A 288,358-nucleotide genomic window follows, 5' to 3' on the forward strand; every position below is an offset into this window, starting at 1 on the left:
TATTTGGTCTTTGTCCTATTTCTAGCACAGATATCCTAAAGCCCTTAGGATTTCCTAAGTGATAAGAGCAATTAAGTGTCTTTTTTGAAAATTCCAGTGTAGCGGTGCCTGGGTGGCTTAGTCGGTTAGGCCTCCGACTTGGACTCAGGTCATGATCTCGAGGTCCATGAGTTTGAGCCCTGCTTCAGGCTCTGTGCTGACAGCTCAGAGCTAGGAGCCTGCTTAAGATTCTCTTTTTCTCTCCTTTCTCTCTCTCTCCCCACCCTTCCCCCACTCATGTTCTGTCTCAACAATAAATAAACATCTAAAAATTTTTTTTTTTAATTCCAGTGTAGTTAATAGTGCTGTACTAGTTTCAGGTATACAATATAGTGATTCGGCAGTTCTGTGTAGTACTCCGTGCTCAAGATAAGTGTACTCTTAATCCTTTTCATCTATTTCACCCCCACCTACCCACCTCTCCTCAGGAAACCAGCTATTCTCTAAAGTTAAAAGTGTTTTTGGTTTGTCTCTAATAAAGGTGTCTTGGTATTCATAACAAACTCCTTTCAAACACACCTGATTTGATGTTAATGAGGTGACTTTGTGAACGTATCTCATAGGGGATAGTTGCCAGGGGAACTAAATACATGATTAGAGGGTTGACCATTCATTCCCATTGCCCTGACTCTCAGGAAGAGGAGGAGGCTACAGGTTAAATCAATAGGTAATGGCCAATGATTTAATCAATTATGCCTTCATAATTAAGCCTTTATAAAAACCCAGAAGGATGAGGTTTGGAGAGCTTCATTCTTGGCGACATGGAGATGAGGTGAGTGGTATGCCTGGAGAACATGATAGCTCCTTGCTCCCTTCCACGTACCTTGTCTTCTGCATTTCTTCCAGCTGGATGTTCTGAGTTAATTGTGTGGCGGATGGAAACCCCACACATTGAAGGTAGGGTCAAGGATAGTCAAAATCGCTTTTGAAATTATTATTTTTTTAAGAAATGACATTGACAACTGAGATAAATGGGGGATTAGGTGAAGAGAAGTGAAATTAGAATATAGCAACAAATGTGCAAAGGATCAGCAAGGTTCTAGGGTAGACATTTGATATAGTGGACAGGAGAAGAGTAAAAAGGTAGTTGGGGAAACAGGTGTCTAAGACATGAAACTTGGGGCAGCTGGGTGGCTCAGTCAGTTAAGCATCTGACTCTTGATATCAGTGTTGTGACTTAAAGCCCCATGCTGGGCTCTGTGTTGGGCGTGAGATCTACTTAAAAACAAAAAACAACAACAACAAAAAAAAACCCTGAAACTCTGTTTTCAAGGTAGTTAACTAGTATAAGAAGTCAAACTTAGAAATAATGTAGTTGGGGTGCATGAATGGCTTAGCTCAGTTAAGCATCAAAGTTTTGATCTCAGCTCGAGTCGATCTCAGGGTTGTGAGTTTAAACACTGCATTGGGTTCCATGGGCATGGAGCCTACTTAATGCAGCTGTTGCTAGCTTCTGTGAGAAATACAAGACCCCACTTGGGAAGGGTCCAAAGGCTTTTACCCTAGGGAAAAGCTAATATGCTAGCCTGTTACAGTTTTGTTTTGTGGCAGCAGACATGAGATTCCTGGGTCAAAGAGAAATTTATTATTCAAGGCAAAAGCAGTGGCCAGAGCTTCATTTATCAGTTCCCCCTGCCTCCCAAGTCCCACTGGGGTGATGGAGTCAGACAGAGATGGATGTCTGTGCACGCAGTAGGTTGTGTTACAGGAAAGGATACTAAGTTTGGGAGATTTGCTTTTATAGGAAATGGAAGCAAGCCTGCTCTTTGGGAAAGCATTACCTCAGCTCTGAAGATCCGTCACCCCAAACAACCCTGAGAAATGACCTGGATAAAAAGCAATCAATACCTTGTATTTTTGGCATGCCCAGCAAGAATTTGCAAGGACATTCAGGCCCATGGCAGAGTGTTCCTCCCAACAGTATGCTGGGTTCATGGGATGGTGGGGGAGGATAGGTAAATTCCAATACAAGGCTTGAAGAAAGGCATCAAGAAGGTGATGTTTAAGCTGTGTTTTCTTAAGAGGGGTAAATGTGCATCAAACAGGCACAGGGAGAAGAAAGGGTATTTCAGCCTGAGACCTAGCCAAAACACAGGTGTGGAAATTTGATAAGGGCTTGGTATATTCAGAAGATTTACTAGGGTCTCATCATAGCTGGAGCTTACAGGACCAGGTATGAGGAAGGGGGTGGGGGGAGCAGTGGCCCACTGACAGGGCTAGAAAGAGAACCATCTTGTTTACCTTGGTAAAGAGTCTGACTGTCCTCCTGCAGGCAATGAGGGACCACTGAAGGGGGTCTTAAGCAAGAGAATGTTATGGTTAATCTGGTTTATGTTTTAGAATGGTCACTCTAGATTACCAGCTAAAAATGGTGTCTTGAACACTGCCTTCTGCATTTGCTTCCTCTTAAGCCCCTTTGAAAATGATATTAAAGGGATTTAAGAGTCCTAAACTCTTAAGGATTAGAGGAAAAGATAAAATTCTGGAATCAAAAGCAAATGGTTCAGCTGATTTGGAAAAGTTGAATTTATATATATTTTGAGAGAGAGAGTGCATGTGGGTTGGGGTGGAGAAAGCATCCCAAACAGGCTCTGAGCTGTCAGTATGGAGCCCTACACAGGGCTCTATCCCATAAACTGTGAGATCATGACCTGAGCCAAAATCAAGATCAGACATGTAACCAACGGAACCACCCAGGAGCCCCTGGAAAAAGCTAAATTCTGAATCAGCAGAGAACAAAGGTAATAAACAATCCTATTTATATCACAGAACCCCTTAAAAACCTGAGAAGTTGGCTTCTGGAAAAAGGGCTGACAAGGGTAACTAAAAGGATTGGAAGGTCATTTAGGAATGAGTTATATCCTTATGCCGCTACTCATCACCCCTGCAGCTTAATTCTGAAGTCTTTTATTCATGAAAGAGTAAAACAATATTTTTGTGTTAGAGGATACCTGAAACAATTAAGTAAAAAAATTTATACTCAATTCTGAGACACATCCCTCCACCCCCACATACACCACAGCCCTTCTCTCAACTTGATTTTCAACGAACTTGTCCCACAGACTCTGTTTCCAATTGCTTTTAAATGTCCCACTTTTAAATATGTGCAGATAAGTCACAATTACCAGACACCCCAGGAAGCCTCTAACATGAAAGATAGTGTCTGAAATCAACTAAAGAAGAAAAAAGCATATCCTACAGGGGGAAAAACAAAAAAAGCTACCATTAATATCAGAGTTGAAAGATGATAATGAATAAAACCGACATCACTCAAGCAGCAATTCATAGTTGGAGCCAAGCAAGACTGGAAAAGCTTTAGGGAAAAGCTGACCAAGAAGACCTGAACTAAGGTAGCAGTAGTGGAAATGAAGATAAGAACAATTTTTAAATGCAGATTGTAGGTCCCTCTGTAGAAAACTAATTCAGAACCTCTGGGGATAGAGGTCCAGGAATCTGTAATCTGTTTAACATCACCACAGCAGCTAGACTTTGAGATTAGGGACTGGAGACATAGGGTCTAATTGGGTATGGGGGGGGGGGTGTCTAGATTTCTTTACTGGCTGGGTGGATGATGGTGTCATTCTCAAATACAGAAACAAGTTTGGGAATACCCCCTTCCTCCTAAAAAAAAAAAAAAAAAAAAAAGATAGTTTGAGTAGCCTGTGGTATGTCTGGGTGAAAGTATCAATAAGCAGGTGGAGCTATCCCTTGCTTGGATTACTGCTAGTTTCTTACCACTGGCCCTTAAGGACACAGGGTGTCCCATGATTTTTCATGTATGGTTGTCCATGCTGGGCTGTTTTCTCAGTCCTTCAGCACACACACACCCCAAAACAACAACAACAAACTCAGCTATTGCAGAGAGTAGCTTAAAAATAGCATTCTTGTCTTTGACACTTGTAATAATTTATGTCTCTAATGGTAACTTGGAAACCAATTATTATTTAGGCATGTAGCTTTGGTCACTCTCTCCCACTCAGACCTGTTTTATTTCTTGCTCCTATTAGTGAAAAATTTTTTTAGTCATCGTTTAAAACCTGTCTCTTCCAATTATGTCTGTCTCAGCCTAATTATGACAGGGACCTCCTTTGCAGGCTTTGTTGCAGGAGTCACAATCTTCCCAAACGCTACCGCAGATTTCCAGACAATATAGAATGGATTAAGTCTTTTCTTTTTAATTTAACGTTTGTTTATTTTTGAGAGAGACAGAGTGTGAGCAGGGGAGGGGCAGCCAGAGAGGGAGACACAGAATCCAAAGCAGGCTCCAGGCTCTGTGTTGTCAGCACAGAGCCCCACGAGGGGCTCAAACTCACAAGCCGTGAGATCATGACCTAAACCGAAGTCGGCCGCTTAACCGACTGAGCCACCCAGGCGGATTAAGTCCACTTTCTATTGCACTTCACAACTATTTCATCTTCCTTTACATCAACCCTAGGCAATATCTTTCTCTCCACTTTGTGGAAAAGGAGACACCGTCTCTGAATTAAAGTACTTTGCCCGAGTTTCTTGGTATAGCTCCACACTGGTCAGCTCCAACGTCTTTGAAAATCTTGCCCAAAACCCAGCGCGACCAAAACAGGTGCCTGAGCTGACAGCATTAGGCAAAAAGGCTGCCAGCTCTACTCCCAGGTTGGCCCAGCCCTCTCGGGAGGGGGCGGGGCAGTGAGACACTACCTGCTCCGGGTAGCTCCAGCTGACGTCATTGCAACAGCGACGCAGAAGATTTACGCGACAGCCTGCGCCTCTTAGATCCCAGCGGTCATTGCGGCCAGCAGGCTTTACGGCTTGGGTGTGGCTGCTCTTTCACATATGTGTGGTGAGGTCTCCGGTTCAGCTTGTTGGAGGGTCAGGTTGCGCTCAGACCTCTGCCCCAACCCTCAGGCCAGGCCTTCTAAGTGAGTCTCGCAGGAGGTGGTGTCCAGCGGGGACTTGTGTGGGAGAAGTGAAGTAAGGTGAGGCCTGGCGCTGCCTGTGCACAGATTGTTGAACTTCAGGACCACTGCTTTGCTTCGGATGTGAGTCAGTGGCATCTGGCAGGTTGATGTGCAGACTAAAGTGACCTGTGTGATCTCTTCCTGAGTTGCCCAGCTTCGGACCTTCTGCCCCTTCTTTAGAAGAAAATAAGTGTGCCCCACCTCCTTACTAGGTTTGGAAGCTATAAAGTGCATTGTTATTCAATGTAGTTGTGTAATGGAAATTAAGAAGCCCATGGATGGGGAGGGGGGAAGTTTCTAGATTATTTAACTGTCTTTAAGATAACTAATAACCTAGAGAGAGACCTCTGGAGCACGACAGTTTGTTGACAGTCTTAAGACCTTTGAAGACTAAATAGCAGCATCTGCTGTAAATGAAGTAGGGAATATCTTTAACTTCATGGTTCCATTACATGTGAATCTGCTAAACTTACTTGCTTCTCCCCCCCCCCCCCCCCCTTATAAGGGCTCAGAAATGTTTGGGTGTATAAAAGTATATAGTGTTCTTATATTTATTTGTTTATTCATTCATGTATTTTTTATTTTTTTTAAAAATGTTTATTCTTTGAGAGAAAGAACAAGCAGGGGAGGGGCAGAGAGAAAGGGAGACAGAATCCCAAGACCCTGGCTGTCAGCTCAGAGCTCAGTATGGGGCTCAGACTCATCAACCCAACCGGGAGATCATGACCTGAGCCGAAACCAGAACTAGGATGCTCAGTGAGCCACCCAGATACCCCTCTTTTTTTTTTTTTTTTTTTTTAAGTATAGTATTCTTTATTGGAGAGGATATTTATTTTATGATTCAGTTAATGAAAATGAAAACCTTGGAGAGTAGATTTTGCCTTAAGTGTGTAGCAACCCCTGGGAAACTGACAGTTAAAAGTAGAAAAACCTATTAATTGTATAGAGAGGTGTGGTAGCCTTGTAATTTGTCATAAAAATGGTGTATCTTCAGTTACCTTTATAATCTTGCCCCTTAACTTTGAAGTCAAGTATTTTGGAGTATAAAAATTAATCAGAATGTCCTCATGGAAAATTAAGTGCTATAATTGCTTTTGCATTAAAAAATGCAATTTTGGGGACACCTGGGTGGCTCAGGTGGTTAAGCATCTGACCTCAGCTCAGGTCATGATCTCACAGTTCATGAATTCAAGCCCGCATCGGGCTCTATGCTGACAGGTCCGAACCTGGAGCCTGTTTCAGATTCTGTGTTTCCTTCTCTCTTTGGCCTTCTCTCTCTCTCTCTCTCTCTCTCTCTCTCTCTCTCTCTCTCTCTCTCTTTCTTTCTCTTTCTTTCTCTTTCTCTCTCTTTCTCTCAAAAAAAATAGACATTAGAAAAATGCATTTTTTTGGCACATACACATAAGATTTTTATGAAAATGCCTTAGTATAATATAGGCAATTTGTTATTCACAGTGGGAGAGAGTAGCAGAAGGTATCCTTCTGTACTGACTATACCTTGTCAGGGATAAACTCATTTGGCATGATTAATGGATAGTATGGACAGTCATCTTTATATAATGATAATTTGTGTGCATGAGGAAGAGCTTAAAATTTTAATCTTGTATATTACAAAAGAAAATATTTATAGAAATGCTTACTAAAAATACTGTAAATACCAAAGATCTTTTATTTTTAAACTTTATATTTAGAAATCATAGCATTTTCAAACCTTATGGGTCTCAATAGTTACTGGTTCATTTTGCTCTTTTTTGTTCTCTAATTCACATCAATTAAATGACATGGGTGAAAGTTAATTTTATTTTTTATTTCTTTAAAAAAAATTTTTTTATGTTTATTTGCTTTTTGAGAGAAAGAGAGACAGAGTCGTGAGCAGGGGAGGGACAGAGAGAGGGAGACACAGAATCCGAAGCAGTCTCCAGGCTCTGAGCTGTCAGCACAGAGCCCGATGCAGGGCTTGAACTCACAGACTGAGAGATCATGACCTGAGCTGAAGTCGGACGCTTAACCGACTGAGCCACCCAGGCACCCCTTATTTTTTATTTCTTTTTTTATTAAAAAAAATTTTTTTAACATTTATTTTGTAGAGAAAGAGAGCGTGAGCAAGAGAGGGGCAAAGAGAGGGAGACACAGAATCGGAAACAGGCTCCAGGCTTTGAGCTGTCACCACAGAGCCCAACGTGGTGCTTGAACCCACGAGTGTTAAGATCATGATCTGAACTAAATTCGGCCGCCTAACCGACTGAGCGCCCCCCAAGAGCCCCTTTATTTCTTTTTTTAATTAAAAATTTTTATGTTTGTTTATTTATTTATTTATTTTGGAGAGAGAATAACAGAGTGCAAGTCGGGGAGGGACAGAGAAAGAGGGAGACACAGGATCTGAAGCAGGCTCCAGGCTCTGAGTTGCCAGCACAGAGCCCAACGTGGGGCTCAAACTCACGAACCAGGAAATCATAACCTGAGATGTAGTCAGATGCTTAATTGATGGAGCCACCCAGGCTCCTCTATTTTTATTTCTTCAAAGTTTATTTTAAGAGGGAGAGAATCCCAAGCAACCACATTGTCAGTACAGAGCCCTACAAGGGGCTCAGTCCCATAACTGAGATCATGACCTGAGCTGGAATCAAGAGTCAGATGCTTTACTAATTGAGCCACTCAGACAACCTGGTTAATTTTATTTTGAATTAGTAATGAAATCAGTTCAAATAAATATGAACAAATAAACTTGAATAATTAAAATAGGCTACTGGGTAAATCTCATTTGCTTTTGAAATATGGAAAAGAGTTCACAGAAGAGAAAAAAATCACCTTGCCTTTCAAGGAAATACTAGTAATTGTTTCTTTTAAATCACTGATCCCTAAAGGGTTTTTTTGTTTGTTGGTTTGTTTTGTTTTGTTTTGATGAATTACTATTTCTACTCTGGGGTGCCTGCATGGCTCAGTCAGTTAAGCATCCAACTTTGGCTCAGGTCATGATCTCCAGTTCATGAGTTTCAACCCCACATCAGACTCTGCTGTTAGCACAGAGCCTGCTTTAGATCATCTGTCCCCCTCTTTCTTTGACCCTCCCCTGCTCGTGCATGTGTGTGCACGCGTGGGTTCCCTTGCTCCCTCTCAAAAATAAACATTAAAAAAAAAACAAAACTAGAGGATAAAGAGCTTATTCAACAATTACAAAAGGGACTTGATGTGACCTCTGAAGTCTTATATAATATCATAGTTTATATACAGTGGACTAAAATTGGATCGATTTAGATAGATTTTCCTTTTTTCTATCAAAGGTTGACTTTGCTTTCACCTAAGTTCAGTTTCTAAAAGTATAGTTTATTTGTATTAATCTCTTCAAAGACATTTTGCAGGATTTTAACTACTTTATCTTAATCTGGGATGGAAACCAAAGAAAAAATGAAAAGAAAATTAAGCATGTAGTGCTTTAAATTGTTTTTTTTTTCCTTAATGTTTATTTATTCTTGAGAGAGAGAGACTGAGCATTAGTGGGGGAAGGGCAGAGAGAGAGGGAGAGACAGAATCCAAAACAGGCTCCAGCTCTGATCTGTCAGCACCAAGTCCGGCACGGGGCTTGAACCCATGAACCGTGAGATTATGACCTGAGCCGAAGTTGGACACTTAACTGAGCCACCCAGACACCCCTAAAGTGGGTTTTATTGGTTAATTTTTTATATGCATTTTTTACATTGTGGTAAGTTGAGAGAGAATTCTACATTTCTACCTGTTTCATTCTCATCTGTGTATACCACTCCTCTCCCAAATTTTCTTCCAGCTCAGACCTAGTGTTAGGTTGATAGTATCAAATTAATTTTCAACTCCTTGTTCTCAACATAGATACTTCCTAAATTCAGAGATTAATTATGTTTTTGATATAGTTGTTTTTGTGAGGAATGATTTGTACTGAAGTTTCTCTCTCCCTTTTTCACCCTGCCATGTTCCCTAAAACTCCCTATCCCCATAATATTTCTGTATATAGGTGGAGTTCTCTGCTACCAATGAGGCTTCAATAAACCAGTGAAATGACTCTTCAGGAATTGGTACATCGGGCTGCCTCCATTTATTCAGATAAAATAGCTGTATGTTTTGATGAGTGTAACAACCAGCCTCCAGTTTATTACACCTATAAGTCTGTGGTTCATGCTGCTTCAGAATTATCAAATTTTCTACTATTACACTGTGACTTTCAAGGAATTCGGGAAGTTGGTCTCTACTGCCATCCTGGTATTAACTTACCCTCTTGGATTTTAGGGTAATTATTTTAATGCTGAATTTTTAGTTTTCTAACCTAATTTTTAATTCTTTAATACATAGAGTGTTGTATCTTACATAAAAATACAATAGTATACAGAATAGTGTTGCTTGGTCAGTTTTAGAGAGGCTAAAGAAGTTTGTATTTCCCAACAATTATTTTTAATCATTTAATTGATCTGAGTTTATTTAGGAGACAAGAAATTTTCATTAATAGAATATTTAAGTATCTCCAAAATATAAGGGCTTCATTTGTCTACCAAAAGAAAATGGTCATAAATTCGTTATATCAAAGCAAACAAGTATTTCAGAAATAACATGACCATTTTTTCTCCTGAGACTGAAGTTTAGGTACTCAAAGTATTCAGTAAATGAATGAATAAGTGAAGTTTTGGATGTTGGTCATAAAAAAATGAGCTATGGACTGCGGACACTAATTATTATTTGCAAAATGTTCATCATTAAGTTGTTATAGAATATTATCCTTATATAGTGATTTCTGTACTAGGGTTCTACAGTAAATAAAAGCTATTAAAGAAGTAGAAAAGTTGATGCTCATCCCATAATATGTGTGTTAGTAGATTAATGTATAAATGTAAAGCAAAAAAAGTTAAAATTTGGCTTCCATTCAATCATTGAAAAAATTTTATTGAAAATTTACTCTGTGCAAAAATCCATTGTCCCCAAAGTATACCTGAAAGTACTTTTTTTAGATTTTATTTTTAAGTAATCTCTACACCCAGTTTGGGGTTTGATTTCCCACAACCCCAGTATCAAGAGTCTTGTGCTCTACTGACTGAGCCAGACAAGCACCCTTACCTCAGAGTATTTTTGGTTAAAACAACTAACTGATTTTGGATCTTAAAGTGATAAAAATTTAATGGTGGATATTCTGCCTTAAAAACAAAATAGAAATAACTATAAGCAACGATGTGTCAACAAAAACATTGGCATTTCTGATATGTCGTTGGTAAAGTACATAGGGAAATAGAAATACTTAAAGATGATTTTCAACAGATCTTCTATGCTGAAGAAATGCTATTCTATACTCTTTATTTAGAATTCTCCAAGTCCCTGCTGCTTATGCTCCTATTGATCCAGATGCACCACCAGCGTTGTCAACTCATTTTATGAAAAAATGTAATCTAAGTTATATTCTTGTTGACAAACAGCAAATTAATGTAAGTGTGTGTATTTAAATTTGTGTGTGTGTTTATCTTTCAATTGAAGGGTGTGTGTGTACATTTCTACGTTTCCTAAATGTAGACATTTGGGTTGGATAATTGTTGTGAGGAGTGTCCTGTACATTATAGGTTATTTGAACAGCCTCCCTGGTTTCCACCCACTAAATGCCAGTAGCACTGCCTCGACCCCACCCCATCCCAGTTGTGACAATGAAAATTGTCTCCAGAAATGGCCAGATGTCTCCTGGAGGTACAATTCACCTCCTACACTCTATTGAGAAACACTGCCCTATAGCATGAAGGCTATATGCCCTAGACATATAATTACTGTGCATTATTTTGAATTTCCTTTCTCTTTCCAAAGTTGTTTCTAGGAAAATTTTATAATGAAACCTTTTTTAAAATTTTATTTATTTTTGAGAGGGAGAGGGAAACAGGTACAGAGGGAGGGAGAGAGAGAATCCCAAGCAGGCCTTGAGCTGTCAGCGCAGACCCCAACATGGGGCTTGAACTCACAAACTGAGATTATGACCTGAGCCGAAATCACGAGTTGGATGCTCAACTGACTGAGCCACCCAGGTGCCCCAAAACCATATCTTTGTATATTTGTAGCAATTTGTAGTGATCAACAACATTAAAGAACAATAACCAGGCTTAGATTTTGAAAAAGAGATTGGCACTTAGAGTTTTCCAGAGAGGTCTAGTCTATTTATTTTTTTAAAATGCCCATTTATTTTGAGAACACAAGCCGGGGAGGGGCAGAGAGAGGGAGAAAGAGAATCCCAAGCAGGCTGTATGCAGCCAGCACAGAGGTGGACATGGGGCTTGATCTCACAATCGAGTGAGATCATGACCTGAGCCGAAATCAAGAGTTGGACGCTTAACCAACAGAGCCAGTCAGGCACTTCCTAAATTTATTTTTTAATTTTTAAGTGACTGCCAACCAAATATGTAGCCAAGAGACATTGCTTTATGGGCAAGAGTTGGTTATTACATGTTCAGGAAGATCCAGCCCATGTTTCATTATTTCTTCATAAAATATTGTTTTACCAAAGAGGAGAAAAGAGCATTATAGAACATATATTCAGTTTAGCCTGTTTTTACCCATTTCCTAGCTGAACCAATTTGTATTTGAGGATAACTTAAATGCGTTCCACTTATGTATCTATATGTCTGTGCATCTCTGAATATATAATGAAAAATATCAAAAGCTTGAGATGCATGGAAGAATTCCTAGAGAATCACGAGTATTAGAATAAAGACTCTAGAAGGAGACAACTAAAGTATAATTGGTGAATGTTTTCTAAATAAACATTAATGTGTAGTCAAAAGTTTTCTCAGATTGTTTATTTGTTTGTTTGCTTTTTTAATGTTTGTTTATTTTTGCGAGAACACCAGAAAGCTGGAGAGGGGCAAAGAGAGGGACAGAGGATCCAAAGCAGGCTCCATGCTGATAGCAGAGAGCCCACTGTGGGGCTTGAACTCATGAACCGCGAGGTTATGACCTGAGCTAAAGTTGGACACTTAACCAACTGAGCCACCCAGGTGACCCTGGTTATTTCTTTGTTGATGTAATAAACAAAGCTAAAATGGGAATGTGACATTCGTTTTTCTTGACAGCCTTGGTGAAGGTTTTATAAAAGAGGTGGTTGAATTTGAGAATTGTCAGTATTGCGTGTTTTTTTTTTTTTTTTTTAATTTTTTTTAACGTTTATTTATTTTTGAGACAGAGAGAGACAGAGCATGAACGGGGGAGGGTCAGAGAGAGAGGGAGACACAGAATCTGAAACAGGCTCCAGGCTCTGAGCAGTCAGCACAGAGCCCGACGCGGGGCTCGAACTCACATACCGCGAGATCGTGACCTGAGCCGAAGTCGGATGCTTAACCAACTGAACCACCCAGGCGCCCCTTGCGTGTTCTTTATAACTGCTTATATAAGGAGTTGGTCATATAGAAAACACCATAGGAAGTTCCTTGCTTCCCCTTCCATTACTTTGATGATGGTATAAGTGTTCCTCCTTGACACATGAGCAATCAGGATGTACTTACTGAACCCAGCATCCACTAGAATAGTAGTTCTCAGCTGGAGATCATTTTGCCTCCCAGGAGACATTTGGCAATGTCCACAGTTATTTTTTATTATGCTGACAGTGCGGTGCTCCTGGCATCTAGTGGGTAGAGGCCATAGATGCTGCTAAAAATCCTATAAAGCACAAGATAACCTACAAAGATTTATCTGGTGCAAAATGTCAGTAGTGTTGAGATTGAGAAACCATACACTAAAGACAAGTTTTTTGGGAGGGCATCAGTATGTGAAAGAAGCCCAAGACCTGATTCCAGCTGCTTATAACGTATAATTGACCTTTGGACAACATGGTTTGAACTGCGCAGGTCCACTTACATGCGATGGTTTTTTTTGTTTTGTTTTTTTTAATACAGTACAGTACACCATTGTAAATGTATTTTCTCATGATTTTCTTTTTTAGCATTGGTACAATACATTTTAATATAGTCCATATTCAGATTTCCATATTTACCTCCAAAAAATCCTTTTAGCTTTTTTGGGGGAGGGGTACAAAATCCAGTCAAATATCATATAATACATCCCTTTCTCACACCTCCTTAGTATCCTTTCATCTAGAACAGCTCTCCTACCTTTTTCAAAAATATTTCACATCTTTCAGAAATCAGAGTTATTGAGGTATAATGTACATAGAGTAAAAATCACCTAGTTTATGTGTACATTTTAATGAGTTTTGGCAAATATAAACAGTTATGAAAACACCTCTTCAATAATGATATGTTTTCCTTATTTCAAAATCCTTGTGTCCCTTTTCAGTCAGTCCCAAGTACATTTTTTACATTTCCTCTTTTTTGAAACTATTTTAAAGGCTTTTGTGATGCCATGGCTGGTCTAGTTTTCCTCCCAGATCTCCTCAGTCACTTTAGCCAGCTTCTCTTCCTCTGTGAGGACAGGAAACTTGTTTGTAACAGTTTGTCACTTAGGATCATATCCTCAACACCTAGAACAATACCTGGTGTAGGAAACACTGCAAAGTGAGGCACTTTGAACTATGCTCATTTATGTAATGTTTAGTTTCCAGCTAAATATTACCTTCATTTTCTAAATGACCATAAAGCTGAACAAAGTATAATTGGTACCATTTACAAAACCACTATATAACAAAGCCAGGATTTAAATACATTGGGTAAAATATGTTCTGATTAATTATATTTCAGTATTAAAAATTGTTTTTAATGTGCATAGAGTTGATACAAAATGTTACATTGGTTTCAGGTGTGCAACGTGATCGAGCGTCTCTATACATTATGCTAAGGTCGCTATAAGTGTAGCTACCAACTCACTGTACGGTGTGATTATGGTATCACTGACTATATTCCCTATGCTGTACCTTTTATTCCCTATTATCTCAGTATTTACAGACAGATGTGTGAATATTGAAAATAATTGCGATTACAGAATTTAAGATTTTTAGAGCCCTTTATTCTTAGGGTATAAGGTTATGCACATTCACTAAGAGCTGTATAATGTAATACTTATGTAACATTTTGAATTTGAAAAGCACTTGTTGAACTGCAGAATAAGTAAGGCAAATGTTATTTGGTCATTACTTTGTAGTCACTTGAGAGATTTTATGAGTTTAATTCTTTTTTTTAATTGAAGTATAGTTGGCATCCAATGTTAGTTTCAAGTGTACAACGTAGTGGTTCAAGTTTATATGTTATCTTCATTGTAAGTGTAGCTACCATCTGTTGCCATATAATGGTATTACAATGTTATTGACTATATTCCCTATGCTGTACCTTTTATCCCCATAACTTATTCCGTAACTGGAAGCCTGTATCTCCTTTTCACCCATTTTCACCCATTTTCACCCACCCTTCTCCCCCTATGGCAACCACATTTGTTCTTTGTATTTATGGGTCTGTTTGTGTTTTTTGTTTTTGTTCTTTAGATTACACATATAAATGAAATCATGGTATATTTCTCTCTTGTTTCATTTAGCATAATTCCCTTGAAGTCTGTGTTGTAAATGGCAAGATCTCCTTTTTATGGCTGAATAATATTCATGTGTGTGTATGTGTACATTATAGCATCTTTATCCATTTATTTATTGGACACTTGGTTGCTTCCATATCTTGGCTGCTGTAAATAGCCCTGCAATGCACATAGGAATGCATATATCTTCTTGTATTATGTTTTCATTTTCTTTGGGTAAATGCCCAGTAGTGGAGTTACTGGATCATATGGTATCCTTTTTTTTTTTTTTTTTTTAATGTTTATTTATCTTGAGAAGGAGAAAGAGAATCCCAAGCAGTCTCTGCACTATCAGCACAGCACCCGATGCAGGGTTTGATCTCATGAACTGTGAGATCATGATCTGAGCTGAGATCAAGATTCAGATGCTTAACCGACTGAGAGCCACCCAGGTTCCCCTCATATGGTAGTTCTAATTTTAAGTTTTTGAGGAGCCTCCATCCAGTTTACCACAGTGGCTGCACCAATTTACATCCTCACCAATATTTGTTATTTCTTGTCTTTTTGATTCTACTCATTTTGACAAATGTGAGGTAGTATCTCATATTTTTGATTTGCATTTCCCTGATTAGTGACGTTGAATGTCTTTCATGTGCCTGTTGGCCATCTAGATGTCGTCTTTGGAAAATATCTATTCAGGTTCTCTGCCTATTTTTTTTTTAATTTTATTTTTAATTTTTTTAAATTTACATCCAAATTAGTTAGCATATAGTGCAACAATGATTTCAGGAGTAGACTCCTTAATGCCCCTTACCCATTTAGCCCATCCCCCTTCCCGCAACCCCTCCAGTAACCCTCAGTTTGTTCTCCATATTTATGAGTCTCTTCTGTTTTGTCCCCCTCCTGTTTTTATATTATTTTTGTTTCCATTCCCTTATGTTCATATGTTTTGTCTCTTAAAGTCCTTACATGAGTGAAGTCATACGATTTTTGTCTTTCTCTAATTTCACTTAGCATAATACCCTCCAGTTCCATCCGCGTAGTTGCAAATGGCAAGCTTTCATTCATTTTGATTGCCGAGTAATACTCCATTGTGTATATATACACATCTTCTTTATCCATTCATCCATCGGTGGACATTTGGGCTCTTTCCATATTTTGGCTATTGTTGATAGGGCTGCTATAAACATGGGGGTGCATGTGTCCCTTCCAAACGGCACACCTGTATCCCGTGGATAAATGCCTGGTAGTGCAATTGCTGGGTTGTAGCGGGTAGTTCTATTTTTAGTTTTTGAGGAACCTCCATACTGTTTTCCAGAGTGGCTGCACCAGCTTGCATTCCCACATCTGCCTATTTTTTTAATGGGATTATTTGTTTTGGTTTTGGTTTATTTATTTATTTTTTGATGTTGAATTGTAAAAGCTCTTCATATATTTTGGATATTAACCATTTATCAGATACATCATTTGGAAGTATTTTCTCCCATTTAGTAGGTTGCCCTTTTATTGATGGCTTTCACCTTTTATTGATGGCTTACTTCTCTGTGCAAAATCTTTTTATTTTGCTGAAGTCCCAATAATTTGCTTTTGTTTCCCTTGCTTGAGGAGACATATCTAGAAAAATGTTGCTAAGGCTGATGTTAAAGAGATTATGGTCTGTTTTTTTCTAAGAGTTTTATGGTTTTGGTTTCACATTTAGGTCTTTAATACACCGTGGGTTTATTTTTGTGTGTAGTATATGAGAGGGGCCCATTTACAGTCTTTTGCACGTAGCTGTCCAGTTTTCCCAGCACCATTTATTGAAGAGACTCTTTTCCTAATTGCATATTCTCGCCTCTTGTGTCATAGATTAATTGACCATATAAGCATGGGTTTATTTCTGGGCTCTCTGTCCTGTTGTTCTATGTGTCTGTTTCTGTGCCAGTACCATACTGCTTTGATTACTACAGCTTTGTATTATGTTTTGAAACTGGGATTGTGATACCTCACCCTCTGTTCTTTCTTAAGATTGCTTTGGCTATTTGGGGTCTTTTGTGGTTCCATACAAATTTTAGGATTATTTGTTCTAGTTCAGTGAAAAATGCTTCTGGTATTTTGATGGGATTATATTGAATCTAGATTGCTTTGCACAATATGGACATCTTAACAATATTCTTCCAGTCTATGGCCATGAAATATCTGTTCATTTGTGTTGTCTTCACTTTTTTTCATCAGTGTTTTTTTTATATTTTCACAGTACTCTTCTTTTAGCCTCTTGGTTAAATTCATTCTAGATATTTTATTACTTTTGGTGTAATTGTAAATGGAATTATTTTCTTAATTTCTCTTTCCTTGCTAGAATATAGGAATGCAACAGGTTTCTGTATATTAATTTTGTATCCTGCAACTTTATGGAATTCATTTATTTTTTTTAAGTTTTATTTACTTTTTTTTATTTACTTTTTTTGTAATGTTTCTTTTTGAGAGGCAGAGACAGATAGTGAGTGGGGGAGGGCCAGAGAGAGAGGGAGACACAGAAATCTGAAGTAGACTCCAGGTTCTGAGCTGTGAGCACAGAGCCTGACGTGGGGCTCAAACTTGTGAACCATGAGATCATGACCTGAGCCAAAGTTGTACGCTTAACCTACTGAGCCACCCAGGCGCCCCTAAAGTTTATTTACTTTTGAGAGAGTGTGTGTGTGCGCACACACACATACAGACACGCGCATGCGCACGCCACAGGTGTGTGCATGTGCAAGTAAGGGAGAGGCAGAGAGAGGGAGACACAGGATCCAAAGCAGGCTCTCTGCTGACAGAACCCACAAACCGTGAGATCATGACCTGAGCCCAAGTCAGATGCTTAACAGACTGGGCCACCCAGGCACCCTCATTTATTACTTTTAATAGTTTTTGATGAAATCTTTAGGGTTTTCTATTAGTATGATGTCATCTGCAAATAGTAACAGTTTAATTTTTTTCTTACCAATTTGGATGTCTTTCCTCCCACCCCCAAACCCTTTATTGCTGTGGCTAGAACTTCCAGTAAGTACCATTTGAATAAAAGTGGGTGGACATCCTTGTCTTATTTCTGATCTTAGAGGAGAAGCTCTGTTTTCACCATTGAATAGGATGTTAGCTGTGGATTTTTCATATATGGCCTTTTATTATGGTGAGGCTTGTTCCTTGTCTTTGTTGCAAGTTTTTATCATGAATGATACTGAGTTTTGTCAGATGCTTTTTCTGCATCAATTAAGAGGATGTGATTTTTTTATTCATTTTGTTATTGTGAATTACATTGACTTGTGAATATTGGACCATTTTTGCAACTTTGGAATAAATCACATTTGACTGTAGTGAATGATCCTTTTGATGTTTTGTTGAATGAGGTTTGCTAGTATCTTATTGAGCGTTTTTGTATCCATGTTCATCAGGGAAATTGGCCTGCAGTTTTCTTTTTTTGTAGCGTCTTTTAAAAAAATATTCTTTTGCATTTAGTGTTTGTTTGTTTATTTTAAAGTTTATTTATTTTGAGAGGGGTGGGGGCAAAGAGACAGAGAGAGAATCCCAAGCCGGCTCCACACTCTCAGCATGGAGCCCGATGTAGGGCTTAAAGCCACAAACCATGAGATCATAACCTGAGCCAAAATCAAGAGTCAGATGATTCACAGACTGAGCCACCCAGGTGCCCCTGTTTATTTATTTTTAAGGTTTCTTTATTTTGAGAGAGAACATGTACATGATCAGGGGAGGGGCAAGATAGAGAATCCCAAGCAGGCTGTGTGTTGTCAGTGCAGCCTGATTCAGGTATCGATCTCACAAATCCTGAGATCATGACCTGAACCAAAATCAAGAGTTGGATGCTTAATCCACTGAGCCATACAAGCACCTGTATTTATTTCTTTTTAAGTAGACTCGATGCCCATGGTGGAGATTGAAATCATGATCTTGAGATCAAGAGTCCTCTATGTTCTACCAACTGTGCCAACCAGGCACCCCAGGTGTTAACTCCTCTTTAAATGCCTCATATAATTCACCTGTGAGTCCACCTGGTCCTAGACTTTTTGTTTGAGAGTTTTTGGATTACCAATGCAATTTTGTTACTAGTGATTGGTCTATTCTGACTTTCTATTTCTTCCTGATTTAGTTTTGGAAGATTGTATGTTTCTAGGAATTTATTTCTACTAGGTTATTCTATTTGTTGGCATATAATTTTTCATAGTAGTCTCATAATCCTTTTTATTACTGTGATATTTGTTGTTAATTTATTTTATTTGGGTCCTCCTTTTTTGATGAGTCTGGCTAAAGGTTTATCAACTTTCTTTATCTTTTCAAAGAACTGGCTTTGGTTTCATTGATCTTTTCTATTGCTTCTTAGTCTATTTCATTTATTTCTGCTTTGATCTTACCATATCCTTCTACTCACCTTGGGTTTTGTTCTTTTTCTTTGAGGTAATCCAGTATCACTAAATTCTCTTAGAACTGCTTTTGGTGTATCCCAGCTTTGGACTATTATTTTCATTTGTCTTCATGTAATTTTTGATTTCCTTTTTAATATCTTTGTTGACCCATTGGTTGTTCAGTAGCATGTTTAGCTTGTGCGTGTTTGTGTTTTTCCAGGTTTTTTTCTTAATTTCTAGTTTCATATCATTGTGATTAAAAAAAAAAAGATGCCTGTTAGGATTTAAATCTTCTTAAATTATTGAGACTCGATTTTTGTGGCCTAATGTGATCTATCCTAGAGAATGTTCCATGTGTACTTGAAAGGAGTGAGGAATGTATATTCTATTTGATGGAATGTTCTGTATATATTTAGGCCCATCTGGTATAATGTGTTCAAAGTCACGGTTTCCTAATTTTCTGTCTGAACAATCTATCTAGTGATGTAAGGTGTTAAAGTCCCCACTATTGGGGCTCCTGGGTGGCTCATTGGTTAAACATCTGCCTCTTGATTTCAGCTCAGGTTATGATCCCACAGTTTGTGGGATTGAGCCCTGCATCAGGGCTATCAGTGCAGAGTCTGCTTGGGACTCTCTCTCTGTCTCTGCCCTTCCCCTTACTCATGTTTGCTCTCTCTCAAAAATTTTTTTCTACAAAGTCCCCACTATTGTAAGTTTCTCCCTTTGTTAATTTTGCTTTATGTCTTAAATACTGTAGGTGCTACAGTATTGGGTACATAGATCTTTATAATAGTTATATGCTTTTGTTGTATTGATCTTCTTATTCTGTAATGCCCTTCTTTTTCTCTTATTACAGGCTTTGTTTTAAAGTCATTTTGTCTGGGGGCACCTGGGTGGCTTAGACGGTTAAGTGTCTGACTTCAGCTCAGGTCACAATCTCAAATGTTTGTGGGTTTGAGCCTGGCATCAGGCTCTATCCTGACAGCTCAGAGCCCGGAGCCTGCTTTGGATTCTGTGTCTCCCTGTCTGTCTGTCCCTCCCCTGCTGGCTCATGCTCTCTCTCTCAAAAATAAATAAACATTAAAAATAAATGAATAAATAGTCTTTTTGTCTGATAATAAGTATTGCTACCCTGGCTTTTTTTTTTTTTTTCTTTCTTTTTTTTCTTATGGAATATCTTTTTCCATTCTTTCAATCTGTACATATATTTAGGTCTGAAGGGAGTCTCTTATAGGCAACATATAGATGGGTCTTTTTTTTAAATCCATTCCATTGTTCTATGTCTTTTGATTAGAGCATATTTAGACCATTTGCATTTCAAGTAATAGGTATGTACTTAATGCCATTTTGTTGTTTTCTGATTGTTTTTATAGTTCTTTGCTATTCCCTCTCCTGATCTCTTTCCTTGTGATTGTTGATTTTATTTGTGTTATTCTTGGCTTTTTATGTTTGTTTGTTTTTTTTTGTATATATTGTAGATTTGTGGTTACCATGAGGTTTATAGATAACATCCTAAGTATGTAGCAGTCTGTATTAAGTTGGTTACTTAAGGTTAAACATATTCTAAGAGAACTACTTCTTTATTCTCCCTTTACATTTTATTTATATGTTGTCATATTTTACATCTCTTTATTGATAATTTTCTTCTAATTATGGCCTCTTCTTTTCCTCTTAAATAAGTATCATTAATATTTTTTATAAAGCTGGTTCAGTGGTGAACTTTTTTAACTTTTGCTTGGGGAATTCTTTATCCTTCAATTTTTTTTTTTTTTTTTAAGTTAGAGAGTGTGAGCATGAATAGGGGAGGGGCAGAGCAAGAATTCCAAACAGGCTCTGCAGTATCAGTGCTAGAGCCTGATATAGGGCTTGAACTCACAAACCATGAGGTCATGACCTGATGAGCTGAAGTTAAGAGTCTGATGCTTAACTGACTGATCCACCTAGGTGCCATTATCTTTCCTTCAATTCTGAATGGTAACCATGCTGGGTAGGCTATTTTTGATTGTAGGCTTTTTCTTTTCAGCTCTTTGAATACATCATGCTAATCCTTTCTGACCTGTAAAGTTTCTGCTGAAAAATCAGCTGATAGCCTTATTGGTTTCCCTTGTATGTAACTTTTTGCTTCTTGCCACTTTAAAATTCTCTGTGTTTTGTGCCTGAGTGGCTTAGTCAGTTAACTATCTGTCTTTGGCTCAGGTTATGAGCTCGTGAGTTTGAGCCTCACATCAGACTCTCTGCTGTCAGCACAGAGCGTGCTTTGGATCCTCTGTCTCCCTCTCTCTCTGCCCCTCCTCCTCCCTTCCCCTGCCCTCTCAAATATTAAAAAGAATTTTAGGGGCACTTGGGTGGCTCAGTCAGTTAAATGTCTGACTCTTGGTTTTGGCTCAGGTCATGATCTCACAGTTCGTGAGTTTGAGCCCCGCATCGGGCTTTGCATTGACAGCACGGAGCCTGCTTTGGATTCTGTCTCCCTCTCTCTCTGCCACTTCCCCACCCACACTGTCTCTATCTCTCTCAAAATAAATAAATTTTAAAATCTTAAAAAAAAATGTTTTTACACAATAAAATTCTTTCTGTATCTTTTAAATTTTGGCTTTTTTTTATTAAAAAAAATTTTTTTTAAATATTTATTTTTGAGACAGAGAGAGACAGAGCATGAACGGGGGAGGGTCAGAGAGAGGGAGACACAGAATCTGAAACAGGCTCCAGGCTCTGAGCTGTCAGCACAGAGCCTGACGCAGGGCTCGAACTCACGGACCGCGAGATCATGACCCGAGCCGAAGTCGGCTGCTTAACCGACTGAGCCACCCTGGCGCCCCTAACCTTTGACATTTTAATTTGTTATGGTGTGGACCTTCTTGGGTTCACCTTGTTTGGAACTGTCTATGCTTCCTAAACCTGGATATCTTTTTTCTTTTCCAGGTTAGGGAATCTTCCATACAGTTTTCTTAACATCTTTTATCTAACAACTTACATCATTCTAAGAAAACCATATATAGTACGTGTAGCATTCAGAGTATATATTAATTATGTCATCAAGAAGGTTTCTGGTCAACTGTAGGCTATTAGTAAAGTTTGGGAAGGGGGGTCAGAGTCATTCATGGATTTTAGGGTTGGTGGCTCCATAACCCATGTGTTGTTCAAGGGTCAACTGTGGTTGGAGAGAAAAGTTATCATAATCTTAAACCTGTAAGTTCCACATAATGTGTTCATACCCTAAGAGAAATAAATGTAACCTAGTAGAGATAAGAAAAGTTTAATGGCAAAAGATGGTTTTGAACTAAGTCTTAAAAATATGTATTATAGGTCCTTAATTTTTTTAATATTACAGGCCATACCACACCTGACCCCTAATACACACACCACAAACAAATAAAACCCTATAGTCTCCTGCATTGTACCCTTGTTCTCATTTCTTTCTTATTTTTCTCTCATTTATAGTGATTTCTTTAATGTGAAAACTTATGTTTCATTAAACTTCTTTTTATAAATCCTAAAACATATATTCAAAGGAACCTCCCTTTTAGCATGTAAAAGTTGAATTTAATATATTTTTATCCAAATTAAGTAAATCTGTATTAATCTGTCTCCATCTACCAAATATCTGAGTCAGAAACTTAGCACTCTTCTTAGGCTCACTCTGTATTCAGGAAGTTACCCAGCCCTATTGATTCTTGTTCACGGGCCCTTTCTGTCTGCTCTTGTTGCAACAGACTAGTTCAGGCCCAAATCACGTACCTCAATTGTTGCAAAAGGTTCATTAGAAAACCCTCACTTACCAAAAGTCTAACTTCTCAGTCTATCCTTGCCACCTTCAATTGAGTCTCATTGCTTATAAGTTAAGGTCTAAACCCCTTAGTATTGAGTATACAAATTTATTAAGGATAGCCTCTCCTCTCCTATTAACAATACTATATACCTAGTTCTTCAACTTACTGGAATTATTAAAGTTCTCCACGACACTAGCTTTATTGGGTCATATACTCTGCATTAGCTGTTTGCCCAATAAAGTACCCCTCTTTACTTGGACAAAAGCTACTTATAACATAAATATTACATATGATGAAGCAATCTCAGACCTTCCAGGCAGAGTTAAGATCAATCTCCTCTGTTCCTATTAACATTTCAAGCATATTCATGGTCAGGTACCACATTGCCCTGCAGTTGGATGTTTTTATGTCTGTTTATTTTGAAGGTGACTTTGAAAGTAAGGACAGCACTTTATTCTTGCAAGTTTTTAATTTATTTTTTAATCCCTAGTTATATAGCAAGTACTCAAAACAATGTTGAATGAGTGAATATTTCATATTACTTATATGTAAAAAAGTCATTTAACACTAATATTGTGAACTTTGTTCCCCCATGTAACAGAAATTCAAATCTTCCTATGAAACATTATTGAATTACGATGCACTTACAGAACATACTGACTTAGTACTCTTCAGGCTTCACTGGGAAAATGTTGCAGTCAGTTTGATGCTAAATGACAGAAAACAGAAATATGAAGAAGGAAAAATGACAAACAGCACAAATTCTGAGAACAATGAAGAAAAGTCAGAAGAGCACATGGATGTGAGGCTAAACCATTGCTTAGCCTATGTTCTCCATACATCAGGCACTACGGGGATACCTAAGATTGTCAGAGTCCCTCATGCATGTATATTGCCAAACATCCAACATTTTCGGTGAGTTCTGTCCTTTGAATCCTTCTTCAAAACTTGTATTTTAAGGGGAAATACTTTTTTAAGTGAACTCTACCCCTGACGTGGGGCTCCAACTCATGACCCCAAGATCAAGATTTGCATGCTCTACTGACTGAGCCAGCCAGGTACCCCAAGGAATAATTTTTTTAATATACATTCTTTATAACTCTTGTTCCTAAATTGATAGTCATAAGTAGTTGGCCCTCTTGTTTTGGCTATATCTGAACTTTAGTTCTCTGCAGGCTGGGGCTTCACCTCTCTGATCCAGACCTGGAGCCGGACAGAGAGCAAATAAATGATATGCTTGGGAGCTTTGCTTCTTAATTATTAAGAAGAAGGAAGTGTGTTCCTGGCAGAGGTACAGCAGAAGAATGGGGGAAAGGAGTTTGGCTTGCAAGAGTGTTATCAGGGCAGAGAGGAGGAAAGAGTGGGAGGGCAGGAGCCATGTGACTTGAGGCAGGAGGCTGGTATGCCCTGTTGAAGAATTTTGAACTTAATCCAATAGATATAAAAATATTTCCATTTCATTAAGTTCATTCCTGTAGCATTGTAGACTTTGGTTTGCTCTTGTGGTCAGGAGATGAGAAATCTCTATGAAGTTGATTCTCAACTTGACAAGAAAGAAGGAAATACAAGAGGAAGGGAACCAAAGGGGAGTAATCTTAGGAAATCAAAAGAGGAAACAGAAACAAATATAGAAATAGAAACTTGGTGAGACAAGTATATATTTTTATGTCATTGTAAGTTATATATAATTTAAAAATTTCTAACTACATTTTAAAAGTACAAAGAAATAAAAAATTTAACAAATATTTAATTCAGTATATCTAAAATATTATTTCAGTATGTAATCAAAATGAAAATTAGTGAAGTATTGTATGCTTTTATGCTTATCTTAAATCTAGCTTGTATTTTACACTTCCACATCTCAATATGGATTAGCCACATTTTTAGTGTTCAAAAGGCACATGTTTCTAGCGACTATCATTGGATGGTGCAGGTCTAGAAAAAGGGAGTGGTGAAATGATGCAGAGAGGTGTCTTGTAATTGACAATCTAGTCTTTAGTGACTTTATTTCTGAGGGCCCAAGACTGAGGACAGATTACATTAGGCTGTGCTAAGGGAATGAGAGATAAGGAAATGGAGATAAGAAAGTAAAGTGTTCATTTCTAGAAGCTAGTTTTAATGGGAAAGAAAGAATTCTGGGCAGGTGCAGATTTATTTTTGAGATGGGAGACATTTATGGGCTTATGGTAGAGAATTGGTAGGAAGAGTTGGTTTGAAAAATCAAGAGATAGTATTGTAAAGGAGTAAGATACCTTGAGATGGAAGGGTAAGGAATGTTCGGAAGCTGATGGATTGGAACTTTCAGATGAAAGGCAAAGCAATACATTAAGAGTATGAGAGGTGAGGTGGGGTGGAGATGCAGGAGAATTGAAAAGAGTGAAGCAGATTTGGAATCTGGTGGAGGTGGAAGAGGCACTGGGCCAGTAGAGGCAGGAATTGTATGTAAAGTGGGAGCAAGTATTTGCTAGTAAGGAGTAAGGGGCTGATTTCAAATATATGAATTTCTAGGGGCCCTCGGGAAGCTCAGTCGTTTGGGCGCCTGGCTTCGGCTCAGGTCATCATCTTGCCGTTTGTGAGTTTGAGCCTCACATCAGACTCTCTGCTGTCAGCACAGAGCCTGCTTTGGTTCCTCTGTCCCCCTCTCTCTCTGCCCTTCCCTTGTTTGTTCTCTCTCTCTCAAAAATAGATAAACATTAAAAAAAATAATAAAGTATGTGAATTTCTCAATTGCTATTTATGCTTGAACTTAATGAAATCTATTTACCTGTTAAAAATCCCTTTTTGGTTTACTTTCAGGGCCATAAAAGTCACTTGTAGGAGAGATTTATAGTAGGTTCATTCTTGGTTTCCTTCCTGGGAATAAAAGCTACTCCAAAGAAGGAATTTGTGGCAACTTCATTTCCCAAAAGTTTCACAATTAGTGAGATAAGGAAAGGTCTAACAAGGCTTCTTTCTGCATCTGTTAAATCCAAAATGTCTTCAGCCTAAAGTAATCTTCATATCAACTATGGGGTTCTGAGTGAGTCCCCACAATATCATATTTGAAGATATTGTGAAATTAAGGTAATCCCTGCTTTTTAGACAGTGAGTTTTGTGTGTTTAGAATGAAGCAATGCCATAGGCTCACCACTGATTATCTATGCTCTGTAATATCCTAACTATATATATTCTGCTCTTTGTTCAGCTACTGAGAGAAAAATATCAAATAGTAGGAAAAGGGAATCAGAGGTCTCTATTAAATATATAAGTAGGATAGAAGGAGTCAAGATTCTACCAGAAGAGCAGAACTAGGAGGATATATCAGGGAGTTACTATAAGAAATTGGCTTATGTTTGTGGGGTCTGGCTAAGCAAGACTGAGTCTATAGTGTAAACAGAAAGGGATGATCGTGAGCAGGTTGGAAACCCATAGGCATGTGCTTTTTTTCCACAGGCAAGTCAGGAAAGAAGATCCTAGGGGAGGGGAGAGTAATTGTAGACCCAGATGTTGAGTCTTTTTTACAGAAGTCCTCAACACTCTTTTAAAAGTCTTCCAGTTCAGTAAATCGAGCCAACCTGGGATAAATCTCCCTTTTGATTAAAGTCAGCTAACCAGAGACTCTGTATCTACAAAATCCCCTCACAGCAGCACCTAGTTTAGTGTTTAATGAAATAACAGGGAGGTATGTGTGCCACTAAATGGCACCCACCTCCCTTCTGTACTCCAGCTCTTGAGAGAATATCCCTTGTTTTGTACCCTAATGGAAAACCTACTAGAAAGGAAATTCTAGGGACTGTGGTTCAATCCAGCCATACTGACACATCAGAAAGTCATCACAGATGATAAAATATGTCATAGTAAGAAATGGATATTGTTTTAAATGGCTTTTAATCCTTATATTTATAAAGAGTTATAGGATTAATAGTACCATTTTGGTTAATCTGAGAAAAGAATAAAAATCTGACCAACATCCAGAAACTTAATGGTCATAAATCAATTTTTAGGATATGTGTTTACCAAATGTTAGACATTTCATATAACTGCATTCTGTTTTGCTTTAGGCTACTTTTCGAGATCACACAAGAAGATGTTTTGTTTCTGGCCTCACCTCTGACCTTTGATCCCTCCGTTGTGGAAATATTTGTTGCTCTATCCAGTGGTGCCTGTCTGCTTATTGTACCAGCTTCTGTCAAAGTGCTTCCATCAAAGTTAGCTGCCGTTCTCTTTTCACATCACAGCGTAACTATTTTGCAGGTACATTTTAGGAGCAAATGAAATGTTTTGTTTTCTATTTAGCATTTTATTTTATTTAAAAAATTTTTTTAGTGTTTATTTTTGAGAGAAAGAGAGACAGAGCACGAGTTGGGGAGGGGTAGAGGGAGACGGGGACACAGAATCCGAAGCAGGCTTCAGGCTCTCCAACCGAGCTGTCAGCACAGAGCCCTATGCAAGACTCCCAACTCACAAACTGTGAGATAGTGACCTGAGCTGAAGTCGGACACTTAAACGACCGAGCCACCCAGGCACCCCTATTATTTAATATTTAATATTATTTAATATTTTGTATTCCTGTAGGTTGTTTTTTACAGTGGACTAATGATAATCTAGTTAGATTATTAAGGGTTGTCTTCTGATGATATCATCTAATTTACTTGAGAATGGGAGAAAAAAATCAGTTAATTCTGCCTAGAAAATTATTTCACTGTGCATTTGGCATAGTAATAACTAGAGGAAGTTGACCTTCACTCAAATCTGTTGGGATACACTTGCCTCTCCTGCCTTAAACTTCAGCTTTCAGTAGAAAATACAAACTTTAAGTTTTAATTAGGTAGGAATTTACATTTTCTGACTTTTTATATCAGTATATTTTACATTAACTATGGAAACAAATACTTTGTCATCTTTAAAGATTTTAAAATGTATATCAAAGTAGGTGACTGGTATACAAGCCTTAAGATAATTACATTGCAAATGGTTAAAGATACTAGAGAGAATTAGCAAAATTGTATGTGTATCATGATAAACTAAAAATATCAGTTTATATTTAGTGTAAGAGACTCGAGGATGTTAAATTTCTGCCCTAAAGGCAAAATTTGATGTTGACTTTGTTTTTAGGCAATGTTTTTCATCCTTAAAAAAATATTATATGTTTACAAATATATATAAAATGAATATAATAATGTGGCTTGCTGGGTATATCAATTGCATATAAATTCTCATCTATGGTGAATCATTCTGTCAGTCTGGGCAGGACTTTAACTTATTTTTCTATAAAATTCAAGGAGCATAATTTTTAGGAAACCTTTTCAAAATACCTTAATAGATTTGAGAGAGAGAGTCATTAAATGGAAGGAGATTTTCCTTCTATGTCAAGTCTATGAGTTTTATCTCTTTAAATCCAATACCCTTTAGCACAGTTTCAGTTAAATTCACTTTGGCAGTGGTTTTAACCTTTTTGGGGTCATGAGTCCTTGTGAGAAACTGATACACATTTATTAACTATGATTCCAGAACACGGCAAGTTGTGCATATATTCATGGTGATTTTATTTAACTCACAAGACTTAATTTGGGGTATTATCAGCAGATCAAATTTGAGTTTGAGTAAGGAAGAGAAGTACACAAGCTGACAGGATGTCCTTTCCTTTGTATAAGGCATGTCCTGTCTTGTTAGAAGGCGGAGGAGGAGGAACTGTAAAGTATCCTCCAAACTGTGAAGGGACTTTGAGAGCAAGAAATGAAGCCGGCAACTCCACACAGTTTACATACGTGCAGTTTATGCACGGTAACATAGTGACAGGGAGGACTGGCTGAATGATGATGCAGAGATGTGCAGCTGTTCTCCGCCAAGACAGGACCTTAGTCTATAGATTTTATAGACCAAAGATGTATAGGGGACAGCACTGTAGTAAGATCAAAGGGTCTACATGTACCTAATTGGCAGCTAATCTTTACTTAGATCTTGTGGCACCATCTGTGCCTGAAGAAGGGGAGAGAGACTAGGTTATTTTGAACACATTTATGGACGGCCAAAGCAAACTTCTCCCTCCCCCCTCAATCCTGACTTTGGCAGACATTTCTAAGGTACAGATATTAATCTCCAGAGGGTACACAATACAAAGCCCCAAGGGAGGTCATCTAGCCAACATGAACGAGATGGAGTGCTACAGATGGATTCGGTGTCGTCAGCTCTCTTGCATGTCTCATAGTGAATTTTAGCTTTGTTGTTAGGGTTCATCTTTTCCTTCCAAATCAGATTTCTCATCAAATGATATATAAGTCATCAAGGATTTTTGCTTATGTGTGTAATGTATATTATATACTTTAAAAAGAGCATCCTGTATAGATTTTATTTACGAATAATCTTACCTAAAAAACTAATTTAATTTGTTTTTACTGTTTGTTTATTCTTGAGAGAGAAAAAGAGAGGGCGAGAGAGAGAGAGAGAGAGCAAGAGCGCGCATGAGCAGGGGAAGGACAGAGAGAGGGAGACATAGAATCCGAAGCAGGCTCCAGGCTCTGAGCTGTCTGTAGCACAGAGTCTGACACGGGGCTCAAACCCATGAACTGCAAGACCTGAGCCAAAGTTGGACTCTTAATCAACTGAGCCACCCAAACACCCCATAAAGTTTTAAAAATTTAAAGTGGAATATCTTGATTTATTGTGGGGGAGAAAGACCCCAAAGTGAAATAGACTTAGCTTTTGAGGTAGTTAAACACTTATTTTGTTTCAGGTATAAGGACCTTTTGGAAAGAAAGTTCCACTTTTTGGTGTTTTACAAACCTAAAATATGTTTGAACTTTTTTTTTGTTTTTTTTTTTGCACATACTCTGGATAACAAGTTATATTAAACTTGATGCACTTTAAAAGTGAAACCATTTAATTAGAGCAAAATCTTAGGTTGCTAGCCACCAAAATGTCAGCTTAAGTGTTTTGTTTTTGAGAGAGAGGGCATGTGCATGGGGGAGGGAGGAGCAGAGAGAGAGGGAGACCTTCTCAAGCAGGCTCCACACCCAGCTCGGAGCCCAATTTGGGGCTCAATCTCCCGACTGTGAGATCATGACCTGAGCCGAAATCAAGAGTTGGATGCTTGACAGACTGAGCCACTTAGGCACCCTGTGTTTTTCATTTTTATGAGAATTTTACCTTAGAAATTTTGCAAGGAACCTTAACATCCCCTGTTTTTTCTGTTATTTCCTATTTCTGTGTGCCTAGAATGATTTGGTAACAAAGTACGTATATTGACTAGTATTTTGCCGCTAAATTTATCATTTCAGTTTGAGTATCTGAAAAGTGTTACTATGCTTTATCTTGCTGAGTATTCATAGCTGTGCATTTATTTATAGAGTTCAAAGTTTAAGTTATTTTTAGCACCGGAAATGAAGGCCAGAACATTTCAGTTTGACAAGAGATTTTCCTTATCGTAAAACTTGGTAGAACAGTTAATTTGGTTGAGGATGCCTTATAAATAGGGTGGCCATTATAATTTATTACCCCAAACCCTGAATGTTGAGAGTGAATGGAGGTGCTAAATTCCTAGACAAGAATCTGGAACAATAAGTTCATATTGGGATGTAGGGTCATTCTGTTACTTAAATATTTTGACAAACCAAGACTTTAAGTCATCTTTTTGAATTAAAATTCAAGTTGTCCATTAATGCTGCATCTTTTACTGAAAGAAACCATTTAAAAATCTTGATTCACATGGAAATTTTCTGTGGTCAAGTAAAGAGATTGGTAGATCCTCTCCCCAAAAAGCAACTAGAAAGCTGGACAAAATTAACAAAAGCAACTACTCCAACACTTTAGAAATCAACCAGAGGCATACAATGATCTGAAAATTGTTTGTTTTTAAACTTTTTAATTTTGGATAAAAATAATGGGAATTTGTGGCATTCTAGACTGAGCTGCTCTTCCTGCCAGCCCCAGCTCAGTCAAAACAGACTTTTCTGTCAGGGCCCACTGTTTATAAGGGAGTTTATTCAATTTGGAATGGTAGGTTATATCCATGCCCAACAGCACTGTCTGTGAAAATGATGAAGTAGGCCAGCAAAGAGGGCAAAAACTTCAATAGTCTGAGGTTGTGGTGGAGCGGAGGGCAAGCACATTCTGGCTAAGGCTGCACTTGTGAGTCAGAGACCAGAGAGCCCAAACAGATTCTTGGCTGACCTTCAGGTTGTGTGCATATACGTTAGAGACCCAAAAGGGCCCATGGAAAATAAAAGCTTGGTTAAGCTTGAAAATGGCCTAAACTTTGAGCTCATCTATCCACACAGATCCATCTCTGTGGACAGTTTGTCCAGTCATTGCTTGACTACTGAGCTATGTACACACAAGGATGACCCATAGGAAGTAAGATATAAAATTGAAAATAAGACTATATATGTAAAACTGAGCAATGACATTAGTGGCCACACATCACTGGAAAGACAGACTACAGATTTAGCCCAGGCTAGTTACTAACAAACAAGCAAACAAAAACAAGAAACAAAACATTTCATAATGATAAAATGGTCAGTACCTTAGGAGCTACATTGGTTAAATCAAGAAGATGTAACAATTATAAATGTATATCCCCCTAAAACTAGAAGTTCCAAATACATAAAGCAAAACTAGACAGAAATGAGAACTAGATAACCCAATGGTTCAAAATTTTAATACCTCATTTTTAACAACTGAATGAAAAACTAGAAATCAGAACATATAAGACTCGAACAAAATTATCAACCAAATCGCATTTATAGAACAGTCCATCCAGTAAATGCAGAATACATTCTTTTCAAGCACATTGATCATATTCTCAACCACAAAACCAGTTTCAGTAAATTTAAAATGTGAGCAAGTGGGATGTATCCCAGGAATGCACATTTGGCTTAACATCTAAAAATCCACTGATAAGGGCACCCAGGTTGCTCAAGTGTCCAACTCTTGATTTTGGCTAGGGTCATGATTTCATGGTTCATGAGTTTGAGCTTCACATCAGGCTCTGTGTTGACAGTGCAGAACCTGCTTGGATTCTCTTTCTCCCTCTCTCTGCCCCCCCCTCCACATTTGCTGTCTCTCTTTCTCTCTCTCTCTCTCTTCCCCTCATGCCCTCCCTCCCTCAAAAATAAATAAAAATCCATTGATAATATACACTACATAAATAAGAGCATGTAATTACCTCAACAGATGAAGGAAAAGTATTTGGCAAAATCTAACACTTGGGATTAAAAAAAAAAAAAAAAACCTCTAGGAATTAAAGAACTTCCCCAACATGATGAAGGGCATCTATAAAAAAAAAAAAAAAAAAAAAAAAATCTACAGCTAATATCCTATTTGGTGAAAGACTGCATGATTTTGCCCTAAGATTGGAAATAAAACAAGGATGTTTGCTTTTGTCACTTCTCGTGAACATTATTCTGATTCTAGACAGTGCAGTAAAGAAAAAAAAAAAAACAACATTATTGGTAGAAGTTAAAGAGTTAAAGAGACATTTCATGTTTATGGATTAAAGTCTCAATAGTGTCAAGATTAAATTAAACATGGTTCCTATCAAAATCCTAGTAGACTTTTTTTGGTAGAAATTGACAAATTGATCCTAAATTTTATATGGAAATACAAATGCTAGTCCTGATCTATGCAATGAGTACCACTCAGCAATGAAAAGTCCCATGGTCTGAGTGATTATTCCTCCCTCCCCATTCATTTGTTAAAATTCTAATGTATGCTGTGATAGTATTAGGAGGTGAGGCCCTTAGGAGTGCTTAGGTCCTGAGGATGGAGTCCTCATGAGTGGGATTAGTGCTCTTGGAAAAGAGACCCCATGGACCTCCCAAGACTCTTCCACCATGTGAATATCCAACAAGTTGGGAGAGGGCTTTTACCAGAGCCCAGTCATGGTGGCATCCTGATCTTGGACTTCTAGGCTTCAGAACTATCAGAAGTGAATTTCTATTGTTTGTAACCTACCTAGTCTGTGGCACTTTGTTATATCAGTCTGAACTGGGACAAAAAGTGAATTGATACATGCAATATAAGCACATCACAAAGTATTTATATGGAATGAAATAAGTCAGGTCAAAATAGAATTTATGTTGTGTGATTCCATTTTTTTTTGAAGATTTTTTTAAAATTTTCTTTTAATGTTTTTATTTTTGAGAGACAGAGACAGAATGCAAGGTGGGGAGGGGGCAGAGAGAGGAGACACAGAATCTGAAGCAGGCTCCAGGCTCTGAGCTGTCAGCACAGAGCCCCATGCGGGGCTCTAACTCATGAACTGTGAGATCATGACCTGAGTCGAAGTCGGACGCTTAACTGACTGAGCCACCCAGGCACCCCTGTGTGATTCCATTTTTGTAAAATTCTAGAAAATACCAGCTGATCATTAGGAAATAGATCAGTGGTTGTCTGGAGTTAGGGGTCCAGTTGAAGGGAAGAATTATAATGGTAAGTAGGTAATTTTAGGGCTGAAGAATATATTCATTTTTTAGATTATAGTAATAGTTTCACTGACATATCCATATATCTTATCTCAATTTATATTGTATGCTTTAAATATGTATAGTTTATTGTATGTCTGTTATATCTCAATAAAAGTGTTTTTAAAAATCTTTATTCATATTGTTTTGTTTTAGGAACATTTTTTTAACCTTTTATATATTTTTCTACAGAGAGTGGGAAAGGAAATGTGAATTGATTTTATATATTTTGTCCTTTTTATTTTTTTATTTATTTAAAAAAAAATTTTTTTTAAACATTTATTTATTTTTGAGACAGAGAGAGACAGAGCATGAACAGGGGAGGGGCAGAGAGAGAGGGAGACACAGAATCCGAAACAGGCCCCAGGCTCCGAGCTGTCAGCACAGACTCGGACTCACAGACCGTAAGATCATGACCTGAGCCGAAGTCGGACGCTTAACCGACCAAGCCACCCAGGCGCCCCTATTTTGTCCTTTCTAATCTTTAAACCGTTTTGTCTAGATTACCTAATTAAACATAACTAATATTTTTCTCAAGTTTTTTTTCTCAAGAGAAATTGATAGCGCATTAAGAAGATAATGTTGCCTGAGTAGTTTTCCAAAATGATTTACAGTTTAATAAACAGCCTTAATTTTCATGTAGGTGTCCAGTATTAAGCTTTGAACTAATTATTACAGTATTTACTTTTTTAAAAAGAAGTGAAAAGAAATAAATTATCTTTAATGTGTTCACAGGCAACACCAACATTGCTTCGAAGATTTGGATCTCAGCTTATCAAGTCAACTGTTTTATCAGCCAGTACTTCTCTTCGAGTATTAGCCCTCGGTGGTGAAGCATTTCCATCATTGGCTGTTCTCAAAAGCTGGAGAGGAGTAGGCAATAAAACACAAATATTTAATATTTATGGTATCACAGAGGTATCAAGTTGGGCAACTTTTTACAAGATTCCAGAGAAGTTTCTTAACTCTACTTTGAAGTAAGGGCTTCAATTACTAAATAGGTTAGAGAGAAACTGTATTTTTCCAGTATCTTAACACTAATAATGTTTTTGGTAGGCACTGGGGTAGTAATTTTAGAAATACTATTTTATCTAGAATTTTACACTGGGGATCCAGAACCTTTCTTATAACTAGTGCTGCAGATCCTGCTAGAACTTTTTGTAACTAAACAGCAATAAATAACCTATGATAACCTTTCCACCTAATCTTTTCCTTTTGGCAGTCTTTGAATTCTAACATAACCAAAACCTTATTTTTCTTTATTTGGTACAATGTGATTTAAATACACTGAAAAATATTCTGTTCAAATGAAAATTTTAAATATGGTTTGGGTTGTTGTGTTTTTATAGATGTGAATTGCCTGTACCACTGGGATTTCCACTGCTTGGAACAGTAGTTGAAGTCAGAGATACTAATGGTTTCACAATTCAAGAAGGCAATGGCCAAGTATTTTTAGGTTGTTTTACATTTATTGACTGGGAATAATTTTTTTTTAGGAAAAAAATCTGATAACTTTATTCTTCCACCAATATGTCTTATGTCCCGTATTCTTTTCAGTGATGATAATTTTTAATCTCATTCTCACAGTCATGAAACATTTAATATTATCATAATTTCAGATAACAATGTCTGATACTCTTAGGGAAGATATAAAAGTAATTTAGAAACTGTAATTTGGACGTTTATAGCCAAAATTCTTTTTAAGCAGTATTCTAAGAATTTTTTTAATCACATGTATATTTTTAGAAATTTTGTTTTGTCTCTTATTTTGCTGAGGTTATTGTTAATTAATTTTATCAGGTGATGTTTAAAAGTGTGCTGCCTGTGTAAATATTCAAAATGTGAAACTCAGTAACGGCTTTTGAAGATGTTCTTGATTTGATGGTTTTTAATATATCTCCCATGGATTTTTTTTTTTTTTTATTACACTGGTGTTTATATCTTGTGAAGGTGGCAAAAACAGAGTGTGTTTTCTTGATGATGAAATGATAGTACCGCTTGGCACAATGCGAGCCACGGGAGATTTGGTGATGGTGAAAGATGGAGAGATGTTTTTCCTGGGACGAAAGGACAGTCAGATCAAACGATATGGCAAACGTCTTAACATTGAATTTGTGCAACAAGTAAGACTATTTAAATATTAAATATCTACTAACATATGTAGGTATTAAAGGTAGCCACCACCAATTTTCTGTACTGGGGTTCTCTATTAGTATTATTTAAACCTAAGATTTTTGTATTAATAATGAATTGCAATAAAAGATATGACTAATTCAGTGTGGCCCTTCAGCATAAAGAGATGGTTGTTTTTTAAATAAGTGACAGAGTGAATTTTAACAACTGAAAATAATGGTTTACTTTGCTCTGGGAGCTATTATTTTGAAAAACATTAAGAACCCAGTGTGCTGGCTACAGTAACAGTAATAATCAATTTTTTAAAAATCTCTAGCTATTTTACAGTTTAATTTGTGTTGATTTCAGACATAAGAAGTTTGAGCATTTAGGAAGTTTGCTTTTAAATGTCCTCTGACAAATTGGGATAATCTCTCTCACAGGTTGCTGAAGGACTTCAGCAAGTAGAGTCCTGTGCAGTTACATGGTATAATCAGGAAAAATTAATTCTGTTCATGGTGTCCAAAAATGATGTAGTAAAGGAATACATCTTTAAAGAACTGCAGGAACATCTTCCAAGCCATGCCATCCCGGATGAACTTGTGTTGATTGATTCTCTACCATTTACATCTCATGGTAAAATCATTTGAAGCAGATGTGTTTCAGCGCCAAGTGAATACTAATTGTATTCATAACTAGTTTAAAGGCTTCTTAATTCTTATTCTAAGTAATACTGGCATATGTTGAGGTAGACCCTCTGTTAAGTACTTTGTATAATTAACCCACTTTATTTATCTCTAGAAAATCCTGGGAGTAGGTTGTATTATTCCCATTTACAGATAAGGAAAATAAGGCTTAAAGAGGTTAAGTAATTTTGACAAAATTATATTGCTGGTTAGTGGTAGAATTGAAATTGTAAGACTGATTTCAGAACATATGCTCCTAATGACCACATTGCCTTTCCAATTTTATCTTTATCTAATATTTACATCAAAACGCAGTAATTGCTCAGTTGGTAGGACCATTTCTTTAACTCTTTAAGATAAACACTAGCTCCTCCTTTCTTCTTTTCTTATCTGTTACCTACTACATTTTTTGTAGCATGGGACTGCTTTCTTTAGAACTGATTTTCCTATCACAAACTATTCTATAGGAATTCTAACTTTTACAGTGAAAAATGTATGTATTCTTCTTATAACTAATGAAGATAGTAGAAAGGGTTTGTGCTGAAATTTTAAAATTATTTCTCTTTTAAGGCAAAATTGATGTTTCTGAGTTAAACAAGATATATTTAAACTATATAAACTTGAAGTCTGAGTGTAAACTCAATGGAAAAGAGGAACTTTGGGAAAAATTACAGCATTTGTGGAAGGTACAACTTTTTAATTTTTTTTAATGTTTATTTTTTAATTTTCTTTAATGTTTATTTATTTTTGAGAGACAGAGACAGCATAAGCAGGGGAGGGGCAGAGAGAGAGGGAGACACAGAATTGGAAGCAGGCTCCAGGCTCTGAGCTGTCAGCACAGAGCCTGACACGAGGCTCAAACTCATGAGCTGTGTGATCATGACCTGAGCCGAAATTGGCCATTTAACCTACTGAGCCACCCAGGCACCCCTTAAATGTTTATTTTTGAGAGAGTGCACGTGCTTATGCGTGAATGCGCTTGAACAGGAGAGGGGCAGAGAGAGAGAGGGAGACAGAGGATCCAAAGGGGCTCCATGCAGAGAGCCTGATGCGGGGCTTGAACTCACGAACTATGAGATCATAACCTGAGCTAAAGTCAGATGCTTAACCAACTGAGCTACCCATGCTCCCCATGGTTCAATTTTTAAGATACAAATTTGTTTTTCTGAAGAGGTCATGTTATATTTTTTGGGAATGTTAGCATCCTAGTAAGTGTGATAAACTTTTCTAAGAATTATTATTAATGCCCAAATGTTAAGTAATATACTTTTGTTTATTCAATTTATATTAAATTAAGAGTTCTCTAGGTTAATATCAAGCCTCCCTCGCCATAAAGAAATTTATTGGAAGTGAGGTAGACACAAAGGCACAGGAAGACAAGATCTATCTTGACATAACTTTTCCCTAATGGGGCAGTGGGAGTGCAGTGCTTGTCAGAGTTGAGAAAATGGCCAAATCTTGGTATAGTACAATCTGTGGCATAAGGACTTATATCCTTATTCTGGAAGAACTAGCAGTAACAACACATATGTTTCTGCTTAATGGAATTTGTATATACAGATCTTCCTCAACTTATGATGGAGTTACATGGTGATAAACCTAGTGTAGGTTGAAATTTTCCTAAGTCAAAATGCATTTAATACACCTACCGAACATCATAGCTTAGTCTAGCCTACCTTAAGTGTGCTCAGAACACTTACATTAGCCTACAAGTGGACAACATCTGACACAAAGCCCTGTGTATAATAAATTGTTGAATATCTTACATGTAAGTTATTGAATACTATACTGAAAGTGAAAAACAGAATAGTTGTGTGGGTACAGAATAGTTCTAAGCATATCAGTTGTTTTGTGATCACATGGCTGACTGGAAGCTGTGGCTCTTAGCTGCTGCCCAGCATCATGAGATAATGCATGTCGCTTGACTGGGAAAAGATCAGAATTTGAAGTACAGTTTCCCTTGAATGTAATTAATTGTTTTTGCATCATTGTAAAGTTAAGATATCTTAAATCATTGTAAGTTGGGGGTTCTGTGTGTGTGTGTGTGTGTGTGTGTGTGTGTGTGTGTGAAACAATTTAAATTTATTTTGAAATATATGTGTATATGTATATATATGTATATATGTGTATATATATGTATATACATATATATTACATTACAATTTAAATTTATTTTGAAAGATATGTATATATATGTATATATGTATATACATATATTTATATATATTACAACCATAGGTCAGTACAGTTTTTCTTACAAATGTGGAGTTTTCTGAAGGGTTCTGAAAAGAGGATATAATTATATAGTTTTGTTTGAAAATAAAGGATATTCTGATAAAACTCTTATCTGCTTCATTTTTAGATTCTTAGAAAATAATTTCAATTTATATGAAGCAAATGAAGACAAAGATTGTTCCCATATTATATAAATATTAGATATTAGTATCTTGTGGACTTTATAATTAATAAGTCATGTTTTTATAATTCTAGGCCCTATTTTATGGGTGGGGAAATCACTCTAAAGGGAAATATAATTTGCAGTTTTATAGTGAGTTTGTGATAAAATTGGTGGCATGGTGATGGTTCCCTTTACTATAAAGAAAATAATTTTAAAATTTAATTATTAAAAATATTTGTTTTGTGTGTCTTTTGTTCATATCATTAATGTAAGTACTATCCTTTATATATTACCTATAAATTGGTTGAATGTTTTGGTTTTAGGTCTTTACCACATTTCTCCCTTTTCTCCTCTATAGTCTATTCTGAGTCTCTCAGAACATCCTTTGAAGGTTCCTGATGAGTCACTCTTCCTAAATAGTGGTGGAGATTCCTTAAAGTCCATACGGCTCCTCAATGAGATTGAAAAACTAGTTGGCACATCAATACCTGGGCTTCTGGAAATTATTCTTAGCAGTTCCATTTTAGAGATTTACAATCACGTCCTTCAAACGGTGTTTCCAGATGAAGATCTGCTGTATAGCAAGAATTATGCCATGAAAAGAAAATTCAGCGATATTAATCAAGAGGAAATCAGTGGAAAATCTTTATCTCAGAAATCTGTCCTGACTTTAAGTTGTGACAATGAGCTAGCTGCTTTTATTGCAGTGAGCAGAGGGAGTCAGATTTTGTCTCTGAATTCGGAGTTTTTAACTAAGTTAGGACTTGGCTCTTCAGCCCGTTCTTCCGATTTAATTTCACAGACTAACATTCAGAATGTGACAAGCCTAAATCCTTCAGCTCTTACTGGGAAGTCAAAAGATCCATCCTGTGTTGCAGAAGTTTCTCACGAGGGAACATCTGTGATAGAAGCCAAGAAAATGGAGCTTCATGTGAGGTGGAGGACGGACACAGGCAAATGTGTGGATGCTTCCCCTCTGGTTGTCATCTCCACTCCTGCTAAGCCCTCTGTAACTGTGTACATTGGCTCCCATTCCCACAGAATGATGGCAGTTGACCTTTACTCTGGGAAGGTGAAATGGGAACAGATTTTGGGAGGTCGAATTGAATCCTCAGCATGTGTATCTAAGTGTGGAAACTTTATTGTAGTGGGTAAGTTTCCATATGATAATGCTAGTAGGAGCAAGTTAAATTTAAAAATCTATGTATGGTAGCTTTGGTTGTTGTCAATTATGGTTACCCACATGCTAATTCACAGTGTGGGTCTTGGGTCATAGTCTCTGGATTTGAACCTAGCTCTAAAACTGCTATCAGCTTTGTGAACTTTGACAAGTTGCTGGACCTTTTAGGACCTTAGTGTTCTTATGACCTTTAGGACTTAGTGTTCTTAGTTTTATAATAAATAAAACCCGTTGCATCATAAATTGTCCCCAAACTTAATGGTTTAGGGTAGCAAATATCTCACAGTTTCTGAGGTCAGGAATTTAGGAGTAGCTTAGCTGGGAGTCCTGGCTCAGGGTTTCCCATGTGGCTGCAGCCATCTGAAGGCTTGACTGGGCTGAAAAATCTTCCAAGACAGCTATCTCATACTGCTGCTGGCAGAAGGCTTCAGTTCTTGGCCGGTTCGTGGCAGGAAGCTTCTGTTCTTGTCACATGGACCTCTCTGTAGGCTGCTTGAGTGCTCTCACAACCTGGCAGCTGACTTCCCTCAGACTGAGTGGGGGAGGGGGGCCGGTGGGGAGGGGCGGAGCAAGGCAGTACTTTTAGGACCTCGTTTCCAAAGTTGCATACCATCATTTTTGCTTGTGTTCATTAGAAGCACATCATTAAGCCTGGCCTATACTCAAGGGGAGGGGAATTTAGGCTCCATCTCTTGAAAGTAAAAGTGTCAGAGAATTTGTGGACAGATTTTAAAACCACTACAATCATCATAGAGCTTTTGTTTGTTTTTATTTTAATTCCAGTGTGGCTAACACAGTGTTATATTAGTTTCAGGTGTACAATAGAGTAATTCAACAATTTTATATGTTACTTAGTATTCGTCATAAGTGTACACTTAATCCCCATCCCCTATTTTACCCATCCCCCCACCCAGCTCCCCTCTGGTGACCATCAGTTTGTTCTCTCTAGTTAAGTATCTGTTTCTTGGTTTGTCTCTTTTTTCCAGTTTGCTCATTTGTTTTGCTTCTTAAATTCCACATACATCATAGAGCTTTTGAGAGGATTGAGATAATTGCTTATAAATCCTTTAGTACATTGCTAGGTACAGACTGAGGGCTCATTAAATGTTGTTAGCTACTAGCTGCTAATCATTTTCATTAAAGTATAGGTGACTTTTACTTTACTAAATATGGGGTCCAGGTGTAATGCCTCTCCTTGACTACCATTGTCTTTACTCCCCCTACTACATTAAGTTTTACTTTATATGCTTGTGGAATCTTGTGCTGAGTGCTTAGGAATATGCCTCCCTACTTGTGCTATCCTAGCTAGGATCTACTTGAATCTGAGTTTGATCCTTCCCTTTTGCCCACATACATTTTGAAAATATGCTACCGGGAACTTTCAGTTATATATGTGAATGAGCATGAATAATTTCCATCCATGAAAGTCAGCTTGTTGAAGTTACTGTTTGCATCCCAAGTTTCTAGACTCAAAGCCTGGGACACATGGGGGTCTAGACATTTTTAAATTAAGATCTAATTTATATACAGGAAAACTTGCCCTCTTTAGTTTACAGTTCTATGTTTTGACAAATGTGTACTGTCATGTAACCACTACCAAATGAAGAGTTCATTACTCAAAAGGTCTGTGTCATTTGTAGGCTTCCCTTCCCCTACCCCTAACCCCAGGCAACCACTGATCTGTTTTCTGTCCCACTAGTTTTACATTTTCTAATTTTTGCTTTTGAGTCTGGATTCTCCTACTTAGCATGTGTTTGAGATTCATCCTTATTATTGAATGTATCCAGTTTCTTTTTATTGCTGAATATTCTGTTGTCTGGACAAATCATACTCTATTCACATTTGGGTTGTTTCCAGTTTTTCACAATTACAAATAAGACTGATATAAGCATTTGTAAGCAGGATATTGTATGAATATAAGTTTTTAATTTCACTTGGGTCAGTACCTAGGAGGGGGAGATTATGCAGTAAGTATAGCTTTAACTTTGTAAGAAATTGCCAAAATATTTTCCTGGTGACTGAGCCATTTTGCCTTCCCACCACCAGTGTATGAGAGGTCCAGCTGTTCCACATCCGTGCTAGTACTTGGTATTGTCAGTTTGAAAATCTTTTTATTTTAGCCAGTCAGATTGTTATGGTGTAGTATTTCATTATGGCTTTATTTTTTATTTTAGAGAGAGTGAGCAGGGGAGAGGGGCAGAGGGAGAGAGAGAGAGCATCTTAAGGAGGCTCCATGCTCAGTGCAGAATCAGATGTGGGGCTCAATCCCATGACTCTGGGATCATGACTTGAGCTGCAATCAAAAGTCAGACATTCATTATGGTTTTTTGTTTCTTTGTTTAGATTGTTAAGTTTATTTATTTTGAGAGAGAGGGAGAGGGAGAGAGGGAATCCCAAGCAGGCTTCACATTGACAGTGCACAGCTCGAACCCACAAACTGTGAGATCATGACCTGAGCCAAAGTCAGACACTTAACTGAGTTAAAACTGTGGTTTTAATTTGCATTTCCCTAGTGACTAATGACGTATTTTTTATGAATTTATTTGCCATCTGTATATCTTTTATGACTTTTCAGATTTTTTGCCCATGTTTTAAGCTGCTATATTTGTTTTCTTGTTGGGATCTGAGAATATTATGTATTCTGGATACAAGCCCCTTATCTATAAGTGTTTTGCATGTTTTCTCCTAGGCTGTGGCTTTTTTTTTTCTTTCTTTCATTAACATAATGTCTTTTGAAGAGAAGTTCTTAATTTTAATGAAGTCCAGTTTATCATTTATTTTCTTTTCTGGATCATGCTTTTGGTGTCCTAGCCAAGAACGTTTTGCCTAACCCAAGGTCACAAAGATTTTCTTCTGGAAATGAACTGAAGGAAATTTTTCATTACCCAACTGAGTCCTGGGGTACTTCACTGTGTAGGACATTTTTCTTCACCATAACTAAGAAGGCCACTTTCTTGCTACTAAGTAGTAACTGCTAGAAAGAAAACAGCACTGCAGTTACTCTGGAATTGGGCCTCAAATGAGCAGCAGTGGTTATATGGATAGGCAGAGTCACGTAAAGAGTGGTGGACCAGTGCCCAAAATCAGCTTACCCTGATTTACATCCACTGCAGGGAACATGAGTGATCTTCACTCTGTAGGTTTTGACCACGCCTACTGTCACCTGAGTTATTCTGGCTACACCAAGTCAGGAACTCCTGCCCTAGCTTCTCACCTGTTGTAGCAGTTTGGGAAAAGCAGTCTGCTATAGTAGTTAAGTACATAGGCTCTGAAGCTGGACTTCTTAGATTCAAATCCTGGCTCACCCACATGTCAGCTGAGTAGTTTTACCCTAGTAAAACTGTCTGTGCTTCCTTTTGTCATCTGTAAACTGCAGATATAACACTTCACAAGGTAAAAGCTCAATAAATGTTAGCTATTGTTAATGTTAGCATTTCTTGAACACCTGTGCACTGGGTATTCATATTATCTTTTTAAAAAATATTTTATTTATTTATCTTGAGAAAGAAAGAGCAAGTGGAGGAGAGGCAGAGATGGAGAGAGAAAGGATCCCAAGCAGGCTGTGCATCATCAGCACAGAGCCCAATATGGGGCCCAATGAAGAGCCCGACACTCACGAACCATGAGATCATGACCTGAGCCAAAATCAAGAGTTGGATGCTCAACCAACTAAGCCATGCAGGCACCCTTTAATCCATGTTATCTTAATTATTACAATAACACTGGAGTAGATGTGTCCACATGCAGGAAAAAATCTGAGGCTCAGCGATGCTGGGTAATTTGCCCAATGATGGCCATGAAGAGATTTGATTCCAGGTCTGTCAAAATCTCTCTTCTGCACTGTGCTTCATTGTTTTCTCAGTAGTGAAGCACTTTATGGTACTTTAAAAACAAAATGAGGTATACCTACTAGTAGGTATTTTTACAAGTGATTTCTGTTTGGTTTTCTGCTTTACATTGCTGAAGTTTAAACCTGAGCTGAACATAGTAGTACACATAAAGAGCATCAAATATAAATAAATGGTCATGGTTTAGGCTAAAGAATTATTCTCTGGTGATGTATCTAAATCTCTTTTGTATTTTGTTTCCCAACAGGCTGTTATAATGGGTTAGTTTATGTTCTGAAAAGTAATAGTGGAGAAGAATACTGGATGTTTACTACCAAGGATGCTGTCAAAAGCTCAGCAACCATGGATCCAACCACAGGACTCCTTTACATTGGATCTCATGACCAGCATGCATATGCTTTAGATATTTATGTGAGAAACCTCATCAGTTTCTTATAAGCTTAGAAGAGTAGGACACTGTCAAGTGCTCTTGACTAAAGCGGGGCCGGTATTCACTCTTCCCCTAAGTTTAGCATTGCGGTCTGGGAAGAATGAGTTAATTAACAGTCTTAGTATCTTAAGACATTTTTAACATCCTTACCAGATTTTCACAAATAAATTTGTTACTCAGAGTTTTTAAATCTAAAGAGCTTAGAATTACCATCTTGACAATATAAAGAATCACAAAGGGAAAAATATCAATAAGACCTGATAAGTTGGGGAAAACCATTTGAAGCAAATGTGACAGAGTTAAGATTCATTTATAAGAATAAATGGAAGAACAAACACAAATTATAAACACCCAGATAGAAAAATAAACAAGGAATATAAACATAAAAGACCCCAAAGAAGAAGTGTCTAGTAAATGTATTTAAATGTTTCCTATCTTTAGTAATCAAAGGATTGAAAATTTAAACTACATGATAGATAACCAGATAGTATTAGACCAGAATATGTTAAATGCTGGTGAGGGGTGGGGGGTGCACTGTAACTAGTGAAGTCTCTGAAGAAAACAGTTGGGCCACAGCTAACTTTCATATCCTTTGATTCAGTAAAATTCTTCTTCTAGGATTCTATCCTGCCAAAGTAATCAGAAACATGGACAGTTATGTGCACCGAGATGTCTATTACTAGGTTTTGTTTATGATACCATGAAATTAGTTTGAAACAAGTTTCAGTGATAAGGTAGAGAAATAATTTTATGTTCAGATGAGATATTATGCATTAAAGTAATAGAGTTTTACCAAGTAAATGAGCTAAATTAGATGCCAGTATATATTCAGAATGATCTCAACTATATTAAACTATTGTATGTCCCAAAAAGATCAAAAGGGAAAATGCTGAAATATTTACAGTGGTTCTCTCTGGGTGGTCTTTGTAATCTTTATACTAACTTGAATCTCTACAGTGAGACTGTATTACTTTTATACTAAGAATAAAAATTTACATTAATTAAATAGAGGTGATATGAGAAATCAGATATGTAGATTTGTTAACCACCAGCAGAAACCAATTAATTTGTTTTCTTATTTGCAGAAAAAGAAGTGTGTTTGGAAGTTAAAATGTGGAGGAACTGTCTTTTCATCCCCTTGTTTGAGCCTGATACCACATCATTTATATGTGGCTACACTGGGAGGCCTGTTACTGGCTATAAATCCTGTAGGCATAAAATAACATATATTGATTTTATTATTTGTCTTGAATGTTTTATTTTTGCTTTGAATTCTGAAAAATTGAAGTATTTAAAAAAAATTTTAAATTTATTAATTTGAGAGAGAGACCGTGTGAGTGGGGGAGGGGCAGAGAGAGGGAGACCAAGAATCCCTATCAGGCTCCACACTGCCAGTGCAGAGCCCAGTGCGGAGCCCGAACCCATGAAACCGTGAGATGTTGACTTGAGCCAAAACCAAGAGTCAGATGCTTAACTGACTGAGCCACCCAGGTGCCCCCTAAAGTAGTTTTTAATTAACTATAGTCCAGCTTTCACTGGACCAGAACTCCTTAAAAATGATTGATATGAAGATAGAAGTTCTATGTATGTCTTTGATCTGTTTTTTTAAATTGGTAGAATTTTCTCAGTCATATTAAAACTTAGAATAGTTTAAGGATAGATCTTATGTTCTAATTATATCCTGGTTTTATTGTACGTTTTTATTTCACCTCTTATAAAGAGCACTGATTAATTTTATAGCTGTGTATATGTATGCTAGCTTCATTTATGATATCAGCATGTCATTATAGCACTTTCTGATGTTTATAGCTTTGCCCCTGGGAGATTTTATGAGTTTGTTTCATAAAGGGTAATTGATTAGTAATATAATTTAAATGCTGTGAATTGCTTTTGCTCATGGCAGGCCACTGGGAACACAGTTTGGAAACATTCCTGTGGAAAACCACTCTTTTCTTCTCCACGGTGTTGCCTACAGTATATTTGTATTGGGTGTGTAGATGGAAATTTACTCTGCTTTACTCACTTTGGAGAACAGGTAAAAAATTTCTGGTTCCATTTTACATTATCTTTCTCAAAGTCGTAATAGTTGGTGACAACTGAAGTAAAATTGTAAACATCACTTAAGTCATTGTATTGAAAACTAGTTTGATTTTAATTGTCAAGCCACAGGTTTCTTAATTTTGGAATGAGAGTATAGTAGATTGAAAAGATTCAAACACTGTTTTATTTGTGCCCTCCCCCAATTTTTTTTAAAGTTTATTTATTTTGACAGAGAAAGTGGGGTAGGGAGGGAGAGAAAGAATGCTAAGCAGGTTCTGTGCTGGTAGCACAGAGCTGGATGCAGGGCTCGAACTTATGAACCTGACCTGATCATGAGCTGAGATACAGTTAGACACTTAACCAACTGAGCCATCCAGGCACCCTGCCCTCCCCCAATTTTAAAAACTTGACCAGTTTTGGGGCGTCTGGGTGGCTCAGTCAGTTGAGCGTCCGACTTTGGCTCAGGTCATGATCTTATGGTTCATGAGTTCGAGCGCCCTGTTGGGCTCTGTGCTGACAGCTCAGAGTCTGGTACCTGCCTTGGATTCTCTCTCTCTCTCTGTCCCTCCCCCACTCATGCTTTGTCTATCAAAAATAAACATTAAACAAACAAAAACTTTACCAGTTTTTAGGCAATTTTATTATAATTTCTATTGAGGTTTTGAACATTTATTTATTTATTTTGAGAGAGAAAGAGAGAGCATGAATGGGTTAAGGGCAGACAGAGAGAGATGGAATCCCAGGCAGGCTCCGTGCTGCCAGCACAGAGCCTGATGTGGGGCTCGAACTCACAAAACTGAAATCATGACCTGAGCCGAAATCAAGAATCTCACACATTTAACCGACTGAGCCACCGCGGCACCTCAAGGTTTGAACATTTAAAGATGCCCCTGCTTTTTCTATGAAAACCAAAATAGGTGGCATAACCCAAATTGCATTGTATGAAGTGCCATCTTCAACTTCATGACTGGCAGGGTAGGCTTCTTCTGCATTACATTAGGTCTTTTTTTGGGGGGGGGGGGGGGAGGATAATCTCCACTTCTTTATCCGCAAGTGACTATCACTGGTGGCCCAACTGCTGCTGTAGGTTTGATGTTGGGGACTATTTGTATACTTGAGAGAGTGCTAACTCCACCCTGAGTTAGCCCAGTGGTGGCCAGTGTTGCTCTGGTGCTTTTTATTCTACTTTCACTCTGCCTGGCCTGGCAGTTCCTTGATGTGGGACAATTACTTTGTGATGAGATCTTTTGTGATGTTCACTTAATATTTTTCCTTACAAAATAGTTTGAACATATTCTCACCTTTAGATTCCTAAGAAGTAAGAAGAGGCAAGTACTGTTACTCCTATTTTTTTGGGTGAACCATAGATGAAAATGATTTTTCCAAGTGAGGGACAGAATTAAGATTACAAATCCTGTTTCATGAAGATGCCCACTGTTCTCATTTTGTTTGCTTTTTATTCTGCTTTTACTGTAAACAGTACCTTAGACTTGTGCCTTTTCCTTCTTTTCTTCAAAATATTGGCCGACAGGTTTGTCTGTGGTACCTTTAAAATAAGTAGAGAGTATATATCTACAGGCAGACACACAACTCATGGCTTTTTGTTTAAACCTTTAATTTGAATTATTGCACATAAATTTTCCTTTTCAGTCACTTCCATCTCCTTACATTAGGAGAATAGAAGAAGATCTAGTTTTTAATAAGATACATTGAAAACTGAGTGTAGTTATATCTTTGAACTTAGTGTCTCTGAACATAATAGTAATAGCTTGCTCTTGAATGGGGTTCAAATTAGTTTTATTTCATCATATTCTGCATAGCAGTGACTCATGTAGTATGAACACTCCAGTGTATTTTGTTCTAGATTTTACCACTGGGAATAGAGGTATAATTTGAGAATGCTACTTTTCAGAAAAAGCCATTATTTCCTCTCTCTGTGTGTAGTAACCATTTAATAGCTTACATTTCTATTAAGAATTTCCTAAAGCTTTACACGACAATTGTTGAACTTAGATGAATTATTTTTGCCTTTCTTGTCCTTCAGGTTTGGCAGTTCTCTACCAGTGAACCAATCTTTTCATCCCCATGTACCTCAGCATCAGAGCAAGAAATATTTTTTGGTTCCCATGATTGCTTTATCTACTGTTGTAATATGAAAGGTCACCTCCAGTGGAAATTTGAAACTACTTCCCAGGTGTATGCGACACCGTTTGCTTTCTGTTACCAAGATTGTAGCAATGAAATGTTGCTGGCAGCAGCATCTACTGATGGGAAACTGTGGATCTTGGAATCTAAGAGTGGACGATTGCAAAGTGTGTATGAACTTCCTGGACAAGTCTTTTCTTCTCCTGTGGTCTGGGAATCAATGCTTCTCATTGGATGTAGAAATAATTATGTTTATTGTCTGGATTTGCTGGGTGGACATCAAATATAATCAAGTACAGTCCTTATTCGATTATCTGAGATATCTGAAAATATTTTATCGTTACAGAACATTTGGATTAGTCTTATTTTATACTAAAGATTATTTTTGCTTAAGAAACTTGTCTATGACACTTTATTGGAGAATGATCATATTTTACTTCCTATAGCGGAACAAATGCTTTTAAAAGGAATTATAGAACAAAAACATCAATTTATTTAGTAGCACTCTTTGAATTAGGCTATGGATATTTTACTTTGGGCTTTTTTCTTTTTTTATAGACTTCTGTGAAAAAGAAGATCAGAGTTTACTTGGTGGGTTAAAAACTCAGTCCATGATGTAATACACCATTTACTTATTTACAGTGAGATCTATTAACGAAAGGTTTTCAGAGGTAGGATGTTTTTTATTAAATTAGGTTCCTTATTTAGTATGTTTAAGTGAACAAAATACCAGTATTGAACTATATCTATGTATATATTTATCTGTCTTCCTATAATAGTTTCTTTGATTTATCCTCTTTTTTCCATTTTTGACATACAAATCTTGATGAATATTTTTGTGTATTTCTCAATTTATTAGATTTTGTGATTGTATGTCCTTTTTTCACTGGCTTGGAGGTAGGAAACACAACAAAAACCAGGAAAGAAAAAACTCTATGTACTTTTAAGTGTCCTGATTCTCTTAATGTGTATGGTTTGGGGCTGGACCTGCTTCTCCAGTGCCATAGACCTTTGCTTATACCTGCATTTGCTTGGTATGAAGTTGCCCCTGGTAAATTATAGCTCCTCCTGGGAGCCAGGCCCTGTATGCGGTCTCCTCTTGCACCTGGGCTTGGTCCATGATTTGCTTTAACCAATAGAATGCAGTGGAGGTGACACTAATGTCACTTCTGAGCCCAAGATTTAAGAAGGGCTGGGCACTTCTGCTCTCATGGGATCCCAGAGCTGCCACATGAGAAGTCTGGCAGCTAGACGGAGAGGCCATGTCGTGAGGGAATGGCCCTGACGTTTACTAAGAAAACCAAGGAAGCCAGAGAACCAAGGACAGGTGAAGCCCTACACATGTGGCCCCCAGCATTCCAGCCAGCCCCCAGCTATTCAGGCCATTCTGGTGCCAGACATTTAATTTCTCACCCATAGAATCCTGAGAAATAATAAAATGGCAGTTGTTTTAAGCCACTAAGTTTTAGGGTAGTATGTTAGAGTAGGGAGTTTTAGGTGGTAGCAGCAGGGATCACTGGAGCAGAAGTTACGTCATCTTCTTTTCCATGTCACTTAAATTACTCAGATGAAAAAATGTCTCAATTTTCCTTGAAATTTCACGATATAATAGCTCAGGTAATAAAGCAGCTTTTTTTTTGCTATGGTACTATGAATTTAGCCACTAGTGGTAGTAATAAGAACTATTTAGGGCATATTACATCCCAGACACTTGTGCTCAGGCACTTAATAAAGTAACAAAAATGTATCCTGTTGTTCACCTTCCCTTTTCTACAGTCAACTGTGGTATCATTTAACTGGTCCATTTATTCATCAGTAAAGTCTCAAATATCAGACATGCCAGAGTCCTTGGCTGCAAGCTATAGAAGTCAACTTAGGCTATTTTAAGCAGAAAAGAATTTTTAAAAAGAATATTGAATAGCTTGGAGATTTGCAACAAGGGCTAGAGCTATACAGCCAGGAACAATGAATGCCTGAAATCAGCATGACTGTGGCCTGGAGAAGACACAGCTGCTGTTCTTGAACCTCTAAATGCTCAGACCACTAATGCAGGATACACAGTTACCCACCACTGTAAGACTTCCTCATTGATTTCAACTGGGAGACAAATTCAGAGTCTCTTCCAATTTTAAGTGAAACAGGTTCCATGCCCCTGGTAGAGTACAAGAGCACATATCAGGCATTTCATCTTTGGTGGTGGGAGGTGAGTGCAAGACCCATGAGTTGGGAGATTTCCCCAAACCTAGAGTGGGGATTGAGGTACAGACTGGTCAAAAAGAACAACATCTCTTCTGCCAAGTTTTAGATCAGTGCTTCTTAAATCTTTTTTTTTTTTTTTTTTTTTGAGAGTGAGAGACATAGAGGGAGACAGAATCTCACAAGGGACAGAGAGAGTGTGGAGCTCAAAGTGGGGTTCAAACTCACGAACCATGAGATCATGACCTGAGCCAAAGTTGGATACTTAACCAACTGTACCACCCAGATGCCCCCAGTGCTTCTTAAATCTTAATGTATTAACCACCTGAAGCTCTTGTTAGAGTGAAATGCACGTTAACAGTTGAGAGGGCTGAAAGTGTGTTTTGCTGGGCCATAATGGAACCTGAGGCAAAAAGAAAAACCAGCAATACTGATCCTGTCTTTATTTAAAATTTTGATAATTGTTCATGTTGGAATTTGTGTGAATTTTTATTTTATTAAGTAATCTCTAGGCCCAGTGTAGGGCTTGAGCCTACAACCCTGAGATCAAGAGTCACATGTTCTACTGACTGAGCCAGCCAGGCACCCCAAGTACTAATATATATTATATATATATAGTACATATATATAATATACATTATATATAGTACCTATATATAATATACATTATATATAACATATAATGTATATATATTGTATATATATAATGCATATATTTGTATATAATTGTATATATATAATGTATATTATATATAGACATACATACTATATATACTATATATATAATACTGTATGAAAATAGTATTTTTCTTGATTACATAGTTTGTGGCACCCAAGATGAATGCCTCACATCACTCACTTGGCCCTAGTGCAGGCCTGTGAGTCAGTAGGTCTGGCCTGGGACCCTAAGCTGCCTTTCAGAAGGTCTCAGCTCTCTCAGCTCCAGCCACTGTTGCTGTTCTGGGGCCCATGTGTTGTGTAAGGAGGCTGTAAGATTGTTTTGTCTGGGATGCCAATCATTCAATTCCAATTTAGGATGGAGATAAACATTTTATTTGCCCCTACTCATTACTTATCTCTAAAACAACCTTGTAAAAAATGTAAGGTAGCACATAAAATGCCTTGAAATTTTTCTTTCTCAACAAAAGCTATATGAGCTTGCTTATAGTCATTGAAAATAGTAAAAACTTCAACTTGAAAAGGAAATTCCATCAGTGCTGAAGATCTTGTATGTATTTTTTATTGAAAGATCTCTTTCCTTCAGTAATGGACATTTTACATTAAAACTTTATACAACCAAAAATCTCAAAATAATATTAAAATCACACTATTTTTCATTGTTGTCTCTACTTAATTTTATTATTGGTTAAAAATATTGCAAGACACTGTAACTAATGTTTCTGCTTTAAAATAAGCAATTAAACTAAATGTCACAAGAAGAGACAATGAATACATACTATAATTTGCTGATAACTGGCTAAAATGATAATAGTAATTAACGTGTAAGAAACAATTGCACTTGAAAAATTAAAAAAGTAAACAAAAACTCTCTATATATGCTTATGAACAGAGTTAATCTGTTAACCTTGCCAAGAGAAGTATGTGTTTCAAGTTTAAAAAAAAATTTAACATAGCAATCATTGATTTAAAAAAAAAAAACCTGTTTTTGTTTTGAATTTCCCCCATAGTTTGTTAATCAGAAAAGACTGCAGCACAACTAAAGCAAAATAACACTTCATTGGTATTTAGTGCAATTTGGAGTCATTTTACATGAAATATTAAACATGTACCCTTCAGGAAGTGGTTGAAAGTAAGTGCTCTGACTGTCCCTTTCCCCAGTGTACTCTTAACTTCTAAAGACTTTCATAGGAGCTTTGTGACTAAGGCGTTTCTCCTATGTGGTATGTGAGCCAGTAGAGAGTTGACTCTTCTAAGTATTCTTCTTCAGTGATCTGATTTCTTCCCCCTGTTCTCCACCCTTACTGTGGTATTATCCAAAGCTGGCAGGATGAAAGACAAAGTTTGGAAGAATTACTGTAGCACTAGAATACCAGGGCTCTAGGTGGAAAGACTGCCATTCAAAAGGGTGTTATGTTAGTAATGAAATCACTGAAAACTAACAAATGCCTACATGTTTGATTTAGAAATGAACATCAGTGTGGAAAACATGCATTGGAATATTAATTGCTTCCCGCAGGAATAAAAAAAATTCAAGTTACACTGATTCTTAACAGTCTGATCCAGTATATATATTAAATCCGACTTGCAAGAGTACAACTATCCGCTTGACCACACTTGCCAGTTGCTACCATGAGGTTGAGCCATCATTTCCAGAAGATGCCTTCTATATGGTAAATGACAGAATAATAACAGCACATTGCATGTTGAGGGAACTCAGCATGATGGATACTGATAAAATGTGGTTTTGTAGGAGAGGAAAAAGGAATGTGATTCCCCTTGCACTGAGTGAAGGATGTGTACTTGTATTGTGGAGTCAGAATCTTAAGAAAAGTTGAATATGCCGGCACCATGAAATAGAAAGTGTGGGTTTGCTGGTATGTCTATGCTTCATGCTTGCCATGTCCCTTTGGACCACATGTGTGGAGCAACAAGGCCACTTTAGACTCTGAGATGTTTTTTAAAGGTAGCAAGGTGAATGCTCAAAATTATAAATGCTCTTGAACATTTGACTCTAAATATGAATCATTCAATTACGGTAAAGAAAGAAACTTTCCATAGGAAGTCCTTAGTACAAAGGCTCCAAATCTTGGCTTCCTGTCAATTTTCCCTAAAGACCTAAGGGAATATTCAGAGACATGTAATGTCAGTAGCCTCTCCTATCTTGTAATAAATGGCTGGTTTGGGGGATGGGTTATTTTTCCTCTCTCACTTTTGCTTCTTGGGGTGAAATGAGCCTCCCTTTCAGAGTTTTAAAAGCTAGATTACACTGGAAGCAGTTTACCCCAAGGTTCTCAACCTTTGGGATGTATCAGAATTCGTCTGAAGAGTTTTGCCAGAATAGACAGTCCTGGCCCATCCTCAAAGGATCTAATTTGGTAGGTAGGACTGGGATGGAGCCAGGACATCTTAAGTACCACTGCACTAGATGGGGATTCTCAGAGATGGAAAGAGAATATGTTGCTTCCTTTCTTCATGATGGTAAATAAAAATGTTGCCTAGGAGCCAACTGGGCCAAATGTTTAATATGTTCTTAAGGGAGTCCTGGTGTGGCAGGACCTGTAGAATAGCAGTGTGGTGGACATGTGCATGTTACAGTTTCAGACCAGGGAGAATTCAGAAAAGCAGACACGGAAAGAGGTGGCAGCCAGACTGTTAACTTACGATACCTAGTTACTCACTGCATTCAGGAGAATGGGCATTATTGTTTCTATCTATATGATCCTCTCTTTTACCATTACTGTAGAAAAGCAAAGAAACCACCAAACAAATGGTAGGGTAAACTGGAGTAGAGAATCACAAACCATTACAAATATTGGCAAAAGGACATGTTGTTCTAAATGGTGTGTGGGTGTGTTATGTGTGGCGCGCTGTAGAATGGGCATGGTAGGCTCTCGTAAGAAGTTCTTAGTTTGGAGATTTTGCTTTGTGTGGTCCCTCGGATGGAATTTTCTCTTGAGAACGAGGAGGAGCTCAAGGCACCAGGACCTAGGATTGTGCAAATACACTCTTTACAAGGAACGCCACCAGTTCCGTTTCTAAACAATTATTTTAGAGCCTATAAAACATGCTGCTTTTCCCTAGCTTGGTTTCTTTACCTCATATAAAAAATAAATAACAAGGGCAAGAGAAGAGCCAATAACTGGCAACAGGAGTGGGTTAAGAGTCACTCTACTTAATGATCTGTGGACAGTCGCTCCAGGCCTTGGCTTTCCTTTTGGCCAACGCCAGCCAAGCTGGTTCTGTTGACACGGGGGCAGCGTCTGGGGTTGAGAACCTCTTGGTGACTTCTTTGACCAGCGGTGCAGGGGGAGCTGAATCCGAAATCTCCACTGAATCGTGTTTAGAAGGAAAAGGATAAGAATAAAAGTCAGAACCACATTTTGATGTATCAGAAGGGTAAGATTTCAGGGCCGGCCAACATGGTGGAAAAGTAGGGGGATCCATACTTCCCATGTCTCTCAAACAGAGAGTCTAGAAGGAAAAGAGACAGGAGTCTAACAAGGAGACACTGGGACAACCTGACGGGCTGTAGGTGGGTGATTGTGAACTGGGGGAGATAAAACGGGCCGTGTAGGCATGGAGAGGAAGGATCCTCTTCTGCAGAGAGACAAAGGGAAGAGAAAGAGTGGCTGGGGAAGTGTAGGACTGTATCTAGACAAGAGAAAAACCTCCGACCAGGATGGAGAGGGATCCCATCTCTAACTCTGGGGCCTTCGTACTGGGGCCGGCTGCCCTGTTTGTGCACCTGGGGAGGAGGGGAGCCACCCCCGGGTTTGGGAGCAGGTCAGGGACGCAGTCCACAGTAGGAGAAAGCAGTCCTCTCCCTGAAGTACTGTGGCACAGGACAAAACCAGCCTGGACAACATAGGCGCTTCCCCAGGGCTGGGGCGCATGGAGCGGGAGTTTAAATCCCAGCAAGTACCAGGGCTTGGAAGTTGGCAGAGCGAGACAGACCTCCTCATCTGTGCCCACAGCACAGCAAGGACGGCGCAGTGACTTGGGACACCGGTCAGTGGAGAAGAGGCTGGGAGGTCGCCATTTTTCTCCCCACCACGACCAAGGTGGGGCCTCAGGGATGGGTCCCTGGGGCCCACAGTGGAGGTGGGACCCGCCTACACCAAACCACGCCCCTTCATGCCAGGTAACTGCATGTCTACTGGAGTGGGATAGATGCTGAGGAACCAGATGGCCCCCTCCTCCAGACTAGTGCTGCTGCATTGCCTGGATTAATTCTAGGACAATTCTTGTTATTTAGATATATTCTTCCTTCCTTTTCTCCTTATCTATTCCCTCCTCTAGACTGGGTACTCTGGCTGTTGGTTTGTTTTAGCAGACATATTTAATCCATTCTCTTGATACATGTTCTACACCACCTCCTTTCCTTTCTCTCTCTGGAATAATCAAGCCTATAGTTTCTCTAGATAACTTTATCTTCATTTCTTTTTCTCTGCCTCCTCCTTTATTTTCCTTGCTCTCTCTCTGAATTAAGCTATTTAGTCTCTCTGCCTGGTCAATGTTTATTTTTTCCTTTACCCTGCCCCTGTCATTTCTCTCTTTGTATGTGCTCTTCCATCAGCACCACCTCCACCCTGTTCTTTACTTGTAGCTGGTGTTTCTGGTTTTTTGCTTTTTGATTGTTTTTGTTTGTTTCATTTGTGTGATTGCGTGTTTTTCTTTCCTGTTTATCTGTTTTCCTTTCCACAGCTACTTCAAGGAACAAATCAAAGCACACCTGGTGGAGGGTCCAAAACATCACTACAAGTAGGGAAATAAAATAACCAAAGTTACAACAACAGAGAGCAAGTAACTCTCCAAAACACACCTCCTGAAGGGCCAGGCCCTGGACAGTGTATGACCTCCTCTTTAATAAAGCAGTGCTCACAGGTGCAGAGCACATAACAAGCTTTTAAAAACTCATAAAAACTCATTTTCATAGATAGAAAACTAGCCAAAATGACGAAACGGAAGAATTCTCCTCAAATTCCAGGAAGGAGTGGCCACTAAAGAATTGATCAAAACAGATATAAGCAATATAAATGAACAAGAATTTAGAAAAATAGTCATAAGATTAATCACTGGGCTTGAAAAAGGCATAGAAGACAGCAGAGAATCTACTGATGCAGAGATCAAGGAACTAAAACATAGTCATGATGAATTGAAAAATGCTATAAATGAGGTGCAAAATGGAAGCGGTCACAGCATGGATTGAAGAGGCAGAGGGGAGAAGAGGTGAATTAGAAGATAACATGGAAAAAGAGGAAGCTGGGGCGCCTGGGTGGCGCAGTCGGTTAAGCGTCCGACTTCAGCCAGGTCACGATCTCGCGGTCCGTGAGTTCGAGCCCCGCGTCAGGCTCTGGGCTGATGGCTCGGAGCCTGGAGCCTGTTTCCGATTCTGTGTCTCCCTCTCTCTCTGCCCCTCCCCCGTTCATGCTCTGTCTCTCTCTGTCCCAAAAATAAATAAAAAACGTTGAAAAAAAAAAAAAATTTAAAAAAAAAAAAAAAAAGAAAAAGAGGAAGCTAAGAGATTAAAAAAAAAAGCCCAGGATCACCAGGGGAGAATTAGAGAACTAAATGATTCAATCAAATGGAACAATATCCATATCATAGGAGTTCCAGAAGAAGAAGAGAGAGAAAGAAAGGGGCTGAAGGTGTACTTGAACAGATCAGAGCTGAGAACTTTCCCAATCCAGGGAAGGAAACAGACCTTGAAATCCAAGAGGCACAGAGAACTCCCTTCAGACGTAACTTGAATCAATTTACTGCACGACGTATCATAATGAAACTGGCAAAATACAAGGATAAAGAGAAAATTCTGAAAGCAGCTAGGGATAAACAGGTCTTAACATACAAAGGTAGACACATAAGGGTAGTAGCAGACCTATCTACTGGAACTTGGCAGACCAGAAAGGAATGGCAGGAGATCTTCAATGTGATGAACAGGAAAAATATGCAACCAGTAATCCTTTATCCAGCAAGCCTGTCATTCAGAATAGAAGGAGAGATAAAGGTCTTCCCAAACAAACAAAAACTGAAGGAATTCATCCATCACAACTAAAGCAGCTCTACAAGAGATCCTAAGGGGGATTCTGTGAGTGAAATGTTACAAGGACCACAAAGTACCAGAGACATCACTACAACCATGAAACCTACAGATAACACAATGACTCTAAACCCCTATCTTTCAATAATAACACTGAATGTAAATGGACTAAATGCTCCAATCAAAAGACAGAGGGTATCAGAATGGATTAAAAAATAAGACCCATCTATTTCCTGTCTACAAGAGACCCATTTTAGACCTGAGGACACCTTCAGATTGAAAGTGAGGGGTTGGAGAACTATCTATCATGTACTGGAAGTCAAAAGAAAGCTGGAAAAGCCATACTTATTTCAGAAAAACTAGACTTTAAAGGCTGCAACAAGAGATGAAGAATGGCATTATATAATAATTATGGGGTCTATCCAGCAGGAAGAGCTAACAATTACAAATATCTATGCACTGAATTCGGGAACACCCCAATACATAAAACAATCACAAACATAAGTAATCTTACTGGTAAGAATGTGGTAATTGTAGGGGACTTTAATACTCCACTTATAACAATGGACAGATCATCTAGACAGAAAATCAGTAAAGAAACAATGGCCCTGAATGAAACACTGGACCAGATGGACTTGACAGATATACTTAGAACTCTACATCCTGAAGCAGCAGAATATACTTTCTTCTTGAGTGCACATGGAACATTCTCTAAGCTAGATCACATTCTGGGTTACAAAACAGCCCTCAATAAATATAAAAGAATTGAGATCATACCATTCACACTTCCAGATCACAATGCTATGAAAATTGAAATCAACCACAGGAAAAAGTCTGGAAAATCTCCAAAAGCATGGAGGTTAAAGAACATCCTACTAAAGAACGAATGGGTCAGCCAGGCAGTTAGAGAAAAAATACATGGAAACAAATGAAAACGAAAGCACAACAATCCAAACCCTTTGGGATGCAGCAAAGGCAGTCCTAAGAGGAAAATGGCCTATCTCAAGAAACAAGAAAAATCCCAAATACAAAATCTAACTGCACACCTAAAGGAACTAGAAGCAGAACAGCAAAGACACCTCAAACCCAACAGAAGAAGAGAAATAATAAAGATCAGAGCAGAAATAAACAATATAGAATCTAAAAAAACTGCAGAGCAGATCAATGAAACCAAGAGTTGGTTTTTTGAAAAAATAAAATTGATAAACCTCTAGCTAGGCTTCTCAAAAAGAAAAGGGAGATGACCCAAACAGATAAAATCATGAATGAAAATGGATGTATTACAACCAATGCCTCAGAAATACAAGCAATTTATCAAGGAATACTATGAAAAATTGTATGCCAGGAAACTGGACAAACGGGAAGAAATAGAAAATTTGAACAGACCCATAACTAGTGAAGAAACTGAATCAGTTATCAAAAATCTCCCAACGAATAGAGTCCTGGACTAGTTGGTTTCCCTGGGGAATTCTACCATACATTCAACACAGAGTTGATACCTATCCTCAAGCTGTTCCAAAAAATAGAAATGGAAGGAAAACTTCGGGACTCATACTATGAAGCCAGCATTACTTTGATTCCCAAACCAGACAGAAACCCAGCAAAAAAAGAGAACTACAGGCCAATATCCCTGCTGAATATGGATGCAAAAATTCTCAACAAGATACTAGCAAGTCAAATTCAACAGTATATAAAAAGAATTATTCACTATGATCAAGTGGAATTCATTCCTGGGATGCAGGGCTGGTTCAATATTCGCAAATCAATCAATGTGATACATCACATTAATAGAAGAAAGGAAAAGAACCATATGATCCTGTCAATAGATGCAGAAAAAGCATTTGGCAAAATACAGCATCCTTTCTTAATCAAAACCGTCAAAGTCAAGATAGAAGGAACATACTTAAACATCATAAAAGCAATTTATGAAAAGCCCACAGCTAATATCATCCTCAATAGGGAAAAACTGAGAGCTTTCCCCCTGAGATCAGGAACATGACAGGGATGTCCACTCTCACTGCTGTTGTTTAACATAGTGTTGGAAGTGCGAGCATCAGCAATCAGACAACAAAATGAAATAAAAGGCATCAGAATTGGCAAAGAAGAGGGCGCCTGGGTGGCTCAGTCAATTAAATGTCCAACTTTGGCTCAGGTCATGATCTCATGGTCTGTGAGTTCAAGCCCTGTGTTGGGCTCTGTGCTGACAGCTCAGAGCCTGGAGCCTGCTTCAGATTCTGTGTCTCCCCTCTCTCTGTCCCTTCCCCACTCACACTCTGTCTCTCTCCCTCTCTCAAAGATAAACATTAAAAAAAAATTAAAAAGAAAATTGGCAAAGAAGAAGTCAAACTGTCACTTTTCGCAGATGACATTATACTCTACATGGAAAACCCAATAGACTCCACCCAAAAGTCTGCTAGAAGGGATACATGAATTCAGCAAAATCGCAGGGTACAAAATCAATGTATCGAAATCTTGCATTTTTATACACCAATAATGAAGCAACAGAAAGAGAAATAAAGAAACTGATCCCATTTACAATTGCACCAAGAACCATAAAATACCTCGGAATAAACCTAACCAAAGATGTAAAAGATCTGTATGCTGAAAACTATAGAAAGTTTATGAAGGAAATTGAAGAAGTCACAAAGAATTGGAAAAACATTCCATGCTCATGGGTTGGAAGAATAAATATTATTAAAATGTTAATACTACCAAAAGCAATCTACACATTCAATGCAATCCCAATCAAAATTGCACCAGCATTCTTCTCAAAGCTAGAACAAACAATCCCAAAATTTGTATGGAACCACAAAGACCCTGAATAGCCAAAGTAACACTGAAGAAGAAAACCAAAGTGGGAGGCATCACAATCCCAGACTTTAGCCTCTACTACAAAACTGTAATCATCAAGACTGTATGGTCATTGGCACAAAAACAGACAGACCAATGGAATAGAATAGAGAACCCAGAATTGGACCCACAAATGTATGGCCAACTAATCTTTGACAAAGCAGGAAAGAACATCCAGTGGAAAAAAGAAAGTCTCTTTAACAAATGGTGCTGGGAGTTCTGGACAGCAACATGCAGAAGAATGAAACTAGACCACTTTCTTACAGCATACATAAAAATAAACTCCAAATGGATGAAAGACCTGAATGTGAGACAGGAAACCATCAAAACCCTAGAGGAGAAAGCAGGCAACAAACTCTTTGACCTCAGCTACAACAACTTCATGCTCGACGTGTATCCAAAGGCAAGGGAATTAAAACAAAAATGAACTATTGGGACCTCATCAAGATAAAAAGTTTCTGCACTGCAAAGGAAACATTCAACAAAACTAAAAGGCAACCAACGAAATGGGAAAAGATATTTACAAATGACATATTGGATAAAGGGCTAGTATCTAAAATCAATACAGAACTCACCAAACTCCACACCCAAAAAACAAATAATCCAGTGAAGAAATGAAAGACATGAATAGACAGTTCTCCAAATAAGACATCTAGATGGCCAACAGACACATGAAATGATGCTCAACGTCACTCATCATCAGGGAAGTAAAAATCAAAGCCACGCTGAGATACCACCTCATGCCAGTCAGAGCAGCTAAAATGAACAAATCAGGAAAACACAGATGCCGGCAAGGATGTGGAGAAACGGGAACCCTCTTGCACTGCTAATGGATTCATGCAAACTGGTGCAGCCGCTCTGGAAAACAGTGTGGAGGTTCCTCAAAAAATTAAAAATAGAACTACCCTATGACCCAGCAATAGCACTGCTAGGAATTTAACCAAGGGATACAGGAGTGCTGATGTATAGGGGCACTTGTACCCCAATGTTTATAGCAGCACTTTCAACAATAGCCAAATTATGGAAAGAGCCTAAATATCCATCAGCTGATGAATGGATAAAGAAACTGTGTTTATGTACACAATGGAATACTACGTGGCAATGAGAAAGAACGAAATCTAGCCATCTGAAGCAACATGGATGGAACTGGAGGGTATTATGCTAAGTGAAATAAGTCAGAGAAAGATACCATATGTTTTCACTCATACGTGGATCTTGAGAAACTTAACAGAAGACCATGGGGGAGGGGAAGGGGGAAAAGTTACAAACAGAGAGGGAGGGAGGCAAACCATAAGAGACTCTTAAAAACTGAGAATAAACTGAGGGTTGGTGGAGGAGAGGGGCAAGTGGGTGATGGGCATTGACAAGGGATGAGCTCATTGTTGGGATGAGCACTGGGTGTTGTATGGAAACCAATTTGACAATAAATTATATTAAAAAAAAAAGTAAAAGATTCAGAAAGGAAAACCCAGTGAAACACTGGGCATCTTTAGTGAGAACAATTAGGGGAAGAAAGTGGGTGATCATAACTATTACATACAGAATTAGAATATGGTTGGTTTTAATTTCACAGTTTCTAGAAGCCCTTAGGCTTTTTGTGCACAGCTCTGCCTACATGATAATAAGAAATAAAAGGTAAATGTTGTCATTCTAGCTATACAACCAGTCAATTCCATGAAGAAAAAGATCAAACCAGCAGTTTGAACTTATCAAACTGGTGAGGTCAGAAGCTCCCCTCTGTACCAAGCTCGCGCTGGGGGCCTCCCCTCCCTGCCGGCTCTCTAGACTTTCAGGCTGGCCTCACAATTCCAACACTTGTTTTATCAGATCTTAGAGACCTCCTAAGGTGAGGGATCTTGGCTTCTCTCTGAGTCCTATTTACTGCCCGTGGCAATGGCCTACACAGAATGAGAACTCTACAAATACTGACTGAAAAGACAAATACAAAAATAAAGGTTTGCTTTATTGAGCTGTAGCCACTCTGAACTGCATTAACTCTTTAGAGCGTCCAAGAAGTCTGTCAGAGAAAGGTATGTGATCTCTGACTCTGGAACTTTATTTTGAAAGAATGATCTTGGTGGCACACCCGTTTGTTTAGAACCTTCAATTCTTGGGTGTCAGATCAAATGAAATTATGCCCATGGAGGTTATTGAGAAATTATACGGTGCTCCAAAGTGGTTTTCAAATATAAAGGCTTTTTCTCTCCTCACCAAAATATTAAGTATAGCGTTAGTGGTTGAGACCTCTTTCCATTTCCATACCCAAGCTGGCAGGTAACAAAGGCATTACAAAGCCTAGATCTGGGGGGTGGGTGCCCTCTAGGGAACAGGGTTGCTCAGAAGGGAAAACAGGCCCTGTTAACCCCTGGGAGGAAGCTTGTTCCCATTCATATCCCTCCTTCAAGTGATTTGTAACAAGGTAACAGTTGGAAACATGACCAATCATTTTAATAGAATAAAGAATTTTTTTAAATGTGTATCTTTTATATGTCATGAATAGGAAACACTGCTGTTAATTAATGTGGTCAGAAACTTGCTATCTGAGTCCCCATCAGTGAGCAGAGACCTTCCCACTTTGCCTGGAGCATCTGAGCCCCGTGGGTCACTGATTCAGAGAAGCAGCTTCCAGTTCCAGCTAGGTGCAGAGCCCCAAGCAGGGGTTTTCAGATTTAGCCTCCACAAATTTAAGTTTATTGTGTCAAAGGAAACTGGACCCTGAGTGCACTTTTCAGCTCAGGTTTGATGTGAACCCCTTTACATACAACCCTGCGCTGCTCTGAGCCTGTCAAAACCCCACATCGCTTAAATTTTACCTAAACTTCACCCTTTTCCCCCCAAATCCTCTGATAATCTTGCCTCTTCCTTTCTTTAGGTGGTTCTTCTGGTACATGGTCTCCCTTACAGGAGAGCAAGTTAGCAAACCTCATTTTGTTGGGGCTACAGGCAGCGGGGTGTCGGAGAGGGAGGGCTTGTTTGATGTCCAGGAATTTAGGGAGCCAGGTGACACCACACTGGTAGCTTGAAACTGGCCACAGTGGGAGGATTTACCCCATGAAAACTCAAGTACTAAAATCAGAGGTCTCCCCAGTCCCTGAAGGGTGACCGTTAACCATTTACCACCATACCACTGGTGGTGGGGAGCTGCTGGTGGTCTTTACCAGAAGTGCTTTCTCAAAGCTGACCTCTGGGGCTGTGGAGAGCCTCGCACGCTGTGCCCGTTCCCAAACTCAAGGATGTAAAGTGGCTGTGAGAAGACAAGCCTGTCACTGCAGTTACACGGAATCCGACCTGCTCTCCCTACCTGTCACAGATGTGGGAAGAGTGTTGGCCTTTTTCAGCTGTTCCCTGCGCTCAAGCCTGGACGCTGCAGTCTCCGGCTTCTTCTCCTCCAGCTGTGGGCTGTGCTTGTGCAAGGAGCCCGCTCTGCTGATACTGCTGCTTCCAGGCTGCAGGATGACACCAACCTGGGTGGGCAGAGAGTCAGGGCAAGTGTGTGTTCAACCTCAGGACATGGAAAGACTGACCGTGCAAGGCCTTGGGGGGGCTTCTGCCTGCCAGCCCCCAACCTCTGCCTCTGAAGGAGAAACGGGACTGCACTTGGGAGCAATGTGTGGCCAACCATGACGCCAGCCATGGAGCAGCTCAAGACAAAGGTCCCAAAAGAGGGAAAGCCACTTTTGTAGGAGTCCCAGTGAACAGACTATAAAATCAGGGCCACAGAGCAAGACTCCTGATTCTTCTCCCAACTCACTGCTCAAATCCATTCACTTTCCTATTTCTCACATAACTGCAGTGTGTGTGGATCACTGCTAATAATCACGGACTCTACCAAATCAGGTTAACCTGAGAGCACAAGGAAACCAAACAAAATTACTACTTGAAAACACTTCCCTGGTTTAATGGTTGTCAATTTATTTACTGCTCTACCCTAAGCATTCACCACTCCCAGCTAGCTTTTTTTTTTTTTAAACCCTTGTGACCTACCTAAAAGACAGCCAAACTTGAGAAGGAAAAGTTAAAGCTGAAGACCAGGCTACTCACGTTCTCTCTGGAGAGCTTTTCTGCCTGTTTGGCCTCCCTGGCTTGCTTCCTCTCCTCTCGAGTAGCTTGCTGCTCCCGAAACCCCTTCTGTTTCTGCAGTGCTAAAGTTATCCACAGTGGCTGCGCAGTTTCAACCTTCTCTGCAAGTTTGGAGCCATCTAACGAGTGCCTGCTCTGAAGAACAGGCTTTTCTGGGGACAAAAAAAGACTGCTGTTACGATTTATATGATGTATCTGGGGGCATCTGGCTGGCTCAGTTGGTAGAGCTGTGGCTCACGATCTCGGAGTCATGACTTCGAGCCCCACATTGGGCGCAGAAATTAAACTTTAAAAAAAATTAAAAAGCAGTATACATTTGGTCTTCATGCCCATTTCTAGAACACAGTAAAACCCTTGGAATTTCCTAAGTGATGAGAGCATAAGGTGTCCCTCATTCCATTAATGAGATGACTTTGGGACCATCCTTAAGGCTGGGGGCTGGTTGCCAGAGGAGCCAACCATGTGATCAGGTTTGAATCTTTCGTTCCCACCCCCCAACCTCTGGGGAGGGGAGCAGGACTAGAGGCTGATTTCAATTGCCAATGGCTGATGAGTTAATTGGTCATGCATATATAGTGAAACCTCCATAAAAACCCAAAAGGACAGGGTTCAGGGAGTTTCCAGCTGGTGAACACATGGAGATTTGTGGGGAGAGGTGTCCTTTGAGGGCATGCAAGCTCCATGCCCCTTCCCCATACCCTGTCCTTATGGATCATTTCCATCTGGCTGTTCCTGAATTACACACTTTTATAATAAACTTGTTATCTAATAAGTAAAATGTTTCCCTGAGTTCTGTGAGGCACTCTTCCAAATTAACTGAACCCAAGGAGGGGGTCGTGGGAATCTCCGATTTAAGTTGGTCAGAAGCATAGGTGATGACCTGGATGTGGGAATGGCATCTGAAGTGGGGACAGTCTTGTGGGAGGGGTAGACAGCATCAGAACTGATATGAATGATATGAAATGTAAGAAAGCCAGCTAGTATCTGAGGACGGTCTGATAGTGTGGAGACCTGCCCACCCCCTCCCCACCCCCCACTCCCCACCTCACTGGAATAGTGATCAGAACTGGTAAAGGCAAGGGTACCTGGGTGGCTCAGTCGGTTGAGCATCCAACTTCGGCTCAGGTCATGATCTCGTGGTTCATGAGTTCAAGCCCCACATTGGGCTCACTGCTGTCAGTCTGTCAGCACACAGCCCGCTTCAGATCCTCTGTCCCCCTCTCCCTACCCCTACCCTGCTTGCGGTCTCCCAAAAAATAAATATTAAAAAAAAAACTGGTAAAGGCAAAGGGAGGTTCACAGTGAAACTGCTCACTTACCTTGATCCTTCACCCCTTAGAACTAGTGACATGAAATATTCAACTGTCCTTACCTAACACAAACTCTGCACTGATGCCCGAGGGACTTCTCTGGGTGGAGAGGTAATATTTCTTATCAACAGAAAAATAGAAGTCTTTCCCTTCCCTCAAAATGGGACTAGAAATACAATCTCCAGTGTCAGAAAATCTCAAGCCTACAGGGGACCCAGGCTGCTATTTGATTTATTATTATTTACTGCTTTATTTAACCCCTTCCCAAACATCCTACCCAGTGTATGAAAGAGGTAAAAAGGGTGCTGCTCTATCTATCCCGTGAGACTGCTGAGGGCAGTGGGGCTCTGAGGAATGCAGTAGGAAACTGTGATTTTGGTCCAATGCTCTCTTTTGACAGAGTGAGTATGAGGGGCCACAGCAATCCAGTGCGGTGCCCCAGGTCACCCAGCGGCTAGTGCACAGGCTGAAGTTTGAGCCTAGGACTTCTGACTTCCAGTCTGAGCTTTTCCTGTGGTTGACTGTCTTGCCTATGCAATGGGGTAAACACACTTCACAGGTGGCTGGAATCAGAGGTTGAGTAACTGGACTCTTAAATTGAGCAGCCCTGGGCTTGACCTTGTGTGACCTTACAAAAGCTACTTAGCTTCTCTAAGGTCTTCTAATCCATAAAGTGGAGATGACAATGGCACATGCCTCATCAGACTGCCGTGAAGATTAAGAGATCCTGGGTATCATACTAACCAGACAGTTGGCAGATAGGAACCACTCTACAAAAGTGACCTGTTCTTACTATTTATGTCTATGAGAATCATCCCCTTCTTTTCCTCACGTAAAAATTAAGCCCTTTTATAGATAACCATTCCAGCAATGAGTCCTTTACTACCTCAAATGAAAAGGGCTCACTATAGACCTGTTCTTTGGAAATTCACTACAAGTTTACACATTGATGATCCAGGACCTTACCAACCAGGGCTCCCATCGATTTGACTTTTTATTGAGGAGAAAGAACCAAAGTAAAATCAAATTAAGAATTCAAGCACAAAAAGGAGGCAGATTCTGCTTTTCTATACCTTTAGACCTATAATACTCTACAAAGAGAATTCCTATTTACAATGAGTCTTGGTCATTATGCTCTCCCTAATCATCAAATAAAGTTTCAGCTATGATCTAACACAGTAAAGAAAAGTGACACATTTCAGAAGTATTAAAAAAAAAACCCTGAAAGGTATTTTTAGTTAATTGTTAGTTAACAAAACAAAAACAAAAATAAAAAATACAAATACACTAGACCCTTGAACAACATGGGTTTGAATTGGCCAAGTCTACTTACACACGGGTTTTTTTTGTTTGTTTTGTTTTGAGAGAGAGAGAGCGAGCGAGCATGCGAGTGGGTGAGACGGGCAGAGGGAGAAAGAGAAACTTAAGCATGCTCCATGCCCAACGAGGAGCCCAACGTGGGACTCAATCCCATGTGATCCCAGAATTACGACTTGAGCTGAAATCAAGAATTGGTCACTCAACCCACTGAGCCACCCAGGCTCCCCTATGCAGCTTTTGTTTTGTTTTGTTTTTACAAATACAGTACAGTACTGTAAATGTATTTTCTCTTCCTTATGGTCTTCTTAATAAGATTTTCTTTTCTCTAGCTTACTTTATTGTAAGAATACAGTATTTAGCATATATAACATACAAAATATGAGTTACTCGACTATATTATCAGGAAGGCTTCCACTAGGCTATTACTAGTTAAGTTCTGGGGGAGTCAAAGGGATTTTGACTACACAGGAAGGTAGCACCCCTGACCCCCATGATGTTCAAGGGTTGACTCTATTCACCACTTCAAGCATTCTGCTTAACTGAGAGGCTTTACACACAGGAAATAATTTAAGTTTTGTTCTACTCCAGGGCAGTGTAACACCTGTTTGGAAAATGTCTGAAACCAAACTGCCAAGATCCAAATGATTTCCATTTAAAGTTATTATGTAGGGGCTATTATGTATCAGTTGGTTAAGCATATAACTTTGGCTGAGGTCATGATCTCACAGTTCGTGAGTTCAAGCCCCATGTCAGGGTCTGTGCTGACAGCTCAGAGCCTGGAGCCTGCTTCAGATTCTGTGTCTCCCTCTCTCTCTGCCACTCCCCTGCTTGCTCGTGCTCTCTCTCTCTCTCTCAAAAATAAATAAACATTAAAAAAAATTTAAAGCTATTATGTAAAAGGGAATCCTACACTAAACATTCCACCTGAACTTGCCTGGAAAGGTCATTAAAACAACTGGCCAGTTTCCTGCCAACAATTCTGACCAGCATTTTATCACAAGGGTCAAAGTACCTTTAAAGTAGAATTGCCTACTTTTTTTTTTATTTGAAAAGATAAATCGTTAGCCAGATTTTTATTTCCTTAGAACTGTGGTTTGAATAGCACATCCTGGAGTTATGACCAGACTTTAGAAAGGCTGTAACACAATATATGTAAAGGGCCTAACAGGTCTGGACTGTAGCTGGGGATCAATAAACAGAAAATGTTTTAGGATGTTAAAATGTGGCTCCTGTCTGAATTTCAGCCCAGGATGCCCAAAGGTCTTCAACAAATAATGGCACCAATTCCCACATCCTGAAGTAAAAGTTCTAGATCACTTACTTGGGGCAGGCCCACGAAGTGGCCAAACAGCTACCACAGGGTCATAGAAAAATCAGAGTTGAAGTGGAAGAAGCCAAGGTAAAATATCTGTTTAAACCTATTCTCTCACATTCTAAACCCAGCGGACAAGGGGAACCACAGCCCACTCCAATTCCCTCCTTCAGGTTCTGGGGACATGAACCAGTGCATCCTGCCCTTATAGGGTTTTAACCACTGCTCCCAAAGGTCAGTTCTGGGAGAAAGGGCCACTTAATATCTGTTCCACCCGCCACAAGGAGGTGGGAATTTTGGAATGAGATGACATCTGCAATAGAAGTGCTAGAGGGCAAGCACAGGAGGACACAGGAGGGTTATCACAGCGGAGTTATGTCCACTGTTGTTTCAGTGACCTTTACCTTAAATGTATATGATGCTCCAGGTGTTTTAGCTAATAACAGCACTACAGGGTCACAATTAACAAATAAAGTTGGAGGTCCAGGCTTAATATTTTTATTCTGATGGGGTGTTCAGTCAAACATGTTTGGCCAGCTTGGCCTAGAGTGAGCAGGAAGACCCCAGTGGTCTTTAGACAGCACCCACGGGCATGTGGTCTTTGCTTTCATGCTGCTTTTCTACCAAGTAAAGAAAAATTCAATTAGCAGAGCCTGACAGCCCAGAATCTGGATACTGGGGAAGAAAACAGGGGCACTGCCAGTTTTGGGTAGAAAATTATAATGATCAAAAGGGCTTCCCTAAGAGAAAGAAGCACAGCAGAGAGCTATTTCTTCCGGGAGAAGATAAGGAGAGTGAGAGAGTCCTCCAGACAGTGAGAGGGACTTGGATGATCATAAAAGCTACTGACACAAAGGCTAATGTCAAAACTGAAAATGGGGGTTCCAATTCAGGATGGTGACATAGGAGGGTCCTGCACCCCTCCCCTCCCATGGACACAATCGATATGCAGCTATATATGGAACAATTCCCTTTTAAAAAAAAATCCAAAAACCAGCTGAACAACTATGCAATGGGTGAATGAGAAAAACTCCACACAGAAGGAGGTTGGAGAGGGTGAGACACAATTTCACCATAAACCCACCCCCTGTACAGCAATCCATAACTCCGAGGGAACTCACAACTGTCAGCTTCTCCTTGAGGAACAAAAGGTTTGGATTCCACACCTGGGGCCCCAACTTTTAAGACTTTCACCAGAGGGACGGGCCCCCAGACACCTAGCTCTGAAAGTCAATGGGGATTGCAAACATGAGTCCCACAAGGCTTTAGGGAACTAAGGGTCAGCTTAAATTAATTAATTTATTTTTCTGAGAGAGATAGCAAGCCGGGAAGGGGGAGAGAGAGAAAGGGTGACAGAGAATCCCAAGCAGGTTCCATGCTGTCAGTGCAGAGCCCGATGCAATTGCATGTTTTCCAAGCTGCTGCATAGTTATTCCTAAACCAACTTATTTGAAAGATGACAATTTATTATACTGAACTATCCATTTTCATTCACTGCACTAAATTGCAATTAAAAAAAATTTTTTTTAATTTATTTTGAGAGAGAGAAAGAGAGGGAGGGGCAAAGGAGAAGGAGAGAGAGAATGATGAAAATGGGCTCCTCAGCAGGACAAACAGAAACCACTAGGGAGAAATGGTCCGGAAGCGTGATCTACATGCTGGTCTAAGGCGTGGTTAAAAAGGACAATAAGGTCTTCCATAAGGCAAGTAACCAAACCACTATTGCTCAGGAAACAGCTCTTTTCTCCGCAAAAATCACCCTAAATCTAAACAATTAAACACAAGAGAAGGCTTGCAGCATTTCCTAATAAACCTCAGGGGAGAGTTTCTCTGATACATGCAAGTAACTTCCTGGAATATGACCCAAACTTTACTTCAACAAAACAGAAAAGAAAAAGAATTAGATGAAGGTTCTCAGGGACCCCAAAGCCAATCCAAGTGATCACTGAACTGTCCCAAACCTATAGTCTGAAGAAACACGAGGGGCAGCCTTGAGTGAGGGCAGCTCTAAGATTTCTTTTTAAAAGGCTTCACAGTGGTAAGCCGCATCTGCACAGCATTTTGCATAAAACTGAGCCAAAGTCAATCATTCACACAGAAGCTCCCAAGGCCCATGCTGCTGCTGAAAGTCCCCTAACCTCCCACCTTAGTGCCTTTACTGCCCAGAGCTAGAACGCAGACTAGTCTAGAAAACCCCAGTCTTATCATCACTGTGAGGCTCCTTCATAAGGATTAAGGGCTTCTTTGTTAATTAGGACTGTATTTCAATGTCCGTTGTCAACTGAAAGTGTGTTAGTCTAAGTGTCAGCACCTGGAACTTATTACTTCTGTAAGTATCATTAACAGTATGAGCTGCAGGAAGGTAGCACAGTCAGCATTTCCAAAATTCTAAAGGAGCAGAAAAAGAAAAGGGCCTCAATATGACTTATGACAGAGAAGGGACGTGCTCCCACACTAGCCCTGCTTCCAGCTCCGGGCAGTTGTGGCTTCTGCCAGGACACAGACAAGCTGGACAGAGGCAGGGGGCACCTACCCATACCTACCTTTCCTCCCGGCCTCAGGGGTTTGGGAAGGCTTTTCTGGCCGAGCAGCAGACAGGGCCGAGGAACCAAGTTTCCTCTCTGTTTCTACAACTTCCTCCTCATCCCTCTTGTGTGCCTTCCTTTTCTCTGGGGGTGGCGGTGACCGCGGCCAGAGGTCCCTGCTCTCCTGACCCTCCTTGCATGGCTCGCCAGGCTCCGGGTCTGGCTTCCCTGCCCGGCGGGCCAGCAGCTCTACCAGGTAGGGCCTGCTCAGTTTGGAGAGTGGGGAGGAGGGGGGAGTCTGACCGGCAGGCTTGGGAGCCAGGGCTGGCTTCTGTACCAATGGCATTTTGTTTGCCACCTTGTCGTGCTCTGCAACTGGCTGAGGCCCCAGCTGGGCTGCAGGAGAAGAGTGTACTCTTTCAGCAGAGTTCTTCCAGGTGGACAGGGCTTGCTTCCTCTCAGGGGTTAGGGACAGGCCATGCTTGAGGGCCACACCCTCTGTCTCTTTCTCTCCTTTTGTGCTTCCTGGTACAGGTGGCCCACCATCAGCACTGTCCCCGGTGCTGCTGTGCCTTTTCTTCTTCTTTTGTTCTGTCTGTTGGTCACAGTGGAAGCGCAAGGAGTAGTTGGTCCTTCTCAATTTTATCCCAAACGGTGAGGCTTTTTCCTCTTGACCAGGCGTTGCGGGGTCTGCCTTTCCTATACCACTGATGGTCTCACTGTCCAAAATGATCATGGGCTCTGCATGGGCCACTGCTTTCTGTAGAGGGTAAGGAGGGCTTGGAACAAGGAAAGATGGGAGGTCTTTGGCAAATTTGCATCCCTCTGTGCTGTCTGCTGGCTCCAGTTTCTCTGTACCCTTTGGGTGCTCATAAGTAGCCAGGGGCTGGGGAGCTGACCCATCATTGGGTCCCAGCACAGGTCTTTTTCTAATGCTCTCTGCTTCTGTGTTAGGTTTGGAGGTCTCGGTGCCACCATCTGAGAATTTCTGCCAAGCAGGCATAATAGAGAATTTTGCATTTACTGGGGGGATCCTCCGGAGGTTCCCGCGGGAATCACAACGGCCCCTGGGAGTGTGCTCATCACCTGGCCGAGACTGGTCTCTATCAACGCGCTGCTCACTCTCTGTGTTCTTCAGAATTCTGGACCGAATGGAAGCCCATTCGGCTAGTGCAGCCACACTGCTTGGAGACTCCTGGGGGGGCCTGGCCTTCCCGCTCCCTGACCGGGGGTCGACAGATGCTCGGGGTGGGTTCTCCAGGGCAGGGACATCCACGTGCTTCTTTTCTTCTGACAAGCCCAGGAGAGACTTGCATGCTGTGTCCTTGATCTGGCTCAGGTTAACGGCCGGGCCACAGAGCTGTGCTCCCGTGACCAGAATGGCTGTGTGGGGGACACTCAGGGAGGAGGGCAAGGCATGGGAGGCTGGGCTGGCTCTGGGGGTCTTCGGCTCCTGGGGGGCAGAGGCAAGTCCCGCGTCCTTCAGGGGCGTCACTGGGCTCAGATTGACTTTGGGGAAGAGAATCTGCTTCCCTCCGGATGACACCTGGAAAGTATAGGGCCTCGGTGTGGTCTGCCTCTCATCCACTTCCCGCCACCGAAGTTCCTCCACCTTCCTGTCTTTTTCTGGAGCGGCAGCTTCCTTCTTTTCCCCGGCAGCCAGCGTCTCTTCTACCTTCGCCTCTTGTTTCCGGGGAGGCTGCATGTTAGCTTCTTGTCTCTTTTCCTGACGTGCACGACGACCATGCCCGGGAAAATCCCCGCCTTGTGCCTGCTGCTCTCCGCATGGCTCAGCCTCCTGGCTCTGCTTCTCGCAAATCCTTGACTCCTCAGAGTGTTCTCTTTGCTTCTCGGGTTGCAGGTGCTCTCGTTTGCCTGATTTCTCTGCAAAGTCCACCTGAACTGGGCTCCTTGAGCTCCTTTCCACGTCCAGTGGCTGCCACCTCTCCTCTTGCACACTCGCTGCTTCTCGACCTTCCGCTTCCTGCTGCCTCTGCGCCTCCACTTCCTCCCGCTTTCCCTGTTCTGCCCTTCTCTCTGCTGCTGCCTCCTCCTCCCATCGCTGCTCCTCCTGCAGGCGCTGCTCCTCCTGCAGGCGAAGCTTCTCCTCTCGTTGCCGCTGCTCCTCCTCCTGCTGCCTCTTCTCCTCTCGTTCTCGATGCTCCTCCTCTTCCCGCCTCCGCTGCTGCTGCTCCTCCAGCCGCCTCTGCTCCTCCTCCAGACTCTGCTGTTCCTCCTGCAGCCGCAGCTCCTCCTCCCTTTGCCGCTGCTGCTCCTCCTCCTCCCTTTGTTGCTGCTCTTCGGCCTCCAACTGCTTCTGTTCCTCCAGCTCCTTCAACTCTCTTTCCTCTTGTTCTTCCTGCTGCTTCTTGGCCTCCTGCCCGCTCCACACCGCCTGCTCTTCCTGCTGTGTGCGTGGCGGCTGCTCTTGGGCCTCCAGGTGCCTTCCTTCCTCTTGTTCTCTCCGCTCTTGGCCTTGGACACCTTGCCGTTCCAGTCTCTGCCTCTCCTCTTGGTGCTGCCTCTTTTCTGCCTCCAGCTGTAGTTCTGCCTCGTCTCCCTCCTCGTCCTCGCCTACCTCCTCCAAGAGCTCTTGCCTTCTGTTCTCTTCCCAAAGCCTCCTCTCCAGGGCCTGGAGTCTCTGCTCTTCCAGACGTCTCCTCTCGGCTGCTTCAGCCTTTTGCCGTTTGCACTTGGCCTCAAGTTCTAGCCAGTATTCTTCTTGGCATCTCTTCTCTTCTTCAGAGTCCAGCAGCTCTGGCTCCTCCTCATGCCAAATTGGTCTGCCTTCTCCAGGGTGTCCGTTCTGGTCCAGGGACAGCTGACCCGGAAGGCTACCTTGTTCATGCAGTCGATCCTAACATTGGTAAGGACAAAATAATTAGCCTTTTCCTTTTGCACAGGCAACCATTACCCACCCTATTCACAATGTCGGTGACCCTCTTAATCTCAAGAGAAAGTACAGTTGTTCCTAAGTATAGACATAGGTACACCCAGGCCAGCACAGCAAGAGTAAATTGTGAGAGTGGAGGAAAACATATCACCTTCATGCTTACTCCACGGCCCTTTTATTGGTCATTCTCAAATGCCTTTTGCTTAATACAAATGAATAAAAAGAGAAAAACCAATAGCCCAGCCTTAGAAAGATGAGAAAAAATGAGAGCTGATGTCCCCTGAAATTTGTGACGTCAAAGTCCACACCAGTCAAACTGAAGAACCTTTGGCAGAGCCACGGTAGGAGAGCTGGCAAAGCAAATGCAAGGTGTCTAGAGCCCCTCAAAAGGCAGCCCCTCACTCTGAGGCCCACCTGCCCCAGGCAGGCAACAAGTTAGAAAGGGCCAGTAGATGGGCCTGCTTCCCCCTGTTCATTGCAACACACCAGGTCCCTGATGGGAGACACTTAGTTGCTTCTACGGGCCCCTCACACCACCACCCCCCCCCCCCCCAACCCAGGTAGAATCAGTGCCCGCAAGCAAGGGCATCTGCCTGGTCAGCTGGGATGGGCGCTACATACCCTGGCAAGTCGCCTGTGTTTCTTTGACACCCTCTGGTTTTTTGGCTTAACGGACAGTTTGTGCTTGGCAGCACTGTTGTCCAGACGCGCGATGGCCAGGGGGATGGCATCTAGGTTGACACTTTCGATGGTTCCAGCAGAAGAGAAGTGCCTTTTTGGCCGCGATGGTTTAACTGGAGCCACCTGTAGAGGAGATTAAACTACAGAGTCAGTCCAGATCAGAACACTGTCGGGGGGGGTCCTGGAATGGCAGCACTTGCTGAGGCCTGCACCTTGCCAGGCCTGGACTGGCCCAGGGGCTGCTGTGAACAGAGGCACTGGGACAGAGAGATGAGAACCGCTTTTGTCATCAAAAAACAGGACGTTGACTATTTGTTCTGCCAATGATTTTTGCATTAACTCAAAACAGTCATTTAACCTTTCAGGGAATGATTTTCCTACTCTGAATAATATGGGGGGGGGTCAGATTAGATGAGGGGGGTTGACAAAACATAGCCAGGAGGCCCAATCCTGCCCACAGCCTGTTTTGGTAAATAAAGTTTTATCAGCACACAGCCACACCCCTTGTCCATGGTCTTTAGCGCTTTTGTGCTACAAAGGAAGAGCAGAACAAAGGAGGGTATCCAGGTTGGACCTTATGGCCACAAAGCCTAAAATAAAGCATGGTTTGCTGAGCCCTGGACTAGCTCATCTCTATACTAAGGACTCTATAAGACACTTGCAAACGTCCCTCAGCCTCTACCTGAGACCCTCTGAAGTAGGGAAAGTGTCTTTTTCATCTTTTCAGTTCCCTTTCTGCCCAAGCAGCAAATCTCATTTAGCAAGTGCTCAGTAAATATTTTTTGGAGGAATGAAGGAACAAAAAAGTATAACAGCTATGCCTAGGGCATGAAATTGCTACCTGCTAAAATGTTTTAGCACAATCATTCCAAAGCCACAGAACACAGAGTTGAGTGGCAAAAAAAGGATGGGCAGAACTGTGCCCCCCCTGGGGGAAAGGGAAGGTCCTCACGGCACGACTGCAGCGCTGTAATGCAGATGGCACGCACTTAGGAGCCACCACCTCAGACAAACTGTACACCCGCAGATCAGCCTCAACCCAGGGGCCACACATCTGTAACTATTGAGCTTTTAAAGGCAAGCAGCAAGGTGAGGGCTCACAGCCATACCACGTCAACGTGCAGCAGAGGGCGCTCACGGCCCCATCTGCGGGTCTGGTGCCAGCAGCTCAGGCACAGAGGCATGAACAGAGGCCAGGGTTTATGTGTTGGCATTCATGTTGTAAGTGCAGAGCCAGTGGGGTTTAGCTGGCAGCTTTGCTTTTTGCAATTACCTTCCATATTTATGCACAAAAGACAAAGGACCAAGCCAGCTCAAGAGCAAGATGGATGCTCAGTAAATAATAACTTAGGATAAGGAGCACAGTAGTAAGGAAAAATAATTCCAGCCTTTGGGCTCCTGGCTTTCATTTATTTATGGTTATCTTTATAATAGGTATCAAATTCTGAACTGTGGTTGAGAAGAGACAAATCAAACATTTATTTCCATCCCCTACTAGATGCGTGAATAAAAGGAATTAGAGCCAAATGTGGTAGATTGAAGACACAGATAAGCACTTGAAGCTGAGACTTAAATGCAAGGTTTCATTTCTACTCATTTCAGCTGGGCTTCTTCATTGTCTGGGTGGTGGCACTGTCTTGAGCCATCCCCTTCAGAAGACTCAGGGACATACTCTGCTCACTGTGCCAGTCCCTGGAAGGACCCTTGAGTCCCTATGCAAGTGAAGAGTGCTCACAGGAGTGGACCGGCCTCTACTGGAGGGGTGCACACGGTCTCCACAGGGTTCCCTGGACTCCTGCAGGCAGAGTCCCAGGTTTCAACAGGACACAGAAAAGTTAAAAAAACAAAAATACATACAAGTAGAAAAATGCTAAGGTCTTTTTGCTTTTGCATGTCTAAGCATTTTTTCCTTTTTTAATTTCAGAGAGAGAGAGAGAGAGAAAGTGCAAGTAGGGACGGGGCGGGGGGGGGGGGGGGGGGGGGGGAGGGAGGGAGAGAGAATCTCAAGCAGTCTCCATGCTCAGCATGAAACCTGGCGCAGGGCTGAGCCCAGGACCCTGACCTGGATCCTGACCTGAGCTGAAATCTGCATTAAGATACTCAACTGACTGAGCTACCCAGGTGCCCCTTATTTTGCATTTCCAAATAGAAGGAGACTTTTTTCCTTACAGACTTGGGTACCTTCAGGTGTTCTGGAATGTCTTTTTCAATGGCTTAACAGTGTCTTGAAGTACCTGGTACATTTAGGAAACCAACGTGTAAGTGTTCAAATATGTACGTGCTGGGAGGTGGCTATTTTTTCAGAACAGGGTTCAGTTCCAGCAGGTGCGCTGCCATGGAAACAGACACTCTATATCTACCACTGGTTATGTTTTGAAGGAATTTAAAGTAATAGATGAAGGCGGCATTTATGAATGGAAAAAATGAGACAGCGGATTGAAAAAAAAAGGGGGGGGGAGAGGATGGAAATGGAAGTTCAAGTAAAGAAGCTAAATATGTAATTTCAAATTATATTACCTTCTCTTCCATCTCACTTCTGGCTCCAGGCAGATTCGGAGGACTCAGAGAACTTGGCGTATCACTGGGCTGGAACCGAAAAGAGAGCACTCAAGTCAAACGCCAGAACAGGAAGTTCTGGGCAGATAACCAGATGCGGGCTGTGCCTGGAAAAGGCCGCAGCTGGCTTTGCAGAGCCGGCAGAAGTCACAGTGGGGACTTTGCTAATGTCCAGACAAGGACTCCTGAGGCACAGAATTTGTGCTTTCCTCCTTTCCTGAGTTCAACACATTTCCATGTGAGCAGTGTCTAACCTCAGTCCCTGATGTGCTTCCCCACGGCTGAGAGAGTCCAGGTGCCGCCCTCTAGCCACCCCACCTGGGAAGCGGGGCTGTGTCACACACCTGGCCTCCGACCTCAGAGCGGTGGGCTATGCTCACTGCCTTCCACCCCCTTTGTCTGCCGGACCTCTCACCTCTATGCCAGACCTCTTCCCTGTGAGAAAAAACAAAGGCCCTACGAATTCTGTGCGCAAAAGGCTGGGCTGAGAAGGTGGATGACCAGAGGCAAAAACGAAAAAAACAAACAAAAAAACCCCTCAGGACAGAAGAAGAAAAAGGCTGAAGATCCCCAGCCCAGTCACCTCACCTGCCCTGGGAATGCCCACACTACATCACCTGCACCTTTCTGATGGCCCAATATACCTTCCACTTTGTGTGGCCAATATTTACACAGCTTCATCGTTCCTTCCAGAGCAATAATAGCTTGTCCTGCCTCAGCCCATTTTCTGCACCACACTTAGAAGCATCTTTGGAAAACAAAAATCAGATTATGTCACTGTCCTGCTTAAAATACTCAGAGGTTTCTAGTACTCTCAGAGTAGAATTATCCCTTTCCCGTGCTCTGTACATTCTGGCCTCCCTACCTCGCTCTATCTTCCCTTTGCCCCCCATCACGGTCCAGCCAACAACACTGACCTGCTTTCTCATGGGACACCCTCAGTCCTATCCTGGGCCTCTGGACTTGCTCTTCCCTCCATCTAGAACACAGCTCCCATAGCCAGGTTTGTCATGGCTGCTCTGACCTCCTTACCTAAAAAGTGACCTCTCCCCCTCCACGTTACTCACTTTTCCACCACTCTGTTTTACTTCCCGTGAAGCATTTTTCTTGATCCAAAGTTATTATACTGTAACATTTACTAAATAAGTAAGTTATTATCTTTATACATATCTGTTGACTTGCCATCTGACTCTCATTAAAATGTGACTATGCAGGGGTACCTGGGTGGCTCAGTCGGTTAAGCGCCTGACTTTGGCTCAGGTCATGATCTCACGGTTTGTGAGTTTGAGCCCCATGTTGGCCTCTGTGAGGACAGCTCAGAGCCTGGAGCCTGCTTCGGATTCTGTGTCTCCCTCTGTCTCTGCTCATACTTTGTCTCTCTCTCTCTCAAAAATAAAAAATTTAAAAAAAGGCAAACCATGCAGAGGCACCCCTAATCTATAGCTGGGGTAGCACTTGCCGAACGAATGGTCCTCCTCCTCCCTCAGGCCATGGTCTGTTGCATGTATTAGACCATCAGTAACAGTAAGGACATTTGCCTCAGTCCTGGGGCAATCCCTGCATTAAGGCTGACAGCCATTGCTGCCGCTCGCACCAAGAGATTGGAGAGAGTGGTTTTGGACCTCGCGGTCTCCACTTTACCCAGCACACCACCTGACACCTGCTTGTGTGGGAACCAGGAGTCATGAGGACCAGGCAGAGGTGGGCAACAGCGGGGGACCAGCCTGTTCTATCCTTCTTCACTTTGCTCTGTTAATCACTTCTCCTTCTTACTGCCCTATGACATATTAGCTGATAACAAGCATGACTTCTGGGGCCACGTCCATTTTAAAAACATCCAGGGTAAGTCCAGGCACCTTGGTAGGCAGAGCACAAAGAATGCTTTCTGCCAAGACTGGAAGACTCTGCAGAGAGCTCCCTGCTCCAGCTACTGGTGGGGCATTTCCTCCTTCCCCACCAGACGCCTGAGGGGGGTCCCTTCTGCTGCTGGAAGGACTCTCATTCCAGGATATGTTCATGGTGTCTCTTTCCAAGTGTCAAAAGACCAAATTTAAATAAGACAATGCTGGACCAATATGACTTTCTTTCCTCATTAAGTAGACTTCAATGGCCAGTTTGATATGTCCTGTCTTGTTAAGAACCTATTTCTTTCTTGTTTTCCTTTAAATTAGTCCAATTTGACAAGTAATTATTCAGTGCTACTAAGTAAACACTAGCTATGTCCTAGGGAGACAGAGATGTGTAAGATCCAGTTTGTCCTCAAGGAACTCAACATTTAGAGATGGAGAGAAAACAATTATGTGGAAAGACACAGATGAGTATGAATGTGTGAGAGGCACTAAGGACACACAGCAAAGACACACAGGAGATAGCACAGCCTGGGGGTAAGGCCGGGTAAGGCTTCCCAGAAGAGGTGGGCCAACCTGAGTCTTGAAGAACAAGTGGAAGACACTGTGAAGAGTGCATGCAAAGGGCATGTCTCCTCTTCCTCTCCCTCCTCCAAGTGGCCCTCACTGCAGATCATGGCACCTGACCAGGAAGTGCCCTCCAGCCCTGGGCGACTCATCAGGAAAGCTTCTCTTGCATACTCCTTCCTTCCACTGCAGACCCAAGAGTTATTGGACGCCCCTGTTCACTGACTGATGTCCTCCCCACACGTATTAGCAAGAAGTCATTCCCAGGAGGAGCCTTACTTTGTTCTCCGTGTCTGACAGGATGATGTCCTCCTGAGTCACAATTTCCATGGGACTGGTCAGGAATAGATTCTCTTCTAAGCTAACCTCGCCACTGTCCGCCTTCTTCATGGGAATGGCATTGGGTGGTGGCTGCCCAAACTTGATGTTTTTGCTCAACTGTCGCTGGAGAAAAACAAAAGAAAGACGTTCTGAAGCAGTGAAGCAGTTCACAATAACCGCAACCAGAGGCCCCGCAACCAGAGGCCCCAGCATATCTAGTAGGCATTGAGGCATATTCTGTGCACAACGTTTCTAGACTAAATACCATGCCAGTAAGCCATGATGCAGTCCTGTAATAAGTGAATTTGTTTTCCAGTTTCTTTTCTTTTCCTTTCCCACCTTCAAGCCATGAGCTTTTTCATCCAGCCACCTCTTTCTTGGAGATATCAACATTATCCAGGGGGTAGAGAGGCCATATTTCTGAACCAAAAGTTGGGATATATGTTATGACAAAAATTTTTTGATTAACCTATAAATTTCTTTTAAAAAGTCTCTTAAGAGTATAAAAATTGTATAGAATATAGTTACGTGAAATGCAGGAACCAGTGGGGAAAATCAAGACTCTTGTGGTCACTGTAATGAGGGAACCCTCCAGCCTCTCTTGGACACATTCCTGTTGAATATTTATGCTTCATCCACCTTCCTCATCAGGCCTTCACTTGAACATCATGTTCTGGTCACAGTGGGCACCAGGGTGAAGAAGGCCCCAATGCTGGCAAGTCTTTCCATGATCAATGCCAAAGTCATGGGAGTCACAGGAACAGTCTGTCCTGCCACTAGGACTTCTTTTTGCCTTGCTGCAGCTATGCTCTGTGAACTACAGGGCAGAAAGTGCCCAGTGGGGAAAGAACAGAGAAGTAGCCAGAAGGAAAAGGGCCAAGGAAGGATTTGTTACTGGTGGCAGGTAGCTAGAAGTGTGTGTGTGTGTGTGTGTGTGTGTGTGTGTGTGTGTGTGTGTGTGTGTGTGTTTGGGGCAGGGGGTGGGGGTGGGGAACAGGTGATAGAAATGAGGACGACAAATAGTATTTAGAATTAAAGAAAAGCCAGATTAGAAAAGAAATATATTCCCTGAAGAAAAAAATATATAAATATAATAGTTTAAGAAAGGGCAAAATATTTAATGAGCTGCAGCAGAAAACAATGAATGACATTCCAGAAGAAGAAAGGGCATGCCGTGGCCACCTGAGAGACTACTAAATTTAATATACTATAGAAACTCTTGCCTTGATCTATAGCAGGTTTCTGAACCTCAGCGTTACTGACATTGTAGGCCAGATGATTTTTTTGTGTGTGGGGAGCTCATCCTGTGCACTGTAAAATGTTTAGCAGCACCTTGGCCTCTGGGACACCAGATGCCAGTAGCAATCCCTTCCCTGTCAAGACATCCAAAAATGTATCCTGAAGTTGCCAATGTCCCCTGGGGGTGGGTAAAATTGCCTCCGGATGAGAGCTACTGCTCTACATCTTAGGTACTTGGGCTTCATAGTCCTGTCATGCCTCAAAAAGGAAGGAAGGAAGGAAGGAAGGAAGGAAGGAAGGAAGGAAGGAAGGAAGGAAGGAAGGAAGGAAGGAAGGAAAGAAAGGAAGGAAGGAAAAAATGCATTATTTGATATTTATCTTTAATTTGGCTAATATTTAATCCCATAGAGCTGCCAAGAGCAATAGCAATCACATAGTTCAGACCCCTCATTTTACAAAAAATGTCAGAGATCCAGTGGGGAGAGGTGACTGGCCCAAGCTTATGGAAAGAATGAGTGGCCCCAAAGGGATTTGAATCCAGGTCTCCTAAAACCATATTCAGTGTTATTTGCATTGCACTCCACAGGTTCTCACAAATTTGACATCAACACTTCTTTCTTATAGGGGCAGAAATAAAGAGATGATGCAGCATTCTTAATACCTTGCTGAAGTTCCCTGGCAGGGGAATCCCATGAGGGAAATGCCTGTTTCCCCTCTGAACTCAAGGGTACCAAATCCACCCACTCGTGCCCAGCTCCCCCTCAGCCTTGCATGGTGGACGGTGAGGTTGCAGAGACATGGAAGAGGTGAGCCCCAGACTCCCCTCCCCACACCCCCAGGGCACCCCGGCATGCCAAGTCAGGAGCACAGAAAGACAGAGGACTTGTATTTGATCTGCCGGTATTTCAGCCTGAGCCTGGATCCCCGGGCACCACAGAGAAGGAGCACACACCAAAAGCCCGAGTTCAGCCACTGAAGAACAGCTGAGCAGCCTAATAGGGTTTTGGGGAGGAGAAGGCTAAAAAAGGGTGTCTTCTCAAAACAAGTTTAGCAGGAAGCAGCAGTTAGTATCTACTCTCTAAGCAGATCAATAAGCAGGCACGGTTAGAGCAGCCGATGGAGTTAGACAAGAGGACACGGAGTAACAAAGTCACAGGCCCAGCTTACTCTGCTCATCTGTGGGTGAGGGATAGGGACCTGGTGATATGGTTCCTGCGTCCTAGTGAAAGCTTCAGCAGGAGTTCCCTCTGGGATTCCCAGCCCAGCCTTTGCTTTACCAGTTATCCCTTCTCTAGGAGTGCTGGCCAGGAGCTAGAAAGTGTTCTTTTAGTGTTCTTTTAGTGCTGGCCAGGAGCTAGAAAGTGTTCCCCTTAGACTGAGACTTCCTGTTGTCAGGGTCTGCCATCTTTCAATGCTCCTGAACGACTAAGATGAGGGTATTTCTTCTGGTTATAATAGAAAGAACAATTGTTTAATGAGCTCCCAAGGAGAACCTGGCGTAACAGTCTAATGCCAGTTAGTTAGGATTTTTTTGCCACCATCACCAAAAAAGAATATGCTGATATTTTTCTTCAAAAGGGCACTTTAAAAAATACTGATGTTGGTCCACCCTGACGCTTATGAGACAAACAACCATATGACAAAATGTAACTGCAGTCTTGATGGAAATAAATTCCAAAGATGGGATGGCTATTGTGGTAACCAGTGAAAAAGCTAAGAGGAAATGGAAAAATGAAATAGATGGAAAGAGAGCAGGAGAAATAGGGTACAGAGGACAAAGCTGGGAAATGGAGGGAATGATGTTGAGAAATGAAGTAGAGAATGAAATACAAGAGGCAAGAGGAAGGTGCAGGCACAGAGGAATCGCATCAGGAGAGGGGTGTGGGCCTGGCTGCAGACACAAGAGCTGAGAGTGGCGAGGAAGGGAGGGAAGAAAAGAGGGAGGGAGGCAATGAGAATGTGTGTGTGTATGAAAGGGATGATTTATGTCACAGATATGTTCATCCTGGCAAAAGAAACACAATGCTGTTGCCTTTGAGAATAACAATGTGCATTTCTGTGAAGCCGCTGATTTAAAATCCTTCTAGAAAAAATAAATTCAGACTGTAGCTGGGAGCTTAGGGGGATGGAGAAGGGGAGGACCCAAGTCATCAAAGAAATACTGGCTACATTTAGGGACGGGGCTGTAGCCTCTCTGTCCAGACAAAGGACTGTTTCACAGACACCCCTGTAGCTGTCAGGGATGAGACCATAGGACAAGACCAGGGTAGGACTTCGGGTCCAAGGCCATGGAGATCGATCCTCAGGTTCTCAAGGCCAAGACTCCTGCACCTGCGTGTTTCCCTTCCCTGCAGTTCCTGCTCCAAATGCTTCCTTCAGGGGACTCAAAGGAGACAGGTGTCGAGACACTGTGTGATTTATTGACAATTAAAAGGTGACTGCTAAAACCTATTTGGCAATCTCAAGTGTCATGTGACTGGACTATAAGGATCACTGTGACTTTTTTGTGACTTTAACTCTGCCCACTATTCAGACATTGTCATGAGAGGAACTTTGATAGAAGCAGTCACTGAAAACCAGACTGTGCAGATGGAGGTTGCCCTTATAAACTACTACCACTCCCTCCACCTTTTTCTAACACCCACGGGCTCTTTATATACACTACAATTACAACCAGAGAGAAGAGAACACTGTGCCTATCCTAACATCCATGCTGCTTGTGGCTGTGAATGGGGTTACTGTTAGGACTGGAATGTGAGCTGAAAGGGACTATATTTTATTCATTCAAATTGAGCCATTTTGTTGTAATATGGAATGCCAAAGAATGATGTTATAGGAATGCACATCCATATTTATGAGGCTTTTTCCTATGGTGTGGAAATTCCAAGCACATCATATTCTGCAGCTCTCACACTGCCAGTATTTAGATTCCCCCAGATTTTTCACAGCTATCCTCAGACCGTGTCTGTGAGAACAAAGCAGAGGAAGAATTAAGTTGCTGTCTCCTTGAGTGAACTACAGATACACCCATAGTTAAAATGAATTTTTAAAAAGAGGCAAAAGACATCTGCTCTACGCAGAAGTGGCTAGACCGGGTATTTATTCTTTGTGTCCTTGACAGCTGCATAAGGTGTCAAAATCCTCAAACATATGACACTTGGGCATTTTTTAAGTGAAATCCAGCTTAGCAGGAGACAGCAGCTACTTAAAATGGAGGCTTTCCCTCCTGAGCTAAATAAATGGTCTGTGGATTAACAGAGTTATTGGCATTTTCTGACAAAGGTGTGGTATAATTCTAAAAATCACCTGCAGGCTTAGACTAGGATGTTCCTGCCCAAGTTTTATCATCGGTTGTTACACTTCACAGCCTGGTCTGATCTGAAATAAACAGGCACCTCCCTGATCCATGCTCTGGGCAGCTGTAAAGAACATCAAGGTCATTGCAGTCCAAATGCAACGAAGTGTGAAGCTTACCAAACCACTCCATGCTATAGCAGGTAAGCAGTGATTTCGCATAGATGGCAGATTTTAAGAACTGGAGGAGCCAGATCATCCAGCATAGTCATCCCCTTATTTTTCAGATGGGGAAAATGAGAGTCAGAGAGGTTAAATGACTTCACTGCAGGCCACACAGCCAGGTGGTGGTGGAGGCTTGGCACAGGCTTTTTTTTTTTCACCCACTAGCCATGAGACAACTGACATTTATGTGTAGGATCTTCAAAAAGGGCACCATTGTTGTTTTTGTCCCTATAACTGTCCTGTATATTAGAATTTGTTCTCCCTAGAAACATGTACTATTTTTATACTAAAAAAAAAAAAGTAATTTTTCTATTAAAGGTTCAATCATTTGTCACAGAAATTTTGGCAGGTGATAGATTCATTCAGAATAGATTTATTCAGAAAAGTGCAGGCTGATTTATGCTGCATTCAGTCCTGCTGTACTCAACAGAGAGATACAAACTGCCAAGAGCAACACCGGAGCAACAGCAGCCTAGCTGGGATGACCACATGTGGACACTAGAGGGCAACCTTTCCAAACACAGTCAGTGTAGGCACGGTTGTTTCCAAGGGCCAGGAAGTTTCCTAGGCCAGAGAAAAATGTTTTTTGCTTTTTGTTTTTCTAAATGGCATTCCAAGAGAAATATCATTTTAAAAGAATGTCTTAATAATGGTGGCTAATCAGCTTGCCAGGACATCTACTGTCAAATAGGTGTTATCCATAACTTTTTTCTCTGTTTTTCATAAACATACATACATACACAAAGACAATTTCAGACATAAAAAACATACATGCCTCTGACATAACTAAACACCCTCATTCCATGCTGGAGTCTAAGAGGGGGAGGTCTTTTATGCTGCTGACTAAGCATCAATACCAGCATAACGTTGTCATGGAAAAATGCAAAGCATTCATGCAAGTTAATAAAGTCAACTACTATTTCTATGACTTACCAGGAACATACTGCTTAGTCGACTGAAAAATAAAGCACAGTCTTTTGGGGGTGATACAATTAAATCTTATGTTACTCCAAAAATCACATTTTCTATGATAATGGCCCCCCATTTCCCTCCTCAAAGAGCAAAGCGTCTTTTAAAAAAATATGTAACAATTGAGCTGTAGGGCAAACTGTGAATCTATACAGCAGAAGCAAAATTAGGCAGACCTCATAGGAGCAGATATTGTCCAAAGGAGATCACTCCGATTAGTTATTCTGCTTTACTCACAGTTTTCTTCCTGTTGTTAAAAGAACTGTTGCTTCAGGGAAGTTGGTTGTTTTACATTTTAATTGTGAGATCCAATTATTTAAACTTGTGCCTTACAGTGTTAATAGTAATAAGAGGCACTCACACATTTTTTTATTGAGTTTCAGTAGTGCAGAATTGCATACATTTTATAACTCCAAATCCATTCCTGGAGTGGCAACGGCATGTGGTGTGATGTTAGAACAGACATCATTTAAGACAACACACTATTATCAAATTTTTAAAGGACTCCTCGCAAGCCCTTATCAAGTACACCTGTTTCATGGACTGAACGCTGTAAGTCACTCCTCTTGGAAAGGGGATATTATGAGCCAGGGGTTCAGAACTTCTTAAGAATAATATTCCAGGAATCAAAAGACTTCAAGAAGGAAAGGTGAGGGGGGGTAGCGTCAAGGTTTTCTTTGGCAATTACTATCCCTTTCTCTTCTCCAACCTGTGCGAAGTGACAGCTTCCTTTTTCTTCTCAGGCTATAAAACATGCAGCAGCATAGCCAGCAAGAACTAAAGACGGAACCTGGTTAGGAAATGCTAGAATCTGAAGGAAGCGCCTAGGTTAGCTCTGAGGGCAAGATGATGGCCTTGGGCAGTGGTTGGCAGTAGGTATAAAGATCTAGGCAAGTCTGGGTGTGGTTCTAGGGTGTGGACTATTTCCCCATCTGCCATATGCTATATTCAGCTGAGTGTGTGTGGATATGTAACCAAACACAGGTCACAAAATGCATACCTAATGTTCAGTAGAAACAAAAACATTTCAAGAAAATAGAAAATTTCCTTTGAGTATAATGCTTCATTGTATCGGCAGCTATTCAAGTCAGCTGTTCCTTTTTTTTTTTCTCTTTCATTCATTTATACATTTGTTATTATTGTAGACTTACAGACAGATGGAAACCAGCAAACCCGGAGTCCCCCGTTCATAATCTGGATCGCCTCCAGGCCTTCCCATCTCAAAGAAGTGCTTGCTTAGGCGCATCTGTCGGGGGAGTGAATGCTACCAAGCTATCAGGCAAACCTGCATGGTCAGATCCCGGGTGTCTTTGCTCCCCTTGCTTTTTCTGGATTTCTCATGATCTCAATCACATTTAGTGAATAATTATTTTATTATTTTTTAATTATTAAGGAGTTGCCACCTGAGTCCATTTTGTGTAGAAAAAGTTGCTGGGCTCTGCAGTGTGAACAGGAGGGAGGTTTAAGAGCTTCCTGGCATTCTTCCAAGATACAGTAGCTCAGGGCGAGCCAGATTTACAGATAGAGCAAATAACAGAGTCTCACCATTCACTGTCCAAGGATGGATACCTGCTGTGCATGCCCTCAGCTCACAGTCAACCCTGTGCTCAGGATTATGGCCAAGATTTAATGGTTGCTTTTCCAACTCTCCCCTCCCTCCATGTCCTACAGCTGATCTTGGGTACCTGTCCTCATGATATGAACTTAAAAGTGAAGGAACAGCTTGAGAGAAAAGGAGAGGGGATGTTATGCAGGTGGGTACAATGGTGACAATATACCTCTCACAGGTGGATGGAAGGTTTCCTGAGAACAGAATCAGGTTTGAGAAAGCAAAAATTCTCACCAGAAGCTCCTCTGGATCTCCCGATCCATTATTCAAGGCCACTCTGGGGATTCTCCCACTTCCCACCATAGCTGGGGCCCCTCCTATGGCTCTGACTTTCCAATCTCAAGCTGTCTTACCTGAAGAGTTTTGACTTTGCCCAGGATGTTGTCCTGTGACATTGCTTGAACTGTCTGCTCACTTTCTGCTCCCCCATCAGGGATAAAAATACTGTCATGGGAAAAGGCCCGGGTTCCCATAGAATAGTTGAAGGACCTGGAATGCAAATCATGTGCTTCGTTTTATTAGGATGATAATATTTCTTTTAGCAATTCAATTTCCTGTTCCTCCTCATTTAGAGGACTCCACCCACAACCTGTCTTATTCAGAAAGCACTTCCAGCATTGTGTCCTGTTCTGCTAAGGGTCAGCCAAGTAGCTTGGGTAGACGAAAGGGTCTCACAGAAATAAGGGAGCATGTGTCCAACACAATATTTTAGAGCCACTCAGGGAGAGAACTCAAAGACAGATATCTACTTGCATAGGACCCAGGACATAAGGCACTGCAGGAATTTTAACTGGAGGAGCCTATGTCCCGGTGAGCTGTCACTATCAGTTTTCCCCCAGTAAGTCCTATCAACCAGCACTTTTTAAGTAACGTGCAGATCTAGAAGTTAGAGGCAAGAGATTCCTTTTTTTGGACTACAATCAAACTGTTAGAAAGATACATACATCTAAAACTAAGACTTGACAAAGATTAGAACTGCTCGTAGGGACTACACGTATAGTCTCTAGGGCTAGACTCTTTACGAGAAAGGTGTCTTAGGGCAATTTTGATGACCTTCATGGACTGTGAGCAGCTTATAAGTGGTAGGTATCCAACGATAAATGCTTTTCAGTTAAAGGGTTACACTTTAACAAGTCCAGACTTCCCAGGCAGAATCACACACTCTCTGTAAGGCAAGGCAGGTACATTTCCATGATTCCAGGCCCATGGGCAGACTCCCCCTTTCCCTCCTCAGGAAGGGGTCCCACCTGGAGGTGTTATCAGTGACCAAGTGCCAGCACTGGGGGAAAGGCGCCTCCAGCTGGTGCTCTTAAACTGAATTACAGAAATGGAGCAGGCAGGGTCCTGACCAAATCTAGACTGAACTGGGAAGACTGGGTACCAAATTGTATCTTCTAATTTGCCAGATTACAGGCAGCATGGTAAAAAAGCATATGAGGTTTAGAAACAGAAGACTTGGGTGTAAGCCTCCTGGCTGTGTGATCTTTGTCAAGAATAAGAACAAGAACAAGAACAAGAATAAGAATAAAGAATAAGAATAAAAATAATAGCCAAGATCAACCCTCACCTTAGTGAAAAACTGTGCCAAGAGCTTTGCTTTCATTATTTCAACACCAATCCCTTGTTACAGATGAAACTCAGGGGGTAAATCATCTTATCTAAAGTCGTCCAAACAGAAGTAGTAGAGGAAATGAATTCAGAGCTACTGAGTATAGTCCTTCACCAGCCAGCTAAATGTCTTAAAGCAGTGGAAGGTCTCAGCATCTTCCCTCCCATAAGTGAAATGGGGTGTGGGTGGGCCAGTGGGAGAGGAAGACAGGATGCAAATGACACGTGGGCTGGAATAGGGGAGGATTAGAGATGTTAAACAGCCAAAAGAATTGGTAAGCTTTCAGCCAAATAACACCACATACTGTAAAGCAGGAATCCACTCTATAAAATATGAGGCACTGTTTAGGATATGAATATGGAAAGAATTAAATAGATCATTATTTCCCTGTCTTCAGAGACTCTGTGACCTGTGTTACAAAATGAACATCCAGGTTTACCTAAAGAAGCTACGAAATAAACTTTTCATTTAAAGAATCAAATCTTTTAATATTCTATCTAAATGTCTCTCTCAGATCCCTGGCTATGACTCAGGTGAGAGAAGAGGTAACTGACTTCATTTCTATTTAGTGTATTTGCAGATGGCTTATATTTATATATGCATGCTTTCAGACACTCTTACAAAACATCTATACACAAGTCCATTTTAGAAGCTTCATAAATGTTTACTAATGACCAACAGTTGTGTGGCCAATGTTACCTTGGTGTTAGGCCAAGTCCCATTCCAGTTTCTAAGTCAACCCTGACTGAATCATGAACTTCATCTCCTCGATCCCATTGTTTTTCCAAGTAGGCTGAGCAGTGACACTCTCCTACTTTCTGTGTTGCCCCAAATGTTCCTTGTTGCCAACCATGCTTTAATGTCCACCCATTCCCCACTTTCAGATAATCATACTGAAAAACGGAAAATGAACAGTAACAACAGCAGTAGTAGTAATTACAGAAAGAGAGGTAGTCACAATGGTAATATTAATACTGGCTAAATTTTATCAAGCCCTTCTTGCTATGTCCCTTGCATGTGTGCTAACCTCTTTAGTAGAACATCTAAGTCCTTTTTTTTTTTATTTATTTATTTTGAGAGAGAGAGAGAGAGAATGAGCATGAGTGGGGGAGGGGGAGAGAGAGAGAGAGAGAGAGAGAGAATTCCAAGCAGGCTCTGCACTGTTAGCACAGAGCCTGACGCAGGGCTCAAACTCACGAACCATGAGATCATGACCTGAGCCAAAATCAAGAGTCAGGCACTTAACGTACTGAGCCACCCAGGCACCCCTAAGTCCTTTTATTATGTAATATTTAAGCCTTATGTGGTGGGCACTATTATTAAGCCTATTTACAGATGAGGAAACTAAGGCTTGAAGATAGGGGGTGATTTGCTATAAATTAAGTGACTATGTATATCTGGATCTGTTTCTGGCCTGGTTTCCCTTGGTCTACTTATCTATTTTTATAGCAATAATCCCACACTGTCTTAATTACTATAGCCTTTTAATGAGTCTTGGAATCTAGTAGTTTAAGTTCTCTAGCTTTTTTTTTCCTCAAGATGGCTATTCTTATCTCTGCATTTCTACACAAATTTACACACACACACAGAGTCCAAAACACTCCTAGAATTACTTTCATGATGTCATTAGATCTACAGATAAATTTTGGGATAACTAACGTCTTTATAATATTTGATCTTTTAATCCCTGAACATCAGATACCCCTTTGTTTAGATCCCTCTTACTTTCTCTTAATAATGTTTTGTAGTTTTGTGTGTAGAAATCTTATACATATTGATAGATTTATTCCTACATATTTGATGTTTCTGAATTGACTATAAATGGTGTATATAGGTTAACATTTTTATTTTCTAATGGTTTACTGGTATAATATTAAAATATAATTAGTCTTTGTATATTGTTCTTAAAGCTAAATTTATTAATTATAATAATATGACTTGATTCTTTTGGGTTTTCTATGAATACAAGCAGGTTGCCTGTGACAAAAGGCAGTTTTATTTCATTATTACTTTTTAAAGTTTATTTATTTATTTTGAAGGAGTGAGCATGTGAGTGTGACCAGGGTAGAGTCAGAAAACCAGGGAGAGAGAGAATCCCAAACAGGCCCCACACTCAGCACAGAGCCCAACATGGGGCTCCATCCCATGACTATGAGACTATGACCCACGCAGAAACCAAGACTCAGATGCCCAACTGACTGAGCCACCCAGGTGGAAGGATTTTAAATCCATCCTTCTTTTTTTCCTTCCTTCTTTCTTGCCTTCCCTCTCTCCCTACCCCCCCACCTTCCTTCCTCCCTGCCTTTCTTTTTTTTTTTTTGTCACAGTGAATTAGCTAGAACTTCACACAAAGTTGAACAGAAGTTGTGATGGTGGACTTTGACATGTTCTCAAACTAAGCAAAAACGTATTCAATATTTTACCATTAAGTTATGCTGTTACCTATAAAATTTTTGTAAGTTATATTACTGCTTCTTTGAAAAGACAGGCAGTCTATCATCTTTTTTATTTTAAATTTATTTACATTCAAGTTAGTTAATATACAGTATAGTATTGGTTTCAGGAGTAGAACCCAGTGATTCATCACTTACATATAATACCCAGTGCTCATCTCAACAAGTGCCCTCCTTAATTCCCATCACCCATTTAACCCATCCCCCCCACCTACGTCTCCTCTAGAAACCCCAGTTTGTTCTCTGTATTTAAGAGTCTCTTATGGTTTGCTTCCCTCTCTGTTTTTATCTTATTTTTACTTCCCTTCCCCTATGTTTATCTATTGTGTTTTGTTAATTCAACATATGAGTGAAATCATATGCTATTTGTCTTACTCTGCCTGACTTATTTCACTTAGTATAATACACTCTAGTTTCATTCACATTGTTGCAAATGGCAAGATTTCATTCTTTTTGATCGCTGAGTATCATTCCACTGTATATATATACCACATGATCTTTATCCATTCATCAGTCAATGGACATTTGGGCTCTTTCATAATTTGGCAATTGTTGATAATGTTGCTATAGACATTGGGGTGCATGTGCCCTTTGAAATCAGCATTTTTGTATCATTTGTATAAAAGCCTAGTGGTGCAACTGCTGGGTTGTAAGGTAGTTGAAGACAGTAAGGTACTGGCACAAAAACAGACACATGGATCAATGGAACAGAACAGAGAACCCAGAAATGGGCCCACAAATGTATGGCCAACTAATCTTCAACAAAGCAGGAAAGAGTATCCAATGGAAAAAAGTCTCTTTAGCAAATGGTGCTGAGAAAACTGGACAGCGACATGCAGAAGAATGAAGCTGGACCACTTTCTCACACCATACAAAAAATAAATTCAAAATGGATGAAAGACCTAAATGTGAAACAGGAAACCATCAAAATCCTAGAGGAGAAAACAGGCAACAACCTCTTTGGCCTCAGCTGCAGCAGCTTCTTACTAGACAGGTCTCTGGATGCAAGGGAAACAAAAGCAAAAATGAACTATTGGGACCTCATCAAGATAAAAAGCTTCTGCACTGCAAGGCAATGGATGGAATGGGAGAAGATATTTACAAATGACATATCAGATAAAGGGTTAGTATCCAAAATCTATAAAGAACTTATCAAACTCAACACCCCAAAAAACAAATAATTCAGTGAAGAAATGGGCAGAAGACATGAGTAGACACTTGTCCAAAGAAGACATCCAGATGGCTAACAGACACACGAAAAGATGTTCAACATCACTCATCATCAGAGAAAGACAAATCAAAGCCACAAAGAGATGCCACTTATCAGAATGGCTAAAACTGACAACTCAGGCAACAACAGATGTTGGCGAGGATGTGGAGAGAGGGAACACTTTTGCCCTGTTGATGGGAATGCAAACTGGTACAGCCACTCTGGAAAACAGTATGGAGGTTCCTCAAAAAATATCATCTTTTATTTATAGCTGATACTAAGGTTTTTCCCTTTGCCTTGGTTGATAGCAGTTTTACTCTGCTGTGGGCAGGTATGGATTTCCTCTACTTTATCCAGCTGGGGATATATAGTAATTTCTTAAACCTGTTGCTTGGTGTCTTTCATCACTTTTGGAAAATTCTAAGCCACTATTCCTTCAAATATTGCTTCTACTCCCTTTTTCCTTTATTTCCCCACCCCCCGATTTCTCTAACGTTAGAATGCTTCCCTATGAGCCATATGCCCTTATGCTATTTTCTGTACCTGTCATTCTTTTTACTCAATATGATTCAGTCTGGATTTTTCTACAGAACTTGCCTTCAGGTCATTAATTCTCTCTCTGTGTCAAATCTGTTAAAATTACCTATTGAGTGCTTAATTTCAGTAGCATTTTTCACATCTAGATTTCCATTTGATTCTTTTTAATGGATTCTAGTTGTCTGGTAAAATTCTCTATCTTGTCAATTATTCAACTGAATATATTAATCACAATTATTTAAGTATCTCTATCTGAATCTTCAATATCTTTATCACCTGTGGGTCTACTTCTATTATTTTGTTTTCCTCATAGTCTGATTCTCAGCTGCCTGGTAATTTTTTGATTGAATTCTACATATCATGAATGAAACATTGTAGAGGCTGGGTTCTCTCTTTCCAGAGAGGTTTCACCCACTCCTTCAGCCATCGGCAGAGGAGCAGACCACCTGAATCCAATCAGGGACTGAGCTGATCATGGCTAGGAAGCAACCTTTGTAAGGCTCAGACTACTTCTGCTTTTCCCCACTTCTAGGGTATAGGCCTCCTGTTGTCCCAACTGACAGCCTGGATTGCTTCCTAAGGTCCCCCTCCTTGCTAGTCCCTAAATCCCAATTTTCATCTTTCCAACACCACAGAATGTCTGCCTTACCTTTCAGCCTCTATTTCTGTTCAGCTTTATCAACAAATTTGTCAAAAGGAAAACTGTTGCCCAGATTTAGATTCATTCTTCTGAGTTTCTCTTCCCTTGAGCATTTCAGCCCCTTAAGTCCTGGCTATCTTGGCAGCCTCAAACTCCAATTATTGTATTCCAGGCTCCAGGAGATTGCCTACAGCTCTGTTGCCTTCTCTTCCTCTTGCCAGTCACCCTCCAGCTTCTTGGTCTCTTGCTCTCTCCCAACAGTCAATGCTCACAGGAGAGAAGCAATATGCAGAAAGTTGGGCTCATCTCAGTGGGCTTCCATTCTCTCCAGGAACTCATTGTTCAAGTCTGGTGCACTAGAAGCAATATGATGTCTTCAAACAGATGTCTTTGTTTTAATATTCTATCTGTATTTCTTGTTGTTCTTGGTGGGAGTTCTGATTTGCTACAAGCTACTTCATCACAGCCAGAAGTAGAAATGATTAAATAACTTTTTGATATTAAATTTCTACATTTGTCAGAACCTACTTATTTATATGGCCTTTACTCTTGAGGGGATTACTTTTCAAAGTGACCAAAAATATTTCTACCTTTTTCTTCTTATATCTGGTTTTTGTCCTATTGTAAAGCTCTGAGAAGAAACAGTGGAGGAGAATGGTACCTGGTTTATTTAGTTACATGGATGAACACTCTCTTCTAAATATTTGTTTACATAATGCAAATCAACATTAAATCCTTGGTAATCTGTATAATTCAAAATCTTTGGTAAACATGGTTACCAGTTCTGGCTCCAAACAACTCTACAATATAGATTATTTCCTTTTGTCTGAAGGGGAAGCTGAGACAAAGAGTAGGTAAAAACCCTGCCCAAAGTTCCAGAATTTGAGGCAGGGCTGGAATTCAAACTGAATACACCACGTGTGGAGATCTCAGCTTGAAACTATGTTCTTATGAACAAAGAGCTTGGTAGAATCATTGTCCTTAACAGCTGGGAAATAGGAATTACATGATTGGGAGGTAGTGGGGCAATTTAATACAAATTGTACCTTAGCAGAGTTCATCTGGACTTCTTTATTCTTGACATTTAAAGATCTTTCACAATTGATTTCAAAGCAGGCCAGTCCTCCCCCTTTCTTTTATTATGAGTGAGCCTAGAGGCAGGGGCCTCAAAGCTGCAACTTTCCTTCAGGCTTTATGTTCTCAAATGGAAAAAAAGGGGCTTCCTGTGTGGGAACCTTCTCTTCAGATGTTGAGAACACAGAGCAGCCTCTTGATCATGAGAAGAGATGTATAAAGACCTCTAAAATCCCCCAGATTTTTAACTTCTAACTGAAGGATTGTCAATACATTAAACAGTCATTTAAATTTAAACAAGATCTGAAGTCAAATGCAAAGCACATGTACTAAAAGCAAACTCTAGTAGGAGAGGAAGAGACACCCACTTGGGAAATTCATAACAACACTGGTCCCTGAGGAATAGTCTTCATTAGTTCAGGGAAGAATCATAACCACACCTTAGAAGGGTTGGAAAAATGGTCCCTTTGGACTTGGAGGTCCAGGCAGCAGAAGTTCCTGGGCCCTATGGACAAAAAGCATGGCTGAGATGTCATAACTCTCATTTCTGTATCTGTCCTGGCTTTGTTGCTGTTGTCACTGATGTAATTGTTATTGGTGAAGAGGTTCAGATTTCAAACATCTAATCAGAGGCATCCAGTCAGCCCATAGACATCAGCTTTTGGTCTTTCCCTTCAACTCTTCAACTCCTATGTTACCTTTTCAAAGGCACAGATGATAGAATGACCTGCTCTACTCTTCTGGTTTTAACAACCACTTTAAAAAACTGTCTACGTGTCTCCAATACTACATGCTCTTCTCTCTCTATGTCTCTAGCCACATAGTGGAGCCGGCTACCTGGCTGTCCCACTGTCTACAAACTCAACATCATCAGTGAAACCAAAGTCATCAGTGTTTCCCACAAAACCTACATCTTTCCTATTTCTTTGTTACTGTCATCCCTCAGGCTCCGTGATGTATGATTTTACGAGAGGTCAGGTCCAGGTTAGGGGAGAGCTATAGGGCACTGGACATTAATAAATAACATCATCTGTCCTTTCAGTTCAGAATTCCTTCAAAAACAATGTGGAAATCAAGGAGTAGGACTAAAGACCCCAAGCTGCAAGACCCACTCCAAGCCTGCACTCCATTCTGCCTGCCCACGCTCCTCTCCTGCTGTGCTCGGAGGCACAGGTCGCTGCTTGCCACATCTCCAGTGCATCTCTACAAGGAAGCTAGCAGCTGGAGGGGGAGCTGCTAGTCTGGGGCACCGTCCACTGTGACAGATGGCAGTCCTCGTACAGCCAACAGTCCAGGCTCAAAGGGCCTTCTGTGATGATGGAGTCCATGACAACAGGAGCCGAGGTCCCAGAAGGCGAGAGAGAGAGAGACTTGATCAAGACAGAACCGAAACCAGAACTCAGGCTCCTGAGTCACAGCTGACAGAGCTTTCCATTTTAACTCTCCATGTTTGTAGATATTTGGATTTCTTTGGGAACAAAGACACTATGTGAATAGCTGCCAGCCTGCGTTAAGAATGTAGTGTTAAGAGACTCTCAGTTCACCCACGACTGCAAATCTTATATAAAAGAAGGTGAACCAGTTTTACTGCTTAAATACCAACTCTGTCAACACCAAATGAGATCCCAGCATCCATGAATTTTTTTTGTATTTACATAATATTGACTGAGATTTTTTTTGTTATAGTAAAATATACTTAAAATCTATTATTTTAGCCAGTTTTAAATGTACAGTTCAGTGGCATTAAGTACATTCACAAGAACCCATCTAGAACTTTTCATCATCCCAAACTGAAACTCTATACCCATTCAACAATAACTATCCATCTCCCCCCTTCCCCTAGCCCCTGATAACCATTATCCTCCTTTCTATGTCTACGAATTTGACTATTCCAGGTACCTCCTATAAGTGGAATCATACAACATTTGTCCTTTTGTGTCTGGCTTATTTCACTTAGCATAATATCTTCAAGGTTTATCCATGTAGCATGTGTCAGAATTTCATTTTTTTTTTTTTAGAATTTCATCATTGTTGAAGGCTGAATAATATTCTACTACATCTAGAATATATCACATTTCGTTTACCCATTCATCTGTGGATAAACATTTTGTTTCAACTTTTTGGCCAATGTGACTTAATGCTGCTATGATCAGTGGTATTAATCAAGATTTTTTAAAAAAATTTATTTATTTTGAGAGAGACAGCGATAGTGTGAGTGGGGGAGGGGCAGAGAGAGAGAGGGAGAGAGAGGATCCCAAGCAGGCTCCTCACTGTCAGCGCAGAGCTCAACATGGAGCTCAGACTCACCAAATTGTGAGATCATGATCTGAGCCAAAATCAAGAGTTGGACACTCAATCAACTGAGCTACCAAGGCACCCCTTAAAATTTTAAAAAATGTATGAATACCGTATCATGACTCATAACTATGTGTAGACATGGCTGAAAGATAAGTAGGTATGCCCTATGTCCTCATTTCACACTGAAGATTTGACATTTACATCACTTTCATATCCCCTACCCAAATGAAAGTCACTCTCTGTAAAGATTAGTATAGACTTTACAGGACAAAAAAAGGAAAAAAAAAGGAGGAAGAGAAGAGGGAGGAAGAAGAGAGAACTTCTTGATATTTGACTAAAATCATGGGAAATTTGGAGGTGAAATGCTTGAAAAGCTAATAGTGGTATCTGAGTCACAGAGCAACAGTCCCTAGGGTTCAGCCCAGGAGGTTGAAACACCATGAACAAGACTATTGACTGAAGACGAGAGGATTCTAATAGGTTGAGTCAATTCTACAAGAAGGTGTGATTATTAGCACTGAGACAAACTTGGAGTGGCTTAGGGGGTCTTGTTCTATCTACATCTTATTATATTAAAGACCTTTGATCTAAGTCATTATGGATTTGGAAGGAGAGGAAGAAAGACACTGCTGTTCCTCCCCAACTCCACCTCTTTCTCTTTCATTTACCCAGAGTCAGCTGTACTGACTGTCATAATTCTACCTAGAAGCTCTAAAGGGCATTGAAGATGAAATAATATAGTACTCTTGGGTGCACTTGGCAGCACACTGACCAAAATGTAGGGCTGTTTTGAAGGGCCCATTTCTGTGCTTGAAGTTGTAAAAGATTTCAGAAAACTCAGCTGAGGTCTGAATGCGTTATAACCCCACTCTGCTGTAATACACAGAATTGGGTTATTATGCTAGTAACCATACCAAAAACAATATAAAGTTCACACACTTAACCTCTGCCCAGGAGAAGCTTTATTTTTATTATTTTTAATTTTAAAACTACTTGAGATTCTAAAATCACTGCAAATGTGGTATGAAGAACTTTTGTTTTCCTGGACCTCTGGAGGCAAGTGTCTAGCACGGTGCTCTCATCCCCAACCCAGGTGGACAATGGAGGCTCAAAGGCTTTGTTCTTGGACATGTAAAAAGACGTGTTAGGGAGACCTCAGAAGCAAGTGGAAGAACCTCTAAGGGCAGTTTAAGGGCCAATGAGTGTCTAATTGTCACTGTTACCCTGGTTTGACCTCCAGCCTGTTGTAATATGATTGACATCTATAAATGGTCTCCAACTGAAGTCCTCTGCAATTCACTTCCTCCCAAACCCTGCACTAACTTTAAAGTAGTTAATTTGCCAGCTCAGAAACTTCCAGTGGTTCTCTTTTGCTAAAATCTTATGAGATGAAGCTGCTACGTTACTGGCCCACAAAGCTCTGCATGACAGGGCTCCAAACTTCTCTGGCTCTATGATGGAGGGCATGTAGTGGAGGGAGTTTGTGCTCAGACTCCATGTGTGAGTCTGCCTACCACTGAAACCCGGTTCTACCCCTTACCAGCTGTGTGGCCTTCGGCAAGTCACTAAATCTCTACGTGTCTCAGTTTCCCTATCTGTAAATGGGGATGATAACAGGACCACCCTCACGAAGCTACTGTTAGGACTAAATGAGTTATAGTATGTAAAGCACTGAGAACAGTGTAAGCATTTACATAAGTGTTACCCATTACTATCATATGTTACCCTACTTCCAGCATCCTGTAAGACAAACCACTCGGTTCCCCAAATACCCTCTCTGGGTTCTATCATTGCATAGGCTCTTCCTCTCCATGGACTGCCCAATGCCAATCTCTTGGTTCAGGCCCTACTCATCCTTCAAGGTCCAGCTCAAATCTTATCAACGCCCCCCACCCCCCAATACACACAGCCTCTCCTGCTTCCTGGAAGAAAGGCCTGTGCACACATCTCTTACTGTTTTATGTTATGGTTCCTATAATCATGCCTTAAATAAGAGAGAAAATAAAAGTGCTGTGCATATTATAAAGTGCTACACAAATATGATTCCAGCACTAATGGGATCATTTTATCTCCACTACAGTACTTGGAGCTGCATGAGGGCAGGGATCACATCTGTTACCTTTGTTTCTCCCACAGTGCTTCATACAATATAATATGTGAGTAAAGTTTTTCAATGGAAGAGTGAATGACTAATACTGTAGAATAGTTAATCAGATGGGTTTTCCATGGAAAGGTCACCGAGGGAATGGAGAGCCTGAGGCAAATGTGTTGATGGGGGGGTGGGGAGGGGAGGAAATATTTTCAGACCATGTGCATTTTTCAGGTATGGCAGGCCTGTGCCGGAGGCCATTGTGGGAGACTCTAAGAAGCCAGCTGGTGGGCAAGTCAGGAGGATGTTCAGCATCTTTAAAGGTTTCTTCTGGGGACTTCTTTTTAATTCAAACCAGGGAAGTGTTCCAGGCTTTGCTTCCTACCTTCTGTGTCACACCCTCCCCCCACCCCTCACCTAGTTTTCCTGGTTTCATTCTGTGTCTTGACACAGAAATTAACCTTGTCATGCTCAACCAAAAGAAAATTTACTTAGAAGAACAATGGGGGATCAAAGAACAAAGGAAACTGGGACCAAAGCTTGGAAAAAGACAGGAGTTAGAACTGTAGCGGTTTGGGCATCGGGAACCACAGCGGCTGCCATGCCACAGGAAGAGCTTGGTTACGGGCTGCCACCATAGTTGTGTCTCTTCCATCCTTGAGCACCTGCCAAGTCCAAGCCCAGGAGAGAAAGTCCAACTGGCTGTGGGGGGGTGGGGGGGTCACATGCTCATGCCAGGCTGCAGTTGGGGGAAAGTGGAGGATCTGGCCCTTTTGGCTTCTGTCATAGAGGCAGATACTGTGTCCTATTAGAGGTATACACAGAAAGGCAAACTTGGTAACATGGGGAAAAAAATAGGCAAAAACTGTTGGGAAGAGAAACTAGATGCTGACAGTTAAGTACCAAAAACAACCACCACACCGTATTTCTCATTCTGTATCTTGATTCTCCTTTCCAACCTAGCCCACCTGGATGGATAACTTTTCTGAAAAGCACTATGGTGTTTTGATTCTGCTTCTCTTGCAAGAGGCTGACTTTTCTTTCTTGGTGGCGTGTGCTGTGCCTGAGAGCCAAGGATGCCATTCCCCATGCTACTGGGATGCCCAAGCCCAGGTCCAGGGCCCTGTGCCCATGCTTATTGGCAGAAGCAGTAGAGATCAGACACAGGGTACATGACGGGACTGTGGCCTGGAACTCAGGGCACCAGAAGCAGAGTCACAGTAGAAAGAGAAGGTGAGAAGGAAAGCAAAACAAAGTTAGCCCTGTAGTCATGCCATTCCATCCCTCACCCATATGCACTTAGTGCTGAGGATCCTGAACAGGAGTCAGGAAGGGTCACCTCCATTTTAAGTTCTGTTGACTGGAACTACTGTCTGTAGCAGGGTCTGGTGTGGAAGGAACAAAAAAAAGTGAGGGAGAGTATCATGGAGGAGGCATTTCTGGGAAAGCTCTTCTCATTCACAAAACATGACAGAAGACAGGGAAGATCCCCTTTCTGTCTCCTGCCTTTGTTGCCTGCATATAACAGGTGACACCTGACAGCCATTTGGGGGCTATGAAGGGACAAACCTGGGGACAAGAGACTACTCCCTGAGGAAGAGCAAAAAAAGAACCAGACCAGTTCTTGATGCCTTTGCTGAGTTACTTCATTAATGGACTTTGAAACTTGACAAGTCCTCCAGACTTTCAGGTACATCAGGTACTATATTTCATTACTGTTGAAGATACTAGTTGTGTTAGAAATAATCCTAACCTGATACAGCCTTCTAGCCACTACTTTACACACCAGGCACATTCTAAGATGCCACTGACATCATCTAACCTTGGAGTATGAGCCTACAGAGGGAAATTCTCCCCACACACAAAAGGAGAGGGCTTTCTGCAGCTGTACAGTTAACACATGTCTTGGGCCAGCCCTCCTATTCCTATCCTTTGTCTTTTTTGGACAAGCATCATGTAATTTGGGACCACAGATATTGGGTAATTACCATAGCAATGATTAGAGATTCACTTCAGGAATAAGGAAATATAATTATAGTCTCATTGCAGCTTGTTTCCATGACAACAGGGGCATTTGCAATTGATCAGCAGTTTTCTTCTAAACAGATCCGTGAGTCTCATTCAAATGAAATGCTAAAGAGCAATTAAGTATCCTCATCGAACAAACTAGAGTTGCTGGAAGAGACTGGAGTCAATATATTTTGTGTGGCATCATGGAAGCTCATCCCAGACTTCGGTATTCTATGAAAATATATGGTACCCAATAGGCTATGGAGCCTAATTATTACAACAGAAACAGGACAGTTCAAAAAAATTCAAGGAAGAGGAGGGAATTTTGGGATCTTAAATGCACGCACTCTTAGAACTAGAAATCAAAGATCACTTACTCCAGTCCCTAAGCTTAGTCCTGTGTCTCCATCACATAGGATGAGCAATTGTCTAACCTGCCGGGAGAATTCTGCAAGGACTCCACGAGTTTGCATGCTGTCTGTTCCACTCCTCAGTTGCTCCACCTGGACAAAGATCTTTTTATAAACCTCTCTACTCATCATCTGAATCAACTGAGTTTTGGTCTATGCTCTGGAAATAGAAAACTAGTATCCACATCCTCTTTATATCAGTAATAACATTACCCTGCATTTGTAAAGTGCTATTTTATAGCAGGTAGTGTAATGTCACATGCATTTTTTTGGTCCTCATAATAAGTGGGGAAAGAGCGTGGAGAGAGCATATCCATTTAACAGATGAAGGGCCTGGCTTGGGTCAGATCACACAGCTCACGAGTGAAAGCAACTGCATGCACAAGAGACTCTGGCTCCTGATCTGTTGCTCTCCCACACAGTGTATCATCAACCTTCATCCCCTCTAAACTTACTCAGTCCAGCTCCATTAGTTTTCCTGCTTAGTCCCTAAATTTCATTGAGTGGTTTTGTACATCTTTTCTAGTCCCAATTCAATCAGCACATCGCAGGTTCCTATGGGTAGAGGATAAATGATCAAGTAGTCTAAGTCTTTTCTGACTTGACCTTCTGAAAAGCAGGAAGGCCAAGTGATCCAAGGTACAACATGGGTAATCAGGGAGCCTGAACTCTACTGTCATTTCACTGGTGACATGTCTCACTATGCTGTCACCATGTACAGTGATACTCTGTACCATGGTGGGAAACTGAAGGATGAATCAGCTAAACGTTGACTTGTACAGTGGGAAGAGTCGGTATGGCAAAAAAGAGCAGTATTTGTACATTTAGTAAATGAATAATTTGAATGCCTGCTATGGCCCAGGCACAATTCTAAAGCCTGGAAATACAATGGGTACCCTACAGGCCTACCTTTGTGGGAAGGTAAAGGAAACTGAGAACAATGGCAGGGAGGCCTGATCTAGGCTAAGGGGGTCAGAGTAAGCTTATTCCCTGAGGAAGGCACATTTGTGCAGAAAAGTGAAGGATAAAGAGGAATTAGCGTGCTTATAAGAGTGCGTGCTTACACCCTCAAGCAAGTGGAGATAGGGTGGGGTTGTTCAAGAGGAAAGGATTACCACATGCAAAATCAGCTGACTGGAATTCTAATCACATCTCTAACATGAACAGCACTGTACTGTGATCTCTTTAAGCCTCAGTGTCCCCATTTCTAAAGTGAAGGTATTGGATCAGGACTAAAAAATTACCTTAGATTTTAACACCGTGTGCGTGTGCGTGTGCGTGTGTGTGTGTGTCTACTGAATAAGGGTATCATATAAGTAGAGAGTAGGATTGATATCTCCTTTTGTGTGTATGTGTGAGCAGGGCTGCATGGGGTCAACCATAGACAATTTTTTCTTCTCTTTATAGTCCAGAGGTCTTTTTTAAAAAAACATCTATCATCCCATGAATTCATACAAACAGATTCCAGCAGCTCAGGCTCCTCTCCACTGGCTCTAACAAAGTGTGCTTCTCTGGGTGGAGCAGGCTGGCACCTGAATCCAAGTATCTTTCTCTTTCACTTCCTTTTTCTGATCATTTTCCCCTCACATGTTTCTAGGAGCTATCTTGGTTCTTAGGGTGCTTAATATGCTCAACATACATACATGAATTCTCCTGGCAAGAATCTTGTCCAACAGGACCTACAGCATTCTGGGTAATATTATAGACCCTTCCAGTTTTGTCATAGTAACATCTGTGGGGCATTTCCTTTTGATAGTGCCCAAATCCCTTGATGTCTATAATAACACTTTTCTTATAGATTCACATGTATGTGGCCAAATAACAACTCTATGTTTCCTAAAAGGCACAGGCAACTATTTTTAAACAGGCAGTCTCAGACATAACCTGTATTTTTTCTCTCATGTCCTCTCTCCCTTCAAGCTGAACACCTCCCTCAATGCAGGGGCTCAACACCCTCAAGCAAATGTGTGCAGCTGCTTCTCCTTCCAAGCCAGCCTGCTCTAGCCTGCAGTGATGTCCTACTTCATAATTATCCCTTTCTGTTCCGCTCCAAATTTCTACCTCCTATTTTAGGGATTTAGGAGAGGAGAATAAGCCCTGAATCTCTCCTGCCTATACAAACTTATCACCTCAGCCAGGTAGGACTTCAACAATGCCACATTCACTACTTTAAAAAAATACATTTACTGAGATATAATTCACATACCCTAAAATTTCATTCATTCAAAGGGTACATTTCAATGATTTTTAGTATATTCAAAGAATTGGGCTACTATCATCACCACCTAAGTTTAGTTTTTATCATCCCAAAAAGAAACCATGCTCATTAACAGTCACCTGCCACCCTACCCCATGCCTGGCAACCACAAATCTTTCTGTCTCAATGAATTTGCCTATTTGAGACATTCATATAAATATAATCATACACTAGGTGGTATTTTCTAACTTCCTTCTTTCACTTAGCATAGTGTTTTCAAAGTTTATCCATGTCATACCATGTATCAGTATTTCAAATATTCCATTGCATGGATATATAACACATTGTATTGATCCATCCTTTTTTTTCAAAGTAGGCTCCACACCCAACATGGTACTTGAACTCACAACCCCAAGATCAAAAGTCACGTACTCTACTGACTAAGCCAGACAGGCACCCCTATCCATTCATTTTTTGATGGACTTTTGGACTGTTTCAACGTTTTGACTACTATGAATAATGCTGTTATGAACATTTGTGTACAGGTTTTTGTGCAGACATGTGTTTTCATTTCTCTTGGGTTATATACCTGGGATTGGAACTGCTGGGTCATATAGTAACTCTATGATTAACATTTTGATGAACCATTAAACTATGGCTATACCATTTTACATTACCATCAACTCTGTATTAGGGTCTAAATTTCTCTACGTTCTCACCAACACATGTTATTGTCTTTATTTATTTATTTATTTATTTATTTATTTATTTATTTATAGCCTTCCTAATGGTTGTGAAGTTCTATGTTATTGTGGTTTTGATTTGCATTTCCCTGATAACTAATGATGTTAAGCAAGTATGTTTTCATAATGAACCTTGTAATATTTTCTTTGGAGACATGTCTATTCAAGTAATTTATCCATTAAAAATTTTTTTGGTCATCTTATTACTGAGTTATAAGAGTTCTTTACCTATTCTGAATATAACTCCCTTATCAGATGTATGGTTTGCAAATGTTTTCTTCCATTCTGTGAATTGTCTTTTCATTTTCTTCATGGTATTGTTTGTAATGCAAAAGTTAATTTTGATGAAGTCCAATTTACCAATTTTTTCTTTTGTCACCTGTGCTTTTGGCACCTAAGAAATTATTATCTAACCATGAAGGTATATTCCTTTGTTTTTATCTAAGAATTTGACAGTTTTTTAAAAATTTTTATTTATTTTTTTAATGTTTATTCATCTTTGAGAGAGACAGACAGAGCATGAGTGGGGCAGGAGCAGAGAGAGAGAGGGAGACACAGAATCCAAAGCAGGCTCCAGGCTCTGAGCTGTCAGTACAGAGCCCGATGTGGGGCTTGAACCCACGAACCGTGAGGTCATGACCTGAGCCGAAGTCGGAAGCTCAACCGACTGAGCCACCCAGGCGCCCCAAGAATTTTACAGTTTTAACTTTTACATTTAGGTCTGTAATCCATTTTGAATTGGCTTGTGAATGGTGTAAGAAGGGAGTCCAGGGTGACTGGGTGGCATCTGACTTCAGCTCAGGTCATGATCTTGCAATTAGTGGGTTCGAGCCCTGCATCGAGCTCTGTGCCCACAGCTTGGAGCCTGGAGCCTGCTTCAGATTCTGTGTCTCACTCTCTCTCTGCCCCTCCCCCACTCACTCTCTATCTCTCAAAAATGAATAAACATTTAAAAAAATTTAAAAAAAAAGAAAAGAGTCCAAATTCATTCTTTGGCATATTGTTATTCAACTGTCCCAGCACCATTTGTAGAAAAAGACTATTCTTTACCCATTGAATTGCTTGGCACACATAGTGACAATCAGTTGACTACAAATGTGAGGGTTTATATTTGTACTCTCATTTAAATTCCATTAATCTACATCTATCCTTATGCCAGTACCACACTATTTAGGTTACTGTAGCTTTGTAGTAAATTTTTTTTGAATTTTTAAATTTTATTTAAATCTAAGTTACCATATAGTGCAATAATGATTTCAGGAGTAGAATTTAGTGATTCATCATTTACATATAACACCCAGTGCTCATCCCAACAAGTGCCCTCCTTCATGCCCATCATCCATTTAGCCCATCCTCCACCCACCTCCCCTCCAGCAACCTCAGTTTGTTCTCTGTATTAAAGAGTCTCTTATGGTTTGTCTCCCTCTATGTTTTTATCTTATTTTTCCTTCCCTTCCCCTATGTTCATCTGTTGTGTTTCTTAAATTCCACATGAGTGAAATCATGTGATATTTGTCTTTCTCTGACTTATCCTGCTTATTAGCATAACGCACTCTAGTTCCATCCATGTTGTTGCAAGTGGCAAAGTTTCATTCTTTTCGATCGCCAAGTAATATTCCAGTGTGTATACACACACACACACACACACACACACACACACACACACACACACACCATATCTTCTTTATCCGCTCATCAGTCGATGGATATTTGGGGTGCTTTATAGTAAGTTTTAAACTCGAGAAATGTGAGCCCTCCAAGACTATTTTGCTTATTCTGGATCCCTTGCATTCCCATATGAATTTTAGGACCTGCTTGCCAATTTCTGCAAAAAAAAGTCAGCTGGGAATTTGACAGGAATTGTACTGAATCTGTAGATCAATTCGGGGGCTATTGACATCTTAACAATATTAAGTTTTCCAACCAATGAATGGTGATACCTTTCCATCTATTTAGATCTTTTTAAATTCTTTCAATGGTATGTTATCCTTTTTTCAGTGTACAAGTCTTTTGTTTATTTTTTATTTTATTTTTAATGTTTATTTATTCTTGAGAGAAAGAGAGAGAGAATGAGGGAGGGTAGGGTGGGGGGGGGGAGACAGAGGATCCAAAGCAGGCTCTGCACTGTCAGCACAGAGCCTGGTGCAGGGATCGAACTCACGAACCGTGAGATCATGACCTGAGCTGAAGTCAGACATTTGACCAAGTGAGCCACCCAGGTGTCCCTATTTATTTATTTATTTATTTATTTATTTTATTTTATTTTATTTTTTAAGTTTATTTCCTTTATAGTAATCTCTACACCCAGTGTGGGGTTCAAACTCATAACCCTGAGATCAAGAGTTGCATGCTCTTCTGACTGAGCTAGCCAGGCACCCTTGTATTTCTTTTATTAAATTTATTCCTAAGTATTTTATTTCTTTTGATGCTATTGTAAATGGAATTGTTTTCCTAGTTTCAGATTGTTCATTGCCAGCATACTGAGATACAAAAACTTCAATCTTATATCCCGCAGCCTTGTTTAATTTTGTGGATTCCTTGGGCTTTTTTATATATAAGATCATGGCATCTGCAAATAGTTTTGCTTCTTCCTTTCCAAGATCAATACCTTTTATTTATTTTTCTTGCCTAATTGCCCTAGCTATAATTTATAGTACAGTATTAAAAGCATATCCTTGTCTTGTTCCTGATCTTAATGGGAAACACAACCATTCTTTCACCATTGAGAATGGTATGAGTTGTGATATTTTTGGAGATGTCCTTCCTCAAGTTAAAGAAGTTCCCTTTTAGTTCTAGTTTTAAGAGTTTTTATCATAGTGTGTTGGATTTTGTCAAATGTTTTTTCTGCATCTATTGAGATGATCATGTGGTCTTTGTCCTTAATTTTATTAATATGGTATATTATATTGATTGATTTTGTATGATTAACTAACCTTGCACTTTTGGGATAAATCCTGCTTGATTATGGTGTATTATCCTTTTTGTATGCTGTTGGATTCAGTATTTTGTTGTTGAGGATTTTTATTTCTATATTCATAAGGGAAATTGGTCTGTAGTTTTCTTTTTTGTGATGGTTATGCCAGCTGTGGTATTAGGGTAACACTGGCCACATACAGTGACTTGGAAAGTTCCCTCCTATTCTATTTGCCACATTCATTCTTGCATGTAAGTCTGCTCATGCCATTCCAGATCTGAAAGGTTTATGCCTTGCCCATCAGCCATTCTGTGTCCTGCCCATCATCTGGAGCCAGTCCAAGGCCTCCTCATGCCTGAACCCTTTTTTGACTGCTATAGTCCCAGAGCGAGCCCGCCCTCATGGAAGCTCCTTTGGTTCTCAATGTGCCTACAGCTGGCACTTACTATAAGGAGCTGTAGCTGAGATAATATAGTAAGTGCTGGGTGTGAGGTAGAAACTGGAAGCAGGACAAGTGGGGAGGAATCCTAGGAGCAGCAGAGCCTCAGTAAGGCAGCAAAGGCAGGAAGACACCTGAGCCCGGTGACCCAGGACTAGTAGAATTCAGGGCCATGTGACTCGCTCCCTGGTAAGGCTACAGCTTCTTCAGAGTTAGAATGGGTGGTTAAGAATGCCCTCTTTCCTGCTTAATTACTGGCTCAGCAACTTACCAGCAAGTCACTCTCCAGCCTTAGTTTTCTTCCCTTTGAAGTGGGGATAGTGTGAGGAACAAGACAAGAATGTCCATGCTCACCACTTTTATTCCACATAGTACTGAAAGTCCCAGCCAGAGCAATTAGGCAAGAAAAAGAAAGAAAAGGCATTCAAATTAGAAAAGAAGAAGTAAAACTGTCACTATTTGTGGACAGGACTTTATATATGGAAAACCCTAAAGATTTCACCAAAAAACTGTTAGAACAAATAAATGAATTCAGTAAAGTTGCAGGATACAAAATCAATACACCAAAATCTGTTGCATCTTTATATACTAACAATGAACTATCAAAAAGAGAATTAAGAAAACAATCCCATTTACAATTGCATTAAAAACATAGCCAGGAATAAGTTTAACCAAGGGGGTGAAAGACCTGTACACTGAAAATTGTAACATATTGATAAAAGAAACTGAAGAAGACACAAATGGAAAGATATTCTGTGCTCACTAATTGAAAGGACTGTTAAAATGTTGTTAAAATGTCTATGGGGCGCCTGGGTGGCGCAGTCGGTTAAGCGTCCGACTTCAGCCAGGTCACGATCTCGCGGTCCGTGAGTTCGAGCTCCGCGTCAGGCTCTGGGCTGATGGCTCGGAGCCTGGAGCCTGTTTCCAATTCTGTGTCTCCCTCTCTCTCTGCCCCTCCCCCGTTCATGCTCTGTCTCTCTCTGTCCCAAAAATAAATAAAAAACGTTGAAAAAAAAAAAATGTCTATACTACCCAAACCTACAGATTCAATGCAATGCTTATCAAAATTCCAACGGCATTTTTCACAGAAATAGAACAAACATTCCTAAAAGTTGTATGGAGCCACAAAAGAGACTGAAGAGCCAAAGCAATCCTGAGAAACAAGAACAAAATTGGAGGTAACACAAACCCTGATTTCAAACTACACTATAAAGCTACAGTAATCAAAACATGGAATGTTTTGGAATATATGGAACCAGCATAAAAAAGAGACATAGTGACCAATAGTACAGAATATAAAGCCCAGAAATAAACACCTACATAAATGGTCACTTAATTTATAACAAATGAGGCAAGAATATACAGTAGGGGAAGGACAGTTTCTTCAATAAATGGTGCAGGGAAAACTGGACAGCCATGTGCAATGGCTGAAATAAGACCACTATCTTACACCATGTACAAAAATAATTTAAAATGGATTCAACACTTGAGTGGAAGACCTGAAACCATAAAACTAGAAGAAAACATTGGCAATAAGCTCGCTGACATCAGTCTTGGTGATTATTTTTTAGATCTGACTCCAAAGGCAAGGGCAACAAAAGCAAAAATAAACAAGCAGGACTATATCAAACTAAAAAGCTTCTGCACAGCAAAGGAAACCATCAAAAATACGAAAAGCCATCCTCCTAATTGGGAGAAGATATTTGCAAATCATATATCTGAAAAAGGGTTAATATCCAAAATATATAAAGAATTCATACAACCCAATAACAAAAAACACTCTGATGAAAAAATGGGAAGAGGATCAGAACATTTTTCCAAAAAAGACATAAAGATGGCCATGAGGCACATTAAAAAATGCTCACCAACACTAATCAGGGAAATGCAAATGAAAACCACAATGAGGTATCACCTCACACATGTTACAATGGCCATCACCAAAAAGACAAGAAAAAACAAGTGTTGGCAGGGATTTAGAGGCAAGGGACCCTTGTGCACTGTTGGCCAAAATATAAATTGGTGTAGCCACTATGGAAAACAGTATGGAGGTTCCTGAAAAATTTAAAAATAGAACTACCATGTAACCTAGCAATTCCACTACTGGCATTTATCTGAAGAAAACAAAAACACTAATTTGAAAACATATATGCACCCCTTGTTCACTGCTACATTATTTACACAAGGCAAGATATGGAAACAACCTAAGTGTCCACCAATGGATGAATAAAGAAGATGTTACACACACACACACACATACACACACACACACACACGCTGGAATACCACTCAGTCATAAAAAAGAATGAAATCTTGCCATTTGTGATATATGGATAAACCTTGAGGACATTATGCTAAGTCAGACAGAGAAAGGCAAATACTGTATGATCCCACTTACAAGTGGAATCTAAAAACTAAAACAAGTGAACATGTAAAACAAAACTAATAAATACAGAAATAGACTGATGGTTGCCAGAGGGGAGGAGGTTGAACAGTTGGTGAAATGGGTGAAGGGGGTCAAGAGATACAAATTTCCAGTTATAAAATAAATCATGGCAATGTAATACACAGCATGGTGACTACAGTTAATAATACTATCATTTTTACTGTATATATTGTTCTATATATTGTATCGTATATATTATTTATATCATATATTTGATCTTAAAATCTTAAAACTCTTTAAAGTTCTCATCACAAGAAAAAATTTTTTTATACCTTTGTATGGTGACAGATGGTAACCAGACTTATTTTGCAGTATATATAAATACTGAATCATTATGTTGTACATCTGAAACTAATATGATATATGTCAATTATATCTCAATTTTTGAAAATAAGAAATGGGGATAATAATGTCAACCTCGGAGTGTGTGAACATTATATGAGTTCAACTATGCAAAACCACATTGCATTAAGTTCAATAAGTGGTAGCTTTAATATATGCCATTGGATATTCTCTGTGAAAAAAAGGTTTGTGGTTAAAGGAGTCTTGGAAATGTTCCATAATACATCCCCCTTCTCAGAAATTCCCAGGGCACATTAGCATAGTAAAAGCTCTGAAAAGTCCTATGTAAAGGATCCTATTTGTTTTGGCCCAGAATTTCCCCAACTTATTTTTTTTTCTTTTTTTGCCAAGCTGACCCTCTCCCCCTTTTTAAATTTAACACATTTTGGGAAACACAATTTTAGTTGCATTTAATTAATAAAGGAAGTCACATTAAATTGTTAAAAACTGAACTTGTTTTACTATTTTGCTTTCCCCACAGGCATGTATAATTTAAAAGCAGTAGCCTAGGAGAAATAAAGGCTTCTAACCTAGAGAAAGAACAGTATGCGTTAAAAGCCCAAAGGAAATGAGAAATTTCAGGCAGAAGGAGCAGATCAATAATGAGCTATTTTTGGCCATGGAGACATTTCTAGAATTACAGATTCTTGGAGTTTGACAGCATGTTAAAGTTCAACTCCTTTAAATTCCCACCCAGTGCAGAATTTCCCCTTCATCAGTCCAAACTCCTTCTGGCACATACCCAGCCTCCCCAGTTTTAGGCAGCCCTAGTATTTAGGAAATTCTCCCTCACACTGGGCTGAAATCTGCCTCCTTGGAACCTCCACCCAAGACCATGCTAACAGAATTTTGAGTTTTGTGTTTTAGTGAGAGCTGGAGATAGCAAATAAAATGCACAGAAATTCTGTGAATCATTACACAATCTAAAGTAACGTGATTATTGAGCAGTAAACTGAAAATAAAAATTATAGGAAATATATTATACTTCCATTAAAAAAAAGAAGTGTTGGAAACAACATCTTTAATTTTCTCCATCTGTAAATAGGGCAAATATTCAGAAATTCAGCTATACTGTAAGCAATGAATGTAGTATTTACTTTGCGGGTGGAATTATTTTGCAACTGTCAATTTTTGAGAAGAAAAGGGGAATGTGTATTTTAAATAATTCCTGTTTTCTTGTCTTTTTAATTTAAAAAATAGTTAAAGAGACATTTTTAAAAATTCTTCATCCAAAGCTTCTCTCTCCCGATTCCTTTATTATAAAAACAAGTGCTAAATAATTAAAATATAGTGTATGTCTCATAAATATTGGTTTATTAACAAAAACCAATAATAAGAACAGGTGGCATTACCTTTATTTTATAGAAGTGCAGGTGTCTGAATCAATATGAAATTCCAAGGCTTTGTATAACTTAAAATCTAAGGAAAACTCCAAGGGGTAGACGGAATAGAACTTAAATGGGGAGAGAACCACCAGGATCCAGGCTCTTCTAAGTGTCTAAAATCATTCAGTAAGAAATCAGGGACTTGGCAAAACCATAAAAAAGGACAGCCTGTGTTTTCACAGAACAGTCCTTCTAAAGGAGAACCTTCTAGACTCAACCTCATTTTGCATTAAACTACTAGTTGGTCACATTTTAGTATCTGTTACCACATTCTGATACTGTGAGGCAGAAACAGTTCACATTCCAATTTTCCACTGTAGAAACTGAAGTAAAATCAAAACATTTATACTGAACAATACTCAAGCATATCTTAGTACATAATGACATCCCAACCACTGGATGGGCTTAGTGCTACCTGTGTTCTCCTTCCAGTGAAATAATTTCCTATAGTTAAATTTGATAGTATTCTTACTAAAGATAATGGAAGACAAATAACAGGCCTGTTGAGGAAGAGAGTCAATATCAGTTAGGACCCAGTAATGCTGTCACCGAGCACTGCAAAGCTTTATGTGCCACTGCTTGCCTAAGGATTCTGCATGTAAGTTGTGCTCAACTGGAGTGTCTATTAGAATTTACTTACTGACATACATCACACAGGATGTTTTCGTTCTTGTCCTTGAATTACAGTAAAAATATCACAGATTACCTCATCTATTCCTTCCACATGTATTATGGCAAGTTGTGCCGTGCCAGGCATTCATAGGAAACAGTTTTTGAGTACCTAATACGAGGCTGAATAAAACCCGGTCCCTGACTTCATGGAACTGGCAGTCAAATGAGACAGACAAGCAAATCAACAATTTCCATAGAAAGTGACAAGTTCTTTGCTGGAGCCAGGTGCGTGATGCTAGGGGAATGCCGGCAAGGGCAAACAAATCAGATCAGGGAGTGGGAAAAGGCTTCTCAGAGGAGCTGACTTCTAAGCTGTCAGTAGCAGAGTTTAATCATCTCTGACTCTAACTTCAATTCCCAGCACTCAGGTGAGAAACTACTTCCTGACCCTGCTTTTCTGAGTTCTTGACACAGTCATGGTCAGATTTAGTACCTGTGCTCTAAGAAGCAAAGGGGGGTGAGGGCGGGGAAGAAGAAGAAGGAGGGAGAGAAAGAGAAAGGGGAGGGGCAAGGAGAGGTGGGGGAAAGATGTAGAGAGAAACATAGAAAACAAAGAGCAGAAGCCAAAGCTCTATGACTTACAGACTCCAGAAGTCGCTAGAGATTGCCAGAGGTAGAAAGGGTGACCACTTTGTGCCTGAGCAGTCTATGTTCTCAACATGGATGTACAATCTAATCTGTAACCACCCTGTCTCTTCGTCTAGCAACAGGGCATGGGAATGCAGTCTCCTCCTATCCAGATTAGCTTACTGAGCCAAACCAGCGGGGTGCTGCCTCTATCACCAGTGAAGGCAGCAAAATGAAGGCACAGATCCCTGTGCTTTCCCAGAAAATGAGGCCAGACTCGTTGCCAATTCCCCATGGTGACATCTCCACACAGAATGCACAAAGTACCCCAAGCCTTCCATCTTCCCAGAGATGCAACACATCTGTGACTCCACCCTTGCCTCCTTTGGGATCCCATTCCCCACCCTGGAACTCTGCTAAAATCTGGGGGAGAAAAAGTATGAATTATTACCTTAGATTGTCTTCCAGGGTCTCCTCATCTGAAGAGAAGGTCCCATTGCTGACACTCTGGGGAGAGTGACTCTTACTCCCTGCTGACGCCTCCTGGGACAACAAAGTGTCTTTCTTTTTCCTTTTACCAAACAACTTCTTAAAAGGCTGGAATTTACCTCCTTTCTTCTTGTCTGTGGATTACAAGATGAACACACACTGCAGTTTGACAGGGCTGCACTTCTGAGCCTGAGAGCAAATTACAACTGAGCTGCCTCTGGCCAAGGGAGAAGGGGCAAAGGGCAGCCATCAGAGTGAATGAGCGACCAAGCCCTGTGCCAGGAATGACATGGCCAGCCCCAGTCCGGGCACAGTCAGGCAGAGGCAAGCCAAGGGCACAGTAAGTCTCCTGTCACCGGGCTCCCAAGAAGCACCTGGGATGACACAGAGGGGTTCCGAGGCTCACAGTGGCCTCAGAGCACCCCTTTGCACATGCCACACAACAGTGGTGCCTGCTCTCTTTAATAGGCAGATGGCCAGGGGCTCCTGGGAGGCTCAGTGGGTTAAGCATCTAACTCTTGATCAGGTGGTGATCTCATGGCCATGAGATCAAGCTCCAAGTCAGGCTCCACACTGAGCAAGGAGCCTGCTTGGGATTCTCTCTCTCTCTCTCTCTCTCTCTCTCTCTCTCTCTGCCCCTCCCCACTCGTTCTAAAAATTAAAAAATAAAAAATAATTAAAAACAAAAAACAAGCAGGTGGCCAGTGCCCTTCTCCACAGAAGCAGCTGAGAACACATGTTAAGTCAGACGGATGCTCAAAAAATTTCATACACCTTTATATATATAACTTTCTATTTATGTGTGTGTATCTACACACACACACACACACATTCTCCACTGAGAATCACCCTGTTTTAGCCTTTGTTAGAGACAGAAAATAACTGCTAACTCTTGGCATCAGCTTTGCCCCAATTCCCTCCATCCCTATATATTTCCAATTTATTTCTCCCGTCTCCTCTCAGAATCTACTATGAAGAGCCCCAAAGGAGTTGCTATGAACATCTTTCCATATATTACTTCATTCAGTCAGGACCCAGGCTCAGTGCCAGCATTACTGACAGATATTTTAGGTAATACCTTTCAAGTTCTGCTCCTTCAATTACAAATTCATCCATTATCACTCCACTCCCACCTCAGGAAAAAAAGTGTGTATCACCCATACCAGAAGAAGCATCTTCTCAGATCCTTCCTTTTCTTTAAGAAGCTTAAAGAGCCACTTACTCAGGGTCAGACAATCTTTTTTTAAGTTACTTAACCCTTTTTATGCATCACTGCTTTAAGAACTTTCTAAATATTAATTCAGCTAATCCTCACAATGACACTATGAGGTAGATATTATTAACATCCCCATTTTATAGGTGAGGAGTCTGAGGCACAGAGAGATGAAATAACTTGTCAACATCATGGGAAATATATCTTAAGTTGGAGTCAGGAGCTCTGAGGGAAAAGAAAATACAAAAGCTCACAATGTGTATTAAGAAATACCTGCACAAAACACACAGGTATGAGTCCCCATCTGAATATTAGAGCCCCCAGACCTCTTCGGGCCATAGTCTACAGAGAAATCTGGGCAAAAAACGAGGTTAAAGATGTGCAAGGTAAGGTAACCATCTCATTTCCTCTGGTGATCTTCAGTTCTGATCTTTCTGAAAGAAAGTCTGAAGTGAGGAAAAAGTGGCTTAAACCACTTTGCCTTAAGCTGTAAGACACTGAGATAGAATAGTTACCAATCACAAAAGGACAACAGTCTGGGATCCTTAATATAGGTGCAAATGCCTTCAAACTTCAGTGGTCCCTGAAATAACAATATCACGTTTAAAAGGAAAGGAGACTTGTTATATCAGATGACTCCCTACATAAGGCTTTGCGGTAAGCTTATAGTCCTCAAAAAGGAATTTAGTTTTTTTCACTGTGTATTATTTAAAAGACAAGAAAGTGTGTATAATATAATTGAGATCATAACGCTTAAAAATGGTAAAAACAAACAGAACAAACTGGAGGGTTTGATTTCAGAATGTTTGTATGTTTTCAGTGGTTATCAATTCAGGAGTATGAGCCAGAGATTTTCATGACACCTGCTTCTGGCTCCCATCAATGGATACTTTTAAAACATTATAGGGGTGCCTGGGTGGCTCAGTCAGTTGAGCGTTCGACTTCGGCTCAGGTCATGATCTCGTGGTTTGTGGGTTTGAGTCCCGTGTCCAGCTCAGTGCTGACAGCTCAGAGCCTGAAGCCTGCTTCAGATTCTGTCTCCCTCTCTTTCTCCCCCTCCCCTGCTTGAACTCTGTCTCTATCTCTCAAAAATGAATAAACATTAAAAAAAAATTTTAAACATTATAATCAGTAGCAATTTTTGAAGACCACCAAAGAACATCAAGCAAATGTTAAAAGAGATGACCTTATATGAGTCAATTAAGAAATGTAAATTTAAAAAATTCTGAAAGATGCTACAGGTATCATTATATAACTGGACTGATAAAATAAATGAATGTTTTCTCTACGACTGTCCAAAGCTCAAAATATGTAAATGACACCTAATTTCTAGATTTGGCAGCATTATTATAAATGGTCAAGTAGTAATTTGTGCTATATTCCACTTATTTCTGAGATGAAACTCTTCCTTTTTCCTTGTATACTGACTGCCTTTTTCCCACTACAGAAATATCTAACCCCTAGTTCTCTAATCAGAAATATGCTAGGGGTGCCTGGCTAGCACCCCCAGGGGTGGCTTAGTCAGTTAAGCTTCCAACTCTTGATTTCAGCTTAGGTCATGATCTCTCCCAGCACTGGGCTCTGCACTGGGTGTGTAGCCTGCTTAAGATTCTCTCTCTCCCTTTCCCTCTGCTCCTCCCCTGCTCACGTTCTCTCTCTCTCTCTCAAAAAAGAAAGAAAGAAAGAAAGAAAGAAAGAAAGAAAGAAAGAAAGAAAGAAAGAAAGAAAAGGAAAAAATATTCTAAAACACCATAGCAAATTCTAAAAGTATCAGTTATTACACCATTACCCCCAGTCTGGACCCACAAATCTAGCTTTTAAACTAAATAGAGAACATCAGGTTATGTCAGAATTTATGGACAGGGGAAAAAAATCATCACTTGCTCTAAAGTCAAGGTAGGTTTGGTGGTGTTTAGCTGAGCTGGAACCAAATTAACCACAATGGAAGACAAATTAAATTACAGTTTCTTAGAATAACAACAGGTTAGTTGTGTATTTAACTAATGGGTGTATTTAACTAACTAGTTGTGTATTTAATTAATTGCTCTATACCAGCCAAAAAGGATTATATGGTCCTTTGTATTGCTTCATGCCCGAATGGTGGCAGCCACCATATAAAATTGGTCTGCACTGGTCATATTGTTGGGGAAGATAGGAAGTGAAATGAATCTGGAAGGAGCTGAATACAAAGTCAAGGACAGGACAAAGAAAGCCTTGGGGAGGACACCAGGATACGGAAACCTTAGCTGGGAGAACCTGGTGGACTTCTTGCAAGCACAGAATGGCCTCCTTTAGGCGATCTGTCTGTAGAGCTGGCCCCATTTGAGGACTGCTTGTGAACCAGGCACTCTGGCACTCTGTACTGCACATTATATGGGCATTCACTTGGCATGAGTACACACATATTATCCTGAAAGATGTGTCAAAGTCCAAATGTCAATGCACTTCTCAAGAGTTACTCAGGAAAAGCTGTTTTGGCAATGCCTTAGTTATTATCACGAAGGTAAGAGAACAGTAAAACCTACTTGAACTATCCATCCAACAACCAGTCCTTCTTACAACAGGAAAAAGAGACCGTAAGTCCTAAGAACACCAATCTCTCTTTGGAAGAGGAATCAGAACACAGAAGCTCACAAGTATGCTCCAAAGTCTTAGTGTTTGGTCACATCTCAGTTATAAAAAATAAATTGCCTCCTCATTTCCAAACTACATCTCCTGTCATAAATATCTTTACATCTGAAATAAAATTTAAATATTTGTTTTTATGGTTATTTTACTATTGATTGGGGCAATTAATTAATTTTCCAGAATTAATTTTATGAAAAGATTCAGGAATGACATTTAGATCCACCCTCTATTCAGATAGCAAACCATAACTAAGCAACATTAATAGGAAATGAAGTTTTATAAATCAGAGAGGCAGTTAGACTTACTTGGTTCCCCACCTGACTCTCAAAGTCTGGTATAAGATCTCTCACATGAATAAAGCAAGTAGCTAAATTTTATGAAACATTTGCAATTCTATTGCACAACAACCATTATGAAAACCTGAGCATATGTCTATAAATACCCACTAAATAAACTATTTTATGATCAGTTTATGATTTGGGGGTTGCACTGTCTCCACAGACTCAACTGGATTAAGTGTGTGGTCATTACCAGCAGCTATTTTCTTCACAGATAACACCAACTCTTCCTGTGACTATTTTTGTACCGATGGGGGTCTAAAAGATCAAAGCAATTTTAACGATGTAGCAAAACAGAACACTTCTGCAATGCTAATGTGAAGTATTCCAAAATACAACTGCCATACTTTAGAAGTATATATAGTTCAGCAAAGTATTCTCCAACATTAGCATATTTAAGACAGCATTTTAGAATTTTATAACATAAATTTACTTTTGTTGGGGGGTTAGGACAGTGGGAGAAGAAGGGAAAGAGAAGGAAGAAATGTTCTTCCCACTAAACTTGTTTTATTACTGGTTACAGCTCTAGTTAGGGGTTAAATGTGTGGGCCCCAGAGACAAGAGTATTTGGCTCGAATCCTGACCCCATTTCTTACTAGCTATGAAACATCTGCTTACCAGCCTCTCTGGAAATTTACCATTTTAAGTTCTAAGACTGAATTTATAGTAGAAAAGGCAGTGGGTGCCATATTTTCTTAATATTTCTGCAATTTTCTGTTGCAATTTTTCACATGAAAGAACCTATATATGCATATAGACTGCTTCAGGAATGACAGTAATTTTTCATTCTTTAAGTACTGAACTGAATTAATTTATTTTCATCATCTAATAATTACTTTAGGGATTTTTTTCATTTAAAAGAGTGCACATTATCCATTATTTCATAGATATAATTACATGCCATTTGATGGCTGCAGCATCATAATTGCTAGTTTATATAGAAGCTTCTAAAAATTAAAAATCCCTAGGCAAGTCAAGCAAATCTGATTCATTTTCCATTTGTCATAAGGATGCAAATCTTATATTTTCATTTCTAAACCTAAAATAATGAAAGCATACAATTTATCTGCATTGGATTTATATGATACACTTCCCGAGGAGAAAAAGAATTAAAAAAAATTTTTTTAGAGGGAGAGAGTGCACAAACAGGGGAGAGGGGCACAGGGAGAGAGAGACAGAATCTCAAGTAGGCACCACGCTTAGCATGGGGGCTCAATTCTACAACCCTGGAATCATGACCTGAGCCGAAATCAAGAGTTGGACACTCAACAGACTGAGCTACTCAGGCACCCCCAGAATTTTTTTTTTATCATACTCCATTTTAAGCATCATAAATGTCTTGGTCTGGGGTTTCTCAGAATGTGCTCTATGGTTGGTGCCAGCTTCTTGTTCAAAGACCACTACATTTGAGAATGCAGGTAAAATAAAGTTAAATATGTTTCTTTACTGTGAAGCTTTTCAGAGTCTTTAATATGCTGATATCATTATTGCTTTCCAAAAGAGCAGAGAATATGCAGTGCTTCCCAAAGCTGACTTTCTGGTCTCTGTCATGACAAGTGCTCCTCTGAACATACCCTGGGAATCACTTGTCTTCATTATTTCTTTCAAAAATATTTTAATTTACTTTTACGTAATCTCTACATGTGGGACCTTGAACTTACAACCGGAGATCAAGAGTCACATGCTCTACTGACTGAGCCAGCCAGGTGCCCCTCTTTCAAAAATCTTTTATTTTCTTTAGGTACCATATATTTGATACACAAACCTCCCCTACACTCCAGAGTACACTGCTCAGTAAACTCAAGTGAGTTGACTGAAACATTCTGGTTAAATAAACCTAATGTTTTAGGTAAAGTTCTGATTTCAAGCATGTAGGCAAATAGTGTACATTAGGACACAGTACGCAGCAACTGTCTGAATCCTATAATTTTACTAATTTAAGGGGAATTTCACAAAATTTTTCTTAGCTCTGGAACATGAGGATGCTTTTGAGAAGAAACTATTCTGTTAAAAAAGATGACCAGAAGTACAGTGATACACAAGCACTTGGTGGCTATCACATTTTTACCAGATCCAGTAATCCCAACACATTTCAACTAAGACTAAGGAGTCGGTGGCATGTCAGGCAGGAGTGCTCTCCAGTGCCACATCATGAGAAGACTGAGGACTAAGATTCTACTTCCAGAGAGGAGGGAAGGTTATCATGCTGGCTGTCAAGTCAGGAGGGAAGAAGGAAGAGTTGTCTCCTTTTCTGGGGAAACACAGAGAGAGGCAGACATTTGCTGTTATGCCGATTCAGAATATGAAGAGACAGGATCAATAATACTTTTAGAAGAGGGCAGGGGTGCCTGGAACAAAGGTGAGAGGCCCAGGGATGGTAGTGACTGTGGCTTTTTCAAGTCAGGGGTCACAGGCAGAGAAGGCAGTGACCAGCCTGTATCAGGAAGTATCAGGTCCTGGACACTTAGGTGGATGGGCTATGGCATATGTTGTGGAACTCTGAGCCAGGACTAAAGTTTGGAATTTTTGTTTCCTCAGCAAGAAATGTCATCTTCTTCCTTCTCAACATGATGAAATTCTATTCATCCTTCAAGACCTACATCCTTGAAGCTTTTCCCAAGTCACCAAGCCCAGTGATAATTGACCACAGCTTCCTCTGGCTTCTGTGTGCTTTCCTCATACATCTTTTGAGCCACACCATATATTACAAGTTGAACTGTGTCCCCTCAAAATTCATATGTTAAAGTCCTAAACCCCAAGTGCCTCAGAATATGTATTTGGAGACAGAGTCTTTTTTTAAAATGTTTATTTTTGAGAGAGAGAGAGAGAGAGAGAGAGAGAGAGAGAGAGAGAGAGAGAGAACACAAGCAGGGGAGGAGTAGTGAAAGAAGAATACACAGAATCTAAAGCAGGCTCCAGGCTCCAACTTGTCAGCACAGAGCCTGATGCAGGGCTCGAACTCACAAACTGTGAGATCATGACCTGAGCCAAAGTCAGATACTTAACCAACTGAGCCACCCAGATGCCCCAGAGACAGAGTACCTTTAAAGAGGTAATTAAGGTAAAAAGAGGTCATTAGGTGGGCTCTAATCCAATATGACTGGGGTCCTTATAAAGAGAGATCAGGACACAGAAACATATAGAGGGAAGGCCATGTGAGGACACAAGGTGAAGACGGCCATTTACAAGCCAAGGAAAGAAGCCTAAACAAACAGCAATGACACCTTGATCTTAGACTGCTAGCCCCCAGAATCAAGAAAATAAACTGTAGTTTAAGTCACCCATTCTGTAGCACTTGGCTATGCAGCCCTAGCAAACACCACGTTGTATGATATTAAAGTAGTCACTGGGGATCTTCTGTGACTCTGCTTTCACGCCTTCACACATGGACTTCTTCTATCTGGAACACCTTTCTGCCTTTGCCTAGAGAACTCCTAACTGTTCCTTCAAACACATTCCAGGCGTTATGTTCCCCGGAAAGACGTCCTTGAACACTCCAGCCAGAAAGAAGTCCTCTGTTCTCCATTTGTGCATGTACAGACATCTACTCTAACAACACAGCATGCTTTAGCTCTTAGACTGCAAGTTCCCTGGGTATGGGGAACTACACCTTGTTTATTCTTCATCTATAGCACCCATCGTCATGCCTGACACAAAGCACTCAATAATACACTCTACTGTTCCCTATCCCCTTAGGGGCAGATGTGTTTTAGAAATCAGAATTTTTCAGGGGCGCCTGGGTGGCTTGGTCGGTTAAGCGTCCGACTTTGGCTCAGGTCATGATCTCACGGTCCGTGAGTTCGAGCCCCACGTCGGGCTCTGTGCTGACTGCTCAGAGCCTGGAGCCTGTTTCAGATTCTGTGTCTCCCTCTCTCTCTGCCCCTCTCCTGTTCATGCTCTGTCTCTCTCTGTCTCAAAAATAAATAAAAACGTTAAAAAAAATTAAAAAAAAAAGACATCAGAATTTTTCAGATTGTATAAAGGTACATTTAGACCCCAGTGGGGTCTGTGACAGCATTTTATAACCAAATGCAGTATTTCTGGAAAACATCTATAGTCACCTTGTTTTGTTAATAAACAAATCTATGCCAAACTTCCAAAGAACTTTTGAGATTTTGAGAATACAGATAAAGGATGGTGATCTCTTTATGTAGTACAGTCAGTCCTGTAATCACACTTTTTTGGCAATGCATATGTGTTCCAATGACTGATCTATGCTATCTCCTCACCCAGAAACACTAGGTGAATAGAGAATATCGTGCCCAGTTGAAGTGAGGTGTGTAGCAAAATGCATACTCACATACACCTCAAATATCTACCAGTTACCCCAGATCGCCACCAGTGTTGGGAGATACACTCATACACATGTGGTATTTCAGCTTTCTGTCCAGTTTTGTATAACCTCCCTTCCTCTACCTCACAATAGCTCACAAGCTGCAGTCCTTCCAATGCACCAGTCCACAGGCAAACTTCAGATCTTTCCCAAGGTAAAGTGCCATATTTATTGTGGTGTTTATATATTTCATTACCATTAACACGTACAACATTTTATTATTTTTATTAGGTTCCTATTCTTTTAAAATATGTCACTGATAAATCTTTTTTGTATTGTGTTAATATCCCATTTTTCCCATTAGACTTGGTTTTGGTTTTATGATTTTGCATAGCATGTTGATTTTCTGCAATGTTTTTGGCACATTACAGCACACTGACTGTAAATACTAAAACAAAACCTACTGAACTATTTCTGTACTTAATCCAGGTCTAGGCAAGGATCTATCAGTTAAAATGACAATGACAATCCCAGGTTACTGGGACCTGCTATTTCTCAAAACTACATCATTTTTAATTTTTCTGTTTTTCCCATTGGTCTATCTCAGAACTCCCTTTTACACATCTTACAACAATTCACAAGCAAAACCAAATAATATTTAGAAATAGTAACAGAGGCAGATATGATTTCTAATGTGAAGTTTCGGTGTCTGGCCACATTTCTCCCACATGCTAGAAGATGTGTGGGTGCTGGTTCTTTTCACTGCCAAATGTTTCCACTTGAGTTTCAGAAGGTATTGTGAGTAAAAAAAATCAGACTGACTTTGAGTAGAAAATATTGGCAGGGGGAGCTTCCTGCTAGATTACCCTGCATATTTAGTGCAGTAGGACAAAAGCTTTTTAGGGACATCTGAGGCTATCTTGATCAGGGTTTAAGCAGTGAAACAGAACCAGTAGGAGATAGAGGCAGAAGTACACATGCACACGCGTGCGCACGTGTGTGTGTAAGAGATACTAAAGGATTAACTGCAAGGAATTGGCTTCCACCAGGTGGTGGCTGGCTAAGTCAGTCTGAAATCCACAGGGCAGGTCCTCAGGAAGGGCAGACTGGAGCTCATGAGCACAGACTGAAGCTGCTTTTCACAGATGGAATTTCTTCTCTCACGGAAACCCCAGCCCTATTTTTAAGGCCTTACAATTTATTGATTCAGGCCCACATAGATTATCTTGAATAATTTCCCTTACTTAAAGTCAATGAATTATGGACTTTCATTACATCTACAAAATACCATCAGAGCAACAGTTCAATTAAACATTATTTATGTTTGATTAAATAACTGGGGACTACAGCCTAGTCAAGCTGACACATCAAAATGATCATCAGACTCCATCCTTTGTCAACCTGGCACTCATATACATCTCCTTAAGCCATACTTAATCTCCAAATAAAGTCAATAACAAAGTCATACTTCCACTAACATGATACAAATAACCCACATACATTAGAAAACATACTGACCCATTCCCTAGAAGAGGATGCAAAGTCCTTGAGTAATATGCACACTTCTATAACTTACATACCGAAGTATAACCTTATTATTAATATATCTTACATTATGGAGAGGAGAGGGAAGAAAACAAACATATTTGGTTAATACATATATACAACCATATTCATTAAAAAGTAAGGAAGAAATACCCATAACTATGAGTCCTTGTTTTAGCAACTGGTCATGTGGTCATAGCTTTCTTTATACGTATATTTACATGAATATGTGTACGTAGCCTTTATATGTATACGTAATCTCTGTAGCTATCTTATTCCACTAGGCATTCCACATTCCTTTCATCCTTGACAAGGACCTCAGCTGGCTGTGGTTCTTTGCCTGGTGAGGTGACATAAACCTACATACCTGAAGAACCCAAGCCATTAGCTGTCCTGAACTGGGTTGCTGTAGTTTCCTATTACTCCACAGGACCTGGGAGTACTAGGAGATGCCATTAAAGATCTCCTATATTCCACACATGCTCTTCCTTACCTCTATTGATAGTAGCAGCCCAATTTTCCCTTGGTAGTCAGGCTCAATCACTCTGGCCAGTACAGTTATCCCTTTCTCTACTTGTTTACTGACAGACATGAGGAGCTCCAAAGGCTGGGTGACAGTCTCAACTACCAGTTCAATGGAATCACTGTTGTGTCTCCTTATGGAAACATTCCTCCCACTGGAACTAAGAACTCCAGACAAGCATAATCCAATGTCAAGGGGATGGAAAGCAAAATTTTTCCTAGCAGGTTACTAGGGGTAAAAATGACCATTTCTAATTCTAGCCCTTTATTCCTGGGCCTGTGAAGCCTGGCTATGAGAGAAACAGTCCCATATATTGGATACTGACTTATACCGCATCTTAGAGGACACAGTCCCAGCCCTAGTATTACCACCTAGCTGGCACTGTAACTGAGTCTTCTAAAGGCCATCCCACCATTCTACCAAGCCAGCTGCTTCAGAATGATGGGAATGTGGTGAGACCAGTGAATTCCATGAGCATAGGCTTATCAAGGTTCTTGATCAGAAGTGATGTCTGTGTTGGGGTGTCTGGATGGCTCAGTCAGTTAAGTGTCTGGCTCTTGATTTCAGTTCAGGTCATGATCTCATGATTTGTGAGATGGAGTCCTGTGTGGGGCTGTGCCTGGTAGCACAGAGGCTGCCTGGGATTCTCTCTCTCTCTCTCTTTCTCTCTCTCCCCCTCCCCTGCTCATACTCTCTCTCTAAAAATAAATAAATAAATATTAAAAAGGAAAAAAAAAGAAATGATGTCTGTGTCAAATACCATTACAGCAGATAAGGTATTCCATAAGTCCACAGATGACAGTTTTGGCAGAAGCACTGCATGCAAAAAAGGCAAATCTGTATCCAGAGTGTCTGTTCTAGTGAGAACAAAGTGCTGCTCCTTCCATGATGAAAGTGGTCCAGTATAATTAATGTGTACTAGGTAGTAGCTGTTTACCCCAGGGCATGGTGTCATATTGGGAACTCAGTGTTGGTCTCTGTTGGCCTTGGCTGGTGGAGTCAGTGTTGCTGAGCTCATGTATAACTTGCATCCCTGCCACTATTGTATTCACAGTCCAGTTGACAAGTAGATGGGGAAAGAGGCTGATAGGTATCCACAGAATGTGTTATTCTATGCACTTGATTATGAAAATCCTTCTGAGGCCATCCTTTAGTTAACACTCACATGGACACGAATATCCTGAAATCCTGTGCCCGTTCAGAGAGCTCTATCCACATAGCTCTTTACAGACCTCTTTGTCACCAATTTTCCAATCATATTCTTTCCAAGTCCCCAACCATCTAACCCATTAGTTACTACCTACGAACTGTTACAGACTTATACTTCTGGTCATTCTTCCTTAAAAGCAAAAAGAACAATCAGAAGCACTGATGGAAGTTCTGTCCACTTAGAGGATTTCCCTTCACTGCTGTCCTTTGGGGCTGTCCCAGAAAGGGGCTATAGCATTACAGCTTTTGAGTGGTACTTCAATATCATGCAAAACCACCCATAAACCAGGCCTAAATTTTCTCTTCCTCAGCTAACTGGTCATAAGGATCTCCCCATGAGGCCACAGGCACAGAATGGAAGAGAGAGATATTGTAGCAGGAATGGGGACCATGAGTAATTAGGCCACTTTTTCATGTAACTTACTTGTGCCTTCTGGGTCTGTTCGAACCTGATCTGCATATACTAAACTTCCTTTTGATAACGGAATACTGTGCACACCCAGCTTTATGGCTTGGTGGTTAGACAACACCCAGTTCATGATGGGCAGCTCAGGTCACATGGTAACTTGGTGGTGCACGGTGGGTGAAGTGTTCAGTGTCTACTAAGCCAAAAGCTGCCTAACATTAGCAAGCCAAAAGCTGTTTCTCAAAGATACATAGTTATCTGCAGAAGATAGCAGGGTTTTGCTCCAAAATCCTGAGTATTTGCTATGATTTACCCACAGGGCCTGACAACGGCTCCAAACAGTATCCCTCTCTGTCAGTGACACTCAAACACCACCGGATCTGCTGTATCAAATGGCCCAAATGGCAGAGCAGTTTGCAGGGCAGCTTGTACCTGTTACAGAACCTTCTCGTGTTCTGGGCATTACTCAAAATTAGCAGATTTCCAGTCATTCGGTAAATGGGCCAGAGTAGCACACACAAAAGAGGAATATGCTGCCTCCAAAATCCACAGAGGCCTCCCACGTGTTGGCTTCTTTCTGGTGGTAGGATGGGCCAGATGCAACAACTTCTCCTTCTTCACCTTAGAAGAAATATCACAACATGCTCCAGGCCACTAGACCCCTAGACATTTTACTAATGTAAAAGTCCTGGAATTTCAATGGGATTTATTTCCCATTCTCTGGCATGAAAATGTCTTACCACTATGTCTAGTGTAACTTATACCTCCTGCTCACCAGGTCCCATCACTATGTTTGCAAACTTTTAGTCTTTGTGATATTACATGTCAGTTATTTCTTTGAAAAACAAGCTGATTTTTAAAAGATTTAGTACCTCAGTTTGGTACTCTTGAACTAATAACAATTTTAAAGTCTGGGTGTCTTTACATCAATACCTTCATTAAACTGAGAGCTGGGTGGCACTGATGAACCAGAAATAAGTCCTGAAGAATGGCATATTTGTTGAGTAGAGGACATTTAGTAACTTGGGTGGCTCTGACTGGTTTAACTAGAAATAGGCTAAGTGGTTAGATAGCTAGAAATCATGACAAAAATTGTCATAATTATTGATAATACAGAGACTCAATAAAGGTTAGTGAAATAATTATGTAGTTACAGATTTCAGTATGATTTGATTCACTAATAATTTTTTTAGACCTAGGAGCGGTACAATCTTAGTTCCTGTTGGATAGAACTAAATTTGGGGTCAAATTCTCAAACTATGCCTAAACACATAAAAGTTCTTAGAGATAAAGAAGTCACTAGTTCTATTATGTGAACATCAGTTCTTAATATATTTAGCTGAAATTCTTGACGGCACCAGTGGCAAGCAGATGAAGGTTGACACTAACGTGTCTTAGATCCATCAGGCAAAGTGCTTATTGCTTGTGTAGATGACCTATGGAAAACAGACCCTAGTGGGAGCAGGAATGAAACCGTGAGTGTTCAGATGGAACAGAAATAAGAACTCCGCAGTCTTCTGTGCCTATCTATGGGTAGAGCTACCCTGATACCATTTCTGAGAACAGGGAAAAACAACAACAACAACAACAACAACAACAACAACAACAACAAAACCACTGTTTGCAAAGATTAAAAAAAAAAATTCTAGCCTATCTCAGGATTCCAAATTATGTCAGACAGTCCTGTCAGGCTATTCTTTCTTGGTCTGAACACCATTCTCTTGTGCCTGATACTAAGCTTGTTTCTTTTGCACCTTATTCTGTTCTCACTGGCGAGCACTAGACAGGGTTGACACAGTTCCTTCAGGATCACTGTCCTCCCCCCGGTTTCTCATTCCCAGAATAAATCTTGGACAACAACTCAGACAGGTAACAGATTTACTCTGGAACTGTACTATTCTAGGTAGAAATACAGTAACAACAAAAATACAACCACTATATCAGTTTTGTAGAACCTTTCCATTAACTCGTGCACTAGACACTGGTGGAATAAATGGCAATCCAATTCTGAGATTCTAAGGGTCAGTGATTTAAATTTCCACCTGTATTTTGGATGTGATACCTCTCTGACTAATAACCACTGGGTCTGTGTGATACGGGAGTAGCTGTCCTTTGTCCTTTCATGGTTGGGAATCACTTTTCCAAGGGTAATCTAAGTTCTGTAGTGACAGGTGTCTTAGAAATGCAGATATCTACCACACAACTCACTCTCCAAAGTCACTTCAAGGAGTCACAGGAGCTCCGTAACTAACATCAGGAAATCTTGCAAAAGTTGCTATTAAACCACAAATATTGTGGCTAAATGTGGCCTTCTGGGCAAATATTGCTACTTCTTGTTTGTTTGTCTGTTCCGGTATCACCAAGTCCAACAGTAGCTACAACTATCACATTTTTGTTTACTGCTTCTTAGCAACAAGGAGAAATGCTCTTCATTTCAAGAGGTTGTGTGAATATGGGGAAATGGGCCTTAGAGTCTTAAAGATCTGGGTTTATTTAGTCACCTTTGCCATTTGCTAGTTTCTTGGGACCTCAATTTCCACATCTATAACATGAGGTGATTAAACTATATACCATCTAAGGTTCCTAATTCTAAAATTCTATGACCTGTTTCCGTAAAAAGCAAGGCAAGTTTAGAAAATATTCTAGTTCATAAAACTTGTAACTCTTTTCATAAATTATCTATTAATTATATTCATTATGTTTTTTCTACTCCTAGTTTGTCTGCAAATGATGTTGGTTTTGTCACCACAATGTCTACTTAGCAAAATCAAGGATCTCTGGGGCTTAGGAGAGGCAATAACATAATCTGAAAGTTGGTAAGAGAATCAAATCATTCTGTCTCTTTGTGTCAGGATCCATGTCCCTATTCCTAGGAATGACAACGCTCATGGAGAAGGAACCTGGAATTTACATCCCCAATCCCTATCACCTCTTGCCATCCTCATTGTCTGACTCAGTGAAGTTTTCTAAAAAAGATAACTAATGTATGAGCCTCAAATCTGAGCAGAATGCGGTCTGAATTTCTTGGTGTCTTGTATACTCAGGAATATATGCCCCACCTGGACTCTTACTCCACCTAATAACCCTACACATTTATATCCTGTCTACAAAACTCAGCCCATCTATGGAGAAGCAACACTATTCTGTTCAACACAAGTCAGTGTTATCTATGCAAGAGCTCTGTCTTCAATTGTGTTTAGTGCAGATCCAAGACGATGATTGATGAACAAATATTTACTTCAGTCCTACTGTGTACAAAGCACTGAACTAGCCCTGACATATTACAGGAATTCCTGAGTTCATGACACCTGCTAATACTCAAAATTTAGGAGGAGAGTAAGTTGCTTTTCAAATTTCATAAAGTTTTCAAGAGTCTGACCTCCTAGGAGAAAAATTTGTGGAGTCTTACTAGGAGAAAAATCCCCAATAGCAGCTAATGGGCGGGTCTCTACCTGATGATCCAAAAGGTTTAGTGGTAGTGTTGGTGGTCATGAAGGTAGTATGTGTGTATACTGGGGATGAGCGGAAGAAGATGTAAAATCTTCCATTGAGGGCATGTAAAGCCCAGGGAGGTCTGGACTAAGGGGAATCCTTAGGCCAGTGACTTTCAAGTAATGGACAATAGCCCATTTAGCAGACCCTCCAATCAACTTAGTGGGCTGTGACCAAGAATCCTCTAAAACTAAGAAGAAAAGAAGAGAATAATGTGGAATACAAAATAGAGTGAGCTCTATTTCATGAAGCTTGTTTCTAGTTTATGTATGTGTGTTTATGTCTGTACACACAACTTTATACACACCTATGTTCTGATATAAAACATATTTCTTGCTCTAGATCAAGTCAAAAATATTTGAGAAATGCTAATCAAGAAAAATTGCCACATTTCCCAGTAAGTTAGATATTTAGATGTTAAGAGTCAACAACCATTTGTCAATGTAAGCCACTGCGTATGTGGCACTCACTTTGGCTAAAGGAAGATTAGAAAGCACTGCATGAAAGAACAAGCTGAAAGTTGCCAAAAGTCATTAAATAAGTTCCCTGACGTTGCCAAAGCCAGAGCTCATGTGCATACTGTTGAAATCTCCACTTTGGCTTTGATCATTTTGTTGCTCAACTACCAAAACTATCTTGGAGTTGAACAAAATCTCCCACTTCTTAATGAAAGAAGAAAGTTTGCTTTCTTAATGAAAGCAGGTTCTGTGCCTGCTGAGCTTAGTTTGGGGGCATAACTTGAAACCTGTAATTTGAGGCATAACTTTAAGAAAGTACTATGCCAGGTCACCTGGGTGGCTCGGTCAGTTAAGTGTCCGGCTCTTGGTTTCGACTCAGGTCACAATCTCACGGTTCATGAGTTTGAGGCCCACATTGAGCTCCGTACTGACAGTACAGAGCCTGCTTGGAATTCTCTCTCACTTCCTCTCTCTCTGCCCCTCCCCAGCTCATGTACGCTCTCTCACTCTCTCAAAATAAACAAACTTTTTAAAAAGTTAAAAAAAATAAAATTAGAGTCCAAAGAACCATGAGATGAGGCATTCTCCTTTTTTCTGGGAGTTGCTAGAAACCAACCTATATCCTAATAATGTCACTAGACTCCATAGGTCTGCTGCAGGCCTCCGGGGTAAAAAAAAAAAAAAAACAAAAAAAAAAATAAAAAAAAAAACAAAAAAAAAACAAAAAACCAGACACGTTCCAAAAGGCATCTTCCTTCCTCTAACATGATCCAGGAGGACTTTGTGGAGGTGGAGGCTTCAGCAGATCCTGAAAGACAGCTATCAAGGTGGATGCGTGGTGTTTTAGTGAGATGTAGTGCTTCTAAATAATGCATTGAGCCCTGATTACATCTCAATTTTTTTAAACCCATGCTTATGCTATCTCAGCCAGAAGACTGTAAGCTACAGGAGGACAATGTCCTCTGCTTCAGTGCATCCTTATGCGACCTACCTAATTGTGGTGGGAGCAAAGAGGCACCTAATAAATACTTCTGCCTGAGCTGTAGTTCTAGTTCACCCAAAGTGAGCACATTAATTGCCAAAAGCTTAAAACACAGAATCTTTCATGTAGGAGCAAAACTGGGTCCCTCAAATGTGCATTTTTCCTAGTAAGACGCCAGCTCTGACTCAGGACAAGTTATTTCAAGAAATATTTTCCAATAACTTGAATGAAGGAAGTTCTCTGAAAACTAATTGCAACTTGCCATCCTCAATGATGCTCCCAACTTTTCAGTGGGAAACAAATCATGCTCCTGGTCTGTCTGCAACAGAGCCTGTACGAGGACGATAAGCTGAGTATTCTCTAATGGGACCCCAACAGCCCTGCCACTTGAAAGATTAATTCTACATTCTGGTGCTGCTGTGATGTTTTACTGATTTACTTATTTACTGTGGGGGTACCATTTAGCATTATCCTCAGCCTTGCATAATTTACTCTTTCCTATTTTTTATCTAGATAAAACACTGTCAAATCCTGGAAGTATGAACCATCCCATGCAAAACCTCTCCCAAGCACCACAATACAACTCTCCAGTGAGGGTTCCTCTCCCAGTTATTAACCAGAAGATTTCAGCCATGGGGAGAAAGGAAAGGAGATGAGATCCCTCACACAACTCTGAAAATGGGCTTTTCTTCAGATTCTTGAGTTACTATCAGTGGCCACTCAATAGCGGTCAGATCACACAGCTGGAAAAGTGGCTGCTATATTATCAATCACTCGCAACACAGAAATAAGCCAGGTAAGAAAAGGCTATCAGGGGAATAGAGCTTCATCAAATAAGATGGATGTAGCAAGAGAATTAAGAGCTTCAAAAGATACTGACTACATCTGGGCCCCAACTCTTACAAGGAAGAAAGAGAAGACATAGTTCCCAAAGGGGCTCATGTCAGTGATTTTTAGCCTCACTTTTCCTACAACTACCATGACAAATGATGGCTGCAGAGCACAAACTCCTCTGTATAACTCATTTGCCCTAGGAATAATGCATCTCTTCCTCTCACATTCAACAAAGCTTATTAAAATGTAGGTAAGTGTGGGGCACCTGGGTGGCTCAGCTGGTTAAGCGGCTGACTCTTGATTTTGGCTCAGGTCATGATCTCGTGGTGGTGGAACTGAGCCCCGTGTGGGGCTCTGCACTGACAAACACAGAGCCTGCTTGGGATTCCCTCTCTCTGCCCCTCCTCTGCTGTGCTCTCTCTCAAAACAAACAAACAAACAAACAAACTAACAAACATTAAGGGGTGCCTGGGTAGCTCAGTCATTGAACATCCAGCTTTGGCTCAGGTTATGATCTCGTGGTTAATGAGTTCAAGCCCCGCGTTGGTCTCTGTGCTGACAGCTCAGAGCCTGGAGGCTGTTTCGGATTCTGTGTCTCCCTCTCTCTCTCTGCCCCTCCTCCACTCGCAGTCTCTCTCTCTCTCTCTCTCTCTCTCTCAAGAATAAACATTAAAAAATGTAGGTAAGTGGGAATCATCTACACAGTGCTAATTCTGAGTACACTCTAATGTTTTTGAGAACTTAGATACCTCACTAATAATAAGAGTGCTTGGGAAATACACCATTGTATAAAGTTGCTGCCACAGAGGTAAAAAGCTGGAGGTTATATTCTGAGCATTTCCCAATTTCAGAACCAGTCCAAGGCCTTTTCTTCATATTCCATACACTTACCTTCTGGGCTGACTAAGCCTAAAGTTTCCCGATCAAACATATGAGATTCTTCTATCTAGTTAAATTATCCCAGTCAGAGACACTCCAATATGGGGGAACGCATGACCCAGTAGGGCATTTTTTATGTTATGATAAAAACTTAAACAGTATGACTCAGGTTAGGTACAGGTACTGTTGAGTTGCTTTTGGTATCATTCTAATTCCAGTAAGGAGAAAATGGCCAATGGAGTATTCAGCTCAGGATTCTGCCCCTGACAGTTGCTCTGAGAAACATGTGTGAAACAGCAGACTGCCCTCCATGCTACTGTGCATGTTTTCCTTCTTGACCCTGATGTTATCTGTATGTCAGCTAATTTCATTTATATTCACTTCTCACATATGGCCCCAGGTGAAGACATATAATCTTCTCATTAAAAGATATCAATGAAAAAGTAAGGGAGATGAGAAAGATTAGCTGCTGTAGTTCCATTCAGGATTTTCCAGTTTCAAAGGATAGGAAAATGGCATCTCAAAGAATTTCCACTTCTCCTATATCTGAAAAAATAAAGATTTGCTGAGAACTGCATTGCAGATGTGAGATCTGGCTGGGTGCTTGGGCCAGCAGATTGAGACTGGCAAGCACAGCCTTATATACTCTGTAGGTCCTGGCTAATGCCCACTGCCCATCCTCCTCCCCATCAGTATCTACACGGGGCAATGCCAGACATCACTCTTGGGTAAAACAGACTGAGGCACCACATGAGGTACACTTCATCGCTTATATTTTGCTTGAATCTTATTTAAAATAGGAAAGAAAAAATGAATTAGATGTATGCCAGAAAAATTAAATTTGCCCATATACCAGTGATCTTAGGTGCAAATTATTTGCTACCTCAACCAAACACTGGAAGTTTGATTTTTACCTGACTTCTGTGAAGGGCAACAGAAGAGAGAGTGTTGGAGAGAGATTATAGGTACCATTAGGTATTCTGCTCTTGTGTCTGATTTCAGGAAACACTTCGTCCCAGCCAAAGCAATGACTCATCCTCTGCTGCCAGTGTCACAATAGGAATTTGATTTGCTGCAGCAAACAGTGCAACACTCCTTAGAAAAGCTCTGCTCTAGCATTTGTGAAAGATTAATTAAATTAAGTGCAGAAAATGGAAAATTACTTTCACCATTTTACATTAGAGAGCGATGACCAAAACACCACTTGAAGGTACTAACAACTTTACTTCAAAAAACAAGCACGTTTCTGTATTTGTTTGCTTTTGGTTGTTGCTGATTTGATTTTGGTTTTTTGGTATGTAATCAAATACTATGTTATAGGAAACAGACTCAGGGAGATTTGGGGGAGTGTGAGATTATGCTACACAGACATTCTAAAGAGATGGTGAAACCACCAGCAACTACATACCAATGATAACTGGCAGAGAGTTCTTTAATTTAAATTTACATTCTCCTTTACTCAACAGTTATTATTGCCTTTCCACGATAAAAAAGACTACAGAAAGTACTAAGATATCCCTAATGTAAGAGAGGAAGTGATATGTTCCATGGGAAAGGGATGCTTATTTTGAGGAGAGAATTATCATTTCCAAATGAGGAAGTCTTTCTGGTAGAAGGGTAAAACGGACTGGCCTTGAAGGATGAACAAAACAGCAAATGTTCAGAAATCAAAGGTTTTCTGAGTGATAAGCACAAAGAAATGAAGGTGAGAAAATGCAGCGAATCAGGGAGCAGTGAGCAGCTGAGACTGCCAGGAGTGGGGGAGACTTGAGAGCAGTGCCACCAGATGTGGGGACCAGATTGGTGGAAGGTCATGACACATATTAAACACATAGATATGTGGGAAATGTGCTCAGCCTTCATGAGCCGTGAGCAGGAGTTCAATTAAAAACTTTAACAATTAGAGCAGACAGGGCAGCTGCAGGGCTGGAACAGGGTCTTGGAGACCCACTTCTAGGCCAGGTGTTAACCCTTTAGTTACTGGACTGCAGGATAGTAACATGCAAACAGGATTGAATGGGATAGAATAGCTAGGGTATGGGGAAGGGCGGCATTTGGGGTTTTAGGAGAAGTGATGATTCACAAATGAGTACCATGTATTTCAAAATTTTAGCAACCAACACAGCTATACCAATATATACTAGTTGAATACCAGTTCTGTCTAAGGGAGTAATAATAATTTTCAAAAGGCAAAAGGCTAATAAAAGTTTTTGTTTTTCAGATCTGTAGAGTAGACCTCTACTTGGATGCCCCAAAGATACCTCAAACTCAGTAAGTCTAAAGCAAAAATCATCATATTCTTTCTTAAATGTGTAACGTCTTATGATTACTTCAGGAAATGGCACCATTAGCTATTCAGGTACTGATGTCAGAAATCTGGCGATCATTATCAGGTCTAGAACATCACTGCCAGCATATGAACCCCCATCCTAGTTTGGGGGAACCATCACTGTGTGAATTTTGATAGGAGCCAGGGTGATCTCTCCCTTTCACATTCAATGTTTTTTGCCCTCAGAACCTTCTACAGTTTCCAGAACACATCAAATTCAAGGTGGTCCTGAATCTCAGGCACATTCCCATTTTCCCAGTGAGACTACCTTCCTGTCTCCAGCCAAAGAGTCTTGTAAGACTTCCTGGTCAATTTACATGCATAATATTTTAGGGATATAGTTGAAATATAGTCAAGTGTGCTCTTAAAATATATATTAATTTAATTGTGTATGTGTTTAATTAAATATGTTAATTTGAAAACACTATTATTCAACTTGGACATTTTATAAATAATATACAAACTTTTTGATAATTTCTTTGACAGACTCATTCATTATTTCATCCTCTCAGTCCTTCAAAACGTGTTAGTAATATGTTGGACTTAATGGAATAATCTCCATTTTCCTTAGTTTTTTCTCACTATTGCCCATCTTCTTGTTTTTTTAATTTTACTTTCCAGGAAATATCTACAGTTTCATCTTCCAACACTTTTATTGAACTGTCTGCTTCTTAAATGATTAATTTCCAAGAGTTCATTCTTATTCTCTGAATGAACAGCATCCTACTCTATTTTCATGTAGGCAGTATCTTTCTCTTATGTCCCTGAGGTTTTAACTATGTTTTCTGTGAAGTTTTCTTTGGCTCCTTGCATTGCTTCTGATTCCTTTGAGTTCCCACTTCCTGTTTCTTCACTCTGGTTTCTGCCTTTCATGCTGGTTGCTTTAATCAAATGTCTAGTGATTCTTAGCTGTCCATTCATATTTAAAAATGAAGCACTAAAAAGCTGTTTTGAATCTGGCATATGATATGAACTGGTAGACTTCACCATAGAGTATTTGGGCAAAAAGACAGGTTGGTCTTTTTCGTTGTTTTTAATACACAAAGTGTATTCGTTAGGTTACAGGCTAAGTTGCTACAACAAAGAGGTCCCCAAATACAGTGGCTCAAACAAGTCAGGAATTCATTTCTTTCTCTTTTTAACATTCCATAGTTGATGGGTAGTGCCAGACAATCTGCTGCTCTTTCTGTTCTATCTTGCTGCTCCACTGACCCTCAGAGTGTCTTCCTTGTCCACATGGCTGGGGCTGCCTCAGCAGCACATCCACATCCTATCCTTGGAAGAAGTTAGAGAAAGGGGAGGACAAGCAAATTTCTTTTAAGAGAGCTGAAGAAGCTGCTCACACTGTAAATAAGAATTTGGTTGGTTAGTAGTGGGGCGCCTGGGTGGCTCAGTCGGTTAAGCGTCTGACTTCAGCTCAGGTCATGATCTCACAGCTCATGGGTTTGAGCTCTGCATCAGGCTCTGCGCTGACAGCTCAGAGCCTGTGGCCTGCTTCAGATTCTGTGTCTTCCTCTCTCTCTGCCTCTCCTCCGCTCACACTCTGTCTCCCTCTCAAAAAATAAAAAATAAAAAGCCTTGAAAAACATTTTAATAAAAAAAAGTATTTAAAAAAGAATTTAGTTAGTAGTCACACTCACTGCAAGAGAGCCTGGGAAATGTAGACTCTAGGTAGTCACGTTCCTTGCCAAAACTTGGGAGGGCTCTGTTAGTAAAAGGGGACTTTCAAATGCCCGTACCTCTAGGCTTTTCTCCAGGATAGTTCCTTTTCTCTAGGAGTGAATCCACCAACCCCTTACCTGGCATATCCAGGCTACTGGTATTCACTGTCAAATGCATAAATTAGGGCTTCTCACTCCTACCTCCTCTGTGCCTGATATCTCAGAGTCTGGTGATCCTCTGGTTGACTTCCTAGAGAATAAACTGATTTTATTTGGTGTATAGGAGGCCTGGCTACCTGTCTGTGTGGGACAGAAGTGGGGAACAACTGCTCCTTGGACAGACTTTCTCCTAAAAGCCTTCCTCTTGGTCTCCCAACCCAGTCCTTGCCTCCTGTGGTCTCTGATGTCTTTATTTCTGAGCTTTTCAGGGGTTCTCTGAATACCTGCATGGCAAGAACTTAGATTTGACTTTGATGTTCTCTTACCATTCCTCCGCTACTTTTTAGTCTTCATAAATTCTATTTCAGGGTTATATACATCTACCTTCATCAAAGATGAAGTCTGAATTTTTGTTTCTTGTTCTCTTCATTATTTAGGGGATTTGAAAAAGGAGAAGGAAGTGAAAATGGCTTTACTACCTTGAAAATGGAAAATTTTTTTCATCTGCATATGATGTTATCACTGGAAATTTTATCTCAAACCACAAATGTCCATTTGCTTAAAATAAGTTTTATTTTTCCATTCATCCTGTGGGTGTATATTTATGATCTCCACAAAGTAACCACTAATTGTATTTCATTTTCAAGTGATCTTTAAAAGGCTTATTTACAATGATATCCAAGACTTGCAGTTGTGAAGTCATTTTCCACCCTCTCCCATAGTTACACAAAATCTATATTGAATTTCTTTTGTCAGATGACTTCTATAACCAGCTGTGACAGAGGTGATTCCAAGCTATTGTGTCTTTCCTAAACAAATGTTTGTGGTTCAAAACAGTGTAATTATAGGCTCCTGGGTGGCTCAGTCAGTTAAGCGTCCAGCGCTTGGTTTCTGTCAGGTCATGACCTCACGGTCCTAAGTTGAGGTCCTCCTCAGGCTCCATGCTGGGTGTGGGACCTGCCTAAGATTCTCTCCTTCTCTTCCTATCCCTCTCTCGCTTGTTCTCTCTCTCTCTCACTCTCTCTCTCTCTTTCTCTCTCTCTCTCTCAAAAAAGTATAATTTAAAATAGTGCCCTATAATATAAAAGGGTTTTTAATACCTGAATGTAAGGCAACTCTCTTTATTCTGAAAGAATTGTAGGAATAAAAGTTTACATGAAAACTTTATAATTTGGCAGTAAAGAATTAGACTCTTTTCCTATTTTTGCTCATGTTATGCCATGTACACACTGTGTCCTCCTTCAGCTTCTTTCTCTGGCTAACTCACACTGATCCTTCAAGACTCCTTTCAATTGTCAGCTCCTACAAGAAGCCTTCCTTAACCGCTTCCCAGAGCTCCCCCAAAGGCTGATCAGGTGCTGCACCTGTGTGTTTCCACAACCCCCAACGTTCCTTCTAAATAGCATTTATAATATTGTAATCACTGGTTTATTTGTCAGTCTCTCCCACTAAACTGTGAGTTCCTGGAGGGCAAGGTTCATGTCTTATTTATCTTCACATTCCTAGCATCTATAAACCATGCCTGAACATAGCAGTTGCTAGTTATACATTCACTTACTGAATGAATAAGAGAGATGCTGATTTCCAACTGGAAATAAAAGTTCCTCAATGAAATCAAGGGCAAAGGAATCCAGAGAGATCATTTACCTTGGTTAGTTTTATTCACTCTTTCCCATAGTGACTCAATATTAACCGAGCCAAGCACAGAAAATGTCTTCTATAAGCCTCAATTAAATGAAACTTCAGAAATAAAAATTTACCTTGGAAAATTAAGCAATTGGATTGCTGGTTGGACAAAAAGATGCATAAATTTGTGCTTTGAGTATTTGTCTTAGTCAAAGCTCTTTGGTTCTAATGGAGAGAAAGTCATCCAGGTTAAAAATGAGGGTTAATGGACCCAGAAAACACAAAAACCCTATAATGAGCAGTCACATTGGAGAGAAAAGCCATAGAGGGTAGGAAAATTTTGTGAGCACTTTGGGCTATAGTCTGCCCTTTTCCATATGTCAACCAGATACATGGAAGAAAATAGCAACTACTCCAATGTGGACTTTGACTTGCAGGCTGAACAGCTGACTGGAAGATTTGAGCTCCTTTACTGCTTTCATCCACCGCAGCTGCCATGATGCAGGGCCATCCATCACACTGACAGTGTGGCAGGCAGGATGTCTCCCAAGCCATGGTGGATATGCAGATGGACTTAATCACAGCTGCACTAATGGAACTCTTGGGGGGCAACATATGAATAAGTTTCCGAGATGTAGACGCATAGGCTGAAGGAGTAGAAGACACAATATAAGAATCTTCTTTTTAAAGATCAGGCATGCAGCTGGCTAAATGGAAGAGCAACTCTATGATTGAGCCCATCCACCTACACCCTGCTGAAAATTATGGCTGGTCTCCAACCATGTCAATTTAATCATGACACCAAACTAGCAAAGGAAAGAGGCAAACAAAGCAAAATATAAAACACACATACTGAGCAAAACTGCAGTGATGGTTTTTGTGTAGTTAATTTATTCCTCCAGGGAATCTCTCTTGGGGGGTGCCCTATTTTCCCAACTTTGTCTATGTTAGGTACTCCCTTCCCCAACTACCATGTGGTATGGCAGATCTTTGGCATATCTCTATCAGGGTATTTACTGTCCACACCCTTGTCAATCTTCACCACTTTCTGAGATTGGGAATCATGTCATTCATAGATCTTTTAGTTTAAAGAAGGGTATACATAATTAACAAATGAATATTATGCTGTATAGTTCTATATTCTTAGAACCTAGTATGTGCCCAGGTCATAGATGGATGAGTATATGGATAAATAATAAAAAATAAATGAAATTAATATATCTAGAATTAAAATTTAATTGCTTTTAAAAAGTTCTGTAGTAAGAGTTGAAGGGGAGCAAAATATGCCACACCAAAATATGCCACTTTGAATTAAAGTTCCTTAAGAAATAGCCAGTGCAACAGTGACACTCTGACCATCCTTTGTCTCCCAGAAAGTAGGAAATCTATCTCCCATCTGAAAGGTACCCTCCTTGTGACAGATGGGTAGAAGACATCCTTATCACCAGAGATAGGGAATTCAAGGCCAAGGAACCTATATAAACAAACCTTGTTACTTCCTCCCTAATTTATTACCCCAAGCCCAAAATTCTTTGTGTTTTAATTCTTTAAAAATCTATTGTTTCTTTGTTTGAAAGGTATAAAAGCTGCCTGCTTTGGTTACTTCTTTGAATCTCTTATTTGTATAGGTTCCCATATGTACAAAATTAAATTTGTTTTTCTCTTGTTAAACTGCTTATGTCAATTTAATTATGAGACCAGCCAAAGAATGTAGAAGGGAGAAATTTTTCTTCTCCTACAGAGTCATAGGTTTAAAAATTTCTCACAACTTTCATCTGATTTATTTCACATATAAACATCAACAGAGTTGATGTCCATCTGTCCTTTAAAAAGTGTTTTTATTCCAGACGTCTGTAAGTTTTGAGGTAATTATAAGATAAAGACTTTTACTGTGGTCTGGTGTTCTTAACACATTAGGAGAGTAGGGCAGGGAGTGAGGGTGGGGTCCAAGAGATCCTGAAGCTGAATGCTAACTGACTCTGATGGTGGCTGACTTTTTCTGCAATGCTCTATTTAACCTGACAATATCCATGCTATTTGTAAATTTCTTTCTTTCTTTTTTCTTTTCTTTTTTTTAAGCTGTTAAGATGACCTGAATCTGCTTCAGGTTCAGTTCTGCTTAAATACATTTAGATGGCATTTAGGCCATTGCTCATTTTAGCTAAACTTGGGGGAAAGGGATGTGTTGATGGCTCTCTTTATCATTCTTTGATGAAAACAGAGAATAGACAATTGACATTTTACATTAAAGGTCAATTTCCACATCTGTAAACTAAGCATGATGACACCAATTCACAAGGCTGTGGTGAGGGATAAATGGGATGATGTCAGTTCACCACAGTGCCTGATACATAGTGGGTTCTCCATATATGTTTGTGGATCCGAACCAATTTAATTAAATAAGGGTGCTAGTCCAAAGATACTTTTATTTCTCTCTCATGGAAAGCAATTTTTCTGACAAAGAATTTCTTTCTCAGGGGACTGTAGCAGATAAAATAGGAAGTTTTGATACAAGCAAAAGAACATAAAGTCTGAAAAACAAAGGACTTAGATATTCCCATTTCCATCTAAACTGCTCCAACCCCACTCAATTCTGTTCTGTTGAAAAACCCTAGGCCTTCATCATGCTATTTCTCCTCTGCTTCAGCAAGTGATGAGAAGTCAAAGAGGAGTCAGAAAAATGTTAGAAGGTGTCTTTTCCTTTCTTGCCTAATAGAAATTGCTATTAATCAAGCCTAATTGCTTGATTCATTGCTGAGCAAGTAGAAGCATCGGATAGAAAACCACATTTCACTCTAGATAGCTATGTGACCATACTGAAGTCACTTTGACGTGTTAGGGCTGAAATGAGAAGAGGACACTAAGAAAACAGCTAACCACTCCACCATCCTATGAAATATAATGAATCAAGGACAGTACTGAAATGTGAAGAAGTCCAATAACTCCTACCTGAAAATATTTGTCAAATCCTTGCCTATCCACATCAGCACACCTGACCGAGACACTCTCACTTGTGGCTGGATGATTCTAACCTATTTACACGTTTTAACAAGATAGGTCAGCTATGGTCCACAATCTTTACTATTAGCCCACCTGCTCTGGCCTTGCCTGCCTCTCCAACCTCATCTTTCCTTGCTCACTCTCCTGGGGTCACATTGGTTTCCTTTCAGCTCCTCAAACACACCACATTTCCTTTCTTTGGGTCTGTGCTTCCTCAATGAAAACCCTTCCCCTAACTTTTGCCTAGATATCTCCTACTCCTCTTTCAGGTTTCAGCTGAAATGTCACTTCCTGATGGGTATTTAAATAGATCCCCTACTTTGTGCTTGCTCTCATGCACTCTACACTTTTTCTTCACGACACTCACTGCAACTTGGAGTTTTATATTTATTTGACTGTTTGTTTAACGTCCATCGCTACCAGGAGAGAAAAGGCTCCATGATGGCAGAGAATCTGTTTTGAGCACCACTGTATATACAGGACCCAATGCGATGCTTGATTCATTGCTGAGCAAGTAGAAACAAAACGGCATTTGTTAATCATATACAATTTTGTTGGGGATACACTTTGAAGTACAACTGAAAACTTTTCTAAGGGAGAGTATATGGGTAGGGATCCTCTTTATGGAGAAAGGATTCCTTATTATAAGACTACTACCAGAATGTTATTTTCAATACACTACAGTTCCCAATGGCAAATTATGTTTAATCACTGCCAAATCTACCCAAAGTATTTAGTATCTATTCAAAGTGCTGAATTACCTGACATAAGCTTTGCTTGAGTTTACAGAACTTTGAACTTGGGGTTCTTTGTGACTCAGTTTCCTTATCAGTAAAAAGAGGAGTATGAACTAATTGCTCCCTAAGACTCTAATTCAAAATTTCAAATCCTAGGCTAAATTATTATTTCTGCAAAAGATGTAAACCAGCAGCTCAAACACAAACACACACATATATACAAACTTCAGTAGTAACCAAAAACGTAAATTTAAAAAATGAGACACTATCTTTGCAGGTCAGATTGGCAAAGATGGAAAAAAAATATCCTTGTTTAGCAGTTTCAAGAAAAATAATTTTCATTACTGTACAATATATGGAATGCCTATTTAGCAATATGTATCAAAAGTCTGAAAAAGTATGATGCAGATTATATTTTTCAAAGACAGCCACACCTATAGAGTCCATAATCCCATCTGATCTTCCTACGACATGATGTTGATGCTACTCCATTGAGAGTAGGAGTCTATGTGCCCTGGAGAGGCCTGTACAGTAGAAGTGATGGTGCATGGTTTCCAAGGCTAAGTTAGAAAAGGTGACACTGCTTCCACTGGGCTTCCCTAAGCTGCATGGAAGAAGTCTAGTTACCCTGAAATCAACATGCTAGAGAGATACCACATACAAATGGAGAATGGTGCTTAAGGAGTCCCAGCTGTGCTAGCTCCACTATTTGACTCTTCCCAGCCCAAGCACCACACATGTGAGTAAAAGAGCCTTTGAAGATTCCAGCCTCCCACCCTTGAGCCAACCCAGCCCATGTCAAGCAGAACAGAAATAAGCTATCCTTAGTGGGCCCTGCTCAGTTTGCTGATTCAAGAGTAAAATAAATGTTGTTAGAAGTACTAAGCTTTGGGGTAGTTGGTTACATAGCAATTGATAACTAGAAAGCTATATATACTCTTGGATTAAAAGATATCTATATCCCTACATAAAGATAGATAGATAGATAAAGATGTAGACAGATGAAAGACAGACAGATAGATAGATAGATAGATAGATATGTATATAGAGATGTATGAGTATGTATAGATATAGATATCTTTTAACTTAGCAATTTCAGTTCTAGACATTTGTGCCAAGAAAATATTTGGAAAATATACAAAAATAGCTAGAACATTATTAATAAAGCCAAATGTTTTGAAACCATCTAAAATGTTTAGCAACTGATTAAATATTTTATATTCACACAATCACTAGGCAGCAACACAAAAAAGTGATGCATTCATGATAGTAAATCATGCATCAAAAAATGTAATTAATCTAATTCCTTGCACCCAAGGTCCATTTTCTTGTAATTTTTATAGGACTTATGTGCAAATAAATTGACCTTAGGTGTAAAAATGAGGTTAAGCATATACATCACTGGTTCATGTCCAGCTCTCCTTAAATGTTTTATTTATGCAAAGATATTAAAGCATATTAGTTGTTTTTCTTTTTAACAAAAATGATACTCTACAAATTATTTAAATTATAAACTCTGCAATTTGCTTTTTGATCTCATAATTATTGCAGATATCTATATATCATATCATATCTCTCCATGTCATAGATCTGTATTTAACTCATTGTTTCTAATAGCTTACCATACTTATTCAAACTTTTCTCCCACTGATGGACATTCAGGTTGTACTAGATTTTTCTTTTATATCACTACAAGCAATGCTAAAATAAATATTTTGGTTTAAATATCTTCAGGCACTGATGCTTCTATTTCTATAACATAAACTCTCAAGAATGGGTTTGCTGGGTTTTTAATATACATTGTTAGATTACTTTCCAAAAGGAACACAGCAATTCATATTTCCACCAGCAATTTCCCTGCACCCTTACAAGCAACACATTCTCTCTCTCATGGGTGGAAAACTGTCTCAATGTTATATACTTTTTCATATGTTTAGGATATAAATCACTTGTCATATGTTACAATTATTTTTTCTATTTGCCATTAAACTTTTCTCATGGCATATTTTGCAGCATTACAGTTTTAAATTTTGTATGTCAAATCTATTAATCTTTTCCTTTATGGCTGCCTAGACCTTTGTCTTAAAACCTCAACACCCTGTCAATGATTAGCATTTGTGGGTGTGGGCGTGGTTGAAGACACTAATCTGGACAGGACTATTCTTTCTATACTGAGCACTTGAAGTACAAACATAAATTACTCCTTTGCTGCCATTGTCCAGAGAGACTGTATATTTGTTCAATTGTGAGTTCTAGACAAGTGGTCTGATACCTTTGTTCAAAATAAGCAATTCCATTCCTCAAAGAACTGAGCTTTTCTGATGGAGATGTGAGTTGGTATACAATGAGTCTGTAGCACTACAAAACATGCTAATCTATTTCTTGTTCCTTTAAGGAAATAAAAGTAACCTTCAAAATAATCTTTCTATAGGCATCTTACAAAATGCAAGTTTCTAAGTTCTATAATATTTCATTGTTACTAAAGAGAAACTTTTGGGTTATGCAAATCCAGGCGGCTCGGGCTTTAGATATCTCATCTGTCTTTGATGAAAGCCTTGACTTGACAAATACCCAAGATTTATTGCTTTATGGCATCTGGTTAGATATGAATTAATAAGAGCTTTTACAGTTTCTTCTCCCATTCCCATTGTATTTTTTCAAGCACATAAGCTTGCATTTTTATCTATCAATGAAAATAGGATGAGGCATTTTAATTATTTCAAAATCTACAGTTTAAAAAGCCAACTTTATCATAAGTATACAAATGTGAATAAATTGCTGAAAACATGCCCTTAACCAGATAGGACTCTACCCTATGAACAAGATCAGAGGGTAGAGCAGAGGGCATTATGCAACTAATTCCTTATGTAGTGCTTGGGAGGAAATCAGAGGACTCCATTGGCTTTTATATTATCACTATAATTTCTAAGTCTGTATTTTTATATCCTTTATCTTCCACCTAAGTTCTGTCTACCAAAACTTTTCTACTTCATATGTATTTATGACTCATATCTATGACTTAGTCATATATATATATTATATGTCATATATGATTATGTCATGAAAGCAAATCAATCAACATCTTTACACAGGGATTTCCCAGTTTCTGTCAATGGCACAATTACAACTTTAAACCTTATAGTCACCTTTGCCCCTACCTTTTCTTCACCGTATCAAACCCTATTGATTTTTAAATCATTTATTCATTCAAAACATTTATTACACATATACTATATACTTTTCATTGTGGTAAAATACACATAAAATTTACTATTTTAAGCATGCCTAAGTATACAGTTCAGTGGCATTAAGTACATTCACAATGTTGTACAACCATCACCACCATCCAGTTTCAAGGCCTTTCATCATCTCAAATTGAAATTCTGTACCCATTAAACAATAACTCCCCATTCCTACCTCCCCTGATGGCCCTGGCAACCACCATTCTACTTTCTATGAATCTGACTACTCTAGGTCTAATAAATAGCGTTACTAAATTTTCTGCATATTCTTAAGTATTTCCTTATGAGATATAGTGTTTATTCCATAAAAGTTCTTTAGCAAATTAATCATTGGAGGATCAATTTTACAGCTGTCTGGATGTAAAGTATGAAAAACTAAATTTCTGGGTCAAAGAACAGCCAGATTTTAACACATTTTTACACACCAGCAAATTTTACTCCAGAAAGATGCCACTGTTAAGAGAGATCATATTTATCTCTACTGTATCATTAGTTTTGCATACAAACCAGCTGCTGATTTGTAGCTGCTTCTTCTAGCTCTTTTTGTACCAAATTTGTATAGCACACAATTTGTACAGCAATACAATGATTTGTATTGAACAATTTGCACTTTATCATCTTAATGTGTGATATGGTTATATATATTGCTGTTGTCATTTGTGTAGCTTATGTGGAGGTTTGCCAGGGCCTCCTATGAGATCCCACTGTTGATTTTATAATCCCAGCATGCTATATTATTATTCACTAATGTTTTTTCAAGGTATGTATGAAGGATATTTTTCTTTTTTCTTTTTTCCTCCCTTATTTTCCCATATATTTTAAAGTCTATTTTAAGTTAACTGATACAGGGACCATACTAATGATACATTAGCAAAGTAAAGGCAGATGACATAATCTAGTTACATATAATTAGTGGATGATCTGATTCAAGAAATAAAAGATTATAGGGGCACCCGGTGGCTTAGTCAGCTAGGCGTCCAACTTCGGCTCAGGTCATGATCTTGCAGTTCATGGGTTCAAGCCCTGCGTCGGGCTCTGTGCTGACAGTTCAGGGCCTGGAGCCTGCTTCAGATTCTGGGTCTCCCTCTCTCTCTCTCTCTGCCCCTCCCCCACTCATGCTCTGTCTGTCTCTGTCTCTCTCTCTCAAAAATAAACATTAAAAAAAGTTTTTAAAGAAATAAAAGATTATAAAAGGAGAAAGTAGAGTGCTGCTCTGATAGGATTCCAATTGCAGTTCTTACACCATTATTTTTAATGCAATTTAGAGCATATTTCTTTAACTGCAGTTATCTTCTATATAAAAAGTATGCAAAGTCAGAAGGAGGGCATCACCTTGGCAGATCATAAATAAAATACCAGAATGTCCACCAGGAGCCCAGGACAGTGCCCCCATTCACAGATCTTCCTTATATGGAGTATTCATCCTATGCACTCAACAAGTACTTGAGTACCCAGTAGGTGCTAAGGACATAACAATGTTCTAGAAATTTGGTCCAAGATGGTGGTGTAGGAACATCCTGAACTCATCTCTACCCATGGACACACGGATTCTATGCTACATATATAGCAATTCCTCCTGAAGAAGAACTGAAGGTTGATTAAACAGTTTCTGCACAACAAAAGACAGAGGGACCACAAAGAAAAGGACAGGAGAGATGGAGACATGGTAATAGCAGGAACTCCACCCCCACCCTACAACCCACAATAGGTAGGATATCACTGAGAAGCCAAGCACAGATTCACCTGACCTAGGACACAGGGAAAAAAAAAAAACAAAAAAAACGAACAAAAAAACCCAGTGGTTTAAAGGGAAACTAAACTATAATCTTTTTTAATGTTTATTTTTGAGAGAGAGACAGAGCATGAGTGGGGAAGGGGCAGAGAGAGAGAGGGAGACACAGAATCTGAAACAGGCTCCAGGCTCTAAGCTGCCAGCACACAGTCCAGTGTGGGGTTCAAACTTGGGAATGGAAAGATCATGACCTAGGCCAAAGTTGGTCGCTTAACCAACTGAGCCACCCAGGTGCCCCAGGAACTAAACTATAAATGAAGCAAAATCCAGTTACAAACCCTAGAGCATCTACCAAACAGTAGAGAAACTACTGGAATTCTCACTCTCTCTACAGCCAAAGGAACTGGTGAGCACTCCTGTTTATGTACCCTCTCCTCCTTTATAACACAGAGGGGAGCAGAATTAGATGCTCTAGTCAACCTAATAGGGCCACCACAGTGAACCCTGGGGTCCTAGCCCAGTTCCAGCTGTCCCCACAAGGCAGCTCTGGCCTGTACCCACCTTAGTTGTCCCTCCAGGGAGTCCCCTGCACAGATTATCTCAGCCCACATTGACTCCAGCTCTAGCTGTCCTACCAGGGTGGCCTGAATATGGGGCACACCAGGACCTCTCAGCCCTGTCTACTCCAGCTCTACTCAGCCAGCCAAAGCTGTCAGGCACATGCAATCTACACAGGACACATTCCTACACAACCTCACTCATTCAAGACTGGGAGAGGCAGCTATTCCACCTAATTCGTGGTGGGGGGGGGGGGGGGGACAGAAAGAAAAAAATGAAGAAACAGAGGAATATGTTCCAATGAAAGAACAAACTTCAGGAAAAAAAAAAAACACAACTAAACAAAAGAGAGATAGGCAATCTAGCTGATAGAGCTCAAAGTAATGGTCATAAAGATGTTCACCAGCCTTGAGAGAGGAGTGGATGAACTCAGTGAGAGTTTCAACAGAGTTAGAATATATTAAAAAGAACTAATCAGAGATGAACAATACAATAGATGAAATGAAAAACATATTAGAGTAAATCAACAGCAGATCATCAGATGCAGAAGAAAGAATTAGAGAAATGGAAAGCAGACTGGTGGAAAGTACCCAAGCTGAATAGCAAAAAGGAAAATTAAAATTTAATGAGGATAAGAAATCTCTGGGACAACATCAAGAGTAGGAACATACACATTACAGGGGTCCCAGAAGGAGAAAAGAGAGAAAAAGAGGCAGAAAACTTACTTGAAAAAATAATAGCTGATAACTTCCTTAACCTATGGAAGGAAACATACATCTGGGTCCAAGCACAGACAGCACCAAACAAGATGAATACAAGGAGACCCACACCAAGACACAATAATTAAAATGTCAAAAGTTGAAAATGAAGAGAGAATCTTAAAAGCAACAAGAGAAAAGCAAGAGAGAAGCATTGTTACATACGAGAGGAAATCCCGTTAAGACTATCAGCTGATTTTTTCAAAAGAAGCTTTCCAGGACAGATGGAGTGGCACAATATAGTCTAAGTGCTAAAAAGAATAAAAAAGCCTACAACCAAAAATACTCTACTCAGCAAGGTTATCATTAAGAATTGAAAGAGAAATAGAGTTTCCAGGACAAAAAATAAAGTTAAAGGAGTTCATCACCAGTAAACCAGCCTTACAAAAAATGTTAAAGGAGCTTCTTTAAGCAAAAAAGTAAAGGCTACAGCTAGAAGTAAAAGAATTATGAACTTATCAAAATTATGAAAAGGAAGCGCCTGGGTAGTTCAGTTGGTTAAGCATCCTACTCTTGATTTTGGCTCAGGTCATGATCTCACAGTTCTTGAGATGGAGTCCCACATCAGGCTGCACACTGACAGTGCAAGACTTGCTTGGGATTCTCTCTCCCTCATTCTCTTCCCATCCCCCACATTCTATCTTCTCAAAATAAATGAATAAATTTAAGAGAAAATGATGAAAGGAAAAACATTTCACTGATAAAACCAAACATACAGTGTAAAAGCAGATCAATCACTTACAAAGCTAGTATGAAGGTTAGAAACAAGTAGTAAAATCAATTATATTTACAAACAATAGTTAAGAGATACAAAAAATTTTTAAATGTAAATTATGTTATACACATAAAACACTGAGGGAGGAGTAAAACTGTACTGCTTTTAGAATGTGTTCGAACTTAAGTGGCCATCAGCTTAATATAGACCATTACATACATTGGATGCTACATATAAACCCCATGGTAATCACAAACCAAAATCCTGTAATAAATACACAAAGCGTAAAGAGAAAGGGATTAAAACATAACACTAAAACTCATCAAAACACAAGGGAAGAGAAGAATAAAGGAGAGAATAACTACCAAAAAACCCAGAAAACCATTAACAAAACAGCAATAAGTCAATAATTTAAATGTAAATGGACTAAATGACCCAATCAAAAGACACAGAGTGACTGAATGGATAAAAAACAAGACCCATCTATATACTGCCTACAAGAGATTCAATTCAGACATAAACACACATAGACATTGAAAATGAAGGGATATAAAAACATTTTACATGCAAATGGAAGCTAAAAAAAAAAAAACCAGGGTGGCAATACTTGTATCAGAAAAAATAGACTTTAAAACAAAGGCTGCCACAAGAGACAAAGAATGGCTTTATATAATGAAAAAGGGATGAATCCAACAATTTTATGTATGTATGAACCCAACATGAAAGCACCTAAATGAAGCAATATTAGGGGTGCTTGGGTGGCTCAGTCAGTTAAACTTCCGACTTTGGCTCAGGTCATGATCTCATGGTCTGTGAGTTCAAGCCCCACATCGGGTTCTGTGTTGACAGCTCAGAGCCTGGAGCCTGCTTTGGATTCTGTGTCTCCCTCTCTCTCTGCCCTTTCCCCACTCACACTCTGTCTCTCTCTCTCTCTCTCACTCTAAACATTAAAAAAATTTTTAAAAAAATAAATGAATATTAACAGACACAAAGGGAGAAATTGACAACAATACAATACTAGTAGGGGACTTTAACATCCACTTATATCAATGGCTAGATCCACCCAGGTAGAAAATAAATGAGAAAACTGGCTTTGAAAACACATTAGACATAGATTTAACAGACATATATATAGAATATTCTATCCAAAACCAGAATACACATTCTTTTCAAGTACACATGAAATGTTCTCTAAGAGAGATCACAAGTTATGCCATAAAGCAAGAATCAATAAATTTGAGAAGATTGAAATCATATCAAGCATCTCTTCTAAACACAAGGTTATGAAACTAGAATGAATTACAAAGGAAAAAAAAACTGGAAAAAACACAAAAACATGGCTAAAAACATGCTATTAAACAATTAAGGGTCAATGAAAAAATCAAAGAGGATATAAAAAAATACATGGAGATAAGTGAAAATGAAAACACAACAGTTCAATCTTTGGGATGCAGCAAAAGCCATTCTAAGAGTGAAGTTTATAGTGTTACAGGCCTACCTCAAGAAACAATAAACAAATCTCAAACAATCTAACCCCACACCTAAAGGAACAAGAAAAAGACAAACAAAACCCAAAGTGAGTAAAAGGAAATACATCACAAAGATAAGAGAGGAAATAAATGAAATAGAGACTAAAAAAACAATAGAATAGATCAATATAAGCAGGAGCTGGTTCTTTGAAAAGATGAACAAAATTGATAAACTTTTAACCACTCATCAAAAAAAAAAAAAAAAGAGGGGGCGGGGAGAGAGAGGATGCAAATAAATAAAATCAGAAAGAAAGAGACTGCAACTGACACCACAGAAATAGAAAAGATTACAAAGAGGCTATTATGAAAAACTATATGCCAACAAAATGAACAACTTAGAAGAAATGGACAGACTCCTAGAAACATCCAAAACTGAATCAGGAAGAAATATAAAATATGGAAAGACCAATTATTAGTAATGAAATTGAATCAATAATCAAAAAACTCCCAACAAAGTCCAGAACTAGATGGCTTCACAAGTGAATGAAATGAAACATTTAAAGAAAAATTAATACCTATTATTCTCAAACTATTTTAAAAAATAGTAGAGAAAGGAATGCTTTCAAATTCATCTCTGAGGCCCATATTACCTTGACACCAAAACCAAAGGTATTACAGAAAAAGAAAATTATAGCCCAATTTCCCTGGATAAACATAGATGCAAAAATCCTCAACAAAATATTAGCAAACCAAATTAAGCAATATATTACAAGGATCATTCACGACAACAAACTGGGATTTATTCCAGGGACGCAAGGATGGTTCAATATCTATAAGTCAATGAAAGTGATATATACCACGTTAACAAAATGATGGATAAAAATCACATAATCGTCTCAATAGATGCAGATAAAGCATTTGACAAACTTAAACACTCATTCATGATAAAAACTCTCAGCAAAATGGTCTTAGAACATATTGCAACATAAGAAAGACTTTATATGAAAAACCTACAGCTATTCACAGTAAAAAGCTAAATGCTTTTCCTCTAAGATCAGGAACAAGACAAAGACGTCTACTATTGCCACTATCATTCAGTGAGGTACTAGAAGTCTTAGCAATAGTGATTAGACAAGATAAAAAAAAAAGCGCATCCAAATTAGAAAGGAAGAAATAAAACTGTCACTATTTGCAAATGACATGATACTATATATAGAAAACCCTAGACTCCATCAAAAAACTACTAGAACAAATAAATTCAGTAAACATGATAAAAAAAATCAATATACAGAAATCTGTCACATTTCTATACAACAAAAAATAACAGAATAACTAAATAGCAGAAAGGGAAATTAAAAAAAAACACTCTCATTTATAATTGCATCAAATAGAATAAAATGCCTAGGAATAAATTTAACCAAGGAGGTAAAAGATCTGTACTCTGAAAACTATAAGACATTGATAAAACAAATGACAAAACTAAATGGAAAGATATACCATGCTCTGAATTCTAAGAATTAATATTGTCAAAATGTCCACACTACCCAAAGCAATCTAAAGATTCAATGCAATCATTGTCAAAATTCCAACAGTATTTTTCATAGAACTAAAACAAATAATCATAAATTTGTATGTAACCAGAAAAGACCCTGAATAGCCAAAGCAATCTTGAGAAAGAAGAACAAAGCAGAAGGTAATCACAATCCCAGATTTCAAAATATACTACAAAATTACAGTAATAAAAACAGTTACTGGCACAACAATAGACACACCAGTGCAACAAAACAGAGAGCCCAGAAATAAACCCACACTTATATGGTCAATTAATCTATTACAAAGGAGGTAAAAATATACAATAGGGAAGAGGCAGTCTCTTCAAATAAATCGTGCTGGGAAAACTGGAAAGCTACATGCAGAAGAATGAAACTGGACCACTCTTTTACACATTGCAGAATAATAAGCCCAAAGTTGCTGAAAGACCTAAATGTGAGACCTGAAACCATAAAACTCCTAAAAGAAAACATAGGTTATAATCTCTTGGATAGCAGCCTTAGCAATATTTCTCTGTGTATGTCTCCTCAAGTAAGGAAACAAAAATAAAACTCAACAATTGGGACTATATCAAACTCAAAACCTTTTGCATAGCAAAGGAAACCATCAACAACAAAAAAAAGGCAACCTACTGAAAAGGAGAAGATATTTGCAAATGACATATCTGATAAAGAGTTAATATCTAAAACATATAAAGAACTTCTACAACTTGACACCAAAACCCCCAAATTATCCAACTGAAAACATGAGCAGATGACCTGAATAGACATTTTCCAAAGAGAACATATAGGTGGCCAAGAAACACATGAAAAGATGCTGAACATCACTAGTCATCAGGGAAGTGCAAATCAAAACCTCACACTAGTCAGAATGGGTAGTATCAAAAAGACAAGAAATAACAAATATTGGCAAGGATGTAGAGAAAAAAGAACCCTTGTGCTCTATAGGTGTAAATGTAAATTGTTGCAGTCACTATGGAAAACAGTATGGAAGTTCCTCAGAAAATTAAAAATAACATACGATCTAATAATCCCATTGCTGGATATTTATCTAAAGAAAACAAAAACAGTAACTCAGAAAAATATATGTACCCCTATGTTTACTGCAGCATTATTTATTGTAGCCAAGATATAGAAGCAACCTAAGTGTCCACTAACAGATGAATTCATAAAGAAGATGTGATATATATAATGGAATATTACTCAGCCAGAAAAAATAGTGAAATCTTGCTCTTTACAACAACATGGATGGACCCAGAGGACATTATGCTAAGTGCAATAAATCAGAACAGAGAAAGACAAATCCATACTAAATCTTACATGTGGAATCTAAAAAACAAAACAGAAACAGATTCATAAATACAGAGAACGAACTGGTAGTTACCAGAGGGGCAGAGGTGATGGAATAGAGAAATAGGTGAGGGGGATTAGAGGTACAAATCTAAAGGGATTAAGAGGTATAAAATAAATAATTCACAGGGATGAAAAGTACAGCATAAGGAATATAAACAATAATATTGCATGGTGACAATAACTTTGTTTTTTTTTAATGTTTATTTATTTTTGAAAGAGGAAGAGAGAGAGAGAGAACAGGGAAGGGACGGGGGTGGGGGGCATGGGCATCCTACATGGGCTCCGTGCTGACAGCAGCAAGCCCCATGCAGGGCTCAAACTCATGAACTGCGAGATCATAACCTGATCTCAAGTTGGATGCTCAACCAACTGAGCCACCCAGATGCCTCAGGTAGTAATAACTTTTTTTTTAAATTAATGTTTATTTATTTTTGAGACAGAGAGAACATGAGCAGGGCAGAGAGAGGGATCAGAGGATCCAAAGTGGGCTCTTTGTTGAGAGCAGTGAGCCTGATGCGGGGCTCGAACTCACAAACTGCACAATCATGACCTGAACCGAAGTCAGACACTCAAGCAACTAAGCCACCCAGGTGCTCCAGGTAACAATAACTTTGTATACGACAGATGGTGATACACATATGGTGGTGAGCAGTGCATAATGTATATAATTGCCAAATCACTATGTTGTACATTTGAAACTAACAATAATATTGTATGTCGACTATACTCCAATTAAAAATAAAATTTAAAAAAATGTTCCTGTCCCCAGGAAATTTATGATCCAGTGTGGGAAAAAGAAAAACAGAAAATTATAATATAGTGTGATAAGTGCTATAATGGGAAGTAGAGTGACACTAAAGTATATCCAAGGGTAGCTTAATAAATGGATTCATAAGAGATTCAATTCTACATTTATGAGTGAAATACAATCAAATCCTTAAAGTACTCAGTAGCACTTTACTACTATATTGAATCATATATAATTTAGAAAACTATAGGAGTTCTTCCAAAAATTTTAAAGTATGATATATATACAGAAAGTGAACATATCTTAAGTGTACAGCTTGGTAAGTTTTTCCAAACTAACACGACTGTGTAACCAGCACGTGGATCAAGAAATCAAACAGTACCAGCATCTAGAAGTCCTTTTTACGCTCCTTTATCCTGATTTATAACAGTAAAGATTATTTTTTCCTATACTTTTTAATGGAATCATGGAGCATGCACTTTTGCATGTCTGGCTTTGTGTCCAGTTGTGGATTGTTCATTATTTCTGCTGTTTTGCATTCTTTGTGTGAATCCACATATTTATCTCAATATATAGGCATCTTGGTAGTTTCTGGTTTGAGGCCACTATTAGTATTACTCCTATAACATTTCGGAACATGTGTTTCAGTGAATATATGTATGCACTTCTGTTACATATTCAGTTAGGAGTGGAGACTCTGGATTCTAGGGTGTGCATACATTCAGCTTTAGAAGATAGACAACAGGAGTTTTAATATCACAGGAAAAAAGCAGAAATAGCACTTGAGAAAATATCCATGCTCTAAGATTGAATAAAAGCCAGGATATAAAACTATATATATTCAAAACTATGTAGATTTTTTTGAATTTTTAAAAAACATTTTTAAGGTAAACTCTACGCCCCACATGGGGCTTGAACTCAAGACCCCGAGAGCAAGAGTCACACGCCCTAATGCAAACTGGTGCAGCTACTCTAGAGAAAAGTATGGAGGTTCCTCCTCAAAAAACTAAAAATAGAACTACCCTATGACCCAGCAATTGCTGGGTTAGATGTTTGCCCAAAATATACAAAATTACAGATTCTAAGGGACACATGCACCCAATGTTTATAGCAGCATTATCAACAATCGTCAGACTATAGGGAGAGCCCAAAATGCCCATAGATAAAGAAGATGTGGTACACACACACACACACACACACACACACACAATGGCATATTACTCAGCTATCAAAAAGAATAAAACCTTGCCATTTGCAACAACATGGATAGAGCAAGAATGTAGTATGCTAAGTGAAGTAAGTCAAAGACAAATACCATATGATTTCATTCATATGTGGAATTTAAGAAACAAAACAGATGACCATATGGGAAGAGGGGAGGGGGAAGAGGAGAGAGGGAAACAAACCACAAGAGGCTCTTAACAATAGAAAACAAACAGGGTTAATGGAGGGATGTGGGTGGGAGGGAGAGGGGATAGATAGGTGATGGGCATTAAGGAGGGCACTTGTGATGAGTATTGGGTGTTGTATGTAAGTAATGAATCACTGAATTCTACTCCTGAAAACCAATACTGTACTGTATGTTAACTAAAATTTAAATCTATCTATCCATTAAAAAAAAAAGAGTCACATGCCCTACTGACTGACCCATCCAAGCACCCCTAAAACTATGTTAAACTATCACAGTATACAGGAAAATAACCTGGAAGGAAAATAAATCAGAAATGTAAGTTATTATCTTTAAGTGGAGGGTCTGTTAGCAATTTCTTTTAAACTTTTCTATATTTTCCAGGACTACTGACCACTCTAAATCTCATACACGTTTTTATCCAAATGGATATATCCATGGAGTACCAAAGTGAAGACAGTTATGATGATCAGACGCTATGACATTCTCCAATCTGCAAGGAATTTTGTGAATGCTTGTTGAATGACTAATACAGAATTCTATGTCACATACCTGGCATATGTTTATATGTTCTTATATTTTGTGGCGAAGTCTCAGATTCACAGAAAATCAGAATTGAAAAAAATGACAGGAGTCATTTGGTTCACTTGCTTTCAAATATTTTTAGCTCTGGAAGACTTTATTTGAAATTTCATATGGAAACCTAATATATAAAAGTGAGAGACATAGAGCATTTTGAAGAGGCTTTGGGAGTGAGTGCCCTGCCTGCTTAGTTCTCTAAAGTAAACAGGTCTGAAATGTCAAGAATCTTTAAGAGAGAACTTTGAAAACCACCGATCCAATTCAATCCACTCGTTTTCTGGAAAAAGAAGCTGAAGCAAAGCCACAAAGCAAGTTAGCTACAGAACCAGATTTTCTGACTTGGGAGTCTACTGTTTTCCAACATATCCACTACTTTTCACGTGGACTTATTGCTCTCCAATTACAGGAACAATGCCTATGCCCCTATGTTTCCTAGCCAGGCCAGCACAGACAGACAGCAGTGCCCAGAACATTTTTTTTTTTTCTTAATCAAACAGTTGACATACACCTGCTATTCTGTTCAATTGGAAAAGGCCAGATTACCACCTAAGGTTAATTATATACAGAAAAAGCTATGCATACTTTTTATAAAAGGAGCTAAGGATCATCTCAGTCTCCTCCTCAGTGGCACCAAGGACATTTCCCAGTACCAGTAAGGGGCAGATTAACAAGTTAAACAATAAAGCAGCTGAGGTATGTAATGGACTTAAAAATCAAAAGCAGGAAAAAGACACATATTGAAGACATTTCTTCCTGCCCAGAGCAATTAATGTGGTGAATAGGTGGAAAGGGAGGCAGACTATTTTTAGGTTTTAAAGGTAAGATAAGAGATACGAAGAAATAATAATAAGCAGTAAACCCCCAGTGCAGGGGCAAACACGAAGGCATGTTTTCCTTTTTTTCCCAAAAGATACTTTTAGTGCTGGCAATAACTGCTCAAAGTGTTACCCTGTAGTTGTTTTTCCATCATTATAAAGGAACTGAGTACTGGAGAGACACAATAAAAAGTCCAGAATGAAATCACAGAGCAGGGGCATCAGTGGAGGCAAGAGGGATGAAAATGAGCTCCCAGATTCTGGTACATGTCTTATCCCGAGCTGAGTTTATAAAAAGGCAAACTTCCCTTTATTCATAAGGTAGTGTGCAGTACTTTTAGAATTGATGCTTACAATGATGATCATGAGGTGGCATGTGTATCAGTAAGAAAGGATCAGAGTCTATGTTCAATGAAGTTTGGCTGTGGGATGTGCTAGCGTGATTTCTCCATTGGTAATCCACACACAGCACTGCACAGACCCTCCTCTGTCGATTCACATAGTACTGAACAAACTTGTCTCCTAGGTGCAGTTTCTCCCATTGAAATTCACTTTGCTCACACCTGCAAGCACTTTTCCTGTGCCACCACTGCCACGATGACATCGCAATTTCTGACACTGGTAGAAAACATGACTTTCAAAACCCTTTTCACATCTATTTTCTCATTTTACCCTCATGACATCTCTGTAATGTGCACTTGCCATTGGACAGATAAAGAAACTTATGCTCCAAGACTGTGAGTACTCCAAGGTCTCATAGTGGTCAGGTGGAAACAAGAACCTGGAACTTCAAGTTTTCAGTCCATCATTCTTCTATTACAATTTACTTTCCATCTGGCCCTTTACAGAAATTTGCCCACCTCTGCTGTAAAATCTGGTTCTGTTTTTTATAGAGATCACAAAGCAATTTTTGGCAAGGGAGACTAAGAAACTGTCTATAGATTCAGAGAGGCCAGAAAATTTCTTTCTGTTACTGACAATCCATTGCTTTCGTCTATGACCCCATCACTTGACCTTTCTTTCTTAGTGTATCTATTTGTGAAGCTGAGGTATTCAATCTACTCTTGGCTCCTAGGACTGAAATTTTCTAGCACCTGTACACTGTGTCTAGCTATGATTACTGCCTAATTCTCATGTTCATAAGAAATCTTAAGACAGAAAAAGAAAGGGTTGTCAGAGTACAAAAGTCAGTAAAAGTAGTTACAGCAACAACTTGTTTATCCGAGCATATTTTTGAGTTAGTGAAAGTATATCCCTCACATTATGTTTGTTGCTTTTAGTGGAATACTTTCCTGAACGTATATCATAAATTCTGTCTATATTTAAACACACTTTACCTATTTTTTTGCTGACTCAGAATCATCATAATGAAATTTGTTACATTATAGCCCTCTGGGGCCACTACAGAATGGAAGTTAACTGAGCAAACACAAAAGAGCCAAGAAAACTGAATTCATAGTTCTTGTATCTGCTGTTCTCCTTCCCTCATTCTCAGCACCATCCTGCAGTGAGTGGAATGCTAGGATTGGAAGGTGATCTAAATCAACAATCTCCTGCTGGAATTCCACAATCCAAACAAAACAAAACAAAACAAAACAAAAACACAAAAAAACAAAAAAAAAGTACCCATCTAATAGGATGGTCTGTCTTAATCCACTCAGGCCGCTATAACAAAACATCACAGACTGGATTATAAACAACAGAAATTTATTTCTCTTAGTTCTAGAGGCTGGAAGTTGGAGATGACGTGCCAGCATGGCTCGGTGAGGGTCCTCTTCTGGACTGCAGACTTCCTGTTCTGTCCTCAGATGGTGGAGGAGGCCAAGGAGCTCTCTGGAGTCTCTTCTATAAAAGCACTAATCCCATTCAGGAAAGCTCTGTTCTCACAACCTTGTCACCTCCCAAAGGCCCCACCTCCTAACACCATCACCTTGAGCATTAGGATTTCAATATACAAATTTGGGGGAAACACAAACATTGAAACCACAGCAGTCTGGTCTAGGTTAGTTCACCACATCATCAAATGTTTATAATATGCCTCCTCTGGGTCAGTCACAGTCTTAAATTCAAAGATGATTGAGACATGGTTTCTGCCCTTATTCCAACTTTGGTAGAAAGCCCAGTGTTCTCATAGAAGACTATACATGAATAAGAAAGCCCCACTTCTTAAAGCTTCATATTTGTCTATTTTGCTCATTTAGTACTATCTATTTTACTTTCAGGGCTCCACTCACACATTTATTTTTCTGATGACAATGAACATTGTCTAAATGGATAAGAAAAAATTCTTAGCAGTCAAAGCAGTCAGAACACTTGCTTTCTTTCCATACTCAGGATTTTGTCTTACAACAGCACCCCTTGAGATAAGGTTTCCAAGAATAAATTCTACCTAAAAATGGAGATTTCCTTGTAATATACCATAATACTTCAAAGAATTGTTTTGCAATAACTAATGTTTTGCCCTCAAATTACTCCTTAAAGGTCCAAAAGGAGGTTAGGTATATTTCAACATGATTCTCCCACTGCGCTGACCTAAACTTTCTGTCTCCATTTAACAATGATGAACTAAAGGAAAGTCCTAAATACTTCTACTTGATCATGGGTAAGTCTAGCTGTAAGATTTTTCTTTCACAAGACTCAAAATAAAGTATTATACAAAGAATAAAGGGTACCTTGGGAAAGAGAAAGATGGAAGAGAGAGAAGAGAGAAATGGAAGAAAGAAGGAAAGGGTTCAGGAAGGCAGAGAGAAATGGAGGGAAGAGAAGAGAAGGGAAAATCAAGAAGAGAAAGACATAAAAGATTAATACCCAATCAAGATGTCTTTATTCAAAAAAATTACAGCGTTGAGAGAAGATCACAAATGAAGAGCTATTTACCGAATTTCCTTATATGAGTGTGAAGAGCCTAAGGTGAAGACAGAGGGACATGGCCTTAGGTTTGTATTCTCTGGCACCTGACCCTTTCTAGATCTGATATCAATTGATGGCACCTGCCTCCCAGCTCCAGGGCAGAGGAAGCATATATGTCACCTTCTATCAGGTAGTGATGAAAAAGCTGGATTTAAGCCCAAAGCAAATACTTATGTGGTAAAATAGTATTAGCAACTGAGGAAAAAACAGGCTTGAACCAGGGTTAAGTAAGTGGAAGATTTAGTCAACACTATAGAAAGGAAGGATGAATAAAAGACTGGACTAGAGTAGATTAAGCCATCACTACTGACAAATGATAGGATGAAAAACTCAAAAAAGTCACCTAAAAAACTACCAAAACAGAAAAGACTTTAGTAAGTCTGATGGAGTATGAATCAATGGCTTTCATAAACAATAAACAGAAGATATAATGGATAAAAAGACCTCAATTACAATAACAGCCAAGACAATAAAATACCTAATAAAATAAACTTAATAGGAATATGAAGGAATATATGTAGAAAACTTCAAAACACTTCTAAAGGACAGGCAAGTGACCAAGTAGAAAGGCACACCATAGTCTTGGATAGAAAATTGTGACATCATGAAGACATCGGTCTCTAGAACTTCCTAGAAGCCAAATGCAATTCCAGTAAGGAATAGTGGGGAGGGGCGCCTGGGTGGCTCAGTCAGTTAAGCAGCTGACTTCGGCTCAGGTCATGATTTCGCGGTCCGTGGGTTTGAGCCCCGCGTCAGGCTCTGTGCTGACAGCTCAGAGCCTGAAGCCTGTTTCGGATTCTGTGTCTCCCTCTCTCTCTGACCCTCCCCCGTTCATGCTCTGTCTCTCTCTGTCTCAAAAAATAAATAAACGTTAAAAAAAAAAAATTTAAAAAAAAGAATAGTGGGGAAAGCTCTGAAAAAGGAGAGCAATAAGGCAAAACTAGTCCCACCAGATATTAAGATGTTTTATAGACTCTCAATAATTAAAACAGTATGAAACTATTCCATGAATACACAGATAGATCCATATGAGAATAGAAAGTCCAGAAAATAGATCAAGATACATTTTGGAATTTAATATATGATAAAAATGGCATCTTAAGTGAGTGGGGAGAGACCATTCAATACACAGTTTGGATAGCTGGATAGCCAACTGGAAAAATGTGAATTTGGAACTAATATTCACACCATACACCAAGATAAACTCCAAATTGAGCAAAGATTAAAATGTTAAAAATATAACCATAGAATTATTAGCAGCCACACACACAAAAATGAGAACCTGATGTTATCTGCCCCCTGGTGGAAGAACACCTAGGAAGTAGTCTTAAAAAAAAAATCTAGGGGCGCCTGGGTGGCTCAGTCGGTTAAGCGTCCGACTTCCGCTCAGGTCACGATCTCGCAGTCCGTGAGTTCGAGCCCCGCGTTGGGCTCTGTGCTGACTGCTCAGAGCCTGGAGCCTGTTTCAGATTCTGTGTCTCCCTCTCTCTCTGACCCTCCCCCGTTCATGCTCTGTCTCTCTCTGTCTCAAAAATAAATAAATAAATAATAAATTAAAAAAAAAAAATTAAAAAAAAAATCTAACCAACCTAGATCTAATAGTGCCTTGATCCAACTACCAATTTACAGAAACAGAAAAACACAGAAACTACACTGCAGGGATGCAATCAGTAAAATCCACACTGTGGAAGACTCTACACTTAGGACACCTAGGGCAGGACACTCAGGGTGCAAAACTCCAGTGAAATATGCAAGAACAGTTATATCTGCATACATATTTGTTATAAGGAAAAAAAGAATACAGATTAACATTTTTCTTGTATATACATTAAAAAACTCAAAAGAGATTCACATAAAACTAAAAATAGTGATATATTTTGGAGGGAAACTGGCATTTTCCCCAATGGGAAGAAGAGTTCATTTTATACTTTCTGAACTTGAGAGTTTTTTGTTGTTGTTGTTGTTTTTAAGGTTATTTATTTTGAGAGAGAGAGAGAGAGAGAGAGACCACACAAGCAAGCGAGCAGTGGGGGTGGGGAGAGACAGAGAGAGCGAGAGCGAGAGAGAATCCTAAGCAGTCTCTGCACTGTCAGCGCAGAGTCAGACATGGGGCTTTATCTCACAAACCGTGAGGTCATGACCTGAGCCAAAATTGAGAGTTGGACTCTTAACTGACTGAGCCTCCAGGCGCCCCTTGAATTTTTGACCCATGGAAATTCAGTATCCATTTAAAAATTAAAGAAATAGGGGCACCTGGGGGGTTCAGTTGGTTAAGTGTCTGACTCTTGATTGGCTCAGCTGATCTCACAGCTCCTGAGATCAAAGCCCCACGTGTCTGTCTGCACTGACAGTGCAGAGCCTGCTTGGGACTCTCTCCCTCCCTCTCTCTCTCTCTCTCTCTCTCTCTCTCTCTCTCTGCCCCTCCCCTGCTCACACACTCTCCCTCTCAAAATAAATAAATAAATAAACAAATAAATAAATAAATAAATAAAACATTTTTTAAAAACTAAAGAACCAATGAACTTAAAAAAAGAAAAGAAAAGAAAAGAAAAAAAAGGAAAGAAAAGGACAGTGGCTCTTAACCTTGAAATGACCATGATAAAAGCTCCTAAGTAGAAGTTCCTGAACAGGTTAGCAGCAAGCAAGAGATAATAAGCACCTGAATTAAGGTAATTTGTCTTGCTTTTTTTCACTGGAGAGTTTTAACAGTTTCCAAATTCATTTTCCTGACTGCAGTTTTGCATCTTTCAATCCATACTTCATGTAGCTGTTGCAATTATCTTTGTAAAATGCAAATCTAATCATGTTTTAAAAAATTTGGAGATTTCCTAAAACATTAAAAATAGAAGTACCAAAAGAAAAATAATTACTATATGATCCAGCAACTTCACTTCTGGGTATTTATCTGAAGAAAATGAAAACCTGACTCGAAAAGATATCTGCACTTCCATAATCATTGTAGCATTATTTATAATAGCCAAGACATGGAAACAACCTAGGTGTCCACTGATTGACGAATGGAAAAAGAAAGACTAGTATATATGTATATGATGGAATATTATTCAGCCATTAAAAAGAATGAAATTATGCCTTCTGGGACAACATGAATGGAACTTGAGGGTATTTTGCTAGGTGAAATAAGTCAGAGAAAGACAAATACTGTATGACCTCACTTATATGTGGAATAAAAATCCAAAACATCAAGGTTTTACAGAGAATAGACTGGTGGTTGCCAGAGGTAAAGGTGGGAGTGGGGAGGGGGGTATGGGTGAAGAGGGTTAAAAGGTAACTTCCAGTTATAAAATGAATAAGCTATGGGGACATAATGTACAGTATGGTAACTATAGTTAATACTATGGTGCATATTTGAAAGTTGCTAAGAGAGATCTTAAAAGTTTTTATCACAAGAAAAATATCTGTAACTATATAGGATGACAAATGTTAACCAGACTTACTGTAGTGATCATTTCCCAATATATACAAATATGGAATCATTATGTTGTATACCTGAAGCTAATATAATGTTTGATGTCAATTACATCTCAAATAAAAAACTTTCAGTGTCTTTTTTTTTTTAAGTTTATTTTGAGAGACAGAGAAAGAACACGAGTGGGAGAGGGGCAGAGAGAGAGAGAGAGAATCCCAAGCAGGCTCCACACTGTCAGCACAGAGCCTGATGTGGGGCTTGAACCCATGAACCATGAGTTCTCACCTCACCTCCCCCAAGCAGAACTTGCAAGGACCATGCTTCCCTAGTAGAATTAAGGCTCACAGAATCCTTTGTTCAAAGGTATAATACAGGCATGTCACAGCATGCCATAACTACTATTTGTTCTAGTCAGTATTTTTTAAAAATATTTTTAAATGTTTATTTATTTATTTATTTATTTATTTAGAGAGAGAGACAGAGACAAAGACAGAGACAGAACCTGAGCAGGGAAGGAGCAGAGAAAGAGGGAGACATAGAATCTGAAGCAGGCTCCAGGCTCTGAGCTGTCAGCACAGAGCTCGATGAGGGGCTTAAATTCATGAAATGTGAGATCATGACCTGAGGCAAAGCCAGTCACTTAACCGCCTGATCCACCAAAGTGCTCCTAGTGTTTTTTTTTAAGTTTATTTTATTTATTTAGAGAGAGAGCTTGCACACATGCATGAGCAGGGCAGAGGCAGAGAGAGAGAGAGGGAGAGAGAGAATCCCAGGCAGTCTCCAAGCTGTTAGCACTGAGCCCAACTCAAGGCTCGATCCCATGAACCCATGAGATCATGACCTGACTAAAAACCAAGAGTCAGACGCTTAACCAACTGAGCCTCCCAGGTGCCCCTGTAGTCAGTATTTAATAAATGAATTATTAGGCCTTACAGCCAACCCAACTCCTTCTGCAAAGATCCTAAATTCAAAGAATGGGATTCCAAAAAGAGAATCAAAAGGCAGGCTTATAAAAAAAATTACTAGTTCACTGAAATGAATTTATTGGTTTGTCTTCATTCCAGATGGTCCTTGAAATCAACATCCTGTATTACTCACACAGCACATCAAGAACTGCAGAGAGCCTCATGCCCTTCTTCCCACAGGTTCCAGCAGGCTGACTCCTTCAAATAGGAACAACTTTCCCTTAGGCATATACTAACTAAAACCCCACCATCTAATTTCTTAGAGAGGAGAGTGAAGTTGAAGAGCTGGTTAGTGGAGAGTCAGGAATTGGTCATAAGAGCAGAGACTAGAAATCACACAGACTCCTAATTAGATCCCTGTGCTAATCTCCTAGAAAGGAAAGGAAGCCTTCAATCTTACTACTCCTTGTTTCTTGCATGTTTAGGATATTTGAGCTGATGAGCAAGTCTGTGGCTACAGAAATACTCCTGAGCTTTGACAAAGATATGGGCGTGGCTGCAGATCAAAGTGCTAGAGTGGACGAGGTCCTCCAGACAAGTGGCTGCCTGCCCCACCTATAGGTAGGTTTCTGAGAGCTTTTACTCCTTTTTTTTTTTCTTCTTTACTCAAATGTAATCTTTTGGTCTCCTTTCTCATCATTCTTACAACCAAACAGCCCTAATTTTACTTCCCTCCTCATTTTACTTTCCTGTAGTGTTATCATACTGCAAGCTTCAGTGCACTTAACAGTGCACTTAACGGTCATTTACGTTTTTACAGATTATGCTGAATCTCAGACCCAGCACCTCTTAAGATTTCACCAAACACAAAATTTAAGCAGTGATCTAAATCTTCTTATGTTCTTCTTACCTCTTCTTATGCTGTAGTAGCCCTGGAATCACAGGACTTTAAGCAGGAAGGTATCTGAGAGATAGAGAGGTGAGTATCTTTGTCCAAGATTATGCTAGTTAACTGCAGAAACTTGATCAAAGTCTGTTTTCCTAATATCCAGTTCACTGTTATTTCTATTACATCTAGCTATCTCCATTTTTTTCCCTTAATCTTAGATACTGCTTTCAAATTTGTTTCATAGCCAACTATGGTCTAGCCCACCAGAATCCTCAAATGAAGGAATTTTCTGATACCAGGAGCATCTTCTTGAATCATATTCAAACTCCTGCCTGAAACAGGGAGTCCAAGTGTGGGTGAAGGGGGGCAGAGAGCTGGAGTTGGGGGGGAGACTCATGTTATTCATGTTCAACTAGATGAATTCATCTTCACACCATCTACCAGTTAGATAGTTCTGAAGTGACCTGATATTGTATCTTTTTCATAATATCAGTAAGTTGTATTTAGGACAGTGAAGGTCAAAAGGCAGACCAGGCTCCAATGCAACTATGTGGCCAAATATCAAGAAAGATGGTAGATTTAATTGCTCTGTGTTATTGTCCAAAGTAAATGAAAGGAACAGTATCATTATAAAACAAATAATTCCAGGGAGAATCTTCCTGCAATCATCCAAAATCCTTGTAGAGAACAAATTATTTGTAGCCATCATAAGAAAATTCTTGCATGTTCAAGTAGACAACTGTTATGAATTGAATTTTGTCCCTTCCAGAATACCTTGGAGTCCTAACACCTAGCACCTCAAAATGTGACTCTTATTCAGAGATAGGGTCCTTACAGAAGTAATCAAGTTAAAATGAAATCATTAGGGCGGGCCCTAATCTATGTGACTAATGTCCTTATAAAAAGGGAAAATCTGGACAGAAACACACACACACACACACACACACACACACACACAAAAAGACAGTCTGAAGACACAGAACACCACGTACTAGCCTAAGAACACCTGAGGCTACCAGAACCTAGGAGAGAGGAGTGAAGCAGATTCTCTCTCACAGACCTCAGAAGGACTCAACCCCGCCAACTCCTTGATTTGGACTGCTAGTTTCCAGAACTGTGAGATAATCATTTCCTTATTTAGTTTGTTTCTTTATTCCCTGAGTTTCTGTTGTATAAGTCACCCAGTACATGGGTGCTCTCTTATGGAGCCCTAACAAACTAATACAATAGCTGATGGCCGATGGGATTCTAATAATGCCCAGTCAGTGCTGGCAAGGAATCAACTTCAGGTTAACACAGAGATGACCTCTTAACATTAACAGAAGGTATATAGCTTAGCTCACCACAGAAAACAAATCCAAGAGTTTTTCCAATTGGGAATATTTTACATATTTATGCAAACACCAATTTCAAATGATGCTTCTCTCTAAATGCCACCTACCACTTTTGCCAAACTGGGTACACAGAGTGGCCACACACACACACACACACACACAGAGTATATCCCTATATTTGGCTTTGAATAGATCGGAAGTTCCCACAGTTGCTGGGACTATGACTGCAACAATTCCTGTCAGTTTAGCAGAGGAGATTGGAACAGCTGCATCTTCAATACACATCATTGTCTTAAAAAGATGCTCAGAGTGAATTACAATTAAATTACAGAGCTATCAAAAAGGGTTATAATAATAGCATTTATTCACCACATTTACGAGGCCAGACATACACAAAAGGAAATAAAAGCTGAGGGGAAAAAAAACAAAAACCCACTCCACATTACTTACCTCAGCAGGAAATGTGGTTGAGGGGAGAAGAGAAGATGAATTAGTTATCATGCAAAGAGCATAGCAACAGCAATGCTCTGTGTTTCCAGAGGGTCTTCCATTCCAGAAGTCAGAGGCACTTTAAGTCATCATCTGGTAGAGACTCATCTCTCTTTTACAATTGGAAAAAGGAGGGCCAGCAAGGGTGCCATGACTCACCCACAGTTACAGACAAGCAAGGGAGGAGCTGGGACCTGAACCAAGAACAAGGATGACTCCCGCCATGAGCTGAACAAGGAAAGCAAAATCAGGGCAGCCAGATCTGGCCTCTTGTTTTGCTCTCATCTAGAAGAGTATATTAATTTATTCTGCAATTATTTATCATGCAGCTCTTGGAGAAGATTGAATATTGTCCTTCGCTTCTCCTGCCAAAATGACACAGGTAAAAGAGGGGAAGAAAATCCTTCACTGCCATTTAGTCAGTTCTGCTACTAATCAATAATGCATTCAGAACCACCGGAAGAATGGTACAAGTCAAGTCACTTAGTCACCTTCAACCTCAACGTCCGAAAGATAGATCGAGGATAGTAATGCTTATGCAGTGATAAAACTCCTTGAATAAAAAAAAAAATTGCTAACTAGATCACCATGCAGTCCAGCAATCAACAAATATCTACTGCATTCCCTCTTTGTGTAAGACGTGATAGAGACTGTCAGAAACCAGGAGAGGTGTCACGTTTAGACTTGTTTCTCAAGTGCTCTAGTTAAAGAGAGAAGATACACAGAAAGATAAAGCAAAATAAGGAAGTACATATACTGTATTTTAAGTTACTAATTAAGTCACTTAAACAAGTTCAGAGCAAGGAGAAAATTAACTGATTCTTACCAATCTATTTCTCACCCTTTCTTCCCTGAATATGATCACATAATGGTGGCTTACTTGGCACCCTCAGGTTTACCTGAGAGTTCTGAAAATTTATTTCAATTGCTCAATTAAACCATCCTTTCTACTAGTTATGTGGTATTTCCATTATACATAAAGTCCCAACCCATCCCCCATTTTAGACCCTTGCTTGGTGGCAGTAGAATGAATCACTAGGGAAAAAATAAAAACATCTCTAATAGCACTACATCTGATAAAATCGATGACTTTATAGGAGCTGTTCCCTGAATTAAGACAAAGGATAGATGACACATGACATTATTCTCCCACTCTGTGCCAAGGGCAGGTATCAGTTATTGATCATGTAATTATTTTTCTGCTCAGTGTAAATACAGCCCTACAATCTTTCTTAATACAGTACCACTGACAGCCGCTGGTCAAAACTGATTGGTGGTAACAGAAACCACTTGCAATTACAGTGAGATTTTTTTAAGTTTATTTATTTATTTTGAGAGAGCACGAGTGGGAGTGGGGCACAGAGAGGGAGAGAGAAAATCCCAAGCAGACGCCAGGCTGTCAGTGTGAAGCCCGACTAAGGGCTTGATCCCACGAACTGTGAGATCATGATCTGAGCCAAAATCATGACCTGGCTCAACCGACTGAGCCACCCAGGCACTCCTGCATCTAACTTCTTAATAAGCTAATTATGTCATACAACATTTACGCTCTAGGTTCAAAAGGTGATGAGCAGAACATGATTCAAAGATAAGTGTGACAGAGATGGACAGCTATGCCCCAGTATCCATTCTCCCTCTTTTCAACAAAATGCTGAACTCCACTTTTAACTGGGTATCTGGCTATCTGCAAAAAAGTACTTAAGTTCTAGATAATGGGATATAGTCAACCTCCACGTTGTGTGCTTAAATGGGTAGAGAATACATACTAGGGCTGGCCAAGCAACAAGGAGAAGAACTTAGGTCCCAGATTTCATTATGGAGTAGAGCCACCATACTGCCCCCAAAGTGTCTATCTACCTCTAAGCTGTTATGAGAGAGGAATAAGTTTCTAATGTCTTCAAGTTACTGTTATTTTGGGTACTGCTCTTTGTGGACAAGCTTATATCCTGACTAGCAAGATAAGCACATATTAATTTGCACTAACCTAGAGAACCAGTTCTTTTATCAGGAATAAAGCAATATGAGAGAGTAAAAGGAAATTTTTCTTTCAAATATAAACCAAAGAAAACATCTTCCAATCTGCTTTAAATATTTTCAGTGGTGACAATCTCATATTCCTATGAATTCTGTATTTATGTAGACAGCAAGCACACATCTCATATATCTTTGTATGTAAATCTGATCATACAGAATATCTCACATGGAAGTTCATAGGTACAATACTGAGCCATGGGAGTACTGGAATCTGTTTCAAAACTGTAGATCCTGAATTTTTGCCATCAGAAGTAGCAAATAAATCTGAAACAAATCTGAGGATCTAAGCTAGTAAATAAAGTATTTTATTTCTATAATGAGTCCTGGACTCTTAATTTCCATCCCTTTTCCCAACACACACACACACACACACACACACACACACACACACACACACACACACCCCTTACTCATTCAAAACATATCCATGCTTATACTCACACACAAACATGCATACAAACAAAACATTTACATAGGTTACAAAAGAGTTTAGAAAAGTACATGGGGGCTTAGTCGTCTGTTCTGTATGATTTTGGCTCTTGCAAAGTATATCCCCATAGTCTCTGTCCCATTTCAAACCATTCTTTGGCACTACTGTGGTCTGAATACAAGGTGAGACAGTTGTATAGCAACTCAACATGGCTCTTCAGCTACCCTACTATAATTTCATGGTAGGAAAAAATACAGGGTTTCCAAAGACCAATATGAACAGATTCCATCTCCCATAACTCTTGGTGTGTGCATTATTTATTTTTGGTGGGTGTGGGAAAGGAAGGAAATCTAATGTCCTTTTAATTTTTAATGTCAGCACCCAGTTAAAAAAAAAAACCTTAAGAACCTGACTTCATTTACCTCAATCCTCACCTTTCCCTGGCTTACTCGCAGGTAAGGCTAGCCAGTAATTACAAAAGACTATGAGGATTATAATGATTCCTTTTTCTCTTTTTATATTTCACTGAAATTTTTCCTTGTTTCAATATGTATCATCCTTGTTTTAAACATGTATCCTCTCACTTAGAAGTAAGACCTAAAATCTCACCAACTTAGAACAGAATGATGGAAGAAGAGTCTAATGGATCTGTTTGCCTACCACTAAAACAGCTCATTCAGTGAAGCTAGGGAGATGGACTGCCAAATCCCAATGATAGACCATTTTGAATCAAAAGAAAAGCAATTTTAAATATATATGAGCAAAAACAACAACAACAACAACAAAAGGGCAAAGAGCTACAGCCTAGATGTAAACCAGAGAAGCCCAGGTACTTAAGGACCACAAATCAAGGGATTTGGATTATCATATTAAGAAAGGACATTCTAGCTTATCACTTTTGCCACTCTGTGTAAAGGGACCAGCCAGGTTGTTGCCTAGGCAAGGTGACCTTGTAGGATTATACAGGCTCTTGCCTGCATGAGGATGCCCAGCCAAGCATGTCAGAGGTGAATGAAACCCAGCTTGCCTGCCATTCTTCAAGTGCCAGGCTAGCTGCTCCAGCATAGGGCTGTGACCACCTGAAGGAGAGGCAGTTTGTTTTTTTTTAATATACACAAGGTTTTGAATCACGGGCTCATGGGGCTGCATCTGTCCAGAGAGGACACTGTTGGATAGCAGGATGTGCCAGTTGAGAACAAGCCACTTTAGCATAAGGTTATTTTGAGCTGAAGGCAACTGAGAAGCAGATACAAGAAGAGCTCTCTGCCATCCCCTTATCTGCCTAGAAGCAGGACATACATTTACAAAGGTATTCTCCCTCCCCTCTCTACCAGGAAGGACAAAAGTTAATGACTGGAGACAACTTAGACCCTTATCAGCCAGGAGACAGCACCAGAAGAATCTAAGTAACAAACCTTACTAACTAGCTTTTATCTGTCAGTAGTTTCCCCATATATTTTCCCTCTCACATTTGCCACCACTAGAAATTCAAAGTCCTTTTCCTTTGTCCTGTCACTTCTCTAAGTATTTATTGTCCCTTTGCTAAGATGGTATATAAGACCAAATTTTAACTATCCCTTGAAGTTATTATCTCTGAGTACTCTCATTCTAAGTTTAATGCACACATTACAAAACTAGTTTTTCTCTCATTAATCTGTCTTTTGTCAGTCCAATTTACAGAACCCCAAGTAGAGAACTAAGGAGAATAGTGGGAAGAGTAATTTTTCCTTCCCTACCACACCTGTCCTTCATTCTCAAAGGGCAGGTTTTTTTTTTTTAATTTTTAAACATTTATTTATTCTTGAGAGAGAGAGAGACAGTGTGCAAGTGGGGAGGGGCAGAGAGAGGGAGACACAGAATCTGAAGCAGGCTCCAGGCTCTGAGCTGTCAGCACAGAGCCTCACATGGGGCTAAAACTCATGAACTGCAAGATCATGACCTGAGCCAAAGTAGGATGCCTAACTGACTGAGCCACCCAGGTGCCCCTGAAAGGGCAGTTTTGTTTCAAGAATTAGAAGGTCTGTAGCCCTATATGGAGTTAAGTACTAGATGATCTCAAAAAAGGGAGAAAGGAGAACTGAGGATACTACCTATGTACCCTCTCTTGGTAATAGGGTACCTCTGGGTCAGGAGGTGAAGCTAAGGTGAGCAGAGCAGTGTCATGGGAATGCAACCCGTGCAGTCCCAAAGAGCCCTATGCTTGTTCTAATGTTTTGCTTTTACTGTTTTAAAATTCTTAGTTTTTTTTCTAACAAGGGTCCTCAAATTCTCATTTTGCACTGGACCCCAGAAATTACGTAGCCATTCCTTAAGGTGAAGGTGGCATAGTAAAGTGCTGAGAAGTTAGAAACCACTCAATGCTACAGCCTCTAGGAGCACAGTTCAACACACAATATTGGACTTGGGGGTGAAAAGACAAAGGGACCTTAAGAAGCTACTGACCAGACCCTCCTATAAGCCATGGATTGGTAATGACAGAGCACCCAGGGACTGCTGCCAGGGATGAGAAGCTCAGGGTGGTTAATTTTGTAACCCAATCGCTCCTCCTTCAAGTATGAGAAGTCTGTGAGGATTTGAGTCCCTCAGAGAATTACTCCCAGGTACCAGATAACACAAGTACTCCAGCTCAGTGATGGTCCTTTCCAGCCCTCAATGATTACTGGTTGGCTACTAGCCCCAGTCAGCAGGAGGGAGAAACAAAGAGAAATGTCCTTACCGACTGGTTTGATCACAGACATTTCTATTCCCTTCTTTTAATAACGGGAAATTGAGGATTTGATTGTGATACTCATCTGCCCTCCTATCCTTCTTTTTACCCTTCAGCATTACAAAACAAAAGTTTATCTATTTTGAGAGAGAGAAAAAGCATGAACAGGGGAGGGTCAAAGAGAGAGAGAGTCCCGAGCAGGCTCCATGCTGTCAGTACAGAGTCTCAATCTGAGGAACCATGAGATCAATACCTGAGCCAAGAAAAAAGAGTTGGATGCTTAACTGGCTGAGCCAGCCGAGCGCTCCTACCCTTCAGCATTTTTATCCTTCTCTTTTAACTCTTATTACAATGTGCAATATTACAGAGGCTAATTTTCTATAGGAAACATTCAGGAAACTTCATTAAGATCATATGTATCTCCCCACTAATTCATCAGTTAGGCAATTAGGGTGAAGTGGACTCTTGTAGTGAAAATAAATTCTTTTTGAAATTTCAAAATGATAGTATAAATGAGATTTTAAGGCTTAGTCTACTATTACCTCCAGTTGACAGAATTATAAATTATTTCTTATGTTCTTTATAATATTTATTTTCAAAGTGTTTCATAATATTTTACTTTTGCGGTTAGAAAAAAATAAAAATTGTAAAAGATTTAGCCTGAGTAAAAACTATTTCCACATATTTTAGGAACATCTTTTTTCCATATAAACTGCTGATATACTAATTAGAAACCATTTTTACCTATTCATTAAAGCTAGTTCCTTAAGAACTTCTACTTGGAGCCTAGCTCCAACTGCTGTATCTTTTCATCTTTGTAAACCTTAAGAATGTCACTTCATTTTTCAAATGTGGGGTTTGAAAGACACAGGAAAAAGTAAAAATCATTCATAATCCAGTCACAGTTGAAAAAAAAATAATCTAAAATAAAAGGCAAAATATCTCCCAACCCCAGTTTTCTAACACATGAACAGATGTATCTCTTTTTTTAAATAAGAGAGAGATTACAATATTTTCATTTTTTCACATAAAAGTGTATCATGCACATCTACACTGGACAGCATACACACACACACACACACACACACACACACACACACACCTTGTCCTTTTTAATGGCTGTCTGAACCATGATTTATTTAGTCAATTTTCCCATTGCTGGCAGCAGATTGTTTCTTGTTATTGCAAATATGGCTTCAATGAATAATTGGGCATATGTATTTTTATATATAATGCTATTACTTTTGCAAAATTCTTAAGAATGCTATTCTTCAATTAAAGAGGACAGATATTTTAAATATTAATAAATGCTATCAAATGGGGTGCCTGGGTGGCTTGGTTGAGTGTCCGACTCTTAATTTTGGCTCAGATCATGATCCTGGGATCGTGGGACTGGGCCCCGCATCAGGTTCCACACTGAGCATGGATTCTCTCTCTCTCTTAAAATCAATCTCTCTCTCTCTCTCTCTCTCTCTCTCTCTCTCTCTCTCTCTCTCCCTCTGCCCTCCCCCTCAAATAAAGTAAGTAAATGCTATCAAATTATCCTCTTAAAGGATTGATCAATTATACTCTCATAGCTTATGAGTACCCCATTTCTCACATCTTTTATTGCACATAACATTATCAATGTTTTTCAAAAGTTCTTAATCTGATTCTAAAAGAAATGTTTCCATTCATATCCCAGAACATCTTTCCACACAACTTTTGGCCACTTGTGAAATTTCATCTGTAAATGTGTTCATGGTCATGCCTATGTTTTCACTGACCATCTTTCTCTTGCTGTTCACTTTTATACACTCGCTGCTCAGCACCCCCAATGATACTAGCTGAGTCACTCCTTCACAACACCCAGTGCTGAGGCTGCCATTAGACCGAGGCGAGAGCAGCATCTAAGAACATACCAGCCTCATTATTTAATATTTTATTGTTTCAACATCCTAGCATGAAAGAATAAAAAATGTCTGTCTACCTGCTACTAATGACCATAAGCATAAAGCTTTAACAGTGCTCTGGAATGTTCAAATACCAAGATAGCTTAATAGAAAGCATCACATCACAGCATACATAGCCATGAAGTTATTTTCTTCACATGAATAATTTCATGTGTACACACAGCAGTAAAAATCACAGCACACCTCATCACACTGTGAGCAGCCTTAAAGAGACAGAGCCATCTACTCGCAGGAGAAAATTGCTGTAAGTTGTTTTGGTTTTTGGTTTTTACTTAGAGAGAGAGAGAGAGAGAGAGAGAGAGAGAGAATACCAAGCAGACTCTACACCACTAGTGCAGAACCTGAAGGGTTCAAACTCACAAACTGTGGATCAGGGCCTAAGCTGAAATCTAGAGTTGGATGCTTAACCGACTGAGCCACCCAGGCAACCCTCACCAGAAAATTTAAAAATAATTGCGTAGAACATTATCATCCTTTGTAAAAATATCTGAATGTTTTAAAAAAAACTAAAATATAATTTACCAAAAGATGACAAATGTTTGGTTAGAATGGTGAGTTTGGGATATATATATTTTTTGCCTTCTTTAAATTCTCTAAATGGTATTTTAATTTCATCATTTTAAAGTAAGTTTTAATTCTGAAATTAGAGTGGTGGTGGTCACACAACTCCATGAATATACTAAAAACGGAACCATATGCCTTAAAAAGGTAAATCTGTTATGTGTGTTATTTCTCAATACAGTTGTGATCTTCATAAAAGTAAAATTTTAAAGTTAAATACTGCACTGTAGGGGCAGGAAAGATATGGGAACTCTGCATTTTCTGCTCAATTTTGCTATAAAAACTAAAACTTCCCTTAAAAATAAGGCATATTTTAAGAAAATACTAAAATGCAGCCTTTGTTAATTTCTCACTAATTTTATGTTTAAAATTCTGGGAGGCAGTAGAATACATAAAAGCTACAGCACAGATAAGCCTCTTTTCAACCCCCTGTTCTTGGCAATGATATCTGATAAGCAGCTGAATGTGGCTTCTTAAAGCATCAATGAAACTCGTGTCAGCATATTCAAAAACTTCTGGGTGACTTTGATTCTAAGGTAACTTACTGGGCTTGTGTAGAGTAATCTATGCTCCCACTATGCTTAGTAGAATTAACAATGTTGAGTTTGACAGTATCTTAGAGATATCCATTATTTCTCTTTCTATTCTGCTCAGCTTCTAGGGCCCCAGCTGATGATTAATGAAAATTTCAATGTGTTGAACTATTTCATATAAAATTAAGTTCTAGGTTAATTAAAAAGCCACCAAGAATAAATTGATTCCATTTATCACCAGCGTACTGTAACGGACAGGAGCTCTCTGGGGGCTGGCTATTCTTTTAGAACCTTCTATCCCAAAATGGGATAACTTACAAATATTGTATCTAAATGGCTAAACAAGAAGCCATAACAATCATCAAGATACAAGTGAAACTGTTCTACTATAATGAATTTGGTAAATAGACTTCCGAATGTTTCTTTTCTTCAAAAACGTATATAAAAACAAGATCCCTTTTTATTCCCAAATGATGAATGGGAACAAAAGAATATTTCTATGTTATGGTGGTCTAGCGTATGGAAAAGAGTCACTACTCCCAACTTGGGATCTTTAAATTTACTCCAAGTGTTGTGAAATCTGTTCTTGGAAGCTCAGGTAGGAGAATGCTTCTCCCTGAAAGGAAACTTGCAAAGTCCTTAGGGAGAAGTCCTTGAATACTGATTGGATTTCAAACTAAGAGCATAAGAAAATGTTACGTTCTCTCTAGCCAAGCCTGTTCCTCAAGACCTAAATTAAGGTATTGCTAAAAACATGGAACAAAATTTAAACAACATTTGTCACAAGATGGTAGCACTTCTTCTTTCACTTTGCTACCGTGATACAAATCTTTGGGGGCGACAACTCATTCAAGTGGCTGTGTGTTCAGATCATCTTCCTGTGACAGTGTAATTTAGCAGGAGCATCTGTGACTGGGGACAACTTTCTTCAGGATTTGTTTAGCCTGTTATACATCAAGCTGTAGGGACTGACCTCCCCAAACTGCCACTCTGCTCTGAAAGAGGTGAAAAGGAGCCCAAGAAAGCACAAACAAAAACCCAGAAGCTGAAAAAATACAAAAGAATCCACTTGATGAATGAAAAACACAGGAAACTTTTGACCGAACATAAGTGATCTATGGCTGCTCAGGTTTTAATAAATTTAAATCACCGACCATCAAAACAAAAACTACTGACGTAAGATTAATATTTGTTCTCATTTTAAAGTATATTATTTTTTCCATGCCTTTTATTTTTCCCTTCAACTTTAAGGGTATAAATATTCTATTCTGCCTTTAAAAAAAAAGTCAGCATGGAGAAGGGACACATTTTTTTGTTCTATCCTACAGGCACTGTAAAGGACATGGCCATAGCTCTAAGAAAAAAGTTACTTGTGAAGTAACAGTGCCTGGCACAAAGTAGATGATAAGCTCCCAGTAAGTACACACAGAGAACTCTGCTCTTGAAAGTTTTATGTGTCTATTTCTTCACATGTGCAAAGTAGTTCAATGAGTACTATTTTTCCCTATTTCCGTATTAAATACTACCTTCTACCACATCTAAGGGACAGACAGATAATATCTTGCTGTATTGCAGGAGGGTAGGAATGAGATAGATCATTATGCATCTGTTTCTTCCCTGATTAAATGCTAGAGCTAACTTCTAATGTCAGAGACCTATGATAACACAAATTCGCTCTGGAGAAGGTGCCTTCTCCTATCTTCTGTTTGAGGTTCGTGGCCATTGGGCCACAAAATTTCTCATGATTCACAGAAATGATAGCTTAAAATGAAATCTGGTTTATTTGGGGTTTGGACAAGAGATACTTTTTTAAAATTTTTTTAAAATGTTTTTCTTTATCTTTGAGACAGAGAGAGACAGAGCATGAGCAGGGGAGGGGCAGAGAGAGAGGGAGACACAGAATCCGAAGCAGGCTCCGGCTCTGAGCTGTCAGCACAGAGCTGGACACGGGGCTCGAACTCACGGACCGTGAGATCATGACCTGAGCTGAAGTCAGACACTCAACTGACTGAGCCACCCTGGCGCCCCTGAACAAGAGATACTTGAGGAATCAACTTTATAATCACAGAACTGTGCAGATGCGCCACACAGCAAAGTAAAACTGTGATTTCTAATGAGGAGACATAATGTTGTCAAGGGAGTCACATAATCCAGGAAAAAAGAAAAATATTTCCTAAAAAAATAAAATAAGAAACTAAGAAGGTCTAACAGACTTCTTTGTAACCTCCCTTAGGGATGTAGTAAAGCCTTCATAACATGAGTCACAGAAAATTACTGTGGGGCCAGACTCTCACATACTGGAAAGTCATACTGGCCAGAGGGTCTGTGTTGTTGAGCAGGGGTAAAAAGGAGAAAGTAGTTCAGTGAAGGCATAATGCAGAATGTCTACCAAAGCTCTCGTTTATCCTAATTTTGACTTCTACTCTCCCAAAGAGAAAAGTTTACAACATCCAAACAAGCTATTTTTAAGGGAGAGAAACTCTGCTCCAGATAAAAGAAAAGAAAAGAAAAACACATAACACCCAGGAAATCAACAGCAACATTGCATTAGTATACACAGATCCTTTACATCTCTGCCAAGGAAGGTGGGGATTAATCCAATCACTGTTGGCTTCCATGTAAGTCATTTGAAAGAACTTGGGGGGAAAAACTGAAATGGGAGTTTAAAATCAAAATGTTCTAATCACTAGTAGTAAAAATAGATGTATTTTAGGACTTACTGAATGCAATATATTGTGATAATTCTTATTTATATGGTATAATTGAAGGATGAGGTTAACCAAATGTTACCCCTCTCAGTATCAAATTTTTTTAAAATAAAAGTATTTTGAACAGAAATTTTTCGATAATAAATTATACACTGAATAGAATGTAAACTGTTCTTGGTGTCTCGGGGCCATTATTATTAGGCTTAGATGTAGTAACATGATATCTTAAGGGAATTATTCAAGATGGTCTGTTCCTGTCAATGCCCTTCTGCCTTAAAACATTTTTGTGCCTATTTTAAAATAAGTATTCTGGGGGCGCCTGGGTGGCTCAGCCAGTTGAGTGTCTGACTTCAGCTGGGGTCATGATCTCGTGGTCTGTGAGTTTGAGCCCCACGTCGGGCTCTGTGCTGACAGCTCAGAGCCTGGAGCCTGCTTCGGATTCTGTCTCCCTCTGTCTCTGCCCCTCCCCCACTCATGCTCTGTCTCTCTCTCTCCTTCAAAAATAAATAAAAACATTAAAAAATAAATAAATAAAATAAGTATTCTGCCTCCTTCTTTCACGTGTTTAACTGTCACTTCTTATTAGGTCGGTGAGTCTTTTTCTCATAATTCCTTCTTTTAAATTTATGCTTCTTGTGCCTGTGCAATAGGAGATCAGATAATCAAGAAGGATAGAATTGTATGTACAGAAAGAATCACTAGGTGCCAAGCAAAAGCCTAAGAAGCTCCCCTAGGAGTTTGGAGAATGAATGATATCTGTTTTAGCTGCCTTTGCTTTGCTGTATCCCAGACAGTTGAGGTCATTGTACAAGTAATTTATAGTTAAATCCAAGCATTTCTGTACATTAAAAGCAATAAGGAAAAGATGGCTTTCGTCTCTTTAATGTGCCACTCAGAGTAGGCACTCTGTATCGTACCTGAAACAACAGCACTCAGAGTCTCATTATGGACATTCTGTGTAAGTTTAATTCCCTTCATGGCCATGATTTTGTTAAATGTTACTGAAATAAAAAGTACAACATGCAATCTGTGAGCACCAAGCTTGTGAAATTGGAAAAAAAAAAAAAGTGCCCCACACCTATATTATCAATTCTGTGGTGCATCTTCCACTTCAGTGAAAGAAAGCACACTACCTTTATCATGTTGATGCATATAATTTGTAATAAAATGGAAGAGATAGAGGAAAACAAAGTGATACCTGTAATAAAACACTGAAATTATTATTGCATTTCACAGTCTATAAGAACTGCACATTCACAGGATTACAGTCTCCACCAAACTGCTGACCCCTGCCAAGAGGGAAAGATTTACTGCACTCCTCACACCTGAAAAGGAAAGGTAGGATTAGTTCATGGACGCTTTCCCTTTCAGTATTAATAGAGTCAGTGTTTATACTAGATGAAACTACATGATTCCCAAACAATGAGGAAACCTCTACCTTGCCAAATTTACAACCTCTCACATCTTATCTCTTCTGTTTCAAAATGTTCTCTAATATCCACAGATTTGTGTTGTCATTATAGTCTAATTTCTCATAATTCTTTTAATAGGTTTATAAAATAAAACAATAATCATGATGATGTTTTCTTTTGTTCTTATATTATTTTCTAAGTAGTTCAACATTTTTTGCAAATATTCACTCTCACAGTCGTTGTTTATTAGGAAAAAAATTATGCTGGACTGACAAAACTAAGGCAAAAAATTTTAAACATTTAAATTTATTATATAAAGTAGATTTATACCCTCCTGCTTGGCCAAATGTAACAAGTTTCCATTTTAAGTTCTATTCCTTTAGCAAGATTAAATTCCATGTGCTTTTCTAGCTACACCCACAGATTCTTGTAGCCCCCATCTTCCTACCTGGTATAAGTAATCACCTGAACTGTCTTTATACCATAATGTCTTTTTTTCCCCAAACTTTCTTACAGTTTTTCAAATACCAACCACGTTCTTGAACTTTGTAATTTATACAGCTCTTATCAGCTGTTTTTTAACATTTTGCCATAAAGCATTTGTGCATCTTTCCCCTACATGTTTATAGCCGTGTTTTGACCATGGTCCCCTCTATGCCCTGAAACTCCTTTATCCTGGCACAGTGGCTATACTAAGGAAGCTATTTATTCTCCCTACTTCTATGTCACAGTATGAAGCATCTCCTTAAACTCAAAATACACTTTTCACAACCTCTTCCTTTCCCAGGTCTTATTCTTTTAAAGGAATCACATCAGTCTCAAGTAGAAACATGAAACTGAATACTTTTCTTATGGTTTTTGTCAACGTTACAATCAAAAGTCTCTTCCTTTAAAAATTCCTAAATTTATGACTTCCATCCCTCTCCTAATGTTACTGAATTTATTGCTATGACAATTAACAAAATCGCAACATAAAAGTCATCTCTCTACTTACATTTGGCCAGGTCTATCCAAGAGGTTTGAATCACTGGAAGGTCCATCCACTTTCAGAGAACTAGTCCTATTTCCCATGGTTTTACTTTTCATTTTTCATTTATTTCTAAAACATAAACTATATTAGTGGTTCCTTATTCAATTTAGATTCCTTTTATGTATCTCTTAGCTGCTTCCTTAGCTTAACTACTTTGTTAGTGGTAATCTTAAATCCCATCATCACTGAAGAACTGGATATTTTAAAGCTTCACTACTTTTTGTTATTGCTGTCATAATGCTGTGAATGCCACAATATTGCTTTTGAATGCAATTTTCTGGGCCTGACTTACAAATGTCCTCTGTTGGATTGGCTGAAATCAGTTACATGTTTTCTTTTGTAGGATCTATTGCTACTGTATACTGCAAAATTGTGCCTATGGATTTGTCTTTTACAATCTACCCATCTAATAGTGGGATATGTTAGCCAAGAGTTGAGAGAATGTATCCATATCATTCACTCTTTATGAGAATGTGTCTCCAGTCATTTTATACCTTACCACACTGACTTTTAAAGTGCTCATATTGGTATATTTTCCCATTTAATTCAACTCATCAACTATTTACTGAGTGCCCATGAAGAGTACAATACTGAACTATACAAACTGGGAACCGAAAATGAAACACAAATCATAATGTGTAAATCTACAATCTTAACAGAGGCAGGATACACAATGCTCCAGTACTAGAATATAAAAAATACACTTTTCTTCCTGACCTTCTAAATAAAACATAGTAGGCTATAAGCATTCTTCGATTGCTTTGATTCATATTTGCCAATTTGATTATTTGCAAGGCATTCCTTGAGATTATGTATACAACAGTAGCCACAGAACATGTAACAATTTGCAATTTAATAGAAGAATAATTTCATAAATCAATACCAACATCTCAATCCCAATATGCTTTTGTTGTTCTCTACTTATAATATATGGAGGGTTTTTGGTGGAAAATTACCTACTGTAGTAAAATGAACAATTTGGGAATGAGGAAAATCTCTAGATATCGCGTTTGGAAATCTCAACATATACTTCTTATCTCACTTTTCTAATACACCCTTTCTCTTGTCAGTTTTTTTTTTTTTTTTAAACATGATTTCCTCCGAATGAATCAGTGCTGTGATATGCAGGAAGGAACTATCTCTGCGATTATTCTACTTGGTGCTTAACAAACATTATGGCAATACGCCAAAGTACATGTTGGGGCTGGGGCCTCAAAGATTAATCAGACATTGTCCCTGCCCTAAAGGAACTCACAGTCCTATGAGACAGTGTTGTCTGTGTGGGGTGAAGGGAGGCAGGTATTAGTCAATCTTATACCACTTCTCCCTAATGTCTGAGATCATAATTCTACATGGAATTTCAAAGATCTCTCATGCCTGTATTTTATATGAAAAGGTTTACATTTTTGAGACCAGGAAAAAGTCTTCTCATTCCTCTTATTTGAAATCAAGTATTTTCCATAGGTTATTTGTTTTCCTCTGCATAGCACAATGTTTAGTTTTATGTTTCTTTCTTCCCAAAGTCTTTTAAACATGACATGTCAGACCTCAAGTCATTTTTTTATCTCTTGGTCAGGTTTCTCTTCATCTCTCATTTCATTACTCTTCCTCATGGTCAATCTCTTCATAAGTCTTCACAACATTATTAACCTCATATTTCATTTTTGACATTTGCTTAAGCAGACTCCTGTGCAGGAAGACTATTAGAGGTCTTTATTGTAGAACTGCTGTGGTTACTATATAAAGAGTTCATACTTTATCTATGGTTGTGGAACAGATGTGAATTTTTTTTGTATCACAACTCAAAATGAATTTTTCCCTTAGAGATAATATTGTTAAGTGGTGGTTGTGGTATTTCACCCAGATCTCCATTGAGGAATTAAGGGCTTATTCCCCTAAATATTTAATGCTGCTACAGAACGTATGTCCTTAGGTAGGAGAGTAATAGCCCCCCAGAGACGGACCCTTTCTAGTCCCTAGAACCTGTCAATACATTACCTTTCTTAGCAAAGGGACTTTGCAGATGTGAGTTAGCCAAGGATGTTGAGATGGGAAGATTATCCTGGATTTTACAGACAGGCCCAATGCAATCACAACCACCTTTGCAAGAGAGGCAAGAGTGTCAGGAGTCACAGGAAGAGATGTGATGACAGAAGCAGAGGCCAGAGAAAGACTGGAAGATTCTAATGAAGGGAGCAGAATATGCCACCTCAAAATATGCCATTTTGGCATACTGATTATTTTGAATTAAAGTTTCTTGGGAAACAGGCAGTGCAAGAAGGACACTCTTAACTCTCCTGTGCTCTCCCTGAAGGCAGGAAATAACTCTCTTATGTGAAAGATACCCACCCTGTGCCAAGAGGGTAGAAGGCATCCTTATTAGCAGAGAGGCAAGTCAGGGCCAAGAGGATAAATAAACAAACTTTGTTACTTTTTCACTAAAATAGTACCCCAACCCCAAACCTCTTTGTTTTGTCAATTCTTCACAAATTTATTGTTTGCCTAAGAGGTATAGAAGATTCCTGCTTTGGACACTTCGAGTCTCATATTTTTAGGGGGCTCCTGTACATATGAAATTAAATTTGTTGTTCTCCTGTTAAGTTATCTTATGTCCATTTCATTATTAAACCAGGCAGAGAACCTGAAAGGGAACATTTTTCCACCCCTACACTACATTGTTGGCCTTGAAGGTGCAGGAAGGAACCACAGGCTAAGGAAGGCAGCAGTCTCAGAAGCTAGAAAAGGCAAGGAAAGGGATTCTCCCCTTGAGCATCCAAAAGGAACACTGCCCAATGGCCTCATTTTAGACCTCTGACCTCCAGAACTATAAAATAATAAATGTGCATTGTTTTCAGCCACTAACTTCATGGTAATTTGTTTCAATAGCAATAGGAAACTAATACACATCTTGAGAAAAATTATCGAGGTTTCTGTGATCAAATAAATGGGGGAAACATTATTCACTTTATCTCCCTCTCAGTGCCTACAATTTGAGAAGTCCTACAGTGAAGAATTCTGTTTAACTTTGTTTAAACTAGAATTTTCCAAAAGTACTTAACCGTAGACATTTTAAGGACTGTTTAACAGTACTATTCATGGAGCCTACTTTGGGAAAAAATGCTTTAAGGATTTATGCTATGGATAATGGCACCCAGAAGAGATGCAGATATTCATTTATCTAGACTGAAATTCCATCCACTGATGCTGTTTCAGTGAATTATTATTGAGTGTCCATTTTAGCTTTACATTGTGATAGGTATTGGGATGAGGGAAGAGGAGGTGAGACATAAAGATATAGAAGAAAATATTACTGACTCCAAGGAAATCATCATTTAATATGAGATATGACATATTTACCAAAAACTGTAAACCAGGTAGAAAACATTAGGTTCTGTGTGTGTGTGTGTGTGTGTGTGTGTGTGTGTGTGTATGTATGTATGTATGTATATATGGGCAGGATGGGCTGTGAAGTTTGGAGAAAAAAAATGAATCATTTCCAGGAAGTTGGGGGTGTCAGAGAATGAATTATGAAGAGCTGGGATTTGAATTTGTCTTTTTTAAAACTGTTTTTAATGTTTGTTTATTTTTGAGAGAGAACGAGAGAGAGAGTATGAGCAGGGGAGGGGCAGAGAGAGGGAGAGACATAGAATCTGAAGGCACAGAGCCTGACACACGGCTCAAACTTGTGAACTGCGAGATCATGACCTGAGCCAAAGTCAGATGCCTAACCAACTGGGCCACCCAGGTGCCCCGTGAATTTGTCTTTTAAGGGCAGGTAGGCTGATGATGATGAGAAGAGAGGGAAGAGAAGAAGGGCATTGTGCAGTGGTGGCATCAGAGTAAGCAACCCTACCTATGACAGGCACTACCTGACCCAAGAACTAAGTTGTTCCCTACTGGGGAAAGACAAGCCTTGGTAAGCCACATCCTTGTCTGTGCAAGAATCAGAATTACAAATTTGCGGGGTGGCAGGGGGGTGCCTGAGTGGCTCAGGTGGTTAAGTGTCCAACTCTTGACTTTGATTCAGGTCATGATCCCAGGGTTGTGGGATGGAGCTGAGCATGGAGCCTGCTTAAGATTCTCTCTCTCCCTCTGCCCCTCTCCCCTGCTCATGCTCTCTCTCTTAAATAAAAAATTAAAAATACATACATACATACATACACAAAATACAACCAAACACTTAATATAAAACTTTGGGGTATTTTTCTGCATGGAATAGACTTTCTGAGACTCCCTAAAATATGTACCTGGTAAAGTTTAGACTACAGATGTTTTTTGCTTTTCCTGGTAAATATTCCTAGTGGTAAGGATATAGCCTTTTTATTGTTCCTTGGACCTCTAAACTTCTGTTCAGAACTGGAGTCATCTGTTGAAAAAGTTTCAATGCCAACTCTATGTGTGTGAAGACTAGGCTTTAACAGTAAATGGGAAAGGGGGACCATGTCTGTGCTACTTTCGCTTCCTGTTTCGTGTCAGCTTTAGTCTCCTTGGGAGCAGATACTGTCTCACTGTTTGTTCTTTGTAAGCCTCAACTCTAGAGCAGTGGAGGCACTTGGCATACATTTGTTGAAATGGTGAAAGGATTATCGAAGTGAAATCTTGGCTCCACTCAAACCGACTCAGAAAAAGAATTTTCTTAAACATTTATTTCAAAATGAAAAAGGAAGAGTAAAACATGTGGCATTTTAGAGGTAAGGAATTCAACAGAATTTTTTGGTGGGGGAGGGGCCTTTAGCCCCTAGAAGAAATAAGGCTTCTCATTTTCTGGAAGAGATGCCTGCACTATCCGTAGGCTTGATCCAAAGAGAGTGGTGAATCAAACACTTATTTTCTGACTGTTCCTTAAAGAAAGAAAGGGTGGGATTTAGAGGATCACAGGGCTCCTCCCAAGAAACACATTCATGTAGGTGTGACCTCTGGAGATTGTGTGCCCCCGCCCGTTTGTCTGGCAAACACCTGCTCATCTTTCAAGGCAGCTCGAATGACAAGTCTGGGAGGCCCTGCGGCTCCCCGTGGCAGTTGTTTACTCTGCCCTTTGTGGTTTCCAGCACTCTGTGCAGAACTCTCTCAAATATCACTAATCGCATTTTATACGGTTATCTGCTTACATATCTGGATTCAATTCCATAAACTTCTGCTAGGGCAATGTTAGAGTCAAAGGCAAAGACTCCGGCCTTTAGAAGCTACTTCCTTCTCCAGGAGGCAGACCAGCATACAACTACTTATAATTCTCAGCAACTGCAAGAGAACATAATGCAGAGAGGAGGTAACGGGAGGGAGGGCAGGGTCTTAGTTCATATCCTTAGGTCTTGGCACAGTGTCTGGCACATAACAAGTTCCAAACATGTTAATGGAGGGAGGGAGATAGGAAGAGATGAAAGAAGGGGGGAGAAAGGGAGAGAAGGGAAGGAAATGACAAAAATGCCCCACCCCATCCCTGTCACTGTGCTGAACATTGTCAATCGATTAGTTACTATAAAGGTGCTATTCTCAGGTCCCTGGAAGAGATGTTTTGGAGCAGAGAGTTGATGTTTCAGTCATACTTGGCACACAATACCATACATGATAATCACCATCTGAGGGCAGCAAGTCATAATTTGTCCTGTATTTAACTCTCATCCCACTCCCAGGGGGTCTACAGAACACAGACTTACAGAGGTTGCGTTCTCTGAAAGCACTAGCTCTATGCCAATTTAATTCTTGGGTTCTGCATCATTAGACCAGCAGGCTTCCTTGCTTCTGCAAAAGGATTTAACTAGAATTTTAGTGCCCTCAGAACTCTGTCTGCCACCCAGCTCCCTATTTCTCTGCCAGTTTCATCTGCACAATGCATCTTGGGTTACATATGGCAGAGAGAGAGAGGAATCTCATTTCAAGCCTCTGCTGTCTGCATCGCACAGCCCTCCCTGAGCAGCCTCTATTTCACAGGGGAGAGAAGGGAGGAGGCAGGATGATCAGCCTCCTCAAAAGATGAGAGTGTAAAGTATTTCTCAAATTTTCATCTTCAACAGCTGGTATCATTCAACTCCCTGGGGTGGGGGAGACTATGCTTTGTCGCTTAGCTAGCAATATAATCTCTAGCTATCCTGATGCCAAAGTATCAATTACAGGTTCATTTGGATGATGGGATAAATTGGTGTTGAGACCACTAGACAATGACAGAAATTGGAGGTGGTGGGAAAGGATGCCAAAGGGGGGCTGACCTCTATCCTGAAGTACAGTTGAATTCTTCCTATCCTTGCAAATTAAGTAACTTAATTCTAAACTGCTAGTTGTCTCATGAAGAGAAACCCACCCGCAGCAGAAGTGAAGCAGGTATTCCTGAAGGTTTTTCTTTGAGGGCATAATTAGAGAGATGTTAACACTCCTGCAGCATCCCAGCTCTCCCAGTGTTATAACAGGAGGAAATCGGAAAAAAAAAACAACAAAAACGATGACCTGCATTTAAAAACAAATGTTTTACCAGACACAAAAAGTCACATATTATATGATTCCATTTATATTAAATCGCTACAATAGGTAAATCCCTAGCAATAGCAGATGGGCGGTTGTTAGCGGTTGAGGGGAAGGAGAAATGGGGAGTAAGCGCTTCAGGGGTACAGTGTTTTCATTTGGTGGGTGATAAAAATGTTCTGAATGTACTAACTGCCACTAAATTGTTCACTTTATGTTATATGAATTTCACCTGAATTAAAAAAAAATAAATGTTGGGGCGTCTAGGTGGCTCAGTCGGTTGAGCGGCCGACTTCGGCTCAGGTCATGATCTCGCGGTCTGTGAGTTCGAGCCCCACGTCGGGCTCTGTGCTGACAGCTCAGAGCCTGGAGCCTGTTTCGGATTCTGTGTCTCCCTCTCCCCCATTCATGCTCTGTCTCTCTCTGTCTCAAAAATAAATAAACGTTAAAAAAAATTAAAAAAAAAATGTTTTATAATTGAGGGCTTCAGTATTTCGCATTGCTCCACAATCTACCGCTGCTGGGGAATAGGGAGGACTTTATTCCCATTCCACAGTGATAAGAGGGATTAAGTAGGTCTCTAAATTCTAATACTTGTCACCTTTTGGCCTTTCCTACGAAAAGCCTAGTATATTCCCAGAATGTCTGTCACAGGGAAGTAATTCAAATCAATGACCCCTGACTTGCTTGGCCCTTGACAATGAGCAGCAGCAGCAACAGCAAGAGCAGCAACTGATCATCACAGGGCTAGATAATCAAATGTCCATGGGGCGCACCTGTTTACCAGCCTCTCAGCCAGCCACCCACACTACACCCAGGTGGCCTAGCTGCATTCGGGGACATGAGACAAAGACTATGGGCCATTTTAATTCAGTAGAAAAATATGAAGAGCTTGCTCTTGCCACACTCTTTCAGAGTCAAAGAAAATTAATTTTAACAGAATAGAAGCATCTTTGGAAGGGAGGCAGTTTTTCCCTTCTTGTTTGATACTAAGAAGAATATACGCTTCAACACACAGATCCAAAGCAGTCAGCTGTTAAGTGAAAAGAGAAGCCCACAAACTTAGGAGGAATAAAAACATATTGAGAACAGAAGTTAAAAGAAGGGGCTTTGAAAAGAAACTACAAGACTATGTAACATCAAAAAATGGCTAACAACTATATTCATTTAAAAAATTTTTTTTTATTTACATTCAAGTTAATTACCATATAGTGCAACAATGATTTCAGGAGTAGATTCCTTAATGTCCTTTACCCATTTAGCCCATCCCCCCTCCCACAACCCTTCCAGTAACTCTCTGTTTGTTCTCCATATTTAAGAATCTCTTATGTTTGCTAACAACTATATTTAAAAGCAGGTAGGGGACTGCCCAGTCTTACCCAACATCTCCCCCCTCTCACCCCACACCATGCATTCAGGGCCACAGACAAGTAGGCCTCCCAAGTCCTCACCCAACCAACTTTCTGAACCATTCCATTTGTCTCACATTCTACTTACTTCTTGACATACCTCCAATTTTTCTGGTTTTGACCTTATGACTTTTTCTCCAACCACAGTTTGTCTCACCACCCAGACTTTAACACTTAGCTTTGCGATATTTTTTTTTCTAGACCAAGATCTAGACATTCCTCTGGGAATACTGCCTTTGGTGGCTTCATCCACATTTAGCCTGACCCAGGGATGTCACTCTTCACTGTGACTCACAGAAAAGTGTGCAGTTCTGTTTTCATGTAACCTTCCCTTTTCTCAGGTGTAACCCTTAAGACTAAGCCTGAAAATAAGGCTCTAGTGCTGATTTCAGATTCACAAATGGCTAGACAAGCTTCATATTAAGTAAGAATTTTTAAATATAACGAGAAAGCAAAATACATTCAATGCTTTCAAAATCCCCTGATTCTATTGCAATATGCCAACTGACTCAGAGAGCCATGTTATATTTTCCTATGTTGTGTGAGAAAAACCCATGTGATGCTGTCACAAAATGTTCTATATACCACAGAAATTACAGTATTACTTTCCTGGAAAAATTCCAAAAGGAGAGAAATAGCATCTGTTTTCTATGTTGGTCATGCTATGGAATGAAACGCAAATGGGAAGTAGGTTATAGAGGGGGCATCTATTTTCTCTCTGATAGGAATGCTGAGATAGAGCACCAATTTTGAGCTGTCTTGAGGTTAAGCAGTATGCATGGGGAATGCAATGTCGTATGTATGCGATTCCTGTCCTCGGCCGGAACAAATCCTTGTCACCTCCATCCTCACATCACTGCCACAGCAGTGCATGTTGAATTGCAATAATCTGGCTCTTCTGCTTACTGATGCTGACTTTAGGCAAGTCACTTAAGCCTTCTGAGCCTATTTCTCCACCAGTGAGACAGGAATAATAACACCTATTCTTTATTACTGTTATGGGTTAAACTGTGCCTCCAAAATGTACACTGAAGTCCTAACCCTCAGTACCTCAGAATGTGACCTTATTTGGAAATAGGGTCATTGTAAGTGTACTAGGGGAGATCATACTAGAGTAGGGTCCTTAATCTAGTATGTCTGCTGTCCTTCTAAGAAAAAGAAAGATGGCCACATAAAGACACAAGCACACGAGAATGACATGTGAGGACAGAGACAGGGACTGACGTGACACAAGCAAACCTAGGAAAGACAAGGATTGATGGCTACCACCAGAAGCCGTGAAGAGGCAAAGAAGGATTCTCCCCTTTATGTCTCAGAAGGAGCATGGCCCTCTCTTGATTTTAGACTTCTAGGCTGCAGAACTGTGAGAAAAAAAATTTCTGCTATTGCAAGCCACTTGGTTTGTGGTACTTGTTACAGCAGCTCTAAGAAACTAATAAGGTGGGGGAGGTTTATTTATTTAGTTAGTTAGTTAGAATGAGTCTGTGTGTGTGTGTGTGTGTGTGTGTGTGTGTGTGTGTGTGTGTGTGTTAAATGCAGGGGAAACAAACACAGAATAAACCAAGTAGGCCAGAAGAAAACAAGGCCAGAAGGTAATTTTTCTTATGTATTTAAATCAAGGAAATGACCTTATTTTCTCTGGAGCCAACACTGCCTCTCTGAACCTACCTCCCACTGTTGTCCCTCCCCCCTGCTCCAGCTCACCGGAGCATTCCTCCTGTGAGGAGGCTGTGCTTGAAATATCTCACCATGTTCACTCCTTAGGGTCTTTGCATCGGCTGCTTCCTCTGCCTAGAACACACCCAGGGTGAACTCCTACTTCCTGTCTTTCCTCAATGAAGCTGACCCTGGCTCTGCCACTTAAACACTGCAATTTGTACTCTTGTGCCACCCAGCACTCCCAATTCCCCTTATTCAGCAGTTCTTTTTCTTTTTTCCATATTCTTATTGGCTTCTAATAGCCTGGTAATTTATTTTTCTATTACATGCAGTATTTATTATCTGTCTCCCTCTATGCTAGAACATAAGCTCCACGAGGGCAGGGATCTTCATGTTTTGCTCACTTATAGGAACAAGCATCTAAAACAGTATCTAGTTCATAACAGGTTCTTGACAAAGTTTTTTTCAAATCCATTATTTATTTTTAATTAATCACTTTGTAATTACAGAAAACTGTACATGTGTACTATGAAACATCAGAAAAAATTAAAAACTTAAAATTCCTACCATTCAATAATATCTTTCAAATTATGATAAATCAGAATGATTTATATCTTCTTTTAAATGACTCACTAAGGAATTCTCTTTATATATATATATATATATTTTTTTTTTTTTTTGAGAGAGACATAGACAGCATGAGTGGGGAGGGGCAAAGAAAGTAGGAGAGAAAGAATCCCAAACAGGCTCTGCACTGTCAGTGCAGAGCCCAACGTGGGGCTCAAACTCACAAACTTGTGAGATCATGACCTGAGCCAAAACCAAGAGTCAGATGCTTAACCAACTGAGCCACCCAGGCGCCCCATATACATTTTTTAAATGTTTATTTATTTTGAGAGAGAGACAGACAGGCAGAGAGAGAGGGAGTGAGAAAATCCCAAGCAGGCTCTACACTGTCAGCACAGAGCCTGACAGAGGGCTCAAACTTACAGATCATGAGATCATGACCTAAGCCAAAATCAAGAGTTGGATGCTTAACTGACCAAGCCACCCAGGTGCCCCAAGGAATTCTGTCCCTTAAGGAAAAATGTCATGGTATAGATAGCCTCCATATTACAAGATTTGGTATGTGGGTTAAAGGAAATAATGTATCCACACAATACTAATGATTGTCATAACAACTCAGATAGTTATTTTCTTTCTTTTGATCTTATCTTTAACTTTCATCCTTTGCACCAACTTCTAAGAAGTAGCATATACCTGTAGACAAGAGAATGGTATAATGTTGTTCTTACAGGGGAGGCACGTGGGGAAGGTCTCCCACTCCTCTCACTCAAGATGGAGTCTCCAAATTCACAGTATCAAGCTCTACGGTCCAGATGTACCATGAGACACAAGGCCACTAACTATTCCATAGAATTTTATAACAGTAACAAAACAATACAGTGATGATTACATTTTTATATTACATCCTCCCATTGGCAAAGCTTTTCATTTGCGATGAAAGAAAGGAGGCTAAGAGAATTTAAGTGACATGTCCAAGTTTACACATCTGGTAAGCAGAAGAGCTGAGTATTAAATCTAGAATTAGAAGGTCATCAGCGACAAGGATCTTTTTTTTTTTTTTTTAAAGTTTTTATTTATTTTTGAGACAGAGTGAGACAGAGCATGAATGGGGGAGGGGCAGAGAGAGAGGGAGACACAGAATCGGAAGCAGGCTCCAGGCCCCGAGCCATCAGCCCAGAGCCCGACGCAGGGCTCGAACCCACGGACCACGAGATTGTGACCTGAGCCTAAGTCGGATGCTCAACCAACTGAGCCACCCAGGCGCCCCAAGATCTTTTAACTTGATAGTGAAATGCATACTAATTTCTAAAATCCCACTCACATTAAATAAAATGCTCTTTAGTACTTTCTCCATAAGCTACTTCCCTCCCCGTCCTCTAAACAAATGACTTACCTATCTTAATAGCCAAACGTCCTTTCCTTGCTGGGTAACGGTCCACCAAAATTTTCTTCTTGTAAAAAGGAGATCAGTGGTGAAGTGTTTCAGGAAATGGGATACATTGTTGAGAAAATCTGGGGATCACTGCTCTTGTGAACTGTTGAGAAAAAACAAAACATCAAGAGCTTTATACCTTCAGTCCTCTTGGGAAGCCTTCAAAATGAATCTCTTTTCCATTCTGGCAGAAGTCAGTACAAAGGAGTTTTTGTTTTGTTTTATTTTGTTTTCTGGTTTTCAATTAGGTTTAATAATATTAAACTTTCATTCCTTAGCCTAAATTTATTCTAGACTCTTAAAAGCATTTATTGTAAATTGTTTCTACTTTTGAAGGGACTGGAAAAATCATGGCCATGAATACAGAGGCTTCCAATCCTTCTTATATACAGAATTCTCACATTTATTTCTCATGGTAATTTAGCTAAAATTCAAGGAGCTAGAAGACACAAACTCAACCTAGCAGAGAACTGAAGGCAGTAATCATTAGACTGTTTCCACCCCTCCCCCCCAGAGGTAGCAAAGGCACTTTTTTATTCAAACACCAATAACAGAATTAATGAGGTTAATGGGCTCTCTGGGGGTAGGGCATGCACAACCTCTTATAAACACTCCAGAATAAAAACTGTGACATAGTGACAGTATATTTTAACTGGAATGGATGTGGGAAATATCCAGGGGATAACCCCAGATTCAAATATTCCCTTTGCATAGCCAAAGAAAAGAAGACAACTTTCTGGGACAATGATACAGAAAGAAATCTCTTCAAATCTTAGGATGACAATGGATGTCTAGCCCTGACCAGGAGCTGATAGTACAGGCTTAGAGAAAGATTCCCAGTTCTGGTTATGAGGGGCTAGTTTGTATCAAACCAACTTTCCACTGAACACCACTAGAAAAGCTAGATAAATATATCTAAAACCTGTTTAAAGGCACTGGAGTGCTACCAAGGTAGCCAGAACATGAGAGGCCAAGATCTTAGGGAGAAGAGAAACAAAACTGAGGCAAGTCATTACACTGCTTTTCCTTTCAAAACATCTACTGATCTTTAAGAGACACAGGGCAAAACTGCTGAGAAGCCAAGCAGAAAGCAGCTGCTTAGAGGCACATAAAGTGAGTGGACCAAAAAAGTTCCAGAGCTAAGAATCAAGTCACTTTGGTCCCTCATTAGATTAAGGAGGTCTGCCCTACTCTGACTGCCTATCAGAAGCAAAAGTAAGCTCCATAGAGAGAGACACCATCATCCACAGTATTTGTGATTCTTTATACAAAATGTCCTCTATTCGATCAATAATTACTAGGTATACCAGGGAATAGGTTCAAGAAAGAAACAGACAATGAAAACAGGACCCAGAGACAACCAGGGATATTGTTTTTAAAATAACTATGATTAGTGGCATGCCTGGGTGGCTCAGTCATTTAAGCACCTGACTTCAGCTCAGGTCATGATCTCATGGTTCATGAGTTCAAGTCCCGCACTGGGTTCTGCACTGACAGCTCATAACCTAGAACCTGCTTCAGATTCTGTGTCTCCCTCTCTCTCTTTGACCCTCCCCCACTTGTGTTCTCTCTCTCTCTCTTTATCTCTCAAAAATAAATAAAAACATTTAAAACTAAAAAACTGTGACTAATATGTTCGAAACTGTAAAGATTATAAAATATTTCAACACATATCTAAGTCACAAAAATAACCAAAAAAACACAAAGAGTAAGGATACAAAAGATTTTAATAACACAACAAACTCAGCCTTAGTAACCTATGTAGAATACTGCATCCAACAACCGTGACCACACATTCTTCCAAGGTACACATGAAACATTACAGAAGTTAACCATATGTGTGTGGGTCATAAAATAAGTTCCAAGAAATTTCAGCAAATAGAAACCATGGAGTACTTTCTGAGCTTACTTGTTTGAAATAATAGAGACTCACAAGAAATAGCAATAATAGTAAATTTTTTAAAGCAAAATAAAATGTACACACAGTAAAATATGCTACTTTTTTTTTTTAAGTAGGCTCCATCCCCAGTGTGGAGCCCAACGTGGGGCGTGAACTCACAACCCTGTGATCAAGACCTAAGCCGAGATCAAGAGTGGGATGCTTAACCAACTGAGCCACCGAGGAGCTCCAGAATACACTTTTAAGTGTACAATTTGATACAGTTTGATAAAGGAAACTGTTGTTTTGATACAGTTTGATAAAGGAAACTGTTGTTGTGTAACCACCAACAAAATAATAATATAAAGCATTTCCATCACTCCAGGAAGTTTCCTCATGTCCCTTTTAGTCAAATGCCACAACCCAAAGGCAAACCACTGTTCCCATTTCTATTACTGTAGATTAGTTCTGAACCACACACAAATGGACTCATAGAACGTACTCTTTTGCGTCTGGCTTTATTCACGCAGCATAATGTCTCTGAGATTCACCTACACTGTTGAGTGCATCAATAGTTTACGTCTTTTTATTGCTGAGCCATAGTCCATCGTATGAAAATATCACAACTTATAATAAATTCTCCTATGAATGGATATTTGGTTGTTTCCATTTTAGGGCTATTATGAATAACACTGATATAAATGTTCTAGTACATGTCTCTTTGTGAATATAAATTTTCTCTTGGATAAACACCTGGGAGTGGAACTCCTAGGTTACAGGGTTGACAAATGTTTAACTTTATAAGAAACTGCCAGGAGCTTCTGGGAAGATGGTGGCGTAGGAGGATGCTGGGCTCACCGCGTCCTGTGGGTCACTTAGATTCCACCCACACCTGCCTAAATAATCCAGAAAATCGCCAGAAGACTAGCAGAACGGATTCTCCACAGCCAAGCGTAGACGAGAGGTCCACGGAAGAGGGTAGGAAGGGCGGAGAGGCGGTGCGTGCTACATGGACTGGCGAGAGGGAGCCGGGGCAGGGGGAAGCCCATTGGCAAAGCAGAGCCCCCGAGTCTGGCTGGCAAAAGCAGAGGGGCCAGACAGAGTGTATTCGGACAGCAAGCAGGACTTAACCTCTGGAAGGTTATAAGTTAACAGCTCTGCTCGGAGAACGGGAGGGCTGGAGGAAAACGAGAGGGGGAGTTGTTGAGCCCCTGACAACAGAGCACAGCTTGGCAGGGAACTAAGGTGCTCACCAGCGCCATCTCCCTCGCCCATCCCCCAGCCAAAATCCCAAAGGGAACCAGTTCCTGCCAGGGAACTTGCTGGCACCGCGCAAACACCCAACACTGTGCTTCTACGGATCCATCCCTCCTGCGGGTCTGACTCCCTCCTGGTGCCGCAGGGCCCCTCCCTAAGTGGACGTCCAAAGGAAAAGCGAGCTGAGCCTGCCCCTCCCACCCCTGTGCACCTTGCCGATCCACCCCAGCTAATACGCCAGATCCCCAGCACCACAAGCCTGGCAGTGTGCAAGTAGCCCAGACAGGCCACGCCACCCCACAGTGAATCCCGCCCCTAGAAGAGGGAAAGAGAAGGCACACACCAGTCTGACTGTGGCCCCAGTGGTGGGCTGGGGGCAGACATCAGGTCTGACTGCGGTCCCGCCCACCAACGCAAGTTATTCAAGACAGCACAGGGGAAGTGCCCTGCAGTTCCACACCACTCCAGGGACTATCCAAAATGACCACGGAAGAATTCCCCTCAAAAAAATGTCCAGAAAATAACGACAGCTAACGACCTGATCAAAAACGATTTAAACAATATAACAGAAAGTGAATTTAGCATAATAGTCATAAAATTAATCGCTGGGCTTGAAAACAGTATAAAGGACAGCAGAGAACTTACTGCTACAGAGATCAAGGGTCTAAGGAACAGCCAGGAGGAGCTAAAAAATGCTATTAATGAGCTGCAAAATAAAATGGAGACGACCACGGCTCGGATTGAAGAGGCAGAGGAGAGAATAGGTGAACCAGAAGATGAAATTATGGAAAAAGAAGAAGCTGAGAAAAAGAGAGATAAAAAAATCCAGAAGGGGGAAAATTAGAGAACTAAGTGATGCACTAAAGAGAAATAATCTACGCATAATTGGTATTCCAGAGGAGGAAGAGAGAGGGAAAGGTGCTGAAGGTGTACTTGAAGAAATACTAGCTGAGAACTTCCCTGATCTGGGGAAGGAAAAAGGCATTGAAATCCAAGAGGCACAGAGAACTCCCTTCAGACGTAACTTGAATCGATCTTCTGCACGACATATCATAGTGAAACTGGCAAAATACAAGGATAAAGAGAAAATTCTGAAAGCAGCTAGGGATAAAAGTGCTCTAACATATAAAGGGAGACCTATAAGACTCGTGACCCATCTCTCTACTGAAACTTGGCAGGCCAGAAAGGAATGGCAGGAGATCTTCAATGTGATGAACAGAAAAAAATATGCAGCCGAGAATCAGCTATCCAGCAAATCTGTCATTTAGAATAGAAGGAGAGATAAAGGTCTTCCCAAACAAACAACTGAAGGAATTCATCACCACTAAGCCAGCCCTACAAGAGATCCTAAGGGGGATCCTGTGAGACAAAGTACCAGAGACATCGCTACAAGCATAAAACATACAGACATCACAATGACTCTAAACCCATATCTTTCTATAATAACACTGAATGTAAATGGACTAAATGCGCCAACCAAAGACATACGGTATCAGAATGGATAAAAAAACAAGACCCATCTATTTGCTGTCTACAAGAGACTCATTTTAGACCTGAGGACACTTTCAGATTGAAAGTGAGGGGATGGAGAACTATTTATCATGCTACTGGAAGTCAAAAGAAAGCTGGAGTAGCCATACTTATATCAGACAAACTAGACTTTAAATTAAAGGCTGTAACAAGAGATGAAGAAGGGCATTATATAATAATTACAGGGTCTATCCATCAAGAAGAACTAACAATTATAAATGTCTATGCGCCGAATACAGGAGCCCCCAAATATATAAAACAATTACTCACAAACATAAGCAACCTTATTGATAAGAATGTGGTCATTGCAGGGGACTTTAATACCCCACTTACAGAAATGGATAGATCATCTAGACATGTGGTCAATAAAGAAACAAGGGCCCTGAATGATACATTGGATCAGATGGACTTGACAGATGTATTTAGAACTCTGCATCCCAAAGCAACAGAATATACTTTCTTCTCGAGTGCACATGGAACATTCTCCAAGATAGATCACATACTGGGTCACAAAACAGCCCTTCATAAGTATAAAAGAATTGAGATCGTACCATGCATACTTTCAGACCACAATGCTATGAAGGTTGAAATCAACCACAGGAAAAAGTCTGGAAAACTTCCAGAAGCATGGAGGTTAAAGAATACCCTACTAAAGAATGAATGGGTCAACCAGGCAATTAGAGAAGAAATTAAAAAATATATGGAAACAAACGAAAATGAAAATACAACAATCCAAACGCTTTGGGATGCAGCGAAGGCAGTCCTGAGAGGAAAATACATTGCAATCCAGGCCTATCTCAAGAAACAAGAAAAATCCCAAATACAAAATCTAACAGCACACCTAAAGGAAATAGAAGCAGAGCAGCAAAGACACCCCAAACCCAGAAGAAGAAGAGAAATAATAAAGATCAGAGCAGAAATAAACAATATAGAATCTAAAAAAAACTGTAGAGCAGATCAATGAAACCAAGAGTTGGTTTTTTGAAAAAATAAACAAAATTGATAAACCTCTAGCCATGCTTCCCAAAAAGAAAAGGGAGATGACCCAAATAGATAAAATCATGAATGAAAATGGAATTATTACAACCAATCCCTCAGAAATACAAGCAATTATCAGGGAATACTATGAAAAATTATATGCCAACAAACTGGATAACTTGGAAGAAATGGACAAATTCCTCAACACCCACACACTTCCAAAACTCAAACAGGAGGAAACAGAAAGCTTGAACAGACCCATAACCAGTGAAGAAATTGAATCAGTTATCAAAAATCTCCCAACAAATAAGAGTCCAGGACCAGATGGCTTCCCTGGGGAATTCTACCAGACATTTAAAGCAGAGATAATACCTATCCTTCTCAAGCTATTCCAAGAAATAGAAAGGGAAGGAAAACTTCCAGACTCATTCTATGAAGCCAGTATTATTTTGATTCCTAAACCAGACAGAGACCCAGTAGAAAAAGAGAACTACAGGCCAATATCCCTGATGAATATGGATGCAAAAATTCTCAATAAGATCCTAGCAAATCGAATTTAACAGCATATAAAAAGAATTTTTCACCATGATCAAGTGGGATTCATTCCTGGGATGCAGGGCTGGTTCAACATTCGCAAATCAATCAGCATGATACATTAATAAAAGAAAAGATAAGAACCATATCATCCTCTCAATCGATGCAGAAAAAGCATTTGACAAAATTCAGCAATGTTTCTTAATAAAAACGCTCGAGAAAGTCAGGATAGAAGGAACATACTTAAACATCATAAAAGCCATTTATGAAAAGCCCACAGCTAATATCATCCTCAATGGGGAAAAACTGAGAACTTTCCCCCTGAGATCAGGAACACGACAGGGATGTCCATTCTCACCGCTGTTGTTTAACATAGTGTTGGAAGTGCTAGCATCAGCAATCAGACAACAAAAGGAAATCAAAGGCATCAAAATTGGCAAAGATGAAGTCAAGCTTTCACTTTTTGCAGATGACATGATATTATACATGGAAAATCCGAAAGATTCCACCAAAAGTCTGCTAGAACTGATACATGAATTCAGCAAAGTTGCAGGATACAAAATCAATGCACAGAAATCAGTTGCATTCTTATACACTAACAATGAAGCAACAGAAAGACAAATAAAGAAACTGATCCCATTCACAATTGCACCAAGAAGCATAAAATACCTAGGGATAAATCTAACCAAAGATGTACAAGATCTGTATGCTGAAAACTATAAAAAGCTCACGAAGGAAATTGAAGAAGATATAAAGAAATGGAAAAACATTCCGTGCTCACAGGTTGGAAGAATAAATACTGTCAAAATGTCAATACTACCCAAAGCTATCTACACATTCAATGCAATCCCAATCAAAATTGCACCAGCATTCTTCTCGAAGCTAGAACAAGCAATCCTAAAATTCATACAGAACCACAAAAGGCCCTGAATAGCCAAAGTAATTTTGAAGAAGAAGACCAAAGCGGGAGGCATCACAATCCCAGACTTTAGCCTCTACTACAAAGCTGCCATCATCAAGACAGCATGGTATTGGCACAAAAACAGGCACACAGACCAATGGAATAGAATAGAAACCCCAGAACTAGACCCACAAACATATGGCCAACTCATCTTTGACAAAGCAGGAAAGAATATCCAATGGGAAAAAGACAGTCTCTTTAACAAATGGTGCTGGGAGAACTGGACAGCAACATGCAGAAGGTTGAAACTAGACCACTTTCTCACACCATTTACAGAAATAAACTCAAAATGGATAAAAGACTTGAATGTGAGACAGGAAACCATCAAAACACTAGAGGAGAAAGCAGGAAAAGACCTCTCTGACCTCAGCCGCAGCAATTTCTTACTTGACACATCCCCAAAGGCAAGGGAATTAAAAGCAAAAATGAACTACTGGGACCTCATGAAGATAAAAAGTTTCTGCACGGCAAAGGAAACAATCAACGAAACTAAAAGGCAACCAACGGAATGGGAAAAGATATTTGCAAATGACATATTGGACAAAGGGCTAGTATCCAAAATCTATAAAGAGCTCACCAAACTCCACACCCGAAAACAAATAACCCAGTGAAGAAATGGGCAGAAAACATGAATAGACACTTCTCTAAAGAAGACATCCGGATGGCCAACAGGCACATGAAAAGATGCTCAACGTCGCTCCTCATCAGGGAAATACAAATCAATACCACACTCAGATATCACCTCACGCCAGTCAGAGTGGCCAAAATGAACAAATCAGGAGACTATAGATGCTGGAGAGGATGTGGAGAAACGGGAACCCTCTTGCACTGTTGGTGGGAATGCAAATTGGTGCAGCCACTCTGGAAAACAGTGTGGAGGTTCCTCAGAAAATTAAAAATAGACCTACCCTATGACCCAGCAATAGCACTGCTAGGAATTTACTCAAGGGATACAGGAGTGCTGATGCAGAGGGGCACTTGTACCCCAATATTTATAGCAGCACATTTAACAATAGCCAAATTATGGAAAGAGCCTAAATGTCCATCAACTGATGAGTGGATAAAGAAGTTGTGGTTTATATACACAATGCAGTACTACGTGGCAATGAGGAAGAATGAAATATGGCCCTTTGTAGCAACGTGGATGGAACTGGAGAGTGTGATGCTAAGTGAAATAAGCCATACGGAGAAAGACAGATACCATATGTTTTTACTCTTATGTGGATCCTGAGAAACTTCACAGAAACCCAAGGGGGAGTGGAAGGAAAAAAAAAAAGTGGTTAGAGTGGGAGAGAGCCAAAGCATAAGAGACTCTTAAAAACTGAGAACTGAGGGTTGATGGGGGGTGGGAGGGAGGGGAGGGTGTGTGATGGGTATTGAGGAGGGCATCTTTTGGGATGAGCACTGGGTGTTGTATGGAAACCAATTTGACAATAAATTTCATATATTAAAAATAAATTAATTAAAAAAATTAAAAAAAAGAAACTGCCATTTTATCAAAATGGCTATATCATTTTATACTCTCATTATTAATAAGGAGTTCCAATTTACACAGCTTCGTCGATATTTGGTGTTGGCAGAATTTCAGTTTGAGCCATTCTAGTGTGAGGTTTTGATTTGCAACTCCCTGGTGACTAATAACGATAGCTTTTTTAAATTTATTTATTTTTTAATGTTTATTTTTGAGAGAGAGAGAGAGAGAGGCAGAGCTTGAGAGTGAAAGGGCCAGAGAAAGAGGGAGACACAGAATCTGAAGCAGGCTCCAGGCTCCAAGCTGTCAGCACAGAGCCCGATGCGGGGCTCTAACTCACGAACTGCAAGATCATGACCTGAGCCGAAGTCGGACGCTTAACCAACTGAGCCACCCAGGAGCCCCAATGATAGCTTTTTAAATATCTTCTTTTATACAGTGTCTGTTCTAAGTCTTTTGTCCATTTTTAAATTGTGGTTTTTTAATTATTGATAATTACAGGAATGCTTTACACATTCTGACACCTGTCCTTTGTCAGGTATATGTATTGCATATATTTTCTCTAGTCTGTGGTTTTCCTTTATAATTTCTAACTGTATTTTGATGATCAGAAGTTTTTAATGTCGATGAACTCCAATTTGTCACTTTTTCTTTATGTTTAGTGCTTTCAGTATCCTTTAAGAATCTTTGCTTAAAGTCTACTTAAAAGCCTAAAAGATATTCTCCTATATTTTTTCCAGAAGTTTTGTAGTTTTAGCTTTATGATCTCAAATTAATTTTTGTTTGTGGTGTAATGCAAAGGTAAGAGGTTAATTTTCCTCCCACTTGGTCTAGTAACATTTGTTTAAAAGACTTTCCCTCCCTAATTGAATTGTCATAGCACCCTCATCAATTAATTGACATTCAACACAGTATGTTTTCAATTAAGCTAGAAATCAATTAAACTAGTGATAACCAGAGAATCCTCAAGTGTTTGACAATTAAATAGTACACATCTAAATAACCAATGGGTCAGAGAAGAAATCACAATGGTAATTAGAAAAAATTTTTGACTTAAGTAATGATGAAATAATAAGAAATAAAAATTGGTGAAATGTAGCTAAAGTTACATCAAAAAAGAAGTTTAGAAATCCATTGTTTATATATCTATCTCAAGGATTTAGAGAAAGACACAAATCCAAAGAAAGAAAAAGTAAATAATAAAAAAGTAAGAGCAGAAATCAATGAACTAGAAAACGGAAAAGTCATCAAAACCAAAAAACTCATTCTTTGAAAAAGACTAGTAATATTGATAAACCCTTCAGCAGGGTCCAGAGCCAAAGCTGCTCATTGTCAACTCTTTTACCTAAGAGTCTTCTCCCCACAACACTGATTTCAGACAGATTAAGTCTCCTCAGTTCCTCTATTGTTGTTCCCAAAGACAAGCACAGGGTCTATTTTACTTGTGAGAGTTGTGCTTTTATTTTTCATAGAGAAACATCTACAGAATAACAGAAATAAACAGGAGGACACTGCAAGGTTCCCACAATCTCAAATATGAACTCATTGCCAGTACCATGAGGTCAAAACAGTGTTGACCTAGTGTTTGACAAGACATCAGTCCCCAAGATGTGAAACTATCAATAAAACTATTTAAAATACTGACTTACATCCACTATTATTAGGAGTGAACTTTATTTTTAGTGCATATTCTGCCTTAAGTGGGCAACTAACAACATGATAAAGCCAAAACATTTTAAAATAAAGTCTCCAGAATATGAATATAAATCTCTATATATTTTTCACTGATATTAAGTTGCAGTTACAGTCAATATAATACACAGTAATAAATATTTTTCTTTTTTTTTTCTTTTTAGAGAGAGATAGAACATGAGCAGGGAAGAGGGGCAGAGGGAGAGAGAGAGAATCTTAAGCAGGTTCCATGCTCAGCATGGAGCCCAATGTGGGGCTTGATCCCACAACTCTGGGATCATGACCTGAGCTGAAATTAAGAGTCAGACACTCAACCGAGTCACCAAGGCACCCCAGTTATGAGTATTTTCAAACAAAATATAAAAAGCCTCACACCATTGGGCACCTGGGTGGCTCAGTTGGTTAAGCGACCAACTTTGGCTCAGGTCATGATCTCAGTGTTTGTGAGTTCGAGCCCCATGCTGGGCTCTGTGCTGACAGCTCAAAGCCTGGAGCCTGCTTTGGATTCTGTGTCTCCCTCTCTCTCTGCCCCTCCCTCGCTTGCACTCTGTCTCTCTCTCTCTCAAAAATAAACATTAAAAAAAGAAATAAAAAAAAGCCACATACCATCTGTGAAATATTTGTTCTGCCACCATAAAAATGATTTAAATAATAGACAAAAATCAACCACTTGTATTAGTAATTGATAAGTAATACACAGATAAAATGTGGCAATCAAATTCATTCCTTAGTGAATAGTTCAAGAAAATGTTGATGGAAATTTGAGGAAATAAATATTTAAAAATTACTCAATATGTAAAATTTATCATAGTATTCAATGAAAGTATAGGTGTTTGTCTCAATAATGAAATACATAAAGGACTACTTTTTTAGTGAGCCACTAAAAGAAAGGAGTATAGTAGAAGAAATATATGTTCTAGTAATAAATGACTTTTTTAATAAAAACGTTTTATGGGGCACCTATACACACTGATTGAGTGGAGTGAAGAAAGGAATCCTGGAAAAGTTAGTACGATACATGAAATGCATTCATTGCCTCATTCATAGACAAGCTATCATTGAAAAGAAGTTGAATCTAGAAGAGCATCAAGAATGTCACTGGCTAGTTAATTTAGTAGAATCATTATAAAACCTTATAATAACATGGACAGTGATCATGAAAATCTTTTATGCTGCATGCACAGTGGTTCCTTGGTTTATTGTCATACCACTGCACCAAGAAGAGCTGTCAAATTTAAGTTTGCCTCACATTTTTTCTTTTACACCTAAACAAGTATACTAAAACATCATGACTGGGGCTCCTGGGTGGCTCAGTCAGTTAAGTGTCAGACTCTTGATTTCTGCTCAGGTCATGATATCACAGTTCATGGGTTCGAGCCCCATACTGGGTCTGTAATGACAGTGCAGAGCCTACTTGGGATTCTCTCTCTCTCCCTCTCTCTCTGCCTCTCCCCCACTTGTGTGCGTGTGCTCTCTTATTCTCTCTCTCTCTCAAAAATAAACTTAAAACATAAAATAAAATAAAAATAAAATAAAATAAAATAAAAAAATATCAGGACTGCTTCAGTGATGCCTACTATCAGCCATATACTTCAGAAGAGATATTTTTGGTGGAAAAAATTAGCATGTTTAATTTTTTTCCAAAAATAATTCTTAAATAGCAATTCTGCTCAGAGCCAGTTGTTACTTACTTTTCTGATAAAGTTGATGCTTTATTAATAAATGATAATTACTTTGCAAGGAAATTCATTCTCTGGAAAAAGTATTTTGAAAATGTGTGCCTGGAGAGGTTTCCATCCAGTGATTTTGTTGTTGTTGAAAATGATGAAAGCATTACCTTGAGCAATCATCCTTGAATTCTCCCTGTCTCATACTTGCCACAACTAATACCAGCAAATGTTTATTTGATCTACCTTCCAAATACATCAAGAACACAACCACTTCTCATGGTCTACAATGCAACTATGCTAGTCCCAACCACTCTCATCTAATCCCAGATTACAGCTACAGCTTCCCAGATAACCTCTGGGCATATGCTCCTCTCCCAAATCCTGCACCACACCACTGCCCCCAGGAACCTGAGTCACCTTACTAACACCTAAGTCAAATCATGTCACTCATTTGCCCAAAGCTATCTAATAATTTACTATATCTCAGCATAAAATCCAAATTCCCTACAATGACCTACAAGGCACTACATGGTTTTACCATTACCTCACTGACATCATTTCCCAATACCCTTGTTTTTTTTTTTACTTACTCCACTCAAGTCCCAGTGGTACTGTGCCTCAGAGGCCAGGCACACTTTGCCTCAGAGCTTTGCAATTGGCTGTTCCCTTTGCCTGGTATATTTCCCCAGATATCTTCCCTCACTTCATTCAGGTCTTTACTTAAAGATCATTTTTCCATGAGGCCTTCCCTGGCCTCCCTATTTACAATACCAACTACTCCCAACACTCCCCATTCCTCTTCCTTGCTTTATTTTTCTCTTTAACGCTTACTACCATCTAACATACTTTAACTATACTTGTTTATCAGCTTATGGCCTAACTCCATCTGAGGGCAGGAATTTTGGTTGGTGTGTGTTTACTGTTCTAGCCTAGAAAGATGCTTAGCATTAATAATTGAATATGTGCATGCTGAAAGAATGAGTAGTCAGTAAAAACCTTCATTATCTACACATTTTAAAAGCTTAGAAACAGACTTTTCTAAATCTCCCAAATGAATTTTAATAAGTTTTGAACTCTTTGCTAGAAATATAAAAATGCATTACCTTAATAATTAGCAAAATTAATTAAACGACATGGGAAAATAAAAATTATTAGGTGAATTGAAACAAAGTTTTGATATAGCCAATGGATATGACTGAAAAACATGTATTATGATTTACCAAGTGCAGTAAACAATGTCATTCTTCTATTTGGATCAACATCTCTTTATGAATTATCTTTTTTTTAGTTACTTAAATAAATTATGAAAATAAAGCGAACTTAAAACCACATCATCAAACATCTATATCACATAATGTTAAAACAAAACAAAGCAAAAAAATAATGACATATATTTCATGAATGTGCTCTCATGGAGCAAAGGGAATTTATTGTACTCTTAATAAAATAAAATTTTAAGTATTTTATCTTTATTCATCCTTTAAAAATGTCAGTTTTGGGGCACTTGGGTTGCTCACTTGGGTTAAGCATCTGACTCAATTTTGGCTCAGGTCATGATCTCACAGTTCGTGAGTTCAAGCCCCCTGTCGAACTCTGCGTTGACAGCGTGGAGCCTGCTTGGGATTCTCTCTCTCCCTCTCTTTCTGCCCCTCCCTTGCTCACTCTCTCTCTCTCTCTCAAAACAAATAAACTTAAATTTTTTTTTTAATTTTAATGACAATTTTGTAAATATTTTATGATATTCAAAATAATCATATATTTAACATTTATAAACAAGCAAACAACCATGGGGGAAAAAGTCTTCATTTACAGCTTGAAAACCATTGTGCTAAAGACTTGGGAAGGAGGAAGAGGCACATCTTGTCCCAGTTGATAGATATAAAATCATCAAATAATTTAACACAGTGCGGTAAGTATTTATGACTTGGTCTCTGCCCTCCTTTGAGGTTTTATCCCTCACTACTCCCTAAATGACTCAAACTTTACAAAGTTCATGCTCCAGCAACAGCTAATGTCTGGTAATTTCTCATGCACAATTCTTGATTCTGGACCCCTCTGCTTCGATCTAGGGTTGCCAGGTAAAATACAAGATACCATTTTCTGGGTGGCTAGGAACGAAAATAATTATCAACATGGATTTCCCTAAGAAACCAGTTAAAGCATAAGTAGCAGAAGAGCAAGGAAGAAAAAAAGACATTCCTCAAAAATTTTTTTTCTTTCTCTCAACTCTTTATCCTTTTTTCAGTGGCAACTGAGAACTAAGTTTAAATGAAGTCACCGAGCAAAACTTTCTAGAGGGCCTCACACAACCTACCAACTGCTGAAAGCTCATCTTTTCTCCTAAAGAAGTCCCCTACTTTCACCGGGCTCCAGGACCTGGGCATCAATCAGTGATGCCAATACTTGTGTTGCTTAGGCCTTGGAGGCTTAGCTCTAATCTCATGATGTTTATAATTCTCATCAGTCAATTGGGATGGCATTTAATATTCACCATTAACCCAACATTATTAGTGAAATATATCTCATTTTAAAAGAAGCACTCATTTTATGTACAGTCGATTCTCATTATTTATAGTAGGTATATGCTATTAAGTTGCCATGGATACTGAATTAGCAACCACTGAACCATGGAACCACTGCTCCTAGAGGAAATCACAGAGTTCAGTTCCTGAGAGCCTCTGGTCACACTTTGATCAAGCAATCAATATATACACATAATCTTATTTCACGTGGGTTTCTTTTTAAAGACACCTTATTTAAAAAAAATTGTTTTAATGTTTATTTATTCTTGAGACAGACAGACACAGATTATGAGCGGGAGAGGGGCAGAGAGAAAGGGAGACACAGAATCTGAAACAGCTCCAGGCTCCAAGCCGTTAGCATAGAGCCCAACATGGGGCTTGAACTCACAAACCATGAGATCATGACCTGAGCCGAAGATGGAGACTTAACCTACTGAGCCACCCAGGCACCTCTGAGGCACCTCATTTAATATACATTGTTAAATCTGTTAAGACTGAATCCATGGCCAACAGCACTATAACTCGTGCCTGAATGAAGCTTACATAACACACACATTTCTCTATAAAGCGTATCACAGCCTTCTTAGACTCAGGGAACACTCTACAGCACTTTGGGACTATGTTTGGGAGCCATTTAATTTGTTTTATTATTATTTTTTTTAATGTTTATTCATTTTTGAGAGACAGAGCATGAGTGGAAGAGGGGCAGAGAGAGGGAGACAGAATCCAAAGCAGGCTCCAGGCTCTGAGCTGTCATCACAGAGCCCAGCACAGAGCCCAGTACAGAGCCTGATGTGGGGCTCGAACTCACCAGCCGTGAGATCATGACCTGAGCCAAACTTGGATGCTTAACCAACTGAGCCACCCAGGCACTCCAGGGAGCAATTTTAAACAGCAAAATCACTACCAAAAAAACCCCCACAAAAACGCAAAAGACATGATATTGAACTAACCACGAAAAGAATACTTGTTTAAGTATGAGACCTGAAACAAGTTGCATTGTTTGACCTCAGCTGGGAATATGCACACTGGGCAACTGAAATTTTTCACTGATCTGCGCATGTCTGCAAATGACCACTAATGTGTCCCAAGTATTGATTTTAGGGTTACAAATAAATTTTAGCTAGTAGGCAAACTGGCAAATACAAAATACATGAATAATGAGTATTTATTGGATGCATGGTTCCAAGTCCAAAATCTGGTTTTCTTCTCTTAAATTTCTTCCCTTTTAGACAAAAGAGGCCTGGTGAAGCCTCAATAAATTTCATGACTCCCAGCTCAACTAAACTAGCTTCATGGATGCCCACTTAACTGTTAACATAGTAATTTACAACTTGTCCTATGTTGAATACTCAGGTTTGGAACCCTAGCCCCAACTCTATTCATTTCCTTCTCATATCCTCAGAGGGAACTTTGCAGAACACTTGAAATGTTAACAGTTTGTGATTCAAGAATAACTATATCTGGGTCTCTTTTTCAAATACAAAAACAAAATCAGCAATAATGAGGCAATATATGTTTGGTATCACACCCTGGGGACTGACAGGGAAGAGGAAGGAGAGGGAAGAACAATGGGATCTTTCAGTGGATGCAGAGTAGGTATATCCAAGTAAATTCCTCCGAACAAGCTAGAACTTTTTTCCATTTGTCATGGCCACAAACAGGATGTTCCACAGCCCCTGCTCTCTGTGGAGTCCACCCTAAAAAACAAGTGCTGAGAATCAGTTGCCTGTAGTTCAAGTTCTCAGTCCAGCAGTGAAGAAGACAGGTTGTCAGGACCACATATCCAGGATTCATTTCCTTCGGTAAATCATGATGCCTATGACCTGCCACTTGAGAACAGACTGTAACAGAAACTACAGCTAAATTACTCAGAAAGTTTCTGCCTAGGACTAGTAACTGTGCTGCTGGTTTTGGCCAGGTGGAATCAGGTTTCTACCCGAGCAGCTTCCACACTGCATGCAGACACAACCCAGCCACTCTTGAGCAGTGTGTTCTCAGCCAATTCTCAATAGCAACTGGCAAGAGAGGCTGTGACTCCAGTTTGGGTGGCTCAGAGTGGACAGGAGGACTGTGATACTCTTCTCCTTTTTCTCCTCCAAGGCCTCTAACCTGAAAGCTCAGTGCAGTAGGAATATCTGGACTTTGGGCCAAGAAACCCAAATTCCAGTTTTGGCTGGATATGAAATTACACTGTAAATTTGGGGAAAAGGGGGTTATCAACTACCTCCTTCCCTTTCCTCTCTACCTGCATGTACTAACAAGAGGAGGACAGAAATTCTGTTCCTTCATCTCCCACCTTCTTCTGTCTCTTAAATTCCAGAGAACTTCTGGGAATGTGTAGGTACAAAAGATTTACCCAGCACTGTGGCGGAAGCCATGAAAGAGAAAAATCTAAAGCCGTGAGCACATGGAAACATCTTCACAGATGTTTTACCCACAGAGTCAGGCTGAAGGGTTGAAATCTATCCCTACCCCCTCCCCAGATCTTATAATTCTCTACTATTCCTCTGCACAGAAAATACTTCTTAGCCAAACAACACATTTTGGTAATCTGAAAGGTGGCTGCTACTATTAATTTTCATTTTTTGTCTTTCTTTCACTGTTAAATTTCAGAGGCAGGTGATCTATACATTTTATCTCCATCACTTCAGCACGGTTCTCTCCTTAATCCACCAAATAATTCCTAATCTTGCCAATCTACTCAAATTGCACTTTTGAAAGTCAACAATGACCTCTGAATTCCAAATAAATGCCTTTGCTCAATTCATATATTTCTTGACACTCACTACTCTCCCATCTATAGCCCCCTAACATACAACGCTAATTGGACACTATTAAAATTTTTCTTTCTTTAGTTTCCTTGATAACTGTATCTTCCTCATTGCTTCTTTTTTTTAACTTTATTTTTTATTTTTTAAAATTTACATCCAAATTAGTTAGTATACAGTGAAGCAATGACTTCAGTAGATTCCTTAATGCACCTTACCCATTTAACCCATCCCCCCCCACAACCCCTCCAGCAACCCTCAGTTTGTTCTCCATATTTAATTCCTCATTGCTTCTAAACCTCTATATGTTTTTCCCTCTCCACTGATAAATCTTCAAAGCAAAGCAAATATCTTTTTCTTAGCAGCTGTAATGACAACACAGTTTTCCTAAGACGAACACCTGTCATTTCACTTATTCTCTGTTATTCTCCATGTGTTATTAGTTGGGTTTTTTTTTTTTAATCTTTCTTTCTTTCTTTGAAGGTCTCTTTAACCTGTTCTGTTCCCATCCTAATCCAGGCTCTCACCTATTCATGCTGACTTACTGCACTGTCCTACTACTCTGTTAGTCAGCCTCTGCTGTGTCCTAAATATTACTGCCAGATTAGTTTGGGAAATTATACTTGCTCCATTTCTACAAAACATGCAATGACTCCCTGTTATTCACAGAACAAATTTCTGAGTCTGTCATTCAAGACCTCCCTACTAAACCTGGCCCCAATTAACCCACCCAGCCCTTTCCTATTACCTACACCTACCACCCCCCATCCCAAATTACCTACTCTGGACAAATCAGTGTCCTTGTATCCCACAAATATCCAAGATGAGTCTCAACTCTAAACATTCCTTATTTTCAATGAGGAGCATAGAAAAAAAAATGTGATTTTCTGTGGACCTTCCACTTAACATTCCCACTACCACTGCAATTCAAGATCACCACTTCCAACAGAGCAACAGCACATACATAATCCCCACAAAAAGCCCTCACTCTTCATGGCTAATTGGATCCCACCAGGACCTATTATTCCATTCAAACCAGAAAGCATGTGATAACAGGGAGTGTTAAGCCAAGAAATGAAGGGCCCCCTATGTTTGTAATGTTGGCATCAGGAGGTTATTACATTTTGGAGGGTGGAGGAGGAAGAACAGGGGAAAAGGAGGGGGTTTTTTGTTGTTGTTTTTCTGCTGCTGTGAAAATACTAACAGAACCTGAGTATCACAGACTGATCTCATTCAATTGTTTGCAGTAAAGCAGCTCACCAGATATATAGTTCTGCTGGTTGTTTGAATTACAGATGAATAAACTAATCTGTTGCTTTATTTTCAACTTCTCAAAGGTAACTGTTTATAAGCACATCTTAGGGAAGAAACTGTACCTCCCTGATACTTGGGAGAATAAATGGCTATTAATTTCCTATATTTTTAAAGAAAAATCTAGGGTTCAGTCATGAAAGGATAAGCCTGGTATGGGGTCATAAACCTGTGCACCTGTTCACCAAGTATGGAAGGTAAATATTTGAGACAGATGGCCAATGAGTCTTTCCTTTTGAGAGTACAGCATATCCTGTTTTATTGAACTTTGTTTTACTGCTTCACAGATACTGCTTTTTTTGTTTGTCTGTTTAACAAATTGAAGGTTTGTGGCTACCCTGTGTTGAACAAGGCTATCAGTGCCATTTATCCAACCACTTCATGTCTGTCACAATTTGGTAATTCTCACAATTCACACTTTTTCATTATTATTATATTTGTTATGGTGATCTGTGATCAGTGATCCTTGATCTTACCATTATAATTGTTTTAAAGAGCCATGAACTATGCCCAAATAAGATGGTGAACTTAAATGTTGTGTGTGTTCTGACTGCTCCACCAACCCATTGTTCCCCTGTGTCTCTCCCTCTCCTCGGGCCTCCCTATTCCCTGAGACACAATATTGAAATAAGGCCAACTAATAACCCTACAGTGGCTTCTAAACATCCAAGTGAAAGGAAGAGCTATATGTCTCTCACTTTAAATCAAAAGCTGTAAGTGATTAAGATTAGTGAGGAAGTATGTCAAAAGCCAACAGGTTGAGATGTAGGGTTCTTGCACCAAACCACCAAGAAGTGAATACAAAGGAAAAGTTCTTGAAGGAAAGTAAAAGTGTTACTCCGGTGAACACATAATGATAAGAAAGAAAAACAGCCTTATTGCTAGTATGGAGAAAGTTTTGAGCGGTCTGGATAGAAGGTCAAACCAACAACAACATTCCCTTAAACCAAAGCCTAATCCAGAGCAAGGCCCTGACTCTCTTTAATTCTACGAAGGCTGAGACAGGTGAGGAAGCTGTAGAAGAAAAGTCTGAAGCTAGCAGAGGTTGCTTCATGAGGTTTAAGGAAAGAAGCCATCTCCATAACATAAAGTGCAAGGTGAGGCAGCAAGTGCTGACGTAGAAGCTGCAGCAAGTTACCCAGATCTCACTCATATAATTAATCAAGGTGGCTACACTAAACAGATTTTCAGTGTAGACAAACAGCCTTCTATGGGAAGAATATGCCATCTAAGATTCTCCTGGCTGGAGAGGAGAAGTCAATGTCTGGCTTCGAAGCTTCAAAGGACAGGCTGACTCTCTTATTCGAAGCTAATGTAGCTGGTGACTTCAGGTTGAAGCCAATGCTCATTTACCATTTGGAAACATCCTAGGGTCCTTAAGAATTGTGCTAAATATACTCTATCTGTGCTCTAGAAATGGTACAACAAAACCTAGATAACAGCACATCTGTTTACAGTGGTTCACTAACTATTTTAAGCCCACTATTGAGACCTACTGCTCAGGAAAAAAATGTCTTTCAAAATATGACTGCTCACTGACAATGCACCTGGTCACCCAAGATCTCTGATGGAGACGTACAATGACATTACTGTTGTTTTTATGCCTGATAATCCAACATCCATTTTGCAGGCCATGGATCAAAGAGTCATTCAGACTTTCAAGTCTCATTATTTAAGAAATACACTTCATAAAAAAGACAGATTTCATAAAGCTATAGTTGTCATAGACAGTGATTCCTCTGATGGATCTGGGCAAACTAAACGGAGAACCTTTTGAAAAGGATTCACCATTCTGGTGTCATTAAGAATATTCATGATTCATGGGAAGAGGTCAAAGTATCAACATGAACAGGAGTTTGGAAGAAGTTGATTACAAACCTCATGGATGACTGTGAGGGGTTCAAGACTTCAGTGGAGAAAGTAACTGCAGATATGGCAGAAATAATGAGAGAACTAGAATTAGAAGTGGAGCCTGAAGATGTGACTGAATTGCTGCAAATCCCATGATAAAATTTTAGCAGATGAGGAATTATTCTAGTGAGTGAGCAACGAAAGTGGTTTCTTGAGATGAGAGCTACTCCTGATGAAGAAGCTGTGACGGCTGTTGAAATGACAACAAAGGATTTAGAACATTATATACACTTAGTTGGTAAAACAATGGGAGGGTTTTGAGAGGGCTGACTCCACAATTTGGAAAGAAATTCTATTGTGGGTAAAATGCTATCAAAAGCATTGCATGCCACATAGTAAATGTGAAAAAGAAAAAAAAAAGGAAACTGATGCAGCAAACTTCATTGTTTTATTTTGAGAAACTGCCACAGCCACCCCAACCTCGAGCAACCACCACCCTGACCAGTCAGCAGTCATCAATACCGAGGGAAGACTCTTCACCAGCAAAAAGATTACAACTTAATGGGAGCTCAGATGACGGTTAATATTTTTTAGCAATAAAGTACTGTTTAATTTAGGTACGTCACCTTAGTTTTTAGACGTAATGCTATTGCACACCTAAGAGACTACAGGATAGTACAAATATAACTCTTATATATACTGGGAAATCAAAAATTCATTTGACTTTATTGAAGTAGTCTGGAAATTAACCTGTAATACCTCTGAGGTATGCTTGTACTATTAGTTAAGTTAATGCTAAGAATCTATGGTTCTTGATCAGATAATAAAAATTATTTTTACTTTAGACATGATTCTAGGACAAAAATCCATGCTCTCCTGGATTTGTGTTCTCCTATTTTCATTTTCCCATCTCTTTTCCACCTGGTTTTATCTTGTGAAGTACTTTTTGGCTCACCTCAGGTTTGGTCTCTTTTGCTGGGATTTAAGAATGTAGAAGAGAATCTTCCCTGATTTAACTACGAAGAAACAACTTACCCACTATCTGCTTACTAGAAGTAGGAATAGACTTCTACTGATCCATCCACATTCCAATCCTAGATGAGTCTTACCAGTAATGCCTTTCTTGTATATCCCATCAGATTAGAATATGTTTTGTTTTATGCACTGGCTTATATGGTCAATTGTTGAAATGCTTATGGCCTTTTCCTATAGAAACTATTTGATAAATGATCATTAGGTTTTCAGGCTAGCTCTCACATCTAACTATCCACCAAAGTCTTTCTGCGTTTCTGAATCCCCTTGATCTAAAGGAAGGCTGGGAAGGGATGGTTTCAGTTTCTTCTATGTCCTTCCAGGGATCCTTTGATTATATGCAAACATATATGTATATGTCCTCACCCTTTCTCCTCTCCTCTTTCTTGACATAAAAATTGGATATACTACACACTGTCCTCTACATTTGTTTTTCCTTAACAAGATATCTTGTTGATGGCTGCATATCAGTGCAATACATCAGCTATGTTCTTTTTAATAGCTCTATGGATATAAGATGGCTTAATCTTTTTTTTTTTTTTTTACAGTGAGAGCAAGTGGGGGAGGAGGGGGGGCAGAGAGAGAGAGAGAGAGGGGGAGAGAGAGAGAGAGAGAGAGAGAGAGAAAATCTTAAGCAGGCTCCATACCCAGCATGGAGCCTGATGCAGGGCCTGATCTCATAACCCTGAGATCATGACTTGAGCTGAAATCAAGAGTCAGATGCTTAACCAATGGAGCCACCCAGGCACCCCTAACAGGGCTTACTTTTATTTAAAAATTAAACTAGTTTATAAATTTATTCATAATTTAATAAATTGCCTAAGGTAAATTTAAAATTTCTTTTTTCATTGTAAAAGCAGTTAGCAACAATAACCACCACAAAAGGAAAATCAAGAAGTGAAAAAAATTATCCACAATGTCACTAAAACTGTGTTGGTATACTTCTTTCAAGACAATATTCTTAAAGGCTGGTGCATGGAGTGTTTACACCACAATCACCATAGGTGTCTTTCAAATAGGCAGATTCTAGGGCACTGTCCCAGACTTATTAAATCAGAAATTCTGAGTATGGGGCCTTAAAGTTACAAGATTTATAGCTAAAGTTTGAAAACTGTTACCTGAAGGTCCTTTTTTCTACCTTAAAAACAGTTTTACAAAGAAAAAAAGAGCAAACAAAAAAACAAATTCTTTTTTTTTCAATATATGAAGTTTATTGTCAAATTGGTTTCCATACAACACCCAGTGCTCATCCCAAAAGGTGCCCTCCTCAATACCCATCACCCACCCTCCCCTCCCTCCCACCCCCCATCAACCCTCAGTTTGTTCTCAGTTTTTAACAGTCTCTTATGCTAAAAAAAAACAAATTCTTAAATACAGAGAACTAACTGGTGGTTCCCAGAAGGGAGACAGGTGGGGGGATGGGTAAAATTGGTCAATGGGATTAAGAGTACACTTATCATGAATAAACACTGAGTAATGTACAGAATTGCCAAATCACTACATTGTATATCGAAAACTAATATAATACCCTATGTTAACTATATTGGAATTAAAATTTTTTAAAAAGTAATTATAGCTTTAATTATAGTTTATTGGTAATATCATATTCCCACTTTTTTAAACTTTTAAAGCTAATGTTTTATAATTAACATCTTTCCATGTTACTAAACTGTCTTCACTATCATCATTTTAACTGCCTGCATAAATGCTCCACTGAATGAGTGTTTCCTAATTTACTTTATATTTTCATCTTTGGTTGGACATTTAGGATCATCCAAATTTCACCTTCACAATTCTTGCTCTTCCATACTGTCCTCTGAAACAAGTAAGTAGTTAAAAGCCAAGGCTACTACTTGGAAGATAAATTTCACTTAATGCAATACACTAATACAACTTTACTTTCATTGGAGCCACATTTATTGAAGCCTGCCATGTCCAAGGCACCCTGGGGACAGCTAAGATGAGGAAGTCAAGATGCCACCTGTTGAATTTAAAATCTAGTAGACAGTTTACAATCTAGAAATAATCAGCCAACATTCTACTTAATTTGTTGGTCTTGGTAGCGGGTTGAGTTTTAATACCTCTAAGACAGCTACCCTTATGATCTCTCTTTTACAGATGAAGCTTGCCCAGCATCACAAAGTAAGTGGGAGAACTGAGATCTGTACCTGGACAGTGTGACTCAAAGGCAGGGATCAGCAAACTTTTTCTGTAAAGGGCCAGACAGTACACATTTTAGGCTGTGGGACCAGATGGGTAACTGATGCAAGTACTCAAGTCTGCTCCTGCCAAGTAAATCATCTCACAATACTGTAATGGATGTGCACGGCTGTCTTCCAAAAATTTACTTGCAATAACAGGCTCCTGCTCTAAGGCATATACTCTTTACTTCCATGCTATTATGCCGTTTCATTCAGCCAGTCTGATATATTGAACATCTCCTTTGTGCTAGGTAGATACAAGATTGCAAAATGAGTAAAATGAGTCTCTGCCCTAAAGAAGGTCGAAGATGAGAAAAAGATATGACTTTAAGATATTTAACCTCTGTCAATGACTCAATTTTAAAGCTATAAATATTGATAAATAATATCCTTCCTTATACAATACGGATGTTGTGAAAATTAATGAAACAGTTTATATATTATCATTTATTCAGCTGAATGTCATTTTTTTAAATGTTAAATTGATGCTTGGTCTTTATTAGTCCCAAAGGAGTTGAGTAAATAAATTAATCTTTTCTTTGCTCGTATAGGAGTCCCTCTGTGTTAATAAACTAGAAATTTTTATCTGAATTGACTACCACATACTCTTATTTTTATGAAGCACTTTTTTTTTTTTTAATTTTTTTTTAACGTTTATTTATTTTTGAGACAGAGAGAGACAGAGCATGAACAGGGGAGGGTCAGAGAGAGAGGGAGACACAGAATCTGAAACAGGATCCAGGCTCCGAGCTGTCAGCACAGAGCCCGATGCGGGGCTTGAACCCACAGACCGCGAGATCATGACCTGAGCCGAAGTCGGACGCCCAACTGACTGAGCCACCCAGGCACCCCCATGAAGCACTTTTAAAGTTTATGTCACATTACATTTTCCCTTGGGACCAAAGAACTTTTAAATTTTCATTTTTTTAACAAAATGAGAAAGAAAAAAAATCTGTGTAATTCACAAACACTGTACTTGTCCTCATCAAGTTACACATCCACAGTACCTTCCTGTTATTTAGATTTTCTGAGTTATAAAATTATGTTCTTTGTGCGTATCATGGGCATTTTGATGCATGTGGAGCTTCTGTAAAACACAGGCAAGAAGAGTCAGACATTTACTTTTAGGGAGTAAAGAACATAATTTTTAAATTGCTCACACAATTATACACTCAAAAATAAAAAGGAATGAACACTGCTACATGCAACAACAGGGGTGAATCTCAAAAGCATTATGCTAAGTGAAAGAAGTACAAAAGGCCAGGTCCTACATGATTCCATTTAAATGACATTTGGGAAAGGGTAAAACTATAGAGACATATCTCAGGTCCATGGCTGCTAGGGGCTAGGAACAGGAGGCAAGGATGTGAGGGAACTCTTTGGAGTGGTAAAAATGTCCTATACTTTGATTGTGGTATGATCACATGACTGTACACGCATCCAACCGCACCTCAAAAAGGGTGAAGTTTACTATATGTAAATTAGACCTCAATAAACCCGTCCAAAACTTACAGAGAATTCCTTGGGCAAAGATAAATAGACCCAAAAGGTTCCAATAAATTGCTGGTCAGGTTAAGTTCTGACGGGAGCTAATATTGTGATTTGGGTCAAATGCACTCCATTTGTTTACTTTCAAAGACAGACCCCGTGGGAACCTCGGGGCAGGGTTGGTCTCTGAAAGTAAGTGGGAGGAGGGAGAACACAAGTTAGGCAGTTGGAATGTCCTGACCCAGATGGCAGTTTCTGGCCATTCTTCACAGACTCCTGAGAAGCTCTTGTTTTACTGTGTGAAGGAAGTTGAAGTAAACTATACCACTTTTTGCTACATTCAGTCTGACCCACATCTTTACCTCAAACTGCCTGGGAATATGCAGAGCGCAGATTGCCGACACTCTGACTTAGGTTACATATCACTGCATTCGGTAATGTTTCTAGTCCAATCATTTCAAGAATATCCACGAAGAGTCTACCATTTGTTGGGCAGTAACATAGCAACAGACACGACCAAAATCCCTCCTCTCCCAGGGCTTATATCCCAAAGGATGGTTAACAGCTCACACTTACTGAGTGCTTACTATGTGTCAGGTGCTACGTGGATCGACTCATTTACCTCATACAGCTACCGAGTGCAAAAGCTATTACTCTCATTCCTACTTAAAGGCGAGGAGACTAAAGCCCAGAGTTAAGTAAGGACACACAGCTAGTAAGTAGCAGAAACTGGGTTTAAACCCAGGCCAAGTCGCTCCCTAGTGCATTCTCTTAGCTACACTGTCTGACTAGGATACAGGTCAGCACAAAGATTATACTTACACAGCCCCAGAATAGCAGTGCTAACTAGATGCCTAGGAGAGGACTATTAAAGAAGGCTAGTCCATTTATATAGAACAGTGTTACCTCATGATATAAGGCTAAACAACATAAATAATTTTTAAAAGGAAATATTAATTAACATACACACAGAAAAATGCTTACCTTAATATCAAAGAAATAAAACAAAATGTGATTTAATATTTTGCTTTTTAAATTAGCAAGAAAAGAATTCGGATGGAGACAGCAAAGACTAATGCACTGCTAATGGAAACATAAATTAATATAGCTTGAAAGGCAGTTTGCATTCTGAGCCATAAGATACATATTTCTTTTAACCTAGTTTTTTCCATTTCTATGACTTTATATTTAGGTCAAGATAAAGATAAAACATGAAAAAAGTTATGTGCAGCAAAGATCTTTGTTACAGCAAATGGTACTTAAAAATTTATAATATTTATTATTTATACAATTTGGTATATATACAATTTAAAAATCCAAGCTTAAAGATTAAAACTAAAATAAAACCTACATACCTCTGATCCAAAATTTGTGCTTTTCAACAAAGTAGGTATTTACAGTCTCACCTGTTCTGGTTAGGCTATGGTTAACATCAGCTAAATGTGTAAGTGTGCCAAAACACAAAATAGGTATTAAGATTTTAAAAAGAAGAGATTTCACTTGTCAGAAGTATAAAGAGTCTGGTGGGCATATGTAATAAAATCAGGCTCCAAATTATATCAATCTGAGCAACTCTTTCTCACCTCCAAATGCTAGAAGAAAATAGAGTCTTTCTTTCCACAGTCCCTCTCTCTTAATTTTACACATTGCTTAAACATGTAAATCTATGGAAAAGTAAAATGCTATTTTAGTCCTTCCTGACAGAATCACTTTTTATTGTTATCTTCCTATAAAAACAAACATCTCGTGCTGAGTTATCCCTATGAATCCAAACATCTAGTGAACATTCCTCAGCTAATTATTTTCCTTACAGACATTAATGTTTTTTTTTTAAACTACAGATCTTATTTAGGGTAAGGAATATCTCTAGAGTTTTCTTACTCTATTCAGAACCCTCAGATAAAGCCTTTGTCAAGAATCCTTTATCTTGCTCTATGTCTTGCTCCTGCTCTAGTGCACATCTTCAGGACAAAAGGTAATGAGGAAACACACAGGTAGTCTGGTCTATTTTACAAACTATAAGAAAGTCAAATGGCAGGAGCACATGGGGGAGAAAGTACTGAGAGTGAGGCAGAACGGGAAGGCAGAGGTGAACATACTAAAATTTATCCTGTTACTATAACAGGTACATGTCTGCACATCAAGTCATTTTATTTTTTATAGTGCTTGGGAAAGGCAGGCATTTTACTGAGAAAGAAATTAAGGCTTCCAAGGTTTAAGCAGCTTGCCCAAAGTCACAAAGCTGACAAAAGGCAAAAGCAGAATTTATTTTTTTTAAGTTTTTTTAAAATTTATTTTTTATTTTTAAGAGAGACAGAGACAGCATGAGCAGGGGAGGGGCAGAGATAGGGAGAGAGAGAATCCCAAGCAGGCTCCACACTGTGAGCACAGAGCCTGATGTGGGCTTGAATCCATGAAACCGTGAGATCATGATCTGAGCCAAAACCAAGAGACAGACACTTAACTGACTGAGCCACTCAGGTGCCTCCAAGAGCCGAACTTAAACCTGGAGTCAGTGCAGTCAGTTATACCTGGTGTCCTTAATTATCTGTCATGCAGTACCTGTCTTCTACAGAAAGAGGATATGTCTTCTGTAGAATCTGTTCATATTAATATGAACTTTATAAGTAGCTTGCTTTAAAAAACAGGCAGCAAAATAGTATGAAACCTTTCCTTACTCAAAATATGCGATGATTAAAATATTAAAATATGAGAGTGACTTAGCTATGAATTCTCTGGAATGGCTGCTTTTGCTAGATTTTCTACAATAAATAGGCATTGGGGCGCCTAGGTGGCTCATTTGGTTAAGCACCCGACTTCGGCTCAGGTCATGCCTGCGCAGTCTGTGAGTTAGAGCCCCATGTCGGGCTCTATGCCGACAACTCGGAGCCTGGAGCCTGCTCTGGATTCTGTGCTTCCCTTTCTCTCTGCCCCTCCCCTGCTCACACCCTGTCTCTCTCTGACTCTCAAAAATGAATAAACGTTAAAAAAATTAATAAAAAAAATAGGCATTAATTTTTATAGGAAGGATAATTCCAATAAAAGTTATTTTTAATAGTTTAATATTTTTAAAATCAAGGATAAAAGGCCAGGTACTATGTAGTATTGTACCCAGCAGGCTGGAGAAGAGGCTACTGGGGCTAGTTAGCACTGGTGATGACTCCATTTGTACAGTGAGACCACATCTAGAAAGATTTTGCACACCTTCCCTAAAGAGACCCTCTTTCAAACAACAGGAGGAAACAAACTAGGAATATGGAAGTAAGTGCTAGAACTTTTTTCTCCTCCATGAATATTCATGATAACTTTTTCTTCCTTTTTGTGATAACTTTATCCCGGGACTGTAAGAGCAACTCTTCCACAGGGAGGAGAGCTACTGCAACCCTGTAGAGGAATAACTGCTCTACCTCCCATAGAACATGCAACTACTTCTGCATAAGGGAGGTGAGAAACGTTCCACATGGAAAACGACTTTGGGCTGTATGTGAAGAAAGAGATTTTTGCCAGCTGGGGAAAAGCAAGAAGAGAGAAGAGACAAGAGCATTTAAAGGTTCAGAGAGTGCAAGCTTGTGTTTCTCTGGAGTTCAGATAACAACACTGAAAAGAAGTTGTGCACTATGGTCTATCCTGGAAGCTCTCCACCCTCCATTAACATGCAAAATTAGAATTCAGCCAGAAGCCTTAAAGAGTTGATGGATGGTGGTGCCGGCTCAGTGACATTACCCTGATGGATGTGGCAGCTTGCTGTCACCGTGTGATACACATTCTTCTCTCTCCATGTTGACATATCACACAGGTGATAGCCAGCCATAAAGATAAGGTGTTATTTTCCCCTAAAACAAATATCAAGTAGACAAGTTGTGAGTCTTATGCAGAGATTTATTATCTTCTACAAAATACTAATAAATAGCTGCCAATTGAGCTGAAACGATTACAACTCCCCAAAATGTCCTTTCTTGAGAGTAACAGGCAGAATACAAACATGGTCTACCTTTACCCAAGAAGGCAAGAGCTGGATGATCTTTGCTCTTTCCTGCGAAGGAATTATAAAAGACGTCAATTTATTTATGGGATTTTCTATAAGGGCCAAGAGACTTTCAGGAAAAAGCACTATTTTAGCAAATTGAAAGAACACAAAAAACAGGCTGCTCATTTTCAGAAAGCAACACCTGCATAATCCAAACATTTGAAAGAACACATTTATCCCATAGGAACAACAGAGAAACAGCATTTTGTATTTCTATTTGACCTGTGGAAAAGGGGTTGTTCGTACTAAGTGTCAGCAATCACATCTAGAGGCAAAGTCTAGAAGCTGTTTCAGGACTGTAGAAATGCAGGCATGCACGTATATTTGTTACTATTTGCCTCATTCCACTGAGATTTGGGGTGGCTTTCAGCAAACATGTTTATAACCAAATAACAGTAAAATATTAATAGGAATTTTGAAGCCCAGACAGGGAAAACATGAGTGAGAGTAGAAATTCAAGACCACTGACATGAAAGACACAAATATGCATGCCATAATTAAACTTCAAGTTAGACTTTGGGGCCCCAAGCAGTCAAAATGAAAAAAAGAGACACATTTAGTCACATCATTCTCATTAATAGAAAGGAAAAGGCTTACAATACCTCAGGAAAGCAAAGTTTTCCCAATCTTGAATTTTAAAAGGAAATTCTCAGATGCAACATTCTTTGGGGGGCACTAAATCCAGACAATGGACATTGCCCTCCATACCTCTGTGTTAAATGCAATAACTGATTTCTTTTTTTGCCACCTCTACCATCCTTTGACTAAAAAACAAACAAACAAACAAACAAACAGGGGCGCCAGGGTGGCTTAGTCGGTTAAGTGGTTGACTCTTGATTTTGGCTTAGGTCATGAACTCATGGTTCATGAGTTCAACCCCCATATCGGGCAGTGTGCTGACAGTGCAGAGCCTGCTTGGGATTCTTTCTCTCCCTCTCTATCTCTGTCCCTCCCCTGCCCTCTCTCTCTCACACATACTCAAAAAATAAATAAACTTAAAAACAAAACAAAACAAAAAGCAAATAGGACAACCATTACAACCCAGTTTCCTGAAGGAGATTCTTTAAGCAACTAAGGTGATTGTATTCTGCAATATTATTTGCCAAAAGACTGAATGACAGAACTCAGGAGTTCAAAAATGCGTAGATGGGGAGCATTTCTTTCAGGCAATCTTCCAGAGAATAGACACTCATTTATTCAGTCATGCATTTCTTGAGCTTCTCCTAGATGCTAAGAATCAAGTTTGGTGCTAAGGATTTAAAGGTATAGTAAGACATATTCCCAATTCTTGAAGAACTCATGATTTAGTAAAGTCTTATTTTCATAGATATTTTTTTATTAAGGACCTTATCTCCATTAATTTTTATAGTAACTCTTCATGGCAACTTAGAAGGGATGATACAAAGAACAGTACTTACCATGCTTCACTAAAAGCACTTATTAGATGATTTCATAGCTGGTCTTTTTTCTTCTTTCCCTACACAAAGCTTATCAACTATTCACTCATTTTTAACAAATATTTATTGAGTGACTATTTCCAGGCACTGTCCTTGGCAATGAGTTATAGCCACAAAAAAAAAAAAAAAAAAAAAAAAAAAAAAAAACAGAAGCAAAAAATGCCTGTCCTTATGGACAGTATATATCCTAATGGGTAATAATATGTATGAGGCAGCATTCTAAGCTAATTACATATATTAATTTATTTAATCCTCACAAGTAGTCATTTTTCAGATTAGAAAACTGAGGTGGGATAAGGTTAAAGGCCAAAGTTACAGGGCTAGTAAGTGGTAGAACAGGGATTTAAACTCAGGCAGTCTGGCCACAGTCCATATCCATGAGCACCACAGTGACTGTCCCTAATAGCAGGTGCTCAGGAAATATCTGTTAAGTGAATGAACAGAAAAGAGAAAGACAAAAAGTCCAGAAAAGAAGTCAGGAAGAATGTTGTAGAGATTAATCAAATCCTTACATTTTTACAGAAAACCCTAATGGTCACAATGTACTTCCAACGAAACGTTATTGAGGCTTGTTTACACCTATGTATTTTGATCCTCATTATTGAGAGGAGAAAATGGAGTTCAGATCCTCTTCCCAGTTCACAGGGCTGCCAACTGGGAAAGTTCGGTCTCCTGTGCTCTTTTTAAGTTACTTCAGAGGCATGAGTGGCAAACTCAGCTTGAGATACCAAGTAAAGCTTCCCAGAGGAAGAGGCATTGGGCTGTGCCTTTAAGTAAACATGCAGGATTTTAAAGTCATATTCCAGAGGACTAAATAAATCAAGAAAACCAAAGTGCTACATATACAGTATAAATTCAGCAAATATTTGAACCAAAATATATTTATTTCCATAGGTTCACAAATCAGAATGCAAATATGAAAGGTAAATTTGGAGAGAAATGGAGAGACATTCTCAGGTCCTTAGAGATCAATGCAGTGGTCCATCTAGTTATGACAATTAGCATTCCCTTAAACTTTTCGTTCCTTGTAAATACACTATTCCTAGAAGAGTAACTACTCATACAATATAATATTAATCATCATGCAGCACTGCTCTTTTCAAATAGCACACACAAAAATGTTTCTAGCAACAACCTGTGCTTGTTGCATTTCCTAGAGCCTAGGTTTAAACGGCCTAGGTTTAAAGCCTGGCTCTACTATTTACTAGCTGTGTGAACTTGGGCCTCAAGTTTCCTCATCTGTAAAGTAATTAATAATACTTATCTGATAGGATAATTGTGGGGATGCAATGAGTTAATTAATGGAAAGCACCTCAAATAGTATTTGGCAAATAGTAAACATTCAGTCAATGTTTGCCAATGTAGGACATAGTACTAACATTTCCAAATACTTCAGTCCCCTTCCCGGTTCCTCGGGTATGCCCAGGATATCCTCCGGTATCTCCACTGGTTACATGTCATTTGCAGGATCCTATGGATTATTTATCCCCTACCAACTGACAACGGACTTGGCTGTGGACACTAGTAAATGAGTAGACATGATATACACACTATCTGAGCAGAAGTTTCAATAGCCAATGCATGCTTCCACTGGCTCTCTCCTTTCCCTCTGCTATGAGTACACTACATCCCAAATACAGGCTGCTCCTTCAGCCTAGATTATGGAATTAAAAGACACAGAGAGCAGGGGCACCTGGATGGCTCAGTTGGTTAAGCATCCGACTCTTGGTTTCAGCTCAGGTCATGATCTCATGGTTCGTGGGTTTGAGTCCCATAGTGGGCTCTGCACTGACAGCAGGGAGTCTGGTTGGGATTCTCCCTTTCTCTCTGTCCCTCTCCCACTCATGTGCACACATATGCGTGAGTGCACTCTCTCCCTCTCTCTCAAAAATAAGTAAACTTAAAAAAATAAAAAAGACACCGGGAGCAGTAACAGATCCAATGTCAATCTGCTCAAAGATGTGTAACGAAGGCACAAAATAAACCTCTGTTCTTACAAGCCACTGAAATTTGGGGGCTATTTGTTGCCACAGACAGCTGACTAAAACAGCTATTATTATTTCAATTAAAAAAATAGTTTTGAAAAACTTTAAAAAATCTATAGGTATTTATCTAAAAATCATCACAACACATCTATCACAGCAGATCTGAATGTGTCTAATTGTTACAAGTATCTCTTAGAAACTAAGTAACTTGGTTCCTATTCTTTATTGCCGTTTCTTTTTTCCTTTATCTAGTAAAGTACATCTCCTGACAAACCTTAAAGATAATGATGAACATCTCTACTGAGCTCATTTTTCCACTCAACATATACATCCTCCATGGGAGCCATGATTTACAATATGGAAGTCAGGAGACTGCCTTTCAAATGCCTCCCTTTTAAGTTTCATGGCCTTGTATAACAAGCTAATTTTCATTTTAAAGAGAATTCATTAATGCAGATTTCATCACGCTTTATTAATAGATTCTCATTGGGTCTGTTTTCCTGTCTCAGTCTTTTGTAGTTTTTAGAAAACTTAGCTTCTAAAAAATAATTTTATTCTCTTATATCAACAATAGCATTTAACCTTCTCCTTACCTCAAAAAGGGCACATTTCCCCTTCTAGGCAACTGCACTATGCTCATTTTTGGCAGAAGTACTGAACTACTATTCCTTTCTTCTAACACTGTTAGCACTTTGGGTGCAAGGTGCTAAGCTCATGGACTTAGAATCTAATGGGGAAAATAAGACAGTAAATAAGTAATCAAATGGCTTCAAATCATGTTAAGTACTATGAAGAAAAGAGAGTGTTTTAATAGAGAATGATGAGGTATGGGGTGAGATGAACTTAACTGGTAATCAGGAAAGACCTGTCTGAGTAAGGGGAAGTTTCCTGCCCAATCCTACTCTTTCTCCCCACGAGTAGGACATGAAAAGGCACAGCTGGATAAAGGGCAAGAGGACACTGTTCTGGTGAGGCCCTGAGGAAGAAAAGAGTGTTTGAGGAGCTGCAGGAAGGGAACGTTTCCCTTGCTCTCACATTTCAGCAAGAGAAAGAGGAACATGAAATGGAGTGGATGAGCAAAGCCAGAGTCAGATCATGTGGATCTTCACTGGTTTGGGATTTATCCTGAGAGGAATGCGAAGGCACTGCAGACTTTTAAGAAAGCCAATGATGTGATCTGATTTGCACCAATAAAAGATGTGTGGAAATAGGCCAGAGAGAAACCAGAGCAGAAGTGGAGAAACTAGTGAGGAGGAAGAAGAAAGCAAGCCAAGAGGACCTGGAGAAAAGTGGAAAGACATGAGGCATATTTTGGAGGTAAAATATACAGAATGTGCTGACAGACTGAAGCTGGGTATGGTGCGGAAGAGAGCAGAGGCCGACGGTAGGTTTGCGGACTAAGGAAGGAGGAACTTGGCTAAGACTGAACGGGATGAGGATGACTGGGTGAGAGAGATCCATTTAACAGCTGAAGTCAGGGATTCTATTTTGAACAAGCACAATTTAAGATGCCCGTGACATCGCCAACTGAAATGTCGGGTAGATAAGTGGATAAATAAGGATGGAATTCAGAGGAGAGATGTGAGCAAGCACTAAACTTGGGAGAGATCACCCCTCGGTGAGAAGGGCATTCCCACTGAAGGATGACCAGGCATGGAGAGTCAATGCCAGAAAGTAAGGAAGTACTTGCAGAAGAAAGAGGGTGAGGTGTAAGACAGACAGAAGTCCCCTTGAAATGGCTCTCACTGGCCAAAAATACTCATTTGTTACAAAAAGAAAAAAAGGTAATTGTACAGTGGAGAAGCTCAGAGGTCACCAACTTAATCAAATGTTCTAAAGTAACATCATCAGTAATGGGATGAAGCAAAAATCATCGGCTATTGGACAGGATGTGATGAGAAGAACACAGAAAATACCTGTGATATTCCTAGAAACACACCCAACTTGAATCTAATTGTGAGGAAACAACAGACAACCATTACTGAGAGATACTCAACAAAATAACTGGCCTGTAATGTATGAAAGTGTTAGGGTCATGAGAATCAAGGAAGGACTGAGGAGTGGTTCCAGATCAGACACCAGAGGGACACAGCAACCAAAAACAACCTGCAATCTAAACTGGATTCTATTACCATAAAAGACATGATTTAGACAATTAGCAAGAGTTGTATAGGATCTGTAGATTAAATGGGAGCAAAGTCATCATGCAAACGACCTGATTTTGTTATCTTACAGGTACCAAGGACAAAGTCTTCATCTATAGAACATACAAACTATTCTGGAATGTTAGGGTATCATATTAGTAATTTACTCTCAAATGGTTCAAGAAAAAAAAAGGTTATTTGTACTGAGCTTGCAATTTTCCTTAAGTTTGAGATTTAAAAAAAAATTTTTTTTACATTTTATTTATTATTGAGAGACAGAGCATGAGCATGTGAGGGGTAGAGAGAGGGGGAGACAGAGAATCTGAAGCAAGCTCCAGGCTCTGAGGTGTCAGCACAGAGCCCGATGTGGGGCTCGAACTCACAAACCGCGAGATCAAGACCTGAGCCGAAGTCGGACGCTCAACCAACTGAGACACCCAGGTGCCCCAAGATTTTTTTTAAAAAAAGCAAAAAAAAAAAGTTGCAATAATATACCTACATATCAGATTGTAAACATTAGAAGACTGACCAATACCAAGTACTTGTGAGGATATGAAATATCAGAAATTCTCATACACAGCTGGAGAGAGTGAAAATTGGAAGGATCATTTAGAAAACAATTTGGCATTATCTAATAAAATTGATAATGATACACATCCCCTGTGACTCAGAGATTGCACTCCTACAAAATCTCTTAAATGTGAGTACGAAGATGTTCATGTGGCACTGTTTATAAGAATCAAAGACTGGAGGGGCACCTGGGTGTCTCAGTCAGTTGGGCGTCCAACTCTTGATTTTGGCTCAGGTCAAAATCTCATGGTTCATTTCCAGCCCTATATCGGGCTTTGCACTGGCAGTGCGGAGCCTGCTTCAGATTCTCTCTCTCTCAGCCCTTCTGAGCTCTCTCTCAAAATAAATAAACTTAAAAAAAAAAAAAAAAAAAAAAAAAAAAAAAAAAAAAAAAGAATGGACTATTAACTCTTAATGTGGATGGGATAAAAATGAGGATGAGAGAGAACTGGCAGACAGAGAGGAAATGGGATGTTTCAGAGAACTAGCCCTCTGAAATGCTAACTAGGCTGTGCAGAATTGTTTCTCATTTATATTTCATTATCTGAGACTATAAATACATTTTTTCGGAGAATAGAAATGTTTGTAGCCACAGCGGTTATATAATATAGAAACATTTAAAACTAATAAAATATTAGTTGTCATAAGAAATATAGAAATTCAATAGGAAAAAGAAGTTCCATCAATCACACTTATTAAGGAAAGATTTTTCTCCTTTTCACTGATGTGTTTATGCATGCTTCAGAAACAGAGGTTATTAAGAAAGCAAAACAAACACAAACACAGACAGCAAAGATGGTGCACAGGATAGCAAAAAGCACATGCTAATAACTAAGCAGTATGTATTAGCCAATGTACCTTCCCAAACTCACACAGAATCATTTGCAGTCTCAGCGATAATCTAGAGCAAAGGCTAAAGAACAAGGTAAATTTGATGCATAGTGACAGTGCCTGAGAGACTTCTAGCTCTTCTAGATCTCAGTTAAAATGAACTTTGGAGAGTATCTATGAACAGAGGGATAAAGGGCAAGAGAGCTGAGGCATAATGCTAAAAGGAGTTAAAATATACATTTCCTAAAAACAGAAAAAAACTGATTCTGTCTTCTGGTAATGATGCTTTTATAAATACACATAGTGAGTGAAGCAAAATGAAACAAGTTTATAGTAATCAAAAAAAATGTTGAAAGCATACAAAATCTATAAATATGTAAAGCAAGCTTTAAAAAACTTGAATACCCAGTTTTATTTATGTTGATTTTTATTTCAAAATCATGATGCAGGTGGGCAAATAATGAAAGGAAATAGAAAAATAAAATTTAAAAATAAATTTAAAAATTTTTTTTAAAAATTAAAAATACACACACACACATATAAATGTAGTTACATTTGTGCAAAAAAACCTGAGTTTTTTCCTCTTATATAGAATTTTCATATTCATATTCACTGTATTCCCAGGGACATAAACCATGTTGTACCTACATATCAACCATTCTAGCACACTGAAGCATTTTTCTTCCTCACACAGTCACTGTCAGTTGCAAGCATTTCTGAGGTAGGTTGGAGATGCAGGGGCCATGACATAAAATGAAAACTGAGCAGACAATGACTCAACACTCCTTCAGAACCTCCTCTTTCTTTCATTATCTACTCAAAAACTAAGGAAGGGCCTGCTCTAAACTTTCTGGTTACACAGTTTAAAGAGGGTTGCTTTTCTCCTCTACCTCCTTGCCTTTAGGGATGTAGTGAAATGAACAAGGCTCTTTCCCAAGTGGTCGTGTGAAAAGACAGAGGCTGAGAGACAGAGACAGAAAGAGAGAGAGAGGACTCATTTTCAGACTCAAAAAATAAGAGAAAAAGGTAAAGCAAAGGGTTTTTTTTCTTGCTCCTAAGAAAGCTTTACAGACCTGATGGCAATATTATGACAATATTGGAGCAAGTTCACAAGTACCATGAGGAAAAGAGATTTTATCACTTAAAGATACTCGTAACTGCATACATGGAAGCACCTTTTGGTGACAACAAACTCCAGAATGACTTTTCTAGCTTCATTTGGCCCTAGTGATACACAGACACCGTAACTTCACTAGTACCTGTCTTTATGCCATCAGCAGGCCCTTCATCAGAAGAACTATTGTACACATTGGCCCAATTCTGAAACCTACTGAAGTTATACTTACTACTGGAGGCTCAAATAATCAGAGCTTTTGGAAATCTACTGAGAAAAAAGAAGACATCTCCAGGAAAGGATGGGAAACAGGAATCATCAAATGTGTTTTCTTTATTGATTAAAAGAGGGACAAGTTATTTTCAGTTTTCTAGGTTAAAGGGTTTGAAATTAGAAGAGGCATTTCTTCTAGTATTAAGCACAATCAAACCTTTTCAAATCTCATGTTTCAGACTCTACTGATAGAGGTTGATAAACTGTCCTTTTACCCACAGAGACTTCAAGTGCAGTCACATGGTGCAGGTTATTAGATACAGTCTGAATTTAGAATTGGAGATCTGAAGTGTCAGTGATTTAACATCATTCCTTCATCATGCCATCTATCTCCTAAATCAATGATTTAAACCTCAAGATCGTAATCCCAGACAAAGTTACCAACACCAATATAGGACAACTGGGGGTCACTGTCACCTAAACCTAGACTAGAATGTCTTATCCTCTGAGAGACATATTCAAAGGAAAGGCTTAACCAGCTAAAGCAGACTTAATGCAAAAGCTTTCCATTGAAGTTCAGTGGAGAAAACAGCCAATCCAATTGGTCACCCTCACTCTTAAATCAAAAAGATAAGAAGAATATCTGAAATAACAAACTCTTTAAATACAGCTGTTTCCATTTTTTCATTCTGTAAAACATTACCTGAATTGTATCCATGTGGGACCAGATTTTCCTTCTCAGCTTAAGACAACTAAGAAAGTTTTGAACAAAATATATGAAGAAATGTTTTTCACACACTAGATATCAGTCAATGCAGGACAGGGGTCCCTGAGAGAAGAGAAATAAGAGACGAACCCAGCTTACTAACTGGAGAGAATTTATAGCCTACAGTGCAGGTAGAAGAAGGCCAGGTGTAGCCCAGTGATCTCTCTGAGTTGATGACAAAGTTTAAAGTTAGGAAAACCAAGGTCACTGGAATTCAGGGATAGGGTAGTAACAAGGAGAGGGGTACACAGAGAGGGAGGTCTGGATATCTGCAGAGGATTACCCTTTGGTCCTAGGCTAAGTACTAACTGACACATGCATGTGGAAAAATTACCTAAAGCATGGATTAGAGAACACAAGAATTAGGGTTCACACAAGACCGTGATTAGTTCGTGTTCCCAACAACCAGAATGGAAAGACTTTATAACAAAACAACAAGGAGTACAATCCTCACAAGAGTATTGTCTGAGCAACAGGAACAACTGAACATTAGACTAACGGCTATAAATAAGTTTGCTTAACAAAGGTCAACAGAGGGGCGCCTGGGTGGCTCAGTCACTTAACCAAGTGTCCAACTTTAGCTCAGGTCATGATCTCATGGTTTGTGAGTTCAAAACCCCCCACTGGGCTCTGTGCTGTCAGCTCAGAGCCTGGAGAGTGCTTCGGATTCTGTGTCTCCCTCTCTCTCTGCCCCTGCCCCACTTGCACTCTACCTCTCTCTCTCTCAAAAATAAACATTGAAACTTTTTTTTAATTTAAAAAAAAAAAGATCAACAGAAAAACTGGAATACATCAACTTTCCCATAAGATTAAACTGTTCACCAGGTACTGCATTCTAGTACAAAATCCAAAACTGTTTCAAGGAATTAAAAAAAGAAAAATCCAGCACCCAACAACATAAAACTTACAATGCCCACCTACTCATGCTCTGTCTCTCTCTCTCTCTGTCAAAAATAAATAAACATTAAAAAAAACAAAAACAAAAAGACACCTGGGTGGCTCATTCAGTTGAGCATACAACTAAGGCTCAGCTCATGACCTTGTAGTCCATGAGTTCAAGCCCCACATCAGGCTCAGTGCTGACAGCTCAGAGCCTGGAGCCTGTTTTGGATTCTGTGTGTGTCTCTGCCTCTCTCCAACTCATGCTCTGTTTCTGTCTCTCTCAAAAATAAACAAACATTTTTTAATTAAAAAAAAAAAAGAAAAGAAATAGACCCAGAAATGACATAGATGAAAGACTACCTGAGAATTTATTTATTTGAACCTGAACACATACAAAATATGCTCCATATGTCCAAGAAGGTAAAAGAAACTATGAGCATGATAGATAAAGAGAAGATATAAAGAAAACCAAATCAAACTTCTGAAAATAAAAAATACTCTAGGTGGAATTAACAGGAGACAAGATAGTATAGAGGAAAAGATGAGTAAATGTGAAGGCACATCAATGAAAAGTCTCCAAAATGAAAGACAGCAAAATTACTGAAATGAAGGAAATGAACGGACTAACAGTGAGCTGTGGAACAATATCAAGTGGTCTAACATAAGTATAATTAGAGCCTCAGAGGGAGAAAATAGAGGTGAGAAGAGAGAAAATTTATATGAAAAAATAATGGCTATTTCTCCAATTTTGCCAAACAAATCCTCAGGCATGAGAAGTATAAAGAAAACCATACCAAGACATAACAAAATGAAATTACTGAAAACCAGTGGAAAAGGAAAAAATCTTTAAAGATCCAGAGAGAAAAGATACAGTATATACAGAAGAATAAAGATAAGAATGACAGATTTCAACAGAGACCAGAACATCTGCAAAATCTGAAAGAAAAAAGAATCTGCCAAGCTAGAATTCTCTGTAAATTGCTTTCAAAAACAAAGGTGAAGTGAAATTCATCATGAGCAATAGAACACTATAAGAAATTAAAAAAAAATTTTTAATGTTTATTTTTGAGAGAGAGAGAGACAGACAGAGCACGAGTGGGGGCAGGGCAGAGACAAAGGAGACAGAATCTGAAGCAGGCTTCAGACTCTGAGCTGTCAGCATAGTGCCCAACATGGGGCTCAAACTCAGAAGCTATGAGATCATGACCTAAGCCAAAGTCTGACACTCAAATGACTGAGCTACCCAGGTACCCCTGAACACTACAAGAAATTTTAAAGGAAGTTCTTTAGGTGGAAGAACAGTAATGCCAGATGGAAATCTGGATCTACACAAAAGCATGAAGAGTACCAAAAATGGCAAAGATGGGACTAAATACAAATACTTATTTAAATTCAAAATGTCTTTAAATGATAGTTATTTAAGGGGTGCCTGGGTGGACTGGTCAGTGAAGCATCTGACTTCGGCTCAGGTCGTTGATCTCATGGTTCTTGAGTTTGAATCCTGCATTGGGCTCTATGCTGACAGTGTGGAACCTGCTTATTCTCTCTCTCCTTCTTCCTCTCCTTCTCTCTCTGCCCCTCCCCCACTTTCTCTCTCTCTCTCTCAAAATAAAAGAAAAAAGATAGTTATTTAAAGTAACAATAATAAATTGTAGGGTTTATAACCTAAAATCACGAAGAAGTTAAGATATGTGACAATAATATACAGACGTTAGGGGAAAATGGAAATATACTATTGTAAGATTCATATAGTACATGTAAAGTAATATAATATTACTTGGATATGAAGTATAATTAAAGATGTACACTGTAAATTTTTTAAACTACCACAAATAATATAACAAACCAATTTTGGAAATACAATATTGTACTGCAAGTAACTTGTTCTCCAAGTGTTCTACAGGATGAGCAAACATTTCTAATAAATTTAAACTTGATAAACAAGCGGTATCTTGCAATATGAGTAGTACATGATGCCAAATGTCACATGATCACAACTGGGCCAACGGCTCTTCTCTCTCTCGCTGCAGGATTGTGGATGATCATCTCCCACACTTGAATGCTCAGTCTCAGGCTGCAGTGTTTGGCAGAAATCAGTGATTTTTCAAAACGCTGTAAGATGCCCACAACTGGCACTAGTGTATTTTTGTCACTTCAAAGCACCTGTGGACGATCCTTTGCTTTTTCCATACAAGAGTAAGCTTAGGAATGCTCTACTTCATTCTAGGTCAGGCTGCCTGTGGATATAGACCCCTTCCTCTGCTGCCTTATTGCCAGTTACATTAAATACAGTATATGACCAGAGTTTATTAATACTGTATTGTAGTCAACATCTGTGTGAGTGTATACAATGGCCCCCATGCAGAAAAAGATTCCACTGAACCAATAGACAGTATGATTCCTTTAGTGATACATCCTACACAATAACCCTCCTCTCTTTTGTCTCCCTCACACCAGCCACAAAGGTTTTCAAAGGTAAGTGCGGGTTAATTTGTTTATTTTTCTTCATATTTTGTATTTTCTTTATTATTTCATAGTATATTACAGTATTATAATCATTTTTATATGAATATTTTTGGGTTGTGTAATGAATCAGCTGAGTTTCCAGTAATTCTTATGGGGAAATTTGCTTTGATACACAAGTGCTTTGGATTACAAGCATGTTTCCAGAATGAATTTTGATTGCAAACCAAGGTTTTACTGTAATTGGAACCATAAAAAATACTTAATCCTGCCCACTCTACCCCCCAAAAAACTCAATCCTGCCCCCAAAAAGGGAGGAAAAAAAGAAAAGGAAAACAAAGAACAAATGTGACAAATAAAAAGCAGACTATAGCTTAAACCTAACCATACTAATAATCAAATTAATTCCAAATAAAAAAGGAGAGATTGTCAGGTTAGATAAAAAATAATAAAAATTCATTTCAAATACAAAGACAAGCTAAAAGTAAAATAATGAGAAGAGATATGCCATAATAACACTTTTAAAAAACTGGAATGGCTATATTAATATTAGACAAGTAGAATTCAGAGCAATAACAATTACCAAAGATAAAGAGGGTTATTTCATAATGATAATTATGTACCTAATAATAGACCTTCAAAATATAAGAAGCAAAAACTAATAAAAGTGAAAGGAGAAACAAATTTACAATTAGAATCAGAGATTTTAATAACTCTTTCAATAATGAATAGAACAAGTAGACAGAAAATCAGTAAGACTACAGAAAACTTGTACAACAGTATCAACAAACTAGCCTAGTTCACTGGGCCTAGTTGGGTCTACTGACCCAACAATAGAAAAAGACAACATATATTCTTCTCAAGTGACCACGAAAACAAGGCCAAATAAATGTAAAGCATTAAAATCATACAAGCATGTTCTCTGACTACAGTAAAATTAATTATATATCAACAGGAGAAAGATATCTGGACTAGCCAAATATCTGAAAACTAAAAAATAAACTTTTAAATAACCTCCTGAGACAAAGAAGAAATCAACAAAGATGTCATAAAATGTTCTGAACGGAATAAAAATAAAAATATGATATATCAACATTTGAGGGATACTGCTAAGGCAGTGTGTAGAGGGAAATTTCAGGTGTATATATCAAATCTCATCAAATTGCATACTTCAATTACTGTATATCAACTTTACTTCAATACAACTGTTTAAAAGCACCTTGAGCATTCAACTGTTCACTGGTCCTTCAAGCTGTAATTTTATACTTCCTCATTCCAAACCCATTCAACAATACCTTTTTAAAGGAGGATGGGAAGTCTATCTTCATGGTGTTGGCATCCATCCATGAAATGCTATTTAAAATAAGACACATATTTTCCTCCACAAGGAAATGTAGGTGGAGGTGAAGGGGTCAGGAAATAGAGCAGATACTTCATCAGTACTAACTGGAGGGTGGAGAGAGCACTGAAAAGGGACATTTGGCACTTCCTTGCTTTTTATGCTACTCGGATACCTTCCTATCTGGAATTACTTTAGAGCTCCCAAAGTCAATCTGTCTTTCTTTGCCAAATAAGACTGTTCCAAGAAACTGCTGGAGTTGCCTCATGGCTTTTAGCAAAAAATGTGTAATTTGGCTTGTTATCTATTGATGTACTTACATGCTATTCAGAAAACCCAATGTGAATCTGTTCATTCCATCTGAATCATGGATACAGTTCAAGTTCCACCCTCTCCAGGCAATCAGTCTTCCCCACCCACTCTAGGACCTGCTGACATCCCTCCTTCTCTGATCTTTGATCTCTATAGAATTTTCAGTTTGTATCATGTGATTTATCATTACAATTGTTTGTTTTCTTATCTGGTACAGGGAGATTTCTTCTATTCTCCCCAAGTTTCTGGCTTTGCTATAATATGGGAATTTCTGCCCACAGTTCTGCTGTCTTAGGGAAGTAATGAGGAAAAACCTTTCACTCTAGTTTTTTTTTTTTTTTAATTTTAATATTTATTTTTGAGAGAGAGAGAGAGAGCGAGAGAGAGAGAGAGAGAGAGAGAGAGAGAGAGATGGAGTATGAAGGGGGGAAGGGCAGAGAGAGAGGGAGACACAGAATCCTAAGTAGACACTGGGCTCTGAGCTGTCAGCACAGAGCCCAACATGGGGCTCGAACCCATAAACCGCAAGATCATGACCTGGGCTGAAGTCAGACGCTTAACTGACTGTGCCCCAATAAGCTTTCACTCTTAACATTACTTTTATTTCCTCCCCTCAAGAGATAAACAATCTGATTTGGGAGAAGATCAGTGCTCAGGCAGGAGTCAGCTTCTGCCTAGCCCCTTCTCAGAAAGAGCCACTTGCCCATTGGCAGAGCACAACCTCCTCTGGAAGGCAGCATGCAGTTTTCCAGCTGTTGTGCCTCCAACAGAGTAGACACTTGAAATTGAGGAGAAGGGAGAAATGTTGTAGGCCCCATTTTGGCCTTGGGTCCAAGCCACATTCCTCAATCCAGCTCGATCAGCAATATAGCTGATAATACATTTTAATCTCTACTATCAATAGAAGTTGATGATGGGTACAATTAACACCACCAACATCCAAAATGCCTTACCTTCCTTTATCTGACTGTCAAATGTCTACCTTTCCAGGATGCCTTTTTATTTGTGGAGTCTTTCCTAATTCTCAAGGTTAATCATTTCTAGCCTTTGCCCCAAAGTATATTACTGTTACTTCCACTATATTTACTCTGCTTGTCATTTTTGTAAGGTGTATATATCTCTTTCGGTACTTAAATTATAAGCTCTTTAAGAGAAGGGGCTATGTCAAATTTATCTTTTGTGTCCATCAATTCAGCTTAATTTTTATATACATTTAATCTGGATCACCTTTGTAATTGTTTACTGTTTGTTTCTAGGCAGATTGTAAATTCCAGGAGACATGGAGTCACTTCTTACTAATGCTAAATTTCTTCCACTGGCATGGAGCTTGACACAAAACAAATTCTCTGTAAATATCTGTTGAATTGAATTACATTTTCTCTTACACATTTCTATACAAGCCTAATAAATATTTGTCTGCTGACTGAGTGATAGGGGGAGGGTGAGATGTGGAAGATGAACCTAAAACTAAAGTGCCATCTTATTAGTTCCAGAATAACTAAAATCAAAGCATCAACAACAACAAATGTGTACTTCCTTTAAAGATAACGGTAAAATGATGAAAATTACTCCTTTACCCATACTTTGTCCTTTGGAGCTTTCATACCTATAAATTACTATTTAGTATACTCAATACAAAGGGTAGAAGGTAACTTGCATCATCACTGACTGCTCTTATTTCCAAATGATCACTTTCTAATGAAAAATAGGTTTTTCACATTGCAGATACAAGGAAATCTTGGAAATAGAATCCACTCAATCTAATAGAGTTCTGAAATAGTGACTCAGCAACAGCATAAGCTACAAGGGCAATCAGACCTCCAATAGCTTTCTGCTGTGTTTGCTACTGCAAAATGGGTCAGATATTCAAGCTTTCTGCTATGCAGAGCCAATGACAATTGGTACATCTTGGCCTCATAGAGGTCCCTTGACTTTCCTTCAGTAGCTCAGTAGCACTGCAGCATGCATTTATTTTAGACACTCAAATTTAAATTTGTTAGCTAATTGATTAGAAAGGAAAGAAAGAAAAAGCCTAAGAGCCTAATAACTTAAATTAGTATGTATTTAGTAAGCGACTACTGACAGTCCAATCTTATCACCAGGTTCTTTGGGGAAAAATTTTCTTTTTTTTTTAAATTTTTTTAATGTTTATTTATTTTTGATAGAGAAGACACAGGTGGGGAAGGAGAAGAGAGAGAGGGAGACACAGAACCTGAAGCAGGCTCAAGTTCTGACTTGAGCTGACAGCACAGAGCCTGACATGGGGCTCAAACCCACAGACCATGGGATCATGACCTGAGCTAAAGTTGGATGCTTAACTGACTGAGCCACCCAGGCACCTCTGGGGAAAAAATTTCTAACCTCTGTAGTATGACTGATTAATACTGAAACAGTATAGCCTGATTAATACAGTATAAACTGATTAATACAGAAGCCACTACAGAACAATGTGGAATGTAAGGAAGTATGAGAGTTTGCAGTATAGACAATCAGAACAGAGAAGGATAAAAGGGATGTTTCATGGATGAGCTGCATCTTGAAGGGGAAAAAATGTAGTATTAAAGTGATAGATGAATGGGAATGCTCAGGAATGAGGGCAAATCCCTAGAGTTACATCTACTTGAAAAGCGAATACTTTCAAAAGTCCATGTTGAATCTGATCTCTCTCAGAGTAGGTAACAACCTACTGACAGATCTGGGTTGCAAAATCAAACCTAAGACTCTCCTGAGTAGCTTTTGAGTAGGTCCCAGTTTTTTAAAAGAGCCCCTGAAATTGCTGTCATCACTGAAGGTCAGGAAAAGGGCATCCCATAGTTGATACATATCTAACAGAACATTTATTACAACCATCAGATGATCACTACCTTACTGCTGCTTTTCTTGAAGATGTTAACTATTGCAAACTGCATACCCCGGCGGTAACTGGTCTACATAGAACGTCCCTCTCTAAGCTAATTCTCTAGTGCAGTAGTTCCAAATCTGTGGGAAACATGGAGCTATTCCAAGGATCCCAGTAAATTCATACAAGCACCTAGTATTGTCTGAACACCAAACTGTGTTTCACACACAGATACTGCCATGTTCTAAATGTGTATGATTACTACTGTCTTTCATTTTTAAATACATTTTTTAGAGACAGAGACAGAGACAGAGACAGAGAGAGAAAGAAAGAGGACGCAAGCATGCAAACGGGGGGCAGGGTAGAGGGAGAGGCAGAGAGAGAATCCTTAGCAGGCTCCACACCCAGCGCTGAACCCAACACAGGGCCAGATCTTATGACCCTAAGATCATCACCTGAGCTTAAATTAAGAGTCAGATGTTTAACTGACTGAGCCACCCAGGTGCCCCTAATTTTTAAAATATATTTTAAAATGTAATTAAATTTATAGCCAGGTTCTTCACTACTATTATCTAGGACTCCTCAAGGAGCTTAAGGATAGTTACCCAACAAATGATAAGTCCTAAGGAAAGAAGCACACAAAAGAGGTTCATCACACAGAGTAGTCGGGAGTGGGTACAAAGGTGCCCAGAAAAGACTTTCCAGGGAAAGGCTTGAATTAGTGTTTCTTAAAAACGAAAGTTCCTCAAAAGTCAGAAATTTCAAGAATTTTTAGCTTTGTATTTTTATTTTAGTAACACTTTTTTTTAATGCTTATTTATTTTTAAGAAAGACAGTGCGAGCAGGGGAGGAACAGAGAGAGAGGGAGACAGACGATCCAAGCAGGCTCCATGCTGTCAGAGCAGAGCCCTATGTGGGGCTCTAACTCATGAGCCGTGAGATCATGACCTGAGCCGAAGTTGGATGCTTAACTGACTGAGCCACCCAGGCATCCCTATTTTAGTAACATTCTTAAAAAATTATATAAGCACATTCTGGATCACGTGGATGCCCACTTTATAACTCAGTATAGTAGGCAAGAATGAGAGGGGGATTTGCAACTGTGAAGTGGTCAAATGCCTGATCTCCTGAGCTGAACGATATGCTAAGCCAGTGAAGAAGGGCTTAAATAAGAACGACACAAACTGATTTACATTTTTAAGATCTCATATTTGTGACTGTGTGGAGAATGGATTAGACAAGATTAGGGGCAAGAGTAGAAACAGAAACACCAGTTGGGGGGTTTTAGAGTAGTTCTGACATGTAAGAATGATTGTTTAGATTAGAGGTACTAGAACTGAGATTGAAGGAAGTGGATGGATTTTTTAGGACATGATTGGAATTTTGTTTCTTTAAAAAGAAAGCACATGTCTGAACTCAGGCGGAAAGGCTGAGTAACAGTGTACCCCAGCAAAGGGGCAAAGAAAGAAAGACACAGGGACAGCAAGTCCCAACAGTGAGAAAGAGCATGGTTCATTCAAAGAACCAAAAGAAGATCAGTTATTTGGGATCTTAACAGTGAGTGGAGAAATGCAGTAAGAGACACTGCTGGAGACAAGAGGGGTCAGATGTGGCCATATTATAGAATCTGAACTTCATCCTAAAAGCAATGAGGAAATGGAGTGGTTTTAAGCAGAGAAGTGACATAATCTTTTCAAGATGTACACTGTGAGGTGTTCGAGGTGTCCTCTGGATTTAGTAACAAGGACATAGTGACCTGACAAACGCAGCTTCATGGGGGTACAGTACAAGTCAAATTGGCAGAAAGCCAATTTTGTCTCAGGCAAAGAAACAGAAAACAACGGTGCAACTATTGTGCACTAACCAACAAGCAGGTAAGAAAATCAAATCAAATGAAAAGTCTTTTTTATTCTAAGCTTCCTTGGAAGTACTTAATTCTGACAGATAAGATATGGATAGACAAACAGATAAATAAAACAGAAAGATATATAGAGGAGGGGAAGGGAGGATCCAATGGATTTTGATCTTAAAAGATTTAGGGTTATTTTAAGATGGCTTAAAATCAAATTAGGCTAAGAACTGGTTGATAACAATAAGAGATGAACCAGAAGGTAATTAAATATATTAAAACATTTATATTCTTTTAAATCTTCCTCCAAATAATACTCTTACATGTTGTATATTTATTATTTTTAGTAATAAGGATTTAGGGCTTTTTTTATTTGAATTTGTGATTGCAGTTTCACAGGAAAACATAAGTTATATTAGTTGCATAACTTACATAAGTAACTTATGTTCTCTCGGAATCAGTTATCAGCAAGACTACCTTCACTTTAACTTAACTCATAGTCAACTCTCAAGGGGCAACCCATATAGAAGTTCCCTTCAGGACATCTTCCATAAAATGAAGGTTAGCCCTGTTTCTGTCCCTCTGTAGCACTGTATGCATAACTTTATCACTACTGGTTTTGTGCCTTATTCATCTTCGTATCCCCAAGCACAGCACAGTGCCTGACACATAGTAAGTTCAATAAACGCTTATCAAACTAATGAATAACTGAGATGCCTTCCAGTTTGGACCATGAAGCCATTCCTAGGCATCAACATCCCCTGGTGGCAGCAGCCCCACAGTGCAGCATACCAGGGAGGAAGTGAACAGTTAACGGAGGGTTTGTCTTACAAGCCTAAAAGAAATCTGGAAAGTAATAGATCTACATAGAATCCAACACCCACCCCCCCTCACTCTCCCTCCACCTAAATATCTAAATCCATAAAACAAAAACCAATTCATAACACAGTTCTAATACTTTATCTTTGTTCCCTCAGAATCAAGCCAATAATACTTGTGATGGACATTACAAGAAAAAGTTCCATAAACAGATAAAACAATTTAGTAGTACTGTTAGATTTTTTTAACAGATTCCCAAATTAACTGTGTTTGACATATTTTCTTGGATATTGAAGAATAAATACTAGTTCAAAAACTTCTACCTCAGAAATATTTTTTCTTATTGACTCAAACAATGTTAGTCACAATAGCCAAGTTTATTATTTATTTTAAAGTGTCTTTAGCCCTTGTCCAGTAATCACAGAATATGGCCTTTCCTTTTTTAAAAAACACAGAAAAAAACATTTTATGTGGGAGGTGCAGAAACTTAAGGAATGTTTTTATATCTTATTTGAACTATTATTTATCCATCTATTTCACAATAATCAAAATTGAAACACATTCCCAATTGCCTTTCTAGTTTCGGTGCATCTCAAAACAGCAGAAAATGACCTGCTCACCCTTGTCAAGAAGCATGTACAATGATGGCATGAAGGATCTGCCCAGCAAACAAATTAATTAAGCACCAGACTAAAGAATTCCAGAATCAGCAGTGACTAAGGATTCCTTTACACACAAAGAGAAACAGGAACTCTGTTTCATCCTGATTAAAGCTCTGTAATCAGAGTTCTCAGTGGTCTGTAGGTCATGCTTTGCAGACTACTTTACACCCTACAAAAACAATAAATCAAAGTCATCTATTATTTTACAGATTCTCAGTCTAGCCAGTTTGGGTTAAAATCATTCCCTGGTTTGCCTACAGGTTAAGCAGCCAGTATTTTTCCAGCATTGTTTAACTTTCAGCACCTTCTATACCATATCACACTACCCCCCCCCATACACTCACCAGGAAATATTAATAAGATGGGACACAGTGACAACTCCCATCTTATTTTGCTCAAATTCTAGTGGCTGCCTGTATTTCAATCAATCTTTTCCACTACAAGAAAACACTGGAGAAAAGATAGTAACATTTCCTTCTCCCACCCATTGTGATACCAAGGACAGTGTAATAGAAGCGTCCCTTTGTGCAGACAAAGCCTACAAACAGCTTCAATATGTGCTGCCTTGGAGCTGGCTTTGGCTCTCTGGAGCAAAGCCGAGATTTAATGAGGCTTTCCAGATTGAAGGTCACAATGGTGTGCTGAATAATAGGGTTTTTGCAGAGAACCATACATTAATAAAACTAAACAACTACATATGGCTAATGGACAACTGAGACATACTGATAAAAGACAATTGATGACCAATAACAATATTTCATAAAGCCAGCCACACACACCTATACTTATCTTATGAGAGTTTAAGGTAATGCAGACTATACAACAGGGAAAGCTTTGGTACATAGGTAGAAAAGTTCCATAGTTCATTTCCCAAAACATCATGTGCAGCCTCTGCTTCCAAAACTATCAGCCACTTTTCATATTAACTATCAGGGTAGAGGAAGAAAGAAAAAGGAATTCAAGAAAAGAAGATTTCAGTAACACAGATTCTATTCTTTTTAAACTGAAAAATTCAAATGCCCTGCTTCTGACTCTTGTTTATTTTAATTATTTTTTTAATGTTTATTTATTTTTGAGAGAAAGAGTGAGCGAGTGCAAGTGGGAGGGGCAGAGAGAGAGAGAGAAAGAGAGAGAGAGGGAGACACAGAATCCGAAGCAGGCTCCAGGCTCTGAGCTGTCAGGACAGAGCCCGACACAGGCTCGAACCCGCGAACTGTGAGATCATGACCTCAGCTGAAGTCAGACACTTAACTGACTGAGCCACCCAGATGCGCCTGCTCTTGTTCTTAAAAAGTAAAATCCACTCCTTTTTTCACTCCACTAAGGCCATTCTCTTTCTTTGAAGGTCCTTTTCTTACTACATTCCAGAACTTTTTATATTATAAGAAATGGAGGTAAACTAGTTATTTTATATGAGAATAAAAACCAAACAAACAAAAAATCCTAGGCTCTGGTCTTGTCTCTGGTAGTGTGTAACCTTAAGGAAGTCACGTAAACCTTCACTGATGCCACGCGTCTTTATACATACAACAACAGGGGTGAAACGCGACTGGGATCATAAGTGGGGTTTCATAGTGATAACTGAATTTTACGAGTACAAGAACCCAATAAAATTCTATGTAAAAATATTTTGTGGATGAGCATTTTTCTAGGGTTATAACAGATTTTCAAAACTGGTAAAGAAGCACTGGTAAAGACAATTTTTAAGTAAAATGCTGTAAAGAGCCTATAATTCCATGATTCTTTAATAACAACAGAATTAAGTCAAATTTTAAGTCAACTGGAATAGAAAACAGCCTACAAATTTTCATCCTCAGAGAATGGAAAAACTGGAAATACTGTTCATTCAAGCTGTCAACAATCCTAAGGGATCTGGGAGAGATGAAGCGATTCTCTCAGCAGTGTTTAAAGGCCAGATATCCTCCCTCCACCCTTAGCTGAAGACTTAGGGCCACACCAAAAAGGGCATGGAAGGAAGCAATGTATACACCTAGTGCCCAGATCTTGATTGTTAAAATACCATTCCCCTCTACAGAGGTGGGAATCCTTAAAGAAATTGCTGAGTTTTAGTCTGGGGCGGGGATAGTAAGGTGACCCTGGGACATCTTGTTGGGCTAGAAAACAAGGAAGCACTCAAAGACTAAAGGATCATGTTAAAGGTTGACAGGAACAGGTTTGAAGAGGCTCCCACTGGCAAAATTTGTGCAATACGAACCTCAAAAGTAGTAACGAAAGTAACATATCATAAACTTGAAAATTTTAAAGTCCATGAGTACAAAATGGTAAGAGAAAAAAGAACTAGTATAATGGGAGAGTGAATAAAAGACAAGAGAGAAAACCAAGAGAAGCCTTTCTTTACGGAAGACTACCAACCAATAATATAAAAGATACAATGAAATTAGAAAAATCATCAGGGAAGCTGGGTGGTTCAGTCAGTTGAGTGTCCAACTTCAGCTTGGGTCATGAACTTGTGGTTTGTGAGTTTGAGCCCCACATCAGGGCAGAGCCCGCTCCAGATCCTCTGTTCCCCCACCCCCGCTTTCTGTCCTTCCCCGACTTGTACTCTCTTGAAAATAAATTTTAAAAAAATCATTTTTCAACCCCCATGTGACAGGTGATTTAGGCAAGGATCATCAATGGATGTAAAAAATCACTAGGGAGTAAGATATTCACACGGTCTCAAAGTATCACCCAACATATTCCTTACTGCCAATGTGTCCATTCCCTGAACCTGGACTTTAAGAATGAACATAGCATTGGATATTCTAATTAAATGATATCATGGTTAATGGGAATTAACTTTTTCAAACATCTGTGAACTTACCAATTTTCAAAGAATTAGAACATGACACTTAATGTATACATTCAGCTCCATCTAATAATTATCTGAAGATTCGGAAGGCCTTCCTGTACCTTACTATGCCTCTTTATTATCAGATGAAAATAAAAGATAAAAGGATCACTGCACAAAAATACATCCCGACATAGCACACTAGGATTGTCAAGCTGGCTGTTGTCCTTTTCTGGTTCCCAGTGGCCAATGGTTCCACTTAGGGATATCACAGTCCACAATTGTTCTACTGTCCCCTCCTAAGCTTTAGGTAAATGAAAAACATCTCTTCCTCCCCCAAAGGTAGGTGAGATGATGCAGAAAATTCTACAAGACAAAGAACCATGTTTCTTCAACAAATGGTAAGAGAAAAAGGGGAAGAAAAGGAATGGTTATGGATTAAAAGAGACTTAAGAAACACATCAACCAAATGCAACATAAGAAACTTAGCTGGATCCTGATTCAAACCAACCAACCACAGGAGCACCTGGGTGGCTCAGCAGGTTAAACATCCGACTTCAGCTCAAGTTATGATCTCACAGTTCGTGAGTTGGAGCCTCACATCGGGCTCTGTGCTGACAGCTCAGAGCCTAGAGCCTGCTTCAGATTCTGTGTCTCCCTCTCTCTCTGCCCCTCTCTCACCCACACTCTGTCTCTCTCTCTCAAAAATAAACATTAAAAACAAATTAAAAAAAAAATTTGGTTTCAAATAAACCAACCATAAAAATACATTAAATAGGAAAATTTACTGAATAGATATTAGATATTATTTTTAATTTTCATGTGTGATGTGATTAAGTTTACATTTTTAAAGAGTCCTTTTTGATAAGGTACATACTGAAGAATTTATGAATAAAACAATATGATGTCTGGAATTTGCTTTCAAACATTACAACTGGGTGGTGGTAAGGGGATAGGAGCAAACGGGATTAGTTATGTGTTGATAACTGTCAAATCTGGGTGATGAATTTGCAAGCGTTCATCGAACTACTGTCTCTATTTTTGTGCATGTTTGGAAATTTCCATCACTAAAGCATTTTTTTAAAGTGAGGTGGCCCTATTAGTTATAGGTATGGAGACACTGTGGTCAGTTAAGATGTATGGTTGCCCAGCTTCTGGATCTATGCGTAACTGATTTTATTTCAGTAACCATTTACGAAATACCTGCCAGTTTCTGGTGTCTCTAGAACTCGGTGATAACCAAGGGTACTTTTCAGTATCATCAAGAATGTAGTGATTAATAGTGCAGTCTCTGGAGTCAGATTGCCCACACTGGAATCCCAACTCTGCCACCTACTAGGTATGTGATACACAGAAAGTTGCTTGATCTCTCTATGCCTCAGTTTCCTCATTTATAAAATAGGAATAGTAAAAGAATATATCTCAGAATACCTGTGAAGTACTTAGAACAGTGCCTCATATATAGTAAACATTCAATAAATGTCAGCTATTGTTGTTGGTGTTCATCAGTCGATCATATTAAAAGGAAATTTGACTCCCATCTACTGCCATTGAAAATCTCATATAAACATTGCCTTACTTTGATAGCTATGAAACACTTTAATAGGATGCCAGATTTCCTAAAATTTAATGGTTGTGGCATTTGTCTGTGACAAATCGATGCTTATAACAGTTTGAGGAGACATTATGTTCTTTCATATTAATTGACAAAAAAAGATACCAAGAGCAGAACAGCAAGATGTCACCCCAGCTGCCCTTTAGTGAACCAGTTTATTTGGAAACGCATTTTGTCTTCTGGCAATACATCACTGATTTTCGTCTGTGAATATAAGGTCACATCATCATAAGCAGGGTTGGAAGATGCAAATCAAGCTGATTCACCAATAACGGTTTCTAGTATTGATATTTTGAAATATAATAAAGCTAGAATATAATAAAGAGCAACGACCTCCGGCCTCTCTCTCTGACAGTGAGGGTTTGGTGGAATTGCTGATGCTGCTGAGGATGGGGAATGAAGGTTGGAAGGGAAAGCAGTGGTAGACTATTGAATCCAAGACAGAGTTCAGGCTCCATCTAGGCAGAAGGTATAATGCATGTGTACTGTGTAGGTTACTATAAGTAGAAAACCAAAACAACGATAACTTGAGACTGACCAGCAGTATCTCAAGAACAAGGCAGTGGGAAGTACTCTGTTCCAGGTATAGAAAATAAGGGGATGTGATGTCTGTAGAGAACACAAAAATATGGATGAACTGACTAAAACTCATTCTGCATTTTATTATCACCATGCATTGGCAATTCAAAACATTATCTCGATCAAATATTCCTCCCCCCGAAAAATCTTTTGTCTAAATTCCAGCTACTGGAGTCACTGCTGAATTTTAATAATATACATATAAGCTTCAAATTAGAACATTTTTAAAATGTGTATCTCTATTATACATTTATGCCACATGGAATTTAGAGAATGCCCATTTTATAGTCTGTGGAAGCAGATTTCAGCTACACAGATTAATTTTCAGAGTCAGTTTATAATGGTTCAAAATTGCTCAGTCTGGCGTCACAGTTCGTGAAACCCACCATTCCACATATTCCTGAACTTAAAGAGCAGATTCAAAAAAACAATGATAGTCTGATGATTGTAATATGAAGAAACAGAATTTTAGTTACTTCATTTCTATCTTCATGTGGCCATTTGAAGTTTTTACTTTGCATTTAAATCAGTGAAACAATTAGATCTACTGTGTGTAATATTTTGGTTTGGTAAGTGCAGAGTTTATTTCACATAGGAGAAACTTTAATGAATATGAATAATATCTTTTAAATCAGAATTTATTATTGTTTATAACTTCTTTCAAGACTAAAGAATACAATAATTGTTCAATGAAAGAATGATTTACTGATATAATAATTATTACATAGAAAATAATGATTGCTACTGATATTAAATGGTTACTAGCAAAAATAATTATGCTGTATAGAGGAGGGGGTGTTAAAAAATGATGTGTCCCAGGTTAAATGCACTAGGTACATCATTGTCTTTGATACTCTTCTGTTCTGCAATTAACTCCACTTAGCAGTATTAAAAAACCCAAGACCTTGAGAATAAGTATCAGAACTAGCAAAGCCGAATAGTGCTGGGTTCCAGTTGTCAAATGCAAAAATAAACAAATCTCTGTCATTCTGTGATATTCACATATTTTAGAAGTCAAACGTGTTTCAGAACAGGCAGGACAACTTTAATCAAACAGATAATGACCTTTCACAAAAGAAACAGGAAAAAAGTCCAAATTGCTAATTGTTGGCATTAATGCTACTGAATCATGGCTCATTTATAACCACCCTCCTAGTTACTATGGCATATTATCTATCTTATTTTCACATCAGATTTTAGAATCCTTCAGTATGAAATCATAAACTGGAGCTTTCTAATCACAAGTAAAAGGATACTTGATTAGTAGATAATGCAGCCACTCAAGATTTTTAAGCAGAGAAATTGTATTCTAAGATTTAACAACTTGTATTGTGTGAATTGATGTGAAAAAGGTTAAGATTTTCTAAAACTATTTAATTGGCTGCTTATTAGTAGAGAACAAGTTGATAACTTCTTAGAAAATTAAATGATGCTTTCCTAGCCCATTTGTGGTTAATTTTCAATTTTAAAGTTATGAGACTCATTCCTTGAACTGGCAAGCATTGGTAAATGTCTTCTGTGTGTCTAGCAGTGTGCCTGTTGGTGGTGGTCGGGCCTCACCGGTCAAACCAAAGGAGCAAAGTCTCTGCTATTCAATGAATAACAAATAAAAACAAATATTTATGAAAATGTGACCGGTGAGATCACAGAGAAACACACCAAGTGCTACAGAAGCAGGAAGAAATAGCTCGAAGTAAGTTCCAAACTTCAGCTGCTTTGAAATTAAGACAGAATTCTGACATGTATGTCAGAATTAAGTATATAGGGGGGGCCTGGGTGGCTAAGCTGGTTAAGCATCCAATTTCGGCTCAGGTGATGATCTCACGGTTCGCCGTTCAAGCCCCATGTCAGGCTCTGTGCTGAGAGCTCAGAGCCTGGAGCCTGCTTCGAATTCTGTGTCTCCCTCTCTCTGCCCCTCAGCCTCTCGCGCTCTGTCTCTCTCACTCTCAAATATAAATAAATATTAAAACAAATTAAATATATAACCAGTGGAAGTTCATTTGGCATGGACTTTTTCTTCATATCCAAGCAGTCTCTTCATATTGAGTTGTTTCATCTCCAAGAGATCTACTTAATTAATTTTACCACAAAATCTTGAAATCAGAATACCTCAGATAAATGACTGGTGGCAGTGAAAATCAGAGATTAAAGTGGAGATAGCTACAGGAAGGTGGAAGAAAGGAAGGGCAACAGCTGGATGCCTGTCATTTGAGGAAGGGCGTGGATGGCAAGCCATTAATGAATTCTGGAACAGAATGAGCACACACAGATGAGCAGCTCCTAAGTTTCTCTTTAGATCCACTGTGTATGAAATGTCTATGGGATACCTGTAGGCAGACGTCCAGTAGAAATGGAAAAGCAGTCTGGAGCAAGGTGGGGCTTGCTGATATAGCTTTAGAAGTCTCCATTTGAGAGATGGGGATTAGAATCAGGGGGCTAGATGAGATTGGCTGGGAAGATGTCACAGGGAAGAAAAACAATTGAGGATGGAACTTGATTGCATACAGTTTCGCATCATTCCTTAAAATGTAACCGTGTGATAAAAAAGCATAAACTTTCCTAAACTACAGATGCCTACCTTTTACTTCTTTTACCCAGAAAAGTTAAGAACATGATGTTAGAAGGTGGAGGAGGGTCAGTAAAGTATCCTCCAGAATGAGAAGGTACTCTGAGACGCAAAACTGAAGGAAGCCACTCCATACCATTTTCAGTTTTATTCAGGGTAACTAACTGACGGGGGAATCAAGAAGATGGATGATCCAGGCCCTACACAGCCATTCTCTGCCCCAGGCTCCCCCCAGTCCAGACCTTAACCCACAGTTTTATGGAGCAAGGGGCACAGTGGTGAGGTCACAGGGCAATTATCTAAAGTGGCACCTTAGGTGTGCCAGGCATCTCTACTAGTTACCTTAAAGTAGGACCTCTGTGTGCCTGCCACTTTAGGAAACATTAAAACAAGCCTTTCTGCATTCTGGTCAGGGCATACATTAACCTCCAAGGCTTGGAACACGTTACCCTGAGGGAGATGGTTGCATAGGCACAAACAAGATGGGGGGCCAAAGATGGAGTCAGTGTTGTCAGCTCTCCTACCCACAGGTTCTGAGAGAGTCCTAACTCTGCCACTCAGAAGCTGGATAGTCATAGGTAAGTCACACAATCTGCAGGCTTCAATTTCCTTATCTGTACAATGAGGGTATCATAGCAACTATCACACCATGTACAATTTTTGTGAGAATTCAATGAGATGAGGGATGTAAAGTGCTTCATACAGTGAATGGCACAGAGAAGGCACTCAATAAATGTTGGCTACCATAATGGTGACAGTGATGAATCTTACTACAATTCTGGCCATATGGCAGGAACTTAATAAATAACTGTCTATATTGCTCCATATGTTTCTAAAATCTATTTCCATCTCTCAATGAATGGCCCACTTAAAGAGTATTTTGTTGAGTAAAAAATAATTCACTATACATTATAGACTGACTCATTCTCTGATTATGTACATACAATTGTCACTATACAAAGAACTTGATTGAGAAATGATTGCACTCTTGTTGCACTCTTGTTCCCTGTTGATATTAAGTAACCGGCTGCTTCTGATATTTTTCTATTCTACACATTTCTAAATATCTATGAAAAAAAAACCCTAGGTTTTCTAATCATCCATTGAAACATGAAAATGTTTAGCCAGAATGAACTAATTTGTCCTCAAAGCTTCCATAATTATGGGTCCATTACTCTACTTAATAAATTGTATCATAATTAACAGTAAGTGAGTCTGTTTCTTCCCAAAGATTTATAGGCATGCTGAAGTCAAAAAATGTATTCATCCCTGTATCCTCAGGATCCAATCCAGTGCTTAGCATGTGACAGTAAGTATTCTCGATGAATCAATGAATTAATGAATGGACGAACAAACAAATGAACAAATGAAAGAACTCAGGAGCATGCAGGACAGGGAAAGGGATAACCTGGATTGTACAAGATAAAGAGTGTGGGCCAGATGAACTCTGTAGTCCTTGTGATTCAGTTGAAGATTAGCCTATGGTTGATGTATCTTATCATAATGGCATTACATACGTCTCACTGTCATTAATGATGAAAATCTGTCAGTCAGATAGAAATAAGTTATAGTTTCAATATTCACAAAGTATAGCCATTTTTATGGAAAAGCAATTTTAAAAATTAAAAATCCACTCAGTTGGAAAAAGCCAAAGATGTACTATGGCACTTCAAAAAAAAATCATTTTTTATCCTGTACTCACCAGGCAAATAAACCAGTCCCACCTGGTGTAGGGGTGAAGATGATGGACAACCAATGAGGAAGAAAGAGGCTCAAAGTACCGTTCTGCAATACTGTCTGTGAACAGAAATTACAAGCATTAAATTTCTGGCAAAAGCAAAGTTGGCATATGTCACAGACCATATGACTCTGAATGCAATCCAATACAGTAATTTTGTACTTTGGTATATGTCACAGATCACATGACTCTGGGTGCAATAAAATATAGTGATTCTATACTTTGTGGAACACTTAGGGGTAAATACACCATGTCAGATTAAAGAGGTTTCTAAATAACTGATCTTTTGTCCATTCTAAAGATGACATATTTTAAAATGTTACCCTCTGGGGATGGACATCTCTCTCAGAGGGTATCATTACAAAAAAAGAAAGAAGGTATTATTTAAGATATTTTGGGCCACAGGTAAAAGATTACCCAACTAACAGGGGCTTAAACAATATGTGCATTTCACTTTGTACATAACAAAAAGTCTTAAGTTTTCAGAACTGGTTTAGAGCTCAGCAATATCACTGAGGACTCGGGCTCTTTCTGTGCTTCCTTCCCTCCATCCTCAGCATCTTGGGGAAAAATCTTCCTTCATGGTCACAAAATGGCTGCCACAGCTCAAGCATCTCATCCTTGCTTAAAAGCCCATTTCCCAAACAGGAAGGAAGGAGTGGTGGTTAAAAAAAAAAAAAAAAAGCATTTTCTAGTCATGTGGCTCCCTGCTTTATCACAGTGTAAAATCTTTCCCAGAAGCTCCCACGCTGACTTGACCTTACATCATTTTTTCCCCTAGTGCAGCAATTTTATGTTTTTTTTTTAACCTTTTAATTCAATATATGTTAAAAACAACAACAAAAAACCCAGTTTAGCCATTTCTTCCACCCCACCTCCCACACCTTGCCTCCAGCACCACCATTCTGTTCTCTGTGTCTATAAACTTGCTTTTTATTTTTTTAAGATTCCATATATGAGAGATCATACTTGGATCTGTCTTTCCCTATCTAACTTAGTGCAATCAGCATAATGCTCTTGAGGCCAATCTATGTTGTTGTAAATGGCAAGATTTCATTTTCTTTTATGGTTCATTAATACTCTATTGTTTATATATACCACATCTTCTTTATCTGTTTATGCATCAATGGACGTTTATGCTATTTCCTTATCTTGACTATATATATAAATGCTGCTGCTGCAATGAACATGAGGATGCATACATCTTCTCAAGTTAGTGTTTTTGACACACATTTTTTAATTGCATAACATTTACTTACAATAAGGAGGCTAAAAAATATAGAGCAGAGGTTTGACAAACAAACGATGATGAGAATTGAAATTGCTGGGGCGCCTGGGTGGCGCAGTCGGTTAAGCGTCCGACTTCAGCCAGGTCACGATCTCGCGGTCCGTGAGTTCGAGCCCCGCGTCAGGCTCTGGGCTGATGGCTTGGAGCCTGTTTCCGGTTCTGTGTCTCCCTCTCTCTCTGCCCCTCCCCCGTTCATGCTCTGTTTCTCTCTGTCCCAAAAATAAATAAAAAAAAAAAAAAAAAAAAAAAAAAACTCATATAAGAATTGAAATTGCTACACCAAAGCCTGTGAATACCCAGTCCTTTCAAGAAATCTACTAGGCAAAGATCCCTTTCTAATCCTATATGACCACCATGGTGCAGTACAAAGTAGTATTAGAAGGATCTGGGATTCAATTACATCTCCCATTACTTACTCTGTTAAATGAAGACCAGAATGTCTACCCCTATAGAAATGAAGACAATAATACCTATATTGATTGTGTAAGGAGTCTATCTTACCATGTCCAGGCTCTAGACAAAATATTTTTTAATTTTTTTCTTACAGAAGTTCTTTTTCCCTTATGCTATTATGAAACCAAAATATGACTGCTATGTTCCTGAGTCAAAGAGCAGGAGTCAAATCACCCAAGGAACTAGATATGATCTATATATGCACATGAGAAAGAAAATTTATTATAATCTCTTAGTGGATAGGACTGGTACACCTTATTATCACCTTCTTCTGTACCACACAGGGAAGATGACCATGCTTGCTGGTTAAAGCAATTATTCAAGAGTGCAGGCAGAAGAAAAGAAGGAGCAGCAAACACCTAACACTGACTGGCAAGGAGACAGATTGGCTGATCGTTTTGATTCTGAAAATGGGTCACTGTATCCTCAGCAGTAACCTCAGAATTCTAATGACTGTAGAACCCAGAGAATGCTGACCAGAGGAACAGAGCAGTGGGAAGGAAACAATTTACTTTGATACTAATAGCAAATAATTTTCGAAGTGTGAAATAATTTTGTATCTAGCAACAGAGAGTTCTGGAATAGCATTCTCCTGACTTCCTTACTTCCTCTTCCCTCTTAAAATTGCTAACTGGAGGTAGTGAAAAACAGCAATGGACTAAGAAGTCAGTGACCCAGGTTGGGTTCCTGGCTTATTGTTCATTACTTTGTTTATAAATCTCCATTTCCTCAGTATGAGTTAGGTGAGGTTGGACCATATATATCTGAAGCATCTTGCAACACTGAGATTTTATGAGTCCAGGGGCACTTTGATTTTTAAACAAGTTTTGTTTTGTTACCAACACCAACTTTATAGTTCCATAATAACTGGAAAAATAGAGGAGTACATCCATGTATGATCAAATTTTTCCATTAATACAGGAACAGCCAATTATTACCTGAGACCTGGAGGTAAGGATGACTTAGCCAAAAGTCATCCTGATAGTCTGGGATTTAGGAAATGCAGTCATTTTTGAAAGAGGCAAAATTAATAGGCCCATCATGAAATAAAGATATTCTTTTTTAAGTATTTTTACTTTTTTTTAATGTTTATTTATTTTTGAAGGAGAGAGGGAGAGAAAGACAGAGTGCAAGCAGGGGAGGGGCAGAGAGAGAGGGAGACACAGAATCTGAAGCAGGTTCCAGGCTCTGAGCTGTGAGCACAGAGCCCGATGTGGGGCTTGAACTCATGAATCGTGAGATCATGACCTGAGCCGAAGTCGGATGCCTAACAAATGGAGCCACCCAGGTGCCACAAAATAAAGGTATTCCTAAAATTTTTATAACTCTACAAAATTTGCTTGTGTGTAGGGTTCTGAAATGAACACGCTCTGACACAGGTATAATGCCCAGTGCATTATAGGAGCAAACAAAAAATACTCAAGTCTCAGTTCAAAGGCGACTCCCTTCAAAGACCTTTCCAAACCTCTACTCACCACATCCTCTACCCCTGTTAGAATTACTATAAATTGAATTCCAGTGACCTTTCATAGCACTTTATTGGTATCTTTCACAGCACAGACAGCTTTCTTCCTCTATTAGAAGTATTTATGCACAGGTTTATCTCCTTTATTGTAAGTTCCCCATATGCTCCAAATTGCTTATGATAGTAATAAATAAAGCAATACTTGTAAAATCAATGATTCTCCAGAACAATGCCTTTCTAGGTTGCTTTGCTTTGTTTTGTTTTTTGAAAGAGAGAGAGAGAGAGACAGAGAAAGAGTACATGCATGCATGCGCTCAAGCTGGAAATGGGCAAGAGGAAGAGAGAGAGAATCTTAAGCAGGCTCCACTCCCAGCATAGAGCCCAATACGGCGCTTGATCTCACAATCTTGAGATCATGACCTGAGTTTAAATCAAGAGTCAGACGCTTAACCAGCTGAGCCACCCAGGCAACCCTCTTGATGTTTTGTTATTATTATTTTTTAATGCACAGGTAAGAAATATCTTACATTGTGACCCAGTGTTTCACAAAATACTTGCCCTAACCAAGTAAGATACACTCTGATATTCTCTATTCTTTTCTATTTTACTCTATTTCATTCTTTTTTAATAAAGGGAGCAAATCACTAGATGATGTTTATGAACCTCTAAGTCTCACCCTAAAGTTTAATAGTGATCCAGAAGAGTTCTTTAAAAAGAAGCAAAATGTAAAGGGAGATCTAGTTTCTGAAATTCATTTCTGAAAATGATCTACAATCTACTTACTCTTCTTCCTACAGATGCTGAAAAGCTAAATACTTATTTTCCCAGGCTCCCTTCCAGCTAGGCATAGCCATGACCCATTTCTGTCAAATGAAATGTAAGTACGAGTCACAGAGGTATCATCTAGGAAAGTTTCTAAAGGGGCCAGATTCTGCTGGCATGTCCCCTCAGCCCTTTACCATTCTTGCCGTTCCTGCCTGAACCGTGGAGATGATACCTAGAGGTGCAACAGGCACGAACTGACAAGCACGAACACAAGACCTACAAGGAGGGATGGGAGAACAGAAGGAGCCAGAGTCTATGGTGACATCACTGAGCCACCAGATCAGCCATGGGCTGCCTACCCCAGACATTTTACTATGTGAGACAAATAAAGTCCTTATTTGCTTAAACCACTGTTAGGTTTCTGTTTATTTATAGTTGAACATATTCCAAACTGATCCTACACTCAGTAACCATTTTTGGATTCAATGACCCTCCATGGGAGGTAAATTTTTAAAAAGGGAAGAGCGTTTTTTCTGAAATTTATTATGGAGGCTCTCTAACACTTTAATTTATACAAGAATGGCTTTGGAGAGCTCCACTATGGAGAACGCTTCCAGCGATCATCAGTTCATAGAAAAAAATGCTTTTTGTAGAAATTTTAATCATGTATTCATCTAACTTCATCCCCAGGCAACAATGCTAGTCACTAAGGATACCACAAAGAACACAATCCAATCTCCAAGAGGCTTATAGTCTAGTGTGAGAATCAAACATACCGTGAGATACATGCTATGACAGGATGCTGTCAGGGTACTGGGATGGAACAGAGATGAGGTAGATTCACATGCCTTTCAAAGCATCAAGGCAAGAAAATACAGCAAGTTCTGTAAAACCATCTTAGCAACTTCATTTCTCCTCTAAAAATGCACCGAAAGTATAATTTTTTAATGGATTAATATAAAGAAACATGTTCCCATAGCCTCCAATAAAACTCTTCTATGATCACTAAAAATGTCCCATGGAAATGTCACATGGAAAAAAAACTTTTTTTTTTCAAATAAATCTCCAAATAGCTTTTTACAAACTATGAAAAAGACTTAATGCCTGTCATCTCACAACACATTTATTTTGCATTTATCAGTTAAACTGGTGCAATTGTGAATGTTGATTCACTTAGCACATAGAAAAGACCAACAACCAAAAATAACTGACATTTTTATTCATCAACACACACTAGCATGGACAATAGAACAACAAGACAGTAAATTTTGTCAAATAAAAATATAAAGACCAAAATTTTAAATAACACATCCTAGAAACAAGATTTTATTTGCCACTTCTCTACCTTTTGGCTAATATCAACTACAGAAACAAGAATTTTTACTAATCCAGAGAGAGTCAATCAAATCAAGCTGTTCGAGCAAAGACCACATTAGGATCCCGTTGACCTCAATACAGTGGTTTCACATGACAACTGGACTGAACAGATATACAGATAAGCCTACCATCTGGGATTTTTTTTTTCTTTCTCTTTTTCTTCCTTTTTTTTTTTTTTTTTTTTTTTTGGCCTTAGATGCAACACTTTTACTTATAGTGACCATATTCCAAACCAGAAATTAATGGAGCCTAACTACTAAAATTGATACTAACCTAAAAAACCAATAACCTAATAAAAGTAACCACCATACCTGACCCCCACCGAGAAAGAACAAATGGGGGTGAGGGAGAATAAAGGACTGTGTTAAACACAGATTTCACAAAGCAATGTGGTCTAGGTGTAATTTCTATTTTAGCCCATGAGTATCTTTTTTCTCAAAGAAAACAAAAGGTTTTTGAGATAGTTCAGATAACCAGGACAATTGGCAAATTGTCACATGTACCAAGTCAGTGCTTCCTCTCACAGTAACTCCTTCAGTTACTTTTAGCTCTCTCTCTTCTTAAAGTTACCATGTAAGGATAAAAAAAATACACTTTCTTAGGGTAAATTAAATATTGGGGGAGGGGGTTAAACTTTTCAAATAACTTACATTTGGGGGGTTAGTTTTTACTTTAACTTAGTTAGCTTTTTTGTATTTATATTTCCTTTAATAGCACAAAATATATACTAGTAGTTTAAAGAACCAAATATTCTACACGTCTCATTTCACAAACCAGCAGTGCCGTCCCCATCCCATTTTTCCCACCTCCCAGAGGCAACCACATAAAAATCTTTTAATTGTTTCTTTTGGCATTGACCTCCATATGCAATGTTAAATTGCTGCTCTTGATTTTTTAGTTATAAAAATCTACTATCTTTTAGACTTCCCACTATGGAAGTCACCCACCCTTCTCAATCCATACCTACAAACCCACTCTTCCCATCCTCCTTCTACAGTCATCATTTTGTATGGCTCTTTATTCAATGTCTACATTATTACTACATAAATGATATTTCCAGCTAACCATATGCTATACTAATGATTACTTTTTCCTGAACAATTCCTGTTCATACCCTAACCCCAACCTCAGTAAGTCTTGTTCTTGATTTTCAGAATGTATCTAACTGCAATTATTTTGAAAATTCACAAGTTGTTTACATCTTCTCTTAATGAAGTAAATAAAAATTCTGTCAATTTCACCTTCTTGACAACATGGCCCCTGAAGATTTCACACCTGTTCAAATTTGGACTATTTAGCTCTCTAGACTAATCGCAAAGTTGTCATCTTTGAGATTTTCCTTCACCAACACCCTGCACAGTCCCTTTGTTTCACTTTTGTGTTAAAGCCACTATTTCGTGCTTTCAGGTCTGTCTCCTTTTTTTTTTTTTTTTTTTTGACATCTTTACTTTGATGAAGGTTATCTTCTAGTAATTTCCTTGGAAGTAAAAATTTTGAGACCTTGAATGTATGAAAATGTACTTACTGGTGCACCTGGGTGACTCACTCGGTTAAGCATCCAACTTTGGCTCAGGTCATGATCTCACAGTTTGTGAGTTTAAGCCCTGCATTGGGCTCTGTGCTAACAGCTCAGAGCCTGGAGCCTGCTTCGAGTTCTGTGTCTCCCTCTCTCTCTGTCCCTCTCCCACTCACTGTCTCTTCTCTCTCTCCCTCAAAAAGAAATAAACATTTTTAAAAAATTTTTAAAAAGAAAATACCCTCTCATACACAGAGGGTATAATTTTTTTTTGTATTGGATTTCACTTTATTTTGTTCCCTCTCCTGTTTTGGCATAGAAAAAAATATCACTGAAAGGAAAAAGGAAACAGCAGGTGAGCAGGACTAAAGAGACGGGACAGGGGCAGGCAGGGGGCAGCATCTGAACTGATGGAATACCTGTGTTCAGTCTGCTTCCACTACCCTAATTGGGGGTTTCAGGGAGAGGGACGAGCATACTGCAGGCAGAAGAGGATGGCTAAAATACTTCCTTCAGAATTTTGAAGGCATTGCTTCATTTTCTTACTGTATTCTTTCTACTGCTTTACTGTGCCCATGTGTTTCAACAGTGCTGCTGAGAAGTTTGATGCCAGTTTCATTCTTAACATTGGGTGTATACCCTGCTCTCTCCATTTTTTCTGAAAGTGTTTAAGATCCTCTCTTTATCCCACATATTTTGCAATGTCTCATCGAAGACTTAGTGTGGGTCAACTTGCATCCCTTGTGCTGAGTTCTCAATGGGCCTTTTCAACATGCAAACTGATGTTCTCCAGTTCTGTGAAATTTTCTTGAATTGTTTGATGACCTTCTCCCTTCCATTTCTCCTTCTTTGTGGATTTCCTGTGATTGGGATGTTGGGTCTCTAGTACTAATACTCTAATTTTCTTATATTTCCTTTCTCTTTATCTTTTTTCTCTACTTTCTGGGAGTTTTCCTCAACTTTATCTTCCAAATCTTAGTACATTTTTTTTTTAAACTGAGTTGAATCCTCAGCAGCTTTTTTTTTTTTTTTTTAATTTATTTACTTTTGAGACAGACAGACAGAGCATGAACGGGGGAGGGGCAGAGAGAGAGGGAGACACAGAATCGGAAGCAGGCTCCAGGCTCTGAGCCATCAGCCCAGAGCCCAATGCAGGGCTCGAACTCACGGAACGCGAGATCATGACCTAAGCTGAAGTCGGAAGCTTAACTGACTAAGCCACCCAGGCACCCCAAAAATCTTATTACATTTTTAAAATGTACCAATGTTGGGGCACCTGGGTGGCTCAGCTGGCTAAGTGTCTGACCCTTGATTTCGGCTCAGGTCATGATCTCATAGTCATGAGATTAAGTTCCACATCAGGCTCCACACTGATTGTGGAGCCCACCTGGGATTCTCTCTCTCTCCCTCTCTCTCTGCTCCTCCCCTATTCATTCTCTCCCTGCCTCTTTCTCAAAATAAATACACATTTTAAAATATATATTTAAAATTTACCCATGTTATTTTAATTTCTTCTTTATATTTAATTTTGAAATAATTTTAAATTCCTATAAAAGTTGTGCAAATTTTAGAGTTCATATTTACCTTTCACTCACCATTCCCTAATGTTAACAATCTATGTAACTACAGTACCATTTAAAAAAATTTTTTTTCAATGTTTATTTATTATTGAGAGACAGAGAGAGACAGAGCATGAGCATGGGAGGGGCAGAGAGAGGGAGACACAGAATCCGAAGAAGCCTCCAGGCTCTGAGCTGTCAGCACAGAGCCCAACGTGGGGCTCGAACTCATGGACCACGAGATCATGACCTGAGCCAAAGTCGGACGCTTAACTGACTGAGCCACACAGGCGCCCCCATTTTTAAAACCATTTTTAAAACCAGGAAATTAGCATTGGTATAACAATATTAACTAAATTACATGCCTTACTCAAATTTTACCAGCTGTTCCCCTAATGACCTGTTTCTGTTTGAGGATCCAATCCAGGATCTCACACGGCATTTAGTTGTTATGGCTACTTGATCTTCTCTAATCTGTGACAGGTCTTCCTCAGTCTTTCCTCATCCTTCACGACCTTGATATTTTGGATGAGTACTGGTGAGTTATTTGTATTTGTATTTGTATATTCTCTCAATTTGAGTTTGTCTGATATTTTCTCAACATCGGATTAAGGTTATGGATTTTAGGCAAAAATACCAAAGAAGTGACTTTGTGTCCTTCATTTGCATTGTATCAGGAGTACTGATATATTGTATTGTTGATGGTATTAATCTTGATCACTTAGTTAAGGTGGTATTTGCAGTGTTTCTCAACTATAAATACACTTTTCCCTTTGTAATTGAAAAATGGCAGCAAGCAGGCAATTAAGCTAACTAGCCCATTTTGACCAAAAGTAACTGATCTGGATTACAGTTACTAGTTTGTCATGTACCCCAACAAAACAAACAGAAAAGATCTCTTTTCCCTCTGAAAACTTCAAAACTTAGTACCTTTCCAGAGCAACAGGGCCCTCAGCATCTTTAGATCTAACATGGTCTAGGGATCTACATACACAGTGTTTATGGTCCCTCTTGTTAAATAAGACTGAAAATTTAGCAAGTAGCAATGGCCTAATGTTTGAATCCTAACTGAGACTAAAATGTAGGTAATTTCCTAAAGAGAAAAGTATTCATATACAAATGTGTGAGCCCCACGGCCTAAAACAACTTCTTCATGAGAATCAACACATTCTCTTCTTGCCTCCCGGCAGTAAGTGCCTATCTCAGATAGCACAACCAATCATGTTCACCTTCTCTAAGGCAGAATGAATGTCTGCATTCAATGATCTGAAAAGGAAGCTCTAACTTGGAAACTTCCTAAACAGACAGAAAGACATCTCATTTCTATCAGAGTAGCCCTGAATAGACCAATGGAACTGCCAGGGCTTGTGGGCCCCAACAGGTCCAAAAGCTAAGGAAATGACAACATGGAAAACTAAAAAGAAGGAAAGAAAGGATGAAGAGGGTGTCAGGTTAGAAACAAGAGAAGAAAAGGAATGACAGTAGCTAAAATTTACTGGGTACATATGTGCCAGACTTGAATTATAAATACAACAGCCCTTTAAGGTAGGCATTTATCACTGCCCCCATTATACACAGGGAAAAAATACAGAGGCTCACCAATTATCTCTGGAGCCACCGAAGGTGCTACTCTAACTTGCATAGCCTTAGTATGAACACAGAGAACTTGGCCTTTAATATGCCTAATGCTTTTCTAGTAAATACATATTAGTGCTTTTCCACCAGGACAACCAACATAACTCAATGGTGCTTATTAAATATTTTCATGTTCTTGTACAACCCAAATGAGATCCAATTATTAAAGACCAAGCTGTTACAGAGAAATCAAGAAAAAAGAAGAAAAAAGAATAATGATTTCCCTCACCATGTTCAGATAAGCCAGCCTGGTATTTGCTTTAGGGAACTGTATGACCTGTTCTGAGTATAAAACAGGTTTCTTATGGCTAATGAGAAAATTTCCACACAGCTAACACTGAAAAGGTGTGCAGATTGGAATAAATCAATCTTGCCAGCCTTGGAACTTTCCAAATACACTACTCATACTGACAGTGTCAGAAGGTCAAGAAACGTACAAATCTCCTTCAATAAGGATGAGTGCTTTTAAACACTAGCAGTCCACAGAGTTTAGTCCTATAATTCTTCATAGAGAAGATCCACTCGTGGGACATGAACTTCCTATCTTCTCTATCATCTCTCTTGTGCTCTGTCAGTTATTTATGGTTTGTAATTCTAAGGACCCCTAGGGCCCTTCCCAACTCCTGCACAAGTCTAAAGGACAGGGAGAATCTGGCTTGAGGAAGTGTGGCCTGGGAACAAATGGGTTTTTATGAAGAGCTTTAAAAAGACAAGAAGCCCAAGCTTGCAGGGACAGTTCTGCCTCTGCATCAAGGTATTTCAGAAAGCACACTGCCCCAAAAAAACACCCTACACAACCATTCCACCTGGGCCTGAAAGTCCTTCAATAGGAGCCCAAACCATAACATGGTAACTTCAATACCTACCCAGCAACTTTTCAGAAAATAGGTTTCAGTGAGGACAAGAGCTTGGGGTTGGAAGATTTCTGATGAAAGGCCACAAAAAGCATTAGTCAGGGTACTAGCCCAAAGCTATGGAAGAAACTATTAGATTTTCCAGGGATGGAACTGTAAAGTATCAAGAACAGAAAGATGGGAGTAAGATTAGCTATAATAAATATCCAACAAACATCACAAATATTCCACATTTAGAATCATATTGTACCTAGTCTCTAGACTCAATAAATTTTGACAGAAAACAAAGGTATTACAGGTTGGAAAGGATGCTGCCTCTTCACTGAAAAAGATAACCTAAGTTTGCAATATTAAAAGGCATCAGATAATAGTGACAACAATAAATAATTAATAGCCAACACTTAACATAGAGCTTATAATGTAGGAAGCAATCTCTAAACTCATGAACTCACTTACATTTCCTCATGTTACTCTCCCACAACCATATAAAACAGGTCCTTTAATTGCAGCCAAGTCCTATTATTTTTTTTAAAATGGGAACAGATTTAAGTTTGTACTTTGTTCCTACCATATTAAATAACCCAAGCTCAGAGTTTCATAACTCTTAACTACCTTGAAGAATCATTTGAAAGATCAATAATAAACTAGAGGCAAATGTCTTCTGTTTCCTAGCAAAAGACATTACACTTCTTTGGACACAGATAGTTTTGTTTACAAGCTTCCAGGTTTCTACCTGGCATTCTTGCAACATCATAGTTGTTCTCTGCTTTTAGTGAAAGCACAGAGCTCCAAGAAAACATGGAGCATGTTCCACTGAGAACCCCGAGTTCCCATCACCATGAAAAAAGACTTACAAAGGAAATTCTTAACTTCCTTCCTAAGAAAGAGATACCAAAACTAAACAGAAAATGTGACAGTTGGTTTTCATCCATCCTGAAAACATGTTTGCTACCTACTGCTAGGTGAACAATCCAGAAATAACTTCTGTCTTTTGACAGTGAATTAAGAATAACATTGAAGAATTATGGCTATGTAATGTTGTAAGAATTATGCACATACTCATGAAAAGGTAAAGAGGTCTCCTTTTCTCTCCAAGGCAATGCATAGATGTACAAAAGACACAGAACAGAAAACCTAATAACAAAAGCAAGATTTCTACTGGGACACAGACTCTCCACAGGACTATGCCAGAAGTTCTACTATTCTTTAAGGATTAATGTAACAAAATGATTAGTAATATAAAGAACACGTATTTGTCTTGTGCAAGTGGAAGCAATAAACTTGGGGGAAGGAGCAAAACTGTTTATTCTTATAGTATACCCTCATTTTCAGTTCTTCAAACCAGAATCTTAGAAGGAAAGGCTCAGCTAAGATCTATTCAGTTTTTCTTTCTAAGTTAATGGCCCATCAAACCACTGTCCAGACTCTCTTAGATTTGGCGTTCATCCAGCCAGCTAGCTGCACTGGCTCAGAGAGTTCAAATGACCCATTCTGCAGGCTCCCCAAATCAGGCAGCTAATGATCTAGCATTCCTCCTTCCAATGTCTAACCCTCCTTTTTCCTTTTTCTTTCCTTCTACCTCTCCCCTTGCCATGTCCTTTGAGTCATGTATATAAATCTTCAATACAGTCCATATAGTATCGCTCTTTCTCTGAGAACATAGTGGAGGGCTATGGTGTGAAGGAAATGGGTGACTCCAATTAGATATAGACAGTGTGCCTCCAGAGAGGCAAGGTAAGATGAGCTTTTTAAAGACTAACCATTTATTCATTTACTCATTCCACAAACGCTGAGCGAGTTCCAACCATATGACAGGCATATTGCTAAAAGCTAGGGATAGAATGGTAAGCAAAAACATAGTTCCTGACTTCATGGGGCTTAAGGACTCATGGAGAAGAGAAACTTTAATAAGTAACTATACACTTAAATGTAAACCTGCAGCTATGATGGGTGCTATGAAACATATCAGCCTTGTGAGTACAGAGTAGGGATGTGGGTTAGTAGGAGAGTTCAGGAGGGCTTCCCCCAGGAAGTGACAATGAGAGTCCCTAACAAGGATGAGCCAGAGGGAGGAGAGGAGAAGGGGAGAGCTGCAGGCAGAGAGAGAGAACGCAAGGGCCCTGTTGAGAAAGGGAGCTGGGCAAATGTGAAGCCAAGTGTGAAGCCAAAAGAAAGCCAGTGTGGCTGGAGGACAGACAAGGAGGGACCCAGCAGAGCCTGAAGAGGCAGGAGAGGCCCAATCCAGCAGAGAGAGTTAAGCAGTTCTGACTCTCCAAGGAGCAATGGGAAACCTAGAAGGCTTTTAAACAAGGAGATGATGGTCTGGGTTTTCAGAAAGTTCAAATAAAACAAAGTCACACATGTAATCCACATAGTCACTAATTAAACTCTTCTAATCGGTAGGTTTAGCCCTGGACCCTGTTCTTCACAATACCAAAAAAGGGGGTGCCTGGGTGGCTCAGTCAGTTAAGCATCTGTCTTCGGCTCAGGTCATGATCTCACAGTTTGTGAGTTCGAGCCCCACATCAGGCTCTGTGCTGACAGCTTAGAGCCTGGAACCTGCTTTGGATTCTGTGTCTCCCTCTCTCTCTGTCCCTCCCTTGCTCATGCTCTGTCGGTCTGTCTCTCTCTAAGAATAAATAAACATTTTTAAAAAATAAAAAATAATAAAAAATACCAAAAAGGTAATTCATCCAAATGCATGATTTGACTATTTGGTAATATAGAAACAACAGAAGGCTGGGAGGCACGGCCCCTTGGTTTTTGTCTGTTTGAGGACCTTGAACTAGTCACTACATTTGTCCAGCCCCTGTTTCCTCATTTCTAAAATGAGGAAGTGCACAGTAGGACCACTCAGTCCATTCCCTCTCTAGGAGTCTCATTAGAAAAAGAAAAAAAAATAGACTTTAAAAAATCCAAGTGGCCAATAAATATAAAAGAGATGCTGATATTCATTCATAATGAGAGAAAATAAAATGCATCAGACTGGCACAAAATCATGGCTGGCAAGGATGTGGAACAACAGGAACTCATACTATTAAGTAGGAATGTAAACTGGTGCAACCACTTTACAGAATAATTTGGCAGTATCTGGAAAGACTGAAAATGTACACAACCTATGAATTAGCAATTCCACCCAGAGAGACATACCCTAAATAAACTTTTACACATATGCACAGGAAAGTTAAGAGTATTCATAGCAGCATCATTTTTGAACAAACTAAAAACAGCCTGCATATCAGCAAGAGAATACAGAAATAGGGTATATTCATAAAATGGAAAACTACATAGCAGTGGAAATGAGTGAAATGGAGCAATATATATAGCAACAAGGAGAAACATCATAAACAAGACTGAGTGGAATAAAAACAAATTGAGAATACATTTGACATACCTTTTATATAATGTTTAATTTTTGCACAATGACTGTTTAGTAACACTCACTTTTAATAAAAGTACACGGGGCGCCTGGGTGGCTCAGTCAGTTAAGCGGCCGACTTCGGCTCAGGTCATGATCTCGCGGTCCGTGAGTTCAAGCCCCGCGTCGGGCTCTGTGCTGACAGCTCAGAGCCTGGAGCCTGTTTCAGATTCTGTGTCTCCCTCTCTCTGACCCTCCCCCGTTCATGCTCTGTCTCTCTCTGTCTCAAAAATAAATAAACGTTAAAAAAAAAAAAGTAAAAAAAAAAAAAGTACAGAGATATACATAGGAGAGCTAAGTGACAAATTCAAGATAGTAGTCACCTCTAGGAGAAAGGGAGGGAAATATAACCAGGAAAGGGGCTTTAACTAGATTTGTAATATTTTAATAGCTTAAAGTTGGTGGCAAATGCACAAGTAATTATTATGTTATCCTTTATACCTTTTTTTACATGGAAAATATTACTAATAACAACAAAGAACAGGAAACAGAAGAAAAACAGATTGCTTCTGAAATCAAATTTGCCAAAACAGCAGAACCTGATGACATACAGATATAGCCTTGAGAAGAAAAGGGGTCTGGCCTTGAACCAGAAAGTAAGAGACATGGGTTCTGGGCATGGATGTGTTAATAACTAACCATGTGCTCTTGGATGAATCTTCTAGTGCTCCAGGTGTTAGCTCCCTCCTCTGTAAGTAAGGAAGTTGCAACAGATGATGTCTAAGGTCCTTCCTGTCCATATCTAAAATCTCATGGTTTTCCACTGTGCTCCCCACTTCCCATCTCAACAGGAGCTCTGGCACTGGGCAGCAGAGTGGCTACATGATGGTTTTCCCCACTCAGATCATTTGCAATCCAAATTAAGGTTTTAAAATTTGCATTTACTTGGGATACCTGGGTGGCTCAGTCTCTTAAGTGTCTGACTTCGGCTCAGGTTATGATTTCATGGTTCGTGGGTTCGAGCCCCACATCAAGTTCCGCACTGACAGTGCAGAACTTGTTTGGGATTCTCTCTTTCCCTCTCTCTGCCCCTTCTGTGAGCTCTCAGGCTCTCTCTCTCTTTCCCTCTCAAAATAGGTAAACAGGGGAGTTCTGGGGAAGATGGTGGCATAGGAGGACGCTGGGCTCACCGCGTCCTGCTGATCACTTAGATTCCACCTACACCTGCCTAAATAACCCAGAAAACCTCCAGAAGACTAGCAGAACGGAGTCTCTGGAGCCAAGCGCAGACGAGAGGCCCACGGAAGAGGGTAGGAAGGGCGGAGAGGCGGTGCGCACTACACAGACTGGCGGGAGGGAGCCGGGGAGGAGGGGCGGCCCGCCGGCCAAGCAGAGACCCCGAGTCTGGCTTGCAAAAGCGGAGGGGCCGGACGGAATGTGTTTGGACAGCGAGCGGGACTTAACATCTGGAAGGTTATAAGTTAACAGCTCTGCTCGGAGAGTGGGAAGGCTGGAGGACAACGGGAGGGAGAGTTGCTGAGCCCTGGACCACAGAGCTCAGTTTGGGGGGGGAAGGGGGCGGGGGAAGGGGGGAGGCACTCGCCAGCGCCATCTCCCTCGCCCATCCCCCAGCCAAAATCCCAAAGGGAACCAGTTCCTGCCAGGGAACTTGCTGGCACCGTGCAAACACCCAACGTTGTGCTTCTGCAGATCCACACCTCTGGTGGCGGGTCTGACTTCCTCCCACTGCCGCAGGGCCCCTCCCGAAGCAGATCACGAAGGAGAAGCGAGTTGAGCCTACCCTTCCCGCCCCCGTGCACCTTGCCTATCCATCCCAGCTAATATGCCAGATCGCCAGCACCACAAGTCTGGCAGTGTGCAACTAGCCCAGACGGACCACGCCATCCCACAGTGAATTCCGCCGCTAGGAGAGGGGAAGAGAAGGCACACACCAGTCTAACTGTGGCCCCAGCGGTGGGCTGGGGGCAGACATCAGGTCTGACTGCAGCCCCAACCACCAACACGATTATTCAAGACAGCACAGGGGAAGTGCCCTGCAGTTCCACACCACGCCAGAAACTATCCAAAATGACCAAATGGAAGAATTTCCCGCAAAAGAATCTCCAAGAAATAACAACAGCTAATGAACTGATCAAAAACGATTTAAACAATGTAACAGAAAGTGAATTTAGAATAATAGTCATAAAATTAATCGCTGGGCTTGAAAACAGTATAAAGGAGAGCAGAGAATCTATTGCTACAGAGATCAAGGGACTAAGGAATAGTCAGGAGGACATAAAAATTGCGATAAACGAGCTGCAAAATAAAATGGAAACGACCATGGCTCGGATTGAAGAGGCAGAGGAGAGAATAGGTGAACTAGAAGATAAAATTATAGAAAAAGAAGACGCTGAGAAAAAGAGAGATAAAAAAAATCCAGGAGTATGAGGGGAAAATTAGAGAACTAAGTGATGCACTAAAGAGAAATAATCTGCGCATAATTGGTATTCCAGAGGAGGAAGAGAGAGGGAAAGGTGCTGAAGGTGTACTTGAAGAAATACTAGCTGAGAACTTCCCTGATCTGGGGAAGGAAAAAGGCATTGAAATCCAAGAGGCACAGAGAACTCCCTTCAGACGTAACTTGAATCGATCTTCTGCACGACATATCATAGTGAAACTGGCAAAATACAAGGATAAAGAGAAAATTCTGAAAGCAGCGAGGGATAAACGTGCTCTAACATATACAGGGAGACCTGTAAGACTCGTGACCGATCTCTCTTCTGAAACTTGGCAGGCGAACTTCAATGTGATGAACAGGAAAAATATGCAGCCGAGAATCCTCTATCCAGCAAATCTGTCATTTAGAATAGAAGGAGAGATAAAGGTCTTCCCAAACAAACAAAAACTGAAGGAATTCATCACCACTAAACCAGCCTACAAGAGATCCTAAGGGGGATCCTGTGAGACAAAGTACCAGAGACATCGCTACAAGCATAAAACATACAGACATCACAATGACTCTAAACCCATATCGTTCTATAATAACACTGAATGTAAATGGACTAAATTCGCCAACCAAAAGACACAGGGTATCAGAATGGATAAAAAAACAAGACCCATCTATTTGCTGTCTACAAGAGACTCATTTTAGACCTGAGGACACCTTCAGATTGAGAGTGAGGGGATGGAGAACTATTTATCATGCTACTGGAAGTCAAAAGAAAGCTGGAGTAGCCATACTTATATCAGACAAACTAGACTTTAAATTAAAGGCTGTAACAAGAGATGAAGAAGGGCATTATATAATAATTACAGGGTCTATCCATCAAGAAGAACTAATAATTATAAATGTGTATACCCAAATATATGAAACAATTACTCACAAACATAAGCAACCTATTGATAAGAATGTAGTAATTGTATAGGGACTTTAACACTCCACTTACAGAAATGGGTAGACCATCTAGACACACAGTCAATAAAGAAACAAGGGCCCTGAATGATACATTGGATCAGATGGACTTGACAGATATATTTAGAACTCTGCATCCCAAAGCAACAGAATATACTTTCTTCTCGAGTGCACATGGAACGTTCTCCAAGATAGATCATAAACTGGGTCACAAAACAGCCCTTCATAAGTACACAAGAATTGAAATCATACCATGCATACTTTCAGACCACAATGCTATGAAGCCTGAAATCACCACAGGAAAAAGTCTGGAAAACCTCCAGAAGCATGGAGGTTAAAGAACACCCTACTAAAGAATGAGTGGGTCAACCAGGCAATTAGAGAAGAAATTAAAAAATATATGGAAACAAACGAAAATGAAAATACAACAATCCAAACGCTTTGGGATGCAGCGAAGGCAGTCCTGAGAGGAAAATACATTGCAATCCAGGCCTATCTCAAGAAACAAGAAAAATCCCAAATACAAAATCTAACAGCACACCTAAAGGAAATAGAAGCAGAACAGCAAAGACAGCCTAAACCCAGCAGAAGAAGAGAAATAATAAAGATCAGAGCAGAAATAAACAATATAGAATCTAAAAAAACTGTAGAGCAGATCAACAAAACCAAGAGTTGGTTTTTTGAAAAAATAAACACATTGATAAACCTCTAGCCATGCTTCTCAAAAAGAAAAGGGAGATGACCCAAATAGATAAAATCATGAATGAAAATGGAATTATTACAACCAATCCCTCAGAAATACAAGCAATTATCAGGGAATACTATGAAAACTTTTATGCCAACAAACTGGACAACCTGGAAGAAATGGACAAATTCCTCAACACTCACACACTTCCAAAACTCAATCAGGACGAAATAGAAAGCTTGAACAGACCCATAACCAGCGAAGAAATTGAATCGGTTATCAAAAATCTCCCAACAAATAAGAGTCCAGGACCAGATGGCTTCCCAGGGGAGTTCTACCAGACGTTTAAAGCAGAGATAATACCTATCCTTCTCAAGCTATTCCAAAAAATAGAAAGGGAAGGAAAACTTCCAGACTCATTCTATGAAGCCAGTATTACTTTGATTCCTAAACCAGACAGAGACCCAGTAAAAAAAGAGAACTACAGGCCAATATCCCTGATGAATATGGATGCAAAAATTCTCAATAAGATACTAGCAAATCTAATTCAACTGCATATAAAAAGAATTATTCACCATGATCAAGTGGGATTCATTCCTGGGATGCAGGTCTGGTTCAACATTCGCAAATCAATCAACGTGATACATCACATTAATAAAAGAAAAGATAAGAACCATATGATCCTGTCAATCGATGCAGAAAAGGGATTTGACAAAATTCAGCAACGTTTCTTAATAAAAACGCTCGAGAAAGTCGGGATAGAAGGAACATACTTAAACATCATAAAAGCCATTTTTGAAAAGCCCACAGCTAACATCATCCTCAATGAGGAAAAACTGAGAGCTTTCTCCCTGAGATCAGGAACACGACAGGGATGTCCACTCTCACCGCTGTTGTTTAACATAGTGTTGGAAGTGCTAGCATCAGCAATCAGACAACAAAAGGAAATCAAAGGCATCAAAATTGGCAAAGATGAAGTCAAGCTTTCACTTTTTGCAGATGACATGATATTATACATGGAAAATCCAATAGACTCCACCAAAAGTCTGCTAGAACTGATACATGAATTCAGCAAAGTCACAGGATACAAAATCAATGTACAGAAATCAATTGCATTCTTATACACTAACAATGAAGCAACAGAAAGACAAATAAAGAAACTGATCCCATTCACAATTGCACCAAGAAGCATAAAATACCTAGGAATAAATCTAACCAAAGATGTACAAGATCTGTATGCTGAAAACTATAGAAAGCTTATGAAAGAAATTGAAGAAGATATAATGAAATGGAAAAACATTCCATGCTCAAGGATTGGAAGAATAAATATTGTCAAAATGTCAATACTACCCAAAGCTATCTACACATTCAATGCAATCCCAATCAAAATTGCACCAGCATTCTTCTCTAAGCTAGAACAAGCAATCCTAAAATTTATATGGAACCACAAAAGGTCCCGAATAGCCAAAGTAATTTTGAAGAAGACCAAAGCAGGAGGCATCACAATCCCAGACTTTAGCCTCTACTACAAAGCTGTCATCATCAAGACAGCATGGTACTGGCACAAAAACAGACACATAGACCAATGGAATAGAATAGAAACCCCAGAACTAGACCCACAAACGTATGGCCAACTAATCTTTGACAAAGCAGGAAAGAACATCCAATGGAAAAAAAGACAGTCTCTTTAACAAATGGTGCTGGGAGAACTGGACAGCAACATGCAGAAGGTTGAAGCTAGACCACTTTCTCACACCATTCACAAAAATAAACTCAAAATGGATAAAGGACCTGAATGTGAGACAGGAAACCATCAAAACCCTAGAGGAGAAAGCAGGAAAAGACCTCTCTGACCTCAGCTGTAGCAATTTCTTACTTGACACATCCCCAAAGGCAAGGGAATTAAAAGCAAAAATGAACTACTGGGACCTTATGAAGATAAAAAGCTTCTGCACAGCAAAGGAAACAACCAACAAAACTAAAAGGCAACCAACGGAATGGGAAAAGATATTTACAAATGACATATCGGACAAAGGGCTAGTATCCAAAACCTATAAAGAGCTCACCAAACTCCACACCCGAAAACAAATAACCCAGTGAAGAAATGGGCAGAAAACATGAATAGACACTTCTCTAAAGAAGACATCCGGATGGCCAACAGGCACATGAAAAGATGCTCAACGTCGCTCCTCATCAGGGAAATACAAATCAATACCACACTCAGATATCACCTCACGCCAGTCAGAGTGGCCAAAATGAACAAATCAGGAGACTATAGATGCTGGAGAGGATGTGGAGAAACGGGAACCCTCTTGCACTGTTGGTGGGAATGCAAATTGGTGCAGCCGCTCTGGAAAACAGTGTGGAGGTTCCTCAGAAAATTAAAAATAGACCTACCCTATGACCCAGCAATAGCACTGCTAGGAATTTACCCAAGGGATACAGGAGTACTGATGCATAGGGGCACTTGTACCCCAATGTTTATAGCAGCACTCTCAACAATAGCCAAATTATGGAACGAGCCTAAATGTCCATCAACTGATGAATGGATAAAGAAATTGTGGTTTACATACACAATGGAGTACTATGTGGCAATGAGGAAGAATGAAATATGGCCCTTTGTAGCAACGTGGATGGAACTGGAGAGTGTGATGCTAAGTGAAATAAGCCATACAGAGAAAGACAGATACCATATGGTTTCACTCTTATGTGGATCCTGAGAAACTTAACAGAAACCATGGAGGAGGGGAAGGAAAAAATAAAAATAAAAAAGAGGTTAGAGTGGGAGAGAGCCAAAGCATAAGAGACTCTTAAAAACTGAGAACAAACTGAGGGTTGATGGGGGGTGGGAGGGAGAGGAGGGTGGGTGATGGGTATTGAGAAGGGCACCTTTTGGGATGAGCACTGGGTGTTGTATGGAAACCAATTTGACAATAAATTTCATATACTGGAAAAAAAAACAAAAACAAAATAGGTAAATAAACTTAAAAATATATATAAATAAGGGGCGCCGGGGTGGCTTAGTCGGTTAAGCGGCCGACTTCAGCTCAGGTCATGATCTCATGGGTGGTGAGTTCGAGCCACGTGTGGGGCTTTGTGCTGACAGCTCAGAGCCTGGAGCCTGCTTCGGATTCTGTGTTTCCCTCTCTCTCTGCCCCTCCCTCATTCATACTCTCTCTCTCTTTCTCTCTCTCAAGAGTAAGTAAACATTCATATATCTATCTATCTATATATATATATGAAAGAATGAATGAATAAATAAAATTTGCATTTATTTATTTACCTATAAAATATTTTGTTTTTATTATTTTGCTCACACTTGATTCATGTATTAGTTTGCTAAAGTTGCTATAACCGAGTACCACCAGACTGGGTGGCTTAAACGATAGAACTTTATTTTCTCACGTTTGTAGATGCTAGAAGTCCAAGATCAAGGTGTCAGGAGGATTGGTTTCTTCTGAAAGCCTCTCTCCTTGGCTTATCTTTTCCTTGTGTCTTCATGTGGTCTCTCATCTGTGTATGTCTGTGTCCAGCTTTCCTTTTCTTACAAGGATACCAGTCACATTGGATTAGGGCCCACCAAAATATCCTCATTTAACTTAATTATCTCTATAAAGATCTCATCTCTGAATAGTCATATTCTAAGATACTAGGACTTAGGATTTCAACATATGAACTTTGTTGGGGAACACAACTGAACCCATAACAATAGGAAAGCTTTAAATCTTCACACTGACAGGTTTGTGGGAAGAGATGGCAAAATTACTAACTTACGAATTTAAATTTGCTAACCACTCTAGTTCTATAACTGTCTGCTTCTGGTCACTCAAATGTCACACTTTTTCATAACTAACTTGGGATAATTTTTATGTAGGGCTGCTTAAAACTGGGTAAATCAATTACTAGATTTATCTATGCATGCTATTCAAGCAAGGTTAATTCTTTCTGACATGAAAAATAATTATGTCTTTTAACAAAAACTCATTCATTGTCTAGAAATAACCTGATTGGAAAAATACCACACAACTGGTTTCCAAGGACTAACATCTGGTGCCATAAATGACATACATATGACTTCTCCAGCATATTATTTCAATAGGCTCTGCTAATCAACAGACATCACCATTCCATAGTCTGTATCAACACATACAGCATTGTATGATGCACAGTTGGCCAGTTTGTCCCACTTCCAGCATGCTGCTCACTTAATTTAGCCCAGTGAGTGACAAATTGAACTGTCTTGGCTCGGCCTGCAAAAGTTTCAATGTCTGCTAACCCACACAGAGCCTCTTTTCTTGAGCCTGTAAGTCATAGAAAGAGAGCCAGGTCTCATTAGGGCAAAACCATCAAAGGACACTGAGGATCATGGAAACTGGCCATTTCAGAACAGTTAATATGCCAAAACCTAAAATGTCCAATGTGGGCAGCTGAAGGACACTGTTCCTTAAGCCATAGACGTGTCTTATTTTTAACTTGGGTAAATTGTAGTTTTGACCAAGTCTTACCAAAGGCAGGTGAATAAAAGCAGGTCCATCAAAGCATGTCATCAAAGCAGTCCCAAAAGAACAGTTATTATAAGATCCAAATTCATTTAAGAAAATAAAGGAGCAAGAGGAAATAGAGAACATCAAATACTAATGCCAGATCCTGGCCCTAAAAAACAGCACTTGAATAAGGTAGTCATTAGCAGATGGATACAAATACAGCCTACCTAGTCTTCCATTCGACTTAAAGTATCTACAAGATCCAAGTTCTCACACACACACACACACAAAATCCAAGTTCTCAAAACAAACTTTGATGATTCAGTCAGAGGGCCACAATTACACACACCGTCAAGTGAAAGTAAACAGCCACCTGCTCCTTAATCAATGCTCACCAAATCCACACAAATGATGTTTTTAATGTAATTAACAGAGCAGGGATTCAGCAGAGAGTTCAAGGTGTTTTTACCTTTGTAAGGAATAGGCATTGGTACTGTCATCAAGTTTAAATATGGAGGTCTCCCAGGAACTAGCTGTTGACCCCTGGGAATTATCCTGCTGACACCTTAGTTTTTGTTATTATTAAGTGGAAAAAGTGTTAATTATATCAGTTATTAAAAATGAAGCAGTAGTGCTCTAAATCTGTTACAATTAAAATTATTCTTAAAGAGTAGGTCAGAATAGTAATTAATATTCTTTTTTGAGGTTGATCACACTTTGTAGAATTTCCCAAGACCATAATAATACTTACCTACATTTTTACCAAAGTAGTATAAGTATATGCAAATATAAAGAGTTAACATTAAAATTATGTAATCATATATAAAAATTAAAAACTTCCAAAATTTTTCAAAATTTCATGTATGAAAATAGGAAAAATCAGGGCAGATTTTACAACCTGTCCACAACAGAATCTATCAGGCTGCTCCACCAGAAAACCTTAAGCCCTTCATGTTTCTCCCAGAAAACCTTAAGCCCCTCATGTTTCTCACATTTTTTTCACATAGGTGACAGCTAATTTTACTTCAGTTTCAAAGTAACTTTACTACACGCTCTACTACGTGTGCAACAGTAAAACATTCATCAAGTCAATGTGCAGACAGCTTAAAGTACCAGAACTTCAAACTGGAAAGTCTAAATTCACTAGATTTGCCAAAGAGCACTTTTTTTTTTTAATTTAAAATGTGAGAAACATGAAGGACTTAAAGTTTTCTGGTAGAACAGCTCTTATATTAACTAACTTGAATTTAAATTTAAAAAAATAAATCCAAGTGAGTTAACATATAGTATAATAATGGTTTCAGGAGTAGAATTTAGTGATGCATCACTTACATATAACACCCAGTGCCAAAGGGCATTTAAAAAAATATTTTAAAGGACCATCAAAACCCAGCAAGACATTCATGGTTTGAAAACTAAACATACATTTTTAAAATTTTAAGGTTCCTTTAGAGAAATTTAAGTGTTGATATATATAATATTAACAACCGAGGGAATAACAGGTCAAAGATCATTCCTTAAAACAACTGCCAACTAACAATCATATCAAAAATGAAAATGCCACTTCTCTAAAATTATCAATAATAGCAACCCTTCCATCTAATTCTCTATCACTTCCTTTTCTCCCTCCAAGTATCTCTAACAATTCCTTGACTACCCCTGTACCAACAAGCCATGGATCCCATACCTTTTTTACAATCATTCATTGCTTTTTTTAAAAGTTTATTTATTTAGGGGCACCTGGGTGGCTCAGTCAGTTGAGCATCCAACTTCGGCTTTGGTCATGATCTCGTGGCTCCTGAGTTTGAGCCCCACGTTGGGCTCTGTGCTGACAGCTCGGAGCCTGGAGCCTGTTTCAGATTCTATGTCTCCCTCTCTCTCTGCCCCTCCCCAACTCACACTCTCTTTCTCAAAAATAAATAAAAATAAAACGTTAAAAAATTTTTTTTAGTTTATTTATTTTGAACCCAATGCAGGGCTTGATCTCATGAACCGTGAGATCATGACCTAAACTGAAACCAAGAGTTGGGTATTTTATTGACTGAGCCACACAGGTGCCCCACCATCACTCACTATTGTCTTGCCCTCTAATTCCTTGTGAGCCAGCTTTAGATCCATGGCCCATTGTAATAATCACTACCTTGCACACACCTTCACCTCCCTAACCCACTTCTCATTTCGTCCTATTCACCTGTCAAAATACTAAACTAGCTAATGCCAATCCTTACCTCTCCCACAACTGTACCAGTGTTTCTAAACATGGCCACAGGAACACACTCAACCAGATGAGTCACATTTCCAATTCATAACCACAAAGCTCAACCAACAGAGCCCCTAGTGGAATCAGACAATCCTAGCATACTACTATATTAGCCATTCTTCCACTCTCCAAGACAACTATTCCATATCTTACTCTCTTTCCCCAAATCTCCAACAGGACCTCCCCTGAACACTCCTTCTCAGCTGATGGAATAGAGGCAATCAGAGGAGAACTTCCACAAGCTCTCACCACTGCCACCACTTATCTATCTATAGCTGGGCCCATGTACGGTATTCTTTCTTCCCTCCTACTACTATGGATTTTTTTTCCATTTTACTAAGGCCAACTCCTCCCGTAGAGTTGTACATCAGACTTCATCCACTCTTACCCACTCAAGAGGAAGGCTCCAGCAATTCTCCCCCATTTTTCTACATTATTAATTTTCCCCTTCTGATTAAGCATCCATTGACATGTTAGAATATATACATGCTATTTTTCCCATATTAAAAAATTTTTGCTTCCATTTATAGCTTCCATTCCATTTCTCTGTTCTATTATTACAGCAAAACACAAAAACCTGTCTCTATTTGCTGTCTCCAATTCAACTCCTTCTACTGTTCCTTAAGTCTATTCCAATCGGTCTGTCTCTACCATCATTCCATTGAACTGCTCTTGTCTGTGTCACTGATGACCTTCACATGGCTAATAACGCCAATGGTCAATTCTCAGACATCATCATCATGATCTGTCGGCAGCATCACACACACTGGATGGTTTCCTCCGCACTATTTCTCTTGGCCCCAGAACTTCATCATCACTACCTCACTGAAGACTTTCTTGGTCTCTGACAAGTCCTCCTCCTACCTTCAGGCCTCTAAACACTGAAGTACTCTAGGGCTCAGTCCTTGAGTCTCTCCCCATAGCTTATATTCATTCTCTGGGTAACTTCATCCAATCTCATAGCTTTAAATAACAACTATATGCTGAAACTTCCCAAATGTATATTTCCAACCTGGATCTCTCCCCTGAACATGAGCTTCATATATTCTTCTGCATCCTCTCCTCTATCAACTCTACTTGAATGTCTAATAGACACCTCAAACATAATATGTCCAAAGCTGAACCTCTGACCTCCTGCTCCAAACTTGCTTTTCACAATCTTCCCCATCTCAATAAATATCAACTCCAGCCTTACAATGGCTCAGACAGAAAACTTTAGCATCATCCTTGACCCTTCTCTTCCTCTCACCTTCCACATCTAATCCATCACCAAATTTTGTTGGTTCTACTTTTGAAAAATATGAAACATATAACAAACATATCTAAAATCTGACTGCCTCTCACTACTCCATAACACCATTATATTTCAACTGTATAAGCAAGAGCCTCCTACCTGGTCTCTGTGCCCTCACTATTCTCCACACAGACATCAAAGTGACCATTATAATTTAGATTATATCTTCCTCTGTCAGAATTGTCCAATGACTTTCCATCCCATTGAGGTAATAGCCAAACAAAGTCTTTGCAGTGGCCTCCAAGGCCTCACATGAGGGTACGGGGTTACTTCATCTCCCACTACGTTTCTGCCACCTGACTCGACTCCAGCCACATACAAGCCAGGCACACCCCCACCTCAGAGCCTTTCCACATGCTTTGTCCTCAGCTTGGTTCACTCTTTCCCATTACAATCGCATGCTGCCACCTCAATTTCTTCAGATCTTCGCCCAAATGTTACTTCTGAGTGAGACCTCCCTAACAATTCTATTTATAACTGTAACACTCCCTATTCCCTTTCCCTACTGTTTCTCTATGGCAGTCATTGATATTTCTCCACGGTGACAATTATAGTGTTGATAAACTGCATGTTCTTGATTTTTTATTTATTTTTGTCTCCCTGACCAAAATGGAAGTGCAAGAGAACAGGGATTTTTGTACACAGCTATATCCTCAGAGGCCAGAACAGTTCCTGACACACTGCAAGCAATAAGTACTTGTTGAATGAATGAAAGAATGAACATATTATATGATTTAAACTACACGTTTTAAATTTTGATGTAGTCTAATTTATCAATATTTTTATTAGTTATGCATTTTAACATACTGTTTAAAACATCATTCTCAACTCACATATAGCTTTATGCCATTTCTTTAAAAAGAAACTAAAAGTACTAATCACAAAGGAAGAAATTGTTAAGTTTCCTTACTTCTTCCTGGCTGAAGACAACATAAACAAAACTAAATGACAAACAATTGATAGAAGATCCAGAATATATAAAGACTTCCTTGAAACTGGAAAGGAAAAAAACAAAAACAAAACACAACAACTGGAAAATGAACAACACTGATGACTGGGCAATTCACAGGGGGGAGATTACACAGGTTGATAATCCTAAGAAATACTATTTTATACTCATGAAATGGGCAACAATCAAGCTGTCAATAATGAGGGGTGGTAAGGATTAGATAAATTGTATTTCTTCCTTTTCTAGTGGATATATAAATTGGTATACAAAATAAATTACATTTCTTTGCTTTTATTATAAGAAATATAATTTTTAAGGTTTCAGATAATTCTGTTAAATGTATATGAATTACGGAATATGTATAGATGAATACATATGAGTATATAAATTTCTTCTATATTTTCCTATGCCTACATTTCTAACCAAAAGACTGCAGTAGCCAATGGAGTGGAGTCACAAACACTATTATGACCCATTAAGGAAGAGAGCAAAAGCAACTTGAGACATAAGGATTCAAAAGAAGCAAGTAATTATGGGAAGAAAAGACATATGTATAAATCAACCCAGTTTTCACTGCATTTCAAATAGTTTTCTTTCAAATGCAATTTTCAAATCCCTCACATATTTAATAAGATAGCAAACCATTTTTCTAACATTGGAGTCAACAAATAATACTTGAACTAAAATTCAAGCAACCTTTCCAGGCTATGCAATTGACTTCTCATCTGAACAAGGAGCCAAATACAATGCTCCAAATGATACAATTTTAAAGCTTCCTTATTCAGACCAAATCATCTTGATTGCCAGTGTCCCCAACCTGAAGCCCAGGAACTGCCAGCTGTGGTGCATACATTAATGACAGAGAAATAGAGACCACCTGGGCAGGAAAGGCCTTTGTGTTTCTGCCAAAATAAAAGTCATCAGCATTTTCTTCCAACCAATCACTATCTTAAATGGCCTTGGCCCAGAAGGGCTTCTGGTTACCTAATCTCTTGAGGCATAAACAAGGTCTTCAGGATTCTGGTATTGTCACTTTTGTAGAACAAGAGTATCAAAAACATTCAGAAGATAAGGCATCACTTTGGCATGGAATCTGGCACCAGAATTCCTATTCAGGGCTTCCAGTGGAAGAACTCAACTACCTTGTAGAGAAAAACAGCCATTTAAAGGAAGGTTAGCCTGGAGGCAGGAAACATGAGGCCAGGGTCTAGTCGCCTAGGGAACTCTCAGGGCCAACCTGGCTATAATGTAATCTCTGTATTTGTAGGATGAGAATAATTATAAGACAAAAATGCAAAGTGTCATTAATATGTGACATTAATATAGTGTCATGAGTCTGCACAGCAATTTCTCAACCCAGTACTCCTGAGTTCCAAACACATTCAAGTACCCACAGGCAAGCATGACTAACATGTCACATCACAGAATCAAGGAAGGAATGAACATTTGTAAATTAGAGGCTAACATGATTCCCCAGTGCCTAGCACACAGGAGGCACTCTACCAAATCTGATTTAATCCTCAAAACAATTCTACAAGAGAGTACGATCAGCTCCACTGAATAGAGGAAAACAGACTGAGGAGAATTAAGTAAACTGTCCACAATAAAATAAACAAATACAGAAACTACTAATAACCCTAGTAAGCACTCAAACCCGAATCAGTCTAAGTCCAAAGCACTGGCTAATTCATCTATACCAGTGCTGTTCAACAGAAAAACAACACGAGTCGTTGTTGGAAATTTGAATTGTCTAGTAGTCACATTCAAAAAGTAAAAAGAAACCAATGAAATTTATTTTAATCACATATATTTTTAAGATTTTATTTTTAAGTAAGCTCCACACCCAACGTGGCTCAAACACAACCCTGAGATCAAGAGTTGCATGCTCTACCGATCAAGCCAGCCAGGTGCCCCTTAATCATATATTTTATACAAGAATAGTGTCAAAATATTATCAACTCATTGTGTAATCAATATTAAAAAATTGAAAATTTTTACATTATTTTTTTTCATACTAAGCCTTCAGAATCCAGTGTACATTTTACCCTTACCGAACATTTTTATTTAGAACAGTCACGTTTACTGCTCAATTGCCACCTGTAGCTACTGGCCAGTCCAGGCCTATATCTGGAACAGTCCAAGCCTATCCCACACTGACTCCAGCAAGCAAAGAAACTATTCCTCCGGGCCCAAGACTAACAAGTACTTCCCATCTCACAGCTGGTGGTATGGAGGGGCACAGTCCTGGAAATACCCTGAGTCAGGTGCTATTACCTGAAAAATTCCCTCTATAGTGATGCCTTCCCTGACCCTAATGTCACTCTCCACCACCCCTTTCCCCCATTCACCCTCCTCCACAGCATCCTCTTTTATTTTTCTTCTTATACTGTGTAAACCTATGTTGCAAGTGGCTTTCCCTGATTCCCTAATTTGGGTTAGGTTCCCATGCTACACATGTCTATATCAGAAAAAACTGCTCTGGTGTCATACAACAGAAATTCAGCCCAAACTACCTTAAGCAAAATAACTAACTAAATGGAAATTTATTATAAAAATTCTGGGTGCCCAGGTTGGATCTCACACAAAGAACTCTAATCAGAAACCCAAATTTCTCTCCATCTCTGGTTTCCACACCTCTGAGTTTCAGGTTCATTTCCTCCCATTTTCTTACAGGGGCTTCCTCCCCTCCTCTAGGACTTATGGTGACCTTAAGAGCTCCCATGGTTTCACATTACTATTTAGACATTCAAAAGTTCCTTGACCTTCCTGCCTCTGTTACATTTCAAAAATTCCAGGGGAAGAAGTTATTGGCCTGGCTTAACAGGTCTCACCTTTGAACCAATCAACAGTGACCTCATCATTGTGTCAGCTGTAACAATAAGTAGGTAGATGACTGGGTATAAGCAGTGATTCCTAGAAATGGTCAGGGGTAGGGGGGGGTACAGTCCATTACAGTTTCTCTAAACCTTGCATTTTCCTTGTCATTATAGTCATTACATGCAAAGATAACTACCTATTTAAAGTATAACTTCCAGATTAAGCCATAAACTCAAGGAAGGTGGAATACATGTCTCTCTTGGTCTCCACTCTATCCCCTTATTAGAGTAGTTTCTGGCACACAGATGGTTGTTTAATATATTTTTGTTAAATGAATGAAACTATTTTTAAATGAAATTTTAAGGTAAAGACATATAGTAAATGTAAAACAATTCATTAAAAAATTTTTATACAAATTAATATCTTGAAACTCTATCAGCCCATGAATAAAACCTCCTCCTATACAGGTAGGCACTTGCAGCAATTCAGTTGGGACTCCAGTGTTGCAGACCATAAAATCCTATAATCCCCTCACCAAGACGACTTTGTCTGAATGACTCTTGTACACACACTAGCTAGGTTCCCTACAGGAAACAATGCCCATAGGTGGCAACTTAACAGTGGACATTCTAGCAAGAAAAGTGATAGGGCTCAGAAAAAAAAAAAAAAATCTGCAAAGTGAACCCTCTGGTAACAAAAGCAGCAACAGAGCAGAGAGGGAGAGTGAAGCATCATGTTTACTGCTAACAAAAGGAAGGATACGAAGCCCTGTGGCTGAAGCAACACAAGCTCCTTTCACTTACAGCCTGACCCAATTTATCTGGCACATGAAATCCTACTTCAAGTTAAGGTATGAGCTTTTCAAGGCATGGACATTTGTACTCCCAAACTTGTACAGGGCATTCTCAATGTTGCACTCACCTGGTGATACTAAACATTCATTCATTTATTCCTCAAAACTGAAGGAAAATATCTCTAATTTGTAAGTGAAGAGGTTGAGGCACAATACTGTGAAAAAAAAATAGTAACTTGCCAGAATCTGTTCTCTGAGGTGTATCCATATAGGTAAACTCAAGTGAAAAACTAAGAAATGAGTCATATTTGTACCTATTGTACAGTCTTGACAAAGCACTTGACCTCCAGTACTTGTTCAATTATTATTATGCCCACTTTAAAGATGAGGTTAAGCTCAGAGGAGATAACTTGGCATGAATCGGTTTGGCTAGAAATGGCTAAAACAATATTTTAACCTAGGCCTTTATACTAAATCTACTGTTCTTTCTATTGTCCCCAAAAGCACAAAATAATGTTGATAAAAGTGAGTATTTCTCAAATTTACAATTACTGCAAGCTACTGTTTCACTCTGAATGTGTAACTAATCTGTGTAAATACTGACAAAACCCCAGCTCTCCTGCTACATTAGCTACGTGATATTGAGCAAGATATTTATTTCGCTTCTTTTGATCTTTAGTCTCCTCATCCATAGAATAGGTATAATAATGTCAACTGCACAGGGTTGTCATAGGGGTTAAATGAGACGAAGGCTTTGGGATTCAATGCGGGAAAAACAGGATCCCTTGGTCTTGGAGGAGTACCCAGTCCATGGAGACATACAGATCAACAAATAACTTCAATAAAAGCAGTATAAAGAGGGATGCGAAACGTATGGGGACAAATCAAAGCTCAGTTTTGAAGTGCACACAGAATTAGCCAGAACAGAAGGTGCAGCACAAGACATGGAAATATGCAAGTGCACGTACTGCTCCAGAAACTCCAAGAATGTGGTGTTACTAGAAGGGAAAGTGGACAAAGAATAACAAGAAACAGGTCTGAAGAGGTGGAGGAATCAGATCATAAAGACTCATGTAGGCATGCTAAGGAGTTTGGGTTTTATTCTGTTAGGCACTGAAGAATTTTAAGGAGTATGACATGGCAACAAGTTTAAATTTTAGATATGGCTACATGGGGAAGGATGGATTTAAGAAAAACAAAACTGGAGGAAAAGCAGAGAGGGGTGATGAGAACCTAAATTAGTGACATGGTAGCAGAAAAGGAAGGATACAGAGGAGAAATAGCTATGAGATAAATCAGCAGAATTTGCTAAATGAGTAGGTGGGGAAGGAAGTAGACAAAAGAGAAACATGTAGGTCTAGGAAGATGTTCATATTTCTGGTTTGAGTGACTTGGGGAGCTCAGATGGGGAATACAAGAGGAGCTTCATGTTTTAAGAGAAGGTACTGGGGGGTAAGTTTGATGTGAGCTGAATTCTGTGATGTCTGGCAAGCATCTGGATAAAGAAGAGTGAAGTTCGGGGAAAAAAGGATGAAATGCACATGCAACAGCCACAAGCATGGAGGGGACAGTTAACACCTGAGAAATAAATGAATCCAGCTCAAGGGAGCATTTAGGAGAAGAGGGTTTTGGAAAGAACTCAGGGAAACTGCAACATTACAGGGGTGGATGGGGGAGGGGGTGGAACAGGGGCTGTGCTGCATGAGAAGGAGCAGCAAGAAGCATGAAAACGATCCAAGAAACCTGGTAATAAAGCATTTCAGTGTGTGCCAATGGCCAACAGTGTCTCTGCAACAAAGATGTTCAGTTAGGAAAGGGCTGAAATAGTGTCCATTCCATGTGTCAATGCCAAAATCACTAGTGAGCCTTCCAAAAGAAAAAAGAGGCAGAGAGAGCATTTCCGTGGAGTGGAGGGAGCCATTAGCAAATTACTGTGGTGGAGAAGTAAACATAAGGTGAAAAAATAGAGCTTGGTATAGGCTTTCTTGCCAAATGTGCCCACCTGATAGGAGGAAAATGTTCAAAGTGGTTGTGGAATCAAAGCACCAAAAGTCAGTAACTGGACCACACAACATTACTGGGGGCCAGGCCAATTTACCAACTGCACCTGCCAACAGCAACAGTGGAGAAACTCACTGGGCCATGTAGGGAAAGTGATGTGGCTGGACAGCTCCTGACTACTGCTGGAAATCATATAAGAGAGGCAGAGAAGAGGAAGGAGGAGGCACAGGACTCGGGTGTGTTGATGGGGTAAGAGGTAGAGAGAAATTGGGGAGTTTGGGGTGTGTGGTCTATAGCACCCTCTTCGGAGTCTTAAGTTCCAGGAAACCAAAATGTGATTACATTCCAAAATGCGCTAAGAGGACTCTAAACAGAGCTTTGGACAGTTGGTTAAGTTTGAGTAACAACATTCAACATTATCAGGAAGGAAGAACTGGAGTGTTTTTCTTAACTCACTCGCTGCCTCCCCCTGCATTCCCAGGTCCCTCCCAGCATTCAGAGTTGCTGGGGTCTGCCTGCTTAATACGCATGTCTTTCTTTGTTCAGGCAACAAAATGGCTGCTGCCCTTTTTGTAAGTGAAATGTCACATCTCCATCTGCAAAGAAAGTCATTCCTCTAACCTGTTTCCTTCTTCCAGCAATCTGCATGCAGTAAGAAATCTGGGGAATACTACTGAATGGTAAATAATAATATGTGGGGAATAAGTAGGAATTCCCTGAGCTTGCACCAATGGGTTAACAAGGCTTAGGATGAAAGTATCCAAGATTAGGTAAACAGAGCGAAAGTGCCCCCAATATAGAACAAAGGTATAGGAATAGGAAGCCATAGGATGAAAGCATCCAGGATAGGTAAACAGGGTAGAACTGCTCCCAACATAGTACAAAAGCAGAAAGCTGCTTTCACCGGATAGAAGGTCCAAAATAGGTAAACAGGTAAACAGGGCTATAGACCCTCCCCCCTCCCCCCACCCCAGCAGGGTGAAATTGCCCACAGGGCTGGAGCAGAGCTAATTAGTAAAAGAAAGGTGCCTGTTGACCCTGAGGTAGCATGCTCTGTCTTATCCCCTAGGCAAGTTAAGATAAACAGACATGGCACCTCATGCCTACAGTAAACAGCCATCTGCTCAGCGCCAGGATTTTGTTTTTACCCAAACCCCTAACACTGGATATCTTCGAAATGTTTCTCTCACACACGTGAGTTAATGTTCACAGTTTCACTGTCTCTTTCTGCACGTCCATCATATTTGTAAGCCTTCTGATCCTAATAAATACGGAGCAAGGACCCTTACTCGGGGCTCTTGTCTCCTCCCGGACATTAGCCTCTCTTGCATTTTAATTCTGTGTCCTTGCTGGACAAGAGAGAACTCCAGACTCGAAGTCTGCGACAATAGTATGTTTGGAGAGCTGAAGAAGAATAGGAGATAAGGAAATAGGAATCAAATTTAACCTAGGTAATTACAGGAGAAATTATGTCATGAAAATATATAATATTTAAAACAAAAAACAAGCAAACAAAAACCCTGACTCCAGAATCTACTCTTTAGCCTGGTTTTCCTCACAGTCCTGTAGGATCACATACATCTAGAAACTGCCAGCTCAAACTCTTTCTTTTTACTTTTTCCCCTCTCCTTTTCTATTGTTTAGATCAGACATATATTATATCTATATAATATTTCTATTATATAGCTCTTACATATATATAGATCTATATATAATTATGTAGTTGCCAAACTAAGGCAAAGAAACCAAATCCAGCCCATAACCTGCTTTGTATGGCCCAGGAGCTAAGAATGGCTTTGGTTTTGTTTTTGTTTGGGCGGGGGCGAGAGAAAGCACGCAAGCAGGGGAGAGGGGCAGAGGGAGAGAAAGAGAGAATACCAAGTAGGCTCCATGCTCAGTGCAGAGGCTGATGCAGGGCTTGATCCCACAACCCTGGGATCATGACCTGAGCCAAAATCAAGAGTTGGATGCTCAACTAACTGAGCCACCCAGGTGCCCCAAGAATGGTTTTTATATTTTTTAAGGGTTACAACAAACAAGTAAAACCAAAGTAGAATATTCAACAAGAGATCATATGTGGCCTGGGAAGCCTAAAATATTTACTTGCTGGTCCATTACAGAAAAAGGCTATCAACTCCTGTTATAGATGAAGATGTTGGTGCCCAGCAAGGCAGAGACTTTCTTGAAGGCACACAGCTAATTAGCAGGAAAGCTTACACAAGAATTACTTCCTTGGCTCCGGGTCCTGGGTGCTCTCCCAATCACCACAGTTCGTGCTGACATGACCATCAGCCAAACAGAGACTAGCAATAATTCCCACTTGAAGGTACAAAGGGAGTTGTTAGGGTATCCGTGAGAACCACATAAATAAGCTTTAAAATAACAATACTACTAATATTTTTTAAAGAACTCCTGGCTAAGTAATATCAAATGGGAGGGAAATAACTTAGTGATGGGCAACACATCTCAGACTCCCCCTCTCTACTCTCATCTCTTCCTCTTAAGTGTCTCCTGAAATCTCTTCTAATCTCTGTCACCTGGGTAAGAATGTTTGTAGAGAAGGTATGTCAGGAAGCATGCCTTGTTCTTGGCTAAGAAAGCACTGCACTCTACCAACCCACATTCTCACATAAAACCAACTGCGCAGCCATGTGGCAAACTATAGGGGGCACCAGCGGCTGTGTGGCTTAAATGATAACTCATGTCAAGATGTCTCTCATTACTTAAAACACTTTCATCATATGTAATCCATTCACATAACCTTTCAAGTTATATGTAATAATCAAAACTCACCTTGAAACTTCCAAGAAAAATTCCAATGGTAATACTTCCTGCATAAAACTCCATACGAAGCAGACTATTTTGTGTTGTGGCTCCCTATCTTGAATGACCATTCATTCAGAACTCCTCTGTGGCAGATATTTAATATCATTCACTAACAAGAGGTAATTATAATTTGTCCATCTTTATAAATCATAACACACCCCCAGTCATCTCCTCGGACATTTCTCAGTGCCCATAGCCTCGTTCTGTCCTGGAGCCAGCAGAGCTCACCCTGATGGTAACAATATTATCAACAGCATCATAAATATCCTAAAAGGCAAGAAGCCAGGAAAAGAGAATAAATGCTCTATTTATCCTCTATTTAAATGCTCTATTTTAAGTTTCATAGTATTATTTTAGAATGTTAAAATAGATTTTAAGGAATCTAGTCCAGTTTTTTCACAGAGACATATTCACAAATAACAGAACTCATGTTTAATGTCTTAATTAAATGTTCTCTCCATGTCCTCTTGAAGAAATATATGAATTCAAAAAAAAAAAAAAAGAGAGAGAGAGAGAGAGAGAAGGAAAGAGAGGAGGAGGAAAAGGGGGAGATAAAGAGAAAACTCCTAGGGCACCTGGCTGGCTCTATCGGTGGAACAGGCAACTCTTGATCTCGGGATTGTAAATTCAAGTGTAAGTAATCTCTATACCCAATGTGTATAAAGGAAGGAAGGAAGGAAGGAAGGAAGGAAGGAAGGAAGGAAGCAAGGAAGGAAGGAAGGAAAAAAGAGAAAGGAGAGGGAGGGGAAGGGGAGGGGAGGGGAGGGAAAAGGAAAAAGAAAGGAAAGGAAAGGAAAAAAAGATCCTCAGTCATATATAGTTCCTGACTTTTCAGTCCAATGTAGCTCCATGGCTTAAACTCTCTCAAATATTTTTATTATTTGTGATAGAATTTCACTAGCCTTTTAGGAGTGAAGCAAAGAGGAGGGCCTGATAATATACCTCCTCTTACAGTATGCATAGCATGTTTCCTGGTCTTCTGATAATGCCCTTATCTAAAATCTTGTACTCATATCTCCCTGTTGAATTGATTCATTTGTAAGTTCTTGTGGATTTCTAATCAACACATTTTTAACCAATAACCAATTTTTAAGAAAATAAACAATGGGTCCAGGATGAACACAGATCCTATTTACAATAATCAAACAAAAATATCAAAGTGTTTTTTTATTCTAAATGGAGACTATTACATCATGAAATAGGTGGGGTTAGGGTATGGTATGCTGTGGAATGTATATATATATTCACTGCATATTTGTTTATGTGTTTATTCTCGTAATTCAACTTAACCTATTAATTGAAAGTTAATTTGTCACTTTTTCCATTAAGGAGAAAGAACCCCCTTTTGGGTGTCCCTTTTCTTCGCAAAAGTGAATAATTGTGTTCTGCTACTGATACATTTTTCAGATCATTATTCAACCTGCCACTTAGCTAATAACAAGTTGTAAAAACCATTTTCATCCTGGAAATATTTCAGGGTGCAAGATCCTCTGTAATAACAAAAAATGGAATAAAGGCAATTTTTCTACTTTTGAAAAAGTTTTGGTTTCATATGCTTTTGGTCAGTATCTTGGTATCACTTCTGTAGTCAATTAGAATAAAGGAAAAATGTTCTGAACTCCTTTACAACCGCGTCCTTCATCTCTCTTTAGCTCTCAGTGTGGAATACAGGAAAATTCAGAATCTATGTGGATAACATGTCCTTTGTGTCAATTTTCAGCGTCTGTCTTTCTTTTGTCTATAGTTTTTCTTTCTGTACCTCTCTGTCTCTGTGTCTTTCTCTGATTTGCTTATTCCCCTTGTTTCTATTTTCCACTCTTTATTTCCCCAACCTTCCTGACCTGCTACTTCTCCTGACAACCCATGATGTAGAAGAAAAACTGTACATTTATAATTGTTTTTAATTTATCAAGTAGAATTTGATATCCTCTGTTCTTGGAAGCATTGAGTAAAAACTGTTTTTTACCCAATCTTAAAAACCTACTCCATAAGCCATGTCTATTGCTACCTCCATAACTGAAATTCCTGGATCGTTCCCTCCAAATTCAACCCTTTCTTCAAAGTTTACCATCATTTACCCAGTTGCTTAGCCAGAAACCTGGTAGTCATCTTTGATTTCTATTTCCCCCATGTTCCATTTCAATTCCATTAGCAGGTCCTGTAGGCTCTAAACCCAGAACACACCCCAAATTTATCCACTTCACCACATCCCCCCAACTACTCTCCTTGTAAAAGACACCATAGTCAGACTTCTACAGTCACTCCCTCATTAGTAGCCCTGCTTCTGTTCCTGCCTTCCTTAAATCCATTATTTACATAGCATCCAGAATGAAATTTTTAAAAAATTAACCAGCTCATGACCTTCCTTTGCTTAAAGCCCTCCCACAGCTTACCACACAGCAATTAGCATTTAATCCAAACTCATCAAAAAACCTACAAGTCCTACATGATGTAGTTCCTACCAGCATTTCTGATCTCATCTTTTTGTCCCTCCCACATATCAAGCTCCTTTCTGCCTAAGGGTCTGGGCACTGGCTGCCCCTCTGCCTGTAAGGTCCAGGTCACAGGATGGCTGGTTCCTTCTTGTCATTCAGGTCTTAGCTTAAATGTCACCCCTTCAAAGCAGCCTATACTGGCCAACAATTTAAAGTATCTTCTCAAGGCACTCTATCATAGCACCCATAGTATTAAAGTTCTGTAGGACAATTTTCAGAAATTTCTTGTTAAATTGGTTTTTTTTCTCTTTATGTCTTGTTCTCCCACCAGAACGTAAACACTTCAAGAGCAGAGAACTACTGAATCCTATCCATTGCTATATGCCCAACATTTAGAGAGGTTCCAAGAAAGAACTCAGTAAGCTCTCAATAAATATGTGATAAATAAATAGATGAACAAAAATCCCACAGTCCTCCCAAAGCCTT

At 39.3% G+C, this 288,358-nt stretch overlaps 2 protein-coding genes across 20 annotated transcripts; one reads left to right on the forward strand and one right to left on the reverse strand.

Moving 5' to 3' along the window:
- Positions 1-4,808: 4,808 nt before the first annotated feature.
- Positions 4,809-48,978, forward strand: AASDH (aminoadipate-semialdehyde dehydrogenase). 7 transcript variants are annotated; one of them, XM_042936316.1, is made up of 15 exons: positions 4,809-5,054; positions 8,959-9,231; positions 10,291-10,411; positions 23,162-23,475; positions 26,601-26,793; positions 33,735-33,976; positions 34,349-34,455; positions 34,950-35,122; positions 35,555-35,747; positions 36,368-36,483; positions 38,554-39,346; positions 43,471-43,634; positions 44,739-44,861; positions 45,557-45,688; positions 47,738-48,978. In XM_042936316.1, exons 2-15 carry the CDS (start codon positions 9,002-9,004, stop codon positions 48,125-48,127), a joined length of 3,291 nt encoding a protein of 1,096 aa, XP_042792250.1. In that variant the 5' UTR covers positions 4,809-5,054; positions 8,959-9,001; the 3' UTR covers positions 48,128-48,978. The 7 variants fall into 7 exon arrangements, with proteins under 7 accessions (XP_042792250.1, XP_042792249.1, XP_042792251.1 ...); XM_042936315.1 differs by having other exon boundaries at positions 4,809-4,991; XM_042936317.1 differs by having other exon boundaries at positions 4,809-4,934.
- A 2,315-nt stretch (positions 48,979-51,293) lies between these two features.
- Positions 51,294-190,983, reverse strand: CRACD (capping protein inhibiting regulator of actin dynamics). 13 transcript variants are annotated; one of them, XR_006201945.1, is made up of 13 exons: positions 179,382-179,468; positions 178,174-178,300; positions 177,893-177,976; positions 112,837-113,008; positions 86,707-86,842; positions 78,976-79,140; positions 76,244-76,312; positions 73,667-73,849; positions 70,171-73,009; positions 63,647-63,837; positions 62,907-63,069; positions 53,811-54,044; positions 51,294-53,700 (listed from the first exon to the last, which is right to left on the reverse strand). XR_006201945.1 is itself a non-coding variant. In XM_042936326.1 (13 exons), exons 4-13 carry the CDS (start codon positions 177,957-177,959, stop codon positions 53,884-53,886), a joined length of 4,146 nt encoding a protein of 1,381 aa, XP_042792260.1. In that variant the 5' UTR covers positions 177,960-177,976; positions 178,174-178,300; positions 179,382-179,498; positions 190,899-190,981; the 3' UTR covers positions 53,743-53,883. The 13 variants fall into 13 exon arrangements, 12 of the variants coding, with proteins under 12 accessions (XP_042792260.1, XP_042792259.1, XP_042792257.1 ...); XM_042936326.1 differs by lacking the exon at positions 51,294-53,700 and adding an exon at positions 190,899-190,981 and having other exon boundaries at positions 53,743-54,044; positions 179,382-179,498; XM_042936325.1 differs by lacking the exon at positions 51,294-53,700 and adding an exon at positions 190,899-190,968 and having other exon boundaries at positions 53,743-54,044; positions 179,382-179,486.
- Positions 190,984-288,358: the final 97,375 nt, after the last annotated feature.

The sequence above is a fragment of the Panthera leo genome, chromosome B1 (assembly GCF_018350215.1).
Source record: "Panthera leo isolate Ple1 chromosome B1, P.leo_Ple1_pat1.1, whole genome shotgun sequence".
Taxonomy (NCBI): Eukaryota; Metazoa; Chordata; class Mammalia; order Carnivora; family Felidae; genus Panthera; species Panthera leo.

Bases quoted from the DNA above. Each gene is read 5' to 3' on its own strand.
- AASDH (XM_042936316.1), top strand. From the start codon at position 9,002: ATGACTCTTCAGGAATTGGTACATCGGGCTGCCTCCATTTATTCAGAT. The intron at 34,456-34,949 runs GTTGTTTTACAT...TATCTTGTGAAG, and splicing joins CAATGGCCAAGTATTTTTAG to GTGGCAAAAACAGAGTGTGT. The intron at 45,689-47,737 runs GTAAAAAATTTC...CTTGTCCTTCAG, and splicing joins TTACTCACTTTGGAGAACAG to GTTTGGCAGTTCTCTACCAG.
- CRACD (XM_042936328.1), bottom strand. From the start codon at position 177,959: ATGGCCATGAAGGGAATTAAACTTACACAGAATGTCCATAATGAGACT. The intron at 79,141-86,706 runs GTAAGACAGCTT...GTTTTTCTCCAG, and splicing joins GCAAAGTCAAAACTCTTCAG to CGACAGTTGAGCAAAAACAT. The intron at 54,045-62,906 runs GTAGGGAGAGCA...AACACGATTCAG, and splicing joins TCTTCCCACATCTGTGACAG to TGGAGATTTCGGATTCAGCT.